The sequence below is a fragment of the Melanerpes formicivorus genome, unplaced genomic scaffold, assembly GCF_026170545.1.
Source record: "Melanerpes formicivorus ecotype bairdi unplaced genomic scaffold, bMelFor1.0.p_v2 SCAF_16, whole genome shotgun sequence".
Lineage (NCBI taxonomy): Eukaryota > Metazoa > Chordata > Aves > Piciformes > Picidae > Melanerpes > Melanerpes formicivorus.
In genome coordinates this window covers 1,360,281-1,644,310 of record NW_027142368.1, presented here as the reverse complement: position 1 = coordinate 1,644,310, position 284,030 = coordinate 1,360,281, and the positions used below count along the sequence as shown (strand labels likewise).

Here is a 284,030-nt window from a genome sequence, read left to right as displayed (position 1 = left end):
AGTACGGGGACCAGTTCTGGGCTTCCCAGTTCAAGACAGACAAAGAATTACTTACACTGGAGAGAGTCCAGGAGAGGCTACAGATATGTTGGAGGGCCTGGAGCATCACTGTGAGGAGGAAAGGCTGAGAGCCCTGGGGCTGTTGAGCCTGGAGAAGGGCTGGGGATCTAAGCAAGACTCAGCAAGCGCTAAAGGATGGGAGGCAGAAGGGTGGGGCCAGACTCTTGTCAGTGGTGCCCAGTGACAGGACAAGGGGCTGCCATAATGAGCACAAACTGGAACCCAGGAGGTTCCACCTAAGCTTGAGGGTATTGGAGCCCTGGAGCAGGCTGCCCAGAGAGATTGTGCAGTCTCCTTCTCCGGAGAGATTCCAAACCCACCTGGACATTGTGATCCTGGGCAAGCTGCTGTGGTTGAACCAGCAGGAAGGCTGAACTGGATGATCTCCAGAGGTCCCTTCCAACCCCTCCCCCCCCTGCTGTAAATTTCTTTCTTTTTTTGTTTCAAATCACTAATCTTTTATCTTATCCATAACCTTTCCAGCCAGTAAATAGAATTATAAAAATGCTGTACTGATAGTCAGAATTAAATGTAGAATTCAATCCAATGGAACTGGACAAGCACTATTAATATGCTCTTCAAAATTAATTAAGTCTGGTCACATCTGTGCACCTTGAAAAAAACAAAGCAACCAACAACAAAAAAGCCCCAACAAATTCTTAAGGTAAACCTCACATCTTCCAGACAAGGGTTTTCTTCAGAATCATATCCAAACTGCTCAGGAAAACCAAACTTCCAGTTTGTACTTGTAAATATTGATGTTGGAAGTTGCTCACGCAGCTATTGCAAGTAAAATAAAACCCTCTTATGCAACCCAGCCAACAGACGTGCAGGAAGGCAATTCGAATCTCTGAATAGTGCTAAGGTGCAGCCAGTCCTTAAGGGAGGTAAAGAGAGCTGGGGGAAAGGAGATACAAAGAGTTGATTGCCAGAAAATCTAAACCAAACAAGGAGTTAAAAGGAAATCAGTGCATGCTTAGAGACGCTGCAGATGAAGCCGGTTCAAGTTCATTAAGAACACTCTCTACAACAAATTATTCCTGTTACTGTGCAGAGCAGGGTGGATGTTTTGCAGAGAAACATTCCTGTTTATGCATCACCTGAAAATGGAACAATCTCCTCCTCACATTGCCTAAGCAGAGCGAGCAGAGCTATTGACTAGGACTGCTAAACATCTTGGGGCTGCTTAAAGCAAACCCAGAGAATTTCTTTGTGATGTTTCTTAATAGCGTGATCCACAACAAGCTCAAAGCTTCCACCTGCACCTATCTATCTTGGGCTAGAGCAGCTCTCTACTGAAGTCAGCTCAGCCTAGAACGCTGACTGACTTCACAAGGGCAACTGCCAGCATCTCCACACTTGAAGGGCAGCACTCAGAGCATTCATTTGTGTCTCTGCCTTGATACACAGATTGCATCAAGTTGGAAGGGACCCTCAAGGGCCATCTTGTCCAATCCCCCTGCAGTCAGCAAGGACACCCCCAACTAGATCATAGAATCACAGAATTAATAAGGTTGGAAAAGACCTCAAAGATCATCAAGGCCAACCTGTCACCACAGACCTCATGACTACTAAACCACGGCACCAAGTGCCACGTCCAATCCCCTTTTGAACACCTCCAGGGATGGTGACTCCACCACCTCCCTGGGCAGCACATTCCAATGCCTAGCAATAGATCAGGCTTCCCAGGGCCATAGAGTCTGATCTTGAATGTCTGCAGGGACAGGGCCTCAACCACATCCCTGGACAACATGTTCCAGTATTTTACCATTTTCACTGTGCAGTTTTCTCCTGATGTCCAGCTTAAATCCAACCTGTTCCAGTTTCAAACCATTGCCCCTCATCCTGTCACCACAGGCCCTTCTAAACAGTCCCTTCCCAGCCTTCCTGTAGGTCTCCTTCAGATATTGAAATGTAGTTAGAAGGTCTCTCCAGAACCTTCTCTTCTCTATCCTGTCTTCCACCTCTTATTTTTGACTGTTTTCCTATGTGCATAATACATTCCTCATGCAGTGCCTCTTACTTCAGAGGGCTTTACTTCCAAATATCTGACTTCCTTTCAAATTCCTCCTGAAAGCTGGAAGTCTCTCACCACCACCATTTGTTCTGTATGCCTCCCTACAAGTCAACATTTATTATTGCCATTGCAATTACTGTTTCACCTTCTAAGGTATTAAGCACTTCCCAAAATATAATGTATGGAGTGAACATATATAGAAAAAGATTGCAGCCTTGGAGAATCCAAAACTTATATTGGCTGCTCCACTCAATCTACAAAAGTCACTGTAAGACTGCAGGTCATTCCCCTGCACTCAGCACTAATGAGACTGCACCTGGGATCCTAGGTTCAGTTTTGGACCCCTCACTCCAAGAAGGCCACTAAGGTGCTGGAGCTGGTCCAGAAAAGAGCAACAAAGCTGGGGAAGAGTCTGGGAAACAGGGCTGGTGGGGAGCACCTGAGGCAACTGGGGTTGTTTAGCCTGGAAGAAAGGAGGCTGAGGGGAGACCTTCTCACTCTCTATACCTCCCTGAAAGGAGGTTGGAGGCAGGTAGGGGCTGATCTCCTCTCCCTAGTAACAAGTGATAAGACAAAAGGAAACAGCCTCGAGTTGCGCCAGAGAAGGTTTAGGTTAAGCTTCAGCAAAGTTTCTTCACTGAAGGGATTGTCAAGGCCTGGAACAGACTGCCCAGGGAAGTGGTGGAATCTGCTTCCCTGGAGGTGTTTAAAAGCCATGTAGATGTGGTGCTGAGGGGCATGGCTTAGCAGTATACTTGGTAGTGTTGGATTAATGGTTAGACTTGATCATCTTAAAAGTCTTCCCCAGCCTAAACGCTTTCTAGGACTCTGAGAACCCATTTCAAATGCCACATTTGCTCTTCTGATGGCAGCACAGCTTTTTTAGAGGTGAGAAAGAATTAATCTCAAGAGGTAATTTCTGTGAAGAAGCCTTTTCAATTCCTCCACCCTCTCTCTCCCAACGCAGTCCTTCCCACTGTGGTGGTACAAAGTGACATTAGAGCAGTGACAGAACGCAGCAAAGCGCTGGAGCAGTGCAAGAACTCTATTGGTGACGTCACTGCTTCCATAATGCCTGCTGATGACTAAACATAGCTATACAGAAGCAGTCATACAGTCCCACTCATCTGCATTCAGCATCTCAAAGGCTCTTGGGTGAGGAAGCTCACTGCATTTCACAAAGGAAAACAAATCATTCAGAGCCTGCTCCTTTTTCAACAAGTTCATCATAATTGTGCTACTTCACAAGAAGGACACAGAGCTGCTGGAGCAAGTCCAGAGAAAGGCCACAGAGATGATCCAAGGGCTGGAGCACCTCGATGGAGATAGGCTGAGAGAGCTGTGGTTGATCAGCTTGGAGAAGACTCCTGGGGGGACTTTAGAGCTGCCTTCTGAAGGGATCCTACAAGAAAACTGGAGAGGGACTTTTCATAAGTGCATTGAGCAACAGGACAAGGGGGAATGGTTTTAACCTGAGGGAAAGTAGGTTTAGACTGGATGTTAGGAAGAAGTTCTTCCCCATGAGGGTGGTGAGACACTGGCACAGGTTGCCCAGGGAGGTGGTGGAAGCCTCATCCCTGGGGGTTTTGAAGGCCAGGCTGGATGTGGCTCTGAGCAACCTGCTGTAGTGTGAGGTGTCCCTGCCCATGGCAGGGAGGTTGGAGTAGATGACCTCTAAGGTCCCTTCAACCTAAGCTATTCTATGATACTGGGGTAAAAGACTGTCCCTACCAAGTCTGCAGAAGGATGGAAGCCAAAACACATTTTTGCTGCAGTTAGCAAACAGGAGTTTGCTTAAAGTCATAAAAGGGGTGTCTGAACTTTGCAGTTCAGACACATGGCCTGGTCAATTCCAACCAAAACAATTGTGATTCTATGATACTTTGCATAATTCTTATGCAAGCAAACAAACAAAAGCACAGTTTAGTGTTCCACTAGAGGATGAGGAACAAAACACACCAGGCAGACTGATTCTTCAGTTCACTGCTTAAAATTAATGTGGAAACAGCCCAGAACCAACCATATCCTGAGCTGCATCCCCAGCAGTGGGGACAGCAGGTGGAAGGAGGGGATTCTGCCCCTCTGCTGAGACTCCCACCTGCAGTGCTGGGGTCAGCTCTGGAGTCCTCAGCACAGACAGGGACCTGTTGGAGTGGGGCCAGAGGAGGCCACAGCAATGATGGGAGGGCTGGAACTCCTCTGCTGTGAGGCCAGGCTGAGAGTTGGGATTGTACAGCCTGGAGAAAAGAAAGCTCTGGGGAGACCTTCTGGTGGCCTTTCAGTTCTTAAAGGGGCTAAGCAGAAAGCTGGGGACAGACTTTTGAGCAGGGCCTGTTGTGACAGGACAAGGGGTAAAGGGTTAAACTAAATGAAGGAAATTCAGACTGGAGAGAAGGAAGTGTTTGATACAGAGGGTGGTGAGACTCTGTCCCAGGTTGCCCAGAGAGCTGGTAGGTAGATGCTGCACCCCTGCAAACATTCCAGGTCAGGTTGTCTGGGGCTCTGAGCAACCTGCTTATGCAAGGAAGGGGTGAAACTAGATGACCTTTAAAAGGTCCCTTCAAACCAGAACCAGTCTATGATTCTATGACTCCATCAGTTTACTTCAGTCAATGATGCAGGCAAACAGCACTCCTGAACAATCAGATGAAAGGTACATAAAGCTCTCAGAACCCATAACCATCACTTGACAATCCATTAAGTCTCAGTCCCTATGACATAACCTTTCCTGGCAAAACTTCATTCTTAAGGCCTCTACCACCCACAGAATCGTTTGCAGTATTTTATTTGTCTGATCCCTAATTAACAAGTTAAGTCTTCACAGAGTATGAGGACAAAGGAGGTGGATTTAGTGTGCTGAAAGAAACTTTTGGAAGAAAAACAGAATCTACATCAAACCATTAAGGGAACATACACTGGTGGGTTTGTTTAGAAAGGCCATGGGGAGGGACTCCAACGATTCACACCTCTGTAACAATGCATTCACCTGGGCAGCTGAACAGAGAAGCAAGCTACACTCTTCAGCTCCTCTCTAGATCCAACATACTAGTTCAGATGAAAATAAATAAATATATATATATCTCCCAGTATGAATGGAAAGGGATAAACTTTGTGTAACCTACTCAAGGAAACCAGGCTTCTGAGATCCCACTGGCTACCAAACACTCCTCCAACGCAGCTGAAGCTTTCCATTTCACCCCAATTTGACAAAGACAAGTGAAAAAAAAATTAAAAGAAAATTAAAACCAATTAACTACACACATTCCAGTTTCTGCCAGTGTCATGGAAACAGGTGGTTAAGAAACATCCTGCTCGGGCTCTTGCTGAATCAAAGGCTCCAAAATTCACCGAGGCCCAAACACGATGATCCCTGCTCTTACATAACCCTCCAGCATACTGCTGAACACCTCACTGCTGGCTCAGACAGAAGGAACATGTTATCCACCTAAGCAGCTCTAAGTTATAAGGTATACAGTGCAGAAAAGGGACCCCCCCCCACACACACACACACACATTGTTTTTTGTGAAGGTCCAGGTGCCCTGAGCGCCAAGCAGGATTCTTTGTATTGAATGCCTGCAGAACTGAGCAGATAACAGGATGAAAGGAACAAGACAAAATGGATCAGCAAGATGACATTTTCCATCAAGTTTAGCTCCAAGTGAACAGGAGAACTCCCACTTCCAGCCAACGTCTCATTGCTTGGAGACAAAGCAGCGTGGAGGAAATTTCAACCAGACACTGACTTGGTGCCATCGCAAAGAGTGATGCTGAAGCCACAGAGTGACTGTCAGAGGAAAACACAAGGAAACCCTCTGGAACACTGAAGCCCTTCACAGGAAATACTGCAGTTCCACACCTTTGCACTCACTAATAAACACTCAGCTCAGTCACTGTGAAATACTTTTTGAGAGTTTCAAGGGTGAAACAGGATTTAATGAGGGCAAATGATAGACATGGGCAAAGATATTTGGGGAATTCGAACCAAAACCAACCAACCCAACCCCCAAAGCAACAAAGAATAGCCAAGAAGCTGATTTCATGCAGGTCTAGTGGCAAATGAGGAAAAGTTTCTGTTTGACCTAAAACTAAACCAGTCCTTCATGGTCAGATCTGTCTGGGGCTTCTCATGGCATGCTGTTTCCACGTGTGTTAGTGGGACATCCTTTGTTCATTACTGTTAATTACAATAAAACCCTCCCATAATTAGCTGTAGAAGTATCTATCAATGAAGCTTGGCCAAGCCAACCTTTCCCCTCACACCCTGTATATCCACCTCAACAGTCTTTTACCTGGACAGATCTCTAAAACACAATTTTTAGTACAATAATGAAAACTAAGCTGCTGCTGCTTGCACTCTTGCCAAAATCAAATGCTGATTCCGTGAGCTGCTCCTCCTGCTGCAGTAAACAAGAGGTGCTCTGAATTCAAGGCATTACAAAAGCAAACCACCTTACTACAGCACTCAAATGATACCCTAAATTCACAGGCAAAGGATCTCCCTTCATCCCTCCACCATCCCCACCTCTAGCAAAGAGAGAAGCACAGATGTTTTTCAGCACTGCCCCACGCAGCCCTTGCCCAGCTTCTCCCACTCAGAGGCCCTGATCCCCTCCTTGTGGCACCACTCACCCTCAGCAAGGCCAATGCACCAGCACAGAAGGCTGCTCAGGACCAGTTCTGCATACCCCAAATGTGAATTCTAACCAAGACTTTCAGCAATGGTCATTACCCACCAATGTGAACTGAACCCTCTTCCATGTCTGTCTTGCCCACCCACAGCCAGATGTCACCAGGTTCCACTAATGTCCCAGATGCTGGACCTTGCTGCAGGCACCAGTAGGCTGCTGTTGATAAACAATTTCTTTTCAGCTATTTGGGTGGCAATCAGTGAGAACTTCAGAGAGAAAGCCAGGGAGTTCTACTTACCAGCAGGTTCTGCCCCCCAAGGCACCATTTCCAAGTCTGCCCTGAGCTAGGAACCCATGCTCCTGCCCCAAACCCCTGTCTTTTGATCTCAGCAAAAGCTGGGAAGAGTGATTAACACATTTGCAGCACATATTAATATATCTAGGAGCAAAGCTGGACCTGCTGGTCTAAAATAACTTTAAACTTCATATTTTTTTTTAATTCACACTGAACAAAAATATTATGAAGAACACTGCAAAATGAACAGGACTCTGCAGCAACACAACTTGCATTTACACTTACTTTCTAGCCAGCATTACATTCTGCCAGATTTTAGTCCTCACTTTTCCCCATCCCCTTGGGAAAAAGCAGTAATAATTATATACAAACACACATCCCAATCCATTATCTCCTAATCTTCCAGGCTTGAAAGCAAGCTCTGAAGGCATGAGTACCACCACGCTTTCCTTCAGCCATATGCCACTGCAACCCCAATTCAAAGTTCCACACCGTGACAACACTGTGGCGAACCAGGCCTTGCACACTGCACATGCTGCCCTCTCCCCTAAAACACTGCAGGGTTGCCTGCTTCCCCCCTCCAAGATGAGCAGGAGGAGGACTAGCTACGTACCACACACACTGCTCATACCATCCTGCCTGCTCCCAAATGTGATTAGCACAGAAAATGCGAGAAGACCAGAAGGCATCTTTCCATATTTAGCTGTGTGTGTGTTTAATACCGAGTGAGATTTCACCCCAGTGCATTACTCCCCTCATCAAGGGCGGGTATAGCAAGGAAGACACAGGCTGACATCAGCGACTTTGGAGATTTCTCTTCCTCTGCTCCCCCTCCAGCCCTAACCCCCACACACCCCCAGCTTCTATGACACCATGCCCCGTGCATTTTGTGTGCATCCATGTGTGCAAGCAGCAGAGGCTTCGCTAAAGATGGGTTATATGGTAAAGCTGCAAAAGGAAACTTTCACCCTCGTCCAGCTGGCTGAATAACTGCAGAGGCCAACAGCAGCAAGCCTCTAAATACATCCTCTCCTTCTCCCTCCACCCCCACGTCTCTAATCACTTAGGAGGAAGATAGGAAGATTAGCAGAGAGACAAAAAATAACCAAAGCTGCAGATAACCCTTTAGGACCACGCCGTCAGGCTATGAGACATGGAGCAGAAGGTTAATGCAGCTGTATTTTCAGGAATCTCAGGCATAATTGTATTTAAAGGGGAGGGAGGGGTGCTGAGAGGGGGACAGAGAGACGAAAGAAGGAAAGGGTGATGAAGACAAAAATGAATTTGTCATCTATAGCTGGCTCTCTGACCACCTGGAGTATCCAAGAAAGGACTGCCAGAAGAAAAAGGGCAGGTTTATCACTGGCACGCTGCGATTTTTTGGTAGAGGATGTTCATTATCATCATCAGACCCAATCTGGGGAAGAACACAGCTGCAGAAGTAAGGGCTTCTGGAGCTATGCAAAGCATAAAGGTAGTAACCAAAACAGTGACAGAGAGCTACCTTCAGCAGCTGACACACTGAGGAGATTTGAGGGGAAAAAATGAAATATAAATAAAAGTCACTTCCACTAGAAGACAATGTCATCTTCATCCCTGCCTCGGAACGGTTGCTATGGGGTTGTGAAGAGGAGGGGAAGGAGAGGAGGGGAGGGGGGGGCTTTATAATCAATCATCTCAGAAGAGCATTGCTTCTTACAGAGAAAGATCTGGATTTTGACTGTGTCCCTAAGAAAATTGCGGACTGCAGAGCTGCTGCCACGCAGGGCAGTGAGGAAGCAGGCAGAGCAGAGGCAGCAGCTGGGGATGGAAACGCCTATTAAATCCTTTAGACAACAGATGGGCAAAGCTCGGCTGGGTTATAAAAAAACCAACAACAACAACAAAAAAAAAAACCCTACCCCACCACAATGCATCATGTTTTATTGTCCCACCATAATGAACAACACTTAACACCCACATGCCCAAAGAAACCCCCCACACACACACCTAGAGCTGATCTTCCCCCTTCCCTAAAGAACCTTCGCATCTCAATCCACTTTTAGGGGGGGCTCCCGACCCGGTGCATTTGCCAGCTGCCATTGCTTATGGCACTTGTCAGGGGGGAGGGAAAAAAAAAATAGAATTCAATCATTAGAAAAGGAGAAATAATTAAAAAATTCGATGAAGCAGACATTTGGGCTCCTTCTGAAGGGGTTTTAATGTTCTCCTGCCCTTGAAGAGAATCTGCCACCCAAGCAAGCAACAGTAAGTCCAGGTCTTGAACGCATTTAGTGGATCTAATTATGTCATGTAGGACAGAAGCACCTGCTCTCTTCTAATTCCCTCCACTCCCTTTCCTCCTTGTAATTTATTTTATATATATATTTTTTTTGTTTTAATCTATATTTCTTACCATTGTTCCATTCAGGAAAATCTGCTGGGGGGCAAGTTTCATAAACAAGCTTTAAGAAAAATAATTAAAGAACCTTCCCCTCCCCCTCCCCCCCCCCCCCCCTCAATCCAATCCCTCCTACAAAAACACAGCACAACCAGAATGAATTCTGCTGCCTGAATTCTGCTGCCCAGCCTCTAGGCTTTTTTTTTTTTTTCCTTCCTCCTCTTTCCAGACCCTACCCACAAAAACCACCAAGCCCATCCATCCATATTTGCTAAATACCCACAGCAGTCAGTGCCACAGACATACTGTACAGATTTCCAACCCCCCCCCCCCCCCAACTGCACCTTAAGGACTACACCCTTTTCAATCATGATGTCATGAAATACTGCTGGTGACTCCCCCACTACCACCACCACCACCTCCTCGGTACTACAGGCTGTGAACCTTTCATTTCAGCATAATTTGATTTAAAATTTGTAAATGATCTGAAGTAGGGCAGTGAAGAAATTGATGTGAAAAATTCACCACCAGACGACCATCTATGGGTTGGTTTTTTTTTTCCCTTCTCCCTTTGCCTCTGCATCCACTCTGCCTGTCAGCAGAACAACACCCATTAGCAGGAGTAATGAACATAAAGCATCCTGGGGTTTGTTGTTGTTTGGGGTTGGGTGTTTTTTTTTTTTGGACAAAAGAGGGGGGGGTGAAAAAGGAAGAAAAGAAATAATTTAAATGAAACCTAAAAATACATAAAGGGGGGGAAAAAAAAAAAAGAAGAAGGAAAAAAAAATCCCCCGTGAATAGCATCTCCACCAAAGCAGCAAATGGGAAAACCTGAACCCTGGAATATCCCATCCCCAACAGCTCACTGGCTGCTCCAGCACCTTCCCCCTAGCGCCGGTGCTGCTGCGAAGGAACCAACCTGTCTGTCCTTTTCCTAGGGTTTTCTCCAAACGATAGGGTCCAACATATTGTGCATGTTGAGCTCCGCTGCCTTCTTTCCCTGTTGATGTCATTTCTACCTGGATCTGTAATTCTGCAATGTGTATGTGCTGATGAGCTGGAATCTCTCTCTCTGCAGGTCTTTAAATTCCCACTTTGCAGCTGTGCAAGCAAAGCACTCTCTCTCTCTCTTTTTTTTCCCCCTTTGCTTTAGTCCACTTGGTTGCAGATCTTTTTTCTCTCTCTTCCTCCTCTTTCTCTCCTCTCTCGCTCACGTGTGTGTTTTTTCGCTGGGTCTGCCTGGGACGCTGATGGCCGAAGGAGTTCTTTTAATGTTCAAAGAGGGAGGGGATCTACGATCCAAGCCCAAGGAGCATGATGCTGGTGATCCGAGCTCCGCACGCCTTGTTCTCTCCAGGAGCTGTTCAAGGGAGAGCCAGAGCTGGAGCAGCGGAAGAGCCGGGGCCCGCAGCTCTGACTGACATGAGGAGCAGCCAATCTCCTCCTCGCCCACCTCCTTCTCCCCTCCTCCTTCCACTACCTTTTCTTTTCCATCAGCAGCAGCAGCAGCTACTGCCTCTGCCTGCTACACAGCATCATGATCAATGGCAACAGCAAACACCCAAGTTTACCACTCTCTTGATAGAGCATAATTAAATATACCTTAATGTTGATATTATTTTAAGACCCAGGCACACACACTGTTCCCTCCCCCCTCCAATCACACACTGAATTACCTTCCACTATCTGAGTGTTCAAAGAGGCTGAGATTGTGGCAGGAAATAAGAAAGGAAGAAGAAGAAAAAAAAAAAGCAAAACCAAAACTACTTCTGAAAATGAGCTTGAGAAATGCATTGATTCTGTTGGATTCCAGGGCACCCAAATCTTCTGTGCATCCTGCCCTTTAAAGAAAGCCTTAGGGGGGTGGGGTAAAGAGAAAAAAAAATAGAGGGAAAACCCAGAGCCAATTCTGTAACCACTGAACTCAGAGAGAGGCAGACCTGCTTTTGAGTTTGATGGGAGCAAACAGAAGTCAGGTCCTCAGATGAACAGATCAAAAATGGTAGTGCTGCTATCTGAATTAGGAACACTGCAGAAAATCCAGGGATTGGATGGTAATGGGAACTGATTCACAGCTGCAGGAGCCTCATACTTCAAGTCCAAGAAAACTTCCACTGTTTTTGCCCAAGTACTTTGTATTTAACCTTCACAGCTTCAGGAGTTGAGTGAAGTAAAAGATTCTGCAGCTATGCTCTAAATTAGACACAAGCCTTACATATGGTCCTGAATCCAAGAAGGACAATAGCTTCAGCCAGACTCCAGGACTCTCAAGCTGAAACCATTATCACACACAAGCTGCATTTCTACCTTCTCCTCGCTGCTCCACGCCAGACAGACAACTGGTCAAGATATTGTTATCGAATTGCAGCTGAGACTCAACACACAGCAAGGATTCTTCAATCAGAGGAGGAAGCCTTGAGAAGCTTGTAAAGGAAAGGGAGAATAATGAGAGGGCAAAACTTGAACAAGCTGTATCATTATCTGCCACTCACTGAGAAGACTATCTCAAGTTTGTTTGGTTTTGGGGTTTTTTGTTTTGTTTTAAGAGAGAAATTGACTTTTGGGGGGTTCATGCATTTTGTGGTGGGGGATTCTTTATCTACAGCCATCAGCTGCTGATGTAAACTGGAATAAAACTGGTTCTTGCCTGTATTACAAACAGCACGACTCTACACAACAGGTTGCAGAGGAATTAAGAGGAGGAGATAGGAGGCAACCAGGCCAGTGGACTGAAACCTTAAACCAATGCAAAGGTATCCTCCTGTCTCCTCGGCAAACAACTCCCCAACTCTTGATTTAATCTTCCCCTCCTTTGCTCTTTATTGCTCACCTTTATTCCTAGACTATGCAACCTGACAGCAAACACCCCAAACCATCCCCATCCCTCTGTTCTCCCTCCAAACCTCACCCCACCTAACCCCCTTATGCCTTCCATGCCAAAATGACCCCCCCTAACACTTCCCCATCAGCAACCTCTGCTCCCACCAGGATTTCCCTTCCTTCCCCATTAAACTCACCTCCGAACGGCCATTTCTCCAAGATCCCTGCTACCAATCTTTCATTAAGTTTTGTCCTTCTCCCACAGCTGCTCCTCTTTCCCATCCTTGCTCCTCTCCCACTCCCACCTGCTCCCCTCACAGCCCCGGCGCCTGCACCTGGGCTCGCAGCCGCGCGGTAATCGACGGCAGCTGGGGACAGCGCTACCGGGAGCCGGGGCCGCTCGTGCTGCCCCACGGCGCCTTTCTTGTGCCCTGCTCCGCTCCCCGCTGCCCGGCAGCCCCCGGCCGGGCCGCGGGACCACAGTGGGAAGCAGAGGAGAGCGCGCCCGGCCGGCAGCCCGCCCTGCTGGCGGCCCTGGACACAGCTAAGCAACGCTCCTGGTGCCCGGAGCGGCGAGGCGGGGGGGCGGCGGTCCCCCGTGGAGAGGCGCGGGGCACGCAGGTAGGACCCAGGCTAAATGAGGGCTGCCATGGCCAAGGGGTGAGGTACAGCCTGGACGTGGTGCGAGGCAAGCCTCCTCCAGGTGAGGAGAGCCTTCTCTGGGACTTGGACCTGTGAGCCTCCTCCAGGTGAGGAGAACCTACTCCAGAGCTTGGAACTGCAAGCCTCCTACAGGTGAGGAGAACCTCCTCTGGGACTTGGACCTGCAAGCTTCCACCAGGTGAGGAGAACCTACTCCAGTGTGTGGACCTGCGAGCCTCCTCCAGGTGAGGAGAACCTACTCCGGGACTTGGACCTGTGAGCCTCCTCCAGGTGAGGAGAACCTACTCCAGAGCTTGGAACTGCAAGCCTCCTCCAGGTGAGGAGAACCTGCTCCAGTGCGTGGACCTTCATGCAGACCTGCGGGCTGAAAGACCCAGCTACGAAGCTCAGAAACATCAGGTTGGATTCAAGAGGTTGATCTGGTGTGTCTTGCAATATGGTTGAAAACATGTCTGAACGCTGAGGTAGAAGACACCTACACAAACCATCCCTCTGGAACCCTCCTTTCCCTGTGGCTGATGAGGCAGGATTAGTGCTGTTGGAGGTACAAACACCCTGAGACACACACTCCTGGCTGGGCTTTTGCCACAGAAATCAAGTGTTGGGGGAAGCAGAACATGATGTGTTTTCAGATATTTATCTCCCCTTCAAATGATAGAATCAGAATTGTTTGGGTTGGAAAAGACCTTTAATATCAGCAAGTCCAACTGTTATGTAACTCTGCCAAGTCCGGTGCTAAACCATGTCCCTCAGCACATCTCTGTGCCCTTTAAAGACCTCCAGGGTTGGGGATCCAACCACCTCCTTGGGGAGGCTGTTCCAGCCTTTGAGAACCCTTTCAGTGCAGAAGTTTCTTCTAATGTCCAACCTAAACCTCCCCTGGTGCAACTTGAGGCCATTTTCACTCACCTTATTACCCGTCTCTAGGGAGAAGAGACTGAGCCCCAGACCCCTCACGTGGGTCCAACCTTCTTTCAGGGAATTGTAGTTGATGTCAATTCTGTCTCCTCCTCTGCCACCACCACTATTAAAAGATCCTTGTAGAGGCAATAGTGGCAATAGTGAATTACAGGAGAGTGAACACAGCTTCCAGGAAAAGGGGGACTGTTTAGATGTTAGAAGGGATCTGCAGAGGGATCTCGACTGACTGGACAGATGGGCACAGTCCAAGTACCAGGGGCTGCACTTTGGCCACAACAACCCCAGGCAGAGTTACAGGCTGGGGTCAGAGTGGCTGAGAGCTGCCAAACAGAGAGGGACCTGGGGGTGCTGACTGGCAGCCACCTAAACATGAGCTAGCAGTGTGCCCAGGGGGCCAAGAAGGCCAATGGCATCCTGGCCTGCATCAGGAACAGCGTGTCCAGCAGGAGCGGGGAAGTCATTGTGCCCTGTACACTGCACTGGTTAGGCCACACCTTGAGTCCTGTGTCCAGTTCTGGGATTCTCAGCTTAGGAAAGATGCTGAGTTGCTGGAAGGTGTCCAGAGAAGGGCAACAAAGCTGGGGAGAGGCCTTGAACACAAGCCCTATGAGGAGAGGCTGAGGGAGCTGGGGTTGTTTAGCCTGGAGAAGAGGAGGCTCAGGGGAGACCTCATTGCTGACTACAATTCCTTGAAGGGTGGTTGTAGACAGGTGGGGGTTGGTCTCTTCTCCCAGGCAGCCAGCACCAGAACAAGAGGACACAGTCTCAAGCTGTGCCAAGGGAGGTTCGGGCTGGAGGTTAGGAGGAAGTTCTTCACAGAAAGAGAGATTGGCCATGGGAATGTGCTGCCCAGGGAGGTGGTGGAGTCCTGGAGGTGTTTAGGAAGAGCCTGGATGAGGTGCTTGGTGCCATGGTTTAGTCAATTTGATGGTGTTGGGTGATAGGTTGGACTTGATGATCTCAAAGGTCTTTTCCAACCTGGTTAATTCTGTATTGGTGAAGTTAAAAAATCCCCTTGAACTCTAAAAAACTAACCAAACAGAACAACCAAACAAGTCCCCAACACCACATACAGAGGAAAAAACAAGTCTCCCAGAATTTTGGTCTCATTTAGCTGTTATTTTGATTGCATAGAAATCATCTTCTGTATGGCCTCTACTGAAAGACTTTTGTCCTTTCATCCTAAATTCTCCTTGGAAAAAAAACTCCACCCTGTTTGGACATTTCATGATTCCTGACTCACCCAATGCTCTTGATTTTATTTGTTCCTATGGAGTAAAATCCCATTTATCTGTGCCCCTTTGATCTGAAACTCCCTCCTTTGAATCTAGGTTATGTCCCCCTGGTGTGAATTGCTTATACAATAACTCCCTCAATTATTTGATGCCCTGTTTATCCAAATGTTTTGATGTTCCCCAAGCATTTTGAATAAACAGGGCTCTGCTGTCATTGGGTATCTCAGATATCTTAGGGGATGTCTTTAGGATGATTTTCCCCTGACCTTATTCTGTATCATCTTGTGCTTTAATGAGCAGGCAGTGTAAACTTAAGTGTATAGTTAGTGTATTGGCACCATCTTCAGTACTTCTTTGCCCATTCATTATTTTTCTTTCATTGTTATCATTTAAAGGAGAAAAACCATGAATTTCACAGAATCATAGAACTATAGACTCATGGGATGGTTTGGGTTGGAAGGTACCTCCAAAGGTCATCTAGTCCACCCCCCCCTGCCATCAGCTGGGACATCCTCACTCAGGAATGACTCAACACAGATGCCAGCAAGCAAGATTTGCTTGAGTAATAATGAGTAAGAAAGTAGTGACCTAGAATTTTGGTCACTTTTATCATGCTTCTGAAACAAAGCAGAGCAACATTTTTTGTGGCTTTTGGCATTTTTTATTTACACACTCCCATTGACTTGTGTCTGCTGAAAGTCCTCAGTTGTTTTCTTATATCACAGAATTGTCAGGGTTGGAAGGGACCTCAAGGCTCAGCCAGTTCCAACCCCCCTGCCATGGGCAGGGACACCTCACACTACAGCAGGTTGCTCACAGCCACATCCAGCCTGGCCTTCAAAACCTCCAGGAAGGAGTCTTCCCCCACCCCCCTGGGCAACCTGTGACAGGCTCTCACCACCCTCATGGGGAACAACTTCTTCCTATCATCCAATCTGAATCTCCCCATTTCTAGTTTTGCTCCAGTCCTATCACTCCCTGACACCCTCAAAAGTCCCTCCCCAACTTTCCTTCAGATACTGGAAGGACACAAGAAGGTCTCCTCAGAGCCATCTCCTCTCCAGACTGCACAACCCCAACTTTCTCAGTCTGTCTCCATAGGAGAGGAGCTCCCAGCCCTCTGCTCATCCTTGTGGCCCTTCTCTGGACACCTTCCAGCACCTCCAGATCCATCCTGTAATAGAGGCTCCAGAACTGGATGCAGTACTCCAGTGGGGTCTCACCAGAGTGGAGGAGAGGGGGAGAATCACCTCCCTCGCCCTGCTGGCCACACTTCTCTTGATGCAGCCCAGGATACTGTTGGCTTGCCATTGTCTTTCTTCTTATTCCCATGAGAAATGTAAGGGTCAGGATGGATCATGAAATGATGTAAGAAGCTAAAACAAAAACATCAGGTCCATGAGGACATTTTATTCAGTATTTTTGCCTTGGTCAGTTGAATGTATTTGTGGAGTTAATCCTAAAATAAGGAGGTGTAAGGCTTCCAAGAAAAGGCACCAAGATTTGTGTGATGAGGATAAAATGACTCAATAGTCTTCTCATGGTAGGAAGAATTCATGTAAACTAGGTAGGAGTCTATCTCCAGTTTGAATAGCCTAATACCAATGATAAGCACATATTAATGCTAAACAACATTTTCCATGTCAGGATCTATTATCACATCCTAAGTAAGATGTTCTGTTCACATACTCATGGACATGTGAAGCTCCATTGGGAAGGGGCATTGGGAATAAAGTATTTTGGGAATGAACCTTATTGTAGAGATGCTCCATAAGAAACCAAGGCAGGTATTTAAGGGACAGGCAAGTATCCATACTGTGACAACCTGACAATAACTATATTGAGGAAAATGATAGCACAGAATCACAGCATGTTAGGGGTTAGAAGGGACCTCTAGAGATCATTGAGTCCAATCCCCTGCCACAGCAGGATCACCTGGGGCAGGCCACACAGAAAAGCATCCAGGTGGGCTTGGAAAGTGTCCAGAGAAGCAGACTCCACAACCTCTCTGGGCAGCCTGCTCCAGAGCTCCATCACCCTCATCCTAAAGAAGTGTGTCCTCATGTGAAGGTGGAACCTTCTGTATTCTAGCTTGTACCCCTTGTTCCTTGTCCTATGAATCTGCAAGATCTCCAAACAGCTGCTCACAGTCTAAACCAGAGAATTTGTCCCCTCTGCACCTCACAGTCTAAAACAGAGAATTTGTCCCCTCTGCACTAGGTAACAACAAGGGAAGTTTAGGCTGGAGGTGAGGAGAAAGGTCTTCACAGAGAGAGTTGTTAGCCATTGGAATGTGCTGCCCAGGGAGGTGGTGGAGTCCCCATCCCTGGAGGTGTTCAAGAGGGGATTGGATGTGGCACTTGGTGCCATGGCTTAGTAGTCATGAGGTGTTGGGTGACAGGTTGGACTTGATGATCTCTGAGGTCTTTTCCAACCTTCTTGATTCTATGATTTTATGATTCTATGATAGATGCTTGGGACATTTTTTCTGTTGTTATTATGATTAGTTTGTTTGAATTCTTGCATTCTACCCTCATACCTTCTTTTTAAGGTCCACCTAGCAAATTGTTGCCTCATCATCTCCATACCATCTTTGTTTTGAACTGGAGTAAGGCAAAAGCTTGGAAGATGTTTAATAACACAATAGCTGCCTTTGCACTATTACTGCCTCTGGACTGTAGACTCTCTCTATCCTTCTGTAAACATGAATGCCTGTTTTTCAGGCCTGCTGCCATCTTTTCCTGTGCCTCACAGAATGGTTAAATGATTGAGAAACAAAAAGCTCTTTCCAGCTTAAGGTGGCAATGGGAAAAGCTCTGCATACACTGAGCTTTGTATTTCATAACAATATGAATACTCTATGGAGACATTTCATAGAATCCTAGAATGGGTTGGGTTGGAAGGGACCTCCAAAGATCACTTAGTCCAACCTTCCTGCAGTGAGTAAGGACATCCTCCATTAGATCAGGTTGTCTGGAGCCCTGCCGAGCCTCACCTTGAATAACTCCAGGGATGGGACCTCAACTACCTCCCTGGGCAACTTTTTTCAGAGCTCCACCATCCCCATGGTGCAGAACTTGTTCCTAACAGCCAAACTAAATCTCCTCTAATGTCAAACCATTGTCCCTTGTCCTGTCATTCCAAAGCTTTGTAAGTAGTCTCTCTGCAGCCTTCTTGTAGCCTCCTTCAGGTACTGTTAGGTCTCCTCAGAGCCTTCTCTTCTCCAGGCTGAACAACCCCAGCTCCCACAGCCTGTCCTTGCAGGAGAGGTGTTCCAGGTTCTTTGGTGTCACTTGTAAAATAACAGGTAAATCATTCACTGAAGCACTACTTTGAATCTATTGTTGGTCTGGAAATGGCAAATCAGAAAGTAAATTGCAAACTATTAACTCTCATGTTCTGCACATAGTCATAGGTTCAATATGTGAAGCTTTTGGTAGAACAGAATAGTATTAACCAGGTTGGAATAGACCTTTGAGATCATCGAGTCCAACCTATCACCCAGCACCATCTAATCAACTAAACCATGGCACCAAGTGCCTCATCCAGGTTCTTCCTAAACACCTCCAGTGATGGTGACTCCACCACCTCCCTGGACAGCATATTCCCATGGCCAATCTCTCTTTCTGGGAAGAATTTCTTCCCAACATCCAGCCTAAACTTCCCCTGGCTCAGCTGAAGACTGTGTCCTCTTGTTCTGGTGCTGGCTGCCTGGGAGAAGAGACCAACCCCCACCTGGCTACAACCTCCCTTCAGGTAGTTGTAGACAGCAAGAAGGTCTCCCCTGAGCCTCCTCTTCTGCAAGCTAAACAATTCAATTGGAGAGTCCAAAACTGGACTATCAACCAGCACCCCCAGGTCCCTCTCTGCCTGGCTGCTCTCAGCCACTCTGACCCCAGCCTGTAGCACTGCCTGGGGTTGTTGTGGCCAATGTGCAGCACCTGGCACTTGGATGTGTTCAATCTCCTGCCCTTGGCCTCTGCCCATCTGTCCAGCCTGGCAAGGTCCCTCTGCAGAGCTCTCCTTCCCTCTAACAGATCGACAACTGCCCCCAGCTTGGTGTCATCTGCAAACTTACTGATGATGGACTCCATCCCCTCATTCAGATCATCAATAAAGATATTGAACAGGCTGGGGCCCAGCACTGATCTCTGGGGGACACCACTGGTGCCTGGCTGCCAGCTGGCTGTGGCACCATTCACCACCACTCTCTGGGCTCAGCCTCCAGCCAGTTCCTAACCCAGCTCAGAGTGCTGCTGTCCAAGCCAGGGGCTGACAGCTTGGCCAGGAGTTTGCTGTGGGGGACGGTGTCAAAGGCCTTGCTGATGTCCAGGCAGACTACATCCACAGCCTGCCCCACATCCACCAGGCAGTCACCTGGGCATAGAAGGAGATCAGGTTGGTCAGGCAGGATCTGCCCTTCCCAAATCCATGTTGGCTGGGCTTGATCCCTTGGCCATCCTTAAGTGCTGTGTGATACAATGGAAAAGTTGTTCCAGATTGCACTGCACTAATTGTGGGATGTTCAGGGCAGGAAGTGAAGGTGGAGGATTGGAAGGGTTTAGGAGATTTGGGGAGAGACAAGAGTGGGGAAATAAAGGGGTAAGCAAGTGAAAAGTTCCGGCTGCATATACATAATGGCTAGTCAGAATGCCTCTCCTCCTCACAGAGCTGCTCCAGGCCCCCCAGCAACTCTGTAGCCTCTGCTGGACACTCTCCAGTAGCTTCCTGGCTGTCTTGAGCTAGGGACCACAGAAGTGGACCCAGTACTCCAGATGTGGCCTGGCTAGAGCAGAGTAGAACATCTCCCAGCCTGCTTACACAGCCCAGGTGGCAGTTGCATTTTGTGGAAGAAGCTGAATGGATGGAATTGTTCTACAAGACAAAAGCACAGGCAGAAACTCTTTCTCTTCAGGTACCCATTCTCTACATCTTAACCAGGAAATGCTCTCAGCTCTCCTAATTCTGCACTTCCTGAGCAGTTGCCTTGCAGCTGAAACTGCTCCATACAGCTGCAGGGTTTCAGGAGCACTGCCTTGCTCAACATTTTCTTTGCTTCTTGGGGTTCTTGAGCATTGATCAACGGATGCTACTTGTCTCAAGGACTCCCTGTCTTCTGGGAAGCGTGCACATAATGTGAAGTGAGAGCTGGCCATCTGTCATGGTGCCAAGGTTTTAAGGGAAGACAAAAACAACCTCGTGGACAAAGAAATCTGTTGAGGGCTATGGAATATGTAGAAAAAACATCTGGCTCAGAAAGTCCCTGAGATAAAAAAGAGCTGGATCCTGAGATAGTACTGCAGGGATGAGTCATAGACACTTGTCCTGCACTTACTCTTCCCCAAGTTTGTGTTTACAGCAGCCACTGGAGACACGATATGAGGCTAGGCGGACACTTGGTCTGACAGCCCAAGAGAGACATCATTGTGGTCTGCTGTATCTCAAAGACAGGTCAGGTGCAATAGAACCATCTTCACCTTGAAGTGTTTGATGGCTTTTGAGTTTGATTTCCATCAAGTTCATAGTAGGTTGAATATGAGCCAGCAGTGTGCCCAGGGGGCCAAGAAGGCCAATGGCATCCCAGCCTGTATCAGGAACAGTGTGGCCAGCAGGAGCAGGGAGGTCATTCTGCCCTGTGCTCAGCACTGGTTAGGCCACACCTTGAGTCTTGTGTCCAGTTCTGGACTCCTCAGTTTAGGAAAGATGTTGAGATGCTGGAAGGTGTCCAGAGAAGGGCAACAAAGCTGGGGAGGGTTCTGGAGCACAGCCCTGTGAGGAGAGGCTGAGGGAGCTGGGGTTGCTTAGCCTGGACACCAGAACAAGAGGACACGGTTTCAAGCTGCACCAGGGGAGGTTTAGGATGGATGTTAGGAAGAAATTCTTCTTGATGGTCTTGAAGGTCTTTTCCAACCTGCTTTGGTCCCTTCCCTTCCCTTCCCTTCCCTTCCCTTCCCTTCCCTTCCCTTCCCTTCCCTTCCCTTCCCTTCCCTTCCCTTCCCTTCCCTTCCCTTCCCTTCCCTTCCCTTCCCTTCCCTTCCCTTCCCTTCCCTTCCCTTCCCTTCCCTTCCCTTCCCTGCCCTGCCCTGCCCTGCCCTGCCCTGCCCTGCCCTGCCCTGCCCTGCCCTGCCCTGCCCTTCCCTTCCCTTCCCCTGAGCCCCTTTGTCCAAAACCTCATTAGTCCTTGATTTGGGTTCCTGCCATCTCTTGTGCCCTCGTGGTCATGTGGGCTTCTGCTGATACCCCTGTGATGGACCTGGGAGTAGGCCAGCAGGGTGTTATTTGGGCATCTCCCTCCTGTTATTGTCTCTCCTATCTCCTTTGAAGGCTTTTGTCACAAAACATAGTCTGTGTTATGCTCTTGGTTTGGTGCTTACAACAGCTGCCATTCCTAGTGCAGGGAGAAGTACAGGAATGACCCTCAGACAGCAATTACCACCTGGTGATGTGGCAAATCTCCTGGAAGGTAAGCTTATCTGCTGTTTTGACATGTAATGGGAAACAGCAAAGTGCTCAGGTTTGTCACAGTTTAGCACCCACTGGGAATTTGAGAAGAGGAGATCCACCCTTGGCTCCCACAAAGTGCTGGAAGGAAGAATTAGAAGTAAAGACAGGCCAACAACTGATAGCAATGGCAAAATGATAAAGGGTTGAAACCTGCCTGGTGGAAAAGGACTTGGGGGTGTTGGTCAACAGTCAGCTGAATATGAGCCAGTGTGTGCCTAGGTAGCCAAGAAGGCCACCAGCATCCTGGCCAGGACTAGGAATAGTGTGGCCAGCAGGAGTAGGGAAGTGATCAGCACTGGTTCAAGCCACACCTTCACTACTGGGTTCAGTTTTGGGCCACTCTCTCCAAGAAGGGTATTGAGGTGCTGGGCTGTGTCCAGAGAAGGGCAATGAAGCTGGTAAAGGGTCTGGAGAATAGGGCTGGCGAGGGGCAGCTGAGGGAACTGGGGGTGTTTAGTCTGGAGAAAAGGAGGCTGAGGGGAGACCTCATTGCTCTCCCTGAAAAGAGGCAGGACCCAGGTGGGGGCTGGTGTCTCCAGTAACAAAGTAGGAGGACAAAAGGAGATAGTTTTCTAATGCACCAGGAGAGGTTTTGGTTGGACATGAGGAAAAATTTCTTCCTGAAAGCCTGGAAGAGGCTGCCCAGGGAAGTGGTGGAATCACCATCCCTGCAGAGCTCTAAAAGCAGTGCAGATGTGGGGCTGAGGACCCTGCTTTAGGGATGAATTTGGCAGTGTCAGGTTAGCAGTTGGACTCAACGATCTTGAGGGTCTTTTCCAACCTTAGTGACTCTGTGATCCTGTGCAAATACACTATCCCAGGTAGGTGGTGAAAGAAAAGCAAAGAGATTGATGAGGTGAAAAAGTGCTTATTGCATTCACCACAGCCTCACAGGAAACAAAAGGCACCACTCAAAAAACAATAGAGGCCAGTGCCAAGCTATGCAGTGGGGAAATCCAACAAAGCAGCCAAGAACCTGAGGCCACTCTGCACCAGTGAGCAGACCTATACCTATTCATCAAATTGCCACATAGAGCAGTGGCAAGTGAAAAAGATCAGCTATTAAGGAAGACAGATCACATGAGGTAGTTCCCAGCTTGGGACAGTAGTTAGGATGCAGGCTGCAAGGCAGGGATAGGAGAGCAATAGGCAGCACTACCTGACAGCAGAACCAAGCAGAAAGCAGCAGGAAGAGTTTCATCTGGTGAATGAATGTCATAAACTGAAGAATGATTTCAGAGGTCAGGAACCCAGGAGGTTCCATGTGAACAGGAATGAAAACTTCTTTGGTATGAGGGTGTCAGAACCCTGGAGCAGGCTGCCCAGAGAGGTTGTGGAGTCTCCTTCTCTGGAGAGATTCCAAACTCATCTGAACATTGTGATCCTGGGCAAGCTGCTGTGGGTGACTGCCTCAGCAGGGGGAGTTGGACTGGATGATCTCCAAAGATCAACAGCCTGGGCAGGAAGGGACCCCCAAAGGTCATGAAGTCTGACCTCCTCACAGTCAGCAGGGACATCCTCAAGGTCCCATCTAATCCCCACCACACTGGGAGTCTATGATTACTAACTACTTGAACAACATTTAGACAACTGAGCTATGCTAATGCTGCTAACATAGAAGTACAATCAGTATTTATCAAACCCTGAATAACCCAGCTCCCAAATCCATGAAGTATTGAAAAGGGCAGTCCAGAATACCGAAGCCTGAAGCACTTCCCCTGCCTCCCCAAAAGAGCAAAGGGTTGCAGGGAGGGGATTTCAGACTCTTTACAACCTACATTTTAATGACTTTTTCTTTTCAAAATGAAGTTCAGAATGTCTGTAGAGCCATTCAAGCACCAGAAGGTCACAGCTCCTCACTCCATAGGTGATCCAGCTTTTCAGAGAGAAGCCAGCCTGTTGGGAAAGCCTCCAGCAAAATAAAACAACGCAGGGATGAAAGTTAGGAGGATGACCAAGAGGTGAAGAGCAAAGTGGTTTGTAAACCCCCACCTGCTGGTGACAGAAAAAGCTGAAACAAACTCTAGCATTGTAATGATGAAATGGTTCAGCTGGAACAGGAAGAAAGTGTTACCAGCTGGCTGAGCAAACAGCCTGTGGAAAACAGGATCCTGTCCTGGCTTTTGCTTTTGATTTACTACATGAGCTTGGGCAAGTCACTCTGACCAAGAGCTGCCAAACCAGCCAGCAGGTTTATGTGTTGCAGATGTTTGCCACCCAGTTACCAAGAGGTGCAGAGCCTCTGTCCTCCTTAACACTGATCCTATGAAAATCAGCTAAAAATAGGTAGCTCAGAGCTGAGATCTCTGAGATCCCATTGTTGCCCTTAGCTTCCTTGGGGCTGGCCAAGATGATCTCTCGAGGTCCCTTCCAGCTCCAAACATTCTGTGATTCCTTTCCTGTGTTTCATTCCTTTTCAGAAAGTATTTATATGTTACCTGCTCTTTTTGATGTACTTGGAGATCCTTGAGGAGGAACCTTGGAAAGTCTGAGACTCTTGTAAAGTTGCAACAGAAAAGTATTCTTTGTGTATTACTTAGATGTTTTTTCACCTGCTTAGAAAGGGAAATGACAAACATTCCAGCAGCAAGGCTGAAGGAATGTCTTATAAATAAGATCATGATATGCTTTATAAACACGACCTTTGATAAATATGATCACTTTGTGCTGACATTTCACAGAATCCCAGCATGGTAGGGGGTGGAAGGGACCTCTGGAGATCATTCAGTCCAGCCCTCTGCTAAAGCAGAGTCACCCACAGCAGCTTGCCCAGCATCACGATGTCCAGGTTTGGAATCTCTGAAGAAGTAGACTCCACAACCTCTCTGGACAGCCTGTTCCAGGGCTCTACCACCCTCACAGCATACAAGTTTTTCCTCCTGACTCAATGGAATCTCCTGGGTTCCAGCTTGTAGCCATTGCCCCTTGTCCTGTCTCCGGGCACCACTGATGAGAGTCTGGTTCCAGCCTCTTGCCCCTACCCTTTAGCTCTTCCTGGGCACTGGGAAGATGCCTTCTCAGTCTGCTCTTCTCCAGGCTGAACAGTCCCAGGGCTCTCAGCCTGTCCTACTTACAGAGCTGCTCCAGGCCCCTCATTGTCTTTGTAGCCTCTGTTGGACTCTCTCCAGTATTTCCTTGCCTGTCTTGAACTGGAGAGCCCAGGACTGGACTAAATACTCCAGATGTGGCCTCACTAGGGTGGAGTAGAGGGGAAGGAGAACCTCCCTTGACCAGCTGGTCACACTCTTAGAATCATATAATCAATAAGGTTGGAAAAGACCTCAAAGATCAAGTCCAACCTGTCACCCAAGACCTCATTACTACTAGACCATGGCACCAAATGCCATGTCCAATCCCCTCTTGAACACCTCCAGGGATGGTGACTCCACCACCTCCCTGGGCAGCACATTCCAATGCCTAACAACTCTGGGAAGAACTTTCTCCTCACCTCCAGCCTAAACTTCCCCTGGCACAGCTTGAGACTGTGTCCTCTTGTTCTGGTGCTGGCTGCCTGGGAGAAGAGACCAATGCACCCCAGGAGACCACTGACCTTCTTGGCCACAGGGGCAGACTTTTCAACAGTTGTGCTGGAAAGCTGGAACCTGGCTGCTCTGAAGAGTGGGCTGTGAACCCGGTGGGAGCAGCGGTGCACACATCAGCATGAGTGCCTTCTTCAAATTTCTCTTGCTGAGGCCAAAGTTATTCTCTCAGTAAAGCAGTAAATCAGTTCACCTGCTCCTTTTTTTCCACTCTGGTTAGTAGGTCACATACACTTAAGGATGGATTGTGCCCTCTAGGCATGTGCTTGCCTCAGATACAGTAGGCGTTGTGCTGGCAGAGGAGAGTCCCAGAAGGTTTCTTTTTTCTCTCTGCCTTTTCCTCTGTGCTCTTTTTCACATCCCTCCTCTACATCACCCCTGTTTCAGTGGCCACAATTTCAAGAAATGCTAAGAAAATGGCTGTCACAGGTTTAATGGTGGTTGGTTTTTTTTTCCCCCAGGCTTTTGGAAGAAAAATACCAAAATCTATCTTTATTCTTTATGCAAGAAAATGTCTATCCAGTGATTCGTGATTAAAACATGGAGGTGAGGCCACACCTCAAATATTGGGTTCAGTTTCAGAGCCCTCACTCCAAGAGGTGCTGGAGCAGGTCCAAAGAAGGGCAGTGAACCTGGTGAAGTGTCTGGGGAACAGGGCTGGTAAGGAGCAGCTGAGGGAACAGGGGTTATCTAGCCTGGAGAAAAGGAGGCTGAGGAGAGACCTTCTCATTCTCTACAACTACCTGAAAGGAGGCTGTAGCAAGGTGGGGGTTGGTCTCTTTTCCCCAGTAACAAGTGATGGGACAAGAAGAACTGGTCTCAAGTTGTGCCAGGGGGGTTTAGGTTGGACATCAGGAACACTTTTACCTAAAGGCCTGGCCCAGGCTGCCCAGGGCAGCTGTAGGGCCCCCATCCCTGGAGGTGCTTTAAAGCTGTGTAGCTGTGGTGCTGAGGGACGTGGTTTAGTAGTGACCTGGCAGTGCTGGGTTCATGGTTAGACTCGATGTTCAAGGCCCCTTCCAGCCTAAGATACTCTATCATTCTCTGATAAAACCCTGTGGAGTTGTCAGAGGTTGTTATCATGTGGGCAGCTTGCTTTTCCTTTGGCTCTTTTCTTTGCACAGCCCCTGAGATGGAACTTGGTTTACTGCAGAAGAGCAAATCTGTGACACACAAAATGAAAAATAACAACAACAAAAACATATATATATATATCCTGGAGAAATCCTAAATCCACATTGTTCATTAGGGCAAGGTAGAAAAGGAGTCTTCAGGGATTGTCTCCTGACAAGACTTGCATGGCACCTGTTAATAAAGCCAAAAGAAAAAGGATTTTGAATTCACCAGTTGCCCTCATCAGCTCCTACCCATGGCTCCCATTAACCCTGCTGAAAATCACATGGCTGCACCCATGGGACAGGACCCCCTGGTTGAGTTAAAAGTGTCTGTACAAAGAATAGCATAGCATAGCATGGCATAGCATAGCATAGCATAGCATAGCATAGCATAGACCAGACCAGACCAGACCAGACCAGACCAGACCAGGTTGGAAAAGACCTTTGAGATCATCAAGTCCAACCTATCACCCAACACCATCTAATCAACTAAACCATGGCACCAAGCACCCCAGCCAGTCTCTTCCTAAACACCTCCAGGCACAGTGACTCCACCACCTCCCTGGGCAGCACATTCCAATGGCCAATCTCTCTTTCTGTGAAGAACTTCTTCCTAACATCCAGCCTAAACCTCCCCTGGCACAGCCTGAGACTGTGTCCTCTTGTTCTGGTACTGGGTGCCTGGGAGAAGAGACCAACCCCCACCTGGCTACAACCTCAATTCAGGTAGTTGTAGAGAGCAAGAAGGTCTCCCCTGAGTCTCCTCTTTTCCAGGCTAAGCAACCCCAGCTCCCTCAGCCTCTCCTCACAGGGCTGTGCTCCAAACCTCTCCCCAGCCTCATTGCCTTTCTCTGGACACCTTCCAGCATCTCAACATCTTTCCTAAACTGAGGAGCCCAGAACTGGACACAGGACTCAAGGTGTGTCCTAACCAGTGCTGAGCACAGGGCAGAATGACCTCCCTGCTCCTGCTGGCCACACTCTTCCTGATGCAGGCCAGGATGCCACTACCCTTCTTGGCCACCTGGGCACACTGCTGGCTCATGTTCAGCCTACTATTGACCAGTATCTTCCTTTCCCCCTTCCCCACCCCCCCCGCCCCCAGGGCTCCAGAAGATGTTTATAACTACCCTGAGTTTTTAACTCAGCAGCAGCTTTGTGCTGGGTGGTGGGTGTTTTTTTTGTCACTGATGGGAATTGTCAACCCCCCAAGTTATTTCATTAGCTAATACCAGTGGTATTTAAAATGTCAGCCCCTCAAAGTGCATTTCCCAGTGTGGCCACTGAATCCCAGTGCCCCAAGGAAAGGTTTACAGCATGGATTGACTGCAACCCTTCGCAGAGCTGACAAAGAGCCACGGAAAAGGTTTGTTCTGAGTTTTAGATGCGAGTGCTGTGCATCATTTTTATAACATGCAAGCCAAGGATGATGTGCTTGGTTATTGGAGGGCAGAACAACTTCACCTCAGCAAATAAATCACACAGACTGACAGCAGCAGCCCCAGAACTTGGAAAGGATGGGATTAGAGAGGGATTTCATTGAGGTTTCCATTTATCCCCAGACTATTAGAAGAGGAGACTCAGGGGTGACCTTATTGCTCTCTACAACTACCTGAAGGGAGGTTGTAGACAGGCAGAGGTTGGTCTCTTCTCCCAGGCAACCAGCATCAGAACAAGAGGACACAGTCTCAGGCTGCACCAGGGGAGGTTTAGGCTGGATGTTAGGAAGAAGTTCTACACAGAGAGAGTGATTTGCCATTAGAATGTGCTGCCCGGGAAGGTGGTGGAGTCACCATCACTGGAGGTGTTCAGAAGGAGACTTGATGGGGTGCTTGGTGCCATGGGTTAGTTGATTAGGTGGTGCTGGGTGATAGGTTGGATGCAATGATCTTGAAGGTCTCTTCCAACCTGGTTTATTCTATTCTATTTTATTTGAGTCATTATCTGAAGGAGGCCTACAAGAAAGCTGCAGAGGGACTCTTTAGGGTGTCAGGGAGTGATAGGACTGGGGGGATGGAGCAAAACTAGATGTGGGGAGATTCAGACTGGATTATAGGAAGAAGTTCTCCATGGTGAGGGTGGTGAGAGATTGGAACAAGTTGCCCAGGGAGGTGGTGGAAGCCTCTGAAAGTTTTTAAGGCCAGGCTGGATGTGGCTGTGAGCAACCTGCTGTAGTGTGAGGTGTCCCTGCCCATGGCAGGTGGTTGGAACTGGATAATCTTTGAGGTCCCCTCCAACCCTGACAATTCTATGATTCAATGTTCTCTGGAGGTACCTTTCATCTGCTAGCATTCTATGAAGTGAACCAAAATACACCTAAAATGGAGAACAGACAACTCATATGGAAAGAAATGCTAGAGAAGCAGGCCTGAGCTGGAGTGGGAGAAGTAAGCAAAATAGCTGTAATGAACTTAGGTGGGGTTGTAGGTTTCTTCAAAGTCCAAAGACCAGGTGCTGAGCAGGTATAAATGGACTTTAAAAGGGACCAGGGAAATAAACATCAGTGGTGTGCAAGTTAAGACCTGACCTTAACACTTTTTCCATTCTGGGGGGCATGATAACAAAAAAAGAACATGTTTTGAGAGGGGGAATTCCTGCTGCACCTCTGTTGTTCATGGCAGCATTAGCACCTGGATTGTTTCCAGGGATGGGGCTTCTACCACCTCTCTGGGCAACCTAGGCCACTGTCTTGGTCTCTTCTCTTCTCTTCTCTTCTCTTCTCTTCTCTTCTCTTCTCTTCTCTTCTCTTCTCTTCTCTTCTCTTCTCTTCTCTTCTCTTCTCTTCTCTTCTCTTCTCTTCTCTTCTCTTCTCTTCTCTTCTCTTCTCTTCTCTTCTCTTCTCTTCTCTTCTCTTCTCTTCTCTTCTCTTCTCTTCTCTTCTCTTCTCTTCATGGCACCTCCTGTGGTAAGGTTTGTGCCCCATGCCCTTTGTCCTGTTGCTGGGCACCAATGAAAAGAGTCTGGCCCCATCCTCTTGACACCAACCCTTTAGACATTGCAATCATTGTCTACAGGGCAACACATGTGTGCAGGGCACAGCCCACTTACACTGCTGAGGTCAGACAGCTCCTCTCTGTACACCAGTTTTCCTTGTTACCTCCTTTTCCATCTCACTCCAGCCTCCTGTCCCTGGGACCCCTGGTACAAATGTCTCTGACTCCCCTCTAGTGGTCAATGTGGCTGTGGGGGGTTGAAAATTCCCCCCAGCTCAGTACTGAAAATGCCTTGTGCTTAGCACTGGTTAGGCCACACCTTGAGTCCTGTGTCCAGTTCTGGGCTCCTCAATTTAAGAAGGTTATTGAGAGACTTGAAGGTGTCCAGATAAAGGCAATGAGGCTGGGGAGGGGTTTGGAGCACAGCCCTGTGAGGAGAGGCTGAGGGAGCTGGGGTTGCTTAGCCTGGAGAAGAGGAGGCTCAGGGGAGACCTTCTTGCTGTCTACAACTCCCTGAAGGGAGGTTGTAGCCAGGTGGGGATTGGTCTCTTCTTCCAGGCACCCAGCAGCAGAACAAGAGGACACAGTCTCAAGCTGTACCAGGGGAGGTTTAGGCTGGAGGTGAGGAGAAAGTTTTTCCCAGAAAGAGTAATTGGCCATTGGAATGTGCTGCCCAGGGAGGTGGTGGAGTCACCACCCCTGAAGGTGTTCAAAAAAGGATTGGATGTGGCACTTGGAGCCATGGTTTAGTTGTCAGGAGGTGCTGGGTGTTAGGTTGGGTTGGACTTGATGATCTCTGAGGTCTTTTCCAACCTGGCTGATTCCGTGAGTCTATGAAACTACCACAGTGGCAAAGCTTGAGGTCCTTCCACTAAAGGCAGCTGGGGTGAATGGTCCTGATCTCATAGCATTTAGATTCACCCCAGAGATGCATTTGCCTGAGAGAACTGAAGCCTGTCAGCATGTGAACAGCTCTGTCACATGCAGGGAGGCTCCCCTCATCTGCAGGGGTAGAGTGTGCTGGCAGGGAATGTCTGTACTGCTCAGACAGGCTACAGGGTTCTCCTTCTTTAAATCTGTGGCTTCTCAGGTGATGGATTCCCTGTGAAAAGGATCTTCAAAATTCTTCTGGATCTTCTCTGTTGACTGCTTAGGTGTTTGCACAACAGATCCTCATGGCTGCATCTAGACATTGCTCACCATCAGTCATGCTTCAGTAGTGTCCCCCTGTGCTGGGCACTGGTGAGGCAGCACCTCTAATGTTGGGTTCAGTTTTGGTGCCCTTGCTACAAGAAGGACATTTTGGTGCTGGAGTGTGTCTAGGGAAGGGCAATGAAGCTGGTCTGGAGCACAAGTCTTGTGAGGAGCAGCTGAGGAAACTGGGGTTGTTTAGCCTGGAGAAAAGGAAGGTTAAGGGGAGACCTCATTGCTCTCTGCAACTCCCTGAGAGGATGTTGGAAGCAGGTGTATATTGGTCTGTTCTCCCAAGTAGTAAGTGACAAGGGGAGAAAAAACAGCCTCAAGATGCACCAGGGAAGGTTTAAGCTGGATATTAGGAACAATTTCTTCCCCAAAAGGTTGTCAAGGCTTGGAACAGGCTGCCCAGGCATAGTCCCCATTCCTGGAGGTATTTAGAATCTGTGTAGCTGTGGTGCTGAGGGACATGGTTTAGCAGCAGACCTGGTAGTGTTGGGTTCATGGTTGGACTCAGTGTATATTTTGTACATGTTCATTGCATTCCATTGTAGAGTGTAGTTTTGCTTGTAAATACAGCTTCATTTGCTTCTAACTGAGTTGCTCTGGCTTAAAAGTTAATGCTGGGAGAAACTTCAACCCACCACAAAGTCTTTCAGCCTAAACAATTCTGTGATTGGCAGCAGTCATCTTCTCAGTTGTACCTCCTTCAAGTGTCAGTGTAATGTAGAGCATGGCATGAAGGCTGTAGGGGGCTGGAGGGATAAACAGGCAAGCTCAGCTCTTCAGCTAGTGTGCAGCAGCAGCAGTACCACTGACCTCATGTATCATATTGTTTAAAGGGAGATCTTATTAAGCTTTACCACTCCTGGAGATGTTCAAGAAACTTGTGGGCATGACACTTTGGACATGGTTTAATAGCCTGGGTGGTGTTAGGTTGAAGGCTGGACTCGATGGCTGCAGCACCCCTCCCATAATGACAGCCTGAAAGAATTGGAACTGTTCAGCCTGCAGAAGGGAAGGCTCCAGGCAGACCTTGTAACTACATTTCAGTATCTGAAGGGTATCTACAGGAAGGCTGGGGAGGGACTGTTTAGAAGGGCCTGTGGGGATAGGACAAGGGGCAATAGTTTGAAACTGGAGCAGGGGAGAGCTAGGTTGGACATCAGGAGGAAGTTCTGCACAATGAGGCTGGTGAGACATGGGAACAGGTTGTCCAGGGATATGGTTGAGGCCCCACCCCTGGAGACATTCAAGATCAGATTTGATGTGGCCCTGGGCAGCCTGCTCTAGTTGGAAGTGTTTCTGCTGCCTGAAGGGGGGTTGGACAAGATAACTTTTGAGGGTCCCTTCCAACCCACTGCATTCTGTGATTCTGTGATCTTAAAGATCTCCTACAACTGCAACAAGTCTATGATTCCTGTGCCTTTTCACTAAAGGAAGGCCCCTGCCCAGTGAATTTCAGGCTTCCATTGAAGCAATGCTGCCAGCACATTGACACTATCTTCTTTCTTCATTATCAAATCCTGATGGTGGTTACCTGCTGTTCCTGGCAACACTTAACCAGCAGGTTTTAGCCCCCTTTGGTCATGAATTGGTTAATCATGTGAAAACACACTACAAGAGACTGGAGCAGAGCTTTCTTGGCTGAGCTAATGCCAAAGCCATAAACCAGTATCTCGGTGCTGAAAGCTGTCAACAGCTCTGTGAGTGGCTTGGGATTGCATCTTAAGGACCATTTGTATGCATTATTCTGCATAAGTGCACATCTGGTGACAATAGAGAACATGGTGCCTGAGCAGGCAGCAGCAGGGTGACAGACAGTAAATCCAGGTAATCCCTGGCCTTGGCTCTCTGGAAGCTTTGGGAGGTCCCTCGAACAACCACACTGCACTTGCACACACACAACAAAGAGCCCAAACACTGCCAAAGCCTTTCAGGGCAGACAAGGAGTTAAAAGCCACTGACAAGAGGTGCATAGAACTGTTGGAGTGAGGCCAGAAGGATGATCCAAGGGCTGGAGCACCTCTGCTGTGAGGATAGGCTGAGGGAGCTGGGGGTGTTCAGCCGGGAGAAGAGGAGGCTCAGAGGAGACCTTATTGCTCTCTACAACTCCCTGAAGGGAGGTTGTAGACAGGTGGGGGTTGGTCTCTTCTCCCAGGCAACCAGCACCAGAACAAGAGGACACAGTCTCAAGCTGTGCCAGGGGAGGTTCAGGCTGGAGGGGAGGAGAAAGTTCTTCCCAGAAAGAGTAACTGGCCATTGGAATGTGCTGCCCAGGGAGGTGGTGGAGTCACTGTGCCTGGAAGTATTCAAGAGGGGATTAGATGTGGCACTTGGAACCATGGTTCAGTTAGTCATGAGGTGTTGGCTGACAGGTTGGACTTGATGATCTCTGAGGTCTTTTCCAACCTGGCTAATTCTATGATTCTAAGACTCTGGGGGGACCTTAGAGCTGCCGTCCAATACCTGAAAGAATCCTACAGGAAGGCTACAGAGGGACTTTTCAAAAGGGTCTGGCAATAAGGCAAGGGGGGGGGATGGTTTTAAGCTGAGGGAGACTAGGTTTAGAGTGGATTTTAGGAAGGAGTTCTTTAGTACAAGGGTGGTGAGACTCTGGAATAGTTTGCCCAGAGAGATCCTGGAGCCTCCCTCTCTGAGGGAATGTTCAAGGCTAAGTTGGATGAGCAACCAAGTCTGATTGAGAGGTGTCCCTGCCCATGGCAGGGGGGTTGGAGTAAATGAGCTCTAAGGTTGCTTCCAGCCTAACCCATTTTCTGATTCTATGATCTGAGACAAACTGACTTTACTAGTTTGGGGAGGAGTGAGTAAAGGCATCCGTGGGCTCTCTCACTTCCCTTCAACTCCTATTATCTGCAAGTGACAAGATTTTAGCTTTTTCTGTCCCTTTTCACTGCAGAGACCATTGGCTCCTTCAACTGTGCAATGCATCTTGATACCTACCTTGGGGAAACCCGGGGCAGGGGGAGGGACACGACACACCTGTCCCTTTCACCCTGCCAAAGCCACAGTGTGATTGGCAGCATGGGACAGAGACCAAAGCAAGAAATAACCACTGGGAAATGATTGCAGCAAAACGATTTTTATGCTGTGCTATCGATTTCCACTGGTAGCAAAAGAAGTTTCTCTCCATAATGTGCACCTCATGAGTCCCCACTGCTGACAAAGGGGGTGGGGTGGCTTGTTTTTTACCCTGTAGAGATACAGAAGCACCAGTTTCTGAGGCACTTGAATAGGAAGGATGTTGACTTGCTGGAGTGTGTTCAGAGAAGGGCAACAAAGTTGGTGAGGGGTTTGGAACACAGCCCTGTGAGGAGAGGCTGAGGGAGCTGGGGTTTCTTAGCCTGGAGAAGAGGAGACTCAGGGGTGACCTTATTGCTGTCTACAACTACCTGAAGGGAGGTTGTAAACAGGCAGGGGTTGGTCTCTTCTCCCAGGCAGCCAGCACCAGAACAAGAGGACACAGTCTCAGGCTGCACCAGGGGAGGTTTAGGCTGGAGGTCAGGAGGAAGTTTTACACAGAGAGAGTGATTGCCCATTGGAATGTGCTGCCCAGGGAGGTGGTGGAGTCACCATCACTGGAGGTGTTCAGGAGGAGACTGGACAGGGTGCTTGGTTGCATGGTTTAGTTGGTTGGGTGGTGTTGGATGATAGGTTGGACATGATGATCTTGAAGGTCTCTTCCAACCTGGTCTGGTCCAGTCTATTCTATTCTATTCTATTCTATTCTATTCTATTCTATTCTATTCTATTCTATTCTATTCTATTCTATTCTATTCTATTCTATTCTATTCTATTCTATTCTATTCCATTCCATTCCATTCCATTCCATTCCATTCCATTCCATTCCATTCCATTCCATTCCATTCTCTGGAACTAAAACGTTCTGCTGACAATGCATAAAGCCATTTCTTGGGGAGTCCTGGACTGCAGAAGTCAGAGTGCAAGGTGAAGACATAGAGAAGGGACTTTTAAACGAGTTGCATCGAGGTGGTTCATTGCTTTCTTATTTTAATGTTGGTTCTTTTTCCCTCACCAAAGCAACCTCCGATTTGGGAGAATGGAGATGAAAGTGATACTGTAGGTTTTCAGAAGATTCAGTCTGTTACCCTTGGGTCTGAAACAGCTTTAGCTCAAGACAAAGGGGCAAGCAGCATATGGTGGAGAGTCTGATGTTTGAGCTGTAGGTGGTGGTGTTGCTTTATGGGAGTTTAAGTTCACCGCGGATGGACTCCTTAAAAGGGCAGAAACAGAGGGAAATTGGGGTAGCCAATCAGTCAGTTACCTGCCAGCAGTCACCTTCCCTTCATCAGCTGCTCACACAATGTCTTCTAGAAATGTTAATCCATATGGAAGTCTTACATGCCAGTGTGGTTTAGAACAGAAGCAGAAGAGCAACGCAAGCCTCTGTGGACAGATGCCAGTCAGACAATGGCAGAGGTTGTCTATATCAACACAGTGCTTAGACACCGTTCCTCTCAGCACTTTGCCTTTGTAGATGTTAACTCATTCTTCCTTTGTGTGGTGTCTTAGATTTCAAAGTGCATTTCACAGTTGCCTTGGTTCTGGTTTCAGTCAGCGGGTTTGTGATTTGCTGTGCAAGAGTTGTGCAAGGCTCTGTCTTGCAGGCAGAGTCTAATCTAACACCCAGCAGAGATAATCGACTTCAGTGAGCTTTGCACACACAGGAATCCCACTGGGCTGCTGTTTGTACACAAATTGAGCAATTAAACCTCACATCTCTATGAACTAACACAGCCACTCTTCCCAGCTGCAGGATTTTTGATTCACCTTGTGGGCTAAAACTTCTCTGTAAGAGCATCCCTCTCATTTCAGTTGGCCACAAGGCTAAGGGCTGGGTCCTGCATTTGGGTCAAAACAACCTCATGAATGCTTCAGGCTTGGGGCAGACTGGCTGGAAAGCTACCCAGTAGGGAGAGACATGGGATGTCTTCAACTAGAGCAGGTTGCTCAGAGCCCCAGACAGCCTGAGCTGCAATGGTTCCAGGGCTGGGGCACCTCCCACCTCTCTGGGCAACCCAGGCCAGTGTGTCACCACCTTCACTGTTAAAAAATGGTGTCTTCTCTCTTTGAGTTCAAACCATCAGCCCTTGTCCTGTCACAACAGACCCTGCTCAAAAGTCTGTCCCCAGCTTTCTGCTCAACCCTTGAAAGGCCACCAGAAGGTCTCCCTGGAGCCTTCTCTTCTCCAGGTTGACCAAGCCCAGGTCTCTCAGATTGGCCTCACAGCAGAAGGCTTCCAGCCCTCCCAGCATTGCTGTGGCCTCCTCTGACCCTGCTCCAACAGGTCCCTGTCTGTGCTGACGACTCCAGAGCTGCCCCAGCACTGCAGGGGGGTCTCAGCAGAGCACAGCAGAGGGGCAGAATGCCCTCCCTGCCCCTGCTGCCCATGCTGCTGAGGATCAGCCTGGGATGTGACTGGCCTTCAGACTCACTGTGCTTTTGTCTAAAGGCACCATAAGGAGCAAGAGACTGAGAAGGGCACAGACAGGAAAAAAAAACCAGAGGATGAGAAAGTGCTCAGGATCCAGAGTCACAGGCACACACTCGGTCACGCATTTAAGTACAAGCTTGGAATGGAGTGGTTGGAGTGCTTGCTTAGAGCAATTTCCAGACAAGGACACTTCTTAGATGTCACTCCTGGGACACTGCATGCAGACATAGTGCTTAACTTGGGTTTTCCCTCCTTCAGTGTGCTCAGACAAAGCCTGCACTGCTCCCATGCTTCTGGGAATACAGGAAAGAGAACAGGAGGGGATCAGTGTGAGGAGTTCTCAGTCTCTTAGGCTGTTGGTTTGTTTGGTTTCCCCCCTCCTCCCCTGGTGACAAAGCTTTCTGTGTCCTCCTGGCAGACACTGCTCAGCTTAATCATCATTTAACCTGCCAGTTCACTGCTCTCATGAGTCTTCATGCCTGCTAACAGTTTTAGAGTTGCTTTTCCTTGATCAGACGAAGACTTTCAGACTCCCTCTTCATTTGCCTTGCCTTGATCTCCACAAATGCTGACACATGCTAGCCTGACTCCTGCTTGTCATGAAACCTAAAGAATCCTAACAATGGCTAACCTCCATTTAACAGCTTCAAAGAGGGGATTTGGGTCAGGGTTTGGATTTTTTATTGCTATCTGGAAAGTTGGATGTATCTGTGTTATTTGTCAGGAAGGTCATTTGAGTCCAATTCAAAAGTGCCACAGATGACAGATCTCTGGTAGGATGCTGGGTTTAATTAATTTAACTTAATCTACTTAATGGATTTACTTGTAAGTTCTCAGAAAATTCACTCAGTGCTTAGTTTGGGAACGACACAGGGAGACTTTTAACAGACTGCATACAGGCTGAGTCCTTATTTTTGACAAAATGGAGTGCTTTGAAGACAACACCAAGCTGGGGGCTGGAGTTGATCTGCTGGAGGGTAGAGAGGCTCTGCAGAGGGACCTTGCCAGGCTGGACAGATGGGCAGAGGCCAAGGGCAGGAGATTGAACACATCCAAGTGCCAGGTTCTGCACATTGGCCACAACAACCCCAGGCAGTGCTACAGGCTGGGGGCAGAGTGGCTGAGAGCAGCCAGGCAGAGAGGGACCTGGGGGTGCTGGGTGATGGTAGGCTGAACATGAGCCTGCAGTGTGCCCAGGTGGCCAAGAGGGCCAATGGCATCCTGGCCTGCATCAGGAACAGTGTGGCTAGCAGGAGCAGAGAGGTCATTCTGCCCCTGCACACTGCACTGGTTAGGCCACACCTTGAGTCCTGTGTCCAGTTCTGAGCTCCTCAGTTTAGGAAAGATGTTCAGATGCTGGAAGGTGTCCAGAGAAGGGCAACAAAGTTGGGGAGGGGTTTGGAACACAGCCCTATGAAGAGAGGCTGAGGGAGCTGGGGTTGTTTAGCCTGGAGAAGAGGAGGCTCAGGGGAGACCTCCTTGCTGTCTACAACTCTGTGAAGGGAGGTTGTAGCCAGGTCTCTTGCTGGCTGTTTGGCTAACAGATCTTACTTATTTCACCCAATTCCAGCAAATCCTGGCATGATGGGGTTTGGAAGTGACCTCTGGAGATCATGCAGTCCAAGCCCCCTGCTTAAAGCAGAGTCACCCACAGCAGCTTGCCCAGGACCACAATGCCCAGGTGGGTTTGGAATCTCCAGAGAAGAAAACTCCACAACCTCTCTGGGCAGCCTTCTTTGGGGCTCCAGCACCCTCACACCAAAGAAGTTTTTCCCTTCTGTTCAGATAGAACCTCCTGGCTTCCAGTTTGTGCCCATTGCCTCCTGTCCCATCCGTGGGCACCACTGAGAAGAGTCTACCCCCATCCTCTTGCCTCCTACCCATTAGCTCTTGCTGAACATTGAGAAGATGCCTTCTCAGGCTGCTCTTCTCCAGGCTCAACAGCCCCAGGGCTCTCAGCCTTTCCTTGGAAGATTTACTGGATTTACTGAAAAATGACTGAATATTAATCAAATCCTTATATCAAGACAATTATTAATTTCCCCATGGGGTTTCTTGTGGCAGCCATCACTGTGATAGGCCAGCACTTCACACTTTCCATCCCCCCCCACCCCCCCCAACAACACTCTTGTTAAATTAGTTATTTTTATTCACATTCTCCAGATGGAAATGGAGACAGAGTGATTTAGATGCAAGTTGTTTATTCACTTTGTGTTGGGTTTTATAAATTAAATAGTTCTCACTGGTGCTAATTTTAGCTGCAAATTCTTAGCACATCTGATCAGCTACTTAAGGAGTAGGAAGCAATTAATGAAGCCTTGTCAAATATGTGAGTTTTTAGCTTGCAGCACGTTATCTGAGGACTATCACAGTGGCAGGGAAAGAAATACAGTTTCCCAGCATGATTACCTTAGGCATGAGCCCGTCAGATCCTCTTCCTCACATTTGCCACTCACCTTCCAGCCTTCTGCAACAAAAGAGGGAATGTCATGTGGAACCCCAAAAGAGGCATGGAATTCCAACTGGCCCATATAAAGAGAAAGGAAGAATTGGTCTTTAATTGTAAAGAGCCCAGAGGAATAGCTTCTTGAAGTTACCAAAAGCAGAGAGACTCCTTAGCTCCTGGGTTACTTTATATTTTAGCAAGGTGAGTCTTGGTCTCACCTCCAAGTAACAGGATAAGAGGACATGGCCTCAAGTTGTGCCATTGGAGGCTTGGGTTGAACATGCGAGGAGGAAGTTCTTCCCCATGAGAGTGGTGAAGCCCTGGAATGGGTTATCCAGGGAGGTGGTTGGGACCCTGTCCCTGGAGGTGTTTAAGCCCAGGCTGGCTGAGGCTCTGGCCAGGCTGATCTAGTGTGGGGTGTCCCTGCCCATGGCAGGGGGGTTGGAACTGGCTGATCCTTGTGGTCCTTTCCAGCCCTGACTGATACTATGATACTATGATACTATGAGTAACGATTTCTTCCCCAGACAGTTGTCAAGTCCTGAAACAGGCATCCCGGGGCAGTGGTGAAGTCCCCATCCCTGGAAGGATCTAAAAAACACATTGATGTGGTGCTGAGGGATAAGGTTTAGCAGCAGACTTGGTAGTGTTGGCTTAATGGTTGGACTTAAAGGTCTTTTCCAGCCTAAACAATTCTGTGATTCATAGAATCATAGAATCACAGAATGGCTTAGGTTGGAAAGGACCTTAGAGATCATCTACTCCAACCTCCCTGCCATGGGCAGGGACACCTCTCAGCTAGATTTGGCTGCTCAAGGCCTTGTCCCATCTTGTCTTGAACACCCCCAGGAAGGAGGCATCCAGAACCTCCCTGGGCTGCCTATTCCAGAGTCCCACCACCCTTGTACTGATTCGATGATTCTGTGATTATTCTCTCTATGGCTAACTGGAGAAGAGAGATGGAGCATGGCTGCTATGTTGCCAAGACAATAGGAACCATAAGTCAGTGAAAACTAGGAAAGATCTGCCTAAAATAAACATAAATTGAACTAAAGAAACACAAGCACTGTAACAGGGGAGGAGGGGAGGAGGGGTGCTGCTTGTTTTCCATCTTCCCTGTGAATTCACCAAAAAATAATTGATGAAGAAGCGTGGCAAAGCAATTGGGTGTAAAAACCACAGGACTCTGTATACTTCTCTGATTGATTGTGGTTTTACATCACAACCTGATGCTGTTTGTACTCAAGTGAGATGTGGTTTACTATTCCATCCATTTTTAGTAGGGCTGTCATTGTGTTTGCTCCTTTAATGAATTGTGGGGCTGGAGACCCTTGCAGTGCTGCTTCAGCTGAGAAACTCTCTGGGGTGGAAGGTGAATATGCTGAACCATGTAATAGGAGAAATTATTTGGGGTTTTAATTAATAGCTATAGCTATGTCTATATTTATATATCTGTATATCTATATCTTTGTAGATAGATACAGATACAGATATAGATATATGCTGAACCATGTAATAGGAGAACCTTATTTGGGGTTTAATATCTATATATCTATATATCTGTATATCTAGATCTTTATAGATATAGATACAGATATAGATATATGCTGAACCATGTAATAGGAGAATTTATTTGGGGTTTTAATTAATAGCTCTATCCATATATCTATATATCTATATATCTATGTCTTTATCAATAGATACAGATACAGATATATGCTGAACCATGTAATAGGAGAATTTATTTGGGGTTTAAATTAATGTCTCTATCTCTGTCTCTATCTCTGTCTCTATATCATCTATATCTAAATCTCTAGCTCTATATCTATGTCTATATAGATATAGGTATATGCTGAACCATGTAATAGGAGAATTTATTTGGGGTTTTAATTAATATATCTACCTCTCTATCTCTATCTCTATCTTTATCATCTATCTATCTATCTATCTATATCTATATCTATATCTATATCTATATCTATATCTATATCTATATCTTTATCTATAGATGTAGGTATAGATATATGCTAAACCAGGTAATAGGACAAATTATTTGGGGTTTTAATTAATATATGTATCTACATCATCTATATCTATCTATATTTTTATCTATAGATATATGCTGAACCATGTAATAGGAGAACTTATTTGGGGTTTTAATTAATATCTCTATCTCTATCTCTACCATCTCTATCTCTATCTCTATCTCTATCTCTATCTCTATCTCTATCTCTATCTCTATCTCTATCTCTATCTCTGTATCATGTACTGTGTCCAGTTCTGGGCTCCTCAGTTTAGGAGGGAGGTTGACTTGCTGGAGCGTATTCAGAGAAGGGCAACAAAGTTGGTGAAGGGCTTGGAACACAGCCCTGTGAGGAGAGGCTGAGGGAGCTGAGGTTGCTTAGCCTGAAGAAGAGGAGGCTCAGGGGTGACCTCATTGCTCTCTACAACTACCTGAAGGGAGGTTGTAGCCAGGCAGAGGTTGGTCTCTTCTCCCAGGCAACCAGCACCAGAACAAGAGGACACAGTCTCAGGCTGTGCCAGGGGAGGTTTAGGCTGGAGGTGAGGAAGAAGTTCTACACAGAGAGAGTGATTGTCCATTGGAATGTGCTGCCCAGGGAGGTGGTGGAGTCACCATCACTGGAGGTGTTCAGGAGGAGACTTGATAGGGTGCTTGGTGCCATGGGTTAGTTGATTAGGTGGTGTTGGGTGATAGGTTGGACTCGATGATCTTGAAGGTCTCTTCCAACCTGGTCTGGTCTATTCTATTCTATTCTATTCTATTCTATTCTATTCTATTCTATTCTATCAATATCTAAATCTCTAGCTCTATATCTATGTCTATATAGATATAGATATATGGTGAACCATGTAATAGGAGAATTTATTTGGGGCTTTCATTAATATATGTATCTATAGCTATAGCTATAACTGTATTTTTATCATCTATATCTATATATCATCTATCTATATATCTATATCTTTATCTATAGATGTAGATATAGATATATGCTGAACCAGGTAATAGGACAAATTATTTGGGATTTTAATTAATATATGTATCCATATTATCTATATCTATATCTATCTATATCTTTATCTATAGATATATGCTGAATCATGTAATAGGAGCATTTATTTGGGGTTTTAATTAATGTCTTTATCTCTATATCAATCTCTGTATCATCTATATCTAAATCTCTATCTCTATATCTATGTCTATATAGATATAGATATATGCTGAATCATGTAATAGGAGAATTTATTTGGTGTTTCAATTAATATATGTATCTATAGTTATATCTATAGCTTTAACTGTATTTATATCATCTATATATATCATCTACAAATATCTATATCTATATCTTTATCTATAGATGTAGATATAGATATATGCTGAACCTGGTAATAGGACAAATTATTTGGGATTTTAATTACTATATGTATCTATATTATCTATATCTATCTATATATATCTTTATCTATAGATATATGCTGAACCATGTAATAGGAGAATTTATTTGGGGTTTACATTAATATCTATATCTCTGTTTCTATCTCTATCATCTCTATCTCTATCTCTATCTCTATCTCTATATCTATCTATATCTATGTCTATATCTTTATCTATCTATATCTTAATCTATAGATATATGCTGAACCATGTAATAGGAGCATTTATTTGGGGTTTTAATTAATGTCTTTACCTCTATCTCTATCTCTATCTCTATATCAATCTCTATATCATCTATATCTAAATCTCTATCTCTATATCTATGTCTATATAGATATAGATATATGCTGAACCATGTAATAGGAGAATTTATTTACTGTTTCAATTAATTATGTATCTATATCTATAGCTATATCTATAGCTATAACTGTATTTATATCATCTATATATCATCTACAAATATCTATATCTATATCTTTATCTATAGATGTAGATATAGATATATGCTGAACCTGGTAATAGGACAAATTGTTTGGGATTTTAATTAATATATGTATCTGCATTATCTATATCTATATCTATCTATATCTTTATCTATAGATATATGCTGATCCATGTAATAGGAGAATTTATTTGGGGTTTACATTAATATCTATATCTCTATTTCTATCTCTATCATCTCTATCTCTATATCTATCTCTATATCTATATCTATAGCTATGTCTTTATAGATGCAGATATATGCTGATCCATGTAATAGGAGAATTTATTTGGGGTTTACATTAATATCTATATCTCTATTTCTATCTCTATCATCTCTATCTCTATCTCTATCTCTAGCTCTATATCTATCTATATCTATATCTATGTCTTTATAGATGCAGATATATGCTGAACCATGTAATAGGTGAATTTATTTGGGGTTTTAATTAATGTCTCTATATGTATGTCTATATATAGACATAGATATAGATACAGATACAGATACAGATATAGATATAGATATATGCTGAACTATGTAATAGGAAAATTTATTTGGGGTTTTAATTAATATCTCTATATCTATATCTATGTCAACATATATATATAGACATAGATATAGATGCAGATACAGATATAGATATATGCTGAACCATGTAATAGGAGAATTTATTTGAGGTTTTAATATCTGTATCTATATAATCCATATCATCTGTATCATCTCTCTATATCTGCATCTAAATCTATATTGATAATTTACCTTTTAAAATTCAGAAGTACATTACATCCCAAATATTACATGAAAGGCAACATCCAGAGGTGCCAACAGTCATCATAGAAAGCTCTTCAATTGCAAAGGGATAGGAAAATATTGAACAATTAGGCAAAGCATTCAGGCTTTATCTGCTTGATTGCACAGGGATCATATTTCTGTAACTCTGCTTGATGAAAATGTTGTTATGCTATACAGCAGTTGTCAACATTTAACTGCCTTGCATTTCATGTAAGGGTTTTTGCTATGGCTGTTCCTTTTAATAGGTCTGATCTAGAGCCACTGAAACTACATAGGAAATTTCCAGGTGGCAAAGCTTTGTAGCATGAGTGCACTGCTCTCTCTCTTGCCCCCAAAGCATTGACTACAGAGTAGTAATTATAGAATCATAGAATGGTCTGGGTTGGAAGGGACCTCCAAAGGTCACCCAGTCCAACCCCCTCTGCAGTCAGCAGGGACCTCCTCCACTAGATCAGGTTGCCCAGAGCCCTCTCAAGCCTCACCTCAAATATCTCCAGGGACAGGGCCTCAACCACCTCCCTGGGCAACCTCTTCTAGTGTTCCACTGCTCTCATTGTGCAGAACTTGTTCCTAACATCCAATCTGAACCTCCTCTTCTCTAATTTCAAACCATTGTCCCTTCAGGCCTTTGTAACCAGTCTCTCTCCATCCTTCTTGCAGGCTTCCTTCAGGTACTGGAAGGCTGCTATTAGGTTTCCCTGGTGTCTCCTCTTCTCCAGGCTGAACAACCCCAGCTCCCTCAGCCTGTTCTCATAGTTGAGGTGTTCCACCCCCCTGCTCATTTTCACTACCCTAATTAAATGGATATAAGTGCACAAAAAGCCCTGTGCAGAGGAGATTCATGCCCTGCTGGCCATTCCTACCCTATGAACTCCAGAAATACGGAATTTGTAGTAAAACTGCACTCACCAATTCCTTCCTCTCTTACAAAGTACAGACATCATCCAAATATCTCCAGCCCTTACCCCTTTACCTCTGTGAAAAGCATTCTCTCTGTAACATCTTTGATTCATAGCCAGAGAATTCCCACTATGGCCATGAGAGTGGTGAAGCCCTGGAATGGGTTGTCCAGGGAGGTGGTCGAGGCCCCGTCCCTGGGGGTGTTTAAGACCAGGCTGGATGAGGCTCTGGCCAGGCTGATGTAGTGTGGGGTGTCCCTGCCCATGGCAGGGGGGTTGGAACTATCTGATCCTTGTGGTCCCTTCCAACCCTGACTGATTCTATGACACTATGATACTATGATACTATGACACTTGCAAAGGAATGAGGAGACAGTCCCTCTGGTAACCATATCCCATAAATGTAGGGATTTACAGGTTGATCCTAGTATTTTAAACTCCATTTAGAAACCTAGTGGCAGCTGCTCCAGACCCAGAAATACTGCTGTCATCATGATTTTGTCATGATGCTGCTTTGAAAATTGGTCATAGAATCGTTCTTCATCTTGAATTTCCCAAGGGCGCTGAGATAAAGCACCAGGCAGCCAAGTAATCTTCAAGTGATGGAAGCAGGGATTAGTCTGGCAGGGATTACCTGTGGAAGAGAGAGCCCCACTCTTCTCACCAGACACAGATGAGAATATTGATAATAAATCTGGCTGAGAGAAGCTTTAGCATCCTTCTGTTTTGTCTAAGTGGTAGAATTTGGCTGACATCTTTCCAAGCTAATGAAGCCATCGAGAAGGACACTTTTCTGATGGCTGTGCAGCACTAGAGAATTCAGCCCAGTCTTTAGCTGGTGTAAATCAGCTCTGTTATCTCCCCAGGAAACTGCCAAGTCCAGTCATTCCCAAAGCCTCCCATAGCTTCAGGAATCAAACTGCCATCCCAAACTTTATATGTCTGCTGCAGGACAAAATGAAAGGGCTTCTCTTAATGCCTAGAAATCCCCTGGCCTCACCCTGCTCGTTATTACAATGTCTTGAAATTCAGCCAGAATGCTTAAGTAACTGAAGAATAATCTCCAGAGATTAAGAGATCTGCAACAAAAACAATAGGCAAGTGATCCCTAGAGTAGGGAGCTTTATGATTTGTCTGCTGCTTATATAAGTCCCTAGCAGCTTCACAGAAGTTACAGCAGCAACAGAATCAAAGGGCAAGAGCATCCAGCCCCACAGAAGTTACAGCAGCAGCAGAATCAAAGGGCAAGAGCATCCAGCCCCACAGAAGTTACAGCAGCAGCAGCAGAATCAAAGGGCAAGAGCATCCAGCCCCACAGAAGTTACAGCAGCAGCAGAAGAATCAAAGGGCAAGAGCATCCAGCCCCACAGAAGTTACAGCAGCAGCAGAGTCAAAGGGCAAGAGCATCCAGCCCCACAGAAGTTACAGCAGCAGCAGCAGAATCAAAGGGCAAGAGCATCCAGCCCCACAGAAATCACAGCAGCAGCAGAATCAAAGGGCAAGAGCATCCAGCCCCACAGAAGTTACAGCAGCAGCAGAATCAAAGGGCAAGAGCATCCAGCCCCACAGAAGTTACAGCAGCAGCAGAATCAAAGGGCAAGAGCATCCAGCCCCACAGAAGTTATAGCAGCAGAATCAAAGGGCAAGAGCATCCAGCCCCACAGAAGTTACAGCAGCAGCAGAATCAAAGGCCAAGAGCATCCAGCCCCACAGAAGTTACAGCAGCAGCAGGATCTGGAAACTAGAAATGATGAACAGCTGGTTATAAATCTGCATACAGACATAGGCTTTCCTTCCTTCCAGATTGAAAGCTTCTTTACCTGTTCAGGTTTCATCAAGTGTTTGAAGTCCAGCTCCAGAGATATCTGCACTATCTCTACAGACAGGCAATTGGCTTCCCCTTTCTTGGCAGTCACTCATTTCACTGTTGTGCTGGGCTCAGCAGACGCACAGGTCTTGGACTTGCCCAGGCCAGAGATTAGATCACATTTAAGTGGCACTGCAATTATAACATTTTCTTCTCTTCCCCCTTCTCAGCTTCCTTCACAGCCTTCTTCAGCTTGCAAAGTTTGCTGATTCCTCCCTTCTCTGTGAAGCAGCCCAACCCAAAGCAACTTCTTCTTTTCCTTTTTTTTTGTTAAACCTGTTTCTTTCCTTAACTTAGGGATGGTTGGGCTTTTTTTATCCCCTCTGGATCTTCACCACTCTTCATTTTCTGTCTATCATGGCCCTCAGTCAGTCTGCTTGACAAATCCTCTCTCACTGTGCTCCCAAGAACCTGGCTTTTGATCCAGTGTTCAGCCATTTCACCTCTGGGCTTCCAGTCCTGTAACTTAGAAGATATGGCAATAAAAAGAGCAGGAGTAAGACTAATCCCTGAAATGGGCTAGGCAGTTCTCCTCCCTATTCTTCCCCAAGGCAAAGACACTGAGTTAAGTGAAATTCTGGCTATATAAAAAGAAACTGAATCTTACCTATAAAGTTTCTAATGGCTAGCACTGAGAGTCTCTCAGAGGGCAAAAACTGGGGCAGAACTGGCTGCAAATTCAGAGCAAATCTCCTCTGGGTAGTGGCAGGGAAATCATTCTTCCTCTACATAAGCAAATGGTTCTGTGCTCAGGCACTCAGAGGCAAGCTATTAATCCTGGGCCTGATCCTTCTGATACCAGTGGAAATCAGAAAGAAATGCCCTGAGGTCAGGAGAGTTACAGAAATGCATTAAAAATATCTTTAATTATTACTAGGGCCAGGACCCTGCTAGGAAAATAGGGATTAAGCCTCTGCCTCTCCACTCATTTGGCATTCCTGAACTTGCTAACTTGAGGAGCAATGTGATCTAGCAGGCAGAGCACAGAAATAAGAGCTGGGAGGCCTTGACTCTGTTCCTGGCTCTGACAGTGACATATTAGGTGACAATGAGCAGATCGTTTTACTTTTGTAAGCCAACATTTCCCCTTTCACCCTCCCCATTGTTGGTCTGTAAATTCTTTGGGCTCCAACAGGACCTTCTAAGTATTGTTATCATGTTAAGTAATAACAAACTTACCCTGGCAAAGATTCATTCTAAACCAAAATGAAATGGGGCTTACATAGGCTGAAGCTACTTAAATAACACACCAGGGTATTACAGAACCACAGAATTGTCAGGGTTGGAAGGGAGCTCAAGGATCAGCCAGTTCCAACCCCCCTGCCATGGGCAGGGACACTTCACACTAGAGCAGGTTGCTCACAGCCACATCCAACCTGGCCTTCAAAACCTCCAGGCATGAGGCTTCCACCACCTCCCTGAGCAGCCTGTGCCAGTGTCTCACCACCCTCATGGGGAACAACTTCTTCCTAATACCTAGTCCAAATCTCTCCTCATCTAGCTTGGATCCATTCCCCCTAGTCCTATCACACCCTTCAAAGTCCCTCCCCAGCTTTCTTGTAGGCCCCCTTCAGATACTGGAAGGCCACAACAAGGTCTCCTCAGAGCCTTCTCTTCTCCAGCCTGAATAGCCTCAATTCACTCATCCTGGAGAGGTGCTCCAGCCCTCTGCTCATCCTCGTGGCACTTCTCTGGAGAGTGTGCATTAGCAGTGTACATTAGGACTGGAATGACACAAATCCAGAGCAGTGAGGCTCTTTCCTTACCCCCAGCCTCATTTGCCACCAGCAGCCACAACCTTTTCCAAAGCCGACAAGAGATCAGTCTATCTAACTTGCAATTAGGGATCAAAAAAAGAAGCTTGCCAGAAAGATCTGACCTTAATTAAAAAAATTAACACTGTGACAAGGGGGGGAATAAAAAAAAAGGCAAACAAAGTGCATTTTCAGTTTAATTAAAATGCCACCATTACAATGTAAATAATTGTGTTTTATTAATCATCTGCATTCAGGCTTGAGACTGGAGCGATACTAATGATAATTAAGTTGCTGGTGCCGAGTACGGTGCCTTAATAATTACATAGCAGTTAATGCAGAATGCTAACTAAAACTGGGAAGTTCTGCACAGCAATTATGCTATCTAAGGCTGCTAATTAGTTATGTTAATTTAGAATTCCTCTAGTTTCCTGTGTAGAGGGGAGCTTGTTGAAACTGCGAGTCCCCATTGCCACTCCTGTCACACGCGGGAGAGCTGCCGCTGCTGCTCTCTTTCCCTTTCCAACTGAAGTTTGCACGATGATGTTTCACATCATCAAAGTGGTCTCTGAGGGAGCCAGATCTTGCAGAACCTCAGACTGTGTTTGTTAGTTATGTGTCTGGCGTGTGCAGGTTGGAGCATGTTTATAGCTCAGGTGCTTAATCTTGACAAGGACCCTCCTGATTGTTAATGTCAAAGCAAAGCCCGCTTATTAGTCCTGTTTTACAGGCAGACAAAACAAGGTGATCTTGAAGGGGATGAAGAGAATCCCAGAATGACACAAAATCACAGAATGCCTGGTTGGAAGAGAGCCCAAGGATCATCTGGTCTGACCTTTCTGGGTAATAGTATGGTTTAAATGAGCTGACCCAGCACCCTGACAAGCTGAGTCTTAAAACTGTCCAGTGAAGGGGAATCAAGGCCAGCCTGGATGAGGCCTTAAGTAGTCTGGTCTAGTGGAAGGTGTCCCTGCCAATGCTAAGGGGCTTGGAACTAGATGATCTTCAAGGCCCTTCTAAGCCAAACCATTCTATGAATTTATGAATCCACTGCTTCCCTTGGGGGATGATTCCAATGTCCAACTGTTCTCATGGGGAAACATTTTCTTCTGGACCCTGACGGGAATCTCCTCAGCAGTAACTTGTCCCCATCACCCCTTGGCTTTTCCTTCATAAAGAGGGAGTCTCCATTCTCCTGGTTGCCACCCTGTATGTCCTGATCCACACTAATAAGGTCTCCCCCAAGCCTTCTCTTCTCCAGGCTGAACAAACCCAGCTCTCTTAGCCTTTGCTCCCATGGCAGGCCCTCCAGCCCTCTGATCATTCTGCTGGCACTTCTCTGAACAGAATGAGGACAAGAAACTCAACTGCTCCAGAGACAGAATAAAGTAGTCATAGGTAATTCCTCCTTGCAATCATAATACTGAGGAGTGTGTTTTAAGGTCTGTGCTCGAGTCAGGATTTGGAGCAAGGAGCTGTGAAGCCTGAAATGCCAAAGCAGTTGAGCTGAGGGTAGTGTAAAGTAGACGCTGCAAATAGCTTGAGGGCACAAGGTCTCAAAGGTAAAAAGGAGCTGAGAAAGTACCCTGCAAGGGAAAGTGAACTGGTTAAAAGGCCTCACTTGTCAATTTAAAATTCTCCAGAAATAGAGGAAATCAAAAGGAGGAAGATTAATGACTCCTTTCCCTGCTTCTGCAAGGAATGGCTGTCAGGAGAAAAAGAAGACAGAGGTGCAGTCTTCTTTCAGATAAACCTTGAGTGACTGGGAGTCAGTAACCTAATGTCCCCCACCTCCTTTTGCCACCTCACAACAGAGGCAACAGAGCAGTCCTGGCTAAGCAGGGTGGTCCCAGGTGACTGGAGATTGGCAAATGTGATGCCCACCTGAAAGAAGGGCTGGAAGGAGGATCTGGGGAATGCAGGCCAGTCAGTCTGACCTCAGTGCCAGGGAAGGCCAAGGAGCAGAGCAGCTTGAGTTCCATTACACAGCATGTACTGGGCAACCAGGTGGTCAGGCCCAGTCAGCATGGGGTCATGAATGGCAAGTCCTGCTTGACTAACCTGATCTTCTATGGCAAGATGACCTGGACCTCCATTCCTGGAAGTATTTGAAAGACATGCAGACATGGCACTTAGACACATGGTTCAGTGGTGCCCTGGCAGTGCTGGGGTTATGATTGGACTGGATGATCTTAAGGGACTTTTCCAACCCAGATGATTCCATAGCTGTATTCTTTTATGTCTTTAGAGAAACAATCTGACTGGGGCCAACACAGAACTGCAGGGAACCAGCATCTCTCTTTTCTCACTCTGTTGGCAGAGTAAGGGATATGAATCAAGGTCTTCTTTTGCTAGGGCAAAGGCAACACCCAGGGCTTCAAACCCTCATCTGACCTTTCTTAACACACACTCATTCTCTGTGTTAACTGTGAAGATAACTACTGTTCAGGCTAATGTTCAAACTACTCTTCTCACCAATGTTCCAAGATGTTGCTCCGAGCTTGTTTGAAAAGGCACTGTGGCTATGGGGAATCTCCAGAGGCAGTGGAACAAGAGAAGAATGCCTCCCTCTTCCCTCAGCCTGCATGCTTGCAGGAGCTATTTTTGAGATTACAAATTAATACATATGGGGAAACAGATCCTCTCAGCACTAGAGTGTCAGCAGCTTCTGAGACTGGAAGATGCAGAGAAGCAGGGCTGGCAGCTCCGAGGGCTCTGTCACCCCAGGCAAAGCAGCAGATCTGCCATGTGGCATCACCCACACATCTGTACTGGACAATTAGGTGTCCATTTTTGCTGCACTTGCTGCCCTCACTGATAGAGCTGGCCTTTCAAAGAAGTTAAATCATGAGAAGAGCTCAGTGACACTCTTTATCCAACAGCTACCAGGTCCTTCACAGCTCAGAGCCCTGCTTACAGTTTTTCCGAGAATCATAGAATCATTGAAGTTGGAAAAGACCTTCAAGATCATTGGGTCCAACCATTACCCTAATGCTGCCAGGACACCACTCAACCATGGCCCCCAGCACCACATCTCCATGTTTTTTGAGCACTTACAGGGTGATTCATTCTAAACCAAAATGAAATGGGGCTTACATAGGCTGAAGCTACTTAAATAACATATCAAGGTATTACAGATCACAGAATTGTCAGGGTTGGAAGGGACCTCAAGGATCAGCCAGTTCCAACCCCCTTGCCATGGGCAGGGACACCTCACACTACAGCAGGTTGCTCACAGCCACATCCACCCTGGCCTTCAAAACCCCCAGGCATGAGGCTTCCACCACCTCCCTGGGCAACTTGTGCCAGTCTCTCACCACCCTCCTGGGGAAGAACTTCTTCCTAACATCCAATCTGAATCTACCCATTTCTAGTTTTGTTCCATCCCTCCCATTCCTGTCACTCCCTGACAGCCTCAAAAGTCCCTCCCCAGCTTTCTTGTAGCTCCCTTCAGATACTGGAAGGCCACAAGCAGGTCTCCTTGGAGCCTTCTCCTCTCCAGACTGAAAAGCCCCAACTCTCTCAGTCTGTCTCCATAGCAGAGCAGCTCCAGCCCTCTGCTCATCCTCGTGGCTCTTCTCTCACACCTTCCAGCACCTCCAGATCCTTCCTGTAATAGATGCTCCAGAACTGGACATAGAGCTCCAGATGGGGTCTCATTCCCAGAGCAGAGGGGGAGAATCATCTCCCTGTCCCCGTTGGCTATGCTTCTCTTGCTGCAGCCCAGGCTCTGCTTGGCTCCCTGGGCTGCAAGTGCTCACTGCTGGCTTCTGTTGAGCTTCTCATCCACCAGCACTCCCAGGCCCTTTTCTCCAGGGCTGCTCTGGATCAGTATGTGAACTACACATTCACAGACAAGGAAACCAAACCCCAGAAGGTTGCAGGAAGCTATCAGGAAGTTTTGTGGTTAGGACTTAGACTTTAGAACTCTTTATCAAGTTCCTCATGCTCTAATTCCTGGGCTTTACTTCAGGAGAGGTCCTGCCCTGAAGCATTGCTACTTTACAGCCACCTTCCTGGTTACCTCTTGCAGAGCACCCTGTCCCTCTCTGAGTTTGGTTATTTTCATTGGCCATGGCAGCCTCAGCAGAGGCAGGTCCTCTGTTCTGCATGGACAAGCAGGAGAGTTGCTGTTAGGGCACTGTCACATATTAGACTGGACATTAGGAACAAATTTTTCATGGCAAGAGTGGTCAGGCACTGGAACAGGCTGCCCATGGAGGTGGTGGAGTCACCAGCCCTGGGTATGTTTAAAAGTGGTTTGGATATGGTGCTTGGGGATATGGTTTAGGGGTGACCCTTGTAGAGTAGGGTTAATGGCTGGGCTATGGTGATCCTGAGGGTCTTTTCCAACCTGAATGCTTCTGTGATTCTGGGATACCACTTGCTAGCTGCATGTGTACCACCCTAGATGGGAGCACTTCTCTCCAGGAAATACTGAAGTGAGCCACTTACCAAGCTGTCTCTGCATGAGATCTTTGTCTAGAAAGTTGAAATGCAAAACACTCCAAGGCCTGAACAGATGAGCCCCTTCCAAATGCTTGCTAAAGAGCGGGGAAGAGCAATTAAGCAGAGTTCAGCTGATGTGCAGCAAGGTCACGCTGAGTTTGTTTGAGCATCTTCAAGCCTGAAGTCCCAGCAGAGCATGCAGCAGGCCACTTGGGAAATTGGGCCTTTTGTCTGAAGACAGGTCAGCCTGCATCTGCTTCCCCTTCAAACCTCCCCCGAAGCACAGGCAGCTGGACTTTGTTCAAAGGCATGGAAGGCAATTTGGCAGCCGGCTCCGAGTGTCTTCTTGAGATCTTCCCCACAAACCCTTGGAAACACAAACCCTTGTGCTCATGCTGTTCTCCATGTGCTGAAGTAAGTGGCATGACAGCACTGTAAGACAGCAGTGAGGGGAGGAAATGGCCCCGTGAGAGGCCCTTGTGGATAGCAATGGTGAAAATGAAGCCGTTAATCATCCTGCTGCATGGCGATGAGACGCTGCTGCCAGGCTAATAAATACCCCGATCCAGCAGGCTGTGGCCCTGCAACCAGATGTGTTCTTGTCTGCAGAGGCAGCAGAGGGATTTCAAGGTCTGCAGTGGGGCTGCTGGAGACAGAGGAATTATTAACAGTGTTAGCAATTTGAATAGTCAAATTGATGAGGGGCTCAGGGAAAATGTCAGTGAATTAGGAATCATTAGAGACACTTTGAGAAGCATTAGGGGTGAGAATTTTGTTAAAGGACGTGTTTATTGCAGAGATGGCTGAACCCTGCTAGAAATGGAAAGAGGTTTTGTGATAGCTCTTGACTGAAAGAGCAAGGGCACAGGCATGCCTGTGAGCGCACACACACACACAGAGGTTCGCAAGCGCTGGCAAGCCTCTCAGAGAGCAAAAGTTTCAGGCAAACAAAACGAGAGGGAGAATTTGAACAGGATGGGGAGTTGAAAGAGCAGCTTTTAATTGCTTCCTGATTGCTTGGCTCAAGTATGGAATAAGATAAAAGGGAAAGCAGAACGAGATGATTTTCTGTTTGTTGAGGGCAACAAAGCTGGGGAAGGGTCTGGAGAACAGGGCTGGGGAGGAGCAGTTGAGGGAACTGGGGGTGTTTAGTGTGGGGAAGAGGAGGCTGAAGGGAGACCTCATTGCTCTCCCTGCAAAGTAGATTGAGCCAGGTGGTGGTTGGTCTCTTCACCCAAGGAAGAAGAGACAGAAAAAACAGAAAGGGACCTAGGGGTGCTGATTGACAGCCACCTAAACAGGAGCCAGCAGTGTGCCCAAGTGTACAAGGAGGCCAATGGCATCCTGGCCTGCATCAAGAATAGTGTGGCCAGCAGGAGCAGGGAAGTCATTGTGCCCTGTGCTCAGCGCTGGGTAGGCCACACCTTGAGTCCTGTGTTCAGTTCTGGGCCCCTCAGTTTAAGAAGGACATTGAGAGACTTGAACATGTCCAGAGAAGGGCAAGAAAGCTGGGGAGAGGCCTTGAGCACAGCCCTGTGAGGGGAGGCTGAGGGAGCTGGGGTTGCTTAGCCTGGAGAAGAGGAGGCTCAGGGGAAACCTTCTTGCTGACTACATCTACCTGAAGGGAGGTTGTAACCAGGAGGGGGTTGGTCTCTTCTTCCAAGCAACCAGCACCAGAACAAGAGGACACAGTCTCAAGCTGTGCCAGGAGAAATTTAGGCTCAAGGTGAGGAGAAAGTTCTTTACCGAGAGAGTTGTTAGCCACAGGAATGTGCTGCCCAGGGAGGTGGTGGAGTCCCCATCCCTGGAGGTGTTCAAGAGGGGATTGGATGTGGCACTTGGTGCCATGGTCTAGTCATGAGGTGTTGGGTGACAGGTTGGACTTGATGATCTTGGAGGTCCCTTCCAACCTTGGTGATTCTGTGATTCTGTGAAAGGACAGGAGGAAATGGCCTGAAAGTGTGCCAGGGGAGGGTCAGGTGAGGTATTAGGGAAAAAGTCTTTGCTTCAGGAGTGGTCAGGGACTGGAACAGGCTGCCCAGGGAGGTGGTAGAGTCAGTGTCCCTGGATGTGTTCAAAAACAGTGTGGCCATGGCACTTGGGGGTATGGTTTAATGGCTGTGGTGGTGTTAGGTTGATGGTTGGACTCAATGATCTTAGAGGGTTTTCCATCCAAAGCAGTTCTATGATTCTCCCTCCTCCTGTTTCTCCACAGTGGTGAAGCACTAAGGAGGGGTGTTGGGGAGATGGGTCTGGAGAGAGCAGAGAAAGAAAAGGCTGCCCCAGATTTCCTTCTGTGCATGAAAAGTTTGAAATACTGCAAAACTCATTACTGTGGGAGACAAGCACTGCTCTATTGTCTGCATGTCAGGAATACTTGGGTTTGTGTACCACAATCAGCAGAAATCATCCATCTCTGGAATGTTTTCTATCCTCTTGATTAGCACAAAGTTAATTTGGTGCTTATCAGTCCAAAGCAAGGGGAGCATGAAATTAACTTGGGGCCAAATCTTCATTTCCTTCCTTCACCAACTTCCTTTTGCTATAAACAATCACTTTGTTGAGTAAAGAATGAGTTTAAAATGTGTGAGGACTTTATGATTCCACCTCTTAGGGACTATTTCCATGTTATTGCACATGACATTTTGTGCATTTTCTTGCTCCCTCTCCCCAAACCTTCTGAATACTCCTTAAATACAGCAGGTCCAGTGTGGCTGCAAGTGTAACTCTCTGGCTTTCCAACTTTTTTTCAAAGAGAAAAAGAGAATTTGGGCTTCAGTCCTATTAACAGCAAAAGATTATTGATGGTGAGTGTAGATATTTCTTCTTCTGCTTTGTGACAAGCCACAGTGGTCCAAGGAGGTCCATGGTCAGCCCCTGGCTTGGACAGCAGCACTCTGAGCTGGGTTAGGAACTGGCTGGAGGCTGAGCCCAGAGAGTGGTGGGGAATGGTGCCACAGCCAGCTGGCAGCCAGGCACCAGTGGTATGCCCCAGGGATCAGTGCTGGGCCCTGTGATCTTTAACATCTTCATTGATGATCTGGAGGAGGGCATTGAGTCCATCAGCAGTAAATTTGCAGATGACACCAAGCTGGGGGCAGGAGTTGATCTGTTAGAGGGTAGGAGAGCTCTGCAGAGGGACCTTGCCAGGTTGGACAGATGAGCAGAGGCCAAGGTTCTGCACATTGGCCACAACAACCCCAGGCAGAGCTACAGGCTGGGGGCAGAGTGGCTGAGAGCAGCCAGGCAGAAAGGGACCTGGGGGTACTGGTTGACAGCAGCTGAACATGAGCCAGCAGTGTGCCCAGGGGGCCAAGAAGGCCAATGGCATCCTGGCTTGCATCAGGAACAGTGTGGCCAGCAGGAGCAGGGAGGTCATTCTGCCCCTGTACTCAGCACTGGTTAGGCCACACCTTGAGTCCTGTGTCCAGTTCTGGCCCCTCACTTTAGGAAAGATGTTGAGATGCTGGAAGGTGTCCAGAGAAGGGCAACAAAGCTGGGGAGGGGTCTGGAGCACAGCCCTGTGAGGAGAGGCTGAGGGAGCTGGGGTTGCTTAGCCTGGAGAAGAGGAGGCTCAGGGGAGACCTTCTTGCTCTCTCCAACTCCCTGAAGGGAGGTTGTAGCCAGGTGGGGGTTGGTCTCCTCTCCCAGGCAACCAGCACCAGAACAAGAGCACACAGTCTCAAGCTGTGCCAGGGGAGGTTTAGGCTGGATGTTAGGAAGAAGTTCTTCCTAGAAAGAGAGATTGGCCATTGGAATGTGCTGCCCAGGGAGGTGGTGGAGTCACCATACCTGGAAGTGTTTAGGAAGAGCCTGGATGAGGTGCTTGGTGCCATGGTTTAGTTGATCAGATGGTGTTGGGTGATAGGTTGGACTTGATGATCTCAAAGGCCTCTTCCAACCTGGTTAATTCTTTCTATTCTATTCTATTCTATTCTATTCTATTCTATTCTATTCTATTCTATTCTATTCTATTCTATTCTATTCTATTCTATTCTTTTAGTTTTGAAGGCTGAACTCTTTTATCCCCTTCAATACTCCTCCACTGTTGTCTACAGGAGCTTGTCTTTCTCTCTTACATCAATATTCAACACAGGCAGGGAGGCTGCACTTCTGAAACAGCCAGATGGAGTCTTCAAGAGGCAGCCCAAAGCCATCAGCATCAGCAGGGTTTGTCAGTGATTGTCACTCTCTTTAGTCTCCCCTGGGTTTTGGGTTGCTGGTGGAGTGCTGCTTTAGTGAACACTACCTATGATGCCGAGGGGCATGGTTTAGGGGTGACCTGGTAGTGCTGGTTTAATGCTTGGACTTGATGACCTGCAAGGTCTCTTCCAAACAAAATGCTCTTATGATTGTATGAATCCAGTATGGGTTAAAATGAGTAGGGAGAAAATCTCATGTCCTCCTAACAAGGTTTCCCTTCCATAAAGAGTCACTGGGCATTTCTGAATCTCCTGCTCTCTTCCCCCAACCTTCTAAGAGAAATGTCTTTCACAGGGGCATTGGTCAAAGCTATTTTAATAGAAGTGAGCTGCTCCACACACAGAGCTGCTGCCTATCCCAAACTCATGGAAAACAATAAAGAATTCACACACTGAAAACAGGGTCAAACAGAATCACAGAAACACAGAATTAACCAGGTTGGAAAAGACCTCTGAGATCATCAAGTCCAACCTATCACCCAACACCATCTAACCAACCAACCATGGCACCACGTGCCTCATCCAGGCTCGTCCTAAACACTTCCAGGGACAGTGACTCCACCACCTCCCTGGGCAGCACATTCCAATGGCCAATCTCTCCTGTGAAGAATTCCTTCCTAACATCCAGCCCAAACCTTCCCTGGCACAGCCTGAGACTGTGTCCTCTTGCTCTGGTGCAGGTTGCCTGGGAGAAGAGACCAACCCCCACCTGGCAACAACCTCCCTTCAGGTAGTTGTAGAGAGCAATAAGGTGTCCCCTGAGCCTCCTCTTCTCCAATGCAAAACATACCACAGTCTTTCTTGGCCCTGTTGCCTTTCTTCCTTCTGTTTTCCCTCCAAGCTCAGTGGATGCTCCCATTCAGGAGGCATTTCAAAAGGGCACTTTGTCGAGGCCACTTGTAATTGCCTTTCTTGATGCACCTTACATCCCTACAGAAATCTAATTTGCAGCATGGGGCTTTGTAATTTCATGCTAGAACAGCAGAAAATGGAAGAATAACTCATCCAGAAGGAGGGGATTATGTAACAGTAGCAAAGGAGAATCAGCAGAGACGGTGAGGATCCTCTGGAAAGTCCTCTGGCTGGTTCTGCAGTGCCATACCCCTGCTAATTAGCTTCAACCAACAGGGAGAGACGTTGCCAACCAGCAGAAGGGAAGGCAGGGAGGGAGGAGAACAGCTTGGGATGAATATAGCTCACCTAAATCCACTCAGACACAAAAGTACATTGCAGCTGCAGAAGAGCCTGCTGTATTGCCCATGCTCCAGCTTTTCCTTTCCTTTTCCCTCCCAAAGCAGTAAGCAGCGTGACAAAACCCAGCAGCCTTGGTGTCACCCTTGAGAAGGAAGATAGGCATTTGCTGTAGGGATGTGCACAGCCTGTGTGGTGGGCTGAAATTACCCCCAACATCAAATTGCAAGACCAGCTCAGTTGGAAGCAAAGGAAGCTGTATTTACAAGCAAAACTGTGATCTGAACACAAAATGCAATGAATCTGTACACAATATACAAGTGTGGCCAGCAGGGCAAGGGAGGTGATCCTCCCCTTCTACTCAGCTCTGGGGAGACCCCACCTGCAGTACTGCCTCCAGTTCTGGAGCCCCTATGACAAGAGGGATCTGGAGGGGCTAGAAGGTGTCCAGAGCAGGGCCAGGAGGATGAGCAGAGGGCTGGAGCACCTCTCCTATGAGGACAGACTGAAGGAGTTGGGGCTGTTGAGTCTGGAGAAGAGAAGGCTCCCAGGTGACCTCATTGTGGCCTTCCAGGATCTGAAGGGGGCTACAGGAAGGCTGGGGAGGGACTGCTCAGAATCTCAGGGAGTGATAGGACTAGGGGGAATGGAATGAAGCTGGAGGTGGGGAGATTGAGGCTGGAGGTGAGGAGGAAGTTCTTCCCCATGAGAGTGGTGAAGCCCTGGAATGGGTTGTCCAGGGAGGTGTTTGGGGTGCCGTCCCTGGAGGTGTTTAAGCCCAGGCTGGCTGAGGCTGTGGCCAGGCTGATCTAGTGTGGGGTGTCCCTGCCCATGGCAGGGTGGTTGGAACTGGATGATCCTTGTGGTCCCTTCCAACCCTGACTGATACTATGACACTATGACACTATGATACTATTTGCATATATTTACCATTTATAAAGAGCACAAGCACCCCCCTGGGCAAAACCAGGGGGTTACCAACAGCTTCTTCCTCTTCCCCCTTTTCCCCTTATACATGGGACAAGAGAAAGGAGAGCAGAGAGTTGCTGTTAGTACTTAAACACAACAAAGAACACAGCCAAGGTCAGCAAAGCCAGCAGAAACAGTAGCTAGCAGCATCTGCTAGGGAGGAGGAAGTGGAAAAGAGAAAAGAGTTAATCTACCAAACTAACTCTATGCTGGTTTTCAAACCAATGGGAGTATATTAGAGGTGTGGGAGTATACTAGAGTATATTAGAGGTGAGGAGAAAGTTCTTCACAGGAAGAGTTGTTGGCCATTGGAATGTGCTGCCCAGGGAGGTGATGGAGTCCTTGTCCCTGGAGGTGTTCAAAAAAGGATTGGATGTGGCACTTGGAGCCATGGTTTAGTTAGTCAGGAGGTGTTGATTGATAGGTAACAGGTTGGACTTGATGATCTCTGAGGTCTTTTCCAAGCTGGTTGATTCTATGGTTCTGAAGATAAATGTTTTACTCTAGACATTGTTTGTTGCATGTAGTGAAGGAGCTCAGTTATACTTGATGTGGTTTGGAAGATTTCATGGTTTAGCTTTCAGTGGTTGTGACAGTTGTGTAGTGAATTCATAGAACCAGAATGGTTTGGGTTGGAAGGGACCTTAAAGATCCTCCATTTGCAACCCCACTGCCATGGGCACAGAGTCACAGAAACATTCAGGTTGGAAAAGACTCTCAGCATCACCAAGTCCAACCCAGAACCCTACTCTACAAGGATCACCCCTAAACCATCTCCTCAAGCAGCACCTCCAAATGACCTCTAAACACCTCCAGGGTTGGACTTGATGATCTCTGAGGTCTTTTCCAACCTTATTGACTCTTATGATTCAGACCTTATCATTATCTTCCCTTTCACATCCAATGGTAATTTATTTACATTCTATCACTTTTTCCAGTGGTAATTTATTTACATTCTATCACTTTCTGCTCAAGATCTGTGGAAAACACTCTAGGCACCGCCTAAAACTGCCCCAGCCTGTTACAAGTCCTGCCACACAGAAGCAGTGCAGTGCTGGGGGAGGCACATCACAGCACAAGAAGTGTTTGGTGTGAACCTGTGTGTCGAGTTGACTTGATGATCTTGGAGGACCCTCCCACCCTGGTTGATTCTGTGAGTTAATGGAAGCAGTGGACTCTGCCCTGGCAAGGACACTCATTAGCAAAGCAAAAGAACTGCTGACAGACACTGAAGAAACGTTGAAGACTGATGAGCTGGATTAGGAAACCTCATTAGTTATTCCAACACATGGGTGCTCTAAAGGTGCCATGGATCTTCACTGGACAATAGCACAGGCAGCCTCATACAGCCCACTTGGCTTGTCCTGATATTGGAGGATGTGAGGATGAGACTGGGGGTGGTGTTCTGCTTTCCCTTTTATTTTGTTCAATACCTGACCCAAGCAATCAGGAAGCAATTAGGAGGGTCCAGAGGAGGCTATGAAGATGATCAGAGGGCTGGAGCACCTCCTCTACAGTGACAGAGTGCAAGAGTGGGGGCTCTTCATCCTGGAGAAGAGGAGGTCCTGCAGGGACCTTAGAGCAGCCTTCCAGTACCTGAAGGGGGCCTACAAGAGAGCCAGGCAAGGACTTTTTACAGGGGCCTTTAGTAATAGGATGAGAGGCAATGGCTTTGAGCTGGGAGAGGAGAGATTTGGACTGGAGATTAGGAAGAAATTGCTGGGAGTGAGAGTGGGGAGACACTGGCACAGGTTGCCCAGGGATGTTGTGGCTCCCTCCTCCCTGGAGGTGTTCAAGGCCAGGCTGGATGAGGCCTTGAGCAAGCTGGGCTGGTGGGAGGTATCCCTGCCCATGGCAGGGGGGCTGGAACTGGATGAGCTTTAAGGTCCCTTCCAACACAACCCGTTCTATGAATCTAAGAACATCAAAGACACTCAGTGCTGTGTGCAGATATTTTAGATTCCCCCTTAACTTTAAAATAGCCCCCAGAGAGGCACAGATAAAATATGCTGCCAACCAAGAGAAAAGGGTACATGACCTCAGGCTCAGGCTGGAGAAAATCCCAGCAGGAGAACTGCCATGGATAGCAGCAGGAGATGGGTGAGAGAGCCAGAGAGAGAGAGGCAGAGGAGCTCTGCTGCATGTGGCATTCCAGGATCTGAAGAGGGCCTACAAGAAAGCTGGGGAGGGACTTTTGAGGCTGTCAGGGAGTGACAGGACTGGGGGGGATGGGAAAAACTAGAAATGGGTAGATTCAGATTGGAAGTTAGAAAGAAGTTCTTCCCCATGAGGGTGGTGAGACACTGGCACAGGTTGCCCAGGGAGGTGGTGGAAGCCTCCTGCCTGGAGGTTTTTAAGGCCAGGCTGGATGTGGCTGTGAGCAACCTGCTGTAGTGTGAGGTGTCCCTGCCCATGGCAGGGGGGTTTGAACTGGATGAGCCTTGAGCTCCCTTCCAGCCCTGACAGTTCTGTGATTCTATGATTCTATACTTTGTGTTCAGCACCTCAGTGTCCTCCTTCTCTTCTCCAACCCAAGCAACTCTGATTCTGTGTAACATCTTAATGTTCTTGCTGTTAGTAACACACTGCTTTGGACTCCTCAGTTACTACTTTACCAGCAACAAAATTCCACTGCTTAGTGCCAGTACATTTGCTGCATTTTTAAGAATGAAGGCCTGTTGCCATGGTAAGAGTAGCTATGAAGCTCTGCAGGGCTGTCCACATCAGGTTGGAAATCTCCTCTTGTACTACTTTTGGCTATGGCAGAGTTAATTTCTTCACTGTAGCTCATATGGTGCTGCATTTTGGATTTGGGATTAAAAGGCTGTTGCTAACACAAAGATGTTTTAGCTGTTGCTGAGCGCTTCCTACACAGCTTCAAGGCCTTTTCTGCTCCTCACACCATGCCACCAGTGAGCAGGCTGGGAGAGCACAAGTTAGGAAGGGACACAGCTAGGACAGCTGACCCCAACTGACCAAAGGGACATTCCATACCATATGGTGGCATACTACAGGCTGGCATGGGCTGCTGTCACGCGGGGACTGGTTGGACATTAGTTGGCTGGTGGTGAGCATTTCCTTCTCCATCATTTGTGTTTCCTGGCTTTGTTCATTGTGGGATTTTTGACTCTTTCTTTGTTGTTTTGTACTTTAATAGAATAGAATCATACAATTGTCAGGGCTGGAAGGGACCCCAAGGATCATCCAGTTCCAAATCCCCTGCCATGGGCAGGGACACCTCACACTACAGCAGGTTGCTCACAGCCACATCCAGCCTGGCCTGAGAAACCTCCAGGGATGAGGCTTCCACCACCTCCCTGGGCAACCTATGACAGGCTCTCACCACCCTCATGGGGAACAACTTCTTCCTATCATCCAATCTGAATCTCCCTACTTCTGGTTTTGCTCCATTCTCCACACTCCTATCACTCCCTGACATCCTAAAATGTCCCTCCCCAGTTTTCCTGTAGCACCCTTCAGATGCTGGAAGGCCACAATTAGGTCACCTCAGAACCTCCTCTTCTCCAGACTGAACAGCCCCAACTCCCTCAGTCTGTCTCCATAGCAGAGCAGCACCAGCCCTCTGCTCATCCTCATGGCCACCTTCCAGCACCTCCAGATCCTTCCTGTAATAGAGGCTCCAGAACTGGAGGCAGTGCTCCAGGTGGGGTCTCACCAGAATTGAGTAGAGAGGGAGAATCACTTCCCTCAGCCTGCTGGCCACACTTCTCTTGCTGCAGCCCAGGATGTGATTGGCTTTCTGGGCTGCAAGTGCTCGCTGCTGGCTCATGCTGAGTTTCTCATCCACCAGCACCCACAAGTCCTTTTCTTCAGGGCTGCTCTCAAGCCAGTCCCTGCTCAGCCTATATCAGTGCCTGGGATTGCCCCAGCCCAGCTGCAGGACCTTTACAAGGAATTATTACACTCTTTCTCTCAGTGCACAACTTTTCTTACATTCACCTGTCTGATTCTAGCCCAAATCCTGCTGGGGGTGGGAGGTCAGTGAGCTGCTGTGTGGTGCTGAGCTGCCTAGCAGGGTTAAACCATGACACCCCTTCTGTGCCATTAAAACATGAGTTCATGTGGGGTTTAGAAATCAAGAACACTTCAGGTTCTGAGCACAGAGGTTTGTTGTTGTTGTTTTCAATTAGATGATTCACTCTGAATGTATTTTCCAGTAGATAGCTACATGGAGTGAAAACCCAACAGAGAACTCACTGCCTCAGGCAAAGGAGACCAAAAGCCTTGCAGTTGGTGCTAAGCTGACTGAGAGTGGGCAATGTGCAGAACTTGATCCTGGAATCCACGTCCCTACCAGACTGTCAGCTTCGAAGTTTTCCCACCTCTGGGTCCCATTGCAGAGTACATCTTTTCATAGAATCATAGAACTGGTTTTGGATGGAAAAGACATCTAAGAGTCTAACCATTGACCTACTACCACCAACCATGCCCCAAAGTGCCATGGCTATGCATTTCTTCAACACCTCCAGGGATGGGGACTCCACCACCTCCCTGGGCAGCCTGTTCCAGTGCCTGACCACCCTTGCAGCAAAGACATTTTCCCTAATCTCCTCTGGCACAATTTCAGGATATTTTCTGCTGTCCTTTCACTTGTTCCTTGGGAGTGGAGACCAACCCCCACCTCACTCCAACCTCCTTTCAGGGAGCTGCAGAGAGCGATGAGGTCTCCCCTCAGACTCCATTTCAGCAGACTAAACACCGCCAGGTCCCTCAGCTGCTCCTCATCACCCCTGTCCTCCACACCCTTCCCCAGCTTCACTGCCCTTCTCTGGACATGCTCCAGCCCCTCAGTGTTGTTCTTGAACTGAGAAGCCCAAAACTGAGCCCAATACTAAGGTGTCCTCACCAGTGCCAAGTACAGGGGCACGGTCACTTCCCTGGTCATGCTGGCCACACTGTTCCTGACTCTGGTTAGGCTGCTGGTGGCTTTCTTAGCCACACAGTGGCTTATCTTCAGCTGCTGTCAACCAGCATCCCCAGGTCCTTTTTTGCCAGGCAGTTTCTAGCCACTCTGCCCCAAGCCTGGTATGTTCATGGGCTTGTTGTGACCCAAGTGCAGGACCTGGAACTTGGCTTTGTTAAACCCCACACAACTGACCTCATCCCACTGATCCAGCCTGGCCAGCTCCCTGTGCATCCTTTCCCCCCAGAGTTTGAGTAGAATCATAGAATCAACCAGGTTTGGAAAGACCTCAGAAATCATCAAGTCCAACCTATTACCTAATATCTAACACCTCCTGACAACTAAACCATGGCTCCAAGTGCCACGTCCAATCCCCTCTCAAACACCTCCAGGGACAGTGACTCCATCACCTCCCTGGGCAGCACATTCCAATGGCCAATCTCTCTTTCTGGGAAGAACTTCCTCCTCATCTCCAGCCTAAACTTCCCCTGGCACAGCTTGAGACTGTGTCCTCCTGTTCTGGTGCTGGGTGCCTGGGAGAAGAGACGAATCCCTTCCTGGCTACAACCTCCCTTCAGGTAGTTGTAGAGAGCAAGAAGGTCTCCCCTGAGCCTCCTCTTCTCCAGGCTAAGCAACCCCAGCTCCCTCAGCCTCTCCTCACAGGGCTGTGCTCCAGACCCCTCCCCAGCCTTGTTGCCCTTCTCTGGACACATTCAAGTCTCTCAATGTCCTTCTTAAATTGAGGAGCCCAGAACTGGACACAGGACTCAAGGTGTGGCCTAAGCAGTGCTGAGCACAGGGCAGAATGACTTCCCTGCTCCTGCTGGCCACACTATTTTTGATGCAGGCCAGGATGCCATTGGCCTTCTTGGCCACCTGGGCACACTGCTGGCTCCTGTTTAGGTGGCTGTCAACCAGTACCCCCAAGTCCCTCTCTGCCTGGCTGCTCTCCAGCCACTCTGACCCCAGCCTGTAGCTCTACATGGGGTTGTTGTGGCCAAAGTGCAGCCCCTGGCACTTGGACTTGGTCAATGCTATCATGTTGGCCTCTGCCCATCTGTCCAGCCTGGCAAGGTCACTCTGCAGAGCCCTCCTGCCCTCTAACAGATCAACTCCTGCCCCCAGCTTGGTGTCATCTGCAAATTTACTGATGATGGACTCAATGCCCTCCTCCAGATCATCAATAAAGATATTGAACAGGCTGGGGCCCAGCACTGATCCCTGGGGGATGCCACTAGTGCCTGGCTGCCAGCTGGCTGTGGCACCATTCACCACCACTCTCTGGGCTCAGCCTCCAGCCAGTTCCTAACCCAGCACAGAGTGCTGCTGTCCAAGCCAGGGCCATGGCATGAAGGAATTGAAGGATGTGTGAGAGGGTAGTGTGTTGGTTGGGGCTGCTTGGGGCAGGCTGTCGTTAGTGGACTTCAATTCAGGCAGTGCATGTTTACATTTGGCAAAACCCCTTTGTCTGTGCATCTAGGGACAGCAGGTACAGGATCTTGGTCCATACAAATAAACAAATACCTGCTGTTGTGGGGATGGGAAGGTAAATCCTAAAGCCCAGTGTGGCAGCTGGCCAACTGGTAATCATGCCGAGCCTTCAGAATTATCAGTGCCATTTATGCACAAAGCAGGTAGGCAAAGCTTGCCAGGCAGCAGCTAGCAAACAAAGAGGACACTGAACAAATATGATACAGGAGGCAAAACTATAAAATCTTTGACAGCAAAGAGAAAGCTGTGATTCCAGGACATCATTTGCACTGTAGCTTGTAGCAGTGGAGAAAAACTCCAGAGATGAAAAGCCTCGAACAACCCCTTTATCTCCTCCCTGCCTGTCCTGCGTGACAAGTACCCTTTGAAATCAGAAGGGATACAGCCCAGAAGAGGAAAGTTTGAGCACAAAGAGATTGGGCAGCACTCAGAGATAAGGTGAAGTCAGAACAAAGAAGGTTTCTATTTAAGATGCAGAGCTGTGACTCAGAGGAACTAAATTTTCTTCCTGCATCCTTCCTCCTTTCCTCTGTGTCATGGTTTAAGCCCAGCTGGCAACAAAGCAGCAAGCAGCCACTCGCTCACTCCTCCTGCAACAGTGGTATGAGGAGGAGAAAATAAACCCAAAGGCTCATGGGTCAAGACAAAGGCAAGGAGGGAGCACCCACCAGTTATGGACATGGGCAAAACAGACTTGAAAATGGGGATAAAAATAGTGATTTAATTTGTTCCCAAATGAATCAGAGCAGGATAATGAGAAATACAACCTTCCCCCCACCCCTCTCTGCTGCCTGAACTCAGCTCTGCTCCTCATTTTCTACCTCCTCCCCACCACTGGCACAAGGGGATGGGGAATAGGGGCTGTGGCCAGTCCATCATAGATTGTCTCTCCCACACCCTCCTCCACAGAAGAAGGTCCCAACCCTAACCCTAACCTTCTTGCTGTATACAACACCCTGAAAGAAGATTGAAGCCAGGTGAGGATTGGTATCTTCCTCCAAGGAACAAGTGACAGAGATGAGAAGAAATGCTCTCAAGTTGATCCAGGAAAGATTTCAGTTGGATATTAGAAGAAACTCCTTCACTGAAAGGTTTCTAAACCATTGAAACAGACTTGGCAGGGAGGTTTGTTGAATCACCATCCCTGGAGGTGTTTAGAAGATGCTGAGGGACATGGTTTAGTGGTGACCTGGCAGTGCTGGGCTAAGGGTTGGACTTGATGATCTGAAAGGTCGCTTCCAACCAAAACGATTCTATGCTTCTGTTTTACATGCACACATGCTTCTGCAGTTACCTAACTAGAAGACCACTGCATGTTAGTGACTTGTGGGCCACCTAACCTGGGACAGTGCAGGCTGTCTGTGCTGTGCTGTTCATTCAGCCTGTGCTCCACACACAGAGTCACAGAATCACAGAATTGTTAGGGTTGAAAGGTACCCTAAGGATCATCCAGTTCCAACCCCCTGCCATGGGCAGGGACACCTCACACTACAGCAGGTTGCTCATAGCCACATCCAGCCTGGCCTTCAAAACCTCCAGGGAGATGAGACTTCCACCACCTGCCTGGGCAACCTGTGCCAGGCTCTCACCACCCTCATGGGGAAGAACTTCTTCCTAACTTCTAATCTAAATCTGCCCTCTTCTAGCTTGGATCCATTCTCCACACTCCTATCACTACCCAACATCCTAAAAAGTCCCTCCCCAGCTTTCTTGTAGCCCCCTTCAGATAGTGGAAGGCCACAGTAAGGTCTCCTTGGAGCCTTCCCTTCTCCAAACTGAACAGCCCCAACTCTCTCAGCCTGTCCTCACAGGAGAGGAGCTCCAGCTCCCTGTGACCAAGAAGAAAGCCAACTGCTAATTGTAACGAGGAGCCTGTTGGCAGCTGCCACGTGACACCAGTGATTGCAGGGTAGGCAGGGATGGAGCAGACTCTCTACAAATTGGGTTTGTCCTTTTCTTTTGTCATTGCCTGTGAATTACAGTGTGTATGTTACACATTGCAGTGGGTGCTGAAGCCCTTGCCCAAAAGGACCTTTTGTGCTAAACACTCTGTGCATGTTTATTGACACAGAGATCCTGCCCTTAAGCACACAGAGTGGTAACACACAAAAGGTGTGTGGAGAGGCAGTGTGGCCAGATCACTTACTGAGATCACAGAGCCTGTGGAAACTGAACTTATACCCTCAGCAAGTCTAACAAGGTGAACATTGCTCTTGTGTTTAAAGCAATGTGCTCTGAACACAATCACAGAATCACCAAGGTTGGAAGAGACCTCAAGGACCATCGAGTCCAACCTGTCACCCCAGACCTCATGACTAGACCATGGCACCAAGTGCCACATCCAATCCCCTCTTGAACACCTCCAGGGATGGTGTTGTGCCCTCCCTGAGCAGCACATTCCAATGGCTAACAACTTTCTCTGTGAAGAACTTTCTCCTCACCTCCAGTCTAAACTTCCCCTGGCACAGCTTGAGACTGTGTCCTCTTGTTCTGGTGCTGGCTGCCGAGAAGAGACCAACCCCCACCTGGCTCCAACCTCCCTTCACGCAGATGTAGACAGCAATAAGGTCTCCCCTGAGCCTCCTCTTCTCCAGGCTAAACAACCCCAGTGCCCTCAGCCTCTCCTTATAGGGCTGTGCTCAAGGCCTCTCCCCAGCCTTGTTGCCCTTCTCTGGACACGTTCAAGCCTCTCAATGTCCTTCTTAAACTGAGGGGCCCAGAACTGGACACAGGACTCAAGGTGTGGCTTACTCAGTGCAAGGTACAGGGGCACAATGACTTCCCTGCTCCTGCTGGCCACACTATTCCTGATGCAGGCCAGGATGCCATTGGCCTTCTTGGCCACCTGGTCACACTGCAGGCTCATGTTTAGGCAGCTGTCGATCAGCACCCCCAGGTTCCTCTCTGTTTGGGAGCTCTCAGCCACTCTGATCCCAGCCTGTAGCACTGCATGGGGTTGCTGTGGCCAAAGTGCAGCACCTGGCACTTGGATTTGTTGAATTTCACCTTGTTGGACTCTGCCCATCTGTCTAGTTGGTTGAGGTCCCTCTGCAGAGCCCTTTGTATCCTCTAACTGACCAACATCTGCTCCCAACTTGGTGTCATCTGCAAATTTGCCGATGACTGACTCAATCCCCTCATCCAGATCATCAATGAAGATATTAAAGAGGATGGGGCCCAGCACTGATCCCCGGGGGACACAAGACCAATACCTCTTTAGAAGTGTCCCTTGTAGGGAGGAGATGAATTTTCTCCTTCACTCAGGTACTTGTGTGACTGAACACTACGGTGACACCTTACGGGGTGACACCTAAGGAGCAGTGAACAGAAGCAACAGCCAGGAAATGCTTGCAATGTTTAGCTACAGATGTAGACTCATCTAACCCAGATGTTTGAGAATTCTGAAGCTGCAGCTGACTCAGTATCTACCTGCTTTTCTTCAGCACTGCCTCTCCTACCCTAACAGCTCTGAGGTTGTTGGAAGATACCTGCTAAAAGAGTTGCTGCATTTTAGAGGTGCTGCACTCTCGCAGTCCTATTGATCTCCCTGAGGGTGAGGCAGGGCAGCTCTGCAGAGAAGCAAAACTGCTGTCCCTCCCTGGGCAGAACCCCAGACACTCTGTCAAAGAAACCAGAGCCAGCAGGTGTAAGAACTCTTTCACGGCAGGAACTGACTGTATTTCTGCCCAGCTTACCCTGTTCCTCGTGACCTGTCACATCCATCAAGAGAGGCTCTGGAGGGAAGATGGAAATGGTAAATCAGGCTATTGTAATAGTTGAAAATAATCTTCTCCAAAGGGAATATAGGCTAGGGACTTCTAAGAAGATGGGACTTTAGAGCTGACAAGTGTATCTAGCGTGTCAGCGTGGTAATGAAGTTAGTTCTGCACTGTTTGGAAAACAGCAGATTTCCTTGCAAGGTTTGTGATTAAACATCTAACAGAAAATAATGATTTCCTCGCAGGCACTTAGGCATCAAACATAAAGACACAGAGGAAGAGCCAACCAGAGAACAAACCTGCTAAATACCGCCACTGAAAGCCACGGGCTCCTCATCATACTCACTGTTAATTATAAAAACCAATATCTATAAAATTGAAACACCCAGTGGGAGAAAGGATGACATTTCACATGCAGAATTCCTCTCCCCTTCAGTCCTTTTGCACTCACAGAAAATTCCTTATCCTGGGAAAAAACCCAACAGTAGGAGGGAGGACAGAGATAGCCTTTCCATCTGCATGTTCTCAAGCAGCAGCAACAAACAAGCCAACCGACAAAGGAGAAAAGCTGTGGCTTGCTGCACGTAAGGAGGTGATCTGCTGGAGAGCAGCCCTGTGGAGAGGGACCTGGGAGTCCTGGTGGATAAATTATCCATGGGACAGCAATGTGCCCTTGTGGCCAAGAAGGCCAATGGGATCCTGGGGTGCATTCAGAGCAGTGTGGCCAGCAGAGCCAGGGAGGATCTCCTCCCCCTCTGCTCTGCCCTGGTGAGGCCCCACCTGGAATATTGCATCCAGTTCTGGGCTCCCCAGTTCAGAAGGGACAGGGATCTGCTGGAGAGAATCCAAGGGAGGACTACAAGGATGCTGAAGTGTCTGGAGCACTGCCTGATGAGGAGAGGCTAAGAGACCTGGGGCTGTTTAGTCTGGAGGGGAGAAGACTGAGGGGGAATCTAATAAATGTCTATAAATACCTGAGGGGTGGGGGTCAGAAAGGAAGGGACAGGGACAGGCTCTGCTCAGTTGCACCCTGTGATAGGACAAGGGGCAATGGATATAAACTACAGCACAGGAGGTTCCACCTCAACATGAGGAAGAACTTCTTCACTGTGAGGGTCCCAGAGCACTGGAACAGGCTGCCCAGAGAGGTTGTGGAGTCTTCTTCTCTGGAGACTTTCTAGCCCTGTCTGGATGCATTCCTGTGTGACCTGTGCTGGATTCTATGCTCCTGCTCTGGCAGGAGGGTTGGACTTGAAGATCTCTGGAGGTCCCTTCCAACCCCTAACATTCTGTGATCCTGTGATTTCTATAATAATGTTGAGAAGGTAGAAGAGCAACATTTGCTGGCCTGGGGATGGAGTGGGAGAGAAAGAATTTCTGCCTGTTGCTGTGAATGTGATCTGCCACACAAAGGTGCAACTCCACTGCACAGGGAAAAGCATCTTTTGCAAAATGTAGAGCATTTCTTGTGTCATTTCCACCACTGTTTCTCACACACTCTCCCAAAGCTGATGTGAAGTTCACAGCAGGCAAGGGTGATGACAGTGAGGAAGGACAGAGGGAACCACTGCTCTATGGATCCAGCCCATATCAGAGTGGAAATGTAGAAAAAGGAAAGGGATGTTGCAATCCTCAAGCCTTTGGAATCCTCATGTGCTGGGCACAGCTTCTCAGGTTGTATGATGAGGGGAGACCTCATTGCTCTCTACAGCTCCCTGAAAGGAGGTTGGAGCCTGGTGGGGGTTGGTCTCCTCTCCCTAGCATCAGACAATAAAATCAGAGGAAATGGCCTGAACGTGTGCCAGGGCAGGTTTAGATTGGAACAATGTATTTGCTGCAAGAGTGGTCAGGCACTGGAAAACAAAACGAGAGTGAGAATTTGAACAGGATGGGGAGTTGGAACAGAAGCTTTTAACTGCTTCCTGATTGCTTGGGTCAAGTATTGAATAAGATAAAAGGGAAAGCAGCAGAAGATGATTTTCTGTTTGTTAAGGGCAACAAAGCTGGGGAAAGGTCTGGAGAACAGGGCTGGGGAGGAACAGCTGAGGGACCTGGGGGTGTTTAGTGTGGGGAAGAGAAGGCTGAAGGAAGACCTCATTGTTCTGAAAGGAGGTTGGAGCCAGGTGGTGGTTGGTCTCTTCTCCCAAGGAACAAGGGAAAGAACAGGAGGAAATGGCCTGACATTGTGCCAGGGGAGGGTCAGGTTGGATATTAGGAAAATTTTCTTTCCTGCAGGGGTGATCAGGGACTGGAACAGGCTGCCCAGGGGAGGCATCTCTGGAGGTGTTCAAGAACAATGTGGCCATGGCACTTGGGGACATGGTTTAATGGCCATGGTGCTGTTAGTTTGAAGGTCAGGCCCAAAGTTCTTAAAGACCTTTTCCAACCAAAACAATGCTCTGAATCTGTTTGGCCTTCTATAGGTGCTGGCCACACAGCAGAGCGCGGTGCTCATCTTTTGTTTGCGGTACCAGCTCAAGCTTAATGATGTACAACGGGGCTGAAACAATAAGATGGAAATCCCAGCTGGCTTTCAGACTGCCTGTAACAAACAATAATTTCCACTTCAGCAGCATGCAAGGTACTGACAGCACACTGCAAACTTTAATTAATCCTCACAGTCCGGTTGGGATGCAGAAGGATTGCAGCCTGCCTCGCAAAGGGAAGATCGCTCCGTGAAACATGGCCACTCTGTACCAGCACGGAAGATTACCCAGGAACTTCAGCCAAGATGCAGGGTACACTGAAGCCACAAGGGAATTCACAGAATCACAGAATCCACCAGGTTGGAAGAGACCTCCAGGATCATCAAGTCCAACCACTCACCCAACCCTAGCTAATCAACCAGACCATGGCACTAAGTGCCTCATCCAGGCTCTTCTTAAACACCTCCAGGGATGTCGACCCCACCACCTCCCTGGGCAGCACATCCCTAAGGGCAATCTCTCTGCCTGTGAAGAACTTCTTGCTAAGATCAAGCCTAAACTTCCCTCTGCACAGCTTGAGACTGTGTCCTCTGTTGCTGGTTGCCTGGGAGAAGAGAATAACCCCCACCTGGCTGCAACCTCCCTTCAGGTAGAATCATAGAATCAACAAGGTTGGAAAAGACCTCAGAGATCATCAAGTACAACCTATCACCCAACACCTCATGACTAACGAAACCATGGCTTTAAGTGCCACTTCCAATCCTTTTTTTAACACCTCCAGGGATGGTGACTCCACCACCTCCCTGGGCAGCACATTCCAATGGCAAATTACTCTCTTCATGAAGAACTTTTTCCTCACCTCCAGCCTAAACTACCCCTGGGGCAGCTTGAGACTGTGTCCTCTTGTTCTGGTGCTGGTTGCTGTGTCCAGTTTTGGGCCCCTCAGTTTAGGAAGGAGGTTGACTTGCTGGAACGAGTCCAGAGAAGGGCAACAAAGTTGGTGAGGGGTTTGGAACACAGCCCTGTGAGGAAAGACTGAGGGAGCTGGGGTTGCTTAGTCTGGCCTGCATTAGGAATGGTGTGGCCAGCAGGAGCAGGGAGGTCATAGTGCCCCTGTACTCTGCTCTGGTTAGGCCGCACCTTGAGTACTGTGTCCAGTTCTGGGCTCCTCAGTTTAAGAAGGACATTGAAACACTTGAGTGTGTCCAGAGAAGGGCAACAAGGCTGGTGAGAGGCCTTGAACACAAGCCCTATGAGGAGAGGCTGAGGGAGCTGGGATTGTTTAGCCTGGAGAAGAGGAGGCTCAGGGGTGACCTCATTGCCCTCTACAACTACCTGAAAGGTGGTTGTAGCCAGGAGGGGGTTGGCCTCTTCTCCCAGGCAACCAGCACCAGAACAAGGGGACACAGTCTCAAGCTGCGCCAGGGGAGGTTCAGACTCGAGGTGAGGAGGAAGTTCTTCACCGAGCGAGTCATTCGACATTGGAACCGGTTGCCCAGGGAGGTGGTTGAGTCATCGACCCTGGAGGCGTTCAAGGGGAGATTGGACGTGGCACTTGGTGCCATGGTCTAGTCATGGGGTCTGTGTTGATAGGTTGGACTCGATGATCCTCGAGGTCCTTTCCAACCTAAGTGATACTGTGATACTGTGATACTGTGAAGAGGAGGAGACTCAGGGGTGACCTTATTGCTCTCTACAACTACCTGAAGGGAAGTTGTAGAGAGGCAGATGTTGGTCTCTTCTCCCAGGCAGCCAGTACCAGAACAAGAGGACACAGTCTCAGGCTGTGCCAGGGGAGGTTTAGGCTGGATGTTAGGAAGAAGTTCTTCACAGACAGAGATTGCCCATTGGAATGGGCTGCCTGGGGAGGTGGTGGAGTCCCCATCCCTGGAGGTGTTCAGGGGGAGACTTGATGGGGTGCTTGGTGCCATGGTTTAGTTGTTTAGGTGGGTTGGATTGGTTGATGGGTTGGACATGATGATCTTGAAGGTCTCTTCCAACCTGTTTTTTTATTATTGTTGTTGTTGTTGTTATTATTATTATTATTATTATTATTATTATTATTATTACTACTACTACTACTACTATTATTATTGTTATTATTAAGGTCTTCTCTTTTCCAGGCTAAACAACCTCAATTCAATCGGACCAACTGAAGAGAGAAAGAATGAAGCACAAAGCGAGGCTGGGAATCAGCGCTGCAGCCCTGCCGACGGCAGGCCCTGCAACAGAGATGTTAACCAGCAGGCAACTTGCCCGCGCTGCGGGCACCGCGGAGTGCCGCGCTGCAGTGGCACGGCTGCCGGCCGAGGGAGAGGACTGGCACCAGTGGTCTTGGAGCAGCTGGGGGGGGACTCGAGCAGCACAGCCCAGCGCGCTGCCCAGCAGCTAATAAGTGGCTGTCCTCCAGCCACGCTGCACCCGAGAGTAGCTTCCCAGCAGAGGAAAAGCAAATTCTATTGGCTTCAACACCTGGCTGAGCAACATAATAAGGACAAAATTGAAAGTTAGAGCTGAATCATTGTTTATTTTGTAACTACATCTTCATCACAGAGTCCACTCTGGAGTGGGAGTGGTTTCAGTTCAAATGGAGCTCCTGCCAGGGTTTTCTGTAGGCTCCTTTGGCACGGGGGTAAGGAGAAGCTTCTCTGAAATCAATTTCAGCCAGCAGCTGCCTCTGAGGCTGCAGTCTACAATGACAGGAGGATTGCTCCCCTGCTCCTTGGCTCCAGCAGGCTTTTCCTGAACTGGAATTTTTTACAGCGTGTTTTTCATGCCCAGGGAAAACTGCAGGAGCGCAGAGACTGTGCTCAGTGTTATTTGGGTATCATAGTATCAGTCAGGGTTGGAAGGGACCACAAGGATCAGCCAGTTCCAACCCCCCTGCCATGGGCAGGGACACCCCACACTAGATCAGCCTGGCCACAGCCTCAGCCAGCCTGGCCTTAAACACCTCCAGGGACGGGGCCCCAACCACCTCCCTGGACAACCCATTCCAGGGCTTCACCACTCTCATGGGGAAGAACTTCCTCCTCCCCTCCAGCCTCAATCTCCCCACCTCCAGCTTCATTCCATTCCCCCTAGTCCTATCACTACCTGAGATCCTGAGCAGTCCCTCCCCACCCTTCCTGGAGCCCCCTTCAGATCCTGGAAGGCCACAATGAGATCACCTGGGAGCCTTCTCTTCTCCAGACTGAACAGCCCCAACTCCTTCAGTCTGTCCTCACAGGAGAGGTGCTCCAGCCCTCTGCTCATCCTCCTGGCCCTTCTCTGGACACCTTCCAGCACCTCCAGATCCCTCTTGTCATAGGGGCTCCAGAACTGGAGGCAGTACTGCAGGTGGGGTCTCCCCAGAGCTGAGCAGAGGGGGAGAATCACCTCCCTTGCCCTGCTGGCCACACTTCTCCTGATGCAGCCCAGGATCTGATTGGCTTTGAGAGCTCCTGTTGAGCTTCTCCTCCCCCAGCACCCCCAAGGCTCTCTCTCCTCAGGGCTGCTTTCCAGCCAGTCCCTGCCCAGCCTGGATTTGTGCCTGGGATTGCCTCCACCCAGCTGCAGGACCCTGCCCTTGGTCTTGTTGAACCTCATGAGGTTGGCTTCATGCATCGACTTCCAGACAGTGCCTCAAAAGAGATGAGCAAACAGTTAGGAGAGCAAAACAGCTCTGTCCTGTCCACAACAGACGCAGAAAACAGCTTGCTCCTCTCACTGAAATTACCTTTCATGGATTTGAAACTGCTAATGGTTCACCGCTTAGTTTTCTTAGTCTTGAGAAGACTGTGAGGGGATCTGATCAATGTCTGAGGGCTGGGTGTCAAGTGGAGGGGGGCAAGCTCTGTTTGGTGGTGCACAGTAATAAGCCAAGGAACAATGGATACAAACTTGAACAGAGGAGGTTTCACCTCGACATGAGGAGAAACTTCTTCACAGTGAGGGTGATAGAGCACTGGAGCAGGCTGCCCAGAGACTCCAGAGTGGAGTCTACTTCTCTGGAGACTTTCAGAACCCACCTGGATGTGTTCCTGTGTGGCCTGCCCTAAGTAATCCTGCCTTTGGCAGGGGGGTTGGACTCCATAATCTCTGGAGGTCCCTTCCAATCTCAAACATTGTGTGATTCTGTGATTCTTTCTTATGAAGTTCAGCTGTTCAGATGAACATTTGTCTAAACCCAGCTCCTGCAGCCCTTCCTTACAAGTATACTTTTATGAAGTCTGATAATCATTGTTATCTTCCTCTGTTTTTCACCCCAGTTTCTCCCTCCTTGAAGTATCCAAAATGGACACAGCACCCCAGGTGGGGCACTGACAGCTCCAACAGGGCTGAGGAATTACTAAATGCTCTGTAGGTCAAAACTCTGGCTAGAAATTGCAGTAAGGGTCTGCCTCTTTCCCAGCAGCATGACATTGTTTACTCCTGTTCAGCCTAGCATCTGTGTTAAGACCCAGGTCTTTTTCAGTTGCTGTCAAGGGTCAGGGCTGGGCTGGCCAGCAGAGGCTCTCCATGAAGCCCTCTGCCTTCCCAAAGGGAAGAGAAAGGGAAGAAGGGAGAGACACTGATGGAGTGGGAAAGAAACTGAAGCAGCTGGGATGGGAATGAGAAGAACCCAATGAAACAGAGACAAAGAGACACAAAGCAACATGGAACCCAACACCTGGTGGCAAGGACAACACCATTGGCACCACTGCTGCTGGGGGCAGGCACTGGGCAAGACCCAGACTGGAATCAGCAGCAGATGGGAAATGGATTCACTACCACACAGATTGGAATGGAAGGCAGAACAGAGTCCTGCTGGGACACTGCCCAGGGAAGAAGAGGCTTGGCCCTGGGGATCCCTCACCTTGCTCCTGAAGATGCCTTCCATGGGCTGCAGTCCCTTGGTGGGCAATTGAGGCTTACCTGTCCTGGCTGCTTCTCCCCACAGCTCCACCTCTGCCTTCCTGCCCCCCAAGGTGTGGCACAAGCTGTGGCAGTGCCCTTGGTGTGACCAGGGACAAGTCTCAGGCAGAGGCTTTCTGCAGCCCAGCCCTTGGCAGGATCTGTCCCCAGCAGCTTCTGCCTGCTAGGAGCAGCCCCTGGTTGTGCCAAGCTGCCCTGGGCTGCAGCAAGTGCCTCAGTGAGCAGGGCCTGAGCTGGGCAGGGCCAGCACTGAGCAGAGATGGCTCCGGGCTGGCTCCCAGCAGGGCACTGATGCTGTTACTTAGCTTCCTCCCTCCCTTATGTTTTCCAGCTGATTGTTCTTGCCGAAGTGTTGTGACCTGTTTGGTTTTTGTGGAGTTGCATCCTCCCAACTCCTCCTGAAGTTGTTCAACAACGTGTACCTGTTATGTTTGATTGGCAAAAATACCTCCCCACAGGACCTGTGAATAAATCAACATGTTTGCTCATTTAAAAAGAAGCTGCTGCCTTCTCTGGAGAGAAGCCTAGCAAATGAAATCCTCACATCTTTACTACTGAATCAGATTAGCCTATTCATCTAATTATTTTTCAAATAGGAGAATTCCCTGCTGCCTGATCTTTAAAAAGACAGGATTCAGAAGTTGTTGCTTGAAAATAAAGACTAAAGCCACTTAGAATTTTGGCACTCCAGTCTCAAGAGGTGGAGGCTGTGCAGCAGAGCTGTGATACCCAGCTCTGTACCTAGTGCCATGCCAGTCTGTCAGCAGTCCTGGTAGGAAGCCTCTTCACGTGCTGCACCATGTTCCATGGATTTGTTTTACCTTTTGTTTCTTTGTTTGCTCTTTTCTCTTTAAGAAAGAGGTATAAAAAATGAAGGAAATGTTTTTATCCACCCACCAAAAAAGAGAAGGAGAGGAAATGGGGGAATGGAATGAAGCTGGAGGTGGGGAGATTGAGGCTGGAGGGGAGGAGGAAGTTCTTCCCCATGAGAGTGGTGAAGCCCTGGAATGGGTTGTCCAGGGAGGTGGTTGAGGCCCTGTCCCTGGAGGTGTTTAAGCCCAGGCTGGCTGAGGCTGTGGCCAGGCTGATCTAGTGTGGGGTGTCCCTGCCCATGGCAGGGGGGTTGGAACTAGCTGATCCTTGTGGTCCCTTCCAACCCTGACTGATACTATTATTCTAAATGATGAGGAATAAGAGTGAACTGACAGTGGAAGAAGTGACAGCTTCCTTCAGGTAGTTAATGAGACCAATTTAGAGTAACTCAACAGAGAGGAGAGGGTGAGAATGACAGAGCCATACAGGAGAGAAGCTGACATCTAAATTTTTATTGCAAGATAAATGCAATTTATTGCCATTATACAGCTTCTTTAATTACCTTTCAACCTTTTTTTAACGATGCCCATATGCTGCAAATAACAGGGGTTTATGACTTCTGCGCTGCCCCCCTTTCTCACGGCTTACATTCCCACTTTAATTACCGCGCCGGCATCGGATGCCTCGCCTAATGTTTTTGCACCAGCGCTCCCCCACTTGCGGTAAAACCGCGCTTGGGGAACCCGAAGCACCTGGCTCTGCCGGCCGAAGGGGAATTGCTGTTCTGCGGCGTGTCCACCAGATGGCAAAGGCGCTGCTTCTGGCGAGCTTCCAGCCCACCTTCAGCTCCTAATCCACCCGAGGGAACAGTGGGGGCTTCTTTAACACCGGGTCCTCTACTGCATAGATGAAAAACGGTGATTAAACGCGATTATGGAGTCTGTCTGGACTTCCTGGGAATAGCAATAAAACAGGGCAATAAAAGATGCAGTTAGAAAATGGTGGAGCTGTCAGGAAGGCAGAGGGTTCCTTCCAGGCACTGTGCAGCTCTCCCTGAGGAAAACAAACCTCAGGCTTGGAGTTAGTAGCACTACTTTCTTTTATTATTATTATTATTATTATTATTATTATTATTATTATTATTATTATTATTATTATTATTATTATTATTATTATTATTATTATTATTATTATTATTATTATTTTAACTGTTGATATAAATTTTATAGACACAATAATGTTTGCTCATGTCCAGTCACTTGGCAATGGCTGTGAGTAGACCAACTCTCTGAATGCTAAGTCCACAGTAAGTCCACACTGATTGCCCTAAACTAACTTCCTAGCTTGTCTGCTTATAGACACAGAAGATCACAGAATGCTAGGGGTTGGGCCTTGAAAGGCTTCCAGTCCAACTCCCCTGCCAGAGCAGGATCACCTAGAGTAGGTCACACAGGAACACATGCAGGTGAGTTCACAGCCAATATGGGTACCCTGATCCAGGGCTCTGGCAGCCTCACAGTGAAAAAGCTTTTCCTTACGTTCCTGTGGAACCTCCTCTGCTCCAGCTAGCAGCCTTTGTCCCTTGTCCTGTCACCAGACGTGACTGAGCAGAGCCTGGCTCCATCCTCCCAACACTGCCTTTTACATCTTGGTCACCATGAATGAGGTCACCCCTCAGGCTCCTGTTCCCCAAGCTACAGGGCCCCAGCCCCCTCAGCCTTTCTTCGGCAGGGAGATGTTCCACTCCCTTCAGCATTTTTGTGGCTCTGTGCTGGACTCTTTCAAGGCCCTTCTTGAACTGAGGGGCCCAGAACTGGATCCAATATTCCAGATGCAGCTTCACCAGGGCAGAGTAGAGGTGTAGGAGAACCGGCCACAAGGATGATCAGAGGGCTGGAGCACCTCTCCTATGAGGACAGAGTGAAGGAGTTGGGGCTGTTCAGTCTGGAGAAGAGAAGGCTCCCAGGTGACCTCATTGTGGCCTTCCAGGATCTGAAGGAGGCCTACAGGAAGGCTGGGGAAGGACTTCTCAGGATCTCAGGTAGTGATAGGACTAGGGGGAATGGAATGAAGCTGGAGGTGGGGAGATTCAGGCTGGAGGGGAGGAGGAAGTTCTTCCCCATGAGAGTGGTGAAGCCCTGGAATGGGTTGTCCAGGGAGGTGGTTGAGGCCCCATCCCTGGAGGTGTTTAAGCCCAGGCTGGATGAGGCTCTGGCCAGGCTGATGTAGTGTGGGGTGTCCCTGCCCATGGCAGGGGGGTTGGAACTGGATGATCCTTGTGCTCCCTTCCAACCCTGAATGATATTATGATACTATGATACTCCCTCAACCTATTCACCACATCTCTTATAATACACCTGACCTCATGATGTCAAGACTGTCATTATGGACATTGATTTTCCTCCATTACCTCTCTGGGGTTTACTCACTGTTTAAGCCATGCAGGCTCTAGAAACTTCAAAATCATTTAATCACTGAAACTCTGCTGCAGGGACATAGAGTTTCCTGGGAAAAGGCCACATCTGGATAGCATTTGTTAAAAAGCAATGCAACTAGAAAGTACACAAGCTTTGTACAGACAAGGGCACACACCTGACATTGCAACTGCTGAGTGTTCTTCATCCCCCAGCTCAATCTGGCATCCTACCCTAACCCTAACCCTTCATACACTGCACTACCTCTGCTGAAAAAAAAACACACCCAAACTAGTCCCTTTAGCTTCCTCCAAGAAACATAACCACTTCTCCTGCAAGAAACCCACAACCCTACAAGACAGTTTAGAGACTTAAGCCATTATCATACTATCATAGTATCAGTCAGGGTTGGAAGGGACAACCCATTCCAGGGCTTCACCACTCTCATGGGGAAGAACTTCCTCCTCACCTCTAGCCTGAATCTCCCCACCTCCAGCTTCATTCCATTCCCCCTAGTCCTATCACTGCCTGAGATCCTGAGCAGTCCCTCCCCAGCCTTCCTGGAGCCCCCTTCAGATCCTGGAAGGCCACAATTAGGTCACCTGGGAGCCTTCTCTTCTCCAGACTGAACAGCCCCAACTCCTTCAGTCTGTCCTCACAGGAGAGGTGCTCCAGCCCTCTGCTCATCCTCCTGGCCCTGCTCTGGACACCTTCCAGCACCTCCACATCCCTCTTGTCATAGGGGCTCCAGAACTGGATGCAGTACTCCAGGTGGGGTCTCCCCAGAGCTGAGCAGAGGGGGAGAATCACCTCCCTTGCCCTGCTGGCCACACTTCTCCTGCTGCAGCCCAGGCTCTGGTTGGCTTTGTGGGCTGCAAGTGCACACTGAGAGCTCGTGCTGAGCTTTTTGTCCACCAGCACCCCCAAGGCTCTCTCCTCAGGGCTACTTTCCAGCCAGTCCCTGCCCAGCCTGGATTTGTGCCTGGCATTGCCTCCACCCAGCTGCAGGACCCTGCCCTTGCTCTGGTTGAACCTCATGAGGTTGGCTTGTGCCCACCTCTCCAGCCTGCCCAGCTCCCTCTGGATGGATCCCTTCCCTCCAGCTGTCTGCTGCACCACACAGCTTGGTGTCATCAGCAACCCTGCTGAGGCTGCACTCAGTGCCACTGTCCCTGGCACCCACAGAGATGTTGAACAAGCCTGGGCCCAGGACTGATCCCTGAGGGACTCTGCTTGTCCCTGGCCTCCACTGGGCCATGGAGCCATGGACAGCCACTCTCTGGGTGCAGCCATCAAGCCAGTTCTGTATCCATCCAGTGGTCACCCATCACACCCATGTGTCACCAGCCTGGAGACCAGGATGTGGTGCGGGACAGTGTGGAAGGCTGTGCTCAGGTCCAGGAAAAATAAAACCCAGGAGGTGAATTTCCCCTTCTTCTTAAAGACTGAGAATCCATGTCATTTCAGGCCTGGCTTCTTTCCTAGCTGTAGGAACCAGGGAAGGATGATTTGCTTCTGTAACGGTTTGGTAGGTTGACCTGAATTCTGCTTAGCAGCAAAGGATCTGCTGATAGGGGTAGGAGGGAGCACTGCAGCCTCTCTCCTCAGCTGCCTGGCTGACTTTCAGCTGCCATTCAACTGCGTTCTGTTCAACGGCTCCCCATCAATTACATCCTGTAGTACTCTTTTCCCTTTCCCCGAGTTACCAAGACACAAGCAGAAAGCTGAGGCCGTTCCCACTCCAAGTAGCGGGTAGGGTAGGGTGGAATACAGAGCTGGCGCTATATTTGGAGCGTTTCTAATTGCACTGTTCTATTTCCAGCTGCCAAAATCCGCGCTAGCATTTTAATTAAGGGCTAAATCCGTGCGGCGGCAGCGGCGGCAGCAGCTCCTCCCAGCAGGAAACGGTGATGGGACTTTAAACGGGCTTCGGAACGAGCAGGTCTCCATCCCCCGCGGCGGCTCTCGGAGGGGTATCCAGAGCTGCTTGTGTGGTTTGCAAAGGGCTGCGACCGCTCGGCAAGACGCAGGGGGTCAGGGCCTCGCTGAGGGAGAGCCACCACAGCTAGGCTAGGGGTCCAGAGCAGGCCAGGCAAGGCAGAGCGCCCTTTCTTTACGCGCATTGCACCCACGGGCACCAAAGCCGGCAGGGCCTTCTCCCTGCACTGCCACACAAAGCCGTCGCCCAGAGCAGGCGATGTGCCTCAGGCCTGGCGGGCCCAGACAGAGCTACCTCCGGCCCCAACATGTCGGCCCTGGGCCTCGCGTTGGCGCCGGCTCCTCCCCAGCGCCACGGCGCCCCCTAGCGACGGCGGCGCCTACCCGCAGCGCCGCGCTCCATTGCGGCGGCCATAGAGCGCATGCGGAGCGCCGGCTGCGCGCCCACGCTCCCGCCCCACCCAGCGGGCCAACCCGCGCATGCGGAGTGCGGGGAAAGAGCCGTCCCCCGACCCTCGCCCACTCCGCATGCGCACGGCAGGCTCTGGAAGCCGCCAGAAGGGGCGGGACAACCACGCGCCGCTGGGGGTGGGGCCGGGGTCAGCTGAGCCGCGCGGCCGGCGCTGAGTGACGGCGAGCGGCGGCCCTTGGGCAGTAACGGGAGAGGCGGCGGCAGCGGCCCGGCCTGGCGGGGCGGAAGGAAGCGTCTGGGCCCGGGGCAGGCGCCATGGCGACCACCGTCACCACGCAGCGCGGCCCGGTGAGTGCTGCGGGGTGCGCTCCTGTTAATTCCAGCTGCCGCCTCGCCTTGGTGGTGAGACTTGGCTGGACCCTGCGGGGCCTCTGTCTGCTTCTCTCTCCCCCTGCGGCCCGGCTCCGACGAGGGTGGCTTCCCCTTCTTGTCTCCCATGCAGTCGCGGGGAGGAGGGAGAGAAGAGACATCTCTGCTTCTCCAGACCGCCCGGATACGGGGGAAGGGGTGAGGGAAGGAAGTCTGCTTCTGCTCCCGCTGTGCCGTGCGGGGCTCGAGGAGACTCTGCTGCCCATTCTTTGTCTAAGGGCCTTCCAGGCGAGCGAATGGCTTCAACTACATCCAAGCTAACTTCTTTCGCATGGAAGCAGGGTAGAACATTCTGTTCTTACGGCTGGGCTGGGCAGGGCAGGCTCAGGTCGCTGTCTCCGAGGCTGCCACCTGACATCTGGAAGCTGCAGCGCGCTTGAGGACGCACTGAGTGGCACTCCGTAGGCGTGTGCGCTCGGGGGAAGGAGCCCAGCTCTGCCAAAGCCAATTGAATAATCTTCTGGGGGTTAGTGTGGATAGTTTATTGGAAACGCGTCGCTGCCAGGTTGTGCCCTGGAATAATCTTGCCACACGCCGGGATGTTCTTCGGTGTGGGGGGCATCACTGCAGTGTAAAATCAGCTCTCGATCGATGTGCTGATCCTATATGGGAGAATCTGGTAGTAAGTAACTGCCAGTGTGACGTTGCTCTGCGGGCGAAATGAGGTTGTCTTAATCAGTATTTAGACTGTATTTTACTTCCTAGAAATGGTTCCTTTTACGTGTGCAGCCGTGGTGAAAGCCTTTAGAATAAACCTTTATTAGAATAAACCAAACCAGGTTGGAAGAGACCTTCAAGATCATCGTGTCCAACCCATCAACCAATCCAACCCACCCAAACAGAGTGAATTATTGAACTGCCCATCTTGAAAAATGCATCGCTCTCTGTGGTTATGTCATGACAGCTACATCATGTGATCATCAATTTCATCCCTTAAAATGCTTTATCTGTCTGGTCTTCCAGAGTAGAATCCTTTTACAACAGATTGTGGTGATGGTTCTGTTGTTGGAGTAAAAATTTAACTGTTAATTAACGTTCAAAAGTGAGCAAAACTGTCTCTTGATAGTGTCAGAAGACAGCAACTGCTGTTAGAGTTGAATCTGTGCTGAATTAGTTGCTCTCCCCTAAGGCTTGGTGTTTGAGAGTTAATGGTGTGATTAGAGCCAAGTGGAATTCTTTCAGTGTTTAAGATGTTTTACTCAGAAAGGCTCACAATTACATAAATAGCTGAAAGTAAAACCAGTCAGAGCGTGTTTAAAACTAACTTCACTTCTGGTTATCCTTCGTGCTTGGAGAAGGCTGTGGAGACTGAAGGGAATGGATGCAGGAGTAGGAACAGAGGGAATTGGTAAGAAACTGAGTGTTTTGGCTAAAGCAGGACTGGCAACAGAGGGACTTGGTAAGAAACTGAGTGTTTTGGCTAAAGCAGGACTGGCAACAGAGGGACTTGGTAAGAAACTGAGTGTTTTGGCTAAAGCAGGACTGGCAACAGAGGGACTTGGTAAGAAACTGAGTGTTTTGGCTAAAGCAGGACTGGCAACAGAGGGACTTGGTAAGAAACTGAGTGTTTTGGCTAAAGCAGGAGTAGGAACAGAGGGACTTGGTAAGAAGCTGAGTGTTTTGGCTAAAGCAGGAGTAGGAACAGAGGGACTTGGTAAGAAACCGAGTGTTTTGGCTAAAGCAGGACTAGGAACAGAGGGACTTGGTAAGAAACTGAGTGTTCTGGCTAAAGCAGGAGCAGGAACAGAGGGACTTGGTAAGAAACTGAGTGTTTTGGCTAAAGCAGGAGTAGCAACAGAGGGACTTGGTAAGAAACTGAGTGTTTTGGCTAAAGCAGGACTAGGAACAGAGGGACTTAGTACGAAACTGTTTTGGCTAAAGCTGAAATAGGCCTGACTGCAGACCTGATTTATGTTGGGATGGAGTGGCCTGGCTTTCTGAGGGATGTTCTACTTGCCTGTGATTCTAAACACCTTGCTGTTACTGAGTACTTTCAATACCTTCTTAACCTGGTGACATCCTCTTCCTGGCTTGAGATGAGGTTTTATTGAGAACTTTCTTGGAGGTGCTTGAATATCCTAACTGCCTAGTCCTTAAATGCTTTAAAAGAATACATCTCAACACTTAAGAATGTTGTTACTCTAGATACCTTGTTTTAGAATCACCCAGGTACTCCTGTATATCTCTCATGGCAATCTTTTGTTAATTAAAACTGATGTAAGCCTGAAAATGAAGAGGTGATGATGATCTTGTCCAGCTTTAGTTTTCAGGGTTGGGTTTTTGTTGGTTTGGTTGTTTGGGTTTTTTTTTACCTGATGTGTTCCTAGCATTGGGTGCATGCTGTTCTTCCTTGTCTGAACCACTTCAGAGATGTGAATGTTTTCAAATGAATGACTAAATTGTGCAATATTAAGCTGCCATTCACGGGTGGGGGTGTCAGGGTGATACTTGCTCTCCAGCCTTGCTTAATTCAAGAGGGGAAGACAGAATTCTGCTTGTTTCTATATATAAAGCTGCATTGCAAATCGATAGCCACTAAATGGTGCTGCAGGATTGGGAAACATTTCTCTTGTAGCACTGCAGAGAACAGTTCTGCCTCTTGCTGTTTGAACAGGCAGGAAAATATTTGAGGTTGTTTCACGTGGGTAAGAAGATAAAGTATGGCCTTTTACTGTTGCCAGTCTCGGGTTTATGCCTGTGCTTTCTGGCTTGTGACAGTGCTGCTTTGGTGAGTAATGAAAATTTCTGCTTCTTTAAAATGAAACATGACTGGAATTCATCCTGTTAGTGGTGAATATTCTGTTGGAATATAGATGTCTCTGGCTCTTTTCAGGGTGTTCTGGAATCAGTGTGTTGTCACACTTTGTAATCTTTTGAGAGCAAACCAGCTTTTGAGATCTAAGCTACAGCTGAATATAGAAGGGCTGCTAATTGTTGTCTTTTCCAAGTGAGAGGTGTTAATAAGCAGTTTGATCAGGCTTCAAGTTAAGTCTTAGACACCAGAAACTTAGAGTTGTGATTCCCTAGCTAGCAAAATTAATCTCCATGCTGAATTCATTCACCATGCTGGCAAATATGTGAGTTCCTCCAAAACTAGATCAAGTACCAAGCTAGGACAACTTAGATTTCTGCTCTTTATGATTTGGGGTCTTCTGATGGGCAAGGCTGTATTTATGCTTACTTCTCTTGTCCTAATTACTGTTATTTAACTACATAAGTTTTGTTGCCTTTGATGTTACTTGCAGGTTTGCTTTGAGAGTCTTAAACCTTGGATTTCTGAATCCAAGAAGCAATTCCAGATTTACTGTCCAAAGTTATACATGTCCTGCTGTCACAGCAGCAACTGTGAATACCAAGTCTCATCACCAAAAAAAACATGTTGATAATTCTCAGTATCGTTGAATATTATCACAGAACCACAGAATGGTTTGGGTTGGAAGAGACCTTAGAGGTTATTTAGTTCCCACCCCCCTGCCATGGTCAGGGACAGTTCCTACTGGACCAGCTTGCTCACTTTGAACACTACCAGCTTCCCTGGGCAAATTAAGTATTTTGTTTGTATTAGAATGTGGATATGGGTAGTGTTAAAACCTTTATCTGTGAAGGTGGCAGTTCCCTAAAGACACATTGTGGGAATCCATTTGGATTTCAGAAGCCATTTAAGAGCTTGGGGAAGGAAGATGTCCTTGAGTGTTTCTGAGGAAAAAGTGTGTTAGTTTCTAAGCCCTGTGATCTGACCTCTGGAGCATCTTCCTTTCACAGCAAGTGATGAAGGCAGCATTGGCAATGCTTTGAAGTTCTGGCTCTCTAAGAGAAGTACCCTGAGGCACTAAATGGCTTATTTTCTGCTGCACCTGGTGGCATCTTCTTTTAAGCAAGACTTGGAGGAAAGATAGATCAGTGTTGGTATGTCTGGTGGTAGAGTAGAAAAAAATAATGGCAGTCTGTGCCTGGAGCTGGTGGCAATTCTCTTTCTCCTTAATGCTAATCCTACTGTGAATTCATTAGCAGTGTGGTGGATCTCTGCTGAGCTCGCTCAAGTTCATAATGTTTCATGCAGTGCTGGGCCCCAAAGGGGTTGCAGTGTTCCAGATGTGGTCTAATGAGTGCCCAGCAAAGGGAAACAATTGCTTTCCTCAGCCTGCTGGCAGGGCTTTTGTTGCTCCAGTGTAGTGTGCTCTTAGGCCTCATTGTTGAGAGGGTGCCCTGCTCCTTCATCTTTAGTTTGCTCTCTACCAGGCCCCACATGGTTTTTCTCTGTAGAGCTGCAGCCCTGTCAGTTGTTTTCCAGGCTGTACCAATGCCAGGGGTTTTCCTGTCCAAAGTACAGGACTTAGCCCTTGCTGTTGAATTGTGTTAGATTCCTGCCAGTAAGTTCTTCTGGCGCTCTGTCCTCAAGTATACCAATCACTTCCCCCTAGATTTGGAGTCATCCTGAAACCTGCTGAGTGTACACTCTGTATTCATCTCTGGTTACTGACAGAGAAAATAGGAAATGAGTTATTTCTCAGAGGTCTGTACTGGGAGTGTTGATTCGAGCCAACCTTCAGTGATGGCAACCACTGAACTTCAACTTCGGAACTCTGTGACCCAGCCAGTGGCTCACCCATTCGGCTTGTAATTACCAGGCTTTGGTACTTGCTGCTCTCTCTTTATTCACAGATTCTAATGATTTTGCAGTAGAAGGCAGTTGGGCTGGTTAGGCTTGGTAAAGGCTGATGAATCCCAGTCCCTGTTTTCTTTTTCTTTGTATGTCTAGAAATGGCTTCCAGAGGGACTTATGCTATGACTTTCTTAGCAAGCAAAGTAAAGCTGACCTACCTGTGGGTCCTCAGGTCATCCTTCTTGCCCTTTTGAAAGCTGGTTAGGAGATTTGTCTTTCTCCAATTGTGGAGGACTTCTAATCTCCATGACCTTTTCAAAGATGATAGGGAGTAGCCATGAAAAAATATCAGCCAGCTCTTTCAGGACCTCGGGATGCATCAGATCAATTTCTTCTGTAGAGTGCAAAACATAGGTCAAAATTCTCTCTCATTGATTCCTTCTTAAGAACATTGAAATCATTTAAAAGAGAATGTAGAAAGTTTTGGTTTTAAGTAGCTAGGTGTTGAAAGCTTTTTTTCTTGTTTTTTTACCTGGAACTTCTTTGAACCCTAGACCTATGGAGGTCCTCTCCAGTGCAGACCCTTCTGTGATTCTATCAGGATTGCTTGATGATGGCCAGTGTGGAAACATTAGCTACGGCCCCCTGAATGTATCATGCATGATGGTTCCCTAAGTCAGGGCATTTGTGGTTGCCTTTGGTTCTGCTTTAGAAGAGAACAGAATTAACAAGGTTGGAGAAGACCTTTGAGATCATCGAGTCCAACCTGTCACCCAACACCATCTGATCAACTAAACCATGGCACCAAGCACCCCATCCAGTCCCTTCCTAAACACTTCAGTGGTGGTGACTCAACCACATCCCTGGGCAGCACATTCCAATGGGTAATTACTCTCTGTGTAGAATTTCTTCCTAACCTCCAGCCTAAACCTCCCCTGGCACAGCTTGAGACTGTGTCCTCTTGTTCTGGTGGTGGTTGCCTGGGAGAAGAGACCAACCCCCACCTGGCTACAATCTCCCTTCAGGGAGTTGTAGAGAGCAAGAAGGTATCCCCTGAGCCTCCTCTTCTCCAGGCTAAGCAACCCCAGCTCCCTCAGCCTCTCCTCACAGGGCTGTGCTCCAAACCCCTCCCCAGCTTTGTTGCCCTTCTCTGGACACCTTCCAGCATCTCAACATCTTTCCTAAACTGAGGGGCCCAGAGCTGGACATAGGAGTCAAGGTGTGGCCCTTCCCTTGCCCTCCCTTCTGTTTCTAGATAATTCATATTTTTGCTATGCAGTCAAGTTTATTAGGAAACAATTACAAGGCAGGCTTTGGGGTTTTTTCTTCAGATGAATGCCTGCTAAAAAGTTGTCTCCTGAACGGTAGTTCTACCCTAGCACAGGCTTACTGATGTCCTGCTTGAAAAGATACTTCTGATAGAATTCAGATGCTAGATGGAATGAATCTTTTATTGCACAGCTAATGGCAGAGTCTCTTGGAATTCCACATTCTTCCTTAAATGTTGTTGTAGTACAGGGATGTGCGTTTGTTGTACTGTGGGTGTTGAGTGGGACCAGTGATACAAGCTTGTCACTTGTTCTGCTTGCTTTAAAAAACAAAACCTGGTTGAGCTGAGGTTATGTAACTTTTTGGTTTGGGTTTGGAGGTGGCAATTATGTGCCTGCCTTTTAATGCTTGGAGGAAGACCTGAATTAGGTTTTCTTTACAGATAAAAAGACTGTAGACTAGTGATTTGATAGGGAATCAACTTATCATTAGCATAAGACCTTACTAAGTGATGTGTTTTCCTCAGTAAGAATCTCTCCTAGATACTTCACTGACTGTATCACCAGGACTTGCTTTCCAGATCTCAGGCAGAGCTGAACATTTAAGCAAATAATAATAATAAAAAAGCAGGTTGGAAGAGACCTTCAAGATCATTGCATCCAACCCACCTAAACAACTAACCCATGGCACCAAGCACCCCATCAAGTCTCCTCCTGAACACCTCCAATGATGGTGACTCCACCACCTCCCCGGGCAGCCCATTCCAATGGACCAACATCCACCTGTCTACAACTTCCCTTCAGGTAGTTGGAGAGGGCAATAAGGTCTCCCCTGAGCCTCCTGTTCTCCAGGCTAAGCAGCCCCAGCTCCCTCAGCCTCTCCTCACAGGGCTGTGTTCCAAGCCCCTCCCCAACTTTGTTGCCCTTCTCTGGATACCTTCCAGCAGCTCAACCTCCTTCCTAAACTGAGGGGCCCAGAACTGGACACAGGACTCAAGGTGTGGCCTAACCAGTGCAGTGTACAGGGGCAGAATGACCTCCCTGCTCCTGCTGGCCACACTGTTCCTGATGCAGGCCAGGATGCCCTTGGCCCTCCTGGCTGCCTGGGCACACTGCAGGCTCATCTCCTGTTCCCCACTTTTCCTTTTGGAGAGGTTTTTCTGCTTGGGTCTTTTGGGAATTTAGTGAAAGCAGCTGTTTTCAGTGTTTGTGTATGTCTGCTCTGCACTTCCAGGATGAGGATCACAGAATCACAGGGTGGTAGGGGAGAACATTGAGTCCAACCCCCTTGCCAAAGCAGCATCACTTAGGGCAAGTGACACAGGAAGGCATCCAGGCAGGCTTTGAAACTCTCCAGAGAAGGAGACTCCACAACCACTCTGGGCAGCCTGCTCCAGGGCTCTGGCACCCTCACACCTAAGAAGTGTCTCCTCATGTTGAGGTGGAATCTCCTGTGTTCCAGCTTGTACATGTTGTTCCTTCTCCTATCACAGGGCATGTCCTATCACCATGCCAAAGTGCCTGGCACCTTCATCCTGACACCCACCTTTCAGATATTTATAGATGTTGATCAGATCCCCTCTCAGCCTTCTCTTCTCCAGACTAAACAGCCCCAGGGCTCTCAGTCTGTCTCCATAGGAGAGATGTTCAAGTCCTGTAGCTTTGTATGAGGTAACTGAATGATGTAAAACCAGCTTAGATGAAACTGCCTTACAGATTTTGTTTGTCCCTTTTGGGCCTCAGACCAGAGAGTTGTTTATATATTTTAAGAAGTATTTAGATGACTTGAATAACACTTAGAGATGTTATTAGACTTCTCATGTGCATGAATAAAGCTCTCCAAAGTCCATATTAGGATGGTTGAGAGGAAATAGGTTGTCCTGTTTTCTGAGAAGCTAGCATAGGGAGCATGCCCATGTGGCAGTGTAATTTCAGAGCTGCAGCCACCACTTGTCACTACAAGAGACCTTTATGATGTCTGTTTTCAGAGTTGTTCATAATAGGCATTTCTGAAGCTTCTGGAGGTGGAGGAGCTGCTGTGTTGTAAATGCCTTGCTCATTCTGGTGCCATTTGAGTGGATTATGTTTTATTTTTAACCTAACTCCTTTTTTAATAACAAGTGTTCTAATGAGGCTGTTGGGCATTGGAACAGGCTGCCCAGAGAAGCTGTGGAGGCTCCAAGCCTGAGAGTTTTCAGAGCCAGGTTGGTCAGGGACTTGATCAACCTCACGTAGAATAGAATAGAGTTAACCAGGTTGGAAGAGACCTTTCAGATCATCAAGTCCGACTTACCACCCAACACCATCTAATCAACTAAACCATGGCACCAAGCACCCCATCAAGCCTCTTCCTAAACACCTCCAGTGATGGTGACTCCACCACCTCTCTGGGCAGCCCATTCCAGTGGCCAGTAGCTCTTTCTATGAAGAACTTCTTCCTAACATCCAATCTAAACCTCCCCTGGTGCAGCTTGACTGTGTCCTCTTGTTCTGGTGCGATGTAGTAGGAGGGGTCCCCATCCCTGGCAGGGGGTTGGAACTAGATGGTCCCTCCCAAGCCAAACCCTTCTGTGAGAAGGCTTAAACTTAAATAAGCTTTCTTTTAATGTTAGCATTATATTTGAGCTTAATCTTCTCCCTCTCTGCCCCCATTTCCCCCCTTGTTTTTCAGAACTTAAGCTGCTTAAGATATTAATATTTTTTTAAGATACTTATAAACAAAACTAATTCCTTCTTCTCCCTCCCAGCAGCCTAGCAGGAGGCATCCAGTACTTCCTCCCTAGCTTTTTGGATAGGCTTCCTTTCTGGCAGGTAGCACCTCCTGCTGCCAGGATCCTGAGGCTCTGGGGTAGCAATAGTCACACAGAATGTGATTTGGCAGGAGCTGCAGTTTCTGTCTCCAAGATGCAATCTTGACATGCAAGTGCTGTCTCATCTTCAGAAGCTATGTCCTAGAGGCTTGTTAGCTTCTCCAGCTATGTTCTGTAGGCATCTGTCTGCCAGATACACAGTTGAGTAACCTTGCCTGGGATTGCAACACAAGAAACTGCACCTTAGTCTTGATGGGCTGAGCACTTCCATGGTAAATGTGTAACTGGCTCTGCAGACGAGAAACGAGGACAGCTCAGTGATAAACATTCTGTGCCACTTTATTTGCCTTGTAAAGTTTATTCTTATGGTGTGCTTGTTATTTTAATGTGATGATGGCTCTCCATGTGTTGCTGATAACGTTCACTGAGCATTTAAAACCTAGACACAGCTCACTGTTGATTGACAAGGAAGAGGTAGAAACTTTCTGTTACAAAGCCAGCAGAATGTGCAGGGTGACTGCTGAGTCATATTGTCACATTTCAGCTTCCTTTAATATGTTACTGCTTTGGGTTTTTCATTACAGTTCTTCCTTGGGATATATCAGATTCTGAATTCCTCCTTTGTTTGGAGCATGGTGGAATTTTGTCCATGAATTGTCCCCAGGGTTAGTTACAGGCTGGCTGTGTCTCACCTTAGAGAAGCATTAGGGCATTTGAATGTTGAAGGATTGAGTTAGGTGGAAGGATTTGGTTCACAGGAAGCATTGTCTGTCTGATGTGTCTTGAAGGTGACTGTGAAAGTGACCCTTTCAGATGAAGGCAGGGTGCTGTGTCACAGGGATGATTTGCTCTAGTGGGAGTGATGAAAAAGTGAAGGAGCTGGGTGTCCATTAGATGCCATCTGTGGTAGCTTTGGTAGCTTTAATTTTTGTAGGGCCTACTTAATACTTAGTTAGAACAGCCTTGGCTTTGCTTATCCAGCTCTTTGCAGAGGCTTATAGAATAGAATAGAATAAACCAGGTTGGAAGAGACCTTCAAGATCATCGTGTCCAACCTATCATCCAACACCACCCAACCAACTAACCCATGGCACCAAGCACCCCATCAAGTCTCCTCCTGAACACCTCCAGTGATGGTGACTCCACCACATCCTCAAGCAGCCCATTCCAATGGGCAATCACTCTCTCTGTGTAAAACTTCCTCCTAACCTCCAGCCTGAACCTCCCCTGGTGCAGCCTGAGACTGTGTCCTCTTGTTCTGGTGCTGGGTGCCTGGGAGAAGAGACCAACCTCTGCCTGTCTACAATCCCCCTTCAAGTAGTTGTAGAGAGCAAGAAGGTCACCCCTGAGTCTCCTCTTTTCCAGTCTAAGCAGCCCCAGCTCCCTCAGCCTCTCCTCACAGGGCTGTGCTCCAAGCCCCTCACCAACTTTGTTGCCCTTCTCTGGACACCTTCCAGCAAGTCAGCCTCCTTCCTAAACTGAGGGGCCCAGAACTGGACACAGTACTCGAGGTGTGGCCTAACCAGTGCAGTGTGCAGGGGCGGAATGACCTCCCTGCTCTTGCTGGCCACACTGTTCCTGATGCAGGCTAGGATGCCATTGGCCCTCCTGGCTGCCTGGGCACACTGCTGGCTCATGTTCAGCCTATCATCAACCAGCACCCCCAGGTCCCTCTCTGCCTGGCTGCTCTCAGCCACTCTGACCCCAGCCTGTAGCACTGCCTGGGGTTGCTGTGGCCAATGTGCAGCACCTGGCACTTGGATGTGTTCAATCTCCTGCCCTTGGCCTCTGCCCATCTGTCCAGCCTGGCAAGGTCCCTCTGCAGAGCCTCTCTACCCTCCAGCAGATCAACTCCTGCCCCCAGCTTGGTGTCGTCAGCAAATTTACTGCTGATGGACTCAATGCCCTCATCCAGATCATCAATAAAGATGTTAAAGAGCACAGGGCCCAGCACTGATCCCTGGGGCACACCACTGGTGCCTGGCTGCCAGCTGGCTGTGGCACCATTCCCCACCACTCTCTGGGCTCAGCCTCCAGCTTGTTCCTAACCCTTCACAGTGTGCTCCCATCCAAGCCATAGGCTGACAGCTTGGCCAGGAGTTTGCTGTGGGGGCAATGCCTTATGTTGGCAATGGGTGGTTTTGAAAGGGCATGAGAAGGCTCTTCACATGAGTTGGTTGATTTATGCTTTGCCCATGCTCTCAAACTGAATTAAATTCTCCTGAATGTTTTCTAATGCTTCTCCTTGCTCATTGTGCATGTGGATGACAGAAGTTTGCAGGTGTGTGTTCTCTTTTGCAGGTGTATGTTGGTGAGCTTCCTCAAGACTTTCTCCGCATTACCCCAACGCAGCAGCAGCAGCAAATCCAGCTGGATGCCCAAGCAGCTCAGCAGCTCCAGTATGGAGGCACAATGGGTACCGTAGGCAGGCTCAGCATTACAGTGGTACAGGTATGCACAATGAAGGCATTGTAATTTAGAATATTTAGAATAAACCAAACCAGGTTGGAAGAGACCTTCAAGATCATCGTGTCGAACTCATCAACCAATCCAACCCACCCAAACAGCTAACCCATGGCACCAAGCACCCCATCAAGTCTCCTCCTGAACACCTCCAATGATGGTGACTCCACCACCTCCTTGGGCAGCCCATTCCAATGGGCAATCACTCTTTCTGTATAGAACTTCTTCCTAATATCCAACCTGACCGTCCCCTGGCGCAGCCTGAGACTGTGTCCTCTTGTTCTGGTACTGGCTGCCTGGGAGAAGAGACCAACATCTGCCTGTCTACAACCTCCCTTCAGGTAGTTGTAGAGAGTGATAAGGTCACCCCTGAGTCTCCTCTTCTCCAGACCTCCCTGCTCCTTCTGGCCACACTGTTCCTGATGCAGGCCAGGATGCCATTGGCCCTCTTGGCTGCCTGGGCACACTGCAGGCTCATGTTCAGCCTGCCATCGACCAGTCCCCCCAGGTCCCTCTCTGCCTGGCTGCTCTCCAGCCACTCTGACCCCAGCCTGTAGCACTGCCTGGGGTTGTTGTGGCCAATGTGCAATTAATTAGTACAATTAATGTTTTTGAGCTGTGGCCACACACACCAAAAAATCTGTTGGAACTGGAGTTGCTAAATCCCTTGCACAGAGGAAGAGAGTAATGCTTCAAGGTTTTCTAGCTTTGTGTTGATGTACAGCCTTCCATGTTTCTCTCAGCCTGGAGAAGGCTCTGGGAGTACCTTATAGCTGCCTTTCAATCCCTGAAGGGTGCCTCCAGGAAATCTGAAGAGATGCTTTTTGTAAGGATGTCTAGCAGTAGGACAAGGAGGAGTGGTTTGAAGCTGAGGGAGAGCAGGTTTAGACTGGCTGTTAGGAAGAAGTTCTTCAGTATGAGAGTGTTGAGACTCCAGAACAGGCTGCCCAGGGAGGCTGTGGATTCCTCCTCCCTAGGGGTGTTCAAAGCCAGGTTGGATGAGGCCTTGAGCAAGCAACTGTGATTGAGAGGTATCCCTGCCCATGGCAGGGGGGTTGGAGTAGATGATCTCTAAGGTCCTTTCCAGTCTGAGCTATTCTACAGTTCTGATACATCAGCATTTTGTCCAGAGTCATCTTTCATAGCAGCGGTGCAGCAATTTCCTGTAAAGCCTGCTACTATCACCCACAATCAAATAAACTAAGGGGGTTTGGCAGGGAACAGCTTTCTCTGAAAGCTTCTGTTAAGGAGGCTTCCTTGAGAAACACTGAATGTTGGAAGGCTTTAGCATTTGGAGGGTATTACAGGGAGCTGCAGTTGTTTTACATACGTTTCCTTGACTGCTCTGTTCCATCACCATGTCCTCTAGTGCATTCCTTGGTTTTCCTACTGCTTTCTTAGTCCTAGCTCTTTTGTTTTCTGCTTCCTCTTTTCCCTTGTTATCCTTTTTTCCATCTCTTGGCAGCACTGTAGTTCATTTTTGTATGAGACTTCAGGTTTGAAAACTTACTTGTCCTAACATAACTCTTTGTCTACATTAGCACCCCAGATGTTCTTCATACTAACTGAACACACCTCATCTTTCCCAAGTGGTGTTGTGATGGGTTGCACCCATCCTGAAAGTGGGGGGTGGGGGGAGGAGGGCATTATCCCCCTGGGAAACTGAGTTGGTCTGTTCCATTCCCCTCCCTGTCCAGCAAGACTATAGAAAGGAGGACACTGCAGCCATTAGCTCTCTTGGGCCCTGCCTTTGCCTGGATGAGGACTGCTGCTGGCTCCCTGCTTCTGCCACATGGTCAGGCCTGATCCTTCTCCCTCCTACGTCCACACCTCTAAGAGACTGGTTTTGTATAAAAAATAAAGCCTAGTAGCTGTTCATGATGCTATGCCTGTGAGTAGCCACTTGTTAGAGTCTCACAGGATAGCTGAGCTTAGAGAGGACCTCTGGGATTTAATCCAAACCTTATCCCACCCCTACCCAGCCCCAGGCCAGTCCCTTAAGAATTGAGGAGGATGTTTTGTACAAGGAAAGGCAGAGGGAGCTAGGGAACAGTCTTAGGGGGAATCTTAGCAACTAGTAGTCCCTGCTGTTAGGTGTTTACAAAGAAGGCAGCCAGGCTCTTTTCAGTGCTGTCTAGAGGAAAGACAAGGGGTGCAGTGAGCACCACCTGAAACTCAGCAAACTATTTGAAATGAATGAAGAACCTTTATTGTGAGGTTTCAAACCTCAGAACAGGTTGCCCAAAAGGGTTGTGGAACTTGCATCCATGGAAGATGCTCAGAAATTGTCTGAGCTGTTGACTCTGCATTGAGTGGGGAGCTTGCATTAGACAGTCTGCAGAGGGTTCCATCCAACCTCAGCCATTCTGTGAATCCCTTAGTTGTGTAGTGACCCCGTTGCTGGACTTGTTCAAGTGTGACCATGTCTTCTGCAGCCCAGGCCTGAGGAGAATAGTACTTCAGGTATGGTCCCTCCAGTGCTGAGTGGAAGGGAAGCTCTTCTTTGACCTGCTAGCTGTGTTTTCCCTTATGCAGCCCTGATTGCATATTGCCTATCTTCTTTGCTTCAAGGTGCATTGCTGGCTTATTCCCACCTTGGTGTCCATCAAGACCACCAGATCCTTCTTTGCAGGGTTGGTGTCCAACCACTTGGCCCACAGCCTGTAGTTGTGCATTGTGGCTTCTTCCTCCTCGGGGGCAGAACTTTGCACTTTCATTTGTTGATCTTTGGGATTCCCATCTGGGCTCTCCTCCAGCTTGTCTGGGTCCCTCTGAATGGCAGCACAGCCTTGTGATGTCCCATGAGATAGTCTGCTCTTCTGGGAGCTCAGGCAAGACCATGCTGGGAATCTTGGCTGCGTATTCAGGCATGTGACATCCTGAACAGCAGACTTACCACAGTGGTGTTAACCTGTGGAACATGAAAAGCTGGTTCAAGTCTTTTCTATTTAAATATCTGCTGATAAAATACTTAGAGCAGCCTGCCTGAATTCTGTTACTTCCCTCCCAGGAAGATTAGAAAGTATTTGGGAGAAGGTAGTGTACTGCTGCTTTTTCTTCTTGTGGATGCATAGGGATGGTGGTGAGTTTGTCTAAGCACAGTTGAATGTGCCCTCTGAAATTACTAGGCAGACAATTTATGTGCATTTTTTGGATGATGAACTGCTTAACAGGATGACTTCAGAATCTAGACAGTGCATAATTTAGGTGCCAACTTTCTTACTTGAAGCCCACAGTTACAATTGGAGACCTTTCTCCCCAGCTCTCATGTATGAATTACTGAACTAGCATGTGCTCGGAAGGAGAAAAGAGCTTTCCAGGCCACAGCTGCCTAAATCTTGTGCAAGTTTCAACTCTTCCAGTTCTTTAAATGCCCTGTAGGGAGGAGGCATCCTAGGCACCATATTTTGTCACTTGCTTAGCTATAAAAAGAACCCTGGGCTGCTCAGAGAAACAGCATGTCCAGAAAGTCCAATTTCTGTGTTGGCACAGTTCTGCACTAGTACTCACTGTGTTGTCTTCAGGGCTGTCATCAACTTAACTTTGTTCTATTCCTCTGATGTTGTAGCAGAAGTGAGTTTGATGTCTTCTGATTTTATGCTAATGTAGTACTTCAGTTGCCACTGAATTCAGTAATAGCAAATGCACACACTGAATTAAGGAAGTTTGAAAGCACTTGGAAAGATATGATGTAGGAGATTTTTACCTCACTTGAACTGCCTTTGCCTTTTGGGATGAAGCACAGAGCAGTGGGGAATGGAAGGGACCTCTGGAGATCTAGCCCTACTCCCCTGCTAAACCAGGGTTACCTACAGCAGGTTGCCCAGGACTGCAATATCCAGGTGGGTTTGGAATCTCTCCAGAGGAGACTCTGGGCAGCCTGCACCAGTGTTCTGTCACAGTCCCAGGAAAGAAGTTTCTCCTTAGGTTCAAATGAAGCCTCCTGTATTCTAGTTTGTACCCATAGTCCCTTGTCCTGTAACTGTCCACCACTGAGAAGAGCCCAGCCTCGTCCACATGACCCCCAACTTCATGTGTGTTTATCAGATTCCCTCTCAGTCTTCTCTTCTCCAGGCTAAACAGACCAAGTCTCTCATCCCTTCCTTGTAAGAGGGGTGCTTCAGTCCCCTAATCATCCTCACAGCCCTGCACTGGACTCTCTCCAGTAGTTCCCTGTCTCTCCTGAACTGGGGAGCCCAGAAATGGAATCAATACTCCAGATATACTCTCAAGATTATCAGCAGGTCAAGGAAGGAGAAGCTTCCTTGACCTGCTGGCCTCACTTTTCTTAATGTAGCCTACAATACCATTGGCCTTGGCCATGACAGCCCATTGCTGGTGGCTGCACTCCCAGGCAGTTCTCCTCAGAGCTGCTCCCCAGCAGGTAACCCCTCACCTGTACTGGTGCAGTGCTATTCTAGAATTATTTCTCATCCTTCTTCCTTCCTGTCCACCTCATAATTGAAGCCTTCTTCAATATTTGATTCACTTTGAGAACTAATAGAATAGAATTAGCCAGGTTGGAAAAGACCTTTGAGATCAAGTCCAACCTATCACCCTACACCATCTAATCAACCAAACCATGGTACCACCTCCAGCCTAAACCTTTCCTGGCACAGCTTGAGACTGTGTCCTCTTGTTCTGGTGCTGGTTGCTTGAGAGAAGAGACCAACTCCCTCCTTGCTACAACCTCCCTTCAGGGAGTTGGAGAGAGCAAGAAGGTCTCCCCTGAGCCTCCTCTTCTCCAGGCTAAGCAACCCCAGCTCCCTCAGCCTCTCCTCACAGGGCTGTGCTCCAGACCCCTCCCCAGCTTTGTTGCCCTTCTCTGGACACCTTCCAGCATCTCAACATCTTTCCTAAACTGAGGAGCCCAGAACTGGACACAGGACTCAAGGTGTGGCCTAGGCAGTGCTGAGCACAGGGGCAGAATGACCTCCCTGCTCCTGCTGGCCACACTGTTCCTGATACAGGCCAGGATGCCATTGGCCTTCTTGTCCCCCTGGGCGCACTGCAGGCTCATGTTAAGCTGCTGTCAACCAGTACCCTCAGGTCCCTCTCTGCCTGGCTGCTCTCAGCCACTCTGACCCCAGCCTGTAGCACTGCCTGGAGTTGTTGTGGCCAATGTGTAGAACCCGGCACTTGGATGTGTTCAATCTCATGCCCTTGGCCTCTGCCCACCTGCCCAGCCTGGCAAGGTCCCTTGGAGAGCTCTCCTACCCTCTAACAGATCAACTCCTGCCCCCAGCTTGATGTCATCTGCAAATTCACTGCTGATGGACTTAATCCCCTCATCCAGATCATCATAGTTTAGGAAGGAGTTTGACTTGCTGGAACGTGTGCAGAGGAGGACAATGAAGTTGGTGAGGAGTTTGGAACACAGCCCTATGAGGAGAGACTGAGGGAGCTGGGGCTGCTTAGCCTGGAGAACAGGAGGCTCAGGGGTGACCTTATTGCTCTCTACAACTACGTGAAGGGAGGTTGTAGCCAGGTGGGGGTTTGTCTCTTCTCCCAGGCAGCCAACACCAGAACAAGAAGACACAGTCTCAGGCTGCACCAGAGGAGTTTTAGGCTGGATGTTAGGAAGAAGTTCTATACAGAGAGAGTGATTGCCCATTGGAATGGGCTTCCTGGGGAGGTGGTGGAGTCACCATCATTGGAGGTGTTCAGGAGGAGACTTGATGAGGCACTTGGTGCCATGGGTTAGCTGTTTAGGTGGTGTTGGATTGGTTGATGGGTTGGACACGATGATCTTGAAGGTCTCTTCCAACCTGGTCTGGTCTATTCTCTTCTATAATAGTGATTAACTCCTGAAGTTGATGCAAGTGCTGCATATTCACAGGCTTTCTCTCGTGTCCCAGGCAAAGCTGGCCAAGAACTACGGGATGACTCGGATGGATCCCTACTGCCGGATCCGCCTGGGCTACGCTGTGTACGAAACCCCCACGGCGCACAACGGAGCCAAGAACCCGCGCTGGAACAAAGTCATTCAGTGCACCGTTCCCCCAGGCGTGGACTCTTTCTATCTAGAGATATTTGATGAGGTCAGAACTGCAATCTCTTAGTTATTCAGTTCCTCCCCATCTCCTCTTTGGCCTGAGGTTTGGGTGAAATCGTGCAAAGAAAGAAAATGGAGTTACCCGAGGCAGCTTCTTAGCTGGGGGCAGCTGAAACAGATACAGAATCCCAAGAGCAGCAATGCATAAGGTTTCCCTCTCCCCCAGGCATGTCAGAGCTGTTCCTTTGCTAGCTGATAAGGGGCAGAGAAAGAAGCGAAGATGTCTGATGTTTAAGCTTCTCCTTGCTGTCAGAATGCCCAGCAGCCTCCTGTTCTGTACTGGCCCCATTAAAAATAGCCTGCTTATACAATGCTGTTTCACTCAGAAATCCTTCAGTGTTATTCCAACCCAGGAGGAGCTTGGAAGCCTTCCCAGGCTCAGAAATGCTGAGAATAAAACTGCCAAATACAGCCTGGGTGTAGTCACTGGGATTTATTAGCAGAACCAGGCTACAGCTGAGGCTGAAGGCTGTGATTTGCCTGGTTTTTTTGCTGCCTCTTAACTGTGTGTAGTAAAACTTGACACTGCAGCACTTGTGTGGTCATTAGACAAGTGAGGCCTTTGGATGCTGTGTTTGTGGGCTTTGATGGGTTCATAGATTCATAGAATGGTTTGGGTTGGAAAAGACCTCAGAGATCCTCAGATCTAACCCCCTTGGCATTGGCAGGGACACCTTCCACTAAAACAGGCTGCTCAAGGCCACATCCAATTTGGCCTTGAATACCTCCAGGGAGGGGGCATCCAAAACCTCCCCGGGCAACCTGTTCCAGTGTCTGTTTTACTGCTGCCACAGAGGTGGCAGATCAGTTCCTGTATTTGTTCCTGAGTTACTGAAGTTCACAGTCTATTGTAGGGCAAGCATAAGCTGTTTACATTCAGTTAAGGGCCTCTGATGTGCTGTCACTAGATCACACAGACTAAGCTGATACCAATGTGTTGTGTTGCTAGATGTGTTCTGCTTCAGGTTTTGAACTTCTTGCTGTTCAATACCTGCAATCAATCCAGAATCCCACTGCAAGCATCCTTCATGCTTGTGGGGACAGGGAATGGAGGAAATGGTTACCAATGCTTTAGCAGTTTCCAAAGGGATGACTTGAAGTTGGCAAAATGAACTAGCAGGAGGCTGCTGGAAGTGTTAGTGCAGAGTAATTTAAATATTGGGTGGTGGTTTTTTGCCCAGGATAATTAACTTGATGATGCTCTTTCAATCCCACTCCAGAGGGCCTTTTCGATGGATGACCGCATTGCCTGGACACACATTACGATTCCTGAGTCTCTGAAGCAAGGCAATGTGGAGGATGAGTGGTACAGCCTGAGCGGGAGGCAGGGGGATGACAAGGAAGGAATGATTAACCTGGTGATGTCCTACACGGTAAGCTGAGCGTGGGCTGCCGGGGGGAAGGCAGAGAAGCTTCTGGAGTAGCTGGAAGTAGAGTGCAAATAGAAGAGAAGAGAATTAACCAGGTTGGAAAACACCTTTGAGACCATCGAGTCCAACCTATCACCCAACACCATCTAATCAATTAACCCATGGCACCAAGCACCCCAGCTACTCTCTTCCTAAACACCTCCAGTGATGGTGACTCCACCACCTCCCTGGGCAGCACATTCCCATGGCCAATATCTCTTTCTAGGAAGAACTTTTTCCTAACGTCCAGCCTAAACCTCCCCTGGCACAGCTGGAGACTGTGTCCTCTTGTTCTGGTGCTGGCTGCCTGGGAGAAGAGACCAACACCCACTTGGCTACCACCTCCCTTCAGGTAGTTGTAGAGAGCAGCAAGGTCACCCCTGAGCCTCCTCTTCTCCAGGCTAAGCAACCCCAGCTCCCTCAGCCTCTCCTCAAAGGCTGCGCTCCAGACCCCTCCCCAGCTTTGTTGCCCTTCTCTGGACCCCTTCCAGCATCTCAACATCTCTCCAAAACTGAGGGGCCCAGAACTGGACACAGGACTCAAGGTGTGGCCTAACCAGTGCTGAGTACAGGGAACAATGACTTCCCTGCTCCTGCTGGCCACACTGTTCCTGATGCAGCCCAGGATGCCCTTGGCCTTCTTGGCCCCCTGGGCAGACTGCTGGCTCATGTTCAGCCTACCATCAACCAGTCCCCCCAGGTCCCTCTCTGCCTGGCTGCTCTCAGGCACTCTGACCCCAGCCTGTAGCACTGCCTGGGGTTGTTGTGGCCAATGTGCAGCACCCAGCACTTGGATGTGTTCAATCTCCTGACCTTGGACTCTGCCCATCTGTCCAGCCTGTTGAGGTCCCTCTGCAGAGCTCTCCTACCCTCTTAACAGATCAACTCCTGCCCCTAGCTTGGTGTCATCTGCAAATGTACTGATGATGGACTCAATGCCCTCCTCCAGATCATCAGTAAAGATATTGAACAGGATGGGGACCTACACTGATCCCTGGGGGACACCACTGGTGCCTGGCTGCCAGCTGGCTGTGGCACCATTCCCCACCACTCTCTGGGCTCAGCCTCCAGCCAGTTCCTAACCCAGCTCAGAGTGCTGCTGGCCAAGCCACGAGTAGTTCTGTTGTGCCTTACTGGGTGGTGTGTGTGTGTTAGCCTTTAAAAGAATGACTCTTAAACATTGGGAATAGCAGTCAACAGCATGTATTTGAATAGTATAATGTATTATTATCTATGTATTTCTGCTTATTATATTTATTTAGCTTATATGTTTATTATTATATATTATTATAGAATATGCTTATTATATTTAGCTGTGTCGATTTGCTACAGAAAATAGTTCTTGGGGAGGCACTCAGTGGGTATTTATTTATCTTGGTTTGCAGTTATAATAAAAAGATCAGGTTGTTCTCAGAATCCCAGAATGCCTTCAAGTTGGAAGGGACCCTCAAAGGTCCAGCCCCCCTGCAGTCAGCAAGGACATCTCCAACTAGAGCAGGATGCTCTGTGCCCTGTCGAGTTTGTCCTTGAATGCCTTCAGGGATGGGGCCTGCACTACTTCTCTGGGCAACCTGTTCCAGTATTTCACCACCCTCACAGTAAGCAGCTTTGTCCTGATGACCAACCTAAATCTCCCCTGCTCCAGTTTCAAACCATCACCTCTTTTCCTGTCACCACAAGCCCTTCTAAACAGTCCTTCCTCAGTTCTGCTGTAGCCTCCTCCAGGTACTGGAAGAGTGTTGTAAGGTCTCCCTGGAGCCTTCCCTTTTCCAGGCTGAACAGCCTCAACTCTCCCAGTCTGTCCCCATATGGGAGGTGCTCCAGCACTCTGATCATCTTTGTGGTCCTCCTCTGGACCTGCCCAAGCAAGTCCATGTCCTCCTTGTGCTGCAGGCCCCAAAACTGACCACAGTACTCAAGTGTTCCTGTGCTAGTAGAAGTATAAAACATAAATCCTCAGTCAAATGGTCCCTTGGCATTTAGAGCAAAGCTTTGTGGAATCAGTCATAGAAATGTTGAGGTTGGAAGAGACCTCTGAGATCATCAAGTCCAACTGCTCACCTGGAGCTCACAATCTCACCACTACTGCTCAGACAACTCAAGCAGCAATCTCACACTAAGTTTGGGGGTTTAATTCCATTCTTGTTCATGTGGTGCTCCTGGTCTTGAAATGCTGCCCTACCCTGGTCCATTGTGCAGCTCATGGACTATCCTCTCTGTTGTGTCACCTGCCTTTAGCTGTTGGATTGTATGTGCAGCCCTAAATGCTTCCTACTGCATTTGCACATCAGCAGGAGTTCAAGGTTGCAGTTGAGATGACAAATGGGGGCAGATGTTCCCTGTTTGAAATTCACATCCTGCCCCACATCTAAACAGTTGTTCATTGACCCCAGAGGAGATGTCTAATTAGCCTATAGTTACCTGTGGTAGTAAAAGGGAATGGAGTTAAACTGATATCAGTGACCTGGATGAGAGAATCCAGGGCACTGTAAGCAGATTTGCTGATTGCACCTAACTGGGAGGAGTGGTGACACATGTGAAGGCTGTGCTGCCATTCAGGAGACTTGGGCAGGCTGGAGAGTTGGACAGGGAGAAAATGAATGAGATCCAACAAGGACAGGGGTGGAGTCCTGCATGTGGGAAGGAACAGCCCCATGGATTGGTGTAGACTGTGGACTGATCTGTTAGAGCAGCTCAGGGGGAAAGGACCTGGCAGTCTTGGTGGACAATAGGATAAAGGAGCAGGGAGATCATTCTGCCCCTGTACACTGCACTGGTTAGGCCACACCTCGAGTCCTGTGTCCAGTTCTGGGCTCCTCAGTTTAGGAAGGATGTTGACTTGCTGGAACGAGTCCAGAGAAGGGCAACAAAGCTGGGGAGGGGTTTGGAACACAGCCCTGTGAGGAGAGGCTGAGGGAGCTGGGGTTGCTTAGCCTGGAGAGGAGGAGACTCAGAGGTGACCTTATTACTCTCTACAACTACCTGAAGGGAGGCTGTAGACAAGCAGAGGTTGCTCTCTTCTCCCAGGCAGCCAGCACCAGAGCAAGAGGACACAGTCTCAGGCTGCACCAGGGGAGGTTCAGGCTGGAGGTGAGGAAGAAGTTCTATACAGAGAGAGTGATTGCCCATTGGAATGTGCTGCCTGGGAAGGTGGTGGAGTCACCATCACTGGAGGTGTTCAGGAGGAGACTTGATAGGGTGCTTGGTGCCATGGGTTAGTTGGTTGGGTGGTGTTGGATGATAGGTTGGACACGATGATCTTGAAGGTCTCTTCCAACCTGGTTTATTCTATTCCACTCTATTCCACTCTCTTCCACCTAATTCGCCAGGGACTTTGCTTACCATTGATGAGCACTTTGTGTAGGCATAGTGCAACACTGAACACAGGACATGGATTTGCAGCGTGGCTGTTGGTTAGCAACTACTGGATGAATTGTTTGAATTGCTGGTTTGTGGGTTCTTTATTTCATGGTCAGTTCTAACCTGTGCTTTCTGTGTCAAGTCTTTGCCAGCTGCCATGATGATGCAGCCCCAGCCAGTGGTTCTGATGCCCACCGTCTATCAGCAAGGAGTTGGATACGTGCCTATAGCAGGTATGTTTTCTCTAAGTGAAGACTCTGGCAACTTCCAGGTGAAGGGTTTTGTTGAAATAACTACCCATTTTCTTTTGGTTTTCAGAATGTAAAGGTAGCTATGAAGCATTTCCTCTGTAACCATCTTTCCCACGGTAGGCTTTTGGGAGGAGGAAGTGAGTGAGTGAAGGGTAGGCCTGCTTTCAGTCTTGTGCCCTGTTTGAGGGAGCTGTGTGACTTTGATTCGATGGATTAAAGTGATTCACAAGATGGAACAAGTAGCTTGAAGTCCTCTCTTTTTCAGTATTTATTTTAGACTTGTGTCAGGTTGCTGAATAAATACCTAGCAGGCTGCACTCTGATGTCATGTGTGCTTATTGAAATTGTGGCAATCCATGTGTGGAACCACTCTGACTTCAGAAATTGCAGCAAGTGACTGCTGCTGTCAGAGCTGCAGCTTCAATAGCCCATGAAGGGCCTGACTCTTCTCTGATGCCTGTCTGGAAGCTTTTTGCACACTATGTGAGACATGTAGCAAAGGGAATGAATGAAAAAGGTTAGGGAGCTGTGGGCACACAGATTTGTGTGTGCAGAAATACATCAGGAGGAGTTAAAGCAAGCGTGGCCAGGTCTCTTGGTCTGTGCAAAGTAAGTTTTGCACTTGTATAGACAGATGCTTTTACTTGAGGGTTGTACTTTTTCTCTTCAGCACTTGTGTAGAGAGAAGTTTTCACTTGGGGGCTGTAATTTTTTTCCTATCACACATGAAAAGTTTAAAGCATGTAAACAAGCTTGGATTTGCCCTGCTTAGAGAACTGCTAAGGAAAGGTCAGATGGGCTTTATTTGTGTGTTTCACCTGACAGCTCTTGTGGCATGGGTATTTCTTCTGTAATAGGTGTACTTCTTAGAGTTCAAACTAGCTGGATTGTGTCTTTCTTTGCCTACAAACTTCTGAGTGATGAAGTGTGTAGGGCATATGCTCAGGATTGACACAGCAGAGAGACACAGTTAAAAAGTGTATTTTTTTATGACTCAATTTCTGATTGAATTTGAAACTTGCAAACCTGGGTATGCAACTTGAAGATTCAGACCTCCTTTCTCCTTTATAGAGAGAGTTAAGTTAGAGCAAAGCAGGGAGAGGTTTTGGTTACACACATTATTCCCTGATGAAACATGGGTTTGATGGGTGGATCACTAAAGGGATAAGGAACTGGCTTGATGGCTGCACCCAAAGAGTGGCTGTCCGTGGGTCCACGTCCCAGGGGAGGCCAGGGACAAGCAGAGTCCCTTAGGGATCAGTCCTGGGACCAGGCTTGTTCAACATCTTTGTGGGTGCCAGGGACAGTGGCACTGAGTGCAGCCTCAGCAGGGTTGCTGATGACACCAAGCTGTGTGGTGCAGCAGACAGCTGGAGGGAAGGGATCCATCCAGAGGGACCTGGACAGGCTGGAGAGGTGGGCACAAGCCAACCTCAGGAGGTTCAACAAGACCAAGGGCAGGGTCCTGCAGCTGGGTGGAGGCAATCCCAGGCACAAATCCAGGCTGGGCAGGGACTGGCTGGAAAGCAGCCCTGAGGAGAGTGACTTGGGGGTGCTGGGGGAGGAGAAGTTCAACAGGAGCTCTCAGTGTCCTCTTGCAGCCCAGAAAGCCAATCAGAGCCTGGGCTGCAGCAAGAGAAGTGTGGCCAGCAGGGCAAGGGAGGTGATTCTCCCCCTCTGCTCAGCTCTGGGGAGAGCCCACCTGAAGCACTGCCTCCAGTTCTGCAGCCCCTATGACAAGAGGGATGTGGAGGTGCTGGAAGGTGTCCAGAGCAGGGCCAGGAGGATGAGCAGAGGGCTGGAGCTCCTCTCCTGTGAGGACAGACTGAAGGAGTTGGGGCTGTTGAGTCTGGAGAAGAGAAGGCTCCCAGGTGACCTCATTGTGGCCTTCCAGTATCTGAAGGGGGCTACAGGAAGACTGGGGAGGGACTGCTCAGGATCTCAGGTAGTGATAGGACTAGGGGGAATGGAATGAAGCTGGAGGTGGGGAGATTGAGGCTGGAGGTGAGGAGGAAGTTCTTCCCCATGAGAGTGGTGAAGCCCTGGAATGGGTTGTGCAGGGAGGTGGTTGAGGCCCCATCCCCGGAGGTGTTTAAGCCCAGGCTGGCTGAGGCTGTGGCCAGGCTGATCTAGTGTGGGGTGTCCCTGCCCATGGCAGGAGGGATGGAACTAGGTGATCCATGTGGTCCCTTCCAACCCTGACTGATACTATGATACTATGAAACTGTGCACTTTGCTTCATGTAAAGTGCTTTCTATAACTTAACTCTCAGGATCTAAATCTTGTTTGCTTTGCCAGGGAACTAGTTTCAACCTGAGTGCACCTTGAAGTGTGATTCTTTTGGTGGTAAGCCAAACTTCAGGGTAGCTTGTGGTTCTGTTTGAATTGGATGCCAGATGGGTTTGGCTTGTAGGTTCAGCTCATCTCTAGATACTTGAAGCAGTTAGTGAAGTTCAAACATAGTTGTCTTGTGTATGGTTAAAAGAAAAAACAGTAGCTGGTATGGTTCATCTACCAATGCAGTAGAAGGTGAATTTCCTGAGCAGATCTAAATGAGAAAGTTTGTACTGCAAGATGACTCTGCCAGCCAGGTTAGAAAGAGCAGAGATGAAGAAACAGTTGAAACTAGACCAGGAGCTCAACAGAAAACTGATACTAGACCTTCAGCTTTGAAAAGAGCAGTGTGTATCCTGGTATTCTGTACATTTTTGTAGATCCATGGAGTGGTTTGGGTTGGAAGGGACCTTAAAGATCCCCTAGTTCTAATGCCCCTACCATTCACAGGGAGACCTTCCACTAGCCCAGGTTCCTCAAGGCCCCATCCAACGTGGCCTTGAACACCTCCAGGGAGGGGGGATCCACAGCCTCCCCAGGCAGCTTGTTCCAGTATCTCCCCACCCTCACTGTAAAGAGTTTCTTCCCAATCTCCAGTCCAAACCTCTCCTCTTCCAGCTTCAGTCCCTTGCCCCTCATCATATCCCTGCAAGCCCTTGTAAAAAGTCCCTCCCCTAGCTTTCTTGTAGGCCCCCATCAGGTACTGTATTTGTCTTGAGAATCTTTTCAGTGATGCTTGTTAAATCTACAACAAATCCAAGTGCCAGGTGCTGCACTTTGGCCACAACACTCCCATGCAGTGCTGTAGGCTGGGGTCAGAGTGGCTGGAGAGCAGCCAGATAGAAAGAGACCTGGGGGTGCTGATTGACAGCTGCCTAAACATGAGCCAGCAGTGTGGCCAAGAAGGCCAATGGCATCCTGGCCTGCATCAGGAATAGTGTGGCCAGCAGGAGCAGGGAAGTCATTGTGCCCTGTACTCAGCACTGATTAGGCCACACCTTGAGTCCTGTGTCCAGTTCTGGGCCCCTCAGTTTAAGAAGGACATTGAGACACACGAATGTGTCCAGAGAAGGGCAATGAGGCTGGGGAGAGGCCTTGAGCACAGCCCTGTGAGGAGAGGCTGAGGGAGCTGGGGTTGCTTAGCCTGGAGAAGAGGAGGCTCAGGAGAGACTTTATTGCTCCCTATAGCTACCTGAAGGGAGGTTGTAGCCAGGAAGGGATTAGTCTCTTCTCCCAGGCACCCAGCACCAGAACAAGAGGACACAGTCTCAAGATTCACCAGGGGAAGTTTAGGCTCAAGGTGAGGAGAAAGTTCTTCCCAGCAAGAGAGATTGGCCTTTGGAATGTGCTGCCCAGGGAGGTGGTGGAGTCCCCATCCCTGGAGGTGTTTGAGAGGAGATTGGATGTGGCACTTGGTGCCATGGTTTAGTCATGAGGTCTGTAATGACAGGTTGGACTTGCTGATCTTTGAGGTCTCTTCCAACCTTGGTGATACTTGAACAAGTAAAGAAAAAACAAATATTTAGGAAGGGGTAGTAATAATTCTAGCCTAGAAGAATCTGCCTTTATGTAATACTTTTACTGCTCTGCATGTTGGAGCATTTCCCAACTGGAAAGATCCTTCATGTTCCTTTTCATTTCTTCCATGATAATCTGTACTAAAATGTTCCTGATTCTCTGACTTCTAAAGCATTGCAGAGTCTCCCCTCTCAATTTGAGCTTTTGTCTTGGGACAACTTGAATGTTACTCCTTGATTTTTATCAGTGCCTAACTTCTTACAAGCCATGTAAGCTGTGCTTTAATATTTACTGGTTTAGAATGTCTGTGGGCACCATCTCAGAGCACTGAGGTTTCATGCTTCTGCCTCTTCACTGATAAATGGCCCACTCATAAGAATCAGATGGATGGTTATTTGGGGACTTAAAAAATTACTTCAGAATCACAGAATGTTAGGGGCTGGAAGGGACCTTGAAGGATCATCCAGTCCAAGCCCCCTGCCAGAGCAGGGTCACCTCTGCCAGGTCACACATGAACACATCCAGGCAGGTTTTGAATATCTCCAGAGGAGGAGAATCCACAACTGCCCTAGCCAGCCTGTTCCAGGGATCTGTCACCCTCACAGGGAAAAAATGTTCCCTCCTGTTTCCATGAAGCTTCCTATGCCTCAACTTCCACCACTGCCCCTTGTGCTGGCATTGGGCATCACCCAGCAGAGCCTGGCTCCAGCCTCTGGGCACTCATCCTGCACATCTTTATAAACATGAATGAGATTGCCCTCAGGCTCCTCTTCTCCAAGCTACCGACCCCAGCTCCCTGAGCTTTTCCTCATAAGGAAGATGTTCCATTCCCTTAACCATCTTTGTGGCTCTGTGCTGGACTCCTTCAAGCAGTTCCCTGAGGTCCTTCTTGAACTGTGGGTCCCAGAACTGGACACAATATTCCAGATGCAGTCTCAGCAGGGCAGAGGACAGTGGGAAGAGAACTTCTCTTCACCTACTCACCACAGCTCTTCTCATCCACCCCAGAATGGCCTTGGCCTTCTTGGCCACAAGAGCACATTGCTGGCTCATGGTCAATGCTTCAACTCTTTTGTACCAAGTAGATAATAAAAATCCTTCCAAATTATACAAGGAACTAACAGTGTGCCCTGGAAAGCATGGAGTGCTGTCAGAATGTTTTCTGTATAGAACAGAAGAGACCTTTGAGATTGAGTCCAACTTCAATCTAACCAATTTAACACTACCTAATCAACTAAACCATGGCACCAAGCACCCCATCAAGTCTCTTCCTAAACACCTCCAGTGATGGTGACTCCACCACCTCCCTGGGCAGCACATTCCAATGGCCAATAACTCTTTCTATGAAGAACTTCTTCCTAACATCCAGCCTAAACCTCCCCTGGTGCAGCTTGAGACTGTGTCCTCTTGTTCTGCTGCTGGTTGCCTGGGAGAAGAGACCAACCCCCTCCTGGCTACAGCCTCCCTTCAGGGAGTTGTAGACAGCAATATACTGAACTAGATTCTCCTCCTGCATTCTGTAAACTCCTTCAGAAGGATGCCTGCAATCTCCTGGCCTTCCATGCCCCGCTGAATGGATCTGTCTCCTGGAAAAACTCCATTAGGACCATTTGATAGATTCATCAATGGTTTGGGTTGGAAGGGACCTTGGAAGATCCAACCCCTCTGCTTCAGGGAAAGCAATGGTAGTACATCACTGTGCTGCACAGGCATGGTTTGCTTTTTTCCCATCCTCTTAGTTGAGGTTTTTATCTCTCCAGTGAAATGAGTGGAGCCAATAAGCAAACTTTGTTTCCTTCAGAAGAAGCACTGAACAGTTCATTCCATCTGAAATGGAGGAGGGTCTGCTGTTGGGCAAGACTGTTGGAATCCAAGTCTTAACCTATGATTGAAGTACAATGAGCAGACTGAACTGCTTCTCCCAACAGTTTAACAGTAACTTGTTAACTGTCCAAAACAGTGGTGAGGTGGTGGTGTCAAATGTAGTGGGTCACAAAGGCCAAGCTGTTTGATCTGTAACACAAAATTCCTGTTCAGAACTCAGTGTGTCATAGTATCAGAGTATCAGTCAGGGTTGGAAGGGACCACAAGGATCAGTCAGTTCCAACCCCCCTGCCATGGGCAGGGACACCCCACACTAGATCAGCCTGGCCACAGCCTCAGCCAGCCTGGTCTTAAACACCTCCAGGGACAGGGCCTCAACCACCTCCCTGGACAACCCATTCCAGGGCTTCACCACTCTCATGGTGAAGAACCTCCTCCTCACATCTAACCTGACTCTCCCCACCTCCAGCTTCATTCCATTCCCCCTAGTCCTATCACTCCCTCAGATCCTGAGCAGTCCCTCCCCAGCCTTCCTGTAGCCCCCTTCAGATCCTGGAAGGCCACAATGAGGTCACCTGGGAGCCTTCTCTTCTCCAGACTGAACAGCCCCAACTCCTTCAGTCTGTCCTCACAGGAGAGGTGCTGCAGCCCTCTGCTCATCCTCCTGGCCCTTCTCTGGACCCCTTCCAGCCCCTCCAGATCCCTCTTGTCATAGGGACTATGTATGTAACTAACCTTCTCATTAAGGGAGAAGCAACATTCATCTCACACTTTCTCTGTCATACAAGCTGAGTAGCAAGCAGTTAGTCACAGGGTAAGCAGATAAGGCATGAAATGCCCCCAAGTTGCTCTTTTGCTGGTGGATATCACCGAGCTGTGGTGAGAGCAAAGTGGCCACAGAATATTCTTGCAGCAGGTTAATTTCCAAAGGTATAAAACTGAAACACTTCTGACAATAGCACTAGTTACTACAAACCATAGTTGCCATGAGTGCTTGGTCTGTGTATTGGGGACAATTGAACCTGGCAGTCTTCTGAAAGTTGAGTTTATAGAAATGCAGAATGGTTTGGGTTGAAAAGGTCCTTAAAGGTCACCTAGTTCCACCCCTCCTGCCATGGACAGGGAGGCTTGGAACACCTCCAGGAAGGGGGCATCCACAGCCTGTCCCAGTGTCCCACCACCCTCACTGTAAAGAATTTCTTCTTAATCTCCATTCTTAATCTGCTCTGCATTTATCATCTCTTAATTCAGGTTGTAAGACATTGTGCTGTAGTAGTTGCTTAACAATCCAACCCCACTGTGCATGGAAGCAAGCTACAACAAGTCCAGTAAACAAATTATGTGTCTTACCAGCTCACTAGTCCCAGGATGAATAGGAAATCTGTTTGTACTTGTGGGATTGAATTTACTAGCTCACTTCTCACACGTGTTTCAGGGCCCTGACTGCCGTTTCTCCTCGAGGCAATGTTGTGTGTGTATGTACATTGCTCCCCTGGATGCCTGTATTGGGTTGATGGGTTGGCTTGTGATGTTACTGCTGTTTGTTCACATAACCATGGATATGTGCTGTCCTTTGGGGGCTATGGAAGATAATCCTTGCTGCCAAGCCTTGGCCTGACTTACAACATTTCTTGTAGTTGTTACTCCTGTGAAAGCAGCACATTGAGGGAACTTGTTCAGAGCACCGGAGTGGGATGAGTTGGGAGACTGAACCCTAGCAGCATGCAGTTTGTGCTGGTTAGGTGGGTTAGGTTTTACCCAGTTGCCTCCCTGTATGCAACTTTCACCTTTGGAAGCTAAATGATTCCTTTCCTTTTTGAAATAGATTAATATTTCTTTCCCATGTCTTACTCCTTTCCCCTTGCCCCTTCATTCTCACTTGTCTTTAGGGCTTGAGTACTTTGCTCTGGGTAAGTTTCCAAGCTCTTTTCTCGCTCCCATCCTCATTGACCTGGGTCTTTGCATGAGCTCATCTGACCAGCTTTAATTGTTGCAGCAGACTGTATCACAAGGTATTGCCACTTGGATGTCACAACAGAACAATTTAATGCATCGCCTGGAAATTTTTGGAGCCTCTCTAAATTGCCACAAAGTCTTTAAAGGCTCAGCTTCAAGCTGTGATGATTGAAGTAATGGGTGATAATGGTATTGAGATGTGGTGTTAATGTTCTTCAGAAGCTGTTGTGTGTCAGTGAGCTGCCCTAGGGGACAGCATTGGCTTCCTAGAAGAGAAACCTTAATCTTGCAGTTGTTCTGCTGCTGCAAGGTTTGGGGAGAAGCAGGCAATGCCATGACTTTCAGGGAGCTTCCGAGTGAAGAACTCAGTTCAGCAATGACATTGAGAGGACAGCCTGCCAATTGCCTTCTGTTCATCAAATAAGCCTTTTTACCAGAAGGTAACACTTCATTTTTGTCAGTTTGTGTCTTTCATACACAGCTGCTTTAGATCCATGTCCAGTCAAGCATCTGACTAGAGCTCTAAAGGCAAATTACATTACAGGAAAGAAATTTTCCTCCAGTTTAGCCTTGCTTTACTATGACACCTCTGATTTTGAACTGTGCAGAGACACTGTGACATCCTTCCCTTTGATCAAAGCCTTGAGCTTCAATCAAGTATGCTCAGAAAACTCTATAGAGTTGAGGCACAATGTCATTTCTTGGTGCTCTGGATGTCAGAAAGTTGCTGTAAATAACTGCTCTGGTTGTTGCAACATACTTGGCTTATTCAGAGCAGGGAAATGGATTGATTTCTTTTTTTCTGTGGATCATAAACTTTTCTGGTAGCTTGCAAACAAACAACAATAAATGATGGCAGACGTTTTAGTATTGATACTTCTTTTTTCCTGAAGCAAATAACATTAAGATTTGTGTATTAAAATAAAACCCCAAATATCCTGATTTCATCCTTTAAATGAAAGAATTTGTGCTGAGAAGGTCCCTGAGCTTATTCTGCAAGGCTCTGTACGTGGGACAGGATAGTCCTGAGTTAGGAAATGAAACTTCAGACACTTGACTGAAGAAGAAAAGAAAGAAAGAAACCCTTGTGGAATGCCTTGTGTGCAGTTGGAAAAACCTGAGCCTGTTAACTGTGCTTTGATGCTTCCACTGCTGCCCCTAGCAATTGGCTGCCTGCTGTGCATACTGGTTTCACCTGTTGGAATGTCACTGCTTACACCAGCATGCTGCCATCACCATGCCACTGAATGGGAGGGCAGTGCTCCATCCTTCTGCCTGTGACTCTTACCTGGGACCTCAGAGCAACGTGGGAGTGGGCAGCTCCTTTGCTAGGGGATTCTGATGGGGTTTAGCTTCTGTTTTCAGCTGGTAGCCACATGAGGTGCTCAATGGGTAAGGCAGCTTTTCCCTGAACATGGGTCACTTACAAGTTGATCGTAATGATTGCATCTGTCTATCTGCTACGTTTCAGTGCACAGTTCAAAGTTTATGCTTCCTGTTTTGGAAGTCAGAAACTATGGATGCTTTTAGCCTGAGTGTGGAACAAAGCAAAAAACCCCAAGGTGCTCTTTAAATTGGTACTGCTGGAGCTTGAATGTTGAGTTCCATGAAGAATTTGCATTTGCATTGGAGTGTTTCATTGAAACTCACTGTGATCCCAACAGCTTCCCTTTGTGTGCAGTGTAGTCACAGGCAGCAGAAAGTCATTCTAGAACTTTAAGAGCTGAGAAGGTAGATTTTGAAAGCCATTAGTGATAAACAATGCTCTCAAGAAACTTCCTTGTCTTGAAAACCGAGTGTCTAGGTTGAAAACCCTTCTGGAACATGACTTATGCAGGTGTCTGGCTTCAAAATTAACTTGGTTTGATGAAAGCAGTAAGGAAAACTGTGTGTTGGTCTTGGCTCTGTTGAGGGGGCTTTAATACTGAGAAGACAGTGGAATGTGTCAGCTGTGGGATGCTGTGGTACTCCAAGGGAGCCTCATGGTTTATTTGGGTTAGCATTTTTAACTGACCCTCTGTGTGGGCAGTCCCTGCACAATTTGGGCTGGCAGCCAGGTCATTTTAGGGTGCTGGTGACTTACTGAGGAGCATTGGGAAGTTTGTGTGAGAAGTGAAATGTAACTTCTGTTGCTCTGTTCTTTCAGGTTCTTTGCAACTGTATTTTGTGAGGCAGCACAGCTTTGTTCACCTCTTAAATGCTGGATTGCTTGTAGGAAGCATGAGGAATGAGTTGAGGCTTATTGAACCTCTGGAAGAGGCAGTCTGAAATGCAGCTGGATGTGATCACTGGGTTGCAGGGTTGTTGAGGACTGCACAGTGGTTTGCCCCCAGGGTGCACACATGATCTGATTTGCCTTGCATTCAAACGCTTAGAGCCAAATGGAATTCCAGGAACCACAGTCCAAATGGCATAAGAAGCTCGAGAGCTGAAGTTGGGATTGTTGCAGAAGATCTCCTTGGTAGTGGTGGGGTGCAGAGGGTTGGGCAGAGACATGAGGTAACAGATCTGTGGTGAGAGGGACATTTCTTTAGTTGCCAGCATGAACCTTTTCAAATAGGTGCAGCCTGGCTGTTAGACTTGGAGCATGCAGGGTTTTCTTACCACAGTGAAGGTGGTTACAAGGAGAGATGTCAAATGAGAATTGGAGACCACTGCTAAATGTGGAGGTGCTTGCAACTCAGCAACATCCCTTCAGGCAGGACACCAGTGCAGGCTGAGGGGAAAAAAACCAGCGAGGAGTACATGAGGTGACATCAGCTTCAGTGCACACAACCCATATCCCATTACAGCTCCTCATCAGCCAGAGCTGCTGTAAGCTGATACAAGGTTTAGCTGATCCAACCTGGAATGTCAGTTTTAACACAACCTTTTTAAAGCTGATAGGGGAAGGGGGGAAAAGAGGAAAAAGGTAATCACTGAGATGCTGAAATATTTGTACAAGTTAGAGTGAGCACAGACATTTCTGATGACATAGTTACAGGATAAAGAGAGGCTTGAAGAGGCAAGGTAAGTGTTGAAATTGCTCTTGGCTTGTTATTTTTGTAGGAGATGTTAATTCTGACTAGAGTGAGTGTAGCAGAGCTGCAGTATGTTGGATCACTTCAGGAGTTTAGTCATTATGCAGGGTCCTGCAGCTGGGTGGAGGCAATCCCAGGCACAAATCCAGGCTGGGCAGGGACTGGCTGGAAAGCAGCCCTGAGGAGAGAGCCTTGGGGGTGCTGGTGGACAAAAAGCTCACCAGGAGCTCTCAGTGTGCACTTGCAGCCCACAAAGCCAACCAGATCCTGGGCTGCAGCAAGAGAAGTGTGGCCAGCAGGGCAAGGGAGGTGATTCTCCCCCTCTGCTCAGCTCTGGGGAGACCCCACCTGGAGTACTGCCTCCAGTTCTGGAGCCCCTATGACAAGAGGGATCTGGAGGTGCTGGAAGGTGTCCAGAGAAGGGCCATGAGGATGAGCAGAGGGCTGGAGCACCTCTCCTGTGAGGACAGACTGAAGGAGTTGGGGCTGTTCAGTCTGGAGAAGAGAAGAGAAGGTTCTGAGGTGACCTAATTGTGGCCTTCCAGTATCTGAAGGGAGCATACAAGGAGGCTTCTCAGGATCTCATACAAGGAGGGACTTCTCAGGATCTCAGGTAGTGATAGGACTAGGGGGAATGGAATGAAGCTGGAGGTGGGGAGATTGAGGCTGGAGGTGAGGAGGAAGTTCTTCCCCATGAGAGTGGTGAAGCCCTGGAATGGGTTGTGCAGGGAGGTGGTTGGGGCCCTGTCCCTGGAGGTGTTTAAGGCCAGGCTGGCTGAGGCTGTGGCCAGGCTGATCTAGTGTGGGGTGTCCCTGCCCATGGCAGGGAGGTTGGAACTAGATGATCCTTGTGGTCCCTTCCAACCCTGACTGATACTATGATACTATCATGCTAAGAGATGAGGGTGCTAAGAGAGACACACTTGAAAATGATGTTGGTTGTAGACGGCTTGGTGTTACTATGGGGTTTGAGCAATTAGTCAGAATTCCAGTAGGAGAGAAGCAGCTTTAGGTCTGCTTCTGAGTAATTGATGAAACCTGCTTCTCTTAGTTTGAAGATGTGTAGTAGTGGTGCTGCAAATTGGTCATCCTTTGGTTGACTTAAGGCAGAGTAATTACAGTGAAGGTTTAATAGCTGTTTTGAAAAGCTGATGAACAGAGAAAAGTGGTGAATCATCCCCTAATGGAGGGAGGCCTTGGCTGGGGTGCATCCTGATCTTAAAGAGCTAATTGAGGGAATAGACAATTTAGCCCAAGCAAGCAACAGACAGTTTAAAAGGCCAAAGCCCAGAAAGCCAATCAGATCCTGGGCTGCAGCAGGAGAAGTGTGGCCAGCAGGGCAAGGGAGGTGATTCTCCCCCTCTGCTCAGCTCTGGGGAGACCCCACCTGGAGTACTGCCTCCAGTTCTGGAGCTCCTATTACAAGAGGGATCTGGAGGTGCTGGAAGGTGTCCAGAGAAGGGCCATGAGGATGAGCAGAGGGCTGGAGCACCTCTCCTGTGAGGACAGACTGAAGGAGTTGGGGCTGTTCAGTCTGGAGAAGAGAAGGCTCCCAGGTGACCTCATTGTGGCCTTCCAGTATCTGAAGGGGGCTCCAGGAAGGCTGGGGAGGGACTGCTCAGGATCTCAGGTAGTGATAGGACTAGGGGGAATGGAATGAAGCTGGAGGTGGGGAGATTGAGGCTGGAGGGGAGGAGGAAGTTCTTCCCCATGAGAGTGGTGAAGCCCTGGAATGGGTTGTCCAGGGAGGTGGCTGGGGCCCTGTCCCTGGAGGTGTTTAAGCCCAGGCTGGCTGAGGCTCTGGCCAGGCTGCTCTAGTGTGGGGTGTCCCTGGCCATGGCAGGGGGTTTGAAACTGGCTGATCCTTGTGGTCCCTTCCAACCCTGACTGATACTATGATACCATTTGTCGAAACAAACTCTTAGCAGCTTCCTAAGTCTGACTGCAGCAGGTTGCAAAAGGATCTCCTTATAGGAAATGGGAAACAAAATCACCCAGGAGGGCTGGTATTGAGGTTTATCTTTACACATAATACTTTGATACATGTTTGTGTCACTGTTTTTATGCTTTCTTGATTGGTCATTACTACACATAAAGATCACTCTCTGAAAGTGCCAGGTGACTAGAATGGGCAGTGGGTGCTTTGGATGAAAGCAAATAGAGGACAAATACAGAAGCTCTATCATGCTGCTGTGTGCAGCAGTGCCACATTTGTGTCTAGATGCAGGTAGTTCTCCATCCCCTGCTTTACAATCAGTACAGCACAACTGGAAAAGTAACCCTGCAAGGTGTGGGATGAAGCTGGTTAGGCAGCTGGAGCTACTGGGCAAGTGATTGATTCTGTTCTCAGAAGGGATAGCAAAAGTGGGTGTACACTGTAACTGCTGTCAGTGTTCTACAAACAAATGGTAGGGTTTTGAGCAATGGATTAATGGTGGAAGTGATAAAAAGGGATTTTTATCTAATAATTCCTTATCAAAGGGCTTAGGAAACTCATTTTCTAAACCTGTTTTTATAAACTGCTTTAATTCTACACAGGCATACAAGAAGTTCATGAAAAATGTTAGAGGAGCTTTGTCCTCTGGTACCAGCACAGGAAAAAGCAGTGTGTCCTGTGGGCATAAACAGAATTGCTCTTTAGCCATCTTCTGACTTTGTAGGATGGCCTGGAGGGAGCTTTAATCAGGGAAGACCACCTGCCTAGAGTCATGGAATGGTTTGGGTTGGAAGGCACCTTAAAGATCATCCAGCTTCAACCCCACTGCCATGGGCAGGGACACCTCCCACCAGCCCAGGCTACTCAAGGCCTCACCCAGCCTGGCCTGCAGGGAAGAAGGGGCATCCACAGCTTCCCTGAGTAACCTGTTCCAGTGTCTCCCCACCCCCACAGTCCAGAATTTCTTCCTAATCTCCAGTCTAGATTTGCCCTCCCCAAGCATTCCCTCTTGTCCTATCCCCACAAGCTTGTGTCAAAAATCCCTCCCCAGCTCTTATGCAGCCCTCTTCAGGTACTGGAAGGCTGCCCCAAGGTCTCCCTGGAGCCTTCTCTTCTCTAGGCTCAACAGCCCCAACTCTCTCAGTCTGTCCCCATAGGGGAGGTTCTTCAGCCCTCTGAGCATCTTTGTGGCCCCCTCTGGACCCTCTCCAGCAGTTCCATGTTGTCCTTGTGCTGGGGGCCCCAGCATTGGACACAACAATGCTCCAGGTGAGGTCTCAGGAGAGCAGAGTAGAGGGGCAGAATCCCCTGCATTGTCCTTGCCCATCAGTGTGGTCCCAGTCTCCTCAGTACTTTTCCACTGCATTGAAAGGAAGGCAATGGCATTCATTGAATCTAAATATCAGTTGGTGGTGTGAAACCATCTTCTTCATCACATATGCAAGGTGTGCCCCATGGATGTGGGGAGGCCTGTGGATGCAGTCTACCTGGACCTCAGCGAGGCCTTTGACGCCATCCCCCATAGCAACCTCCTGGCCAAGCTGTCAGCCCATGGCTTGGACAGCAGCTCTCTGAGCTGGGTTAGGAACTGGCTGGAGGCTGAGCCCAGAGAGTGGTGGTGAATTGTGCCACAGCCAGCTGGCAGCCAGGCACCAGTGGTGTCCCCCAGGGATCAGTGCTGGGCCCTGTGCTCTTTAACATCTTCATTGATGATCTGGATGAGGGCACTGAGTCCATTAGCAGTAAATTTGCTGATGACACCAAGCTGGGGGCAGGAGTTGATCTGCTGGAGGGTAGAGAGGCTCTGCAGAGGGACCTTGCCAGGCTGGACAGATGGGCAGAGGCCAAGGGCAGGAGACTGAACACATCCAAGTGCCAGGTTCTGCACATTGGCCGCAGCAACCCCAGGCAGTGCTACAGGCTGGGGTCAGAGTGGCTGAGAGCAGCCAGGCAGAGAGGGACCTGGGGGTGCTGGTTGATGGTAGGCTGAACATGAGCCAGCAGTGTGCCCAGGCAGCCAAGAGGGCCAATAGCATCCTGGCCTGCATCAGGAACAGTGTGGCCAGCAGGAGCAGGGAGGTCATTCTGCCCCTGTGCTCAGCACTGGTTAGGCCACACCTTGAGTCCTGTGTCCAGTTCTGGGCTCCTCAGGTTAGGAAGGAGGTTGACTTGCTGGAACGAGTCCAGAAAAGGGCAACGAAGTTGGTGAGGGGCTTGGAGCACAGCCCTGTGAGGAGAGGCTCAGGGAGCTGGGGTTGCTTAGCCCAGAGAAGAGGAGACTCAGGGGAGACCTTCTTGCTCTCTCCAACTCCCTGAAGGGAGGTTGGAGCCAGGTGGGGGTTGGTCTCTTCTCCCAGGCACCCAGCACCAGAACAAGAGGACACAGTCTCAGGCTGCATCAGGGGAGTTTTAGGCTGGAGGTTAGGAAGAAGTTCTACACAGAGAGAGTGATTGTCCATTGGAAGTGTTCAGGAGGAGACTTGATGGGGTGCTTGGTGCCATGGGTTAGTTGTTTAGGTGGTGTTGGATTGGTTGATAGGTTGGACGCGATGATCTTGAAGGTCTCGTCTGGTCTGGTCTATTCTATTCAGTTTGGAGCTGTCCTTCAGTTTACCGTTTGTGGAACATGCCCTGGGCAGGGACCTCCTCCCCAGAAACATGCTCTGATTGTGCCAGTCTAGGTATCATCTCTGTGATCTCTTTTTTTTGCTTCTGGAGTATGTGTTAGAAAGTAGAAGTGGGTGGGTTGGAGTGAGTCATGGGCTGCTTTTCCTGCCAAACCATTGAATTCTTTCCTTTAGTTTGCATTTCATGTTACAGTTTCATTTTTCATTTATTCCCCCCCCCTCATGTGTGTTTTGGTTGTTTTCTTCTGTCCTCTGCCTGCAGGGATGCCTGCAGTCTGTAACCCAGGCATGGTACCAGTGGCAATGCCGCCTCCAGCTATCAACCCTCAGCACCTGTGTAACGAAGAGGACCTGAAATCTATCCAGGACATGTTTCCCAACATGGACAGAGAAGTAATCCGCTCAGTGCTAGAAGCTCAGAGGGGGAACAAGGACGCAGCTATCAACTCCTTGCTTCAGATGGCTGAAGAATCATAGATCCCCACCTCCTGCATAGTCCCCCTCCTCGATGCCACTTATTTTTACTTGCCAAGCCAGGGATTTAGCTAGAGGAAGAATTTCCCAACAGCTTTCTGTTAGCACATCCTCTGTGTGAAAGATTAAACCTTTTCTCCTTGGACATTTGGATCTTCCTCACTTCCTTTCTCAGTCTGTACATACTCAGTTCAGCTTCTGTCCTGCAATATAGCATTGAAGCATCTTTACTGTCAGCTGTGCCCTGTGTGGCTGTGTTCTGATGGGGTGGGGAGTTAATGCTGCTTTGTTTTGTTTCTCTCCCTCTCTTCACAACCTTGTTCTTACAAAGTAACTCTATGCAGTGCAGGGTTTACTACTGTTAGGTTGAAAACAAAACTCTCTGGTTGTTTGGGTTTTTTTTGCATGGAGGGTTTGCTCTTTAACCATAAGTGATTTGTTCAAGCATTTAGGTTTCATCAAGCAGCCTACTTTGGCTAGAAATTAAAAGAAAGATCCTTCCCTTGTCCTGTGGTGTTTAGTTATTGCTGTGATCTGTTCCCCTGTTTCTGAATTGAAGAGTCTTCACTGAATAAGCTCAATTTCTTTAGGTTGTGCTGTTGCTACTTGTAATGAGCATCTTCTCTCCAATCATCAGGCACCAAAGCAATATCTATTACCTGGTGTGTGCATTTGGGGCTCTCTCCTCCCACACAGTACTGTTCTGGATCTGTAACACCTTCACCAGGTAACTTTGAACTCCTGCAGCATGTCTTGCTGTAGCAGAGAACTACAAGGCTGAGCCCCAGTGTACTCCCACAGTTAATTGTGCTCTCATGACTGCTTCTGCCTTCCTGTGGCTCTGGCAGAGGGTGAGTGCAGAAGGAGAGAAGCTTTTATACCTGAAAAATTACTGAAGCTGTAAAGAATTCTTTCAGGAAGCTGTGAAGAGTTATTTCAGGTGTTGACTTACATTAAAAAAGCAGGAACCTATGATCTGCTTATAGGGCTCCTCTCTTCACTCCTGTATTTCACTCCTGTATTTCTAATAGAGAAAACCTTTTTGTCCTGCCATCTGAAATAAGAAGCAAGCAAACCAGCTTCAGAACCATTGACTGACACCAGGAGTTCCTCAGTGAGTTTAGACTACAGTTGCTGTGATCAGTTTCTGCTTAACTTGGTGCCGTGGAAATAAATGGTGAGAGAAAACTTAACATATCTGAGTTGCAGTCTGAACCTCAGAGGGGGTTGGAGGTTGCTTGTATTTATTGTTAGTGTTTGGTTACATTATTTTTTTTTCAGCTAACAACTCATTTTGGACCTGCAGAATCCTTACCAGTGTGCCCCAGTTGCAGCTGTTGCCTAAATGGCTGCAGTGCCTGGGTTTTTGTAGATGGTGAAGTAATGCACTTTAAATAGTATGCACCAGTTTGGGGTTGGTTTTATTTCCCAGTGATGTGCAATGTTGCTGTTTGATCTGTGTAAATGTTTGAGTTCAGATACAATTTCTCTAATAGCCATAGACCTTTATATTTTCCAAGAGTTGGAATGAATGTACACTTGAAATCTAGGCTCTTGAGTGATCCATGACAACATTAAAGCCAGGTTGGGAGCAGGGAGGAGGGACCTGGATTCTCCTCTTCCCCACACCTTGTTTCATGTCCCACACTCAAAATATCTCCTTTATTGTCTGCTGAAAAGCTGATCTTTTAAGTGTTTGGGGGGGGTTGTTTTTCATTTTTCCTTGCATTCAAGAAGCCTTTAGGTAGCACTGAGAGTAGAAGAGGAATATTTGAAGCCTTTAGGTAGCACTGAGAGTAGAAGAGGAATATTCGAAGCCTTTAGGTAGCACTGAGAGTAGAAGAGGAATATTCGAAGCCTTTAGGTAGCACTGACAGTAGAACAGGAATATTTATTTTTTTATGATTAAAAGCAAGACTGAAACTTTAAAGAAGAGTACAGCACCAAGAGAAACCATCCCACTGTCTGGCCCTTTTGAAGCTGTCTGTCTGTGATGTACCATTTTCAGTTTTGTTAGCAGTCCCATCTTGGAATCCTCTTGTCTTCGTGGGTCCTCCAATCGGCTTTTCAGCGGTGCGATCCCGGGCTGTAGTTTGTGTGCTTCAGGTGTAGAGCCACCACGCTTCCATTTGCTGAAGGAGAAAGGGGTGTTCTGCAAGAGGCTAGTCTGGCCCCTTCCCTACAACCATGGGAGCTGTTGTAATGAGTGGGATTAGAGCCACGTGGTCTTTCTGGCAACCGTGATCCCCATGCTGTTGTCACCCGAGAGGGTGAACCTTGGCGGGGATTTGATGCTTCATCGCCAGGAAGAGTTCCTTGCTCTGAAGTGGGATGCAGTGGTGAGTTGCTAGGGGTGGAACAATTCAGGGACAATGTCTATATTCCAATTTTTATATTAAAAGGTTGGGATCCATAATGCAGCTTTTTATAAAAGCAAGTGGGCATGGTTCAAGTGAATGGCTGGTAAATTGGACTGCATCCTTTCACAGCTCAGCTCCGAGCACAGAGCCAACCCCTTCCAGCCCTAACCACCAGGAAGGAGAAGTGTTGAGTTGTAGTCATACATGAGGGAGGCTCCTGCTCTTAGGATTGGTTTGTTTGGTGTGTTCTAGCCAAGCAGGGTAGGGCTGTGAGTTGAAGGGTGGGATATGTAGGAGCAGTGTGGCCAGGAGATGGATTTCAGCATCTTACGCTAAATACTGCTCTGGGGATTGTGTGTTGATTGCAGTAAGTGTTCTAGCTGAAACTCCTTTGGCACGGGCTGCTACTCGTCAGCGAGAGCAAAACCGCTGACCATACACCTCCCCAGCTTTTCAGCACACATATCTTCTCAGTTCTGTGTCAGGTTGGAATGGGAGAGAGAGCAAAAAAAGGCAGGGAGCATTTGGTTATTGCAGGGTCTGTGACATTCAAGTATTGGAGCTGAAAGTCTCCTCCTTGGTTTAAAACAAACGGATTGTCACTCGTGCTGAATGTAGCTTTAGCCAAAATGCTAATGGGATGATCCTGTGTTTGATGCTGCTCTTCTGCTCAACAGCTTCAAGCAGCTTGGAGCCAAAGCCAGCTGTGTAAGAACTGGCATCTGCTACAAGTTAGTGCATTTAGTCCTAGTTTGAGTCCTGCCAAGAGCCTAAACTTGCTAAAGGTAGGAACATTTTTTGTCTAGCTAGATCCTTGCTACTTTCTTCTCTCCTGCTCTTTGCATCTGCTGATGGTACTGAATGTTTGGGTTTGGTTTTTTCCTCCCCTTACCAATGTTACTGCTTGTTTGGTTGGTATGTAATTCCTTACAGAGAATGTTTTTGGCTGTAATAATCCTGAAGACATTGTTTCTCTGTATTGAGCTCCAGTGTCCAAATGTGTTTCTTGCACTCTAAAGTACATTAACTTTTTCATTCTAATTTAATAAATGTATCATCCAAATGAAAGTGTGTCATGTCTGTGTTGGAGAGCACCTCACTTGGAGGCTTTGGCTGCAGGCTGATCTACAGCTCCAGTATCAGTTGCTGTCTTCTACTCAGCCTTGTGCATTCACTGCCAAGTTACACTGGTTCTTAATGGGATCGTCTGCTGTGGGACTGGTGCTGGAAGCTCAGAATAGAATGGAATAGAATAGAATAGACCAGGTTGGAAGAAACCTTCAAGATCATCATGTCCAACCCATCAACCAATCCAACCCACCTGAACAACTAACCCATGGCACCAAGCACCCTCTCAAGTCTCCTCCTGAACACCTCCAGTGATGGTGACTCCACCACCTCCCTGGGCAGCCCATTCCAATGGGCAATCACTCTCTCTGTGTAAAACTTCCTCCTGACCTCCAGCCTGAACCTCCCCTGGTGCAGCCTGAGACTGTGTCCTCTTGTTCTGGTGCTGGGTGCCTGGGAGAAGAGACCAACCTCTGCCTGTCTACAACCCCCCTTAAGGTAGTTGTAGAGAGCAATAAGGTCACCCCTGAGTCTCCTCTCCTCCAGGCTAAGCAACCCCAGCTCCCTCAGCCTCTCCTCATAGGGCTGTGTTCCAAGCCTCTCACCAACTTTGTTGCCCTTCTCTGGACTTGTTCCAGCAAGTCAACCTCCTTCCTAAACTGAGGGGAATTATTTGAGAAGTATTTGAAGCATTCCTTTCAGGGAAGAAGCCTTTTCCTACCTCCTGCAGATGCTACAACCTCAGTATTGCAGGTCTAGAGGACAGAAGGAGGAGGCAGTGAGGTTGTGTTGTTCAAAGGGCAATGTTTGAGGGCAAGGAAGGAAGGAAGGAGGAACTGTGTGAATGTGAAACAAAAGAATCACAGAATGGCTTGGGTTGGAAGGGACCTTAAAGATCATTTAGTTCCAACCCTGCTGCCATGGGCACAGACACCTCCCACTGGAGCAGCTTGCTCAAGGCCCCATCCAACCTGGCTCTGAACACTGCTAGGCTTGGAGACTCCACAGCTTCTCTGGGTAACCTGTTCTAGTGCCTCACCACCCTCATGGGGAAGGACTTCCTAATGTCTAACATAAAATGATCCTCTTCCAGTTTGAAGCCATTGCTCCTTGTCCTGTCACTCCATGCTTTTGTAAAAAGTCCCCTTCCAGCTCTTCTGTAGCCCCTTCAGATACTAAAAGGTTGCTCTAAGGTCTTTCCCTTCTACAGGCTCAGCAGCCCCAGCAGCCCCAGCTCTCTCAGCCTGGCCTCACAGCACAGGAGTTCCAGCCCTGGGATCATCTTCATGGCCTCTGGCCCTGCTCCTGTGCTGAGGACTCCAGAGCTGGCCCCAGCACTGCAGGTGGGGTCTCATAGCAGAGCAGAAGGATAGAATCCCCTCCCTCCAGCTGCTGCCCATGCTGGAAGAAATGCTCTGCACTGTGAAGGGATTGAGAACTCCCCAGTTGAGTGAAGAGTTACACAACAGACCTTGGGCTGTGATATTTTGGCTACACTTAAGAGCTGGCATTGGCTGTTGATGTGGAATTAACGATGTAAAGATCTGATTTAGGTAGTAAAAAGCAGTTTGGGGTCTCTCTGACAGCATTGCTATGCTCAGTGAATATTCATCAGCTGTGGGTCTGCACTATTAACTACCAAGCTAGCATTCTGGGGTTTGCTCTCCAGTTCTTGGTGTGGATTTTATCAGGAGGTAATTTTCTGTCAACAAGGTGGTTGAAAAGAATCTTTCACACCTGAACTTCCCTTGATTTATCTCCTGAGAGTACTTAGTTGCTGCTCTGAACAAAGTTGTGTCCATACTGGGCTTTCCTCCCATCCTGGAGTAGCAGTTCCATGGCCTGTAGCTTGCAGCTTGCTTTCAGGTTTCTCCTGTGTGCTGAAGAAATGGGAAGAGTGAGAGGTAATTTCCTTCAATGCTGCCCTTCTTGTGGCTGCTGCAGCAGCTAGTTAGCATTTTCCTATTTGTTAGGTCTTTCAATTCAGTGCTAATCAAGCAGTGATGGGGGGGGGGGGGCGTGGGGGGTGAAGTTGGTGTGTTTTGAACTACTCTCAAACATTTTAAGTACATAAGGATTGTCTTAAAGTAAGTAGGGAAAATGCAAGCCCCTATTAACCATCTGCTGCACTTTTGGGTTGTAGCCTGCTAAAGGCTTCAGCTTTATCAGTATTGATTGCAAGTATTCCTAAGGTTGGAAGAGGCCTCAAAGATCATCGACTCCAACCTGTCACCACAGACCTCATGACTAAAGTAGGGAGGACACTACTGCCCACTGGAGGCTTGAACCTTCCCAGTAAGGGAACTGAGCCACCTGAGGGGGTTGTCTCCTAGATCTTGTTTTTAGCAGCCCAGGTTGATGTAACAACAGGCACCAGGACAGGTTAGGAGCTGCCCTGCTGGAAAGCAGCTCCATGGACAAAGACCTTGGGGTCTTAGGGGACAGTAAGTTCTTCATGGGACAGCAATGTGCCCTTGTGGCCAGGAGGGACAAATGGCATTCTGGGGTGCAGCAAGAAAAGTGTGGCCAGCAGGTCTTCTACCCCTCTGCTCTGCCCTGTTGAGACCACACCTGGAATACTGTGTCCAGTTCTGGGCTCCCCAGTACAAGAGAGACAGAGACCTGCTGGAGAGAATCCAAGGAAGAGCCATGAGGATGATCAGGGGACTTGAGCATCTCCCCTGTGAAGAGAGACTGAGAGTGCTGGGGCTGTTTAGCCTGGAGAAGAGAAGACTGAGAGGGGATCTCATCAATGTGTATTGATATCTGAGGGGTGGGTGTCGAGGCCACTCTCTTTTTGGTGGTGCACAGTAATAAGCCAAGGAACAATGTGGGAGAGCTATGAAGATAGGACTGTTAATGAGCTCCCTTTGAACAGGTATGTAACATGAAATGTACCAATCTGGGCTGTGAATGGACAAGCCTTGATAATTGTAATGCCTTTGTCACTGGGAGACAAAGAAGGATGATTCAATTTAGAATCAGAATCAGTAAGGTTGGAAAAGATTTCAAAGATCATCAAGTCCAGCCTGTCACCCAACAGCTCATGACTACTAAACCATGGCACCAAGTGCCACATCCAATCCTCCAGGGATGGTGACTCCACCACCTCCTTGGGCAGCACATTCCAATGGCCAATTACTCTTTCTGTGAAGAACTTTCTCCTCACCTCCAGCCTGAACCTCCCCTGGCACAGCTTGAAACTGTGTCCTCTTGTTCTGGTGCTGCCTGCCTGGGAGAAGAGACCAACCCCCACCTGGCTACAATCTCCCTTCAGGTAGTTGTAGGCAGCAAGAAGGTCTTCCCTGAGCCTCCTCCTCTCCAGGCTAAGCAACCCCAGCTCCCTCAGCCTCTCCTCACAGGGCTGTGCTCAAAGCCTCTCCCCAGCCTCATTGCCCTTCTCTGGACACCTTCAAGTCTCTCAATGTCCTTCTTAAACTGAGGGCCCCAGAACCGGACACAGGACTCAAGTTGTGGCCTAACCAGTGCTGAGTATAGGGCATAATGAGTTCCCTGCTCCTGCTGGCCACACTATTCCTGATGCAGGCCAAGATGCTGTTGGCCTTCTTGGTCCCCTGGGCACACTGCTGGCTCATGTTCAGAATTCATGTTTGGAATTATCTCGCATGCTAAAATGACTACAGAGAGTGAAAGACTACACTGAGCTTATCTTCCATGTCTGTGCTGTCCTTGCTCCTCTGTGGATTAGGTTCAGGAGCCCGGCATGGTGTCCCAGGGTGATGTTTTTCTACCTTGAATGCATTTCTGCAGTACAAATCAGCTCAGCATGGAGCATTCCCCCCTCTACTCTGCCCTGGTGAGGCTGCACCTGGAATATTGTGTTCAGTCCTGGACCCCTCACTTCAAGAGGGACTTCAGGGAGCTGCTTGATGGAGTCCAGTGCAGAGGCACAATGATGATGGAGGGAGTGGAACACAGAATCATACAATCAATAAGGTTGGAAAAGGCCTCAAAGATCATCAAGTCCAACCTGTCACATCTTCACTACCAGGGGAGATTGAGGGAGCTGGAGTCTGTAGCTTGGAGAGGAGAAGGATGAGGGGTAACCTCATTTATGTTTATAAAGCTGTGCAGGGTGAGTGCCCAGAGGCTGGAGCCAGGCTCTGCTGGGTGATGCCCAATGCCAGCACAAGGGGCAGTGGTGGAAGTTGAGGCATAGGAAGCTTCATGGAAACAGGAGGGATTTTTTTTTCCTTGTGAGGGTGACAGAGCCCTGGAGCAGGCTGCCCAGGGGGGTTGTGGATTCTCCTCCTCTGGAGATATTCAAAACCTGCCTGGATGTGTTCTTGTGTGACCTGGTAGAAGTGACCCTGCTCTGGCAGGGGGCTTGGACTGGATGATCCTTCGAGGTGCCTTCCAGCCCCTGGCATTCTGTGGTTCTGGGTGATTTGAAATGCTGCATGCTGCTTGAAAGTTGGACTCAATGGTCTTAGAGGCCTTTTCCAACTGAAACAGTTCTGTGATACCTCTGAAATGAAACTCTAAATCATTATAAAAGTGCAGATAGTGGGGGGAATGGTGACAAGTTCCTGCCCATGCAGCAGACCTGCATCCTCTGTGGCACCCCTACCTTCCCAGGTGCCCTTGTGTGGCAGGTATGAGGCTCTGGAAGCAGAACCAGCAAGGAGTGTGATGGGAAGGGTTTTATGTTGAAGGTGGTGTGTTACTGCTGTCCTCAGTGGGGGGAACAAAACCAACACTGAAAGCAGCTGGGAAAATCAAGGGAGTTTAATGACTTCAGTGTAGTGGTGCAGTCAGCTGCCAGCAAACAGCAGGATCATGAGGACTGTGTGTGACCAGCTCTGTGTGGACAAAGGTGCATGATGCTGGATGTTAAGGCACAGCAGTTCTGTTTCTCTGGCTGTTGCTTGGATGTTTGAAATAAAAGCACTTTGTGTGAGCTGGCCTGGGGGGGAGGAGTGGGGGAGAGGGGTAGGGGTGAAGGAAGCTTATGCTAAAGGAGTTCTCAATCCTTTTCTGCTGCAAAACCCAATTAAGACACTTCCACTCCTCTAGAGGAAAGGGCATAGGGTTTTGAAAGAGAAATAAGGAGACATGGATTCAAGGTCTGCATTGTCTTAGTGTTTTGATTCCAAGCTAGTTTGTAGATGATTTTTGTAAGAGAAACAAGTGATGTGTCATTAGTGATTTACAGCAGGTCAACAGACCAGGTTTTAATGGACACTCTGTAGGAAGGAGGTGTTTAGTTTGCAGCCAACTCCTGAATAAAGGTCCACATCTCCAAAATCAAGGCTCTGTATGATGTGATCCCCATATTTTGGGCAAAACCTTTTCACACATCTTCTGTGTTCAGGATGAAGTCAGCAAACTTTGCATCCTTCTGTTAGCTACTGGCCCAGTATTTGGGGAGCCTGGGAAGTCATATCAGTGACTTCTCCTGTTGGCAACGTGAGCTTGAGGCTCAGCAAATGGAAGTGTTCAAATAGGAGGTACTGTCCCAGGTTGAGGCAGATCCTCCCTTGCCTCTGTGGTGAAGGCACATTATGCCCAGATACTGAATCTTGTCCCAGCATGTGGACAAGTTCCCCCTCCTCCAGGAGGAAGACAAAAGCCAAGGCATTAGCCAGGCCAGCACGCACCCAGCGCATGCAGTGCTTGTGCTGACACCAAGTATGGGCATAATTCTAGCTTCACGCTTTCTATAGGCTGAAGCCAGTTGTTTATGAGAGTGCCCATTGGTCAAGCCCAGCCTCGAGGAATCTATAAGTATCACCCCAGTTGGTAAACAAGTTGCCCCCTCATTCACTTTGTCTCTGTGCTTGCTCGAGAGAGTAACTCTCGAGCTGCAGCCTTTGCCATTGAGCTTATTGTTGTTAGCTTCTGTTATACATGCACGCGTACTGGAAGCCTCTGCATGGTGAAGAAGCCCAGAGGGAGGACCTTAGCAACGCTGAAGAGCCCAGCATCACTACAGCCAGTTGTACTGACCGGGAGAGCCCACCGTGCCACCAGAGGACTGGACTGACCCCCGAGGGTAAGATCTGCCCAGTTGCTGGGGAGAAGGGACTTGATCGATACCGAGTCCACATACGCCTAGCCCTGCTGTAGCGGGAGAGGAGCCGCCATGTGTGCCGCTCTGAGCCCTGTGAATCTCAGAAAAGACTAAGGCATTGTTTGTGCCTATACTGCACCAAACCTGGGACCACTCGGAGAGTCCCACTGCTCCTTTAAGCTCAGTAAACGAGAATCCGCCGCCTAACGCAGCTGCATTCTACCCCCAAGGCTGTTTGCATCAGCCCCGAGAATCGCCGTGGTTGGGCCAACATCCGTAGCTTTGCCTGCTGCCGTGTCATCCGAGCCCACCTACCGGCCACCATCGTCCCGCCCTGCCGAGCGAGCCAACCTCGACCAGGACCGATCCCTGTTGTCTGGAGGGAATCGAATATCTTCCACGTGCTTTCCACCCATTAGCACTCAGTTCAAAGTATCCGCGTCTAGCAGAGTAAGCGCTGACGCATAGAAAGATTGTAATATTGCTGTGTATAGCCAGGGGCCGCCCGCATCCCGCCGAGTCGCCATCTAGTGGCCAAGCGGCAGAACCGCACCCTTCATTATATAAATATAGAGATAGTCTGTAACTAGTTCAATTAAGTTATAATCATAACACTGAGCCACTTGTGGAATCTATTTCACGAACGTGCACTAGAACATGTATATAAGTTGGTGATTCGTCGGTTATTAATAGTTTGATAATTAATAAAAATAATATTTTCATATTTCATATTTCATAAATTTAATAACCTCTTCACCACAGCCTCCCACCAGGGCAGGAAAAAAAGAGACTCACACCAATGGATTGCAGAAGTGATGGAAAATTTAAATGGAAAAGCAGTGAGTGTTTTACAGAGAGCTACAGGCACAGTGGCAAAAGAGATCCCAAAGCTTACAGAGTCCCTTATAGCACACCCAGAAGCATCCCAGCATTTCCCTTCTCCCTACATGAAGGTATACCTAAAACCCCCAGGGCTCTTTCTTCCCCCCAGCCCCCTCCACTGTTAGCTATCTCAGCTGGCCAGATCTGAGATTGCCCTTCCCCCTTCTTCTCTTGGCGTTAGACCTAGCCAGGCCCAAGAGGCCTTGAGATAACTCCCCTTCCATTACCAGATAGGGAGCATCTCCCATGGGAGCAGTGAGGGAAGAAAGAGGAAATGAGACCTTGCTGATGGGTTTATAGGGAGCAGGACATTATGGGTATGGAATACACAGCTTCCTGTGTCCACCCACTGGGCTGGACACCCAGGGCACCAGACGTGTATCTTGTGTGGCAGCAGCAGGAGGCACCCAGCCTAAACTGCCACAGGTATGAAAGTTAAAGGTAGCAGCAGCAGTGTTCTGATATCACTCACTGCCAGGTAAGTGATATGGTTTGAGTTGGAAGGGACCCTAAAGCTCATCCAGTTCCAACAGCCCTGCCATGGGCAGGGACATCTCCCACCACCCCAGGTTGCTCAAGGGCTCATCCAAACTGGCCTTGAATGCCTCCAGGGAGGGGCATCCATGATGTCCCTGAGTGTTCCAGTGTCTCTCCAGCCTGACTGTCACAAATTTCACCCTCATCTCCACTCTCAGTCTCCCCTCTCCCAGATCAAAGCCATTGCCTCTCGTCCAGTCACTCCCAGCCCTTGCCAAAAGTCTTTCCCCATCTTTCCTGTCGACTCTTCAGGCACTAGAAGGCTGCTCTAAGGTCTCCCTGGAGCTTTCTCTTGTCCAGGCTGATCTGCCCCAGCTCTGCCTGTGGTGTTCAGCTTTGAGAAGGTCCCTCCACTATCCGTAGTTGGGGGAGTTTAAAATGAGCAAGCTGATGTTACATGCCCATGTAAGGCCTCTCCGATGGATGCAAGTGCTCTGCAAGGTTTCCAATGGAATTTAGGGAACAGCTCCCGGCTGAGTATCCTTTTGGGAAGCAAATAATGACCATTAGAGGGCAGCTGAGGGCTTGAACTGGGATGTGCTGCTGAGATGTTCGGGCAGCGCTCCAAGGGGTTGAGGAAACCCTGCAGAATCCATTGGGAAGCTGTTCACTGGTGACAGTGCCATGAAGTAGAGGAGAGGGACTCGGGGGAAAAGGGGAGGAGCACATGGATTTCACTGGCTTCAATCTGAGCTCAAAGGCAGCTTCAGTTGTGGTTTCAGCTGTTGGCTCTGCGTTGTGTGTCACAGGGCTTTGGTGCTCTGCACCCTGACCTGCTGGCAGCAGTTTGTGTAGCTGGGGTGGGTAGCTCTGTAGTGCCACAGCAGGATGAACACAGCTGCTGTGCCTGAGTGCCTCTCACTTGGAAAGGCCTCCCCAAGCCAGCAGTGCTAGTCTGACACAGAGGGTACCCTTCTGTATCCTTGGGTTACACTAGATCTAGATCCCTTTTTTTGGACCTTCACTGTGGTACTCTTTGAGATCGCTCCTTGGTTTTCACTGTGCTAACATTCTAGATCCCAGGGTTTCACTGTGGTATTGTGCTAGATCCTCCCCCCCTCCCCCCCCCCCCCCCCAGTACTGTTCTAGATCCCATTTTTCCTTCACTGTGGTACTGTTCTGGATCCTTTTTTCTCCTCCACACTGCAGGACTGTTCGAGATACCTTTCCTTCCTTCATGGTGGCACTGTTCTAGATCTCTTTACCCCCCCCCTTCACTCCTGTACAGTTCTAGACCCTGGTTTTTGTCCTGGCTTGGCTGGGACAGAATACCAGGCCATTAGCAGTTTGGACTCAGCCAGGGCAGTTGACCTGAGTTGGCTGCAGGTGATCCTAGCCCATAAAACTCGGGCTCAGTATAAAAGAGGATGTTTGCTGGGGTTTTTTGCTCTTGCCTGAGCTCCTCCTGAGACTGCTCCTCTTCCTTCTCCTCCTGAGGACTGCTTTTCCATTTCCTGTGACCACTGTACAGTCACTGAGCCGAGTGTAGCTCTGTGCACTTTGTTTTGGCATTGGTTAGGCTGTTCCATAAAATCCATTTTCATTTTAACCCATGGTCCCCTTTCCCTGACCCCTTCTCTGCTGGGGAGGGGTCACTAAGTGATAGAGCAACTGCTGGAGTCCAGCCCTTGGATACAGGCTAAATGTTGACAGCTTTTCACTGTGGTACAGCTCTAGGTTCCACCTTTTCACCACTGTGCAGTTCTAGATCACATCAGAGGCTCTCTCTGTTCTCCTGGTGCTATAAACCCCCTGGCATCCAGAAAGCTGGAGGGCTGTGCTGAAGCTGTCAAACTGCTCTGCCCAGGGGTTCAGAACTGGAGGCATCTCCTCAAGGTGGTACCTGATGTCAAGGATCTAAGCATGCAGGTGTGAAATTGTAAAGCTGGTGGTGCATGTCTGGCCTGGCTTCAGCCTGGGTTCCCAATGACATAGAATACATAGAATAAACCAGGTTGGAAGAGACCTTCAAGAACATTGCATCCAACCTATCAACCAATCCTACCCCCCTAATCAACTAACCCATGGCACCAAGCACCTCATCAAGTCTCCTCCTGAACACCTCCAGTGATGGTGACTGTCGTAGTTTGGGCTGGGTGTCCTCTGCTGCAGGGGTGCTTCCTGTGTCCAGAAGTCCAGCCCAGTGGGTGGACACAGGAAATTAGGTTATTTCCTACCATGATGCCTTGCACCACTATAAGTTTCGCGGCGGGGTCTGGCACTTCCTCTTTCCTTCCTCCTCGCCACCTGGTAACTGGGGTAGAGATCTCCTGGCCATGGGCCTGGCTAGGCCCAAGGCCACAGGGGGATGGGCAGTCTCAGATCTGGCCAGCTGAGACTAGCCTAGCAGTGGGGGGGGGGGGGAAGGAGGAGCCCTGGGGGTTTGGGTGTACCCCCAGGTGGGGATGGGATCTCTCTGGGTCTGTTTTGGGGTCTCTCTCTTGTCACTGTATTTCTAGTTTTCTGCACGCACTCACTGTTCTATTTAAACTTTTCATCACTTTTGCAATCCGTTTGTCTGAGTCGTTATTTCTGCACGTGGTGGGGAGGGGGGCTGCCCCAACCCATTACAGTGACTCCACCACCTCCCCAGGCAGCACATTCCAATGGGCAATCACTCTCTCTGTGTAGAACTTCTTCCTAACATCCAACCTAAACCTCCCCTGGCACAGCCTGAGACTGTGTCCTCTTGTTCTGGTACTGGCTGCCTGGGAGAAGAGACCAACCTCTGCCTGTCTACAACCTCCCTTCAGGTAGTTGTAGAGAGCAATAAGGTCACCCCTGAGTCTCCTCTTCTCCAGGCTCATCAACCTCAGCCTCTCGTCATAGGGCTTGTGTTCCAAAGCCCTCACCAACTTTGTTGCCCTTCTCTGGACTCATTCCAGCATCTCAACCTCCTTCCTAAACTGAGGGGCCCAGACCTGGACACAGTACTCGAGGTGTGGCCTAACCAGTGCAGTGTACAGGGGCAGAATGACCTCTCTGCTCCTGCTGGCCACACAGTTCCTGATGCAGGCCAGGATGCCATTGGCCCTCTTGGCTGCCTGGGCACACTGCAGGCTCATGTTCAGCCTACCATTGACCAGTGGGATAATACTGGGGCAGAGCAGGGGGAGGGAGTGATCCAGCTGTCTGCTCCACTGTCATAGCTGGTGACCCTGCCTGGAGCCTGCACCCTGGCTGTGGGACAGGCAAACCTAAGAGATGGATGGAGGCCAGCAGTGAAATGCAAAGCTTGCAGAGGTGCCCACTTCCCCCTGCAGGTTAATCCCAATATCAGGTTGTGGCTGTGGAGGCCAGGAAATAGAGGTCCAGTGCTTTCATTCAGGAATTGAATTTCATGTCTCAATAATGCTGTAGAAAAGGTGCAATCATTTGATCAAACACTTCCTCCTTTATTTTTCAGCCAGGCCTTCAGGGCACATTTCAGGCTTTGTGTTGTGACAGCTACTGATAAGCTCCAAACAGTTCAGGTAATCCTGGTGTCAGCTATGGTAGGCAAAGGCAGCAATTTGCTCCCTGGTGTAAATCCATTCACAACCTTCTAGATAGCCCTGGAAACCAATGCACAGTTAAAAAACACAGTTGTGAATCTTGTGAGAATTATGGGCAGGAGAAGTTGCTGACTTCAAGTTCATTGACTTCACCTCAAGTATTCTTCAACTAATCAAATCCTTCATTGATGGAAGGATTTGTTTCTTCAGCTTGGAGAAGCAAGTCCTGGTTTCTGCAGCTCAGGACAGGAAAGGAGGAATAAAGTTTTCCCTTCCCTTTTTTCTTTTCATACTTTTCACAGAATCATAGAATGGTAGAGGTTGGAAGGGACTTCTCGAGATCTTTGTGTCCAACCCCCTCTGCCCAAAGCAGGATCCCACAGGAACACATCCAGATGGGTCTTGAAAGTCTCCAGAGAAGGAGACTCCACAACCTCCCTGGGCAATCTGCTCCAAGGTTCTGGCACCCTAACATTAAGGAAGTTTTCCCTCATGTTGTAGTGGAACCTCCTGGATTCCAGTTTTGTCCAAGTCTTCTTTTGGACTTCTCCACTACAGATTCACAGATCACACTGAGTTGGAAGGGAGCTGCAAAGGGCGTCTTGTCCAGCCCTCCTGCAGCCAGCAGGGACACCTCCAGCTAGATCAGGCTGCCTAGGGACACACTGAGTGTGACCTTGAATGTCTCCAGGGATGAGCCCTCAGCATACAGGGAAAACCAGTCACAGCCTGCCTGTTAGCCCAGCACCCTGGCTACTAGAATTCAGAGGGCAAAGGGCAGAGGTTTTCATCTCTGAACCCTTCAGGCTAGTGAGCAGAATTTTGAGACCTGGGAAGGACTTCTCAGGATCTCAGGTAGTGATAGGACTAGGGGGAATGGAATGAAGCTGGAGGTGGGGAGATTCAGGCTGGAGGGGAGGAGGAAGTTCTTCTCCATGAGAGTGGTGAAGCCCTGGAATGGGTTGTCCAGGGAGGTGGCTGAGGCCCCATCCCTGGAGGTGTTTAAGCCCAGGCTGGCTGAGGCTCTGGCCAGGCTGATCTAGTGTGGGGTGTCCCTGCCCATGGCAGGAGGGTTGGAACTAGATGATCTTTGTGGTCCCTTCCAACCCTGACTGATACTATGATACTAACCTCATCCAGGAAAAGGGGTTTGAGATTGTCTTCATCTCCAAAGGCTGCTTCAGAGCATAACCCATCTGAGGTAGAAAACTTCCCTGGTGCTGCTGGACTCTCCATCATGTAGATCATGAAGATGGATATTGAACTGCCACCAAAACTGAAAAAGTGACTGTGAAGTTTTATTGATCCAATAAGAAACAAAATGAAGAGCACCACAGTCTTGTCTCTCACTGTGCTTTCTGCTAGGACCCTTACAGCCATAAAAGTGGTGTGCAATAAAGCTTTCTCTAGGCACAACAGTTAAGTGCAATATAGCTATGATGTTTCCTGGGTTTGGTTTTGAGACCCCTTGCACCTCTTTCCCCCCAAACTCTCCATTTTATGATTGAATAGAAACATATTGGGGTTGGACTAGGTGACCTCTAAAGGTCCATTCCAACCTAAAGCATTCTGTGGTTCATTCCATCACAGAATGTTAGAGGTTGGAAGGGGCCTCCAGAGATGATTGAGTCCAACCCCCTTGCCAAAGCAGAATTGCTTAGGGCAGGCTGCACGGGAGCACATCAAGGCAGGTTTTGAATCTCTCCAGAGGAGATGACTCCATTACCTCCTTGGGAAACCTGCTCCAGGACTCCAGCACCCTCACAGTAAAGAAATTTGTCCTCATGTTCAGGTAGAACCTCCTGTGTTCCAGCTTGTCCCCATTGTTCCTTGTCCTATCACAGGGCACTACTGAAAAGAGCCTGGCACAACTTCATCCTGACACTCACCCTTCAGATATTTATAGACACTGATAGGATTCCTCATCAGGACTAAACAACCCCAGGTCAAGGTAGAATCACTAGAATAGAATAGAATTAACCAGGTTGGAAAAGACCTCAGAGATCATCGAATCCAACCTCTCACCCAACACCATCTAATCAACTAAACCATGGCATCAAGTGCCTTATCCAGTCTCTTCCTAAACACCTCCAGTGATGGTGACTCCACCACCTCCCTGGGCAGCACACTCCCATGGGCAATCTGTCTCTCTGTGTAGAACTTCCTCCTGACCTCCAGCCTAAACCTCCCCTGGCACAGCTTGAGACTGTGTCCTCTTATTCTGGCTGGGTGCCTGGGAGAAGACACCAACCTCCACCTGGCTACAACTTCCCTTCAGGGAGTGGGAGAGAGCAAGAAGGTCTCCCCTGAGCCTCCTCTTCTCCAGGCTAAGCAACCCCAGCTCCCTCAGCCTCTCCTCACAGGCTGTGCTCCAGACCCTTCCCCAGCTTTGTTGCCCTTCTCTGGACACCTTCAAGTCTCTCAATGTCCTTCTTAAACTGAGGGGCCCAGAACTGGACATAGGACTTCAGGTGCAGCCTAACCAGTGCTGAGTAAAGGGACACAATAACTCCCTGCTCCTGCTGGCCACACTATTTCTGATGCAGGCCAGGATGCCATTGGCCTTCTTGGCCACCTGGGCACACTGCAGGCTCATGTTCAGCCTACTATCGACCAGTACCCCCAGGTCCCTTTCTGCCTCTCCCAGTCTTTCTTCATAGGAGAGACATTCAAGTCTCTTAATCATCACTGTAGCTTCCACTGGACTCTCTCCAGCACATTTCTGTGTCTCTTGCACTGGAGAGCCAAAAACTGGACACAGTATTCCAGGTGTGGTCTTATCAGGACAAAGCAGAAGGGGCAATACTTGCCATCACTTAAGGAAAACCAACCCACAGACCAAGATTTCATTGATTTGACTTTTATTTTTATAGTTTTGGGTTTATTTTGGGGGGTTTTGTTGGGTTTTTTTTTTTTACAAGTCAGAAGTGAGGAAAGGTTTTAACAGGAACTGAGGTAAGTTCTGTTAAAGAGAGTTGTCCTGGCGGGGGGAGACATGGAAACATGATTCCAGCTTCACCCGACTCTCTGGTCTCTCATTGCATTGCTCTTCTGCCTAGGACACTCTCCTTCATGGAACTCTCTCCTCTAGGCTTTTTTGGTGTATATCTGGGACTCCTCCTGTTCAGAGCTTTCTGGGTAGCAGCTGTCCATGCACTGGCACTCTTCCACGTAGACGTATGTATAGCTCGTTGTGGTTCCGTCTTGGCACGTCAGGGTCACCTCTCTTGTCTGGGTTTTGGATTCACGGCAGCAGGTACACTTGTGCTCCATCTGGTTTGCTTCAAGAGAGTACCTGCAATCCACCAGGAGACAATGCACCTTCTCATTACAGTATCACAGTCTCACAGTATCACTAAGGTTGGAAGAGACCTCAAAGATCATCGAGTCCAACCTGTCACCACAGACCTCATGACCTCATGGCACCAAGTGCCACATCCAATCCCCTCTTGAACGCCTCCAGGCATGGGGACTCCACCACCTCCCTGGGCAGCACATTCCAATGACTAATGACTCTCTTGCTGAAGAACTTTCTCCTCACCTCCAGCCTAAACCTCCCCTGGCACAGCTTGAGACTGTGTCCTCTTGTTCTGGTGCTGCCTGCCTGGGAGAAGAGACCAACCCCTTCCTGTCCACAACCACCCTTAAGGTAGTTGTAAAGAGCAATGAGGTCTCCCCTGAGCCTCCTCTTCTCCAGGCTAAACAACCCCAGCTCCCTCAGCCTCTCCTCATAGGGCTTGTGTTCCAAGCCCCTCACCAACTTTGTTGCCCTTCTCTGGACACCTTCCAGCAATTCAACCTCCTTCCTAAACTGAGGGGCCCAGAGCTGGACACAGTACTCGAGGTGTGGCCTAACCAGTGCAGTGTACAGGGGCAGAATGACCTCCCTGGAACAATAGAACAAATAGAACAGAACAGAACAGAACAGAATAGACTAGAATAGAACAGAACAGAATAGAATAGAACAGAGCAGAACAGAACAGAATAGACCAAGTTGGAAGAGACTTCAGAGATCATCGAGTCCAACCTATCACCCAACACCATCTAATCAACTAAACCATGGCACCAAGCACCCCATCTCTTCCTAAACACCTCCAGTGATGGTGACTCCACCACCTCCTTGGGCAGCACATTCCAATGGCCAATCTCTCTTGCTGGGAAGAACTTCTTCCTAACATGCAGCCTAAACCTTCCCTGGTGCAGCTTGAGACTGTGTCCTCTTGTTCTGCTGCTGGTTGCCTGTTTGAGGGACCAGCATAAATGAAACCATAGAGATGATAAATTAAGGGTTTGGGACTCACATTGAGGAGCTAAGACAAGTTCCTTCGCAATAGGACAGCTCAACAGGTTCAACAGATTCACAGTCACCCTGGCGGAGCACTGTTTCCTTGCTCTGTGGTCTGCATTTTGGAGCTTCATAGAAAGAGAAGGGAAAAAAAATACTTTAGATGTCTGCTTGAGAACTGAATGAATGCTGAAACAATTTCCAAGAGCTTGATGTTGGATTATTGAGAATCTACAGTGTGTTGGGGGTGGGTGGGTGTCCTGTGCAATGCAGGAGTTCTCAGGTTATTTGATCTCAGCTGTGCAGCAGCATGGAATTGCTTTGGTTGAAAAAGACCCTGAAGATCATCAAGGTCAAGGTAATGCTGAGGCCTGAGTTGTGGTATTCAGTATCAGGAAATCAGGAGAACAAATTTGCTTTTTCCTTTTCATAGAATCATAGAATCAATAAGGTTGGGAAGGACCTCAAAGATCATCAAGTCCAACCTGTCGCCCAACACCTCATGACTACTAAACCATGGCACCAAGTGCCACGTCCAATCCCCTCTTGAACACCTCCCCAGGGATGGTGACTCCACCACCTCCCATTCCAACAGCTAACAACTCTCTGTGAAGAATTTTCTCCTCACCTCGAGCCTATTGAATCAATAGTGAAGCACAGGGTCTCAATAAACAGGGTAAGTGAAAACTGGGGGAGAGAGGAATCCTTCCATCCACTCAAAGACAAGTTGAGTGCAGTGCTCTTCAAGGAGAGGAAGTGAACACAGCAGTACTTACGTTTGCATACACTGCAGCAGCCATCAGGAGTTGTCTCTGTTTCGTCCTGTGCAGAAGTAAAGAGGAGGATTTGCATTAGTGCACAGGTGACAATCATAGGGGTAATCAGCATTAGTGATCCTGGGCAGAGGGCTCCTGCCACTTGAGGACAGGATGAGAGAAAGCTTGGTTTGTGCAGCCTTCAGGATGGAAGGCTTAGGGCAAGCCTTACTGCCATGGACCAGGACAAAAAGGGTGGCTCCCAGGAGAATGGAGATGCCCTTTTTACAAGGAGTCCCATTGAAAAGAAAAGGGGTGGGTGATGGGGACAAGTCACTGCTGGGGCCATGCCCATTGGACTCCAGAAGAAAATATCCCCCCATGAGAACAGTTGGACATTGGAATCATCTCCTAAGGGAATCACAGAATCACCAAGGTTGGAAGAGACCTCAAAGATCAAGTCCAACCTGTCACCACAGACCACATGACTAGACCATGGCACCAAGTGCCACGTCCAATCCCTTCTTGAACACCTCCAGGGATGGTGACTCCACCACCTCCCTGGGCGAAGCAATGGAGTCCCTGACATTGGTCAGTTTGAAGGCTCAGCTTGGTAGGGTGCTGGGACAGCTCATTCCTCCTTGCCCCCCACCCCCCCACCCCCCACCCCTTGTTCTTTTCAGTTGTATTTGATGGGAACATACAGGATCACACTCTCCTGGCTCGTAGGCAGGGCAGGCTCGTTTGGCTTGGACTGGAACAAACTGATCTTCAATCTGTTCACATTTGTAATGGCTGCAGTTATCCAGCTGCAGGATCTCATCCACCTGAGAGTTAGGAAGCAAAAACCAAACCATTCAGTTATTGGGTTTTGGGGTTTAGTGTGGGTTTGGCTTTGATTTTTTTTTTTTCCCCAGTGCAATCAAACAATAGCAGCATGATTGCTTCAAAAATGGCTGGACTAATTATGCTCTCACATCTCAAAGAGGCTCAGAGGCTTCTGAGCTTCTTTCAAGTAATAAAAGCAAAATTTTGCAAACTGGATCTAAGCCAAAACTTAAATCCAGGATGTGGACACTCAGGGTACAAGTTAGAGACCATTGCCTGCTTAACTACACAGATTAGAGTTTTGTTTTCACAGAGTCACAGAGAATGGTTTAAGTTGAGAAGGGGCTTAAAGATCATCCAGTTCCAACCCCCTGCCATGGGCAGGGACACCTCCCACCAGCCCAGCTTGCTCAAGGCCTCATTCAGCCTGGCCTTGAACACCGCTGGGGAGGAGGCAGCCACAGCCTCCCTGGGCAGCCTGTGCCAGAGTCTCCCCACCCACACTGTCAAGAATTTCTTCCTAATCTCCAGTCTAAATCTGCCCTCCTCAAGCTTCAATCTTGTCCTATCACTTCAAGCCCTTGTCTAAAGTCCCTCCCCAGCGCTCCTGGAGCCCCCTTCAGATACTGCTTTAAGGTCTCCCTGGAGCCTTCTCTTCTACAGGCTCAACAGCCCCAATTCTCCCAGTCTCTCCCCACATGGGAGGTTCTCCAGCTCTCTGATCATCTTTGTGGCCTCCTCTGGACCCTCTCCAGCGGCTCCAGGTCCCTCTTGTGCTGGGGGCCCCAGAACTGGAGGCAGTGCTGCAGGTGGGGTGTGAGCAGAGCAGAGGGGCAGAATCCCCTCCCTGTGCTGCTGCTCTCCCTGCTCTGGATGCAGCTCAACACACAGCTGCCTGCTGGGCTGCCAGGAACCACTGATGGCTCCTGGGGAGTTTGTTACCAGCTGACACCCCCAAGGCCTTCTCCTCCAGGCTGCACTCCAGCCTCTCCTGCAAGTAAGTATTCAATAGAGAAAACTGGTGTTGTTTTCAGAGTAATTTCAGTGTTAACTTGATTTTTACTAGTAAGGGAGAGGAGCTGAGTCACATCTGTCTGAGCTGTGCTGGCTCATGGGCCTGCAGACAGGAGGGTGCTTACCTTGAGCACATGAATGGTGTTGTTCTCCAGTTTGATCCTGCAGGCTACTTCAACACACTCTCCGCAGCACTCTCCATCCTCAACCATGTATTCATAGCCCTGCTCACAAGGAGGGGAGAGAGAAGGGGTGTTGGCTTGGTGTGTTCATTTAAAGAGCAGACAGAAATAATTTTAATCCCCAAGAGAAGTAAAATCACAGAATCATAGAATCAACCAGGTTGGAAAAGACCTCAGAGATCATCAAGTCCAACCTGTCACCTAATACCTGACACCTCCTGACAACTAAAGCATGGCTCCAAGTGCCACATCCAAGCCTTTTCTGAACACCTCCAGGGTCAGTGACTCTACCACCTCCCTGGGAAGCACATTCCAATCACTCTTTCTGGGAAGAACTTCTTCCTAGCATCCAGCCTAAACCTCCCCTGGCATAGCTTGAGACTGTGTCCTCTTGTTCTGGTGCTGGGTGCCTGGGAGAAGAGCCCAACCCCCATCTGGCTACAACCTCCCTTCAGGGAGGTGGAGAGAGCCATACTATTTCTGGTGTAGGCCAGGATGCCATTGGCCTTCTTGCCCCCCTGGGCACACTGCTGGCTCCTGGTCAGAAATGAAGGCCCTCTCATTGCATTGGAGAGAGAAATACAGAAATTGCATTCCAATTTATACAGGAAAATACAGAACACATGAAGTCTGAACTCCTAGTGCATAGACAGGATGCATGAAAATCCCCAAAGGGAATCATAGTATCAGTCAGGGTTGGAAGGGACCACAAGGATCAGCTAGTTCCAAGCCCCCTGCCATGGGCAGGGACACCCCACACTAGATCAGGCTGGCCACAGCCTCAGCCAGCCTGGGCTTAAACAGCTCCAGGGACGGGGCCCCAACCACCTCCCTGCACAACCCATTCCAGGGCTTCACCACTCTCACGGTGAAGAACTTCCTCCTCACATCCAGCCTCAATCTCCCCACCTCCAGCTTCATTCCATTCCCCCTAGTCCTATCACTGCCTGAGATCCTGAGCAGTCCCTCCCCAGCCTTCCTGTAGCCCCCTTCAGATCCTGGAAGGCCTTCTCCCAACCAGACTAAACCACAAACCCCAGTGCTCTCCCCCCACCCCCTCCACCTTGCCTCCCTTCTCTTAGGCCCAAGGAGGCTGCAATTGCACAGGAGAAAATTAGGCCTCTGAAGGGCACAAACAGACCTGACCTATCCCTCCCCCCCTTATTACCCACATGAGAGAGACCAAAGGAGGGAGAAAAAGAGAGTGAGTTGGCCTCGCTGCCAGCTTAGGAGGAGACAGCAGAATTCAGTCTCAAGTCGCTGTGCAGAGCACTTTCTCTCAGACTTAAGGCAGCTTTGATTCAATTTTGTCTCTTGTTATTTCCAGAGCAATTAGTATTCAGTATCACTAAGGTTGGAAGAGACCTCAAAGATCATCCAGTCCAACCTGTCACCACAGACCTCATGACTAGAGTAGGATAGGACACTACTGCCCACTGCAGGCTTGAAGTCACAACCTTCCCATTAAGGGTCTGATGCGCTACCAACTGAGCCACGACTCTTCAGTTTTGGCATTGCATGACACCATCACAATTTTCTGGCCCGTTCCCGGACCTTTCTGGTCCTCCTAGAGGACTCAGCTCTCTGTTGTTTTTGTTTTTCCTTCGAAGGCAGCAGCCTGGAAGCATGGCAGTCCTGCTGTCCTGGGGCCGGCTGGGCAGCCCGCAGCGCCTCGACTCACCGCCTGGCAGGACGTTTGGCACTGCAGGGCTTCACACTTCACTTTGTTTTCCCCAGTGGCTGTATCTTTCTCCGAACTGCAGGTGCATTTCTGACATGCATTGGTTTCTGTTGACATTCCAGCCTAGAAGACAGGGCCAGGAAAGAAAAATTTAAAAAAAAAAAAATCAACTCCAATGGCAACAATTTCTGTCTAGGACAGGCAGAGAGCCCAAAGCGTTGCTGAGGGGCGTTGACGCTGCTGAAGTGCAAGAGTGACTGAGCTGTTCAACACTCTTGGGGCAGAAAGTTGTTTGGGTTTGCATTTACAATTGTGGCAGTCCAGGAAGCACCCAATAAGCTGTCCTGGTTTGGATAGGGTAGGATAGAGTAGGGTAGGATAGGATAGGATAGGGTAGGGTAGGATAGGATAAGATAGGGTAGGGGAGGATAGGATAAGATAGGATAGGGGAGGATAGGATAGGATAGGATAGGATAGGATAGGATAGGATAGGATAGGATAGGATAGGATAGGATAGGGGAGGGGAGGGGAGGGGAGGGGAGGATAAAGTAGGGTAGGATAGGGTAGGGTAGGATAGAGTAGGGTAGGATAGAGTAGGGTAGGATAGAGCAGGGTAGGATAGGGTAGAGAGTAGGGTAGGGTAGGGTAGGATAGAGTAGGGGAGGATAGAGTAGAGTAGGATAGGGTAGGGTAGAATAGAGTAGGGTAGGATAGCATAGAGTAGGGTAGGATAGGATAGGGTAGGATAGAGTAGGATAGAGTAGGGTAGGATAGGATAGAGTAGGGTAGGATAGGATAGGATAGGATAGGATAGGATAGGGGAGGGGAGGGGAGGGGAGGGGAGGATAAAGTAGGGTAGGATAGGATAGGATAGGATAGGATAGGATAGGATAGGATAGGATAGGATAGGATAGGATAGGATAGAGTAAGGTAGGACAGAGTAGGGTAGGATAGGGTAGGATAGAGTAGAGTAGGGTAGGATAGAGTAGAGTAGGGTAGGATAGAGTAGAGTAGGGGAGGATAGGATAGGATAAAGTAGGGGAGGATAGAGTAGGGTAGGATAGGGTAGAGTAGGGTAGGATAGCATAGGAATAGAAAGAAATAGAAATAGAAATAATAGAAATAAATAGAAATAGAAATAGAAAAGCATAGAATAGACCAGACCAGGTTGGAAAAGGTCTGAGACCAGACAGAATGATTGACAAATGGAGACTGAATTAATTGGGGAGAGATGTAAGTAGATGTATATAAGCAGAGGCACACATGGATTTTAGCCCTTCTGAAATGCATCCCCCAAAGGCTGCAGTGCTCCATTCTTTCATTCTTATTTTTTTCTTTCCTTTTTTTCTTTCTTTTTCTTTTTCCCCCCCCAAAGATTTAGCTATCAGTTGAAGCAAAAATCCTAGTTTTTGTTTCTGAGGATTCTCTGAGCTTATTTCAGAGTGGTGGAGTTTGGGCTAGTCATCATCTCACTTGGAAAATTCATTAATGCCAGAAGGGGAAAGAAAGTACATCACTAAAAATGGGGCACTCTCGGTTTATGCCACGTGTGGAGGAGCTCTTCTGTGACAGTTCTGCCTTTGACATTAGGAAAAAAAACAACCCACAACTTCCAATCAAAGGCTAGAGATAAAAACCCATGTGCTGGGAAAAGGAATGTGTTCAAAGGATTCTTTTGGTAGAGAAGGTGTCCATTTCCCTTCAGCACTGTAAGCATAACCTCCTCACCAGGTACACTGTGCCGTTGATCACGCAGGTATCAGGCATTCGTCCTGAAAAGCAAAGAAAAGGATGATTTTGGGGTAAACTGAAGTTGTGAGACTGCCTGAGAAGTCAGAATGTTGCCAAGTTTTGTTAGCAATGCAGAGGTTATGGAAAGCCTGAATTCAGACCCCTTACATGCTTAGGCCTCCTATTTACTATAGCCGGAGTTTCACTCCAGCTTCTGTTTTGAAATTAGCTTAGAAGAGTGGAGGAGGAACGGTTAAAAACTTGAGCTAGGCATGAAAAATCCCTTTCAATATCAGGTTCACTTCAAGTTAAATGAGTTGTTTCCTCTGGGAAGCCTAGAAACCCAGGAGCCTTCAAAGATGCCTTTGTTGCTGATCCTTGATCATAGTATCATATCATAGAATCAGTCAGGGTTGGAAGGGACCACAAGGATCAGCTAGTTCCAAGCCCCCTGCCATGGGCAGGGACACGCCACACTAGATCAGCCTGGCCAGAGCCTCAGCCAGCCTGATCTTAAACACCTCCAGGGACAGGGCCCCAACCACCTCCCTGGACAACCCATTCCAGGGCTTCACCACTCTCACGGTGAAGAACTTCCTCCTCACCTCCTGCCTGAATCTCCCCACCTCCAGCTTCATTCCATTCCCCCTAGCCCTATCACTACCTGATCACAGAGCCACAGAATTGTTTTGGTTGGAAAAGACCTTTCAGATCATCCATTCCAACCATTAAGGTCCCTACTAAACCATGTCCCTCAGCACCTCCCAGATGTCTTCCATGGAAGGTTGACCTCTGGGTGGATAAAAGGCTGTGGTCACAGAAATAATCAGACAACATGGCAGAGCCCATTTATGTCTGTCACAGAACTTGGCCATTCCTTTGTTTTGACCTTTCTGACTGAGGCCTGCTTTATGGCTACCTTTTTATTCTTGTGTATGAATACATGGGTATAAATGAATAAATAAGTAAATATACACACATTTTTGTCTGTCAACAAACATCTATAACTTGGATTTTTATATTTTCACATCACTCAGTGACAGTGTAGAAGATAATTGCTTTTCAGACATCAACAATGCAGGTACTGATCACAGCTGCCTTTGTTTTACTTGCTTTTGTGGTTAGCTGTTACATTTTCTGCTGGCTTATGGCTGTGCATCTTAATTTATTGTTGCAGATTCAATTGTATTCAGTATTCCTAAGGTTGGAAGAGACCTCAAAGATCATCGAGTCCAACCTGTCACCACCGACTTCATGACTAGAGTAGGGAGGACACTACTGCCCACTGCAGCCTTGAACTCACAATCTTCCCATTAAGGGTCTCATGTGCTGCCAACTGAGCCACTTACAGCCACTACACTACAATTTAGCTAAACTTGACATGCTTCAATGGCACATTAATAACATTGAAGAACATGCTTTAATAATCTTTATGCCTCCAGATACTGATAGTTGAGCTGCATGGACCACTTGAAGGTTCTAAGTATCACTTTCCTCTTCCATCCATTCCAATTCTCTCTTCATTGAAAATAATACTGTGGTTTTGCATTAGCTTCCAATGCCTTTTTAGCACCCCCCCCCCCCCCCCCCCCCCAAAGATGAATTTTCAGTGAGCCTAAACAATTTCAGGAAGGTTTTGCTGCTGGTGTGGTACATGAGACTTGCATTTGCGGAAGGGGAAGTGCAGCCTGGTATTCCATCCCTGGAGGTGTTCAAGAGGGGATTAGACGTGGCACTTGGTGCCATGGTTTAGGCATGAGGTCTGTGGTGACAGGTGATGATCTTTGAGGTCTCTTCCAGCCTTGGTGATTCTGTGATCTCTAGATGCTTTGTGAATACTTACGGCATTCGTAGGTAGAACAGCATGGCTCTGTTTCTGAGAGCACAGGCACGGAAATAAATCCTGGGTCACACGTTTGATTCTGGTTGGTTTGGCATGGCAGTGGCTGGCATTTTGTGGTGGCAGTGCTGGGGTCACAGACACACTGCTGGCATTTACTTATCCAGGTCTCTCCAAGCTGCAAGTACATTAAAAGGATTTATTTGTAAACACTTTCTCATCCTGGTGGCTCTCTTTCAAGTTGAGATAGACTCAAAATGAGTAGGAAGTTCAGACTGGAGTGTTCTTAGAATCATAGAATAATAGACCTCTAAGATCTGGAGAAGAGGAGGCTCAGGGGAGACTTTACTGCGCTCTATGGCTACCTGAAAGGTGGTTGTAGCCAGGTGGGGGTTGGTCTCTTCTCCCAAGCAAGCAGTGACAGAATGAGAAGACACAGTCTCAAGCTGTGCCAGGGGAGGTTTAGGATGTGAGGAAGAAATTATTCACAGAAAGAGTGGTTTGCCATTGGAATGTGCTGTCCAGGGAAGTGGTGGACTCACTGTCCCTGGAATTGTTTAAAATAAGGCTGGATGAGACACTTGGTGCCATGGTTTAGTTGATTAGATGGTGTTGGGTGATAGGTTGGACTCGATGATCTCAAAGGCTTTTGCCAACCTGGTTAATTCTGTGATTATGTGATCATTGAGTCCAACCATCAAGCTAACACCACCATACCCACTGAACCACATCCCAAAGTGCCATGTATACATGGCTTTTGAACACCTCCAGCCTGTTCCAATGCCTGTCCACCTTTTCAGTAAAGATATTTTGCCTAATACCCAACTTAAACCTCCCCTAGCTCAACTTGAGGCCATTTCCAATCATTCTATCACTTGATAATAGGGAGAACAGACCAATGCCCACCTCACTGCAACCTCCTTTCAGGGAGTTGTAGAGAGTGAGAAGTTCTTACTGTGTGTTTGTAGGCCTCAAGGCAAGCTGAAAGCAACCACAGAATTTTCTTCTGTGTGGAAAGGAGAGTTGAAGGTGATGCCAGGCAGAAGACTTGTGCACTATGGGGTCATTTGTGATACGACCAACTCTGTTACTCAGACCCATACAAGGTGATTGGAGTTGGCTGTTAGAGGTCAGGAACAGGGCTGGGTTTGTGGTGGTGGTGTATCAAAGAATAACAAGGGAAGCACCTGTCGTGAAGGAGTGACGTCAGTACAGTTGGTGGGGAGCGGTGTTGTGGATGGTGGGGCAGAAGAAGGCAGGCTTGTGGATGAGGAGGCTTGTGTGCTAGCTCTTGAAGTTGCTGGAGTGGCAGAAGTTGGGGAATAACATGCACCCTGGAAGGCCTCAATTTCACATTCCTTGCTGCAGAGTGCATAAAAGTTGCAGCCAGCCTTGTCTGTCCTGTTGTAGACCATGTCCCCTGGAGAGCAAAAATACAAGGAGGAATTAAAAGACTGATGAAAGTACTTGGGTGTCTTCATTTAAAGAGTGGACAGAAATCATGTTACTCCCCAAAGGAAGTAAAATAAAGAGCCTCTCGCTGAATTGGGAGAGAAATACAGAATTATGTTCAAAAATATACAGGAAAACACAGAACATGTGAATCCTTAGGGCTGCCCAGGGAGGTGGTGGAGTCACCATCTCTGGAGGTGTTTAAGAAGAGACTGGATGGGGTGCTTGGTGCCATGGTTTAGTTGATTAGATGGTGTTGGCTGATAGGTTGGACTTGATGATCTCAAAGTTCTTTTCCAACCTGGTTAATTCTATTCTGTTCTGTTCTATTCTATTCTGTTCTATTTTGTTCTATTCGGTTTTGTTCTATTTTGTTCTGTTCTATTTTGTTCTGTTCTGTTCTGTGGTGTTGGGTGACAGGTTGGACTTGATGACCTCAAAGGTCTTTTCCAACCTGGTTAATCCTATCCTATCCTATCCTATCCTATCCTATCCTATCCTATCCTATCCTATCCTATCCTATCCTATCCTATCCTATCCTATCCTATCCTATCCTATCCTATCCTACCCTATCCTATCTAGTGCATATACAGGATACTTGAAAAACCCCAAATACTTTTCCCCAACCAGACTAACTGCAAGTCCCATTGCTCCTTTTCACCACCCCCTGCCCCCTCACTGCCTCCCTTCCATTAGGCCCAAGCAGGCCATAACTGCGCAGGAGAAAATTAGTTAGGCCTCTTGTTACAGCGTGCTCCAAACCCCCCTTCCCTCACCTCCATCAGTGGAGGTTTGAATGGGGAAGGACAAAGGTGCAAAATTGCCTTCCAAGGTGGGAAATTGCCTTCCCCTTGCCCTGGGGCCAGGTAAAGGTCGCCTGTTCTTCCCACCGGGGCAGAGGTCCCTCATAGGTCCCATGGGGGAAGTCCGATGGGATTGGGAACTGTGATTAGCAGCGTGCTTTGCACCTGGGATACATTGGCCCTGGACACATTGTCTAGGAATGCCTTAAACAGAGTAACCAGGAAGCAGTTGGGGTTCGCTCTCATCTTCCACTCACTCATTCTCCGCTTGCTCTGATTTTCCGCTCGCATTTTGGCTCATCTCGGACTCGCTCTGCAGTCGTGGTGAAATTGGAGAAGCCAGCGCTGGGACCTGGCTTCTTCCTGGACCTGCCTGCTCTGGGGTCCTGCTCCCTGCCTGCTGCTGTAGTGACCCTGCCTGCCGTGAAACTGCAGCTTTCCTTGCACTGTTCAGACAGAGCTGCTGCAGGAGTTTCCCCCCGCGGCAGCCGCGTCTAAAAACACTTTGATTCTGGCAGGTCCCTTTCCCTTTGGATTTGTGCCACGTTATCCACAGACTGGATTATAAACCCTGCAGCTCTGGAGCCTGTCACTGAAGAGAGACCTAGGGACTCTCTCGAAATCCCTGCTCCCTCCTGGTGAATACAACCAACATTCTCATACTTTCCCTAAGGTCCTGGCTTGCCTCCAATTTTATAAGCAGGGTGAAGCTATTTTGTGGCTTAGCCTTTTCCATTTTCTGAAGCCTCTAAATTGTACTAAAGCTGCCCATAAGCATCCTGGTAGAACTCATGACCAAACAGAACCTGTAAATGCTTTAATCAGTGCTGTGCATGATTTTGGGGTGGGGGTTTTGGGGAAAATAAAGCTAACTCTATTTTCATCATTCCTGCCTCGTTAATTAATCCCGAATCAAACCACCTCTGGAGGCCACAAGCAGGCCTGACATGCTCCCTCATTGTTACCCAGATAAAGACTCCCTGAAGAGAGCCAAAATGAGAGAGAAAAGAGAGTGAGTTGGCCTTGCTGCCAACTTATAAAGAGATAGCACAACTATGGCATTGAATAACAACATTACAATTTCTCAGTCCATCCCTGGACCTTTCTGGTTCTTTTGGAGGACTCAACTCTGTGTTTTTTCCTTAAAGGCCTCAAAGTGCCACATTAGGGGGAAAAAATAAAATAACCAAGAAAACACTGGGAAAATATAAAGTAGATAAGAAGGGCAACAAAGCTGGGGAGGGGTTTGGAGCACAGCCCTGTGAGGAGAGGCTGAGGGAGCTGGGGTTGCTTAGCCTGGAGAAGAGGAGGCTCAGGGGAGACCTTCTTTCTCTCTCCAACTCCCTGAAGGGAGGTTGTAGCCAGATGGGGGTTGGTCTCTTCTCCCAGGCAACCAGCAAGAGGACACAGTCTCAAGCTGCACCAGGGAAGATTTAGGCTGCATGTTAGGAAGAAATTCTTCATAGAGAGATTGGTCATTGTAATGTGCTGCCCAGGGAGGTGGTGGAGTCATCCTCACTGGAGGTGTTTAGGAAGAGCCTGGATGAGGCACTTGGTGCCATGGTTTAGTTGATCAGATGGTGCTGGGTGATAGGTTGGACTCCATGATCTCTGAGGTCTTTTCCAATCTGGTTCATTCTATGCTAGTCTATTCTACTTTTGGATGGTTTTGAGGGGTCATCTTGAAGTGAATGGAGTATTGAGGGCTTGGATTGCTGGTGGGCATCTGTACAACCATAAGCTGAGGCACTTACCAGGAGAAAATAGGTTGTCAAAGACATGACAAAAGCAGGGGGTTGTTCTGCTTGCTTCTGTCGTGAGAGGCGTGCTGGGGGAAGAGCTTATGATTGTAGCAATTCTGGTGGTAGCATGTGAGGTACCAGCTGTAGATACTGTGGAGCATAAGACACACATTAATTTGCAGCGCAGGATATTGATCTCATAACTTGAGATTTTAGAGACTGCTCTTCAATGTTCTGGCCAATCAAGCCAACAATGTTGTGGCCTTCAACTGTTTGAGCTAATGCTGGGTGGAGACTGTGGGAATCTTTAAGCTGTGCACTATCAGGTGGGAATGGCAAATATAAGAACATAAAGATCTAATGTCTTCCAACATTTCAAAGTCATCACTGTCTGCCTCTAGCTCAGGATAAGAAATGCCAAGCTTGGAGTTCCATTCACATGCTTGGATGGGACAGAAAGGAAAAGTGGGGTCTCTCTGCTGGGAACAATAGGACAGATAGTGGAGTAAGGAAGAAAACAATGACACCAAGGTTCTTCTGCTGTGTAACCTTTACAGACACAGACAAGGACCTACCTGGCTTGGTTGTGGAAAACGTTTTTCCTTCCCCTGGAGAAGTGGTTGTGTATGATGTAGGACCTTCACTGGGCCAAGTGGATGCCTGTCCTGGAGCATTGGTTGTTCTGCCAGTGCTCCAAGTGGATGTTTGTCCTGGAGCAGAGGTGGTTCTGCCAGTGGTCCAAGTGGATGTTTGTCCTGGAGCAGAGGTGGTTCTGCCAGTGGTCCAAGTGGATGTTTGTCCTGGAGCAGAGGTGGTTCTGCCAGTGCTCCAAGTGGACGTTTGTTCTGGAGCAAAGGTGGTGCTGACAGTGGTCCAAGTGGATGTTTGTCCTGGAGCAAAGGTGGTGCTGACAGTGGTCCCAAGGAAGGTGGTGCCTTCTGTTGGCAGAATGGAAGTGGTGAGACCTGTGATGCCAGCTGTGGTTGCCAATTTTCCTCCAGAGACCGCAGAGGTGGTCGTGCCTGATGTAGAACCCTGAGCGGGCAAAGTGGATGCCTGTCCTGGGGCAGAGGTGGTTCTGCTGGTGGTCTTGATGAAAGTGGTGCCTTCACTTGGGACAGTGGTAGTAGTAGGACCTGTGGTGCCAGCTGTGGTTACTGTTTCCTCACCAGGGCCAGTAGTGGTGGTGGTTGGTGATGCACGACCCTGAGTGGGCCCAGTGGAAGCTTTTCCTGGAGCAGAGGTGGTTGCAGATGTTGTGGTTCCCTCAGTGGTAGTGGAGGTGCTGGAGCTGGTGGTGGCTGAGCCAGGAAAACTGATGGAGGTGGTGCCTTCTATTGTTGGCAGAGTGGTAGTGGTGAGAACTGTGGTGCCAGCTGAGGTGGTGGTCATTCCTTTCTGGGGAAGAGTAGCAGGAGCAGCTGTTGGTGCTTGAGTTTGGGTTGCTATGGTGTGGGCTCCTGCAGGCTTGGTGGTGGAGGCTGCTGAGGTGCCATAGGAAGCTGTTGTGGGCTTGAGGACAGTGGTTCCTTCTGTTGGAGAAAGAGATGTGTTGGCTGTGCTGGTCCTGCTGGTGGAGCCTTCTGTTGTTTGGGCAGCAGTAGCTGGGCCAGCTGTGGTGCCAGCTGTGGTCACTGTCTGTTCTCCTTGGGTAGCAGTGGTGGTGGTTGGTGAAGTATGACCCTGAGTGGGCGCAGTGGATGCCTCTCCTGGAGCAGAGGTGGTTGCAGATGTTGTGGTGCTTGCCTCAGAGGAAGTGGAGGTGCTGGAGCCACTGCTGGGTGTGGTTGTTGCAGGTGGTGTAGTGGTTGTGCTGTAAGTAGCTGCTGTGGTTTGGCAGTGTGTGCGGTCACAGCACAGCACCTGCACCTCGTAGTCGAAGCACAGAGGGTACTTCTTGACCTGCTCCTCGTTTTTGCACACCAGCCCAGTGTCAACACTGCACTCAACTACCTGTCCCAGCAGCTCCAGACTCCTGGTGGGGTAATCCTTAGCACGGCACGTGATGTTTTCTGGCCTTTCACAGAGAGCGAAGCCAGCAGCTCGGATATTCTCATAGGTCTCCTCGTCTCCATCTTGGCTTCCAGGGCTGGGCGTATCCACGTTAAACCACTGTGTCCAGGCACAGCGTGGCTGGCAGCCAGTAGTGCTCCCCAAGGTGGTGGTAATGGGGGTGGCTGACTTAGGCACTGGTGTTGTGGTTGTGATGATGGTTGTTCCTTCTTGTGGAGAAGTAGATGGGCTGGCTGTGCTGGTCCTGCTGGTGGAGCCTTCTGTTGTTTGGGCAGCAGTAGCTGGGCCAGCTGTGGTGCCAGCTGTGGTCAGGGTTTGCTCTCCAGTGCCAGTAGTGGTGGTGGTTGGTGATGTACGACCCTGAGTGGGCGCAGTGGATGCCTCTCCTGGAGCAGAGGTGGTTGCAGATGTTGTGGTGCTTGCCTCAGAGGAAGTGGAGGTGCTGGAGCTGGTGGTGGCTGAGCCAGGCAGAGTTGTGGACTTGAGGACAGTGGTTCGTAGCTTAGGAGGTGGAGATGTCTTGGCTGTGCTGGCCCTGCTGGTGGAGCCTTCTGTTGTTTGGGCAGCAGTAGCTGGGCCAGCTGTGGTGCCAGCTGTGGTCAGGGTTTGCTCTCCAGTGCCAGTAGTGGTGGTGGTTGGTGATGTACGACCCTGAGTGGGCGCAGTGGATGCCTCTCCTGGAGCAGAGGTGGTTGCAGATGTTGTGGTGCTTGCCTCAGAGGAAGTGGAGGTGCTGGAGCTGGTGGTGGCTGAGCCAGGCAGAGTTGTGGACTTGAGGACAGTGGTTCGTAGCTTAGGAGGTGGAGATGTCTTGGCTGTGCTGGCCCTGCTGGTGGAGCCTTCTGTTGTTTGGGCAGCAGTAGCCAGGCCAGCTGTGGTGCCAGCTGTGGTCAGGGTTTGCTCTCCAGTGCCAGTAGTGGTGGTGGTTGGTGATGTACGACCCTGAGTGGGCGCAGTGGATGCCTCTCCTGGAGCAGAGGTGGTTGCAGATGTTGTGGTGCTTGCCTCAGAGGAAGTGGAGGTGCTGGAGCTGGTGGTGGCTGAGCCAGGCAGAGTTGTGGACTTGAGGACAGTGGTTCGTATCTTAGGAGGTGGAGATGTCTTGGCTGTGCTGGCCCTGCTGGTGGAGCCTTCTGTTGTTTGGGCAGCAGTAGCCAGGCCAGCTGTGGTGCCAGCTGTGGTCACTGTCTGTTCTCCTTGGGTAGCAGTGGTGGTGGTTGGTGATGCATGACCCTGAGTGGGCGCAGTGGATGCCTCTCCTGGAGCAGAGGTGGTTGCAGATGTTGTGGTGCTTGCCTCAGAGGAAGTGGAGGTGCTGAAGCTGGTGGTGGCTGAGCCAGGCAGAGTTGTGGACTTGAGGACAGTGGTTCGTATCCTAGGAGGTGGAGATGTCTTGGCTGTGCTGGCCCTGCTGGTGGAGCCTTCTGTTGTTTGGGCAGCAGTAGCTGGGCCAGCTGTGGTGCCAGCTGTGGTCAGGGTTTGCTCTCCAGTGCCAGTAGTGGTGGTGGTTGGTGATGCATGGCCCTGAGTGGGCGCAGTGGATGCCTCTCCTGGAGCAGAGGTGGTTGCAGATGTTGTGGTGCTTGCCTCAGAGGAAGTGGAGGTGCTGGAGCTGGTGGTGGCTGAGCCAGTAACACTTGTGGACTTGAGGACAGTGGTTCGTATCTTAGCAGGTGGAGATGTCTTGGCTGTGCTGGCCCTGCTGGTGGAGCCTTCTGTTGTTTGGGCAGCAGTAGCTGGGCTAGCTGTGGTGCCAGCTGTGGTCGCTGTCTGTTCTCCTTGGGTAGCAGTGGTGGTGGTTGGTGATGCATGGCCCTGAGTGGGCGCAGTGGATGCCTCTCCTGGAGCAGAGGTGGTTGCAGATGTTGTGGTGCTAGCCTCAGAGGAAGTGGAGGTGCTGGAGCTGGTGGTGGCTGAGCCAGGCAGAGTTGTGGACTTGAGGACAGTGGTTCGTAGCTTAGGAGGTGGAGATGTCTTGGCTGTGCTGGCCCTGCTGGTGGAGCCTTCTGTTGTTTGGGCAGCAGTAGCCAGGCCAGATGTGGTGCCAGCTGTGGTCAGGGTTTGCTCTCCAGTGCCAGTAGTGGTGGTGGTTGGTGATGTACGACCCTGAGTGGGCGCAGTGGATGCCTCTCCTGGAGCAGAGGTGGTTGCAGATGTTGTGGTGCTTGCCTCAGAGGAAGTGGAGGTGCTGGAGCTGGTGGTGGCTGAGCCAGGCAGAGTTGTGGACTTGAGGACAGTGGTTCGTATCCTAGGAGGTGGAGATGTGTTGGCTGTGCTGACCCTGCTAGTGGAGCCTTCTGTTGTTTGGGCAGCAGTAGCCAGGCCAGCTGTGGTGCCAGCTGTGGTCAGGGTTTGCTCTCCAGTGCCAGTAGTGGTGGTGGTTGGTGATGTACGACCCTGAGTGGGCGCAGTGGATGCCTCTCCTGGAGCAGAGGTGGTTGCAGATGTTGTGGTGCTTGCCTCAGAGGAAGTGGAGGTGCTGGAGCTGGTGGTGGCTGAGCCAGGCAGAGTTGTGGACTTGAGGACAGTGGTTCGTAGCTTAGGAGGTGGAGATGTCTTGGCTGTGCTGGCCCTGCTGGTGGAGCCTTCTGTTGTTTGGGCAGCAGTAGCCAGGCCAGATGTGGTGCCAGCTGTGGTCACTGTCTGTTCTCCTTGGGTAGCAGTGGTGGTGGTTGGTGATGCATGACCCTGAGTGGGCGCAGTGGATGCCTCTCCTGGAGCAGAGGTGGTTGCAGATGTTGTGGTGCTTGCCTCAGAGGAAGTGGAGGTGCTGGAGCTGGTGGTGGCTGAGCCAGTAACACTTGTGGACTTGAGGACAGTGGTTCGTATCCTAGGAGGTGGAGATGTCTTGGCTGTGCTGGCCCTGCTGGTGGAGACTTCTGTTGTTTGGGCAGCAGTAGCCAGGCCAGATGTGGTGCCAGCTGTGGTCACTGTCTGTTCTCCTTGGGTAGCAGTGGTGGTGGTTGGTGATGCATGGCCCTGAGTGGGCGCAGTGGATGCCTCTCCTGGAGCAGAGGTGGTTGCAGATGTTGTGGTGCTTGCCTCAGAGGAAGTGGAGGTGCTGGAGCTGGTGGTGGCTGAGCCAGGCAGAGTTGTGGACTTGAGGACAGTGGTTCGTATCCTAGGAGGTGGAGATGTCTTGGCTGTGCTGGCCCTGCTGGTGGAGCCTTCTGTTGTTTGGGCAGCAGTAGCCAGGCCAGATGTGGTGCCAGCTGTGGTCAGGGTTTGCTCTCCAGTGCCAGTAGTGGTGGTGGTTGGTGATGTACGACCCTGAGTGGGCGCAGTGGATGCCTCTCCTGGAGCAGAGGTGGTTGCAGATGTTGTGGTGCTTGCCTCAGAGGAAGTGGAGGTGCTGGAGCTGGTGGTGGCTGAGCCAGCAACACTTGTGGACTTGAGGACAGTGGTTAGTATCTTAGCAGGTGGAGATGTCTTGGCTGTGCTGGCCCTGCTGGTGGAGCCTTCTGTTGTTTGGGCAGCAGTAGCTGGGCTAGCTGTGGTGCCAGCTGTGGTCACTGTCTGTTCTCCTTGGGTAGCAGTGGTGGTGGTTGGTGATGCATGGCCCTGAGTGGGCGCAGTGGATGCCTCTCCTGGAGCAGAGGTGGTTGCAGATGTTGTGGTGCTTGCCTCAGAGGAAGTGGAGGTGCTGGAGCTGGTGGTGGCTGAGCCAGGCAGAGTTGTGGACTTGAGGACAGTGGTTCGTATCCCAGGAGGTGGAGATGTCTTGGCTGTGCTGGCCCTGCTGGTGGAGCCTTCTGTTGTTTGGGCAGCAGTAGCCAGGCCAGATGTGGTGCCAGCTGTGGTCAGGGTTTGCTCTCCAGTGCCAGTAGTGGTGGTGGTTGGTGATGTACGACCCTGAGTGGGCGCAGTGGATGCCTCTCCTGGAGCAGAGGTGGTTGCAGATGTTGTGGTGCTTGCCTCAGAGGAAGTGGAGGTGCTGGAGCTGGTGGTGGCTGAGCCAGGCAGAGTTGTGGACTTGAGGACAGTGGTTCGTAGCTTAGGAGGTGGAGATGTCTTGGCTGTGCTGGCCCTGCTGGTGGAGCCTTCTGTTGTTTGGGCAGCAGTAGCTGGGCTAGCTGTGGTGCCAGCTGTGGTCACTGTCTGTTCTCCTTGGGTAGCAGTGGTGGTGGTTGGTGATGCATGGCCCTGAGTGGGCGCAGTGGATGCCTCTCCTGGAGCAGAGGTGGTTGCAGATGTTGTGGTGCTTGCCTCAGAGGAAGTGGAGGTGCTGGAGCTGGTGGTGGCTGAGCCAGGCAGAGTTGTGGACTTGAGGACAGTGGTTCGTATCTTAGGAGGTGGAGATGTCTTGGCTGTGCTGGCCCTGCTGGTGGAGCCTTCTGTTGTTTGGGCAGCAGTAGCCGGGCCAGCTGTGGTGCCAGCTGTGGTCAGGGTTTGCTCTCCAGTGCCAGTAGTGGTGGTGGTTGGTGATGTACGACCCTGAGTGGGCGCAGTGGATGCCTCTCCTGGAGCAGAGGTGGTTGCAGATGTTGTGGTGCTTGCCTCAGAGGAAGTGGAGGTGCTGGAGCTGGTGGTGGCTGAGCCAGGCAGAGTTGTGGACTTGAGGACAGTGGTTCGTAGCTTAGGAGGTGGAGATGTCTTGGCTGTGCTGGCCCTGCTGGTGGAGCCTTCTGTTGTTTGGGCAGCAGTAGCCAGGCCAGATGTGGTGCCAGCTGTGGTCACTGTCTGTTCTCCTTGGGTAGCAGTGGTGGTGGTTGGTGATGCATGGCCCTGAGTGGGCGCAGTGGATGCCTCTCCTGGAGCAGAGGTGGTTGCAGATGTTGTGGTGCTAGCCTCAGAGGAAGTGGAGGTGCTGGAGCTGGTGGTGGCTGAGCCAGGCAGAGTTGTGGACTTGAGGACAGTGGTTCGTATCCCAGGAGGTGGAGATGTCTTGGCTGTGCTGGCCCTGCTGGTGGAGCCTTCTGTTGTTTGGGCAGCAGTAGCCAGGCCAGCTGTGGTGCCAGCTGTGGTCAGGGTTTGCTCTCCAGTGCCAGTAGTGGTGGTGGTTGGTGATGTACGACCCTGAGTGGGCGCAGTGGATGCCTCTCCTGGAGCAGAGGTGGTTGCAGATGTTGTGGTGCTTGCCTCAGAGGAAGTGGAGGTGCTGGAGCTGGTGGTGGCTGAGCCAGGCAGAGTTGTGGACTTGAGGACAGTGGTTCGTAGCTTAGGAGGTGGAGATGTCTTGGCTGTGCTGGCCCTGCTGGTGGAGCCTTCTGTTGTTTGGGCAGCAGTAGCTGGGCCAGCTGTGGTGCCAGCTGTGGTCGCTGTCTGTTCTCCTTGGGTAGCAGTGGTGGTGGTTGGTGATGCATGGCCCTGAGTGGGCGCAGTGGATGCCTCTCCTGGAGCAGAGGTGGTTGCAGATGTTGTGGTGCTAGCCTCAGAGGAAGTGGAGGTGCTGGAGCTGGTGGTGGCTGAGCCAGGCAGAGTTGTGGACTTGAGGACAGTGGTTCGTAGCTTAGGAGGTGGAGATGTCTTGGCTGTGCTGGCCCTGCTGGTGGAGCCTTCTGTTGTTTGGGCAGCAGTAGCCAGGCCAGCTGTGGTGCCAGCTGTGGTCAGGGTTTGCTCTCCAGTGCCAGTAGTGGTGGTGGTTGGTGATGTACGACCCTGAGTGGGCGCAGTGGATGCCTCTCCTGGAGCAGAGGTGGTTGCAGATGTTGTGGTGCTTGCCTCAGAGGAAGTGGAGGTGCTGGAGCTGGTGGTGGCTGAGCCAGGCAGAGTTGTGGACTTGAGGACAGTGGTTCGTATCCTAGGAGGTGGAGATGTGTTGGCTGTGCTGACCCTGCTAGTGGAGCCTTCTGTTGTTTGGGCAGCAGTAGCCAGGCCAGCTGTGGTGCCAGCTGTGGTCAGGGTTTGCTCTCCAGTGCCAGTAGTGGTGGTGGTTGGTGATGTACGACCCTCAGTGGGCGCAGTGGATGCCTCTCTTGGAGCAAAGGTGGTTGCAGATGTTGTGGTGCTAGCCTCAGAGGAAGTGGAGGTGCTGGAGCTGGTGGTGGCTGAGCCAGGCAGAGTTGTGGACTTGAGGACAGTGGTTCGTAGCTTAGGAGGTGGAGATGTCTTGGCTGTGCTGGCCCTGCTGGTGGAGCCTTCTGTTGTTTGGGCAGCAGTAGCCAGGCCAGATGTGGTGCCAGCTGTGGTCACTGTCTGTTCTCCTTGGGTAGCAGTGGTGGTGGTTGGTGATGTACGACCCTGAGTGGGCGCAGTGGATGCCTCTCCTGGAGCAGAGGTGGTTGCAGATGTTGTGGTGCTTGCCTCAGAGGAAGTGGAGGTGCTGGAGCTGGTGGTGGCTGAGCCAGTAACACTTGTGGACTTGAGGACAGTGGTTCGTATCCTAGGAGGTGGAGATGTCTTGGCTGTGCTGGCCCTGCTGGTGGAGCCTTCTGTTGTTTGGGCAGCAGTAGCCAGGCCAGATGTGGTGCCAGCTGTGGTCACTGTCTGTTCTCCTTGGGTAGCAGTGGTGGTGGTTGGTGATGTACGACCCTGAGTGGGCGCAGTGGATGCCTCTCCTGGAGCAGAGGTGGTTGCAGATGTTGTGGTGCTTGCCTCAGAGGAAGTGGAGGTGCTGGAGCTGGTGGTGGCTGAGCCAGGCAGAGTTGTGGACTTGAGGACAGTGGTTCGTATCCTAGGAGGTGGAGATGTCTTGGCTGTGCTGGCCCTGCTGGTGGAGCCTTCTGTTGTTTGGGCAGCAGTAGCTGGGCCAGCTGTGGTGCCAGCTGTGGTCAGGGTTTGCTCTCCAGTGCCAGTAGTGGTGGTGGTTGGTGATGTACGACCCTGAGTGGGCGCAGTGGATGCCTCTCCTGGAGCAGAGGTGGTTGCAGATGTTGTGGTGCTTGCCTCAGAGGAAGTGGAGGTGCTGGAGCTGGTGGTGGCTGAGCCAGCAACACTTGTGGACTTGAGGACAGTGGTTAGTATCTTAGCAGGTGGAGATGTCTTGGCTGTGCTGGCCCTGCTGGTGGAGCCTTCTGTTGTTTGGGCAGCAGTAGCTGGGCTAGCTGTGGTGCCAGCTGTGGTCACTGTCTGTTCTCCTTGGGTAGCAGTGGTGGTGGTTGGTGATGCATGGCCCTGAGTGGGCGCAGTGGATGCCTCTCCTGGAGCAGAGGTGGTTGCAGATGTTGTGGTGCTTGCCTCAGAGGAAGTGGAGGTGCTGGAGCTGGTGGTGGCTGAGCCAGGCAGAGTTGTGGACTTGAGGACAGTGGTTCGTATCCCAGGAGGTGGAGATGTGTTGGCTGTGCTGGCCCTGCTGGTGGAGCCTTCTGTTGTTTGGGCAGCAGTAGCCAGGCCAGATGTGGTGCCAGCTGTGGTCAGGGTTTGCTCTCCAGTGCCAGTAGTGGTGGTGGTTGGTGATGTACGACCCTGAGTGGGCGCAGTGGATGCCTCTCCTGGAGCAGAGGTGGTTGCAGATGTTGTGGTGCTTGCCTCAGAGGAAGTGGAGGTGCTGGAGCTGGTGGTGGCTGAGCCAGCAACACTTGTGGACTTGAGGACAGTGGTTAGTATCTTAGCAGGTGGAGATGTCTTGGCTGTGCTGGCCCTGCTGGTGGAGCCTTCTGTTGTTTGGGCAGCAGTAGCTGGGCTAGCTGTGGTGCCAGCTGTGGTCACTGTCTGTTCTCCTTGGGTAGCAGTGGTGGTGGTTGGTGATGCATGGCCCTGAGTGGGCGCAGTGGATGCCTCTCCTGGAGCAGAGGTGGTTGCAGATGTTGTGGTGCTTGCCTCAGAGGAAGTGGAGGTGCTGGAGCTGGTGGTGGCTGAGCCAGGCAGAGTTGTGGACTTGAGGACAGTGGTTCGTATCCCAGGAGGTGGAGATGTGTTGGCTGTGCTGGCCCTGCTGGTGGAGCCTTCTGTTGTTTGGGCAGCAGTAGCCAGGCCAGATGTGGTGCCAGCTGTGGTCAGGGTTTGCTCTCCAGTGCCAGTAGTGGTGGTGGTTGGTGATGTACGACCCTGAGTGGGCGCAGTGGATGCCTCTCCTGGAGCAGAGGTGGTTGCAGATGTTGTGGTGCTTGCCTCAGAGGAAGTGGAGGTGCTGGAGCTGGTGGTGGCTGAGCCAGGCAGAGTTGTGGACTTGAGGACAGTGGTTCGTAGCTTAGGAGGTGGAGATGTGTTGGCTGTGCTGGCCCTGCTGGTGGAGCCTTCTGTTGTTTGGGCAGCAGTAGCCAGGCCAGATGTGGTGCCAGCTGTGGTCACTGTCTGTTCTCCTTGGGTAGCAGTGGTGGTGGTTGGTGATGTACGACCCTGAGTGGGCGCAGTGGATGCCTCTCCTGGAGCAGAGGTGGTTGCAGATGTTGTGGTGCTTGCCTCAGAGGAAGTGGAGGTGCTGGAGCTGGTGGTGGCTGAGCCAGGCAGAGTTGTGGACTTGAGGACAGTGGTTCGTAGCTTAGGAGGTGGAGATGTCTTGGCTGTGCTGGCCCTGCTGGTGGAGCCTTCTGTTGTTTGGGCAGCAGTAGCTGGGCCAGCTGTGGTGCCAGCTGTGGTCAGGGTTTGCTCTCCAGTGCCAGTAGTGGTGGTGGTTGGTGATGTACGACCCTGAGTGGGCGCAGTGGATGCCTCTCCTGGAGCAGAGGTGGTTGCAGATGTTGTGGTGCTTGCCTCAGAGGAAGTGGAGGTGCTGGAGCTGGTGGTGGCTGAGCCAGGCAGAGTTGTGGACTTGAGGACAGTGGTTCGTATCCCAGGAGGTGGAGATGTGTTGGCTGTGCTGGCCCTGCTGGTGGAGCCTTCTGTTGTTTGGGCAGCAGTAGCCAGGCCAGCTGTGGTGCCAGCTGTGGTCAGGGTTTGCTCTCCAGTGCCAGTAGTGGTGGTGGTTGGTGATGTACGACCCTGAGTGGGCGCAGTGGATGCCTCTCCTGGAGCAGAGGTGGTTGCAGATGTTGTGGTGCTTGCCTCAGAGGAAGTGGAGGTGCTGGAGCTGGTGGTGGCTGAGCCAGTAACACTTGTGGACTTGAGGACAGTGGTTAGTATCTTAGCAGGTGGAGATGTCTTGGCTGTGCTGGCCCTGCTGGTGGAGCCTTCTGTTGTTTGGGCAGCAGTAGCTGGGCTAGCTGTGGTGCCAGCTGTGGTCAGTGTCTGTTCTCCTTGGGTAGCAGTGGTGGTGGTTGGTGATGCATGGCCCTGAGTGGGCGCAGTGGATGCCTCTCCTGGAGCAGAGGTGGTTGCAGATGTTGTGGTGCTTGCCTCAGAGGAAGTGGAGGTGCTGGAGCTGGTGGTGGCTGAGCCAGGCAGAGTTGTGGACTTGAGGACAGTGGTTCGTATCCTAGGAGGTGGAGATGTCTTGGCTGTGCTGGCCCTGCTGGTGGAGCCTTCTGTTGTTTGGGCAGCAGTAGCCAGGCCAGATGTGGTGCCAGCTGTGGTCAGGGTTTGCTCTCCAGTGCCAGTAGTGGTGGTGGTTGGTGATGTACGACCCTGAGTGGGCGCAGTGGATGCCTCTCCTGGAGCAGAGGTGGTTGCAGATGTTGTGGTGCTTGCCTCAGAGGAAGTGGAGGTGCTGGAGCTGGTGGTGGCTGAGCCAGGCAGAGTTGTGGACTTGAGGACAGTGGTTCGTAGCTTAGGAGGTGGAGATGTCTTGGCTGTGCTGGCCCTGCTGGTGGAGCCTTCTGTTGTTTGGGCAGCAGTAGCCAGGCCAGATGTGGTGCCAGCTGTGGTCACTGTCTGTTCTCCTTGGGTAGCAGTGGTGGTGGTTGGTGATGTACGACCCTGAGTGGGCGCAGTGGATGCCTCTCCTGGAGCAGAGGTGGTTGCAGATGTTGTGGTGCTAGCCTCAGAGGAAGTGGAGGTGCTGGAGCTGGTGGTGGCTGAGCCAGGCAGAGTTGTGGACTTGAGGACAGTGGTTCGTATCCCAGGAGGTGGAGATGTGTTGGCTGTGCTGGCCCTGCTGGTGGAGCCTTCTGTTGTTTGGGCAGCAGTAGCCAGGCCAGCTGTGGTGCCAGCTGTGGTCAGGGTTTGCTCTCCAGTGCCAGTAGTGGTGGTGGTTGGTGATGTACGACCCTGAGTGGGCGCAGTGGATGCCTCTCCTGGAGCAGAGGTGGTTGCAGATGTTGTGGTGCTTGCCTCAGAGGAAGTGGAGGTGCTGGAGCTGGTGGTGGCTGAGCCAGGCAGAGTTGTGGACTTGAGGACAGTGGTTCGTAGCTTAGGAGGTGGAGATGTCTTGGCTGTGCTGGCCCTGCTGGTGGAGCCTTCTGTTGTTTGGGCAGCAGTAGCTGGGCCAGCTGTGGTGCCAGCTGTGGTCAGGGTTTGCTCTCCAGTGCCAGTAGTGGTGGTGGTTGGTGATGTACGACCCTGAGTGGGCGCAGTGGATGCCTCTCCTGGAGCAGAGGTGGTTGCAGATGTTGTGGTGCTTGCCTCAGAGGAAGTGGAGGTGCTGGAGCTGGTGGTGGCTGAGCCAGTAACACTTGTGGACTTGAGGACAGTGGTTAGTATCTTAGCAGGTGGAGATGTCTTGGCTGTGCTGGCCCTGCTGGTGGAGCCTTCTGTTGTTTGGGCAGCAGTAGCTGGGCTAGCTGTGGTGCCAGCTGTGGTCAGGGTTTGCTCTCCAGTGCCAGTAGTGGTGGTGGTTGGTGATGTACGACCCTGAGTGGGCGCAGTGGATGCCTCTCCTGGAGCAGAGGTGGTTGCAGATGTTGTGGTGCTTGCCTCAGAGGAAGTGGAGGTGCTGGTTCTGCTCACTCTGGTTGGTGCTGGTATGGTGGTTGTGGTGGTTGTTCCTTCTTTTGGAGGTAGAGATATGTTGGAGGTGCTGCTACTGCTGCTTGTGGTTGCAGTCACAGTAGAGCCTTTTGTTGTTTGGGCTTGTTTTGTCCCGGTCGGTGTTGTGGATGGTGTGGACTGCAGAGCAGCAGTTGTTGTAGCTTCCCGTGTGGTTTCTGGGGTTGTGGTTTTTATCTCTGAACAGGGGATGTACGTGCAGCACAAAACTCTGATTTCATAATTGTAGCACTTCTGAGGCTCTTGGTCTGTGTTGTTGCATATCAGCCCTCGACTTTCACTGCACTCCACCGTCTGGTTCAGAGCACTTATGTCTTTATCAGGGTAGTCTGTGGCCCTGCATTGCACAGAAGTTGGATTTTTACACACGCTGTATCCTTTAGCTTTCAGCTTCTCAAACGTTTCATCATCTCCCCCATCGGCTGTGTCTCCAGGCTGCGTGGAGTCGTACCACTGGGACCAGGTGCAGACATTCTTCACACAGACGGTCGTCACTGGTGTGGTGGTTGTCATCACTAGGATTAAAAGGAAGAGATGTTAAGTCTTGTCTGCTCTCATTAAAGAAATAGCCAGGGGGAAACTACTCCTCAGCCATACATGTTCATGTTGTTTGCAAGACTGTTGCTGGAGTTTGGTTTTAATCCACTTGCACTGACAGCCTTGAATGTCATTTCCAAGGTAGATTTCAATCTCATGTCTCTTTTGTTTTCCTGTTGATCCTTTGGGATGCTCATTTGAAAACTATTAGTTAAATAAAGGTAATGTAACATGGGTTGGACTCGATAATCTCAAAGGCCTCTTCCAACCTGGTTAATTCTATTCTATTCTATTCTACTCCTATTCTATTCTACTGCTATTCTATTCTGTTCTGTTCTGTTCTGCTCTACTCTACTCTACTCTACTCTACTCTATTCTTTTATATGGAATGAGATACATCAGCTAATGGTATCTCACAATTGCTATGCTGTAAGCAAGATGTGGTTTTGTTCTCCTTGGTGCTGTCTCCCTGTTTGCCTCCTCCCTGGAGGTGTTCCAGGCCAGGTTGGACAAAGCCTTGAGTAACCTGGGCTAGTGGGAGGTGTCCCTGCCCAAAGCAGGGCAGTTGGAACTGGATGATCTTTAAGGCTCCTTCCAACCCAACCCATTCTATGCTTCTATGATCCTTGTACTTATTTGCAGTCAACTGCATGACCACAGAAGCTTTAAAATATTTGCAGAAGTTAATGACTTCTCTACTTAGTTTAACATTATAACGTACAGATAAACATATAAAATGCAAATATATTGCATTTCATGTGTCTATATATTTATATTACAGATTTAGAAAGAATTTGTATTTAGAACATTTTAATGTTCTAACATGTAATACATTTGTAATTCTTTACATGTATTAATATTTTAGAGTTATCTATTTATATGATGTCTATTTATGAATATTTTCTATTTAGAATATTTTAATAAGAGCCATTCTGTCATCTTCTCTATTTTTTAACACCCACCCCCCCCGCTCTGGAAAAACCATGGTGAAACACAGAGACAGACTTTGTAAGAAACTCCTTGATTATTGTTGTGACTGGAATGGAATGGAATGGAGTGGAACGGAATTAACCAGGTTGGAAAAGAGCTTTGAGATCATTGAGCCCAACCTCTCACCCAACACCATCTGATCAATTAAACCATGGCACCAAGTGCCTCATCCAATCTCTTCTGAAACACCTCCAGTGATGGTGACTCTATCACCTGCCGGGCAGCACATTCCAGTGGCCAATCTCTCTTTCTGGGAAGAACTTCCTCCTAACATCCAGCCTAAACCTCCCCTGGTGCAGCTTGAGACTGTTTTGGTGGGTTAACACCCATTCTGAAAACAAAAGGGGGAAGGGCTTGCAAGCGCTTTGCCCTCCCTGCAGGGCGTTTCCCCCCTTGAAACTGAGTCTGTTCCACTGCCCCCTCCCTGCTCAGCTAGGGTATAAAAGGGAAGGCATTGGGGTCATTAGTTCTCCTTTTGGCTCCTGCCTCTCCTGGATGAGAGCTACTGCAGATGCCTTCCTGCTCTTCTTCCACATGATCCTTCTCCCTGCTGCCTCTGTGCCTCTTCAGAGAGAGACTGGTTTTGTATTCTTGTTTCTTTCCCCCCTCCCATCCATCCTTGTTCCTTGCCCTTGTGAGCCTTACCTGTTATTGTTATATATATATTGTTTAAAGAAAACTCTTTACCTCTCTACTTCCAGGCCAACTCCAAATTATTGCTTGGTGTATTTGCTCCTTGCCTTTCCTTTTTTCCCCCTCTCTGTTGGGAGGGAGGAGGCAGGGAGCAGGGGAGAGATTCTCAGCCTTGCCCCCATCTGAGCTCTTAACTCCCAGTTAAGGCTCAAACCACTACAACTGTGTCCTCTTGTTCTGGTGCTGGTTGCCTGGGAGAAGAGACCAACCCCCACCTGGCTACAACCTCTCTTCAGGGAGTTGTAGACAGCAAGAAGGTCTTTAGCAACTGAAGCTACCAGATGAATTGGTGGCTCCAGCAGAAGCCATTCAGAGAGGTCAAGACCCTGTCCTTCAGGCAGTTTTCAGTCCCTTCCTGACACTTCCCAGTTTTTTGAAGGAGCAGTCATGCCTACCTGAAGCAGCAGTTGTGGGCTGAGTGGTACTGAATGTGAATGGGGTTGTCGTGGCGATGCCACATTTGGACACATCTCTGTTTATCGTGCCGTTGGTGTCACATGTTGCACTCAAGCACCATCCTGTCCCATCTGTGGTGTTGTAGATGAGCTCCCCATATGTATAACTCTTCTCTTCATAAATGCAGTTGCATGCTGTAATACACAAGAAGGTTTGTGGTCAGGTGTCTGTGAAAAGGCAACATCCAGTATCTCATCTTTTTAGCAGCTCTTCTTCGCTGCCTTACCTTTTTCATCAAACTTGCACTGTATACCCTCTGAGGCACACTCACTGAAACAAAAAACATAAAAGCACATTTTATTTGGTTGCAAGGTATTTATTTTATCCTTTATTTAGCTTTCTTCCATCACCCAAAGAAGCAACACTTTGTGTTTATTCCTTGGGTGTCTAGTTCCTCTTGGCCTCATTTTTTATTCTTCTTTGCCATTGTTTTCCAAACCCTTTCTTCCTATGAAACCCAAAGTTATAATTAGAGATGTAGCTAAATATTATGCAAAGCTACAGGTCAAAGTAGAAGTGAAGCCTTGCTTAAGATATTCCTCCTTTCCTCCTCCTCACTTCCCTTGTGCTTGCAATGTGCTTGCTACCAAAAAACAAGCTAAAAAGGAAAAGAGTTTAAATACTACAAGGAGTGTAAGAATGGAATGAAATACTTGCAAACAGACTTCTATAGGACATTCATACTCCTGGAACAGTGTTCTTCCTGCCATTGGAATGGGAAATAGAGAAGCCCAGGTCATAGAATCATAAAATGGTTTGGGTTGGAAGGAACCCTAAAGTTTCCATCCTCTGCCATGGGCAGGGGCAACTTCTAGTAGACTAGATTGCTCAGGGCCTCATCCAGCCTGGCCTTGAACACCTCCAGGGAAGAGACATCCACAACCTCCCTGGGCAACCTGTTCCGGTGTCTCCCCACAGTCACTGGAAAGAATTTCTTCCTCATCTCCGGTCTCAATCTCCCCTCTTCCAGCTCAAATCCATTGTCCCTCATCCTGTCACCAAGCCCCCGTAAAAAGTCCTATTTCAGCTTTCTTGTAGCCCCCTTCAGGTTCTGGAAGGCTGCTCTAAGGTCTCCCTGGAGCCTTCTCTTCTCCAGGCTGAACAACCCCAACCCTCTGTGCTTCTCCCTATAGGGGAGGTTCTCCAGCCCTCTGATCATCTTTGTGGCCTCCTCTGGACCTGCTCCAGCAGTTCAATGTGCTTCTTGTGCTGGGGGCACCAGTCATAAAGGTCTTACTGGTCTTTTATCTTTATGTTGAGGATTTACAGGACCTTCTTACTATTAATGCAGGAAGAAAATGGTCATTAGATAGTAAGACATGATTGTTACACAGTCAGCATGGACTCATCCTGTCATGTAACAGGAGCATGCAACATCCCTTGGTTGTTCTGATGGTTTTGCCTTGCAGATGAGCAGGCTGGTGGCTCAACTCTTACCATACTTGACATTCATCCCGTTTGTATATCTTTCCATCTTCGTCATCATAACAGTCGCAGAGACTAACACACGTCATCTTATCCTCATGAAAATAGGGCCTGTCTGGTGGGCAGTTGGGGTAGCAGCCTGAAGAAAGCAAAAGGAGAGTGAGAAGGTAGAACAGGTGAGAATGATCCCATCAGCATTTTATTTGTGCAGAGTGTGGTTGCAGGTCTTGTTTTGCACAGTCATAATTTTTGTTACCTCTTTTTTCCCTCAATAGCTCCAGAAAGCTGTGCAGAGTACTGCACCAGCAGAGCTCAGCCACAAGGACTTAGTCCCAGAGAGGTTTTTTAAACTCCAGTTCCCATATCACAGTATCACAGTATCACTTAGGTTGGAAAGGACCTCAAGGATCTTCGAGTCCAACCTATCAACACAGACCCCATGACTAGACCATGGCACCAAGTGCCATGTCCAATCTCCCCTTAAACGCTTCCAGGGTCGATGACTCCACCACCTCCCTGGGCAACCCGTTCCAATGCCGAATGACTCGCTCGGTGAAGAACTTCCTCCTCACCTCGAGTCTAAACCTCCCTTGGCACAGCTAGAGACTGTGTCCCCTTGTTCTGGTGCTGGGTGCCTGGGAGAAGAGGCCAACCCCTTCCTGGCTACAACCACCCTTCAGGTAGTTGTAGAGGGCAATGAGGTCACCCCTGAGCCTCCTCTTCTCCAGGCTAAACAATCCCAGCTCCCTCAGCCTCTCCTCATAGGGCTTGTGTTCAAGGCCTCTCCCCAGCCTTGTTGCCCTTCTCTGGACACGCTCAAGTGTTTCGATGTCCTTCTTAAACTGAGGGGCCCAGAATCTGCCTTTACTCATGTGGATGTTCATAGAGGTTAGTTTGAGTTGGAAGTGATGTTTAAAAATCACCTAGTCCAACCCCCTGCACTGAGCAGGGATGTCTGCAACTATAGCAGGTTGCTCAGAGCCCCACACAACCTGATCTTGAACATTACCAGGGCTGGGACACCTACCACCTCTCCTAGCAACCTGGGCCGTTGTTTCACCACCCTCAGCATTAAAAATGTCAAAGAGAATTGAATGGTGCAAATGCAGATGATGAGAAAAAAGATGGAGTGCAAGAAAAGTGCCCCCTTCAAGGACCTTGCAACTCTTTTTACCTTCTAAACCTGGCAAGTTATTGCTGCATGTTCCATTTGGGTTCTTGCAGGTCTTCATACAAGGGGCTCCACAAGGCTTATAGTGCCATTCACACTCTCCATGTTGATTGTAGTAATCACAGAAGAGTGCTAAGGAGGAACAGAAATTCAGACACGTTTGAACAAACCCTCACAGAGGGGTTTTTCATTATTCATGCCTGCTCCTCATATCCCTGCAGTGCTCCCTGGACAGTCTGGGAAACCGGGAAATAGCAGGTGTAACTGTGTGACCACTGAAACAGCTCAGTGTGAAAAGTCTGCACAGTGAGGTTACAACACAGAGCACCAGATTGGAAGGGACCCCGAGGATCATCTGGTCCAACCTTTCTAGGTGATGGCGGAGTGGAATGAGCTGGCCCAGCACCTTGGCAAGCTGAGTTTTAAAACTGATCAATGTCAGGGACTCCACAGCTTCCCTTCCCTGTCCAACTGTTCTCATGGGGAAATATTTTCTTCTGGAGTCTAATGGGAATCTCCCCAGCAGTAACTTGTCCCCATCACCCCTTGTCTTTTCCATGGGACTCCTTGTCAAAGGAGAGTCTCCATCTTCTTGGTAGCCACCTGTTTTGTGTTGGTCCATGGTGACAAAGTCTGCCCTAAGCCTTCTCTTCCCAGGTCTGAACAAACGCAGCTCTCTCAGCCTTTCCTCACATGGCAGGGCCTTCTGCCCTCTGATGATTCTCCTGGCCCTTCTCTGGACACTTTTTAACCTGTCTGCATCTTTTGTGCCAGGCTGTGTTCATTTAACTGCACTCTCAAAAGAAGCATTATGTCAGAAAACTCACGACAGATTGATGGGGTTCTCCAGGCCACGCAGACGCCAACTTCACTACACGCTTGAGCATAGGCAGCTACTGCTGTGCAGAAGCAATCACAGTCTCCTCCACTGTCACAGGCACAGGAATCTTTCACACATTCTTGGTAATATTCTGCAGGTTCAACCTGTTAGTGAAAAAGAGGTCTAATGTCACCCAACCTTCCCATCGAAATTCTTCCTTAGCTTTGCTAGGGTTGTTGATTTTAAATGACTGCAGAAGAAGACCTCCATCAGTAATTTCTTCTTCTTTGGTTTACACAGACTGCTTAACACACACAGAATCACACACAGAATCAACCAGGTTGGAAAAGACCTGAGAGATCATCACACAAAGGATAGATGATGGAGCTCAATAATGTACTGACAGACTCTTAGACACCAAGTCTTGTGTCCTAGTGGAAGATTAGATTCCTCTTCCCAGGCAATATTAGGCACTTAGAAATGAAAGTCTCTAGCACTGGAAAGAACTGAGGTACTATGAGGAGCACAGTTGCCCAGTGTTAGGTAGAGGCTATGCTGATACTTCATAACCATGTTATAATTTCACTGAGCCTCTGTTCTGTGCATGAATGCCACTACAAGACAATGTGCAGTAATCATGAAATGATTATTCTTCCAAAGCAGCTCCATATCTCCTGTGAACTACATGCCATTTTCTCTCTCACATGTAGATCTGTAGAGCAGATTGATTTCAGATTCCCTGACACAAGTCACAGTGAGGCATGCTAACGAACTAGTCATGTGTGCTGAAATGCAGGGGGAAAGGAGCTGCAGCAACACACAGGCCTGATCTCCACACAGCCACTTTCTGCCCAAGTAGTACCTGAGAGTGACAGGCAGCAAAGACGTCGCTGTTGATGATGCTGCACTGCCTCTCTGACCAGGACTTGCGGTAAGGGTTGGTAGAGCAGGGATCCTGTATGCTGAGAGCATCAGGACACGTAGAAGATACTTTCCAGCTGTTTCCAAACTCTAGGACATTCTCCACCACAGACTGACTCCTTGTAGTGAAGTCGTTGACGCCATTACCATCATAATTTCCACACAGGCCACAGACCTGGCCCTGCAAAAGGAAGTAAATAATAATGGATGAGAGGAAATCAAAAACAATATCTGAGACTGCAAGAACATTTGAAATTCAGTCCTTAGAGTGGTGTCACTCCATTCTGTCATCCCTGAACTTCTTTGTGTCAGTTCTGGGCCCCTCAGTTTAAGAAGGACATTGAGACACTTGAACGTGTCCAGAGAAGGGCAATGAGGCTGGGGAGGGGTCTGGAGCACAGCCCTGTGAGGAGAGGCTGAGGGAGCTGGGGTTGCTTAGCCTGGAAAAGAAGAGACTCTGGGGAGACCTTATTGCTGTCTGCAACTCCCTGAAGGGAGGTTGTAGCCAGGTTGGGGTTCGTCTTTTCTCTCAAGCAACCAGCACCAGAACAAGAGGACACAGTCTCAAGCTGCACCAGGGGAGGTTTAAGCTGGAGGTGAGGGGAAAGTTCTTCCCAGAGAGAGTCATTTGCCGTTGGAATGTGCTGTGCAGAGAGGTGGTGGAGTCACCGTCCCCGGAGGTGTTCAAGAGGGGATTGGATGTGGCACTTGGTGCCATGATTTAGTCATGGGGTCTGTGGTGACAGGTTGGACTCTTCCAACCTTGGTGATTCTGTGATTCTGGTTGATTCAGTGATCCTTTGCTATCTCAGCAAGGCAACACAACCCCCAAGGCTAAAAGGATACTGGAGTTGCTTCCTTCCTGAAAAGTTAACAGCACTATCTTGTTGACTATAAATCTGAGCAATCAAACCACCTCCTACAACCTCCTTTCAGGTAACTGTAGAATAGAATAGAATAGAATAGAATAGAATAGAATAGAATAGAATAGAATAGAATAGACCAGACCAGACCAGACCAGGTTAGAAGAGACCTCTAAGATCATTGCATCTAACCTATCAACCAATCCAACCCACCTAAACAGCTAACCTATGGCACCAAGCACCCTATCAAGTCTCCTCCTGAACACCTCCAGCGATGGTGACTCCACCACCTCCCCAGGCAGCCCATTCCAATGGGCAATCACTCTGTAGAGACCATAGAGAAGGCATAGCATCTGTTGCAGCCTATTCTAGTTTCACAGGTCCATAAATTTAGAATGAGGGATATTTTTTTGCAGTTATAACTTCTTGCTTAGAGCAATGCCTTTAACAAGGACATGAGGACTTGCAGGTGGCCAGCTAAGCTTTTGATGCAAGCTTTCTTTTACACAATAGATGTGCATGTGAAAAACAGCCTTAGAAAGCAGTCATAAATACTGCCAGTCCAGCCTTGCAGTCTGCTCCTTGAGTCTTTACTGCTAGGACAGCTATAAAAAGGCAGGACATTTTCCTTGCACATCCAGAAATATCCCTCATTCTACATTTATGGACCTGTGAAACTAGAATAGGCTGCAACAGATGCTATGCCTTCTCTATGGTCTCTACAGCTACCTGGAAGGAGATTGTAGCAAGGTGAGATTCACTCTCATCTCCTTAGTTACAAGTGATAGGACAAGAGGAAATATCCTCAGGTTACGCCAGAAGAGGTTTAGTTTGGACATTATAAGAAACTTTTTCACTGGGATGGGTTCCGCAGGGAGGTGGAAGGGACCTCCAGAGATTGAGTCCAACACCCCTGCCAAAGCAGGGTCACCTAGGGCAGGTAACATAGGAATGCATCCAGATGAGTCATGAAAGTCTCTACAGAAGGAGACTGCACAACCTCTCTGGGCAGCCTGCTCCAAGGCTCCAGCACCCATTGAGTAAAGTTTTTTTTCATGTTGAGGTGGAACTTCCTGTGTTCCAGTTTGTATCCATTGCTCCTATCATTGAAAAGAGACTAGCACCTTCTTCTTCACACCCACCCTTCAGATATCCATAAATATTAATCAGATCTCCTTCTCTATACTAAACAGCCTCAGATCTCTCAGCCTTTCTTCAACAGATGGATGTTCCAGTCCCTTCGCCGTCCTCACAGCCCTCTGTTGGACCCTCTCCAGTGTATCCCTGTCCCACTTGAACTGGGGAGGGGCCTGCTGGAGAAGAGCAGCAGGATGATGACATGGCTTGTTGAGCCACCAGAGGAATGAAAACCAACATGGGCTGTCCTGCAGGAATGCTGACGGTCTCATGTGCTTGGAATTCTGGCATGGACTCCACAACATTCACACCCAGTCCACAGCTGCACTGCCAATTGCCATTTAAGTGCTAGTTCCTCACCTCAAAACTGGGGTTGAGCTTGATGAAGATGCTGGTTTTCCTGTCCCACATGAGGACCAGTCCACTGGTGGTCTCAATTACCAGGTACATGCCCATATAACGGACTGTGTATGGCACCTCATCGTCGTCTCCTCTCTTTACCACAGTGACACGCTCCTCACTCAGGATCAGTTCATAGCTCTGAAGAAAGAGAAGGTAATTAGAAGTGAACTCAGCTGTGCTCTTAAACGTCATCTCATGCTGTTAAGAGCACCACAAATCTTTTATATAAGAAAATCAAACAACTCACATGTGATAAATCAAACTATATTGATGGACCTGAGGTGAAAAAGGTAATGTAGATGGTGTAGGTCAAAAAGGTGTGCTGGCAGTCACTCTGTTGCACAGAGTGAGATAATCTTCTGTCATGATAGGCTCGATCTCTTCTTCTAAGTTTGCCCAAGATGGCATAAGATCAGGCAGGAGATGGAAAAGGTAGAAAACTGGGAAGCCCTACCAAACATCTCACTTCAATCCAGGGGAAGCTTAATTTATAAGTTGATTTGCTTTAAAAAATATTTCCCCCCCTTCCTTAGAGCAATGGATATCTGTGCCTCTCCTAAGCCCTAAGACAGATCCAGGACAAAACCTATCTCCACACAAAACCTTCTTACCTCCAAGAAAACTTTGATAGATTTTGAGCAGGTTGTTCCAGTGTTGCCACAGGGAATATTTTCAGTGATAACCGTGAAGGTCCCATTGGTGACTCCACTCTTCCCACAGTGACTCTGGGCAAAGGATAACATTTTCAAATCCATTAGTTTTGTAGACATGATCAAGGCTGTATTTCATTTACTATTGCTAGTTGTCAGTACCTGGACCAGTGTGTATTCACAGTTTCCATTGAAGTCGAACTTTTTGTCATCAAAGGTCTTATAATGACCATCTCCATAAACAGCACAAGTGCCCAGACACTGATTTTTGGTGCATTCCCACTTCCTATTCTTGCAGACACTAGGAATGAGAACAAAACAATTTAATAATAAACCAGCTCACTGTTTTGTGTAGACACATCCCAAGAACCCAGGATTTGTTTGGCAGCTCATGCCCAGTCAGTGTTGTATTGATTCTGCAGTTGAAATAGTCCTTTACATTTTCCCCATAAAGAATCAAAGCCAAGTTCTTCTCTGCTACTCCAAAACCAATAACTGTAGGTTAATACTTAATGAATGCTGGTGCCCCAAAGATTTCCATCTATCCTGTGTTTTGGCCATCTGCCTGCTTCAGAAGAAAAGCTGCTTACACCATTTAAGCCAAACCTAAAAGATCCATCAGCTGATGAAGTGTGCAACTCACATCTTTCCTCACCACTGTACTGCTTATGCTCTTTGCAAAGGCAAATGGTGGAACTGGGAAGGCTGCTTCTGAGGAAATCCTTACCAGGTGTTACAGTCAACATCAATCTTTTCCCCCAGGCTGGTATGTGGCTTCATTGTGAATACAAGGACATTGCTCTTCAGGAATACAACCACCATTGCCATCTAACACGAGCCCATTGGGGCACACACAGCCAGATACACATTGTGTGCTATACTGGAAGAAACGAGAGGAAGAAGGCATTTCAGAATGAAATCATCACAACAGCAAAAGGAAGCTTAAATTTGACTAAAATGTCTTTGTACAGTATTATTTGAGCCCATTTTAAATGAGAGAGGACTACAGAGTAATTCTAGGATAGGGGAACAAAAAGCAAGTTTTTAGCCATTGATTTCATAGGGTATACATCTGCTAAAGAGAAATGTTTTAAAATCATAGAATTGTCAGGGTTGGAAGGGACCTCAAGGATCATCTAGTTAGAATGGAATGGAATGGAATGGAATGGAATGGAATGGAATGGAATGGAATGGAATGGAATGGAATGGAATGGAATGGAATGGAATGGAGTAGAGTAGGCCAGACCAGGTTGGAAAAGACCTTTGAGATCATCCAGTCCAACCTATCACCCAACACCATCTAATCAACTAAACCATGGCAGTCCCAACACCCCTGCCATGAGCAGGGACATCTCACACTACATCAGGATGCCCAGAGCTACATCCAGCCTGGCCTTCAAAACCTTAAGGAATGAGGCTTCTACCACCTTCCTGGGCAACCTGTGCCAGTGTCTCACCACCCGCAGAGTGAAGAACTTCCTAACATCTGATCTAAATCTCCCCTCCTCTAGCTTGGATCCATTCTCCCCATCTTGGATCCCCCATCTCCCCAGTCCTATCACTCCCTGACACCCTAAAAGGTCCCTCCCCAGCTTTCCTGTAGCCCCCTTCAGATACTGGAAGGCCACAATTAGGTCTCCTCAGAGCCTTCTCCTCTCCAGACTGAATAACCACAGCTCTCTCAGGCTGTCTCCAGACAGACAGATCCTGGCAGCTTGGAAAATCTGAAATAAATGGAATCTTAACTCCTGCTCTGTGTTAGCTGAAGAAGCTTTGCACTTTGCAGTGGGTGATTTGGGACTGAGGGAAGGTTTAAAAGGGGGGGGGGGAAAAGCATTTTTTCCCCCAGTTTGGTTGAGTTACATTGAAATGTGTCTCATATGCTGATTATTCCTTCAATGGCAGGTGGCCACCATGCACCTAGGTGCAGTAATAGAATTAGGTGTGCAAGAGGTTCACAACTGCATCATGGTATGAGAAAGATTTCTCCTAACCAGTTTACAGCCAGTCATGTTCTCCTAAAGAAGTAAAATGCCTGGCAGAGCCCTAGATATTTCCACTACTGATTGCTTTTACCTGCAGTAGCTGAAGAAAGTAGACCCCAATCTCATGAATTATAATGGATACTACTTCATTTTATTTTGGTCTGGTGTGTCATAACTTGGGTTTAGGCTTTTGCTACAGGAGCAAAGTATCTGTGTTGTAGATTCAGAGTAGATCAGATAGATATGTCAATGACCATAGCACCATGAGCTCAGACCAAACCTGGCTCCACCAGTTAATGCAACCCTGCTATACTTACACACTGCATGTCCAGAGTCTGGCAGCTTTTTTGACATCCTGCTCCAGTTTTTCCTGCAGTGGCATTTGTGCAGTCGAAGTAGACCAAGGGAGATTCACAGACTAGGAGGAGAGGAGAAGTGAGAGAGGTAAGAAATGGCACAGGGTTTATCCCACAGCTGTAGCCATTGGAACTATCTAGAAACCCTTTGCAAATTGCACATTGCAGTTCTTGGGGATTGCTGTTGCTATTCAATCTACTACTAATTCAGTCTACTAAGAGACTCACTCCAGAGCCCTGATTTCCCAGTGCAGAAAAAAACTCCCCACCACAGTATTTCAGAAACAAATCCTTATGCAAAAGAGCTTTGATCATTAATCTTGCTTCACTCCTGCTTGGCATGATAGCTATTGCACTGCAGCTAAATGCGAAAGACTTCTGTTATTTAAAAATCCATTAAGAAAAATCAATCCTTGTAACTATTTCTGACCAAAACCTGGCACAGACAAAAAAAGATAAATGGAAGATTATGATTTGGTTTTGGTTTGTTTACCTGGATCTACATTGGGTGCTCCCGTGCAACTCAATTTTCCCTCGCTGCATTTGCTGTAAGAGAGAGAGAGAAACAATTGCTGTTGGTAGGCTGGAGGTGAGAAGAAATTTCTTCACAGAAGGAGTAATTGGCCATGAGAAGAGAAGAGAAGAGAAGAGAAGAGAAGAGAAGAGAAGAGAAGAGAAGAGAAGAGAAGAGAAGAGAAGAGAAGAGAAGAGAAGAGAAGAGAAGAGAAGAGAAGAGAAGAGAAGAGAAGAGAAGAGAAGAGAAGAGAAGAGAAGAGAAAGAGAAGAGAAGAGAAGAGAGAAGAGAAGAGAAAGAGAAGAGAAGAGAAGAGAAGAGAAGAGAAGAGAAGAGAAGAGAAGAGGAAGAGAAGAGAAGAGAAGAGAAGAGAAGAAGAGAAGAGAAGAGAAGAGAAGAGAAAGAGAAGAGAAGAGAAGAGAAGAGAAGAGAAGAGGAAGAGAAGAGAAGAGAAGAGAAGAGAAGAGGAAGAGAAGAAGAAGAGAAGAGAGAAGAGAGCAGACCAGGTTGGAAGAGACCTTCAAGATCATCGTGTCCAACCTATCAACCAATCCAACCCACCTAAACAACTAACCCATGGCACCAAGCACCCCCATCAAGTCTCCTCCTGAACACCTCCAATGATGGTGACGCCCCACCACCTCCCCCAGGCAGCCCATTCCAACTGGGCAATCACTCTCTCTGTGTAGAACTTCTTCCTAACATCCAGCCTAAACCTCCCCTGGTGCCAGCCTCTGAAACTGTTGTCTTCTTGTTCTGATGCTGGCTGCCTGGGAGAAGAGACCAGCATCTGCCTGCCTACAACCTCCTTTCAGGTAGTTGTAGGGAACAATAAGGTCACCCCTGAGGTCTCCTCTTCTCCAGGCTAAGCATGTGCTTAGCTTAAGAATGCACTGCCCAGGGAGGTGGTGGAGTCCCCATCCCTGGAAGTGTACAAAAAAAGCCTTGGATGTGGCACTTGAAGCCATGGTTTAGTTGTCAGGAGGTGTTAGGTATCAGGTAATAGATTGAACTTGATGATCTCTGAGGTCTTTTCCTACCTGGTTGATTCTGTGATTCTGTGTGATTCTGTTGGGGGTTTTTTGTTTTGTTTTGTTTTGTTTTTTTGTGTTGTTTTCCCTCAAACTATATATTGGAACTGAGGGCTACTTCTCTTTTGCCAGGGTTGAGAATTTTCCAAAGGAATTCCAGAAGGCTCTTCTGCAGTCTCAGGAAATCATTTCCCTCAGTGCTGCTTTTATATGATGGCCACTATTGCTTAACAGGAGAAAAAACATAGGCTGATGTGAGTGTGTGTGTGAAGTCTCTGCTTGCAGCTTACTGTCCCATAGGATCAATCCTTGCTGGTGTTATCATAACAAATAACAGCAACCATTAAGGAATCATGGAATCACATCTAAAATGTACCTAAATGCAATTGTTCTGTTGACCTGGAAATATCCTAGAATGACGTAGGTTGGGAAAGAACTTTTAGATCCAACCAAGCCCAACCATTAATCCAGCACTGCCAGGTCACCACTAAACTGTGCCACTCAGTACCACATCTACATGGCTTTAAAACCCCTGTAGGGAAGGCAACTCCACCACTTCCCTGGGGAACCTATTCCAGGGCTTGACAACCTTTCTGGGGAGAAATTGTTCATCATGTCCAACCTAAGCCTTTCCTGGCATAACACAAGGCCATTTCCTCTTGTCTTATCCTCCCCTCCAGCTCTTCTTGTAGAGGGGTTGTCACATTTGCTAGCCTTCAGTCAACTTGGACCTCCTAGGTCAGGCTGGTAAATACTGGCAAGTGGCTTGGTGAGCACTTTCACCAGCTCCCTCCAGCACCAGAACAAGAGGACACAGTCTCAAGCTGCGCCAGGGGAGGTTTAGGCTGGATGGTAGCAAGAAGTTCTTCATAGAAAGAGTTATTGGCCATTGGAATGTGCTGCCCAGGGAGGTGGTGGGGTCACCATCACTGGAGGTGTTTAGGAAGAGACTTGATGGGGTACTTGGTGCCATGGGTTAGTTGATTAGATGGTGTTGGGTGATGGGTTGGACTCGATGATCTCGAAGATCTCTTCCAACCTGGTTAATTCTATTCTATTCTATTGTAGTCTAGTCTAGTCTAGTCTTCTATTCTATTGATTTGAATATATCTAAGTGGTGAGCATCTGTCTAACCATCTCCCCTTGGATTCTAGGAGCTTCCTTCTGCTCCCCATCCCTGTTTCCAGCTCTGGGAATGTGTACTATCCTTAAACATTGAGATAAAATGGGGGGGGGGTGGGGGGGAAATGAGAGAACAATAAATTACAAACCAAGCAAGGCAGACGGAGACCACTTGAAATGGTAAACACATGTCCTATTGCTTAAGAGTTTGGGGAAGGACTCACTCACCAAGCAACTCCATTTTCCCGGACAACTTCTCCAACAGGCAGTGGAGATCCTCTGTAGTAGCAGGGGCACTCTGTAGCAGGCACACATTTGCCACTCTCATCCATGTAGGTTCCATCTGTGCATGTGCAGCCATCAACGGGGACAAACTTCACGCTGCAGGTGACATCAGTCTCGCTCAGAGAGCGGCAGGTGGGTTGGCAGGAAGAGATGGTGTAGCTGTAGTTGAGGGATTTGGGGCATGAGGTGGTGTATTTTGCTTGAGAGGGGAAAATAGAATGTTTGTTAGTTCCAGGTGATTGTTTCTGGTGAGGAAAAAAAAATAGCATGGAAACAATGCTGTACACCCCTGCCTATGCTGCATCTTTCATTTCTGAATACTTCCACAGTTAGACCCAAAAGCCTACTGCACATGTGGAGGAAATGATGTATGAAAGGTGAAAATGCTTTTCCTGGTGGAATTTTGGAAAGAAATCTCCACTGGGTGCTACCATAGGAATGGGAAATAAAGAAACCCAGGTCATAGGATCATAGAATGGTTGGGGTTAGAAGGGACCTTAGAGATCATCCAGTTCCAACCCTCCTCCTAAGGGCAGGGATGCCTCCCACTAGATCAGGTTGCTCAAGGCCTCATCCAACCTGGCCTTGAACACCTCCAGGGAAGGGACATCCACAACCTCCCTGGGCAACCTGTTCCAGTGTCTCACCACCCTTGCAGTAAAGAATTTCTTCCTAATCTCCCATCTAAATCTGTCCTCTTCAAGCTCAAAGCCACTTCCCTCATCCTATGCCTCCCAGCCCTTGTCAAAAGTCCTTTTCCTAGGTTTCGTGTAGTCCCTTCAGGCTCTGCAAGGCTGCTCTAAGGTCTCCCTGGAACCATCTCTTCTCCAGGCTGAACAGACCCAACTCTCTCAGTTTGTCCCCATAGGGAAGGTTCTCCAGCCTTCTGATCATCTTTGTGACCCTTCTCTGGGCCCATTCCAACTGCTCCATGTCCTTCTTGTGCTGGGGACCCCAGAACTGATCTCTGATCAGCAGTTTTCCTTGATGCATTCTTAGGAAAGGGGATGGTTAAGAGTGCTTACTGCAGACGTCAGTCCTCCACCCGGGCAGCTGGATTCCTTTTGCAGCACAAGCTCTCACGTAGGAAGAGAGGGCTGCACACATGCAGTCCTCACTGTTTGCACAGTTGCAGGTGTCAAACATGCAGTTCTAGGAACAGAGAAAAGGGAACACTTAGCATTGGTAATACTGCCCACCTGAAGAATAAAAAGAGCATTATCATTCTGCTCTTAAGCACTTATCCTTCAGGTATGCTCACTCACAGACACACTAACACAGCCCTTAGCACTTTCCACTCTGTGTCTACATTTCCTGGCAGGGAGAATGAAGGTAATGGAAATTCAATCAATGCCTAAAGCTGTTATTGGGAAATTATGGTCTGAAAGTCTGTACAGCTTCATCTTCCTCTGAACCACAGTTATGAGCATAACCAACATACAGACTCTACAAAGCTCTGTTCACAGTACCCAGCCAAGACCACCAGTCCACACCTGGGTAATTCACTGTAAGGAGAAATATTTGCCACAGGCTGATAGCAGAATGGTAATAATTAGTTCATGAGCTTTCAGTGTCAAGTAGTTATTAATGAGCTATGAAGCTGGTGAGACAAGAATTCAGGGATATTCATAGAATCAAAGCATTGTTAGGGTTGGAAGGGATCTCAAGGATCAGCCAGTTCCAACCCCCCTGCCATGGGTAGGGACACCTCATGCTAGAGCAGGTTGCTCACATCTAGCTTGGCCTTAAAAACCTCCAGGGATGAGGCTTCCACCACCTCCCTGGGCAACCTGTGCCAGTGTCTCAGCATCCTCATGGGGAAGAACTTCTTCCTAACATCTGATCTAAATCTCCCCTCCTCTAGCTTAGATCCATTCCCCTTAGTCCTATCACTACCTGCCACCCTAAAAGGCCCCTCCCTAGCTTTCCTGTAGCCCCTTCAGATACTGGAAGGCCACAATAAGGTCTTCTCTGAGCCTTTTCTTCTCCTGAACAACCCTAACTCTCTCAGCCTGTCTTCAGACATTTGACAGGGCTTTTACACACACTTCCTACTCTATGTGTATATCTACCCAGGAGTAAATAGCTGCTTTTTCACTTGCAAGCAAGTCAAGATCTTGAAGCTAAGACTGCCAATTGAAATAGGGCAATGTTACAGCACACATTGAGAGAAGGAAGTGCTGCAGTACACAAATGAAAATAGAGGCATTATGTAAGATGAAAGTCATGTCTGGAACAGGCTCTTCTTGGGTAATCATAGAATGGTGAGGGGTTGGAAAGGACCTCCAGAGATCATCAAGGATGATCCTCTTTCTGTTGGCTCTAAAGGGAAAGAAAAACAATCCAGCAAAGTACCGTGTAGTGAACAGAGGGATTCACTGCGTAGTGACAGGCAGCAAAGGGTCCTGTGCTGTTAGTGAGCAGTCCACACCAGTGCTCAGCATATTTCTCTGTGAGGGGAACACACAACATGAATGACCATTACTCTTTGTATTCCTTTAGTTCTCAAACCACACTGCCCTGGCATATGGAGACAGTTCTGAAATGACACCAGACCTCTCCATCTCCTTCCCTTTTCCCCCCTGTGACCATTTGAGGCGATGCCTTTAACAAAGGGACACTATGGCCGAATGTTAATAAACAAAGGATAGGTCTAAACTAATTTCATTGGTGGAGAAGCAGAAGCACTGCCTTGAGTTTTGATTCCCAGTGGGACTTGTCTCAGTTCAGTCTTGCACTTTTTCCTCCTGTAGCTCACAGCTTGTGGGCTTTCGGCCAGACTGACCTTGGAGCAGATAAGGCCTCTTCTAACATTCTAACACATAACTGCTTTTAATTAACATTTGCTCTTTTTTCTCTCTTTCTAACCCTCTTTGGGGAAAAAGGGGAGAGAAGGGGGTACGGGGGGAAACCTTTCCTCCAGATGGGGGGAAGGGAATCTCATTTCTGTGTCACTTTGTTATATATGTTTGTATATATTGTAAATATTGTAAACTCTGTATATAAACCTGCATTCCCTAAACTGCTTTGTAAATATAGCACACAATCCCTTTGCTAATCTGGCTGCGTTTTTTTTTCCTTTCAATTTTCTTCCCTTTACTTACGGGGGGGAAGAAGGCTTTGCAGCCTTCCCCTTCAACCCTCAACACCCCCACTTAGCTTGTGGGCTAAGGCTCCTAAATCTTATAGAACCATAGAATGGCCCAGGCGGGAAGGAACCTCCAAAGCTCATCCAGTCTGACCTCCCCACAGACAGAAGGGACATCCCCAACTAGGTCAGGTTGCCCAGGCCCTTGTTGAACTTTACCTTGAATATCTCCAGGGAAGGGGCCTCAACCACTTCCCTGGGCAACCTGTTCCAGTGTTCCACCACCTTCATAGTAAAGAACTTGTTCCTGATATCCAGTGTAAATCTGCTCTTCTCTAGTTTGAAGCCATTGCCCCTCATCCTGGCACTGCAGGCCTTTGTAAACAGTCTCGCCCATCCTTAGTGGGTGAATGAAATATTTGCAGATATTCCTGCAATTCATTCCCTTAACACCAAGCTGTCAGCTCAGACATCCTCTCTGTTCTCAATGACCATGCAGTTTCCTTCCATTGTATTCCTATGACTTTTCCTTTGCCTGCTTACTGAGCCCTGAGGCTTTCATGTGGAATATTTGCGTCTGAAGTCAGGTGTATGTTTTTAGCAAGTATGTAAGTCTTTATTCCCTTATCTTTGCTTTCTGATAGATCTGTTTTCCTTAGGGGGAAAAAAAGTAAATAAATAAGCTGGACCAAATTCTAAGGAGCACTCACCATTATCAATGCTGAGGGCACAAGGGTTCTCAAAACTGCGCTGGACGTTAGGGCACGAGGCCTGAGTTTTCCACGTGTTGGCAAACGCTGCTGCTGTGCCTTCAATTATTCCACTGATGGCCCGGAAGTCATCAGTTTGGGCATTGTTGAAGTTTCCACAGAGACCTGTTGAGAAGCAGTGAGAAGGTTGTAGTGCTCATACTAGAGAGAAGGCGAGGTGACTCCACCACCTCCCTGGGCAGCACATTCCAATGGCTAACAACTCTCTTTGGGAAGAACTTTCTCCTCACCTCCAGCCTAAACCTCCCCTGGCACAGCTTGAGACTGTGTCCTCTTGTTCTGGTGCTGGCTGCCTGGGAGAAGAGACCAATCCCCACCTGGCTACAACCTCCCTTCAGGGAGTTGGAGACAGCAAGAAGGTCTCCCCTGAACCTCCTCTTCTGCAGGCTAAGCAACCCCAGCTCCCTCAGCCTCTCCTCACAGGGCTGTGCTCCAGACCCCTTCCCAGCTTCGTTGCCCTTCTCTGGACACCTCCCAGCAACTCAACACCTTTAACTGAGGAGCTCAGAACTGGACACAGGACTCAAGGTGTGGCCTAACCAATGCTGAGCACAGGGCAGAATGACCTCCCTGCTCCTGGTGGCCAGGATGCCCTTGGCCTTCTTGGGCACACTGCTGGCTCATGTTCAGCTGCTGTCACCATCAGTGGAGGTGTTTAAAAAAAGGAAGGCATGGCACAAGGTGTGCTTGGGGGTTTCTGGTTGTTCCCTTACCGCAGGTCAGGCCTTTGAAAGCAGGATCCAGTCTCACAAACACTTGCATGATGGGTGTGATTTGGATTTCCAGGTGGACACCGGTGGTTGTCTGCATGATGATGAAGAACGTCGAGGGTCTGAACACGATGACATTAGCTACAGATGAAAAAACCACCACAGAATGGTCACTTTCTGAACAAGGTCAAATGCTGGATGCAGTGCATCATTACATTATCCTTCTGGGGTTTCTATCACAATTGTTGCAAAATTCTGAGGTGAAATAAAGCCAATCTTGATGAAAATGAATCAGAGATACAAATCAAAACATTGCAGAATTTGCTTGTAGCTATCAAGTTGCTAACTTGATTTGCTGTCTCAACATTAAGCAGCTTGGAAGTACTCTTTCCAAGAGAATAAGACCGTGTGGCACTGAGCAGTAAAAAGAATCCTTCTGGTTTTGTTTCTGTGCTTGTACAGCAAACATCAGAGCCCTCACTCTGCTGGAGAAGAAAAATAAGCAGACCTGGAGGTCAGAGATACCTCATGGAATCATTAGTTATTGAGACAAGGAGCACAATCATTTCTTTCTGAGGAAGTGTGAATGGAAGGGTGGCAAGTTAAAAAAACTCAGAGGTAGAAGAGGTAAACAGATGTCTTCTATGCTCAGATTTGGGCAGTGAGAAGAACGTAAACCTTACACTGCTTCCATTTAAATTCTTGCCTATGCTTCATGCTCTCCTATGTCTTTATGTCACCAAACTTCCCACTTCTTATGTAAAAAGGACTTGTGGGGCTCCAGAAATAGCCCAGAGGTGTGAACATGCAGGTTCTGAAGAGCTCACAGCCTTTTTATTTCCATGGTTTTAGAAAACAAGCAGGTGTGAGGCTGAACTTCTGAGATTATTGCTCAAGAGAGTGCTAGAGAACAGAATACCTGCTGAGATGGGTAGCTGGGTGGGGATGGAGTTCATATGCACACCACCATCAGATCTGACCTCAATGATCTGGTAAGGGAAGAAGAACAAGAGGCAAAGGTGTGAAGGATTACTACAGCCCAAATTAGGGTGACAGTTCCAGGGACAGTCATTAAAAGGGTATTAAATAATAAGGGGAGTTTATTTTCTATTTCACCTCCTCTCTTTTTCCACTTTGTGCACTTCACTAATTTTCCCTGCCACAAAAGGAATATTTTTAAAGAGCCTTTCTCAGCTCCTTAGGGAATTACATCATCCTGGTTTTACTGAACACATCTGGGTGATGAATTACATCCCTTACTGTTGTAGTTTCTGACCTAAAAGCTCTTCTTTCCCTCCCCCGCCCCCCAGCATCTAATTGTCAGGGAGAATAGCTTTCCTTCTGCTTTATGAGCAACAATGCTTTTCTTAATGAACATCCACAAAGCCAAATTTGTGGCTGATGTGATTTTTGTGACAGAGTCAGTTTCTGTGCACTTGATGACAAATACTATGTGCTTATCACAGCTGCTGCCCATTTGAGACAGAAATGCTGTGCCCGGACCGACTAAGCCCCAGCTTCTTTGCTCCCCATAGTTCTAAAAGCCATTCCCCCTGCTTCTTTTGCACCCTTACAGTTTGCCCTTTGTTCATGTTGAGGGTGACTGTCTTGAGGCAGGTCTCGGTGTCTGTCTGGCCGCACTTGAGCAGTTCTGCCAGGATGGTGAAGCTGTCGTCTGTGCAGTGCTGAAACAACAAAGCCCGCAGTTATTTCACAACAGCTTTCCCCTCTCCATTTTTTTTCTTAATAGTGAGCAATCATTTCTGTTTCTGGGGAAGATCCACACTCTTCCAAACCCCAGGCCTTCTTTGGCTCCAAGTGCCATGTCCAAAAAAGGATTGGATGTAGCACTTGGAGCCATGGTTTAGTTGTCAGGAGGCGTTAGGTATTAGGTAATAGGTTGGACTTGATGATCTCTGTGGTCTTTTCCAACCTGGCTGATTCTATGATGTTTCTATGAGCTAATATTCCATTTTGCTTTTCATAATGACTAGAAACAGCCAAAGAACTAGAATCTGGGTTTGGGTTTTATGGGTGATATCCATATTTGGAGCTTTTCTTTGTGCTCGCTTCTAATATCTGATCCCATTCTACTCTGTCTTTCGTTTCTCTGTAGCTGGTGTCAGTGCTAGACAAAATTGTCAGAGAAAAACATTTGTCAGGAGAATGGTAGCAGAAGGGTTTTTTTCCCCCCTTCCCATCTGAATTTTGTAGATGGGGGGGGGGGAAAGGAAGGCAATGAACAAACAGAAGCAGCCCCCAAAAGATCAAAATGTGGCACGTGGTGTCATAGTTTAGTGGTCATGAGGTGTTGGGTGACTGGTTGGACTTGATGATCTTTGAGGTCTCTTCCAACCTGATTGATTCTATGATTCCATGATTTCACTTGCACATTGTTGTGATGAATTATTTGTATTATAATTAGATTCACAGAATTGCAGAATGGCTTAGCTTGGAAGGGACCTTAGAGATCATCTACTCCAACCTCCCCACCATGGGCAGGGAGCTAATTAGCTTCTAATTCTTCTGTTTCTTTGGACTTACTTTTAGATCTCTTTAAAAATATTCAAAGCCTAAATAAAAGGTAGCAGTTGGCTTGAAATGATTTTCTGCATTTGAGCTTCCCAGAAGTCAAACATAATTGTTAGTCTTACCAACTCAATTTGGCCCAATGCCATGCTAGTAACAAGGCAAAAGTGGTGCAACTCAGCAAGAAAGTTGGATTAACCACACCGAAAAGAATGTAGACTAAGCAAGTCCTTCAAGAAGGCAATGCTCTTCAGCAATCACTACATCACAGAACTGAGATTCCCCAGTAAAGACCACACACTGCTGCATGACATCCTGGGGCTTTTTAGTCTGGGGAGAAGACTGAGAAGGAATCTAATCTATGTCTGTGAATATGTGAGGGCTAGGGGTCAGGAAGGAAGGGACAGGGACAGCCTCTGCTCAGTTGCACCCTGGGGTAGGACAAGGGGCAATGGATGGAAACTACAGCACAGGAAGTTCCACCTCAACATGAGGAGGAACTTCTTTACTGTAAGGGTCACAGAGCCCTGGAGCAGGCTGCCCAGAGAGGTTGTGGAGTCTCCTTCTCTGAAGACTTTCAAGCCCTCCCTGTATGTCTTCCTGCAAGACCTGTACTGGATTCTATGGTCCTGCTGTGGCAGGGGGTTGGACTTGAAGGTCTCCTGAGGTCCCTTCCAGCCCCTAACATCCTGGGGTCCTGTGAACTGGTGATTGTCATTTGGCTGGCTGTTCTATAAACATCTGGCTAGGTGGGAGGCAATTTAACGGCTGTATGCCACAAGAACTGAGTTTCAAAAGCATTGATTGGGATCACCTCTTCTTCCTGTATATGTAACAATAAATAAATAAGGCTTTAACCTATAAGTCAGGCTTTATGACCTAGTAGTAGCTGATTCCCACCTTGGAAAGGACATATGTGCAGTCTCCATGGTGGTCATAAGTTTTTTTGTCAAAGGTGGAAATGTGTGAACCTCCCTCTACGGAGCATATTCCTGGGCATGACTTGTCTGTGCAGTTCCACTGGCCTCCAATGCAGGTGCTGGGAGAGACAAAACAAAGTTAGCTGAAGTCAGTAGCAGTGGTCCAGAGCAAAGTGAATTACAGTGATGTTGGGCTCAGCTATGGTGCTGCTGCTTTTTCATTCAAGCTGTAGTTTGACGCCTGGTAAATCTAGATTTAAGACTTCACAGAACGTCACAAAGATGTGATGCAGGATTAAACTAATGGCATCCTGGCTTGGATTAGGAACACTGCAGCCAGCATGGAGAGGGAGGTGATCATCTCCCTGTGCTCTGCACTGGGGAGGCCACAACTTGAGTGTTGCATTCAGTTCTGGGCTCCTCACTATAGGAGGTACATTGAGGTGCTAGAGGGTGTCTAGAGAAGGGCAATGAGACTGGAGAAGGACCTGGAGCACACGAGCTATGAGGAGCAGCTGAGGGACCTGAGGGTGTTCAGTCTGGAGAAAAGGAGCCTGAGGGAGACCTCACTGCTCTCTACAACTGCCTGAAAGGAGGTTAGAGCGAGGAGAAGGCAGCCCCTTCTTCCTAGTGACGAGTGACAGGACAAGAGGAAATGGATACAAGCTACACCAGGAGAGATTTAGGCTGGATATTAGGAGATATGTCTTCACTGAAAAGGTTCTCAAACATTGGAATGATCTGCCCAGAACTGTGGTGGAATCACTGTCCTTGGAGGTGTTCAAGCAGCATGTGGACCTGGCACTTAGGGACGTGGTTAAGTGTTGACACTTCACTTTTGGGTCAGGGGTTGGACTGGATGATCTTTGAAGTTTTTTTCCACCAGACACATTCTGTGATTAAAAGGAATGCATTCCCTTTTTTAATTTAGCTGTTTTCCTCCTGTGGTCAAGTGATCTCTCCAGCAACAGGTATTGGATGAGGAACTGCTTTGTTTGTGTGGCTACCATGAAGCCCAACGACAAATCAAAATCTCTTCTGTTTTGTCATAGAAATACAGACTCATGGAATTGTTTCAGTTGGAAGAGCCCTCTGAGATCAGCCATCAGCCTCCTAATGCTACCCAGGCCATTAAGCCATGTCCCAAAGTGCCATGTCCACACATTTCTTGAACCCATCCTTGTCATAGAAATGGTTCAGACACTCCCAGAAGTGTAACCCCCACACTTATTGATGCAGAGCATTCCTGCTCTCTAAGGTGATGTGGTAGTGCACGGGCACAGAATTAATAATGGTGCAATCAAGGCTGAAGGTTGCATTGTGCCATCCCTTGCTTGCTCCAGAGAAAGTAAATATTTGCAAGTACACAAAAGACTGCAGCTTCACCTTCCTTAGAGGAGCCCAAATGTTTGAACCAAATAAACAACCAGGAAGACTGGTGAGAAATCTAAACTTCATAAATCCTTGCTTTGATCTCCTTGAGTTAAAGCACAAAGCTGTTGCTAAATAAAACAGAATATTGTTCCTTAAGGATGTTTTGGAGCTGTAGTGGTCAGTTAAACACACATATCAGTGGTTGCAGTGATGCAATCACAGACAATAAACCATTAAACATTTGAGAGGAAACAGTAAGTTAGAGAAGTAACAAAGATTACCAGGCCTGGCAGGGTTCTGAATAAGAAGTTCCTGTAGCGTAGGTGTTGCCATTGTAAATACAGGAGCACTGCTCCTGGGGAATGCAGCCAGAGCTGTTGATGTCATCAAATACAGTCCCTAGATTAAATAGAAATGGCAAAACCTTAGAGTTGTAGAGTCATTGAGGTTGGAAAAGACCTCTAAGATCATCTAGTGCAGCCGTTAGCCTAACAGCACTATGCCCTCAAAGCCATGTCCTGAAGTCTATGTCTACACCTTTTTTGAGCATCCTTAGAGATGGTGACTCCACCCCTGCTCTGGGCAGCCTGTTCCAATGCTGGACCAACCTTTCAGTAAAGAAATCTTTCCTCATATCCAATATAAACCTCCCCTGGCACAGCTGGAGGACCTATAGCTTCTTACCTGGGAGAAGAGCTGGGGAGCTGGGGTTGCTCAGCCTGGAGAAGAGGAGACTCAGGGGTGACCTTATCACTCTCTACAACTACCTGAAGGGAGGTTGTAGACAGGTGGATGATGGTCTCTTCTCCCAGGCAGCCAGTACAAGAGGACACAGTCTCAGGCTGCGCCAGGGGAGGTTCAGGTTGGATGTTAGGAAGAAGTTCTATACAGAAAGAGTGATTGCACTATGGAATGTGCTGCCTGGGGAGGTGGTGGAGTTGCCGTCATTGAAGGTGTTCAGGAGGAGACTTGATGGGGTGCTTGGTGCCATGGGTTAGCTGTTTAGGTGGGTTGGATTGGTTGATGGGTTGGACACGATGATCTTGAAGGTCTCTTCCAACCTGGTTTGGTTTATTCTAATAAAGAGACCAATGTCCAACTCACACCAACTTCCTCTCAGGGAGTTGTAGAGAGTGAGAAGGTCATCCCATAGACTCCTCCAGACTAAACCACCCCAGTTCCCTCAGTCACTCCTCAAAACACTCATCCTCTAGCCCCTTCCCCAGCTTTGTTGCCCTTCTCTCGACACACTCCAGCACTTCAATGTCTTTCTTATAGTGAGGACCCCAAAACCACAAACCCAGTATTTTACGTGTGGCTTCACCAGTGTCAAATAGAAGGGCACAATCACTTGCCTGCTCCTGCTAGCCATCCTTGTTCAGTTAAAGAGGGATTTGCATCTTACATCTTATGGTTCTTTTTTATTATTTTTTTTTTTTTTTAATAAGAGCTATTTCCATATTTTTTGGTTACAAAATCTTAGTGTCATCTTAGAGGCAGCTGTCAGGACTGGCCATAGCTGTGCTGAGCGCAGTATGACTGTGCCAGTTTACACAGCAGAGAATTCAGCCTTTGTGTTCTTAAAATCCACCTGCTCTGAGAAAGGGACTTACTCCAGCACAGGTGGCTTGTTGAGAGACTGGTTTGGATTTGTTTGCCCTACTCCTTCCCTGCCTTCTAAATATTGCACATGCATTGGCAATTAATTCAGGTGTCTTTTCTCAGCTGAGTCAGGACAAATGCTTGTTGCCTGTAGCTGTGAAAAATGCAAATACTTGAGGCTTAAACCCCATGGAACCCACCCAAATCCTAGAAGTAAGCTGTTGTTGTTCTTTGAGCTTAGAGATGGGAGTAGAGAAGTACTTGCCTTGGGGGCAGAAGCAGCCATCTATGCAGTGCTCTTCACAAACCTGGGAGCGTTCAGAATTGGTGCAGGTGTCAGCACAGGGGGAGCCACACTCCTGGTATTCCATGTTGTAAGGACACTTCTCAGCTGAAATGTTAAAGGAGAGGAGATTCTTTTTAATCAGGAGCATTTCTAGTGCATGGTACATGAAAATATTTGTATTTCACTTTTTCAGCTAGATGTAAAACTACACTGAACTGCAGCTCTCAAAATGTGCAAAATCACTTCAGTTTTACAGCTGAGATATGCTTTGTGCTGGACTGGCTCCATGACAGAGAGGTTCTCCTCTCCCTCTACTCTGCCCTGGTGAGGCTGCATCTGGAATATTGTTTCCAGTTATGGGCCCCTCAGTTCAAGGAGCACCTCAGGGAAATGCTTGAGAGAGTCCAGCACAGAGCCACAAAGCTGCTGAAGGCAGTGGAGCATCTCCCTGTGAGGACAGGCTGAGGGAGCTGGGGAGCTTGGAGTAGATGAGCCTGAGGGGTGCCCTCATTCATGATTATAAAGATGTGAAGGGCAGAGCTGGGAGGATACAGCCAGGCTCCGGTCAGTGATGTCCAGTGACAGGATAAAGGGCAATGGGGGCAAGCTGGAGGTTCCATGGGAACATGAAGGAAATCTTTTTCTCTGCAAGGGTGACAAAACACTGGAGCAGGCTGCCCAGAGAGGTTGTGGAGTCTCCTTCTCTGGAGACATTCAAAACCCTCCTGGACATGCTCCTGTGTGGCACTGCTCTGGCAGAGGCTTTAGACTGGATGATCTTTCAAAGTGCCATTCTATGTGTCTGTGATTCTGTGCCTGGATTTCTGGGGTCAGCAAGGTAATGACCCCTCCAAGTCAGCAAAGCCAGTGCTCCTACTGAAGGCATCCTTCCCGTGCCCACCTGTCCTGCTAGTGAACTGTGAGGCTGGAATTCCTAAAGCTTTAGTGTATTTGCATTTTGCAGTTATCATTGGAAGGGCAAACAGTACCTCAGAGGCTTTTGTTCTGGAGCAAATGTTGCTGACTTTATCAACAGCTACACCCCACAGTCTAGTATGCTTTTAATTCAGTGCAAATCTCTTTGAGGATTACAGTGGTGCAAACTTCTCACTACCAAACCAGGGGAGATAAATAAGTGCTTAACCAGCCAAACACCTGCTGAGACCCAATCAGTTAATAACTGAGAATGAAAATGTGCTGTAACCACCAGGAGAAAAGGAGAGAAATAGGAATGCAAACCAGCAAGTATGCCTCATGCTCTCTTCTTTCTCCCTTATCTGCTTCCTTTTACTGTCCCTGTTAATTAAATAACACTTGGACTCTCAATTAGAGTATCCATGCAACTGTTTGATAGGGTTTAATCCAGGCTGCACTAAAGCCCTTGGCTCTGGAGCTGAAGGCTTTGTGCTGGAGCTTGTACAGCAGAACCCCCAGGGAAAGACAGTCTTGAAAGGTCTGGAGTTTCTCCTCAGCATCCTTTCAGAGCTTGTTGTTAGTTTCTGAACACAAAGTAAGAGCATCTCCAATGACACTTACGGCACAGTGTTGAGGTCCTCCAGTTGAGAGGTTTTCCACCAGCGTGAGCGCACTGCCGGCTGTACTCGGTGATGGTGTTGCAGATACACGAGGCGTTTTCAGACACTTCTGAGAGGCACAAATCAGCCTGGCAAGCTGTGATGTAGTCTGTGACATCAAGTAGGTCATTACACTCTGCAAAGGCAGAGCTGCTCAAGGTTGTCTCGCATATGTCATCCTAGGGAGAAAACGATAAAGATAATCAGCTACCAGAAAATGCAGCACCTGGAGGAGCCTACAAGAAATCGGGGTGGGGGGGGGGGGGGTGGGGGGTGGGGGGTGGGGAGTGGGGGAGCTTCTATCAGGGGTGTGAATAGAATAGAATAGAATAGAATAGAATAGACCAGACCAGGTTGGAAGAGACCTTCAAGATCATCGCGTCCAACCTATCAACCAATCCAACACCACCTAATCAATTAAACCATGGCACCAAGCACCCCATCAAGTCTCCTCCTGAACACCTCCAATGGTGGTGACTCCACCACCTCTAGTGATAGGACAGGAGGGAATGGATTGAAGCTGGAAGAGGGGGGATTTAGACTGGAGATCAGGAAGAAATTCTTGACAGTGAGGGTGTGGAAACACTGGAACAGGTTGCCCAGGGAGGTCATGGATGCCCCTGCCCAGGAAGTCTTCAAGGCCAGGTTGGATGGGGCCTTGAGCAACCTGGGCTAGTGGAAGGTTTCCCTGCCCATGGCAGGGGGGTTGGAATTAGATGATTTTTAAGGTCCCTTCCAACCCAAACCATTCTAAAGATCTATAACAATAGGGGTTTGGTCTAATTATTCTATAATAGAAGTTGCTGTCATGTGAGAGCTTTCCCTGTTAACCTCCATGTATCTGTAGTAGGACACACTGAATATTGAAAGCAATATGGAAGAACAGACAAAAGATCCTTACCAAATCCTCGGGGCAGTTTTCTGGCGTGGTAGAAGCGTATTCTTCACAGACTTCTGTTGGCCCATCCATCTTCTGCATGTCCCCAAACTGCAAGGCTGTCAGCTCAACACCTGTACAGAAGGAGTTTCGTAATGAAGCTTGAGGGGCTGTGGTCAAAGCAACTGCCTGTTCTCTTTTGCTTCTCTCAAGACTGCCAAGGCAGCTCGTTCTCCTAAGCCTTTAAGATTAATCATCACCTCTTCCAAAGGGAGCACTGCCTCAGTATTTACCTTGCATAACACAGTAAACATTGGAAAACAAATCAGAGCCTATCACATCTAGATGCAAACTAAGATTTTTATCAACTGTCCTGGTTTGGCTGGGGCAGAATCCCAGGCCAGCCATGGGCTGCAGGCTCTTGGCAGTTTGGAGTCAGCCAAGACAGCTGACCTGAGTTGACTACAGCTGATCCCAGACAATCAGGCTTAATAAAAAGGGGAAAGCTTCCTGGGAAGGAATTTGGGTTTTGTGTTGCTCTTCCACTCCCTCATCTCTGGAGGGTGTTGCTCACTATCTTGAAGTCTGCACTCCATTTATTGTGAGTACTGTGCAGTCAGTGGGCTGAATGTGGGTTTGTGTACTTTACAGTGGCATTAGTTTGGCTGTTTCATGAAATCTGTTTTCACTTTAGCCCATGGGAGCTCCTTTTCCTGATTCCATTTCTCTGCTGGGAAGGCGTGACATGGTGATAGAGAACTGCTGGGGTCTAGCCCCTGATATGGGCTAAATGTAGACACCAGAAAAGCAACAAGCTGTTATCAGATTATATTGAGCCCACAGAGGGAAGAAAGGAAAAAGTCCAAAGAGTGATTTGGACAGTGGAGGCTGCTGTGAGAAAAAGCTGTAGCTGGGGATAGAAAGATGAGAATAAGAGCTTACAATGATTACACAATTCAGCAGGCAAATGTAGATATTCTGATTTTTTTAAGACAGAACTGAAACAGATGTAGTGACTACACAACACAACTGTCTTTTGTTTCATTGAATGCATTTTGCTCTTTATTTATTAATGAAAACTTGGCTCATTTTAATGGGATTAGTAAACAAAGCCATGGCACACAGAAGTATGCAACGAGTCATTAGCAGCAGTCCACACTGCATAATGCACTGAATCATGTTATTGGATCTCTGCATCACATATCTTGCAGCAGACTGAATGATATTTTCTGAGTAAATCATTCATGAGGACAGGAAAGAGGAATGCTGATGATGTTAGAGTGAAAAGAACAGAGGAAACCCACCCTGGAGACTCCAGAAACCAATTCTTTTGGTTTCAAAATACTTACTGTCTTTATAGAACTCATTGTAATCTGGAAAGCCATTGAAGTCCCCACAAAGTCCACAGGTGTGATTGGAGTATTTCTCATTCAGTTCCAGCTAAAATGATCGACAGTATATTGAGAGGAGTTAGTATAAGCATTCTGAAATCCATTCAAGAGCACTGAAAGCACCTGCTGCCTCTGAGTCTTTTCCATCAGATGTCTGTCATTTTATTTAGCAACTTCATTGAAACCCAGGAGACAGAATGAAGACTTGGCCTGGATTTGACTGACAATGCAATTCCCCAGGTATTGATACACATTTAAGATTTCACTATCATATCTCTCTTGCTCTCAGCCTCTTTAGAATAGAATTAACCAGGTTGGAAAAGACCTTTCAGGTCATCAAGTCCAGCCTATCACCCAACACCATCTAATCAACTAAACCATGGCATCAAGTGCCTCAGCCAGGCTCTTCTTAAACACTTCCAGTGATGGTGACTCCACCACCTCCCTGGGCAGCACATTCCAAGGACCAATCTCTCTTTCTATGAAGAACATCTTCCTAAACTTTACCTGGCACAGCTTGAGACTGTGTCCTCTCGTTCTTGTGCTGGTTGCCTGGGAGGAGAGACCAACCCCCACCTATCTACAATCTCCCTTCAGGTAGTTGTAGAGAGCAATAAGGTCTCCCCTGAGCCTCCTCTTCTCCAGGCTAAGCAACCCCAGCTCTCTCAGCCTCTCCTCACAGGGCTGTGCTCCAGACCCCTCCCCAGCTTTGTTGCCCTTCTCTGGACACCTTCCAGCACCTCAAGATCTTTCCTAAACTGGGGGGCCCAGAGCTGGACACAGGATTCTCTGCTGGTTCAACATAATTAAGTCCATAACACAGGGGAAAAAAGTCCTGAGTGAAATTCTGCTCAAAAATAATATTTGAAGGGGTAAGCAGCTCCTATAACAATCCCAATATGCTAATTATATAATGAAAGTGGGTTTTCACCCTTTTTAAAGCAGCTATCCACTAGATGTAAGTGCATGTAAATTTCCTGAGGACTACCTGGATGTAGATCTCTCTTTATTAAGGAAGAATGAGATAGTAACAGGAAACAGATAGGGCCTGGCTTGACCAAAGGTAAGCTCTGGTCTCTGAAAGTGTAGACACGTCCAGGAGCAGCACTTACCAGGATGCTGTCATTTTCATTCCACATCAACAGGATACCCATTTTGCTGGCAATTTTCACATAAATGGTGCTTTTCTCTATCATAACTCCAGACTGGCTGTAGGGCAGTTGGACTCTGGGAAGAGGCAGAAAGAATGTCAGGTAGTTTCTGGTCCAGGTGTTTTGTAACCTGGCTTGTGGTATCCAGCATCTGGAGGCATTCTAAAATGATGCAGTGGTGTGGAAAGAAGTGTGATTAAACAAATAAGACCACAGAACATAAGCAGTTGGAAGGGACCTCCAGAGATCATTGAGTTCAAGCCCCCTGCCAAAGATGGATCACTCAGGGTAATCCACACAGAAATGCATGCAGGTGGAATTTGAGCATGGCCACAAAAGGAGACTCCACAACCTCCCTGGTGAGCCTGTTCCAGTGCTCTGTCACCCTCACTGTAAACAGGTTTCTCCTCAGGTTGATGTGAAGCATTCTATATTCAAGTTTGTATCCATTGTTCCTTGGCTTATTATTGGGAAAAGAGCTTGGCCTCCTCCACTCGACACCCACCATATTTGATGGCCCAAAACCATCAAACAGGGGTCTAAATTTGGATCTAGCCCCTCAGGCTTTTTCATCCAATTATATTTTTATTTATTTTTAAAGTTAATCTTTAAGGGAAGGACTGATTTACTGTGAAAGGAATTAACAGCAGCTTATTAATTATGTTAGTGACATTTACTGAAGAAAACATAATTCCCCCTTTACCCCCATCCCCAAACACACTGTGGTGGTTTGAGCCTTAACTGGGAGTTAAGAGCTCAGATGGGGGCAAGGCTGAGAATCTCTCCCCTGTTTCCCCCTCCTCCCTCCCAACAAAGGGGGGAGTGTGGGGGGGTGGGGGCGAAATGGAAAGGGAAGGAGCAAATCCACCAAGCAATAATTTGGAGTCAGCCTGGAAGTAAAGAGGTAAAGAGTTTTCTTTAAACTAGATATATATATAACAATAACAGGTAAGGTTCACAAGGGCAGGGAACAAGATGGATGGGAGGGGGAAAAGAAACAAGAATACAAAACCAGTCTCTCTCTGAAGAGGCACAGTCAGAAGGAAGCAGGATCAGGCCCAACCATGTGGCAGAGGAGCAGGAAGGCAGCCACTGTAGCTCTCATCCAGGAGAAGCAGGAGCCAAAAGGAGACCTAATAGCTGCAATGTCCTGCTTTTTATACCCTAGCTGGGCAGGGAGGGGGGAGTGGAACAGACTCAGTTTCCCAGGGGGAAAATGCCCTGTAGGGAGGGCAAAGCACTCGCAAGCCCTCCCCCCTGTTTTGGTTTTGTTTTCAGAATGGGCATTAACCCACCACACACACCAAAGCACTTGGCAAGCTTGGACAAAAAGGCTGTGGCTAGCAAGCAAATGCTGTGACTAAAGTTACCTGTTGCCATCGATGGAGACAATGTCCTTCTTTAGCTCTAGAGCTATACCTTCCAGCTTCATGCTGATACGGTTGACTGTTGGTGTATTGCCCACCATTGTGCGCCTGATCTGGATGTTGAAATCCTCATAGGCAGCTTTGCAGTGGGATGCAAAAATGTAATTGCAGAGCCCAGGGAAGTGGTAGATGGCTCCATCGAAGGTCTTGTAGTGGAAGTTGCCCCATGTGCTGCACACACGGTCGTTGTGAGAAGGATTGGAAGCTGTGAATTAAAACCAGCTGTTAGAAAAAGGACTTGAAGTTCCCAGCCTTAACATGGTGAACAGCAGCTTGTCCAGGGCTTCGTTTCATCACTGAACAATTTTCCCCTACCTCCTTCCATTTAATGTGCCCTAGTGGCCAAGAAGGCTAATGGCATCCTGGGGTGTATTAGAAGGGGTGTGGTTAGTAGGTTGAGAGAGGCTCTCCTGTCCCTGTATTCTAGCCTGGTGAGGTCACATCTGGAATATTGTGTCCAGTTATGGGCCCCTCAGTTCAAGAAGGCCCTCAGGGAACTGCTTGAGAGAGTCCAGTGCAGAGCCACAAAGATGCTGAGGGGAGTGAAATATCTCCCTGCTGAGTACAGGAGCTGAGGCTCTTTAGCTTGGAGCAGAGCCACCTGAGGGGTGCCCTCATTCCTCTTGATAGAGATGTGCAGGGTGGTGTCGGGAGGACAGAGCCAGGCTCTGCTCAGGGATGTCCAGTGGCAGGTCAAGGGACAATAGGTACAAGCTGGAGCAAAGGAGGTTCCATGGGAACATGAAGGAAAACTTTTCACTGTGAAGGTGACAAAACGCTGGAGCAGGCTGCCCAAAGAGGTGGTGGAGTCTCCTTCTCTGGAGACATTCAAAACCCACCTGGACACATTCCTGTGTGATCTACTCTAGGGGATCCTGCTCTGGCAAGGGGGTTAGGCTCAATCTTTTGAGGTCCCATCCAACCCCTAACATTCTGTGATTCTGTGTGATACTTTTCTGTCCATCAGAAAACATCTATCCAGTATTAAATATGCTTCACCCATATCTGCTTCTCATCTTCTATAGCCCTAGAAGTTGTTATAGTTATGTTCAGCCAGAACTTTACTAGTTGTCCACATTTTGGCCAAGAAAACAGTTCAATATCATGTTTCTTAATCACCCCCTTCCTTCTCTTAATAATCCATGACTTCCTTTACCAGTGACCTTCCCTGATTGTATTAGATTCCTTTGCCCACATCCTCTAAGCCTGAGAACTTCTTCAACACATTGAACTTCCTTTACTTACGTGCTATGAATGGAGCTTGAGGACTTGGGAAGACCGTATCTGAATGTGTGGCAGGAACTAGGAAAAGTAAGAAAGAAAACATCAATTAGTAGAACAATACCAAAATGTGCACTTAAAATTGACCTGCAGAGCACTAGGGAGTCCAGGCCCAATGAGACAGCGCTAAGCTTGTTTTCTTTTATACAAGCTCAAAGTGTACACTGAAATTCAGAATCATAGTTTCATAGTTTCATTCAGGGTTGGAAGGGACCACAAGGATCATCTAGTTCCAACCCCCCTGCCATGGGCAGGGACACCCCACACTAGATCAGGCTGCCCAGAGCCTCATCCAGCCTGGTCTGAAACACCCCCAGGGACAGGGCCCCAACCACCTCCCTGCACAACACATTCCAGGGTTTCACCACTCTCACGGGGAAGAACTTCCTCCTCACATCTAGCCTGAATCTCCCCACCTCCAGCTTCATTCCATTCCCCCTAGTCCTATCACTACCTGAGATCCTGAGAAGTCCTTCCCCAGCCTTCCTGTAGGCCCCCTTCAGATACTGGAAGGCCACAATTAGGTCACCTGGGAGCCTTCTCTTCTCCAGACTGAACAGCCCCAACTCCTTCAGCCTGTCCTCACAGGAGAGGTGCTCCAGCCCTCTGATCATCCTTGTGGCCCTTCTCTGGACACCTTCCAGCACCTCCACATCCCTCTTGTAATAGGAGCTCCAGAACTGGACACAGTACTCCAGGTGGGGTCTCACCAGGGCTGAGTAGAGGGGGAGAATCACCTCCCTCGACCTGCTAGCCACACTTCTCCCGATGCAGCCCAGGATCTGATTGGCTTTGCGGGCTGCAAGTGCACACTGAGAGCTCCTGGTGAGCTTCTCCTCCCCCAGCACCCCCAAGGCTCTCTCCTCAGGGCTACTTTCCAGCCAGTCCCTGCCCAGCCTGGATTTGTGCCTGGGATTGCCTCCACCCAGATGCAGGATCCTGCACTTGCTCTTATTGAATTTCATGAGGTTGGCTTGTGCCCACCTCTCCAGCCTGTCCAGCTCCCTCTGGATGGCCTCCTTTCCCTCCAGCGTGTCTGCTGCACCACACAGCTTGGTGTCATCAGCAAACCTGCTGAGGGTGCACTCAGTGCCACTGTCCATGTCACCCACAAAGATGTTGAACAAGCCTGGTCCCAGGACTGATCCCTGAGGGACTCCACTTGTCACTGGCCTCCACTGGGACGTGGACCCATGGACAGCCACTCTTTGGGTGCGGTCATCAAGCCAGTTCCTTATCCATCTAGTGGTCCACCCATCAAACCCATGTGTCACCAGTTTGGAGACCAGGATGTGGTGCGGGACAGTGTCAGAGGAGTTAAGGCATAAGAAATCGCTTTCAGTTGCCATGCTTGCATTTTCTACCTTTAATGTTGACCCTTTTATGAAACTCCATGTTGTCAGAGGCAGTTCTGCCTGTTGGAGTGCTTCAGACACAATGAACAACACAAAAGGGTGAAGCTGTACTAGGTTAGCCTCTTACTGGTACAAAGCCATAGCTGCCTTCTCATTACACCTGTTCACAGTATCACAGTATCACTTAGGTTGGAAAGGACTTCGAGGATCATCTAGTCCAACCTATCAACACAGACCCCATGACTAGACCATGGCACCAAGTGCCATGTCCAATCTCCTCTTGAACGCCTCCAGGGTCGATGACTCCACCACCTCCCTGGGCAACCCGTTCCAATGCCGAATGACTCGCTCGGTGAAGAACTTCCTCCTCACCTCGAGTCTAAACCTCCCCTGGCGCAGCTTGAGACTGTGTCCCCTTGTTCTGGTGCTGGTTGCCTGTTCTTTCTAAGGAGGGAATAAAGCCTTCAATAATCTCCTTTGCTCTCTGTTTAATATTTTCCTGTTATAAGGCTGAAACCCCTTAGAACTGACCACAAATCATCCTGGTTTCTCAACATCATCCACAGACTTTACAGCTCCCTTAAGTGGCCTTGTGGCCTTGTTTAGGAGGAACCAAACACCCTGCATGCATATTCCACTCTGGTTTTACACACAAATATGCATTCATGCAGCTTCTGCAAGCACCCATCTGTTTTCTTAGCTACCTCTTATACAAATATAGTCACACTGTGTGTTTAGTGATTGGTAGCTGATAAAGACATGATTATTCTTATAGAGAAAGAGGTTTGCTATCTTTATTTGACATTGGCATTGCTGGCATTACGCTAAGAAGATTTTTTTTCCCTCAAGCATTTTTATTATTTAGCAGAGGTGTAGCAGATAAATGAACAAACAGTTTTGTTTCTGCAGGAGACCCACAGTGAATTTGCTTCCTGGTGGGAGATGGATTTCAAGCTGGGCTCCTGTGGAGAAATTGTAAAAAGCACCTGAAGTGGAATGTTCTGTTCCTGAGCTTTTAAGGCAAAGTGTTTGGATAAGATGTGAGGATTTGGATACCTCCCCTGTGGGGACAGGTTGAGAGAATTGGGGCTGTTCACCCTGGAGAAGAGAAGGCTCTGGGGAGACCTTAGAGCAGCCTTCCAGTACTTGAAGGGGGCTACAAAAACAGTGACAAAAGAAGAAGAATAGGCTATGACCACAAGATTAGGGCACTCTGCTCCACCAAAACAGTCCTATTCTTTGTGTGAAATGATTACTGGATCAACTACAAGAACTGTCTTCCAGTTGAGTTCTCCTATTCCTAATTCCCTTCCATGCATGGCCCAGCAATACCAGGTCAGAGGAGCTATTGGCAAAGGCTTTGAGAGGTGGCAAGTGTTGACCCGAAGATTTCATGCCTAGGGAAAAACTGACCCCTCCTAGTCTGGTGCTCTAAGGCATTGTCTGTTTGAAGTAAATATGGCAGGCATGCCTTCTAAAGGAAAGGGAGCTACAGCTTTATTTTGTGGAGGCATGATTCCTGTCAGCATGTGATAACCATGCTTGGAACATGTTGACTATCATGTACCTATAACCTGCCAAACCAAAATCCTCAAATGATTTAGGGGATGAAATGACTTATCCTGGTCAGGATTATGTGAGTGAGCATTCTAGGTGTCTAGAGAATTTCTCACTCAAAGAGGAGCTGCCTACATGTAATTTAATCTTAAATGAAGCCCTCTTTTTCCTTGTACAATGAGTTGTGGGAAGAGTTCACTGACTCAGAACTGGATCTACAACACCTGGCTCATGTTGCTGAAAGACACAAATTCTAAAGTCAGGGATGTGCCATAGACCTCTTAAGTAATTTTTGGTGCTTACATTCCTTGCTGAGCAGTTCCTCCATGGAAGAACCTCAGCCCAGACACTTCCAGGAAAGCTGAACAACTACCTTTGCTGTAAAAAGTAACCAGATGAGGAGCCTTTGTGGAGGGGATTGGACGTGGCACTTGGTGCCAAGGTTTAGTCATGAGGTCTGTGGTGACAGGTTGGACTTGATGATCTTTGATGTCTCTTCCAACCTTGGTGGTTCTGTGATTCTAAAGTAACTTTTTGTGGTGCTCTCCAATCAGATTGAGCTGATGGATGCTTGCCTGAAGAGCTGTTGGAGTGAGTCCAGAGGAGGACCACAAAGATGGGGCTGGAACATATCTGATATGAGGTGAGTCTAAGGGAGCTGGGGTTGTTCAGCCTGGAGAAGACTCTGGAAGGACCTCAGAGCTGCCTACAAGATCCTACAGGAAGGCTGGGTAGGGACTTTTCATATGGGTGTGTAGAGACAGGACAAGGAGGAATGGGTTGAAGCTAAGGGAGAACTGGACTGGACTGGAGCTTAGGAAGATGTTCTTTGGTACAAGGGTGGTGGGAGCAGGCTGCCCAGGGAGGCTGTGCATGCCTCCTCCCTGGGGGTGTTCAGGGCCAGGGCGGATGAGGCCTTGAGAGGTGTCCCTGCCCATGGCAATGAGGTTGGAGTAGATGATCTCTGAGGTGCCTTCCAACCTAAGCCATTTCATGAATCAAGCCCCAGGTCCCAAAGAGGTGCCCTAAAGACTGCTGGCTTGGGAGGCTCATTCTATCTAGAAGTTGCTGCATTATCTTCATTTTGTTTCAGATCTCAGGCTTCAATTACTTTCTCATTAACTTTGAGTGACTACTAGTGATGTACAAAGAAGGACAGAGGTTAACCATTTTCCATTTCCTGCTGGCCCTTCAGTCTCACAGACGTTATCACTGGGTAAATGCATTCATAGAATTATGATTGATACTGACCAGGTGAGACAAATGCCTCTAAGTCTAAACAGCAGGCCAGAATTTGCTCTCACTCAACACATCCATAGGAACCTCAGCAAGCACAGAACTCAGAGAAACTTTGTTTATCTAGCACGGGAGCCTTTGTAGCAGGGTAAAATCCTATAGATGGCTACTTTGGTCTGTTAATTTTTCTCAAGGAAACAGCAGGGGCTTTTGTTTACTTAGCAAATACATCATTCCCAAGGAAATTCGAGCTGCCTTGGTTTATTTGGCCATTGCACAATGCCACATTGTTGGCCATGGTAGGAACCAGTGTCTCGCAGCTGTGAGAGAAGTCGATGATTTACTGTTTGATAACTCGTGAGGTTGCTTGATGATTAAGCATATTTCTGGGTGCACCTTGCTAAGTCTCTACCCAGCAGCCAACCCACCCCTGCAGTTATCATTACAATCAGCTTCTAACAGGTAGTATTTGACCCAAATTATCAAGCCTGGCACAGATTGTCTGTGCCAGTAACCTTTAGTCACTCAGGACATCAGAAAACGCTTTCCACTGGGGGTGATTTGCATGAGGAGGAGTTTGATGACCACTGCCTCACCACCCCTCATTTTTCAGAGCAGTTTACCAGATTAACATGGCACAGCCCAAATCATTTGTAGTGAATGGCTGGAGGTGTTTTTGGCTGGCATTGTGTAACTCTAAGTGTAAGCTTATACTCTGAGCGAGTGTCGTATTCCTTGCTGGTATTCTAGTGTTTATTTCACAAACTATAAAGTAGCTTCAAATGATATTTGCACTTGTCAGGGTTTTGAAAATAATATGCAAGACAAATTTACACAGGCAGGCTAAAGATTTAAAAGTGTTAGCTGGCAGGGTAGTAGTTGCTGTACATGAATGGGACAGACTTAGCAAGCTTGTAAACATGCAAGTAGTTCTCTCTACAACTACCTGAAAGGAGATTGCAGTGAGGTGGGGGTTGGTGTGTTCTCCCTAGTATCAGGTGATAGAACAAGAAGAAATGGCCTCAAATTATCATAGTATCATAGTATCAGTCAGGGTTGGAAGGGACCACAAGGATCATCTAGTTCCAACCCCCCTGCCATGGGCAGGGACACCCCACACTAGATCAGCCTGGCCAGAGCCTCATCCAGCCTGGGCTTAAACACCTCCAGGGACGGGGCCTCGAAATTGTGCCAGGAGAGGTTTAAGTTTGAGATTAGGAAAAATTTCTATGCTGCAAGGTGGCTCAGGCTGCCCAGGGAGGTGGTAGAGTCCCCAACCCTGGAGGTGTTCAAGAAACCTGTGGCCATTGCACTTGGGGACTTGGTTTAATGGCCATGGTTGGGTTGATGCCTGGACTCTACGATCTTAGAGGTCTTTTTCCAGCCAAAACCATTCTATGATTCTAGTGTCAGTTTGAGTTGTCCCATTGGCTCAGTAGGGCTGCTTATGTTAATACGGTATGATATAATATGGTATAACATAACGTGCCAATATCAGCCCTGAAGGGTCTAATATTGACAGGAGATAAAGCAACACCTCACAAAATGCATGCTTCAGGTGAATCTCCCAGTCCTGCTCGTGCTCAATATCAGTAATTTCTGTAACTATTTTGCACAGTGTATTATCCATCCTGAAAATCATTGCCAGGTGAAACACTCCCTCCTAGTCTCTTTTGAAAAAGAAAATCCTGGGGAGCCTGCTGTTAGCTCCTGGTAGATTACAAGACACTGGGAAACACTGGCCAGTGCAAAATGTAGTTGTTTATATTCCATAAAATCCTTAACAATCATAACTGATCCTGATAAAAATGCAACAGGATCAAAACACTTCTGTCAGGTATAAGCAAGACTGGAGAACCTGACATTATAAGAGGTGAATTAAGGGTTCTTTTTGATTTGATCTCCAAGGCTAGCTTCCTACAGGGTTATATGCTGCAGTTTGAGGCAATATGAAGTGAAACCCATCCAGTTAGCATGCATCCATTAAATTAATTAATTAATGGCAATCTTAAGAGGCACAAAGGCACAAAGAAATCTTGTTTAAATGCAACCATCTGTGAAGTGAAATCATAAACCAAGTGGAGATGTTCCAAACATATTACAAGGTCTAAGCAGAGCAATTTTTCTTTCCCAGTTGGACAAAAAAAAAAGAAAAGAGAACTTCTTACCCATTTGGTGGATGCAGGAAAGTGCTAAGAGGAAAGCCCAGCCCGGTCCCCACATCCCCCTGCCAAACCCCATCTTGAGTGGAGTTCAGCACAAGGGTGTTTGGTTTGAAGTTGGTCAGGAAGACGAGTTCACGTCTGCTCGCTCTCTCTTATATAGTAGGTGACTTTGGCTTGGGTCCCAGATTGATCCAGAGAGTCTGGGAAGGTGGGGTTTGGGGGGATTTTAGCAAATGAGCAGGTAAACAGAGGATGCTCTTCCTGCCTCAGAAGCTGGCTAATGGTGTTTGCGTTTTGGGAGGGGTAGACACAAGTGCGTGTGTTTTGTAAAGGTTTGGGCTGGTAAAGAAACCTAACATGGCTGCAAATAAACCACAACTCCTCCTCCACAAATAGCAGGTCCTGGAACAAACTGAGTTGAACTTGGTGGGTTTTTGTTTTTACAGTTCTGTAAATGACAATCCAAGAGAGACAGGGACCTGTTGGAGTGAGTCCAAGGGAGAGCCATGAGGATGATTAGGGGACTTGAGCATCTCCCTTATGAAGAGAGATTGAGACCCCTGGGGCTGTTTAGTCTTGAGAAGAGAAGGCTGAGAGAGGATCTGAGCAATGTCTATCAATATGTGAGGGGTGGGTGTCAAGTGGAGAAGGTCAAGGTCTTTTGGGTGGTGCACAGCCAAGGAACAATGGAAACAAACTTGAACGTAGAAGGTTTCACCTCAATATGAGGAGAAACTTTACTGTGAGGGTGACAGAGCTCTGGAACAGGCTGCCCAGAGAGGTTGTGGAGTCTCCTTCTCTGGAGATCTTCAAACCCCACCTGGATGCATTCCTGTGCAGACTCCCCTGGGTGAGCCTGCTTTGGCAGGGGAGTTGGACTCAATGATGTCTGGAAGTCCCTTCCAACCTCTAATATTCTGTTGTTCTGTGACATACAAGTAATTAGCCTAAGTTTTTCAATGCTATAACTGATGCCAGATAGATCCTTGGCAAAAGTTCCTCACTGAGTTCTGAAGCCTGAGGAGCTGTCTGGTATTTTGTATGTGGGAATGCAGCACTGGAAACTCGCTCCATGCCTCCTGGGGCAGCTGGTCTTGTAAAAAAAAGAATAGGCTGATGACCTTGAAGGATCCTGCCCTGGGTGTGTGCTATGCAAGGCTTTCTGTGTGACACTGATGAGCATCAGGTACCTATCTGAGGAACATCAATCCAGCTTCACCGAGGCTGCACCCTACATTTACTAGAGATGGGCTTAGACCTTGAGACCTGCTCCTGATTTCCCTGTGTAATCTCACCTTGCCCTCTCATAGAAAACAGCAGGAGTAATTTCAGACATGAGGAGGTCCTTACACCAGGTTTGTAGGAGAAAAAAAGAATGTTGGATGGATTACATCAGTGACTACATCACTGGACAAGGGAAAACCAGCAGATGTCATCTATCTGCACTTCTGTAAAGCCTTTGACACACTTCCCCACAACATTCTTCTCTCTAAGCTGGAGAGGTATGGATTTGACGGGTGGACTGTTCAGTAAATAAGGAATTGGATGGTAACATCCAAAGGATAATGGCCAGTGGCTTGATGTCCAGATGGAGAAGGGTGACAAGTGATTTCCCTCAAGGGTCTGTACTGGGACCAGTGCTGTTCAATATCTTCATCAGTGACAACAGACAGCAACACTGAGTGCTCTCTCAGCAAGTTTGCAGATGGCACCAAGCTGAGTGGTGCAGTTGATGAGACTGAAGGACAGGCTGGCTACCATCCAGAGAGACCTGCACAGGCTTCAGAAGTGGGCACAGGAGAAGCTTGTGAGGTTCAATAAGGTGGAGGGCAAGGTCCTGTACCAATGTTGGCACAATCCTCTATATCAATACAGGCTGGGGGCTGATAAAATTGACAGCAGACCTGCAGAGAAGGACTTGGGGTACTAGTGGATGAGAAGCTGGATGTGAGGCAGCAATGGGCACTTGCAGCCCAGAAGGCCAGTGGTAGCCTGGGCTACATCGAAAGTGTTGCTGCTCTGCTCTTTGCTCTGGTGAGACCTCACTTGGAGTACTGTGTCCAGCTCTGGAGCACCCAACACAAGAGACATACAGACCTGCTGGAACAGGTCCCAAGAAGACCACAAAGATGATCAGAGGGCTGGAGCACCTCTGCTATGAAAAGCGGCTGACAGAATTGGGGCTGTTCAGCCTAGAGAAGAGAATACACTGGGGAGACCTTTCAGCTGCATTTCAGCATCTGAAGGGGACCTGCAGGAAGGCTGGGAAGGGACTGTTTTGAAGAGGATGAGGGGCAATGGTCTGAAAGTGGAGCAGGGGAGTTTTAGGTTGGACACCAGGAGGAAGTTCTGCACAATGAGAGTGGTAAAATACTGGAACAGGTTGGCCAGAGAGGTGGAGACCCCCTCCCTGGGGATATTCAAGGTCAGACGTGATGTGGCCCTGAGCAACCTGATCTAGTTGAAGATGTCCATGCTCTCTGCAGGGGGATTGGACAAAATTACTTTCAAGGGTCTCTTCCAATCTCATGAGTTCTATGATCATGGCTGCAGGCCATGATCACAAAATCATAGACTCAGTAAAGTTGGAAAAGTCCTCAGAAATCATCAAGTCCAACCCAACACATCCTAACAACTAAACCATGGCTCCAAGTGCCACATCCAATCCCCTCTTGAACACCTCCAGGGACAGTGACTCCACCACCTCCCTGGGCAGCACATTCCAGTGGCCAATTACTCTTTCTGGGAAGAACTTTCTCCTCACCTCCAGCCTAAACCTCCTCTGGCACAGCTTGAGACTGTGTCCTCTTGTTCTGCTGCTGGTTGCCTGGGAGAAGAGACCAGCCCCCACCTGGCTGCAACCTCCCTTCAGGGAGTTGTAGGCAGCAATAAGGTCTCCCCTGGGCCTCCTGTTCTCCAGGCTAAGCAACCCCAGCTCCCTCAGCCTTTCCTCACAGGGCTGTGCTCCAGACCCCTCCCCAGCCTCATTGCCTTTCTCTGGACACCTTCAAGTGTCTCAATGTCCTTCTCAAATTGAGGAGCCCAGAGCTGGACACAGTAGCACGCTGTTTCAGTACCACTGCAGTGCAATTCTGTGCACATCCTTGGAGATCTGAGGACTATGAGTTAGAGAGCCAGGCAATGATAGATCAGAGCCTTATTATGAAACAAAGGGGAAAGAAAAAAGAGTTCCTTTGTGGGGCATTATCTGGATTTGATTTGTTGGACTGAAATCAGTGGTGGCTTACTAAAGCAAGATTGGAGTACTTCAGTCAACAGGCTGGTTTGATATAGCATGATACATGTTCCCTGTCAAAATATCCAGGATGTTTAATGAAGCTACATCTTCATCATCAGGAGTAAGCTGTTTACCCACCCTAGATCTATATCTTCATGCTTCAGCAGCCCAGGAGAAAAGGCAAGACTGGATTTCCTGCCTGTTGAATGTTGTTTTATTCTGTGCCAGTGCTGATAATGAATATAAATTCATTTGTACATAGAGAAAGCAAATGCTGTCTTGTTTACGTGACCAGTTAGCTGTATTAAATCAATATACACTGGACTCAATTAAGAGTCAGACCAACCACCCAGCAAACTGGGCTTTCACCAGCTGATCTGCAGCTACCTTTAGCAAGGTGTTTGTCAGGAGAAGAGCAGCTTGCTTCCCTTCTTCACTACCCCCTCCTCTGCAGAAGGGGGATAATGGAATATCTACATTACAGCACCAGAGGTTCCACCTCAACAGGAGGAGGAACTTCTTCACTGTGAGGGTCACAGAGCACTGGAACAGGCTGCCCAGAAAGGTTGTGGAGAGAGGGGCAAAGTCTACGAGCTGGAGCATAGGAGGTTCCATGTGAACATGAGGGAAAACCTCTTCATTGGTAGGGTGACAAAACCTACCAAGAAGGATGGGCTGCCCAAAGAGGTTGTGGAGTCTCCTTCTCTGGAGACTTTCAAAACCCATCTGGATGCATTCCTGTGTATCCTGTCCTGGATTATATGGTACTGCTCTGGCAGGGGGTTGGATTGGATGATCTCCAGAGGTCCCTCCCACCCCTAACATCCTGTGAGCCTGTGAATATCAGGATCTTCTTGTGTTAATTTACAGCATCACAGAATGTTAGGGGTTGGCAGGCTCCTCTGGAGATCATCCAGTCCAATCCCCCTGCCAAAGCAGGGTCACCTAAGGCAGGTCACGTGGGAGCACATCCAGGCAGGTTTTGAATGTCTCCACAGAAGGAGGCTCCACAACCTCTCTGGGCAGCCTGCTCCAGGGCTCTGTCACCCTCACCACAAAGAAGTGTCTCTTCATGTTGAGGTGGAACTTCCTGTGCTCCAGCTTGCATCTGTTGTTCCTTGTCCTATCACTGAGCACCACCAAAAAGGGCCTGGCCCCTTCATCTTGACACACACCCCTCAGATATTTACAGACACTGATCAGATCCCCTCTCAGCCTTCTCCAGGCTAAACAGCCCCAGGGCTCTCAGTCTCTCTTCATAGGAGAGAGGGTCAGTTGTCCTTGTAGGTCTCCATTGGACTTTCTTCAGCAGGTCTCTTGAAATCGTTTGAAGATAGTTTTTTGTTTCCCCCTGGCTATGCTAGAGGAGGGACTACTGATAAGGAAGGAGTGTTCTGGGGGGGAAGTTAGTACTGTTGATGCCCATCTGGTGAAGGTGAGGAGGGGTGACTGGCTGTGCCACTGAAGTCAAGCCTGGTTTTCCCTTTGCCTTGTCTTCTTGGGAGCAATCACAGCACACCTGCAGGATGGCCTAGGGATCAGGCCCAGTCAACATGGATTTAGGAAGGGCAGGTCCTGCCTGACCAACCTGATCTCCTTCTATGCTCAGGTGACTGCCTGGTGGATGTGGGGCAGGCTGTGGATGTGGTCTCCCTGGACTGCAGCAGGGCCTTTGACACTATCCCCCACAACAAACTCCTGGCCAAGCTGTCAGCCCCTGGCTGGGACAGCAGCACTCTGAGCTGGGTTAGGAACTGGCTGGAGGCTGAGCCCAGAGGGTGGTGGTGAATGGTGCCACAGCCAGCTGGCAGCCAGGCACTAGTGGTGTCCCCCAGGGATCAGTGCTGGGCCCCATCCTGTTCAATATCTTCACTGATGATCTGGAGGAGGGCATTGAGTCCATTGTCAGTAAGTTTGCAGATGACACTAAGCTGGAGGCAGGAGTTGATCTGTTCGAGGGTAGGAAAGCTCTGCAGAGGGACCTTGCCAGGCTGGACAGATGGGCAAAGTCCAAGGGCCTGAGATTGAACACATCCAAGTGCCAGGTTCTGCACATTGGCCACAACAACCCCAGGCAGTGCTACAGGCTGGGGTCAGAGTGGCTGGAGAGCAGCCAGGCAGAAAGGGACCTGGGGGTGCTGGTTGCTAGTAGGCTGAACATGAGCCAGCAGTGTGCCCAGGTGGCCAAGAGGGCCAATGGCATCCTGGCCTGCATCAGGCAGGAATAGTGTGGTCAGCAGGAGCAGGGAGGTCATTCTGCCCTGTGCTCAGCACTGCTTAGGCCACACCTTGAGTCCTGTGTCCAGTTCTGGGCTCCTCAGGTTAGGAAAGATGTTGAGATGCTGGAAGGTGTCCAGAAAAGGGCAAGAAAGCTGGGGAGGGGTCTGGAGCACAGCCCTGTGAGGAGAGGCTGAGGGAGCTGGGGTTGCTTAGCCTGGAGAAGAGGAGGCTCAGGGAAGACCTTATTGCTGTCTCCAACTCCCTGAAGGGAGGTTGTAGTGAGGTGGGGGTTGGTCTCTTCTCCCAGGTACCCAACATCAGAAGAAGAGGACACAATCTCATGCTGCTCCAGCGGGATTCAGGCTGGATGTTAGGAAGAAGTTTTTCACAGCAAGAGAGATTGGCCGTTGAAATGTGCTGCCCAGGGAGGTGGTGGAGTCACTGTACCTGGAGGTGTTCAAGAGGGCATTGAATGTAGCACTTGAAGCCATGGTTTAGTAAGTCAGGATGTGTTGGGTGACAGGTTGGACTTGATGATCTCTGAGGTCTTTTCCAACCTTATTGATTCTATGATTCAGTGCTTGAGATGTGTCTAAGCAGAATGCTGATATCAAACACTTCTTTCTTCTAGGATAGTTTATGGTTTTCACTCAGTACAGCTCTTTGTGGCCAAACCAATATATGTCCAGCCTGACTAAGCTACTTGACTAAGCCTTTGCCAGTGCACGGTGTTACACAGCTGTTGTGGAGGTTGTCCCAGTTGTAGTTGAAAGTGTTCTTCAAATGATGTTGCTCAGATGTTTAGTCTAGAGAAATGGAAGCTAAGGTAAGACTTAAATGCTCTCTACAGCTCCCTAAAAGGAGCTTGCAGCCAGGTGGGGGTTAGACTCTTCTCTTAAGTAACAAGCAATAAGACAAGAGGAAATGGCCTCAAGTTGCACCAAGGGAGGTCTAGGTTGGATATTAGGAACAATTTCATTATGGACAGAGTGGTCAGGCAATGGAAGAGGCTGCCCAGGGAGGTGGTGGAGTCACCATTCCTGAAGGTATTTGGAAAGCCTGTAGACATGGCACTTCAGGACCTGGCTTAGTAGGCATGGTGGTGTTGGCTTGGTGGTTAGACTTCATGATCTTAGAGTTCTGTTCCAGTCCCTATAATACTATGATCTGGGGAGATGTTGAAAGTGGTTTTGTTTCTTTCCTACATTTTTGTCTATTTTCCTCTGTTTTCATGCTGTGGGAAACCCAGAAGCTTATCTTGACATCTCAGCCTCAACTAACGTGGGAATGAATTTAGGATAGATCTGCAGAGCTGACAGAAACCAGCTCATTTTATAGGGGATTATTGGAAGGCAATTGCAACAACCAAGGGTTTCTGTGACAAATATTCTTCTGACTCTTATTTTCATCCTGTATCACAAAAAAGCCTCCACCAATGAATTGGTCACTAAAAGTACCTCTTGTAACAGTAAGTCAAACATATGCATTATTTGGCCCATATTTCTGACAGTGGATATCATCTCTCCAATCTTACCTTTTCTTCTTGGCTTCTTGCATAGAAGCAGAGACAAGATTTGAGAGATGGATTATCCCCACGAAAGCAAAACCTTAAGTGCCAGATAAAATGTGGAGAGAACATATTCTGTGCAACCTGAAAGTAGATCATGTAGTATGAGGGTGGGAAAGGTAAGAGCTGAAGACTGATAAATGCACATAGAATAGAATAGAATAGAATAGAATAGAATAGAATAGAATAGAATAGAATAGAATAGAATAGACCAGGTTGGAAGAGACCTTCAAGATCATCGTGTCAACCAATCCAACACCACCTAAACAACTAACCCATGGCACCAAGCACCCCATCAAGTCTCCTCCTGAACACCTCCACTGATGGTGACTCCACCACCTCCCCAGGCAGCCCATTCCAATGGGCAATCACTCTCTCTGTGTAGAACTTCTTCCTAACGTCAAACCTAAACCTCCCCTGGTGCAGCCTGAGACTGTGTCCTCTTGTTCTGGTGCTGGATGCCTGGGAGAAGAGACCAACCTCTGCCTGTCTACAACCTCCCTTCAGAAAGTTGTAGAGAGCAATAAGGTCACCCCTGAGTCTCCTCCTCTCCAGTCTAAGCAGCCCCAGCTCCTTCAGCCTCTCCTCATAGGGCTGTGTTCCAAACCCTTCCCCAGCTTTGTTGCCCTTCTCTGGACTCATTCCAGCAAGTCAACCTCCTTCCTAAACTGAGGGGCCCAGAACTGGACACAGGACTCAAGGTGTGGCCTAAGCAGTGCTGAGCACAGGGCAGAATGACCTCCCTGCTCCTGCTGGCCACACTATTCCTGATGCAGGCCAGGATGCCATTGGCCCTCTTGGCTGCCTGGGCACACTACAGGCTCATGTTCAGCCTACCATAGACCAGTACCCCCAGGTCCCTCTCTGCCTGGCCGCTCTCCAGCCTCTCTGACCCCAGCCTGTAGGACTGCATTCAGAAGGTAGGAAGTGGTAGTATTAGGACTACTAATTAAATCAGAATTCATCTGCCTTCTCTGCTCAAATTATAACTCCACCAGTGTGGAGAGATTTGACCTCCTCAGAAGCAAATTAAGCCAGAGATCGCTGGGACCCAGGTAACAGTGCACTGTCCCTTGGATCTGTGAAGTCCTTGCTTGCCACGTGAACTGGGGAAATGAATAAATAGTTGGAGATAAGATAATATTTATTATGGTGTGGAAAGTAGTGTGAAGCAATGACAGTCTGCATTTCAGCTAAACCAAGCTGGCATTAGCTTAAGCAGAGGATCCGGCACACCCTTTCCAGCAGGTTTAGTTGTTCTTGTCTTGTCCTGCCCATGTGTTCCTCACCTTTCTCCCCTAGCCTCAACCTTTCTTTCCTTCCATCAGGCTGCAGGTGATTCACCAGGGTCCTACCCTGGGATTCATACTCTACACCTCTTTAACTTCACAGTGTCACTAAGGTTGGAAGATACCTCGAGGATCATCGAGTCCAACCTGTCACCACAGACCTCATAACTAGACCATGGCACCAAGTGCCACATCCAATCCCCTCTTGAACACCTCCAGGGGTGGTGACTCCACCACCTCCCTGGGCAGCACATTCCAATAATGAATGACTCTCTTGGTGAAGAACTTTCTCCTCACCTCCAGCCTAAACTTCCCCTGGCACAGCTTGAGACTGTGTCCTCTTGTTCTGGTGCTGGTTGCCTGGGAGAAGAGACCAACCCCTTCCTGGCTACAACCACCTTTCAGGTAGTTGTAGAGGGCAATGAGGTCACCCCTGAGCCTCCTCTTCTCCAGGCTAAGCAACCCCAGCTCCCTCAGCCTCTCCTCACAGGGCTGTGCTCAAGACCTCTCCCCAGCCTTGTTGCCCTTCTCTGGACATGTTCAACTTCCTCCACCATCCATTGTCCCTGTGGAGGGAAATGGTGGATACGCTCTGGCCATAGGTTCCGTCCCTGGCTCATGGAAGAGGCGAAGCAGACTCTCTGCTGTTCAGTGTCACCGCTCTTAAGAAAGCTCAGAGAGGTTTCTCCATGGAAAACCAAGCTGCAGAGAGCAGATGAGGTCTGTGTTGTAGACTTATGGTTATCACTCTCTAGTTCATCACAGTAACTTTCAAACTGGTTATGCAGGTCCTGTGGAATGTGTCAGACAACTCTGGTTGTGGAGATCATCTCAATGCTAAACAAGTGAGAGCTGGGAGTAATGTAAGAAGAAATGAAATGACATTAGTCATAGTTCCTTGATTACAGTGATACTTCAGGTGCACAGCTGTGCTGTCTTCCCTTTTCTTGACTCTTTTCTGAAGGATTTGGCAGAGGAGCCTGTAACTGGTGTCTTGATCTGTTGGCAGACAAGGAAGAGCTCTTGCTCTGCTCACCTTAACTAAGGGTAATGGAAGATGCCAGAGAAACAAACAAAACTCCTGTTTAATACCTTGGCCACGGTGGCTTCTGCACAGTTCAAATCAAAGTCAAGAAAAGTGGTCATTCATGTTGTGGTTTTCAAATTGAATCACAGAATGTTAGAGGCTGTAAGGGATCTCCAGAGATCATAGAGTCCAAGCCTCCTGCCAAAGCAGGATCACCCAGGGGAGTCCACACAGGAATGTGTGCAGGTGGAATTTGAATGTGTCCAGAGAAGACTCCATAAGCTCTCTGGACAGCTTGCTCCAGGGCTCCAGCACCCTCACTGTAAAGAAGTTTCTCCTTATGCTGAGGTGAAACCTTCTATGTTCAAGTTTGTATCCGTTATTCCTTGGCTTATTGCTGTGCACTACCAACAAGAGATTGGCCTCCTCCACTTGACACCCACCCCTCAGATATTGAAGGACGTTGCTCAGAGGCCCTCTCAGTCTTCTCTTCTCCAGACTAAACAGCCCCAGGGCTCTCAGTCTCTCTTCATAGGGGAGATGCTCAAGTCCCCTAATCATCCTCGTGGCTCTCCCTTGGACTCTCTTCAGCAGATCCCTGTCTCTCTTGAATTGGGGAGCCCAAAACTGGGCACAATCCTCCAGGTGTAGTCTCACCAGGGAAGAGCAGAGGAACCTGCCTAGAGCTAGAATAACTCTTTAATACAGAGCTTGCTTGATTCCTGCATGGTCAGTATACTCCTGGGCTTGAACTCTGTGGGGAGTCAGCTGGACTAGCTGAATGCTTTTCTTATCTGGTTGTCACCCTCTAGAAATGTCTGGAAAAACTTTTAATAGCCTTGCTGCCAGAAAGCTGTCATGCCTCATCTTGTCACAGTAGTCTCTATGTATGTGGTGAGTCATTTTGACCAGGTTTAATGTCCTTAAGTTGATTGTGTACTTAATTCAGCAGCAAGCATGACTGCTCCAATGTACATGCTAGAAATGCAGCTGGTAGATCATAGAATGGTTTGGGTTGGAAGGGACCTTAAAGATCATCCATTTACAACCCCCCTGCAATGGGAAGGGACATCTTCCACCAGACCAGATTGCTCAAGGCCTCATCCAACCTGGCCTTCAACACTTCTAGGGAGGGACCATCCCCATCTTCATCAGGCAACCTGCTCCAGTGTCTCACCACCATGCATTGCCACTCTTCCTATCACTACAAGCCTTTGTGAAAAGCTCCTCCCCAGCTTTCTTGTAGGCCCCCTTCATCTACTTAAGGAATGCTCTGAGGTCTCCTTGCAGTGTTCTCTTCTCTAGGCTGAACAACCCCAACTCTCCCAGCTTGTCCCCACAGGAAACGTTCTCCAGCCCTCTGATCATCTTGGTGGCCCTCTCTGGACCTGCTCCAGCAGTCCAAAATCTTTCTTGTGCTGGGGGCCCCAGAACTGGACACAGTACTCCAGGTCTCACAAGAGTGGAGCAGAGGTGGAGAATCACCTCCCTTGACCTGCTGGTCAAGCTTCTTTTGATGTTTTAGATGCATTTGGTTGATTCTCACAGTGTTAGGATGGTGCTTATAGCTCTCCTTTGGTTTGCCTGGCTGCATTTCAGTTTTGTTTTCCTCTTTGTGTAGTTCTGAGTGCACCTTTCTGGGCTGATACCACCCTTCATGCCTTGGTACTGTTTGGCATTCTCTCTCCTTTGTGTTATTGTGCTCTTGCCTTGCCTGTTCATCCTCTCTTCATCTCAACCTGCTTATTCTGTAGGATACTAATAAAATGAGCCAAACCTAGCCTTTGGAGTCCTTGGTGGGAGAGCTTAGTTTTCCTTTGTTTTTATTCTCTGTGAGCCTGAGCTTTTGCATGCAACCCTTCATTTTAATCATTCTTTTCTTCCCCCCCCCAGAGCACACTCAGACTTCCATTTGCATTTAGGACCTGCTGATGAACACATTTTGATGTGTTTTTCCTTGTTACTGTGTGGTGGCTTTCTCAGTGGTACTTAGTGAATCATTTCTACATCTGTTCCACAAAAGACTGTTCAGATTTGAATATGCTCATTAGTGCTGCACACATCCTCAGCACCTGACAGACTAAGTTCAGGCCCTTATGGGTAGGTCTAAGGAAGCTCTAAACTTAACTCCTGTTTGCAGTGCTGACTGACTTTAGAGGCTTAACTGAACTTCTGCCTAAGGAGTCATACCCTGTCTCCTTGCTCACTTTCTTCTTCACACTAATATAAGATACCTGACATCTATCCTGAGCAGACACAAAACCCATCATGGAATAATTGTTTCAGTTGGAAGAGGCTTTGAAGATCATTAAGTACAATCTTCAGCCTAACACCACCACAGCCATTAAGCCATGTCCCAAAGTGCCATGGCCACACATCTCTTGAACACCTCCAGGGATGGGGACCCCACCACCTCCCTGGGCAGCCTTTTCCAATGCCTGATGACTCTTGCAGCAAAGACATTTTTCCTCATCTCCAACCCAATCCTCCCTGGCATAATTTCAGACAATTTCCACTCATTCTGTCACCTGATAATAAGGAGAAGAGACCAACCTCCACCTGGCTCCAGCCTCCTTTCAGGGAGCTGTAGAGAGCAATGAGATCTCCACTCAGCCTCCTCCTCTCCAGGCTAAACATCCCCAGTTCCCTGAGCTCCTCCTCACCAGCCCTGTTCTCCAGACACTTCCCCAGCTTGCTTGCCCTTCTCTGGACACAATTCAGCACCTCAATGTCCTTCTTGGAACGAGGGGCCCAAAACAGAACCCAGGGCTCAAGGTGCAGCCTCCCTAGGCTGCCCGGGGGGGTGATTGAGTCGCTAACCCTGGGTGTGTTTAAAGGTCATTTGGATGTCCTGCTTGGGGATATGGTTTAAGGGTAACCCTTATGAAGTAGGGTTGTTGGTTGGACTTGGTGATCCTGAGGGTCTTTTCCAGCCTGAATGTTTCTGTGATTCTGTGATGGATAGGACACAGTTCACAGTAAGAATCTTGTTTTTCCTGACTGCACTGTTTGACTGCTGCTAGTTCTAGCAAAAGGTTTCAGCCTGCTGGAGCTGTAGTAATTACTGTTACCCATTTCCTGCTGAGATTGAATTTAGAGATTGTTCCTTACTAACAGAAAAATCTTGCAAAGCAACTTGCACTTGGTGTAAATTGATTGCTGTGGTGCATGTGCTCTTTAAGGGCCAAGTCAAAGCAGAGCACTGGTGGATCCCATGCAGACAGACACTGCCCTGGGAGAGGCTGCAAGTCACCCAGTCTACTACTTATTTGCACATCCTACCCTTTGGGTGCATGCTGCTTTGCTAGTGTACCATAAGTAAAGCATTGCAACTGCTGGAAAAGATGGTACTGATAGCTCCTAGCAGGTTTGTTTCTTCAATTCTATCAAAACTGGGGAGGGGTCTGGAGCACAGCCCTGTGAGGAGAGGCTGAAGGAGCTGGGGGTGTTTAGCCTGGAGAACAGGAGGCTCAGGGGAGACCTTATTGCTCTCTACAACTCCCTGAAGGGAGGTTGTAGCCAGGTGGGGGTTGGTCTCTTCTCCCAGGCAGCCAGCACCAGAACAAGAGGACACAGTCTCAAGCAGGGCAGGAGAAACTTTAGGCTGGATCTTAGAAAGAACTTCTTCATAGACAGAGAGGTTGTCCTTTGGGATGGGCTGCCCAGGGAGGTGGTGGGGTCCATGTCCCTGGAGGTATTTAAGAAGAGCCTGGATGAGGCACTTAGAGCCATGGTCTAATTGATTAGTTAGGGTTGGGTGATTGGTTGGACTCGATGATCTTGGAAGTCTCTTCCAATCTGATTGATTGTATGAAGAGAATTTGAAATGAACCAGGTTTAATGTCCTCTCATTCCTGGGTCATACAGCTGTAAAGAAGAAGGCAGTCTGCACAACTTTAGCAATTTCATTTCATCCAAGCTTCCAAGAATGGTGCTGACTGATCAGTAGAAGCACCACAATGAGCCATAAAAGCTCTCCTTGCACCTTTCTGAACATGACAAGCAAGATTCTGATCTCATTTACATTCTTGTATGCCACAGCCAAAGGCACTCAACTATCCTGCTTACAGATAAGAAGCTTGAGAATCAGATTAAGTGCAGAGAGAGTAGTTTCATAGTTTCATTCAGGGTTGGAAGGGACCACAAGGATCATCTAGTTCCAACCCCCCTGCCATGGGCAGGGACACCCCACACTAGATCAGCCTGGCCACAGCCTCAGCCAGCCTGGGCTTAAACACCCCCAGGGACGGGGCCTCGACCACCTCCCTGGACAACCCATTCCAGGGTTTCACCACTCTCATGGGGAAGAACCTCCTCCTCACATCTAGCCTGAATCTCCCCACCTCCAGCTTCATTCCATTCCCCCTAGTCCTATCACTACCTGAGATCCTGAGAAGTCCCTCCCCAGCCTTCCTGTAGGCCCCCTTCAGATACTGGAAGGCCACAATGAGGTCACCTGGGAGCCTTCTCTTCTCCAGACTGAACAGCCCCAACTCCTTCAGTCTGTCCTCATAGGAGAGGTGCTCCAGCCCTCTGCTCATCCTCCTGGCCCTTCTCTGGACACCTTCCAGCACCTCCACATCCCTCTTGTAATAGGGGCTCCAGAACTGGAGGCAGTACTCCAGGTGGGGTCTCACCAGGGCTGAGCAGAGGGGGAGGATCACCTCCCTTGCCCTGCTGGCCACACTTCTCCTGATGCAGCCCAGGATCTGATTGGCTTTGCGGGCTGCAAGTGCACACTGAGAGCTCATGTTGAGCTTTTTGTCCACCAGCACCCCCAAGTCTCTCTCCTCAGGGCTGCTTTCCAGCCAGTCACTGCCCAGCCTGGATTTGTGCCTGGGATTGCCTCGACCCAGATGCAGGACCCTGCACTTGCTCTTATGGAACCTCATGAGGTTGGCTTGTGCCCACCTCTCCAGCCTGTCAAGGTCCCTCTGGATGGATCCCTTCCCTCCAGATGTCTGCTGCACCACACAGCTTGGTGTCATCAGCAAACTTGCTGAGGGTGCACTCAATGCCACTGTCCATGTCACCCACAAAGATGTTGAACAAGCCTGGTCCCAGGACTGATCCCTGAGGGACTCCGCTTGTCCCTGGCCTCCACTGGGACATGGAGCCATTGACAGCCACTCTTTGGGTGCGGCCACCAAGCCAGTTCCTTATCCATCTGGTGGTCCACCCATCAAACCCATGTGTCACCAGTTTGGAGACCAGTAGTGTTAAAGTAGCTCAGTGAAGACACGAGGTTATATAATGCGGAAGAGAAGAGGTGGTTTGAGATCCTGAAGGTCATGAATACCTGCTCTTCATGACACTCCTGTCAGTGCACATAGCATCCCTTCACATTTGTGGGGGTAAGGCCTGAACTGTGTGAAAGGATGGACTTCAGTAGAAAACCCCATCTCTGGGAATAATAATCTTGTTGCCATCTCCTTGCTGAGCTTCTGTGTTCTCTGGCAGCAAAAGCAGGCAATGGTGTGAAGGGCTACACACTGTGGATTTTCTCCACCACTCTCTTTTTTTCTTTGCTGATGCATTTTTATGCACCTCAGCTGCATACCCTCCAGCAGCCCTCACTCCTGTGCCAAACTCTGCAGTCCCACTGCTACCCACACACAATAAACCACCTCCTCTGCACCTCTAAGCTGTTTGTACTCGCCTGAATGTCCTAACAAATGTCCTTCCAACATCCTTTTCAACTCAACCTGTGCAGGACCGCTCCTTGTACTCTGGTGTTTCCCCTCCTGCTGTCCCACATGGGCATCTCAAGCTTCCTGACCTCTCACAGGAATTAAATCCCTGGACATATGCTTGCTGTGTACTTCTGAAGAAGCCTCTCTTTTTCAGCCAGTGTTCCTGGCTGCAGAAGCATGTCTTGCCCTTCTGAAAAGGAGCAGTGGAGAGAGGTGTAAAATGGCTATAAAAGAAAAGGAAATGTCAAGAAGGGAATTGGTGAAGCAGAAGTACAGGTGTGCTCCATAAAGCCAAGTTTTCCAGCTCTGGTAATACACAGCTGCAGTTTACTGTAGCCCCAACAACTCCTCAAACCTGTTACCTCTGTTCTTTTGATAGCATCTAAGTCATGAGTAAATGTCAAAGTAGCTTATTAAATACTGCTGCATATAAAAGTGTTTTAGTCTTCCCATCATAATGAAAGAGAGGAGGATACAGATCTATCCATTACATGTTTCTTAGAGCATCCCAGTGCCATACTGTCCTGAGATACTGTACCTCATGGCCTCCCTAGAGCATAAAACTCAAATGAATGCACCTAGATGAAGTGTTTCAGGCAACCTGCCAAGCTCTCCCAACCCATCAGTGGTGAAGCAGTTGAGCTGAGTTTCAAACCACTTGCAACTCATTCAAAGAGCTCAGGAATACAGAATACAGAATTAACCAAGTTGGAAAAGACCTCTGACATCATAAAGTCCAACCCATACGAGTCCAGAGAAGGGCAACAAAGTTGGTGAGGGGTTTGGAACACAAGCCCTATGAGGAGAGGCTGAGGGAGCTGGGGTTGCTTAGCCTGGAGAAGAGGAGACTCAGGGGAGACCTTCTTGCTCTCTACAAATACCTGAAGGGAGGTTGTAGCCAGGTGGATGTTGGTCTCTTCTCCCATGCAGCCAGTACCAGAACAAGAGGACACAGTCTCAAGCTGTGCCAGGCGAGGTTTAGGCTGGAGGTGAGGAAGAAATTCTATACAGAGAGAGTGATTGGCCATTGGAATGTGCTGCCCAGGGAGGTGGTGGAGTCACCATCATTGGAGGTGTTCAGGAGGAGACTTGATAGGGTGCTTGGTCCCATGGGTTAGTTGTTTAGGTGGGTTGGATTGGTTGATGGGTTGGACACGATGATCTTGAAGGTCTCTTCCAACCTGGCCTATTCTAGTCTAGTCTAGTCTAGTCTAGTATAATCTAGTCTATCATCCAACACCACCAAACCAAAGCTGGGTGTTTCTGCTTCTGTGTGAGTGTGAACATGGGGAGGGCACAATTCATGGCAAGAATCTTGGTGTATATTGCAAGAAATGTTTTAGAAAATATATCAAACTAAATTGGGTCTAACTCAGAATCAAAGTAGCAGTGTGCTCATTAACAGGCATCTGTGGGGCTCTGGTCTCTTGCAGATGTGGCTCTGGTAGTCTACTGAGAGTCAGGTCTCCTTGGATTTCTTTCCAGCTTTGTGATTTCCTTGCAGAAATCCCTTGGTGTGTCTGCTTTCCCTTTTAGAATAGAATAGAATTAACCAGGTTGGAAAAGACTTCAGAGATCATCAAGTCCAACACCATCTAGTCAACTAAACCATGGCACCAAGCACCCCATCAAGTCTCTTCTTAAACATCTCCAGTGATGGTGACTCCACCACCTCCCTGGGCAGCACATCCCAATGGCCAATTTCTCTATGAAGAACTTCTTCCTAACATCCAGCCTAAACCTCCCCTGGCACACCGTGACACTGTGTCCTCTTGTTCTGTTGGTGGTTGCCTGGTTGAAGAGACCAACCCCCACCTGGCTGCAACCTCCCTTCAGGGAGTTGTTGTCTGCCTAAAGTAGTTGGGGAGTTGGGGCTATACAGTCTGCAGAAGAGAAGGCTCCGAGGTGACCTAATTGTCGCCTTCCAGTATCTGAAGGGGGCCTACAGGAAGGCAGGGGAAGGACTTCTCAGGATATCAGGTAGTGATAGGACTAGGGGGAATGGAATGAAGCTGGAGGTGGGGAGATTCAGGCTGGATGTGAGGAGGAGGTTCTTCACCATGAGAGTGGTGAAACCCTGGAATGGGTTGTCCAGGGAGGTGGTCGAGGCCCCGTCCCTGGGGGTGTTTAAGAGCAGGCTGGATGAGGCTCTGTCCAGCCTGATGTAGTGTGGGGTGTCCCTGCCCATGGCAGGGGGGTTGGAACTAGATGATCCTTGTGGTCCCTTCCAACCCTGAATGAAACTATGAAACTATGAAACTATTGTATTATATTAGTATTGCAAATATCTCAAGAGGTCACTAACAAACATTACATTTCTGTAGTGCTGTGAAGGGAACCTGGTATTGGTTGCTGCTGGAGTTGAAAGAAAACTGCAGCAGAAAGCACCTAATTATTGAAAAGTGCTAATTAGAAATGCCAGCCCTCTCTCCTTTGGTGTGCAGAGAGTAGGATTGGGCTCTTCCACCTGGAAGGTCTTTGTTGTATCTTGGCACTCGGAGCAACCGTTGAGGCTGTTCTAATCAGAGTCCTCCCTTGTTCCACTTGTGGGAGCAGTGTCTCACCTCCTGTTTTGCCTGTATTGAGCAATGCTCAGATGAAGCCAAACATCAGCTCTGCCATGCCCTTCCATACATGGAGGCATGTGCAGCGCTTTATGTCTGTCCTTTATGGTTCACAGCCCAGTGCCACAGCAGACCTGACTTTGGTTCCATGACATTTGAAATGATAATATCAAAGTTTCAAGCCACAGACTTGGCCTACTCAAGGGCTTTCTAGGCACATTTTATACACTGGAGAGATAAACTGACTTCTTTCCTCCTCTCTTTCTAGTTGCTAAGAAGTTTTTCCATTGCATTCAATTTGAACACAGTCATGTCAGCCGTGAGGACTCTTGTATGTAAAAACTTCTAATTGAATCATAGAATCAATAAGGTTGTAAAGGACCTCAAAGACCATCCAGTCCAACCTGTCACCCAACACCTCATGACTACTAAACCGTGGCACCAAGTGCCACTTCCAATCCCCTCTTGAACCCCTCCAGGGATGGGGACTCCACCACCTCCCTGGGCAGCACATCCCAATGGCTAACAACTCTGTGAGGAACTTTCTCCTCACCTCGAGCCTAAACTTCCCCTGGCACAGCTTGAGACTGTGTCCTCTTCTTCTGGTGCTGGTTGCCTGGGAGAAGAGACCAACCCCCACCTGGCTACAACCTCCCTTCAGGGAGTTGTAGAGAGCAATAAGGTCTCCCTTGAGCCTCCTCTTCTCCAGACTAAGCAGCACCAGCTCCTTCAGCCTCTCCTCACAGGGCTGTGCTCCAGACCCCTCCCCAGCTTTGTTGCCCTTCTCTGGACACCCTCCAGCATCTCAACATCTTTCCTAATCTGAGGAGCCCAGAACTGGACACAGGACTCAAGGTGTGGCCTAACCAGTGCTGAGTACAGGGCAGAATGACTTCCCTGTTCCTGCTGGCCACACTGTTCCTGATACAGGCCTGAATGTCATTGGCCTTCTTGGCCACCTGGGCACACTGCTGGCTCATGTTCAGCTGGCTGTCAATCAGTACCCCCAGGTCTCTTTCTGTTTGGCATCTCTCCAGCCACTCTGTCCCCAGCCTGTAGCACTGCTGAATCAACATCAGACACCTTCATTTATAGAATCATAGAATGGTTTAGGTCGGAATGACCTCAGGGATCATCTACTCCAACCTCCCTGCCATGGGCAGTGACACTTCTCAACTAGACTCAGCTGCTCAAGGCCTCATCCCACATGGCGTTAAATACCCGCAAGGAGGAGGCAACCCCAGCCACCCCAGGCAGCCTATTCCAGAGTCTCACCATCCTCATACTGAAGAACTTCTCCCAAAGCTCCAGTCTAACCCTGCTCTCTCCTAGCTTCAAACCATTCCCCCTTGTCCTCTCTCTAGACACCCTTATGAAAAGTCCCTCTTCAGCCTTCCTACAGGATCCCTTCAGGAACTGAGGAGAAAGTTCTTCCCTGAGAGAGTTGTTAGCCATTGGAATGTGCTGTCCAGGGAGGTGGTGGAGTCACCATCCCTGGAGGTGTTCAAGAGGGGATTGGATGTGGCACTTGGTGCCATGGTTTAGTAGTCATGAGGTCTGTGGTGAAAGGTTGGACTTGATGATCTTTGAGGTCCTTTCCAACCTTATTGATTCTATGATTCCATTCTATGATTCTAACTGATAGGCAGCTATAAAATCCTCCTGGAGTCCTCTCTTCTCTAGGCTTCATTGTGAAGGCTAAGGTGGTCTGAGCCACCCAGGACAACCCAGAGGGATTTTCCATTTTGTGCTGCTTTGCTCATAAGAGAAGCAACATCCTGTGTGTGTGAAGATCAATGACAAAGAGGACTTTGGGAATGAATTTCCAGTTTGACCACTCGTGATCTCACTCTGTACGTCAGAGACATAGACTGTACTCAAGAAGCCACCTGGCTCTAGAATTATTTGCTAGGGTATTTGTGGATCCAAATGGTATAAAAGTTCTGAATGGAGCAGAACCTTTGGTGTGTTGTATTTTGAAACCAAGGAGAGGAGAACAGAAAGAATGCCAGGAAACTCTTGTGGTTGTTCTTGTGGGCGTATCTGGCCACTAGTCATTGCTCTAGCTAATGTTTGCTCATAAAGAGAAGTAATGTAAGTCTGTTTAGGTATGCAATTTAGCCAGATATATACCAGAACTTCTTTAAAAGTTCATTTTCCTCGGCTCTTTTTTATTCAGAGAATCATAGAATCAATAAAGTCGGAAAAGACCTCAAACATCATCAAGTCCAGTCTGTCACCCAACACCTCATGACTACTAAACCATGGCACAAAGTGCCATGTCCAATCCCCTCTTGAACACCTCCAGGGATGGGGACTCCACCACCTCCCTGGGCAGTACATTCCAACAGCTAACAACTCTGTGAGGAACTTTCTGCTCACCTCGAGCCTAAACTTCCCCTGGCACAGCTTGAGACTGTGTCCTCTTGTTCTGGTGCTGGTTGCCTGGGAGAAGAGACCAACCCCCTCCTGGTTACAACCTCCCTTCAGGTAGTTGTAGACAGCAAGAAGGTCTCCCCTGAGCCTCCTCTTCTCCAGGCTAGACAATTCAATGACCCTTGAATGTAAATGTGGGGAAGTTGTTCCTGGGGCCTTACAGGTAGGAAGGTTATCTGAACTGATTTTGTGAAGAACCCCTTGGGAAAGCACTGCCTTTGGATATTTTTATTCTGTGGTCCAGAGATCCAGAGCACAGTATCACAGTGTATTAGAGGTTGGAAGGGTCTCCAGACATCATCGAGTCCAAACTCCCCTGCCAGAGCAGGATCACCCAGGGTGGTCTGCACAGGAATGCATCCAGGTGGGGTTTGAAAGTCTCAAGAGAAGGAGACTCCACAACCTCTCCAGCCTGCTCCAGGGCTCCAGCACCCTCACAATAAAGAAGTTTCTCTTCATGTTGAGGTGAAACCTTCTGTGTTCAAGCTTGAACCTGTTGCTCCTTGGCTTATTACTGCACACCCAAAAAGATGTTGGCCTCCTCCACTTGACACCCACCCCTCATGTATTGATAGGCATTGCTCAGATCCCCTCTCAGCTTTCTCTTCTCAAGACTAAACAGCCCCAGTGCTCTCAGTCTCTCTTCATAGGGGAGGTGCTCAAATCCCCTAATCATCCTTGTGACTCTCCCACGGGCTCTCTCCCACAAGTCTCTGTCTCTCTTTAATTGGAGTGTCCAAAACTGGACACAAATATTCCAGCTATGGTCTCACTAGGGCAGAGTAGAGGATGAGAAGAACATCCCTAGACCTGCTGGACACATGAGAAAGACCTAAACCAGTTGCTATTTGTCTTAAGTCAATTCACTAAAACATAGAAACTCACACTTGTTTTTTACCAATCAAGTGTAGATATCATAGAATCATAGAATCAACCAGGTTGGAAAAGACCTCAGAGATCATCAAGTCCAACCTATCATCCAACAACTCATGACTAACTAAACCATGGCTTCAAGTCCCACATCCAATCCTCTTAAACACCTCCAGGAATGGTAATTTCACCACCTCCCTGGGCAGCACATTCCAACAGCAAATAACTCCTTCTGCGAAGAACTTCCTCCTCACATATCCTCCATTCTTCACAGCTGGGTGAGAATTTAAGATGTGTGGAACGGTGTTCACCTCCCTCTGGAATCTGTGACTTCTATGGAAGCTCCTGCAAATTGTATGAATCCTGTCATAATGTATATTTTGATAATAATAGCTGATAATAATTGTGGCCTTTCTTGTGCTGGTTTACTCAGTGGGCAAAATGCTTCCTAAGCCAAGGCAAAGTCATGGAAGCTGAATGAGTGCGTACCCATGGACATGGGCACCTTGAACCATCAGTGACACACAGATAGAAGATGTCCAGCTCTGGTTCTGGTTTGATTCCGAGTCCTCCTTCTGTCAGACCCTCATTCCAATTGTTCCAAAGCTTTGTCAAGCTTTTAGTAACTTGCCTGATATCTGCCAGACTTTGCAGCCACTTGTGCCAAGTGTTTTTGGAAGGAGGAGGTGGAAATATTTTATGGAATGACAGAATCTCAGCAAGGTGGGGGTTGGACAGGACCTCTGGAGATCATTGAGCCCGACCCCCTGCTAAAGCAGGAGCAGCCACAGCAGGTTGCCCAGGATTGCAGCATCCAGGTGGGTTTGGAATCTCTCCAGAGGAGACTCCACAGCCTCGCTGGGCAGCCTGCTCCAGAGCTCCAGCACCCTCACTCTCCCCATGTTTAGGTGGAATTTCCTGGGTTTCAGTTTGTGCCCAGTGCTTCTTTACTTGTCACTGGGCACCACTGGAAAGAGTCTGGCCCCATTCTCTTGTCCCCTGCCCTTTAGATATTGAGTAGATCCTCTCTAAGGCTGCTCTTCTCCAGACTAAACAGCCCCAGGGCTCTCAGTCTTCCTTCCTCACAGAGATGCTCCAGGCCTCTTGGCATCTTTGTACCCTCTGGACTCTCTCCAGTAGTTCCTTGGAGCCCAGAGCTGGATGCAGTATTCCAGATGTGGCCTCCCTAAGGCAGAGTAGAGGTGAAGGAAGAGAGGCTCCTTTGATCTGCAGTCATTTCACTTTGAATGATCCAGCAGTTCAGAATGTGACCACAGAATAAATAGCTTGATACATCATCTTAACAAATCAGCATGGTGAGGCATAAGGGAATTGGAGGGGGGTCTTGTTTCTGTGTTTAAGTGCCTGGACAGCTACACCTGAAAAGTAAATGAAGTCTACCTGGACTTCAGCACCGCCTTTGACACCATCCCCCACAGCAAACTCCTGGCCAAGCTGTCAGCCCTGAGCTGACCTCTGAGCTGGGTTAGGAACTGGCTGGAGGCTGAGCCCAGAGAGTGGTGGTGAATAGTGCCACATTGTCTCCCAGGCAACCACCACTAGAACAAGAGGACACAGTCTCAGGCTGTGCCAGGGGAGGTTTAGGCTGGAGGTGAGGAAGAAGTTCTACACAGGGAGAGTGATTGGCCATGAGAATGTGCTGCCCAGGGAGGTGGTGGAGTCACCATCATTGGAGGTGTTCAGGAGGAGACTTGATTGGGTGCCTGGTGCCATGGTTTAGTTGATTAGGTGGGTTGGATTAGTTGATAGGTTGGATGCAATGATCTTGAAGGTCTCTTCCAACCTGGTTTATTCTATTCTATCCAGCTGGCAGCCAGGCACCAGTGGTGTCCCCCAAGGATCGGTGCTGGGCCCCATCCTGCTCAATATCTTTATTACTGATCTGGATGAGGGGATGGAGTCCATCATCAGTAAGTTTGCAGATGACAGCAAGCTGGTGGCAGGAGTTGATCTGTTAGAGGGTAGGAGAACTCTGCAGAGGGACCTTGCCAGGCTGGACAGATTGAACACATCCAAGTGCCAGGTTCTACACATTGGCCACAACAACCCCATGCAGTGCTACAGGCTGGGGTCAGGGTAGCTAGAGAGCATCCAGGCAGAAAGGGACCTGGGGGTACTGGTTGACAGCAGCTGAACATGAGCCTACAGTGTGCCCAGGTGGCCAAGAAGTCCAATGGCATCCTGGCAATGTGGCCAGCTGGAGGAGGGAGGTCATTCTGCCCCTGTACTCAACACTGGTTAGGCCACACCTTGAGTCCTGTGTCCAGTTCTGGGCTCCTCAGATTAGGAAAGATGTTGAGCTGCTGGAAGGTGTCCAGAGAAGGGCAACAAGGCTGGGGAGGGGTCTGGAGCACAGCCCTATGAGGAGAGGCTGAGGGAGCTGGGGTTGCTTAGTCTGGAGAAGAGGAGGCTCAGGGAAGACCTCATTGCTGTCTCCAACTCCCTGAAGGGAGGTTGTAGCCAGGTGGGGGTTGGTCTCTTCTCCCAGGCACCCAGTCCCAGAACAAGAGGACACAGTCTCAAGATGTGCCAGGGGAAGTTTAGGTTGGATATTAGGAAGAAGTTCTTCATAGAGAGAGAGATTGGCCATGGGAATGTGCTGCCCAGGAAGATGGTGGAGTCACCATCCCTGGAGGTGTTTAGGAAGAGACTGGATGGGGTGCTTGGTGCCATGGCTTAGTTGATTAGATGGTGTTGGATGTTAGGTTGGACTTGATGACCTCAAAGGTCTCTTCCAACCTGGTTAATTCTATTCTATTGTATTCTAAACCACTGTCCACTGGAATTTCCTGGAATCTGAGTTGTTCATGCAACTGCTGATGCCATCCCCGGCTGCTGCATTTATCTATTGTGTGGTAAAGCATTTAATGGATGCCAAATCAAACTCTTAACCTTTCTGTAATTCAGTAGAAAAGTAAACTAGATGCTGGGAAAGAGAATCAAACCTTTCTGATCAGCACCTGTTTGCTCTGCTAATATGTTGGAGGTTTCTTTTTTCCCGCAAGGCTAACGTAAAACAAGGAGAGGATGTAAGGTGGTGCTGGCACGACCCAGATACAAACCACTTCCACTCTGTTCACTCAGTGTAAGAATGACCACAGTAGGTGTGAGGAAATGTCCATCCAACCCAGCACCTACCTGTGGCACTGGACAATGAGGAATTTGAGGGGGTCTTGTTTCTGTGTTTAAGTGCCTGGACAGCTACACTTGAAAAGTAAATGAAGTCTACCTGGACTTCAGCAAGGCATTTGGCACCGTCCCCCACAGCAAACTGTCAGCCCCTGGCTTGGACAACAGCTCTCTGAGCTGGGTTAGGAACTGGCTGGAGGCTGAGCACAGAGAGTGGTGGTGAATGGTGCCACATCTTCTCCCAGGCAACCACCACTAGAACAAGAGGACACAGTCCCAGGCTGCACCAGGGGAGGTTTAGGCTGGAGGTTAGGAAGAAGTTCTACACAGAGAGAGTGATTGCCCATTGGAACTAGCTGCCCAGGGAGGTGGTGGGGTCACCATCCCTGGAGGTGTTCAGAAGGAGACTTGACAGGGTGCTTGGTGCCATGGTTTAGTTGATTAGGTGGTGTTGGATTGGTTGATGGGTTGGACGCGATGATCTTGAAGGTCTCTTCCAATCTGGTTTATTCTATTCTATCCAGCTGGCAGCCAGGCACTAGTGGTGTCCCCCAGGGATCAGTGCTGGGCCCCATCCTGTTCAATATATTTACTGATGATCTGGAGGAGGAGATTGAGTCCAGCATCAGTAAGTTTGCAGATGACAGCAAGCTGTGGGCAGGAGTTGTTCTGTTAGAGGGTAGGAGAGCTCTGCAGAGGGACCTTGCCAGGCTGGACAGATGGGCAGAGGCCAAGGGCATGAGATTGAACACATCCAAGTGCCAGGTTCTGCACATTGGCCACAACAACCCCAGGCAGTGCTACAGGCTGGGGTCAGGGTAGCTAGAGAGCATCCAGGCAGAAAGGGACCTGGGGGTACTGGTTGACAGCTGGCTGAACATGAGCCAGCAGTGTGCCCAGGGGACCAAGAAGTCCAATGGCATCCTGGCCTGTATCAGGAACAGTGTGGCCAGCTGGAGGAGGGAGGTCATTCTGCCCCTGTACTCAGCACTGGTTAGGCCACACCTGGAGTCCTGTGTCCAGTTCTGGGCTTCTCAGGTTAGGAAAGATGTTGCGATGCTGGAAGGTGTCCAGAAAAGGGCACCAAAGCTGGGGAGGGGTCTGGAGCACAGCCCTGTGAGGAGAGGCTGAGGGAGCTGGGGTTGCTTAGCCTGGAGAAGAGGAGGCTCAGGGGAGACCTCATTGCTGTCTCCAACTCCCTGAAGGGAGGTTGTAGCCAGGTGGGGGTTGGTCTCTTCTCCCAGGCAGCCAGCTTGGTTGCATGGTTTAGTTGATTGGGTGGGTTGGATTAGTTGATAGGTTGGATACAATGATCTTGAAGGTCTCTTCCAATCCTGAAGAGTACACTCCCATACTCCACAAAATATGCAGCTCAGGGGGCCCTAATGTGATGCCTTTGAGTTCAGTAGCTCTATCTTATGGCTGTGGTGCTGTTGGGTTTTGTTTCTTGGGGGTTTTGTTGGTTTGGGGGTTTTTTATTAACTTCAAAGGGCATATGGCTCATGGTTGGAGTCTGTATGGAGGAGAAGCAAACTTAGAAGTTCAAAGAGCTGGAAGATTGACCAATTTCATTGTCTTCATGACTTTCTCTTGCGCTTCAGCTGTTGCCAGCAAATGAGCTTCCTCTTTTCTTTTTCTTCTTTGCCCTTTGCTGTTGCTGCTGCAGGACTATGAGTGTAACAGCTTCCTCTTACAGAAGCCAAGAGGAGATGGAAAGTGGAACACTGGGAGTGAGGGGAGAGGAGAAAGTGGGACTTGTGGATCACAAAGGAGAATGGCTACAAAGAATGTATGGGGAGATAGAATGCAGAGAGGTGTCAGAGGGAAGTGGGCATGTATGGATGAGTGAGGAAGCTGAGAATGTGCTTGAGGTAGCAAGTGAAAATGGATGGGATAATGCAGCTGTACCTCTGCATCCTGGGGGTAAACACAATGAAAGACAACGAAAGATACTGGCTGGCTTTTGTGCCTGAAAGAGTTAAACTGCTTGGTATAAAGAATTCTTTCCTGTACTGTTCTGGGCAAGCCATGGAAAGGACGTCATGCTTCTGCATTTTATTTGTCTTGGAGGTGGTGTGCGGACATCCTTGTGTCTCAGCCTCCTCTCCATGGCATTGCTTGCTGGAATCTAAGAACAGGTTCTGTCCCTGGTCAGCTTTGATCCCTCCTCTCAGTTTGATGACTCCATGAATGCTGTGGCTGCTGACCTCAAACTAGCAGAGCAGGGGCCACACCGTGAGAGAAATAACCAGCAAAATGCCCCTTTTAAGCAGCTGTCTCTTTCCTGGGAGATTCATAAGTAGCAAAGGTCATTTTAGATGCCTATTAGTGCTCTCTCCCTCCTCTCTTCCTTGTCTTTATATTCCCTTTTATCTCTGCAGCATTCTCATGTTTCATGTTTGTACAGGACAGCAGAGAGTAATTCTATGCCATTCTACTACGAGCACCACCATGGCTTAATAAATATCTAGATGAAAAATAAGAGGACAATGCAGAGGGATGTGAACAAACTGAAACTCTAATCTAGCTTGACAAGGGACATATGTGCCTATTTGAAGGACTTGATTCAAGACTGTAGTATACAGCACAGGAAAATCCTGGTCCAGCTGAGTGGGATCCTTAGCTGTTAGGGTAACACTACTGCCAAGCAAGCATTGATCTTATTCTGGATGCAGATCTTAAACTGCTTTTCTGAATGAATAATTGGGTGTTAAGGTGTAATCCTATTTCACAGACATAAGTTCTCAAGAATGCTGCTGGATTGATGGCTAAGAGCCAGTAGCCTCCAGCCCCAAAATGGAAATGTCCTTATTGAAGTGCAATAAGGAAACTAGATAAAAACCAACAATGGAGTGGGGAGGGAAAGGAAAATCAGGAAGAGAGAGAGCAGAGAGAGTAAGATCACCCTTTCCTTGCTACTCATTCCTTCCTATGCAGGAATGTTTCTCCTGCTGTTGCATGACTTCCAACCAAACTCCCAATCCTTGTTCTGTGCTCCTGCAGCTTCCAAGCAGAGCCTTGGTCACTTACATTGATCTTTTCATCAGCGAGTGCGTTTTTCATGAGGGTTCACTTTACCTACCAGCACCATATTGCTGGAAGGTAACAAGGCTCTGGCCTGTCAGTGTGTGGGTTGTGGCATGGCAAAGCCAAGTCCACGCCTCAAGGACATTTTTAGGCACAAGGCTGAAGGTCACCCACAATGGCAGCCTCTGTCTGACTGTTTGCTCTGCATGGATTCAGTTTGTGTGACGCCTGTTAAATATCTAAGCCTTTGTCAAAATGAATAGGAGATTAATTAGCAGGGATAAAATGACAGCTGCTCTCAACCTTTGCAGAACTCAGAGGCAAAGCAGTTTTTCCAGATAGAAGGAGGACTTTGTCCACTACCAGCAGCTGATGAAGTCACATGTGTGGAGAGAAGTGGAGGGCCCTGAAGCAGCCTACCGTGAAACCAGGTTCAGTAAAACGGGAAACCACCACCCCAAACACACCAAGGATAATACCAGAGGGACCAATCTTTCCTCTTAGGAACAATCCCTCAAGACCCAGGAATCTTGGTGGGATGAGTTGGTGGGAGGAGTAGGATTGGTATCAGTATAGGTTGGGACTGAGCTGTTGGAGAGCAGTGAAGGGAAAAAGGACCTGGGGGTCCTAGTGGGTGGAAGGTTGACCACAAGCCAGCAATGTGCTCTTGTGGCCAAGAAGGCCAATGCCATTCTGGGGTGGATTAGTGTGGTTAGTAGGTTGAGAGAGGCTCTCCTCCCCCTCTACTCTGCCCTGGTGAGGCTGCATCAGGAATATTGTATCCAGACTGACCTCAGAGAACTGCTTGTACAGAGTCCACAAAATGATTAGGGGAGTGGAACATCTCCCTTCTGAGGAGAGCCTGGGGGAACAGGGGAGCCTGAGAGGTGACTTCATTCGTGTTCATAGATATGTGAAGGGTGAGTGCCAAGAGGCTGGAGCCAGGCTCTGCTGGGTGATGCCCAATGCCAGCACAAGGGGCAGTGGTGGAAGTTGAGGCATAGGGAGTTCCATGGAAACATGAAGACAAATTTTTTTCCCCATGAGGGTGACAGAACCCTGGAATAGGCTGTCTGGGGGATTGTGGAGTCTCTCCCTCTCTGGAGATATTCAAAACCTGCCTGGATGCATTCCTGTGTGACCTGCTCTAGGTGAGCCTGCTGTGGCAGGGGGGTTGGACTGGATGAGCTTTGGAGGTCCCTTCCAGCCCCTAACATTCTGTGATTCTGTGAGTCCACAGGCGAAATGCTGACTGCTTGTTTAGGGTTTGCCTGCATGGTTGCAGGTGTGTCTTGTGGGCAGTGCAGAGACATGTAAATGTAACACCAGAGGATATTCTTCTTGGAGTAAAACAACAACAGCTAGTGGGAGTGAGTCCTAGAAGTCCTTTTAACATCTAGCAACACATATATATATATTGCAATAGTAATATTAATTGTTTGGAGTCTATAGTGGGATAGAAATCCATAGAGAGAGCAAACCTTTAAATGCATGGCTAAAATAAAGCAGCCTTTTCTTAAGTGTCAAAGATGCAAATATTTACATGTTATATACATATCCAAGCTTGCATCAAGAGGAATGTGGCCAGCAGGTCCACACAGGTGATTCTTCTTCCCCTTGACTCTGCTCTTGGTCCCACCTTGAATACTGCACCCACTTCTGGTGTCCCCATCATAAGGACTCAGAGCTGGTGGAGTGAGTCCAAAGGAGGGTCACAAAGATGATCCAAGGGCTGGAACATCTGTGGTATGAGGACAGGCTGAGGGAGCTGGGGTTGTTCAGCCTAGAGAAGAGAAGACTCTGAAGGGACCTTAGAGCTGCCTTTCAATACCTGAAGGGATCCTACAGGAAGGCTGCAGAGGGACTTTTCACGAGGGTGTCTTGAGACAGGATGAGGAGGAATGGTTTGAAGCTGAGGGAGAGTACAGTTAGATTGGATCATAGAAAGAAGTTCTTCAGGAGGGGAGTGGTGAGACTCTGGAATAGGTTGCCCAGGGAGGTCATGGATGCCTCCTCCTTAGGGGTGTTCAAGGTCAGGTTGGATGAGAACTTGAGCAGCTGAGTCTAGTTAAGAGGCATCCCTGCCCACAGCAGGGAGCCAACCCCATAGATGATCTCTGAGGTCCCTTCCAACCCAAGCCATTCTGTGATTTTTCTGAAGCTGACTGATGACCAAATTCTGTCCTGGCTCTGCAAATGCAGTCTTCCTGGCTTCAGCTGAATGGGCTGGGAGTGCAGGATTTGGATGGATTTCACTACTTTCTTAGGCAAAATATTTAGTCACCTTCTTGTTTTGAGGCTGACTGGCATGCTTCTGTGCCAAAGATCTTGCCTAATTTCTCCAGTTACGCCAACTGAGCCAATAAAACATTATCTCTGCTGACACATCTTGTATTACCTGTGACCTTCATTTGAGGGAGAGAAGGCTGGAGAGGCTTTTGAGAAGTAATGGTAGAAGTAGCCCCAGATTGATTACTGAAAGGAAGAGAGGGAAAAAAAATGTTGAAACAGCAAACAAGAAAAGATAACCACTCTGCACTTTCCTGGTAGATCCTTTCCCCTTGGGGCTCCTTGTACACTAACCACAGAAACATGAGAGTTCATATAGATCAATGAAGATTGCCCAACACAGATGAAATACCTCAGTCACATCCTAGATGACACACAGCTTGTGGAGAGAAAGGAGGAACACAACCTGCTGCCTCAAGCAAACCACTCCATTTGCTACTGTAGTGTACAGAAAAGGTTGAAGTCTGACCAGACAGACCAATGACCTCCTATGCAACTGCTGCTGGGTGGATAAATCAAGTGCACAGCAGGGAAACTTGCCCTGTGCTTCTGAGAGCAGCTGACTGTATTTCCTGGGGGCTGACAGAACTGTTTCTTCAGGAAAGGGAAAGCTTATGGATTGAATTTAAAACATAAAAGCTTATTATTATTTAAAACCATAAAATCATAGAATGGTTTGAGTTGGAAGGGCCCTTAAAGATCATCCAGTTCCAAGCCCCCTGCCATGGACAGGAACACCTTCCACTAGCCCACGTTGCTCAAGGCCTTGTCCAGCCTGGTCTTGAACACCTCCAGGGAAGAAGGGGCATCCACAACCTCCCTGAGCAACCTGTTCCAGTGTCTCACCACCCTTACTGCCAAGAATTTAATAGAATAGAATAAACCAGGTTGGAAGAGACCTTCAAGATCATCGCGTCCAACCTATCATCCAACACCACCTAATCAACCCATGGCACCAAGCACCCTATCAAGTCTCCTCCTGAACACCTCCAGTGACGGCGACTCCACCACCTCCCCAGGCAGCCCATTCCAATGGGCAATCACTCTCTCTGTGTAAAACTTCCTCCTGACCTCCAGCATGAACTTCCCCTGGCGCAGCCTGAGACTGTGTCCTCTTGTTCTGGTGCTGGCTGCCTGGGAGAAGAGACCAACCTCTGCCTGTTTACAACCCCCCTTCAGGCAGTTGTAGAGAGCAATAAGGTCACCCCTGAGTCTCCTCTTCTCCAGGCTAAGCAGCCCCAGCTCCCTCAGCCTCTCCTCACAGGGCTGTGTTCCAAGCCCCTCACCAACTTCGTTGCCCTTCTCTGGACTCGTTCCAGCAAGTCAACCTCCTTCCTAAACTGAGGGGCCCAGAACTGGACACAGGACTCAAGGTGTGGCCTAACCAGTGCAGTGTACAGGGGCAGAATGACCTCCCTGCTCCTGCTGGCCACACTGTTCTTAATGCAGGCCAGGATGCCATTGGCCCTCCTGGCCGCCTGGGCACACTGCAGGCTCATGTTCAGCCTACCATCAACCAGTACCCCCAGGTCCCTCTCTGCCTGGCTGCTCTCCAGCCACTCTGACCCCAGCCTGTAGCACTGCATGGGGTTGTTGTGGCCAATGTGCAGAACCCGGCACTTGGATGCGTTAAATCTCCTGCCCTTGGCCTCTGCCCATCCGTCCAGCCTGTCGAGGTCTCTCTGCAAAGCCTCTCTAGCCTCTAGCAGATCAACTCCTGTCCCCAGCTTGGTGTCATCATCAAATTTACTGATGATAGACTCAATGCCCTCATCCAGATCATAAATAAAGATGTTAAAGAGGATGGGGCCCAGCACTGATCCCTGGGGGACTTCACTACTCACTGGCCGCCAGCTGGCTGTGGCACCATTCACCACCACTCTCTGGGTTTGGCCATCCAGCCAGTTCCTAACCCAGCTCAGAGTGCTGCTGTCCAAGCCATGGGCTGACAGCTTGGCCAGGAGTTTGCTATGGGGGACGGTGTCAAAGGCCTTGCTGAAGTCCAGGTAAACTACATCCACAGGCCTCCCCACATCCACCAGGCGGGTCACCTGCTCGTAGAAGGAGCTCAGGTTGGTCAGGCAGGACCTGCCCTTCCTAAATCCATGCTGGCTGAGCCTGATCCCTTGGCCATCCTCTAAGTGCTGTGTTATTGCACTCAGGATGACCTGTTCCATGATCTTGCCTGGCACTGAGGTCAGGCTGACAGGCCTGTAATTCCCTGGCTCATCCAACCGGCCCTTCTTGTGGATGGGCACCACGTTGGCCAGCTTCCAGTCCTCTGGGACCTCGCCAATGAGCCAGGACTGCTGAAAAATGATGGAGAGCGGCTTGGCCAGCTCCTCTGACAGCTCCCTCAGCACCCTAGGATGGATCCCATCTGGTCCCATGGACTTGTGAGGATCCAGGCGGCTGAGCAGATGACCAACTACCCCACTTTGGAACAGTGGAAAACTATGCTGCTCCCTGGCTCCTTCTGCCAGCTCTGGAGGCCAGCTGTCTGGAAGACATTCTGTCCTGCTAGTAAAAATTGAGGCAAAGAAGGTGTTAAGTATCTCTGCCTTTTCCTCATCCCTTATCACAACGTTCCCCTCCGTGTCCACCAAGGAGTGGAGGTTGTCTCTGCCCTTCCTCTTGCTATTAATGTATTTATAGAAGGACTTTTTGTTGTCCTTCACAGCAGAGGCCAGACTAAGCTCCAAATGCGCTTTTGCCTCCCTAATTTTCTTCCTGCAAGACCTAGCAACATCCTTAAATTTTTCACGGGTTGCCTCCCCTCTCTTCCAAAGGTGATACACCCTCTTTTTTTCCCTCAGTTCCATTAAAAGTTCTTTAACCATCCAGGCTGGCTGTCTGCCCCGGCGGCTCATCTTCTGGCACATTGGCACAGCCTGTCCCTGAGCCTTCAACAATTCTTCCTTGAAGTAGAACCAGCTCTCCTGGACCCCTTTGTTTTTAAGGGCTTTATCCCAAGGAACCCTCTGAATTAGTTCCTTGAGTAGCCTGAAGTCCGCCCTCCAGAAATCCAGAGTGGAGGTCTTCTTGCTACCCCTCTTAGATTGACCAAATAATGAGAATTCAATTATCTCGTGGTCACTGGCCCCTAAGCACCCTCCGACCACCACATCACCCACCAACCCTTCCCTATTGGTGAAGAGGAGGTCAAGCATAGCCTTGCCCCGGTAGGCTCTCGCAGCACCTGGGATAAGAAGCTGTCCTCCATGCATTCTAAGAACCTCCTAGATTGCCACTTCTCTGCTATGTTAAGATCCCAGCAGATATCAGGCAAGTTGAAGTCACCCATGAGAACAAGGTCAGGTGATCTTGAGACAGCCTTAAGCTGCCTATAGAATGACTCATCAGCATCCTCCTCCTGGTTGGGTGGTCTATAACAGGCTCCAACCAGGATGTCAGCCCTGTTGGCCTTCCCTCTAATTCTCACCCACAGGCACTCAACCCGATCATCCCTAATCTCCATCTCAATGGCATCTAGTGCCTCCCTGACGTACAGGGCCACCCCTCCACCCCTTCTTCCTTGCCTGTCTCTCCTGAAGAGCCTGTAGCCATCAATTGCAGCACTCCAGTCATGTGAGTCGTCCCACCACGTCTCTGTGATGGCAACTACATCATAACTTTCCTGCTGCAGCAAGGCTTCCAGCTCCTCTTGTTTGTTGCCCATGCTTCGTGCATTAGTGTACATGCACTTCATCCGGGCTGCTGGTTTCACCTCTGGCTCTGGCTTATCACGCCCAGACCCCAGCCTGGGGGAACTGGTTTCAACCCCTTCCCCCTTGGAAACTAGTTTAAAGCCCTATCTATGAGACCTGCCAACTCCCTCCCCAGAATCTTTTTCCCTTTGAGGGATAGGCCATTCTCGTACACTCTGATCTTACCCCTCCTCTGGGACAGATGTGCTCCATCTGTTGCCAGCTGGCCTGGTGCAGCAGAAAGTTTTTCAAGATCGAAAAACCCAAAATTCTAAATTTCCCATCTACTAGCATCAAACCATTTCCCCTTGTCCTATCACTACAAGCCTTTGTCAGAAGTCCCTGCTCAGTTCTCCTATAGCCCCTTCAGGTACTGGAGGGATGCTCTAAGGTCTCCCTGGAGCCTTCTCTTCTCCAGGCTGAACAGCCCCAACTCTCCCAGCCTGTCCCCATAGGAAAGGTTCTTCAGCCCTCTGAGCCTCTTTGTGGTCTCTTCTAGATCCTCTCCAGCAGCTCCAGGTCCTCCTTGTGCTGGGGGCCCCAGAACTGGATGCAGTGGTGGAGGTGAGGTCTCACCCAAGGAGAGTGGGAGAATCCACCCCTCATGTTACACTTAAATCGTATGCTCATATTATGCTTAAAAGCCATGTGTTGAAGCTTGAAGGGAGCATACAAGTCAGTAAACAGTGAAGCAGTCAGTAAGCTGTATCTTGTAACAGGAGAAATGCAACATAATCATCTGTACAAATATGCCTTAAGCTGCATGATACAATGGATATTAAGAATGAAGCAAAGAATAAATAACCAGACAGACATAGCCTAAAGAAATATAAGGATAGAATTTCTCTTATAGCAAGGTGGCAAACAAACTGCCCTTGCACACATTCTGCTGTTTCCTTGTAAGTCAACTCTTTGATCTTCAGTCTTAATGTGTCCCTGGGCAGCCTCATCTAATTAGAGGTGTCCCTGCTCACCGTGGAGGGGTTACACAAAATGACCTTTGCAGGCCCCTCCAACCCAAAGCAATCAGTGAATCCTGACAGGCATTGCTTTTGCACTCAGCAGGCCTGAGCTGATAGGTATGGCACATCAAGTTCTCAGTAGAGCCAAAGCTTACCTTCCGGAGAGGACTACAGAATCACAGAATTAACCAGGTTGGAAAAGACCTCTGAGATCATCCAGTCCAACCTATCAGCCAACACCATCTGATCAACTAAACCATGGCACCAAGTGTGGGTTGGATTAGTTGATAGGTTGGATGCAATGATCTTGAAGATCTCTTCCAATCTATTCTATTCTATTCTATTCTATTCTATTCTATTCTATTCTATTCTATTCTATTCTATTCTATTCTATTCTTTCATCCAGGCTCTTTTTAAACACCTCCAGGGATGGTGACTCCAACACCATTCCAATGGCAAATTATTCTTTCTAGGAAGAATTTCTTCCTAGCATCCAGCCTAAACCTCCCTTGGCACAGCTTGAGACTGTGTCCTCTTGTTCTGTCACTGGTTGCCTGGGAGAAGAGACCAACCCCCACCTGGCTCCAACCTTCCTTCAGGTAGTTGTAGACAGCAAGAAGGTCTCCCATGAGCCTCCTCTTCTCCAGGCTAAGCAACCCCAGCTCCCTCAGCCTCTCCTCACAGGGCTGTGCTCCAAACCTCTCCCCAGCTTTGTTGCCCTCCTCTGTACATGTTCCAGCAACTCCACATCTTTCTTAAAGTGAGTGGCCCAGAACTGAACACAGGAGTCTTTGGATCATTTCAGTTGGAAGAGCCCTCCATATCATCACTTGTAATCATTAACCCAGCACTGCCAGGTCAGCACTAAAACATTTTGCTCAGCACTACATCTGCCTGGCTTTTAAAGCCCTCCAGGGCTGGGGACTCCACCACTTCCCAGGGCAGCCTGGTCTAGGGCTTTATAGACTAGACTAGACTTGACTAGACTAGACTAGACTTGACTAGACTAGACTAGACTAGACCAGGTTGGAAAGAATAGAATAGAATAGAATAGAATAGAATAGAATAGAATAGAATAGAATAGAATAGAACAGAATTAACCAGGTTGGAATAGACCTTTGAGATCATCAAGTCCAACCTATCACCCCACACCATCTGATCAACTAAACCATGGCACCAAGTGCCTCATCCAGACTCCTCTTAAACACCTCCAGGAATGGTGACTCCACCACCTCCCTGGGCAGCACATTCCCATGGCCAATCTCTCTATGAAGAACTTCTTCCTAACATCCAGCCTGAACCTCCCCTGGCACAGCTTGAGACTGTGTCCTCTTGTTCTGGTGCTGCTTGCCTGGGAGAAGAGACCAACCCCCACCTGGCTACAACCTCCCTTCAGGGAGTTGTAGACAGCAAGAAGGTCTCCCCTGAGCCTCCTCTTCTCCAGGCTAAGCAACCCCAGCTCCCTCAGCCTCTCCTCATAGGGCTGTGCTCTAAACCCCTCACCATGACCCTTTCAGTGAAGAAATCTTTCCTTGCATCCAACCCAAACCTCCCCTGGTGCAATCATCCTATTACTTGTCATTAGGGAGAAGAGACCAACCCCTTCCCAGCTTGAAGCTCCTTTCAGGGAGCTGTAGAGAGCAATGAGGTCTCCCCTTAGCCTCCTCTTCTCCAGGCTGAACAATTCCAGTTCCCTCAGTCTAACAGAATCCTCTCCCTTGCCTGAAGGCCCTGTGAACAGAGCAGAAACGTGCACCAAGCAGGGCCAGGGGAGCATCTTCCGAGGCACAGAGACAGCTGCCAAATGCAGTACCCATGGAACTTTGCTGTGCCTGGCAACCAGGATCAAGCAGTTTTCACTTGCTGACAAACACAACAAGCTTGCTAAAAGGCCATGCTTTCAAAGTCCAGCTAGAGATGTTTTCCTGTCTTCTCTTCTAACCTTTAAAGAAGCTAAACTTGTGCCAAATCCCTGTGCCATTAGGAACTGGATTTCACGGGGAATGTTGGGGTAGCTTTCTTTGTTCCCCTGTGTGCAAATAGTGTATTTTTACAGGCATTAATGCAGGCATTTTTATCACCTGTATAAATAGTGAGAGGTGTGTCCTCTGCCAGAGTGGATACAGGAGGGAGTCAGGGCATTGCTGTGCCCTGACTGTAGGGTCCAAGGTGGGCAGACCCTGGGGCTGCAGGAGGGACTGGGCAGCCGTCCTCGGGTTGGATGGGAAGGGGTGGGAAACTGGGGAGCAGTTTTCCACCAGTACTTTTCCACCCTTTAGAGGTAGTCTTGGGTATGAGATGACAGGTTTCCTTGGGAGGCAGATTTGCTTGTGCTCCACTAAGTTGTTGGGGGGTGGCAAAGCTGTGATTTTAATTGCAGTGTTTGCCTGAGATGAGGAGGTTGTCTGCAGTGCCTGTTTGTATGACAGGATGAGGCTGTTTCTGCCTCAATCCCTGTCAGGGAAAAACAATCAAAGAAGCAAAACCCAACCAATCAGCCCAAGCAAAACAAAACAAACCCAGAAAATATTACAACTAAGCAGAAAAAAATTAGTCCCAGGCTTTTCAGGCACAGTTCAGTTGCTGTGCCAGGAGCAGAAATGCCAGTTCCTCTCAGAATAGGTGTCCCAAGGTGGCACTTGGTGCCATGGTTTCATCATGAGGTCTGTGGACAGGTTGGATTTGATGATCTTTGAGGTCTCTTCCAACCTTTGTGATTCTGTGATTCTGGAGAACTGTGCTGCAGATAAACCCCTCACTGTCTGTCTCCTAAAGAAGTGGTCCTGTGGGGTCAGGCTGAGAGAGTTGGGGTTGTTCAGCCTGCAGAAGAGAAGGCTCTTGGGAGAACTTCTTGTAGCCTTATTGTACTTAAATAGGATCTTTAAGAAAGAAGCTGACAGAAGGCTCTAGGGAGACCTTACTGTGGCCATTCAGTACTTAAAAAGGACCTTTAGGAGAGAAGGGGACAGAAAGTTTAGCAGGGCCTTTTGTGACAGGACAAGGGGTGATGGTTTTAAACTAAGTAAGGGGAGATTTAGACTGGGGAGTAAGGAAGGAAGGAAAGTTTCACACTGAGGGTGGTGAGACCCTGGCCCAGGTTGTCCAGAGAGGTGATAGATGCTCCATTGCTGGAACCATTGTGGGTCAGGTTGTTTGGGGCTCTGAGCAACCTCCTGTAATTGCAGATGTCCCTGCTGGGGGGTAGGACTAGATAAACTTAAACCTTCTAAGCTTGGAACAGAACTGCAGGCTACTGTTACATGGGGTTGGTAATTGCTCTGAATGAACAGGCTGTGTGTGAAGCCTCTGGTGCTGGCCATTTCAGACTGGAGATAGAAGGTAAATGGGGAGGTAGGGTTGTTGATGAGTTTGTCCTACAGACACCTTTGCTGGTCTTCACACACACATTTACCTGAAGGATGGCCAAGGGCTCGGGTCCAGGCAACATGGATTTAGGAAGGGCAGGTCCTGCCTCTCCAACCTGATCTCCTTCTATGACCAGGTGACTGCCTGGGGGATGTGGGGCAGGCTGTGGATGTGGTCTGCCTGGACTGCAGCAAGGTCTTTGATACCGTCACCCACAGCAAACTGCTGGCTAAGATGTCAGCTCATGGCTTGGACAGCAGCACTCTGAGCATACTGTGATATGTATAAATGAACACAGGATCTATAACAACGTAATAAACATTTCTAAAAGCTAACAAAGTGGGGGGTTGGTGGTTGGGGTTTTTTTGTGTGTGTTTTTTGTTGTGGGTTGGTTTTGGTTTGAAATTTTTTTGTGTTTAGTTTTGTTTTTTTTCTTTGTTGAAAGATTATATTCACAGAATCACAGATTCACCAAGGTTGGAAGAGACCTCAGGGATCATCAAGTCCAAGTTGTCACCACAGACCTCATGACTAAACCATGGCACCAAGTGCCACATCCAATCCCCTCTTGAACACCTCCAGGGATGGGGACTCCACCACCTCCCTGGGCAGCACATTCCAATGGCCAATCACTCTCTCTGTGTAGAACTTCTTCCTCCTAACCTCCAGCCTAAACCTCCCCTGGCACAGCTTGAGACTGTGTCCTCTTCTTCTGGTGCTGGTTGCCTGGGAGAAGAGACCAACCCCCACCTGGCTACAGCCTCCCTTCAGGGAGTTGAAGAGAGCAAGGAAGCAAGAAGGTCTCCCCTGAGCCTCCTCTTCTCCAGGCTTAGCAACCCCAGCTCCCTCAGCCTCTCCTCACAGGGCTGTGCTCCAGACCCCTCCCCAGCTTTGTTGCCCTTCTCTGGACACCTTCAAGTCTCTCAATGTCCTTAAACTGAGGAGCCCGGAACTGGACACAGGACTCAAGGTGTGGCCTAACCAGTCCAGAGTATTGGAAGCCTGAGGATTGTTTACACATTAAAATTACTTAAGATGAAGTCACAGAATCATAGAATCAATAAGGTTGGAAATGACGTTTAAGATCAAGCTCAACTGAGGTCAAAAGATTGTTGAAATACTGGTGATTAAAACCCTGTGTAGGATTACTGAGGGATGGATTGTGTTGGTCCCATAGCTTCTTTGCTGAAGGTAAAGGGTCTTTTTACCTTTAACATGTCTCAGGTTGAGGGAGCTAGGGTTGTTCAGCCTGGAGAAGAGAAGGCTCCAGGGAGACCTTAGAGCATACCTCCAGTACCTGAAGGGGCTATAGAGCTGAGTAGGGAGTTCTGACAAAGGCTTATAGTGATAGGACAAGGGGAAATGCTTTGAAGCTAGTAGAGGGGAGATTTAGAGTGGAGATTAGGAAGAAATTCTTGGCAGTAAGGGTGGTGAGACACTGGAACAGGTTGCTCAGGGAGGTTGTGGATGCCCCTTCTTCCCTGTAGGTGTTAAAGACTCTGGGTAGACCTAATAGCAGCCTTCAGTACCTTCAATTCCTCCAGAACCTCCAGTTCCTTATAGCCAGGGGGCTACAAGAGGGTGGAGAGAGACTGTGTGCAAAGGTCATAGGGTCTGTGTTGTTAGGTTGGACTCAATGATCCTCGAGGTCATTTCCAACCTTAGTTATACTGTGATACTGTGATACTGTGAAGGTCTGCAGTGACAGGACGAGGGGCAATGGCTTCAAACTAGAGCAGAGCAGATTGAGATTGGATGTGAGGAACAAGTTCTGCAGCAGGAGGCTGCTGGAACACTACAACAGGTTGCCCATGGAGGTGGTTGAGGCTCCATCCCTGGAGCTATGCCAGGTGAGGCTGGGGAACCTGATCTAGTTGAGGATGCCCCTGCTGACAGAGTTGGACTAGATGACCTTTGGAGGTCTCTTCCAAGCCAGACCATTCTGTGATTCTGTTAGATGGAGTGGACTGTGGCAGCTCTCTCAGACAGACTGGGACTGCGCCTTGCCCTGAGCTGTGTGACTCAGTATTGTTTGGCATTATCTTCAGTCAACACTAATTCAGTGCAATTATGATGCTCATTTCCTGTGAAACAGCAGCTATCTGAATAATGGGCCTGAATTTCCATTAGAATGAGGTCATAAAGCATGAAGGCATTGATAGCAGAGCAAGTGATAGAACTGCAATGAGTAGAGTAATCTCATTCTCCATAACACAGAGCAGCCACCAGTTAATGTGAATAAGAAAGTTTGTTCTGCTGTAGCAGGAGGTCATTCCTTAGTGATGTTTATTATGGCTCCTCTGCAGATTGTGCATCACCTACTGTCACATTTTGCCTGCCAGCTCTCATATTGTGCCTTTGCTGCAGCTGGCAGCAGTGTGCCCCAGTAGCAGTGACACTGAGCAGTGCCATAAAGCTCAGTTCTGACCCCAAACTTCCCTAGAGGTTACCTACAGGGGAATGAGAGGTTCTGCCTGGCTTGGGGCTGAGTGAGACAGCAGCTGTAAAGTCCACATCTGATATCATCCAAATTTTAGATCAATTCCAAATATGCTTTGGATTTAGGCTGGGGTCAGAGTGGCTGAAAGCAGCCAGGCAGAAAGGGACCTGGGGGTGCTGGTTGATAGTAGGCTGAACATGAGCCAGCAGTCTGCCCAGGGGACCAAGAAGGAACAGTGTGGCCAGCAGGAGCAGGGAGGTCATTCTGACTTGTACTCAGCACTGGTTGGGCTTCACCTTGAGTCCTGTGTCCAGTTCTGGGCTCCTCAGTTTAGGAAAGATGTTGAGATGCTGGAAGGTGTCCAGAGAAGGGCAACAAAGCTGGGGAGGGGTCTGGAGCACAGCCCTGTGAGGAGAGGCTGAGGGAGCTGGGGTTGCTTAGCCTGGAGAAGGGGAGGCTCAGGGGAGACCTTCTTGCTCTCTCCAACTCCCTGAAGGGAGGTTGGAGCCAGGTGGGGGTTGGTCTCTTCTCCCAGGCAAGCAGCACCAGAAGAAGGGGACACAGTCTCAAGCTGTGCCAGGGGAAGTTTAGGCTGGAGGTGAGGAGAAAGTTCTTCACAGAGAGTTGTTAGCCATTGGAATGTGCTGCCCAGGGAGGTGGTGGAGTCACCATCCCTGGAAATGTTTAGGAAGAGACTGGATGAGGTGCTTGGTGCCATGGTTTAGTTGATCAGATGGTGTTGGGTGATAGGTTGGACTCGAGGATCTCTGAGGTCTCTTCCAAGCTGGTTAATTCTATCCTATCCTATCCTATCCTATCCTATCCTATCCTATCCTATCCTATCCTATCCTATCCTATCCTATCCTATCCTATCCTATCCTATCCTATCCTATCTATTTCTGGCATTTATTCTTTAGAAGTCAGTGATACCCAGTGGCAGCCATGGGGCTATTCTTGTGGTTACTCTGGTGCAAGTGCAGAAGCAATTTTATTTTTAGGGCTGGCTACTAGACTCAGGCAGCTGTCTAGAGCATTTTGTGAGAGGTGTAGTGCATGAGATGTCTATAATTGCTCATCTTTCCTGGCTCCATGTGTGACTGCCTGAGCAGCCTTTGCTGTCTTGAACCAGGGGGAGGCAACAAAGGGATTTGATTTACAACCATGGCTGTAACAGCAGGAGGGGACTGAGCAGTCTGCAAGAAAATAGATGTTTATATATTTCATATTTCTGGTGGTGGTATCTTCAAACACCACTGTAACCTCTTTACAAAGTGTATTCACAGGTTCTGTTAAACGATTTAAGCACAAATCTGAGAGTTTCCACAGCAGCAATTTAAGCCAGAAATAAAGGTGCTGCAATCTGCAGCTTCCCAGCAGGGGGAATTCTGCAGCAAATTGGGTGGGGACTCATGGCTTGCTCCTCTGTCTGGTGACATCCCAGATGCTGTGACTGTAACTCAAGCAGCTCCTGGCTCAGAGAGGGCTAAGGGACCTCTCTCCTCTCATGCCCAGTTCAGTCTGGAGCTTTTCCTTGGCTCAGAGAGGGCTAAGGGACCTCTCTCCTCTCATGCCCAGTTCAGTCTGGAGCTTTTCCTTGGCTCAGAGAGAGCTAAGTGACCTCTCTCCTCTCATGCCCAGTTCAGTCTGGAGCTTTTCCTTGGCTCAGAGAGGGCTAAGGACCTCTCTCCTCTCATGCCCAGTTCAGTCTGGAGCTTTTCCTTGGCTCAGAGGGGGCTAAGGGACCTCTCTCCTCTCATGCCCAGTTCAGTCTGGAGCTTTTCCTTGGCTCAGAGAGGGCTAAGGACCTCTCTCCTCTCATGCCCAGTTCAGTCTGGAGCTTTTCCTTGGCTCAGAGGGGGCTAAGGGACCTCTCTCCTCTCATGCCCAGTTCAGTCTGGAGCTTTTCCTAGGCTCAGGGAGGGCTAGGGACCTCTCTCCTCTGTGCACTCTATCACCAGGCTGGAGCCTTTCCATGGCTCATGTAGGATTTGATTCTCTTGGGGTTTTTCCCCTTTCTGCCTCTGGCACAGGGCTCTTGGAGTGTTGGTTGCCTTGGTCCAGGTTCAAGGCCCAGGTGTGGTTTGCCTGCTAGGACAAGCTCTTCAGCTGCAGCTGCAGCAGCATTTGGCTCATGTTGCTTTCTGGGTGAGAACAAGGCCAACTGCCTGCCCTCTCAGCTACTGTAAATACTGTCCAAAGCCAATCTAATGCCCATTGGTAACACAGAGACCTGATAGCTGAACCTCTAGAATGAGGTATATCTAAACATGGCCAGGGGCACACACAGGTGTGTTACAAGCTTATTTACATGTTCTACATGTTTACCTGGACCATCTGGACCCCAAGAAATATCCAGGTTTGCACATTCACAGATGCTTAGCCCATTGTTGGGGTTAGGGCATGTTTTGGGGCTTGTCACACTATCACAGAATCACCAAGGCTGGAAGAGACCTCAAAGCTCATCAAGTCCAACCTGTCACCACAGACCTCATGGCACCAAGTGCCACACCCAATCCCCTCTTGAACACCTCCAGGGATGGGGACTCCACCACCTCCCTGGGCAGCACATTCCAATGGCTAACAACTCTCTCAGTGAAGAACTTTCTCCTCACCCCCAGCCTAAATTTCCCCTGGCGCAGCTTGAGACTGTGTCCTCTTGTTCTGGTGCTGGTTGCCTGAGAGAAGAGACCAACCCCCACCTGGCTGCAACCACCCTTCAGGTAGTTGTAGAGAGCGATGAGGTCTCCCCTGAGCCTCCTCCTCCCTTCAGGACACAGAGAGGGTAAGTTTCTGTCTATTTAAAAGCTTCTAATGATGTGAATAATTGTTAGTAACAAGAGTTATTGCAACAATGCAAACATTTGCTGGTTCCTTATGAACAGATTATAGTTATTGTATTAGGAATTAACTAATAAGTAGTCATTATAAATAGGCATTGTAATGAATGCTGAAAGAAATCTGAGGCTGAAGAAGGAAGATCATTTTGGAGACAGTAAGGAGCAAAATAAAATGTGACAGCCATGAGCAGCACTACATCACTTGCAAAAATGTGCTTTCTGTGCACTGATAATTGGTTTATTACTACATTAATGATGTTCAGACTCAATTAGTCCCCTGTTCTGCTATGAAATCCTGTTTTAATTTGGTGGGTTGCAGCAGAGCTGCTTGCTCTTCTTTTGTTTACCAATGGTAGGACACAAGCTGGTGAAGGAGAAGAAAGCTCATTTGAGTTGATTTGTGCTCTTATCATAGAATCATAGAATCAATAAGGTTGCAAAAGATTTCAGGGATCATCAAGTCCAATCTATCACCCAACACCTCATGACTAACTAAACCATGGCACTAAGTGCCACATCCAATCCCCTCTTGAACACCTCCAGGCACAGTGACTCTACCACCTCCCTGGGCAGCACATTCTAATGGCCAATTACTCTTTCTGTGAAGAACTTTCTCCTCACCTCCAGCCTAAACTTCCTCTGGCACAGCTTGAGACTGTGTCCTCTTGTTCTGGTGCTGGTTCCCTGGGAGGAGACAGCAATAAGGTCTCCCCTCAGCCTCTCCTCACAGGGCTGTGCTCCAGACCCCTCCACAGCCTCATAGCCCTTCTCTGGACACACTCAAGTGTCTCAATGTCCCTCTTAAACTGGGGGGCTCAGAACTGGACACAGGACTCAAGGTGTGGCCTAAGCAGTGCTGAGTACAGGGCAGAATGACCTCCCTGCTCCTGCTGGCCACACTATTTCTGATGTAGGCCAGGATGCCATTGGCCTTCTTGGCTGCCTGGGCACACTGCTGGCTCATGTTCAGCTGCTGTCAATCGGCACCCCCAGGTCCCTTTCTGCCTGGCTGCTCTCAGCCACTCCTACCCCAGCCTGTAGCACTGCATGGGGTTGGTGTGGTCAATGTGTAGCACCTGGCACTTGGACTTGTTAAATGCCCTCATTTTGGCCTCTGCCCATCTATCCAGTCTGTCAAGGTCCCTCTGGAGATCTCTTCTACCCTCTAACAGATCATCTCCTGCCCCCAGCTTGGTGTAGTCTGCAAATTTACTGCTGATGAACTCCATCTTCTCCTCCAGATCATCAAAAAAGATATTGAACAGGATGGGGCCCAGCACTGATCCCTGGGGTACACCACTGGTGCCTGGCTGCCAGCTGGCTGTGGCACCATTCACCACCACTCTCTGGGTTCAGCCTCCAGCCAGTTCCTAACCCAGCTCAGAGAGCTGCTGTCCAAGCCAGGGGCTGACAGCTTGGCCAGGAGTTTGCTGTGGGGGACAGTGTCAAAGGCCTTGCTGCAGTCCAGGCAGACCACATCCGCAGCCTGCCCCACAGCCACCAGGCAGTCACCTGGGCATAGAGGGAGATCAGGTTGGTAAGGCAGGACCTGCCCTTCCTAAATGCATGTTGGCTGGGCCTGATCCCTTGGCCATCCTGCAGGTGCACTGTGATTGCCCCCAAGATGATCTTTCCTGGCACTGAGGTCAGGATGACAGGCATGGCTTACATTCTTGTATAGTCTTTTATCAGCCCTTCTCCTGCCTTATGCCACAAACCATCCTAAACCTTTCCATAGCTCCTTTTCAGAGCATGATGTGACTGAAAAGCTGGCAGTTGTGCTTTAGCAGTCAAATGAATTGTTTGAAGTGAGCTCCTAGGTGGCAAATCTGAGCAGACAGTGTAATTTCAGGTTACATTTTCTATGTTCCTGGTAATTACAAAGCATACTTGAAAAGTGCTTGTTAGTGATTCATTATTTACACTGCAGTTGTTTAAAATGCTGTGTGGAAAAGGGGAAGAAATGAGTTGGTTGTGTAGTAGTTAGGCTACACAACAGAAGTGCTGAGTGGTAAGTGAGACTATGAATGGTCAAGGCAGGACTGATGACAGCCACTGCTGAAATGAGACCCATCTCCTTTGGATGCTTCTCGTACAGCTGCAATAAAGCCTGTCCTAAGTGAATGATTTTTCTGCTGCAGTGTGTTTGTGTTCCAAAGAAGATCAGATTAGGCAAAACTAATGAAGTGATGTATAATTGTCTTGGTCCAGAGAGGGACAGAGCCTCAGCTCTTTTGAATATTCCTGTGTCATTGTAGTGGTTTGAGCCTTAACTGAGAGTTAAAAGCTCAAATGGGGAAAAGGCTGAGAATCTCTTCCCCACTCCCCCCCTCCTCCCTCCAAACAGGGAGAGAAAAAAAAAGGGTAAGGAGCAAATCCACTAAACAACAATCTGGAGTCAGCTTAGAAGTAGAGAGGCAAAGAATTTTTTTCTTCAAATTATATATATAGCAATAACAGGGAAAAAAAAAGGTTCGCAAGGGCAAGGAACAAGAATGGATGGGAGTGGGACAGAAAAGAATAATACAAAACCAGTCTTTCTCTGAGGAGGTGCAGAGGCAGCAGGGAGAAGGATCAGGTCTGGCCACGTGGCTGAGGAGCAGGAGGGCAGCTGCAGTAGCTCTCATCCAGCAGAGGCAGGAGCCAGAAAGGAGATCCCACAGCTATGATGTCCTGCTTTTTATACCCTAGCTGGGCAGGGAGGGGGGAGTGGAACAGACTCAGCTTTCCCAGGGGGGAAACGTCCTTCAGGGAGTGTAAAGTACCCGCAAGCCCTCCGCCCTGCTTTCTTCTTTTGTTTTCAGAAAAAGGTGTTAACCCACCACAGTCATGAAATTAGAGGCAAAAAGGAGGCCAAGATGTCCACAGAGAGGCTATTTATTGCACAAATAAAGTGCAGGGATCAGAAGGGGGGAGAGAGAGAATAGAGAGGGAGAGAGAAGGGGGAGAGAGAGAAGAGGGAGAGAGAAGAGGAAAGGAATTATACTACCACACCCCTCATCCCCCAAGACAGTTTGGGTCTGTGGAGGAAGGCTGCTGCAGCTTTGGTGTGGAGGAGAGGCCATCCTTGTTGGCTGTGCTATCCTCTGGGCAGCGTCTTCAGCTCCATGAGTTGCAGCAGGCGGAACTTATGACATGCAGAGAGGGTTCCTCTTGGCCTGCTTCTTCCAGGCTCCATGGTGATGTCTCTGTCATTTTTTCCTCTCCTGGTATTCTCTCTGTTTTTCTTCAGCACAACATTGCCCCAAGCTTTCCCTTCTCTCCTGTTATCCTTCTCAGCGGCATTGCCCAGGTCTTTTCCTTCTTCTGAGCCAGTAGTTGCTCAGATCTTTTATACAGGTTTTAGGTATGAGTCCAGGTGGTGAATATGCATATTCCAGAGAGTATGGATAGCAGTGGCTGCTATCTGCCCATTATTTCCAGGGCAGCTGCAGTCTGGTGAGCAACCTTTATCTATGCACCTCATCCAGTCTCTTCCTAAACACCTCCAGGGATGGTGACTCCACCACCACCCTGGGCAGCACATTCCAATGGCCAATCTCTCTTTCTATGAAGAACTTCTTCCTAACATCCAGCCTGAACCTCCTCTGGCACAGCTGGAGACTGTGTCCTCTTGTTCTGGTGCTGGGTGCCTGGCAGAAGAGACCAACATCCACCTGGCTACAACCTCCCTTCAGGGAGTTGGAGAGAGCATTAAGGTCTCCCCTGAGCCTCCTCTTCTCCAGGCTAAGCAACCCCAGCTCCCTCAGCCTCTCCTCACAGGGCTGTGCTCCAGACCCCTCCCCAGCTTTGTTGCCCTTCTCTGGACACCTTCCAGCATCTCAACCTCCTTCCTAAACTGAGGAGCCCAGAACTGGACACAGGACTCAAGGTGTGGCCTAAGCAGTGCTGAGTACAGGGCAGAATGACCTCCCTGCTCCTGCTGGCCACACTATTCTTGATTTAAAAATCAAGCCCCACTTCCCTCCAACCTTCTTTCAGGGAGTTGTAGAGAGCAATGAGGTCTCCCTGGAGCCTTCTCTTCTCCAGACTAAACAACCCCAATTCCCTGAGCTGCTCCTCACCAGCCCTGTTCTGCAGACCCTTCATTAGCGTTGTTGCCCTTCTCTAAATCTGCTCCAGCAGCTCAGTGTCTTTCTTATAGTCAGGGTCCCATAACTGAATCCAGTACTCAAGGTGGCTTGAAAGTAAAGCAATTGTTATTATGTGGCTCACTTCCAAGTGCCTTGAAATGAACCATTTCCAGAGGAAACCTTTTCACACAGGCTTGTAAACTGTGAGCCTAGAGCCCTCTGGTGTCAGCTTTGGTGTGATGTACATGAATGACCTACACGAGCATAGCTCCGTGGGACCTGCACAGAGGAGATTGATTTCCCAGCTTGCCAGGGAAGAGAGAACTTGTCACTTGTCAGAGCAGCCATAAACTCAGGGAAAGAGTCCCAGCATGCTGGCACCTCTGGAGATCATTTAGTCTAACAGAGCTGGTGAATGGTCTAGAGCACAAGGCTTGTGAGGAGCAGCTGAGGGACCTAGGGTTGTTCAGCCTGGAGAAAAGGGGGCTGAAGGGAGACCTCACTCTCTCCAACTCCCTGAATGGAGGTTGTAAGGAGGTGGGGTTTGGTCTCTTCTCCCAAGTATCTAGTGAGAGGAGAAGAGGAAATGGCCTCAAGGTGCACTGGGAGAGGTTTACATTGGGCAGTAGGTAAAGTTTATTTACTGAAAGAGTGGGAACAGGCTGCCCAGGGAGGTGCTGGAGTCACCATTCCTGGAGGTGCTGAAAAAAACATGGCACTCTGAGCCCTGGTAGAGTGTCCATGGTGATGTTGGGTTGACAGTTGGACATAATGATCTTGGAGGTCTTTTCCAACCTTAATGATTTAGGGAACTAACTGTGGTCTGGTTTGTGCCCATTGCCCCTAGTCCTGTCACTGGGCACCACTGAAAAGAGTCTGGCCCTATCCTCTTTCCCCCCCACCCCTGCTCTTCCCCAGGCTTAGCAGTCTCAGACTTTCCTCCTCGGAGAGATACTCCAGCAATTGAAGGACTGCTTTAGGACTGCCCTGGGAAGCCTTATGAGTTAGGTGGAGAGGAGGGAGCAGAGCAGTACGCCACTTGCAGCCTCACTGGGAAGCAGAAGAGTCTAAGCACTGGAAGAAAATGGGGTGAAGTAATTTGTAAACAAGAAGCTGGGAGGAGGTAGGGATTTGAGCCAGCAGGAGGTGTGATGTTACCAGTGATGCCCAGTGAGAGCAGGGGAGGATATGAGTTGTTATCACTGCGTGTAAGAAACTTTCAGAGCTATTAAGTGTGTACAAAGATCTACACCTGGGTCAGGGCAATCCCAAGCATAAATCCAGGGTGGGCAGGGAGTGGCTGGAGAGCAGCCTTGAGGAGAAGGCCTTGGGGGTGTCAGTTGGTGACAAACTCCCCAGGAGCCAGCAACGGTCACTGGCAACCCAGAGCCAGCTGAGTGCTGAGCTGCAGCCAGAGCAGGGAGAGCAGCAGCACAGGGAGGGGATTCTGCCCCTCTGCTCTGCTGTGCTCAGCCCCCACCTGCAGCACTGCCTCCAGCTCTGGGGCTCCCAGCAAAAGGAAATGGAGCTGTTGGAGAGGGTCTTGAGCACCTCCCCTATGGGGACAGGCTGGGAGAGTTGGGGCTGTTCAGCCTGGGGAAAAGAAGGCTCTGGAGAGACCTAAGAGCACCCTTCCAGAACCTGAAGGAGGCCTCCAAGAAATCCAGGAAGGGACTTTTTACAAGGACTTGTTGTGATAGCATGGAGGGGAATGGATTGAAATTTGAGGAGGGCAGATTGAGACCGGAGATTAGGAAGAAATTCTTGACCCTAGAATGGGTTGTCCAGGGAGGAGGTTTGGGCATCATCCCTGGAGGTGTTTAAACCCAGGCTGGATGAGGTTCTGGCCAGGCTGATCTAGTGTGGGGTGTCCCTGCCCATGGCAGGGGGGTTGGAACTAGATGATCCTTGTGGTCCCTTCCAACCCTTACTGATACTATGGTACTATGACAGTGAGGGTGGGGAGACACTGGAACAGATTGTCCAGGGAGGCTGTGGATGTTCCCTCCCTGGAGGTGTTCAAGGCCAGGTTGGATGAGGCCTTGAGCAACCTGGGCTGGTGAGAAGTGTCCCTGCCCATGGCAGGGGGGTTGGAACTGGATGATCTTGAAGGTCCCTTCCAACCCAACCCATTCTATGGATCTATGAACTATGAATCTGCTTGCTTGCTGGAAGCTCACTACTTGATGGCTTTTGAGTACTTGAAGGATTGGGACATGTTGGGGTGCTTGCTGCCATGGTTTAGTTGATTAGGTGGGTTGGATTAGTTGATAGGTTGGACGCGATGATCTTGAAGGTCTCTTCCAACCTGGTCTGGTCTATTCTATTCTATTCTATTCTATTCTATTCTATTCTATTCTTTCAATATTTGATTCTGAGTGCCTTTTACTCAAAACAGTATCAAAGCTCTACAGGGCTTAGGTACCACAGTCCAGATTGCCTATTGACCTGAAGCTGTTGAGAAATGACTGTGGTAGGAGGGGAAGCCACAACTTCTAACAAGGCCAGCAGCTCTGCGTGGGAGGGATGCAGTGAAAAGTCAAAGGAGACATGCTGTAAAATGCTTCAGATTTATTAATCATCATTAGGTGGTGGTTGGTTGGTGTTTGGTTTTGTCTTTTTTATAAGGAACAGAAAAAAAATGAAACAATATTCCAAAACAAACTAGGAGGAGAAAATAACCACACCCAGCTACCATGACTAAGGCTAAGAAAGGGGATGACATTCATTCTGAAAGAATAAATAGCAAGGGTTCAACTTTTCAAAGCTTCCTAGGAAAGAATTTACATATATTATTACTATTATTATTATTATTATTATTATTATTATTATTATTATTAAGTTTTGTTTACAAAAATCCTTCATGTGCCCCATTGGCAAAAAAAAATAATAATAATATATATATATACTTCTTCTGTAAACAGTTAAGCACAAACACAAAAATATCCATAGTTTCATACAGTTGCTATGGTGTCGGTGGTGTGTAAACAAAGAGCAGTGCACAGCAGCTTCTCATGATCAGATTTATTCCATTTTTGTGTTCCTGTGAGGCAGGGAAATAAGCTGAAAATAGTTGCAGGTGTAGAAAGTGTACAGGTTGAGGAGGTATGGCTTCCTGCAGGCTAAGATTTCCTTATTGCAAAGAGAAGAAGAAGCAGAGAGGTACAGCAGATTGATAATGAGAACTTGAAATAGTGCATTGAGTTTGTATGCAGAAGGTAGCATCATCTGGTCACCAAAAATCTGAGCTGCTTTTGACACTTCCTTTTTTTTTTTTCTTTTTTCCTTTTTCAAAGTTTGGTTGGTTTTTGGTTATTTGTTTTGGTTTTAATTCAAAGTTTTATGTTCAGCCCTTCCTTGGCGACTTCTCGCTAGCGCTGCTTTCAGCCTTTCACTTGCTGCTGAGAGATCTGCTTCGTTTGCTGTTGGGTGGTGTCTTGGGGAATGCACTCAGCAGTCACACAGCTGCATTTCTCCACGTAGGTGTAGGAGTAATCCAGGAAAGTTCCATCACTGCATGTCAGAGTCACCTTTCTTTGCCTGGTCTTGATTTCCTGACAACATGAGCACTTGTGGTCCATGGTGTTCGCCTCGAGGGAATACCTGGTTGCAAACGCAACAAAAGAGAGGGGTTCAGTAATGACATCAGAAAGAGCACTGCCCCCCAGCCACATTGCTAAATACAACCAGAAGTGACGTGCTTGCACATATGGCTAGTGCTCAAGATTGGAATGGAATGGAATGGAATGGAATGGAATGGAATGGAATGGAATGGAATGGAATGGAATAGAATAGAATAGAATAGAATAGAATAGAATAGAATAGAATAGAATAGAATAGAATAGAATAGAATAGAATAGAATAGAATAGAATAGACCAGGTTGGAAGAGACCTTCAAGATCATCAAGTCCAACCCATCATCCAACACCATCTAATCAACTAAACCATGGCACCAAGCACCCCATCCAGTCTCTTCCTAAACACCTCCAGGGATGGTGACATCACTCTCTCTGTGTTGAATTTCTTCCTAACCTCCAGCCTAAACTTACCCTGGCACAGCTTGAGACCATGTCCGCTTGTTCTGGGGCTGGGTGCCTGGGAGAAGAGACCAACCCCCACCTGGCTACAACCTCCCTTCAGGTAGTTGTAGAGAGCAATGAGGTCTCCCCTGAGCCTCCTCTTCTCCAGGTTAAGCAACCCCAGCTCCCTCAGCCTCTCCTCACAGGGCTGTGCTCCAGACCCCTCCCCAGCTTTGTTGCCTTTCTCTGGACACCTTCCAGCATCTCAACCTCCTTCCTAAACTGTGGGGCCCAGAACTGGACACAGGACTCAAGGTGTGGCCTAACCAGTGCAGTGTACAGGGGCAGAATGACTTTCCTGCTCCTGCTGGCTACACTGTTCCTGATGCAGGCCAGGATGCCATTGGCCCTCCTGGCTGCCTGGGCACATTGCAGGCTCATGTTCAGCCTACCATTGACCAGTACCCCCAGGTCCCTTTCTGCAATTCTTAGACTGTTGTGGTAAATTAGAAGTAAGTTGCTCCACATTGTAAAAATGGATGGGCCTAGCTCTTCATAAAGTCACAGAAAAAGTAAATGAATGAATCCAGATGACGTATTAAGCCAGGTCAAAATGAGATAAGAATGAGAGAGCAAAACCACACCAAACCCTTCACTTTTAGATGGGCAATAATAAAACTTTGGGTCTATTCACCATGACATTGGACAGGCTATTAAAACATTATGGGTCTTGAGATAATTAAGCCAGGGTGGCTGTTAAAGAGTCTGGTTAACACAATGGAAGCAGCTGATGGCTGGGTGGATGTTGGACACGTTACAAATCATTTGCAATTCTCTTTGTGTAGCTACTATAAAGTGTAGAAGACAGGAGAATGTGATTTGGGCACTGCAGTATAAGAGAGACACTGAGGTGCTGAAGTGGTTACAGAGAAGTACAACAAAGCTGGTGAGAGGCTTGGAGAGCAGGACTTAGTAGGAGAGGCTGAGGGAGCTGGGATAGTTCAGCCTGAGGAAGAAAAAGCTGAGAGGAGACCTTATTCCTCTCAGTTGCTACCTGAAAGGAGGTTGTAGTGAGGCCAGTGCTGACCTCTTCTCTGAAGTGACTAACAACTGGACAACAGGTGATGGTCTCAAGCTGTGCCAAGGGAGGTTTAGATTGGATATTAGGAAGAATTTCTTGACTGAAAGAGTGGTCAGGCATTGGGAGAGGGAGGTGGTGGAGCCACCATCCCTGAAGGTATTCCAAGAAGGAGTAGATATTGCGCTTTAGGACATGGTCTAGTGGTCATGGAAGTGTTGGGTTGGACTTGATGATCTTGGAGGTCTCCCCAACCTTTATGGTTCTATGATTGTTATGCCACTTACCGTGCATAAGCATCACAGCTGCCTTCACAGTATGTGATCTCCACAGGGGCAGGAGACACACAGCCGCGGTACCTGATGACATCAGTGCTGTTGCGCTTCATACAACCTGAGGGTGACACAGACAAGGGAAAAGTGGTTAAAATATGTGTGCATACAAATGGCTTTCTGTGTACTATAGAATCTAGTAGAAAGCTGAGATGGATGGAGCTTAAATGGGAAGTCAGGTCACATTAGGTGCATTTCCCTTTTCATTGCTAAGGGCAAATGATGATTTTTGCTGCTTCTGTTCATCAAGAATGAGGAATTGCCTTTTGCTTATGCAATCTCAGCACATGGTACAGAAATAAAGAGCAGCACTGTGGTAACTGTGCAATGGTCATCCCACTCCCAGCACGGCCTTCACTTTCTTCCTTAAAGAGAATGTATCTAAGGAAGTTGTGGTATAGTCATAGTCCTCCCCCTCCCATAAAAGGGCTAACATTTGGACAGCAGAAGGTGGGAAAGTTCACCAGGTCCATGTTTTCCAAGGCCTTGAATTGCCTGCTGGAAATGTTCTGTGTCTTTCTTTTTCCCACCTGCTTCCTTTCCCACCCCATTGTGAGGTGGTGGTCCCAAACTAGGTCTGTTCACCTCTTCTATCTATGCCTCTACTGTGCCACATGGACTAATACACCTAGCAAGGCAACATCACATGCGAAGTTATGATTACTTACTCCTCAGATTTGGTTTGCACACTTGACAGCAGCCATCATCAGACACCTTGATGTCATCCTTGAGTGGAGGAAACAGAAAAAGATACCTCAGGTTTCATAACTGCACATGAAAGCAGAGACTTCCCCTGCTGCTTCAATTTCTCTGGCACCAGAAAGTTTGCTGTATTGACATGGAATCTGATTTTATGCAGGGCTAAATATCAAGGGCACATAACTACTTCAGAGGAGCCCCCTGAGATGTGTGGGGATGGTTCTAATCTACCCTGAGCTGTATTGAGTTGAGTTGTGAACTGATGCAGCTTATTCTCCTTCACCTTTTTTTTCTCAATAAATGGATTCTAAAAAATGAATGTATAATCATAAATAATTTAGGGATAAAAATCCAGATGTTTTTTCTTCTTCCTAGGTCCTCTGACGGGGGTAGGAATCCAAAACATTTTGCTGTACCCTTTTCTCTAGTGCCCAGTCCTCAGTGAGGATTGAGATGTCACCCATTTGCATTCTGATTTGCTTTTCTGAAATGAAAATTGATGTGGGCCAGATTCAGAGAGGATAAAAGGAGAGCTCCATCCTATGTGATGCTTCTGTTAGGTGGTTGTCCTTGGATGTCACAATCCTTCTAGCACTGGTGTTAGCCACTGCAGCGTTTTCAGAGGAGACCTGGTTCAAGAGTACTTACTGCATCACACTCATCAGGGTTAAAGGGAGGACAGGTCTTCTGTAAGATGACTTTAATGTACTGGTCTTCATATTTTTCACATGTGTAACTTGTGCAGTTGTTATCAGGTGCATTCCAGAATTCTCCAACCTGAAAGCAGTTAAAGGAGCAGCTTGGTTATCCCAAACCATGCATTTGCATTCCAGCTGCCTGTCTGATTGGCATACTGCCCTAAGCCATCTTCATCAACCATGTGAAGAGGCTGCACTTTTATTTGGATGTGGACATGCTTTCTGTGTCAACAGGGTAAGATGTGGACTCCTTTGGAAAGATTAATTTGTGTTTTGATGGTTTTGCCATCAGAATTCATGGTATGTCCATTTGGATACATGGCAGGATTCCTACTGGCTCCGCTGACTCATCCTTTCCTAATGCCCTCAGCTAACCTGAGATCAGCTGTTTGGAGCAGGAAACTGTTTCCTCAGATATAATTCTCCTTCAAGCAAAATGGGTGCTGTATTTTCAGAGCTGAAGGCAAATAAAGGCCCATTGCTTTCACTTAGGTATTTTCCTGGCTTGGTTTCTGAAAGCCACTGTTCTGTATCACAGTTGCTTCTAGAAGTCTTTGTTAGAACTGGAGTTTCATGGCTGAAGGTACTGTTCAAGCTGTGTCAAACAGTCCATTCCCTGCCTGAATAAGGAAAGGAAAGAGTGCAAAGGTGATCAGAGTCCAACAGAAATGAAGTCAAGCAGGGATAATTACCTGGAGCACACGTGTGACGTTGCCTCCCATGGTCAAGATACAGGCTGCTGCCTTGCACGTCCCGCAGCACTGTCCAGGTTCCTTTGTATACTTATAGCCCTGTTGTGAAAGGAACAGAGAAGAAATGGCATTGAGACCAGGACACTGACCTTATAGAGGACATGACCACTGATCTTGTGGTAGACATTTGAGCTGAGTGGGGTAGGAAGAACTGACAGCAAAATAACTCTCACCTCTGGGCAGTCTGTGTTGCAGATAACAGGCGCACACATGATAGTAGGACGGTGAGGGTTGGAGTAAGAGGATTCAGAGCAGACACATTCTTCACAGGGGCCTGATGGAACAACAGCTCCAGGCTAGGGGAAGTCAGAAGACACTTAGTTATTCATCAGTAAAAGCAAGTCACTGTGTGTGTGTACATCACAGGCAATGTGAAGCTGATCTCTGTGTGGGCTACACTATCCTTGAATACAGTTTTGGTTGGTTTATCTAAGCAGGGTTTCTGTTGTTGGTAACATCCATTTCAGAATTAAACTCTGCCTATGCAGAAAGGAGAGCTGGAAATGCTTTTGCTTGTAGGGAAGGTGTTGATCTGCTGACCTTGATTTAAAAATCAGTAATCACAGAATCAGAAAAATCACAGAACATTAGGGGTTGGACCTTGACAGATCATCTAGTCCAACCTTCCTGCCAGGGCAGGATCACTTAGGGTAGGTCACACAGGAACACAACCAGGTGGTATTTGAAAGTCTCCAGAGAAGGAGACTCTACAACCTCTCTGGGCAAGCCTGCTCCAGTGTTTTGTCACCCTAACAATGAAAAGGTTTTTCCTCATGTTCACATGGAACCTCCTATGCTCCAGCTTGTAGCCTTTGCCCCTTGTCCTATCATGTGAAATCTCTGAGGAGAGCCTGTTTTATTTCAGGCCTTGCTGCAAAACATGGTCCATGATAGGAGTCTCCAAAGCACTGCATTGTGAGCTGACTGAAGGTGGGCTTTAATAGCGAGTTACTCGGTGTACTTACCGCGTAGTAGGTTTCGTTGAGCACACAGCCATGTCCTGCAAAAAGAAGGAGAAAAGGTGGTGTCAGAGGTGTAAGCTCTATATGATAAGAGAGCTAGAACTTGCAGCTTTCTCTTTTCAAGTTTTTGTGCACATACACTTAAGAAGATGCATCTGTGAGCAACATCTGATAAAGAAAGGGCACAGTACTTACTGCACTCAAAGGTAGGACAGCATTTCCCAGGTTGCATTATGGTGACCACTTCCTGTCCATCTAAGCACTGTGGGGTGGTCTGAGGGCAGAGGCTAGTGTTGCAATCTGGTTCATGGCAGAGAATACAGAAAACACTGAGCTCAGGATTTTGAAATGAAAATAATCTTAGTTTTCATGAATGTTACAGTTTGAAGGGGGAACTTTAGCCTACTTCCTGACTGCAAAGACTGAAAGTAGAATTATTACCATTGGATACAAAAGGACAAATAATGATAAGGTCAATATAATTCATTGGCTTGCTAATGGGGATGGAGAGCAGAGGCATAAACAGTTCTTGCTCTCTTTTCATCTTGCACTTGCTTCTTGCTTCTGCTTGCAACTTTTCAACCTCTCTCCCATGGCCTTGCCAGGGGATCTCTGTTTTGACTACTGTGTGAGGTAACAGGAAGGAAGAAGGGAGTTGGGGAGGAGGTGAAAATAGAATAGAATATATAGTCTATATATAGTCTATATAAAATATTTTCCTTTCTAAATCTGCTCTTTTCTGGCATTTAATAATGCTCTTCAAGAAGGCCCTACGAAGTGGGACAAAAGGGATATGAAATCAATGCAAATTTCCATGAATGAGTGTAGACCATTCCCCATGAGAAAGAACTGAGGCAGTACTCACAACACTCGGTCCTGGTGCAGCATGGATCTTCGGGTACCTGTACCTGAACAGGCATGTAGCCTGGTTCATCACAAAACACGTGCTCTGTTGGGTAACATTTGTGTTTCCTGCAGTGGACTTTAAGGGTGTATTTGTCACAGACACACTCCTGGCAATCTTCTGTCCATTTTTCTCCTGGCTGTATTAAAAAAGAAAGAAGAGGAATTAAAAATGTTTATATGTAGCTATGGATTTATATTAGTTCAAGCAAAAATCATTCTATGTGTTTCTGGTTTACTTATTCAGACCAGAATAAGTATGTATGTGTCTGATTACATCAACTTTTTCATATTTCTAGTTTTTTTACATTTTATAGGAAACCCTCAAACTGATTGGATGTTAGGAACAGATTCTTTACCATGGGGGTAGTGGAACACTGCAAAAAGTTGCCCAGGGAGGTGGTTGAAGCCCCATCCCCAGAGATATTCAGGGTTAGGCTGGACAGGGCTCCGGGCAACCTGATCTAGCTGAGGATGTCCCTGCTGACTGCAGAGGGGGTTGGACTGGATGACCTTTGGAGGTCTCTTCCAACTTAGACCAGTCTATGATTCTGTGAAGCTAATTAAGGGAAGATGATGGAGGTTACTAAAGGTTCTGAGGGTGTTCAAACAGCTAATACTATTTATTAGGAGTGTTGGCATGAGTGGTATAAGAGATCTAAAGGAGAATTGATTGAGCTTTGTGTGCATTTTTGAATAAGACACCGTGGTATAAAATATTCCATTGCATATTAGCTTCCAAGGAGAAATATCTACAGTTTGTAGCTTGGTGGCACTTGGTGCCAAGGTTTAGTAGTCATGAGGTCTGGGGTGACAGGTTGGACTTGATGATCTTTGAAGTGTCTTCCAAACTTATTGACTCTATGATTCTATGCGGAACTGTGAACGCAGACTGTCATTGTTACCAGCAACAGGTAAACTTTGCTATCCATCTGTCATCCACCCCCAATAATTTTGCAGGACCAAATTTCACAGAATCACAGAATCTTTCAGCTTAGAAAAGATCCCTGGGCTCATCAAGTCAGGCTGTGACAGGGGAGGTTCAGGCTGGAGGTCAGGAGGAAGTTTTACACAGAGAGAGTGATTGCTCATTGGAATGGGCTGCCCAGGGAGGTGGTGGAATCACCATCACTGGAGGTGTTCAAGAGGAGACTTGATGGGGTGCTTGGTTGCATGGGTTAGTTGATTAGGTGGTGTTGGATGTTAGGTTGGACGTGATGATCTTGAAGGTCTCTTCCAATCTGGTCTATTCTATTCTATTCTATTCTATTCTATTCTATTCTATTCTAGTTCAACTATTGACCCTACTCTACAAATTTCACCCCTAAACCATATCCCCAAGCACCTAAATTTGTGGCATTAAAAGCAGCACATATGTTGAAGCTCCACTACTACCACCTATCTCTTGATTTTCCCTCTTATTCCTTTTTTCCTTTCTCTTTTATTTCAGTATGTTGGGTGATGGTTAATGAAAGAACATCCCATTGCTTACTGTTAGGTTTCTCAGGGACGAATGGGGGGGTTTCTGCTCTAGCAATCATTACTTTTAAGATTAAAAAGAAACACCAGAACAGCAAAAACAACAACAACAACAAAAATCCCAACCCAACCCACCACCACCAAAAACCCTCCAACCCCCAAACCTCCAAACAAACAGAACAAAACAAGCCACCCCTCACGCTCTCCAAAACCTCCCTCAACCTAAGCAAAGCTTTGTCTTGCTTTACTTGTCTGTGCTAAATAAGCAATATTCGTTGTGACACTCACCGATCTGGATTCTCCATTTGATCCTCTGCAGACTGGAAAGAAAAAACACACAAATGGAGATTTAAACCACTGAAAACAGAAGTGGATTTGTGCAGTTTCAAATACAAATATTTTGAAGCTAAAACTGGCAAGAAAATGGTTCTGCAGACTAGTTCTTCTGAAATGTGGAATTCTACTGTCTTGGTAGGTCTCATGTAAGGAAGGGAGATGGAGAAAGGGTAATACTGATTATTGTTCAATTAGGAGGCTAAAGAGACTGGTTTGGCCCAAGATCTGGCCATGCAAAAAATGGCAGGAGAACACAAGCTTCCTGCCTATCAATCCTGATCTTTATTTCCCCTATCTAGCTAAAGTAGCTAAAAAATACTTACAGCATTCAGAGACACAGGTGAGGTTGTTTATACTCATGAGTGTCTTTCCTTCAGGACAGAAACATCCTTCAGTTACTCCATAGCCAGGAAGCTCAACAAGGCTAGATTGGGAGGAAAATACGTGTTTGAGTATGATGACTTTGCAGTGGAGCAGGAGAGAGTGGCTTATGTAAAAGGTTGCCTTGTCAGGTAGAAGGAAGACAAAATGATTTGAATTTTCTGAACAGGAAATGCAACAGGAAGTGCATTTTCAAAGAGCTGATTGGTATTTATAGGTATTAAATAAATTAGCCAAATTCTCAAGACATTTCATTATTAAGTAACTCTGATTTCTAAAGAAAGTAGCTGTATAAGAATACAAGCAGTTGTTTTTCAGTGGGTGGTCTCTTTGCCTTTTCATACCTCTGGTCACAGGTAGCAGGATTGAGGGACCCACATGGCCTGTAAACCATGTGTGCTGGACACTTGTATGCTGTAGGGAGAAAGAAGAGCAAAGATTAGAAACTGACAGTAGGTGTATTTTTGCAGCAGAAGTGACTACAAGTTTGTCTTCTTTATCTCCAGCTTCTGAGTAAGAATGTTGCTGTATACAAAATCCTTAACACTCAATTACTGCCTCAGCCACTAATTGCTACCATTTCTCACAGGCCATTTTGAATCCTGCGATACTTACGGCAGACATTGTTGGTTTTCCCTCTCCAGTCAATGCAGACACCTCTAGCAGCACACTCTGTAGCGTATATCTCCAAGCTGGAACACTGCATGGATTCATCAGCTATGCGACATCCATCAAAAACACAGCCTTGGAAAAATGGCTCTGCTGGTATCACGTCGTGGCACGCTGCAAAGATCCTGCAGACAGGGAAGACAACAAATTGCTGTGGTGTTAACCAGTCATTAGAGAACAGCTCTTCCTGTCAGGCTGCACTTCCCAGTTAATGGCACATGACTCCATGTCAGGAAGGAATGTATTGAGAAATAAAACCCTAAGAATGCCCAACAAATTGGAGAAAGAGTAGAGTAGAGTTAGAATAGAGTAGAATAGAATAGAGTAGAGTAGAATAGAATAGAATAGAATAGAATAGAATAGAATAGAATAGAATAGAATAGAAGAATAGACCAGGTTGGAAAAGACTTTTGAGATCATCGAGTCCAACCTATCAGCCAACACCATCTAATCAACCAAACCATGGCACCAAGTGCCCCATCCAGTCTCTTCCTAAACACTTCCAGTGATGGTGACTCCACCACCACCCTGGGCAGCACATTCCAATGACTAACAGCTCTCTCTGTGAAGAACTTTCTCCTCACCTCCAGCCTAAACTTCCCCTGGCACTGCTTGAGACTGTGTCTTCTTGTTCTGGTGCTGGTTGCCTGGGAGAAGAGACCAACCCCCTCCTGGCTACAGCCCTCCCTTCAGGTAGCTGTAGACAACAAGAAGGTCTCCCCTGAGCCTCCTCTTCTCCAGGCTAAACAACCCCAGCTCCCTCAGCCTCTCCTCACAGGGCTTTTGCTTGAGGCCTCTCCCCAGCCTCGTTGCCCTTCTCTGGACATGTTCAAGAGTCTCAATGTCCTTCTTAAATTGAAGAGCCCAGAACTAGACACAGGACTCAAGGTGTGGCCTAACCAGTGGTGAACACAGGGCACAATGACTTCCCTGCTCCTTCTGGCCACACTATTCTTGATGCAGGCCAGGATACCATTGGCCTTCTTGGTCCCCTGGGCACACTGCTGGCTCATGTTCAGCCAGCTGTCAATCAGTACCCCCAGGTCCCTTTCTGTTTGGCTGTTCTCCAGCCACTCTGATCCCAACCTGTAACACTGCCTGGGGTTGCTGTGGCCAAAGTGCAGCACCCCGCACTTGGACTTGTCCTTAAGCTGCCATTTTCAGCTGTTGTTACATGCTAGGGCTATAGTTATTACTCCTCTTGTAAGACACTGAGGCAGTTTTGTCTAGAAAGAGTGAATTAATTCAGTTGTTTGCTTACTCGCTCCAGATAAGCTTGCAGAGAGGAGGTGTTTCACAGTGAGGCTTTGGTGGAGGTGTGGTTATCACTGGTGGTACTGGTACTCCATGACAGGTCTTGTTGTCAGCAACAATCCAGTGATGAGCCATTTGAGGACAGGAAGAAATGATCTTGCCGTTCGGCAAGCGGCATTCGTCTGATTTATCATTTGTGCACGTTCCTGGAAGAGACAAGGTGTGGAAGTCTTGTAAGCCCCTCCAGAGATGCACACTACATTATCGTGCTCATGAAATGTAGAAGGTGCTTTCCTTCAGAGACATCTATGTGAACTTTAATTTAGCTTAGGGAAAAACCAAGCAAACTCCTAACTCCAGCCCCAAGCTCAAGAACCGCCCCCAAACTCAGCACACCCTGAAATATTGAGCTTCTGCTGCTATGGAAGTTGAAGAGCAGAGCTGGGTTTGTTTCCATTCAAGTGCTGTTTACATATTTCTGTCAGTTAGGAGACTGCATAGCCAGAGTGGGTGAGAATGACCACAACAGGACGGGCAAGGAGTCCTGCCTCTGGTGGTGAATCTGCCTTACCACACTGTCCTTCGGTGTTGTTGCCAAATTTGCTGTAGGGGAGTTTTACAGAGAAAATCACACCGCTGAAGGTGATGGTTGCACCAATCTCTTCAATTTCCACAATCATGTTGATGCCAAGCATGGAGAAGGCGATGCCATCCTCTGTGAAGCCTGGTTTGACAACCTTGTTGTTGAAGTACATCTGAATGCAGGATTCAAAAACAAAAACAAAGCCCAAACAACATCAGAATAAGCACTGCTACTGCCTGATTGTTTTCAATAATGTCGCGTATTTTCTACACCTATAACTTGCTTTTCAGTAAGGAGCTGGAGGAGGAATCACATCATGGTTGTATTTGTTGCCTGAAATTCCCTGTGCAGGGGGAAGTCATCCCTAATCACCCAGCTGGGGAGTGCCTTAGAGCCGTCTTCACCATGAGAGAAGAACTGCATTCCTGATTTGCACTTCCTGTGGTTCTTCATTATGTGTTTACATAATAGAATGGCGCCATGAAAGGTGAGTCAGGCACCAGAGTGAGTGTTCTGTCTTCTCTAACAGCTCCCTCTGTGCATTTCCTAGTGTTATCTCTATATACACACATATGCACAGTATATATTCACATCTGATGGCTGTTCCTGATGGTGTGTTCTTAGAAACTAGTGGGAAGGAGGGAGCAGCACAGCTGTGAGATGGCAAAGGGGGACATTGTCCTTGCCCATGGCAGGGGGATTGGAACTGGGTGATCCTTGAGGTCCCCTGCAACTCTAACAATTCTGTGATTCTATGATAAATCCAGAAGCTCATACCATCCTTGCAAGCTTTCAGGGCCAGGCTGGATGGGCCTTTGAGCAACCTGATCTAGTGGAAGGTGTGCCATGGTAGGGCCAAACACTGTCCTTTAACAGGTGTCCTTGTCCATGGCAGAGGGGTTGGAACTAGGTGATCTTGAAGGTCCTTTCCAGCTCAAACCCCTTCTATGATTCTATGACATCCCCTTGTCCCTTCTCTGTGAAACTGGAGATTTAGGTAGTTTTCCTCTTTCTGTTTATTTCTTCTTTCATTTGGTTTTTTTGTTTTTTTTTTTTTTAAGTGAAAATGGAATCAGTGACTTAAGTGGAATGAATTAAAAATCAAGTAAAGGATTATCAAGCATTACAACAGGCTGCCCAAGGAGGAGCTGGAGTCACCATCCATGGAGGTGTTTATAAGCTGTGTAGAAATGGCTCTTTGGGACATGATTTACTGTTGGACTTGTCAGAGTAGGATCAGCGGTTGGACTCGCTCTTGAAGGTCTTTTGCAGCCTGAATGTTTCTATGATTGTAATCTTTCCTTTTTTTACCTACTCGTACCCTCTACCCTCACCACCTCCATGATGTTTTAACAGACTGTACTTCAAACGTGAATCGGTGAGGTCTAGGGACCCTATTTCCTTTACTTTTCCAATGTAAGTAAGGTCTATTTTACCACGTTGGTCATCACGCCGTTCACGAGTTCACGTGTCAGCACCACTTTGGCTGATTTGTAGAAAACAATAATGGATTTGGGGCAGGAAAGTCCATCCTTTGCGTCACAGTAGTAGTTGTCGATGTAGACCCGGAAGTTGTCGTACTTAGGCACAATCTGTTTCACCAGGACGTAAGTGCAGTTTTCCAGGAAGGTGTAGTAGGTTCCGTCAAAAGTAATGTAATGAGGATCACCCCATCCACTACACACACCTGGCAGACAGAAAATAGTTAGAAGATTAGCATTAATTAATGCAGGGGGAAGAGAAGAAAACATAGAAAGAAAATGATGGTAGGAGAAAGAATATAGGCAAGGAAGTGAATATACAACAATTTACAGAGCAAGTCTGTGAAAACATGAGGCTAGTATGATCTGAGCAAAGTTTTGCTTCCTTCAGAAAAGGTTCTTCCTTCATCTACTGGTGCTTACATTGGCACTCGTAATGGTAACAACAGCCGTTTTCATCAGGCACCAGTATGGCTGGGTACCTGTTGGCACAGGTAATTTCCTTTACGGGCGGGCAGTGTGTTGGGATTATTTCCACTTTGTTGTCTCCCTTACAAAGGAGCTCTGTACAGTTGGATAATTTGTAGCGTTGTCCAGGCTGCAAAACAGGAACAAAACTTACTGTCACACAAGATTGCAAGACACACGCTCCATAGTAGATTAATTTCTTCTGTTTAGTGAAGTAATGAAATGATCAAGAAAACAGTGTATAAGGAAGTGATGCAGTGCATCAGGAAATGACTAGCACTGACTGAGTTAGAAAACATTATTGTAGCTTGCTTTGTTGGCATGAAAAGAAATTCAGAGCACATGTATTAATTTTATGTTATGTCTATTACTGTCCTGGTTTGACATGGGTGCCTTTAAAAACCATAAAGCTACAGACCTCCAGGAGGTCCAGAGAGTCCAGTCCAGAGGGTGGACGCAGGAAATTATGTTATTTCATTTGCAGAATCCCTGCATCCCTATAAAACTGGCTGCACAGTTAGTTTCTGTCTCTTTTTTTTCCTCCTTTTGGCTTTGGAAGGAGTCCTTATTTGGTAATGTGGGGCAGTACATCTGTTTATGGCCTGCAGAGGCACGTGTCCTGTACAACTTTGGCCTGTGTAGGCCAAATGGAAGGGAGACAATTGGGGGAGGGGGAGGGGGAGGAGGGAAGGTGGTGGGTGAGAAAAGGAGCACTGGGGTGTTTGGTTTAATCTGGCTGTTGGGAGGTTTTCATATATCCTGTATTCTTTTGGAATGTGTGTATGGTATTCAGGATTAATGTATTCTGTAATTTTCTGTATGTTTTTTAAGACAATTTCTGTATTTCTCTCCAATTCAATGAGAACATCTTAATTTTACTCTTATGGGGGAGTAAAATTATATTTGTCTGCTCTTTAAACATTAAATAAAATAACCCATAAGGAGCTAGTAATTTTCTGGCAGTCTGCATGTAACAAGCCCTATGAATAGAGCCTGAGGGAGCTGGGGTTGCTTAGCCTGGAGAAGAGGAGGCTGAGGGGAGACCATATTGCTCTGTATAAGTACCTCAAGGGAGTTTGTAGGCAGGCAGGGGTCTGGTCTCTTCTCCCAGGCAACCAGCGCCAGGAGGTTCAGACTGGATGTTAGGAAGAAATTCTTCATAGTGAGAGTGATTGGCCGTTGGAATGTACTGCCTGGGGAGGTGGTGTTTAGGAGGTGTTTAGGAGGAGGTGTTTAGGAGAAGACTTGATAGGGTGCTTGATTTAGTTGATTAGGCAGTGTTGGATGGTGGGTTGGACGCAATGATCTTGAAGGTCTCTTCTAACCTGGTTTGGTCCTGTTCTATTCTATTCTATTCTATTCCATTCTATTCTATTCTATTCTATTCTATTCTATTCTATTCTATTCTATTCTATTCTATTCTATTCTATTCTATTCTATTCTATTCTATTCTATTCTATTCCATTCCATTCCATTCCATTCCATTCCATTCCATTCTTTCTATTCAAGGTTTAAAGAGTGGAAACTCTACATTCCTAGTGCCAACCTAACAATGATGCCATTTAAACAACCATAACATAACGCAGAAATTACATACCTGTAGTGGAGGATAAGTAGCAGAAACACAACCGTGGGAAACACTTGGAGAGGAGGTAGGCAGAGTAACTATCGTTGTTTCAGTAGAAGTAGTGGTTAGAGGAGTAGTAGCATTGCAGTCCCTAAGGTGCCGTTCGATGGTGCAGGTTGGACTACAGATGGCATAAAATCGACAACCATCGCTATCCATTCTGTCGTAAATCAAATCACCTGGAGAAAAAGATGGACAGTAAGATACAAGGAGAAAAGGCTGGAGAAAGGTTTCAAAACTCAAAAAAGGTAATGGAAATATCCCAAGTAAAACATGGATATTTTGAATTGAGGATAAGGAATATTGTGCCAAAAAACCACAACAACACAAAACAATAAATGCAACAAATAGAAATATAGAATTAGGGGTAAACTAACCAGGTGAAAAGATGGAATCTCCAACTTTACAATAACAAGGTGTGGACTGAGAGCTGGTAGTAAAGGCGCTGGGGCTGGTAGTGCTGTATGGTGTAGTGGCTGGGCAGTTGGGGTTGGGGCTGCAGCAGAGTACACGGATCTGGTAATTCAGGCACATTTTAATGTTCCCAGTCTGCTCTTTGTTCTTGCACACCAGTCCAACATGAACGTCACACTGCACGACCTGTCCAAGATTTTCAATAGGAATGTTAGGGAAGTTCTCTGCCTGACACTCGATTTCCTGTGGATGTTGACAGATTTTCTTGCCAGCAGCTTGGATGTGCTGGTAGGTCTCAAAGTCTCCCTGGTTGGGTCCCGCTGAAGGGAAGTCTACGTCCAACCATTCACTCCAGCGGCATATGTTGTGCTCACAAGGGGTAGAGACCTGGGTGGTGGTTGGAGTTGTGCTGGGGATGTAAGGGGTTGGTGGTGGTGTGGGCTGCGTGGTGGTGGTGTAGGTCTGCGATGTGGTTTCTGAGGAGGAGGGCTGTGTGGTGGTGGTGGTGGGGCTGGGGGTGCTGTAGGGTAGTGGTCCTGGGCAGTTGGGGTTGGGGCTGCAGCAGAGGACACGGATCTTGTAGTTGAGGCACATCTTGAGTTTGCCAGTCTGGTCCTGGTTCTTGCACACCAGTCCAAAGTTGACGTCGCACTGCACGACCTGTCCGACCTGTGTGATGGGCAGCTCGGGGTAGTCCTCGGCCCGGCACTCGATTTCCTGTGGATGTTGACAGATTTTCTTGCCAGCAGCTTGGATGTGCTGGTAGGTCTCAAAGTCTCCCTGGTTGGGTCCCGCTGAAGGGAAGTCTACGTCCAACCATTCACTCCAGCGGCATATGTTGTGCTCACAAGGGGTAGAGACCTGGGTGGTGGTTGGAGTTGTGCTGGGGATGTAAGGGGTTGGTGGTGGTGTGGGCTGCGTGGTGGTGGTGTAGGTCTGCGATGTGGTTTCTGAGGAGGTGGATTGCGTAGAGGTGGTGACGGAGGTGGAGGTTGGAGTTCTGTGAGTGGTGGTGGTGGTGGTGGGGCTGGGGGTGCTGTAGGGTAGTGGTCCTGGGCAGTTGGGGTTGGGGCTGCAGCAGAGGACACGGATCTTGTAGTTGAGGCACATCTTGAGTTTGCCAGTCTGGTCCTGGTTCTTGCACACCAGTCCAAAGTTGACGTCGCACTGCACGACCTGTCCGACCTCTGTGATGGGCAGCTCGGGGTAGTCCTCGGCCCGGCACTCGATTTCCTGTGGATGTTGACAGATTTTCTTGCCAGCAGCTTGGATGTGCTGGTAGGTCTCAAAGTCTCCCTGGTTGGGTCCCGCTGAAGGGAAGTCTACGTCCAACCATTCACTCCAGCGGCATATGTTGTGCTCACAAGGGGTAGAGACCTGGGTGGTGGTTGGAGTTGTGCTGGGGATGTAAGGGGTTGGTGGTGGTGTGGGCTGCGTGGTGGTGGTGTAGGTCTGCGATGTGGTTTCTGAGGAGGAGGGCTGTGTGGTGGTGGTGGTGGGGCTGGGGGTGCTGTAGGGTAGTGGTCCTGGGCAGTTGGGGTTGGGGCTGCAGCAGAGGACACGGATCTTGTAGTTGAGGCACATCTTGAGTTTGCCAGTCTGGTCCTGGTTCTTGCACACCAGTCCAAAGTTGACGTCGCACTGCACGACCTGTCCGACCTGTGTGATGGGCAGCTCGGGGTAGTCCTCGGCCCGGCACTCGATTTCCTGTGGATGTTGACAGATTTTCTTGCCAGCAGCTTGGATGTGCTGGTAGGTCTCAAAGTCTCCCTGGTTGGGTCCCGCTGAAGGGAAGTCTACGTCCAACCATTCACTCCAGCGGCATATGTTGTGCTCACAAGGGGTAGAGACCTGGGTGGTGGTTGAAGTTGTGCTGGGGATGTAAGGGGTTGGTGGTGGTGTGGGTCCGGTGGTGGTGGTGTAGGTCTGCGATGTGGTTTCTGAGGAGGTGGATTGCGTAGAGGTGGTGACGGAGGTGGAGGTTGGAGTTCTGTGAGTGGTGGTGGTGGTGGTGGGGCTGGGGGTGCTGTAGGGTAGTGGTCCTGGGCAGTTGGGGTTGGGGCTGCAGCAGAGGACACGGATCTTGTAGTTGAGGCACATCTTGAGTTTGCCAGTCTGGTCCTGGTTCTTGCACACCAGTCCAAAGTTGACGTCGCACTGCACGACCTGTCCGACCTGTGTGATGGGCAGCTCGGGGTAGTCCTCGGCCCGGCACTCGATTTCCTGTGGATGTTGACAGATTTTCTTGCCAGCAGCTTGGATGTGCTGGTAGGTCTCAAAGTCTCCCTGGTTGGGTCCCGCTGAAGGGAAGTCAACGTCCAACCATTCACTCCAGCGGCATATGTTGTGCTCACAAGGGGTAGAGACCTGGGTGGTGGTTGGAGTTGTGCTGGGGATGTAAGGGGTTGGTGGTGGTGTGGGCTGCGTGGTGGTGGTGTAGGTCTGCGATGTGGTTTCTGAGGAGGTGGATTGCGTAGAGGTGGTGACGGAGGTGGAGGTTGGAGTTCTGTGAGTGGTGGTGGTGGTGGTGGGGCTGGGGGTGCTGTAGGGTAGTGGTCCTGGGCAGTTGGGGTTGGGGCTGCAGCAGAGGACACGGATCTTGTAGTTGAGGCACATCTTGAGTTTGCCAGTCTGGTCCTGGTTCTTGCACACCAGTCCAAAGTTGACGTCGCACTGCACGACCTGTCCGACCTGTGTGATGGGCAGCTCGGGGTAGTCCTCGGCCCGGCACTCGATTTCCTGTGGATGTTGACAGATTTTCTTGCCAGCAGCTTGGATGTGCTGGTAGGTCTCAAAGTCTCCCTGGTTGGGTCCCGCTGAAGGGAAGTCAACGTCCAACCATTCACTCCAGCGGCATATGTTGTGCTCACAAGGGGTAGAGACCTGGGTGGTGGTTGGAGTTGTGCTGGGGATGTAAGGGGTTGGTGGTGGTGTGGGTCCGGTGGTGGTGGTGTAGGTCTGCGATGTGGTTTCTGAGGAGGTGGATTGCGTAGAGGTGGTGACGGAGGTGGAGGTTGGAGTTCTGTGAGTGGTGGTGGTGGTGGTGGGGCTGGGGGTGCTGTAGGGTAGTGGTCCTGGGCAGTTGGGGTTGGGGCTGCAGCAGAGGACACGGATCTTGTAGTTGAGGCACATCTTGAGTTTGCCAGTCTGGTCCTGGTTCTTGCACACCAGTCCAAAGTTGACGTCGCACTGCACGACCTGTCCGACCTGTGTGATGGGCAGCTCGGGGTAGTCCTCGGCCCGGCACTCGATTTCCTGTGGATGTTGACAGATTTTCTTGCCAGCAGCTTGGATGTGCTGGTAGGTCTCAAAGTCTCCCTGGTTGGGTCCCGCTGAAGGGAAGTCTACGTCCAACCATTCACTCCAGCGGCATATGTTGTGCTCACAAGGGGTAGAGACCTGGGTGGTGGTTGGAGTTGTGCTGGGGATGTAAGGGGTTGGTGGTGGTGTGGGCTGCGTGGTGGTGGTGTAGGTCTGCGATGTGGTTTCTGAGGAGGAGGGCTGTGTGGTGGTGGTGGTGGGGCTGGGGGTGCTGTAGGGTAGTGGTCCTGGGCAGTTGGGGTTGGGGCTGCAGCAGAGGACACGGATCTTGTAGTTGAGGCACATCTTGAGTTTGCCAGTCTGGTCCTGGTTCTTGCACACCAGTCCAAAGTTGACGTCGCACTGCACGACCTGTCCGACCTGTGTGATGGGCAGCTCGGGGTAGTCCTCGGCCCGGCACTCGATTTCCTGTGGATGTTGACAGATTTTCTTGCCAGCAGCTTGGATGTGCTGGTAGGTCTCAAAGTCTCCCTGGTTGGGTCCCGCTGAAGGGAAGTCTACGTCCAACCATTCACTCCAGCGGCATATGTTGTGCTCACAAGGGGTAGAGACCTGGGTGGTGGTTGGAGTTGTGCTGGGGATGTAAGGGGTTGGTGGTGGTGTGGGTCCGGTGGTGGTGGTGTAGGTCTGCGATGTGGTTTCTGAGGAGGTGGATTGCGTAGAGGTGGTGACGGAGGTGGAGGTTGGAGTTCTGTGAGTGGTGGTGGTGGTGGTGGGGCTGGGGGTGCTGTAGGGTAGTGGTCCTGGGCAGTTGGGGTTGGGGCTGCAGCAGAGGACACGGATCTTGTAGTTGAGGCACATCTTGAGTTTGCCAGTCTGGTCCTGGTTCTTGCACACCAGTCCAAAGTTGACGTCGCACTGCACGACCTGTCCGACCTCTGTGATGGGCAGCTCGGGGTAGTCCTCGGCCCGGCACTCGATTTCCTGTGGATGTTGACAGATTTTCTTGCCAGCAGCTTGGATGTGCTGGTAGGTCTCAAAGTCTCCCTGGTTGGGTCCCGCTGAAGGGAAGTCTACGTCCAACCATTCACTCCAGCGGCATATGTTGTGCTCACAAGGGGTAGAGACCTGGGTGGTGGTTGAAGTTGTGCTGGGGATGTAAGGGGTTGGTGGTGGTGTGGGTCCGGTGGTGGTGGTGTAGGTCTGCGATGTGGTTTCTGAGGAGGTGGATTGCGTAGAGGTGGTGACGGAGGTGGAGGTTGGAGTTCTGTGAGTGGTGGTGGTGGTGGTGGTGGGGCTGGGGGTGCTGTAGGGTAGTGGTCCTGGGCAGTTGGGGTTGGGGCTGCAGCAGAGGACACGGATCTTGTAGTTGAGGCACATCTTGAGTTTGCCAGTCTGGTCCTGGTTCTTGCACACCAGTCCAAAGTTGACGTCGCACTGCACGACCTGTCCGACCTGTGTGATGGGCAGCTCGGGGTAGTCCTCGGCCCGGCACTCGATTTCCTGTGGATGTTGACAGATTTTCTTGCCAGCAGCTTGGATGTGCTGGTAGGTCTCAAAGTCTCCCTGGTTGGGTCCCGCTGAAGGGAAGTCAACGTCCAACCATTCACTCCAGCGGCATATGTTGTGCTCACAAGGGGTAGAGACCTGGGTGGTGGTTGGAGTTGTGCTGGGGATGTAAGGGGTTGGTGGTGGTGTGGGCTGCGTGGTGGTGGTGTAGGTCTGCGATGTGGTTTCTGAGGAGGTGGATTGCGTAGAGGTGGTGACGGAGGTGGAGGTTGGAGTTCTGTGAGTGGTGGTGGTGGGGCTGGGGGTGCTGTAGGGTAGTGGTCCTGGGCAGTTGGGGTTGGGGCTGCAGCAGAGGACACGGATCTTGTAGTTGAGGCACATCTTGAGTTTGCCAGTCTGGTCCTGGTTCTTGCACACCAGTCCAAAGTTGACGTCGCACTGCACGACCTGTCCGACCTGTGTGATGGGCAGCTCGGGGTAGTCCTCGGCCCGGCACTCGATTTCCTGTGGATGTTGACAGATTTTCTTGCCAGCAGCTTGGATGTGCTGGTAGGTCTCAAAGTCTCCCTGGTTGGGTCCCGCTGAAGGGAAGTCTACGTCCAACCATTCACTCCAGCGGCATATGTTGTGCTCACAAGGGGTAGAGACCTGGGTGGTGGTTGAAGTTGTGCTGGGGATGTAAGGGGTTGGTGGTGGTGTGGGTCCGGTGGTGGTGGTGTAGGTCTGCGATGTGGTTTCTGAGGAGGTGGATTGCGTAGAGGTGGTGACGGAGGTGGAGGTTGGAGTTCTGTGAGTGGTGGTGGTGGTGGTGGGGCTGGGGGTGCTGTAGGGTAGTGGTCCTGGGCAGTTGGGGTTGGGGCTGCAGCAGAGGACACGGATCTTGTAGTTGAGGCACATCTTGAGTTTGCCAGTCTGGTCCTGGTTCTTGCACACCAGTCCAAAGTTGACGTCGCACTGCACGACCTGTCCGACCTGTGTGATGGGCAGCTCGGGGTAGTCCTCGGCCCGGCACTCGATTTCCTGTGGATGTTGACAGATTTTCTTGCCAGCAGCTTGGATGTGCTGGTAGGTCTCAAAGTCTCCCTGGTTGGGTCCCGCTGAAGGGAAGTCAACGTCCAACCATTCACTCCAGCGGCATATGTTGTGCTCACAAGGGGTAGAGACCTGGGTGGTGGTTGGAGTTGTGCTGGGGATGTAAGGGGTTGGTGGTGGTGTGGGCTGCGTGGTGGTGGTGTAGGTCTGCGATGTGGTTTCTGAGGAGGTGGATTGCGTAGAGGTGGTGACGGAGGTGGAGGTTGGAGTTCTGTGAGTGGTGGTGGTGGTGGTGGTGGGGCTGGGGGTGCTGTAGGGTAGTGGTCCTGGGCAGTTGGGGTTGGGGCTGCAGCAGAGGACACGGATCTTGTAGTTGAGGCACATCTTGAGTTTGCCAGTCTGGTCCTGGTTCTTGCACACCAGTCCAAAGTTGACGTCGCACTGCACGACCTGTCCGACCTGTGTGATGGGCAGCTCGGGGTAGTCCTCGGCCCGGCACTCGATTTCCTGTGGATGTTGACAGATTTTCTTGCCAGCAGCTTGGATGTGCTGGTAGGTCTCAAAGTCTCCCTGGTTGGGTCCCGCTGAAGGGAAGTCAACGTCCAACCATTCACTCCAGCGGCATATGTTGTGCTCACAAGGGGTAGAGACCTGGGTGGTGGTTGGAGTTGTGCTGGGGATGTAAGGGGTTGGTGGTGGTGTGGGCTGCGTGGTGGTGGTGTAGGTCTGCGATGTGGTTTCTGAGGAGGTGGATTGCGTAGAGGTGGTGACGGAGGTGGAGGTTGGAGTTCTGTGAGTGGTGGTGGTGGTGGTGGTGGGGCTGGGGGTGCTGTAGGGTAGTGGTCCTGGGCAGTTGGGGTTGGGGCTGCAGCAGAGGACACGGATCTTGTAGTTGAGGCACATCTTGAGTTTGCCAGTCTGGTCCTGGTTCTTGCACACCAGTCCAAAGTTGACGTCGCACTGCACGACCTGTCCGACCTGTGTGATGGGCAGCTCGGGGTAGTCCTCGGCCCGGCACTCGATTTCCTGTGGATGTTGACAGATTTTCTTGCCAGCAGCTTGGATGTGCTGGTAGGTCTCAAAGTCTCCCTGGTTGGGTCCCGCTGAAGGGAAGTCTACGTCCAACCATTCACTCCAGCGGCATATGTTGTGCTCACAAGGGGTAGAGACCTGGGTGGTGGTTGAAGTTGTGCTGGGGATGTAAGGGGTTGGTGGTGGTGTGGGTCCGGTGGTGGTGGTGTAGGTCTGCGATGTGGTTTCTGAGGAGGTGGATTGCGTAGAGGTGGTGACGGAGGTGGAGGTTGGAGTTCTGTGAGTGGTGGTGGTGGGGCTGGGGGTGCTGTAGGGTAGTGGTCCTGGGCAGTTGGGGTTGGGGCTGCAGCAGAGGACACGGATCTTGTAGTTGAGGCACATCTTGAGTTTGCCAGTCTGGTCCTGGTTCTTGCACACCAGTCCAAAGTTGACGTCGCACTGCACGACCTGTCCGACCTGTGTGATGGGCAGCTCGGGGTAGTCCTCGGCCCGGCACTCGATTTCCTGTGGATGTTGACAGATTTTCTTGCCAGCAGCTTGGATGTGCTGGTAGGTCTCAAAGTCTCCCTGGTTGGGTCCCGCTGAAGGGAAGTCTACGTCCAACCATTCACTCCAGCGGCATATGTTGTGCTCACAAGGGGTAGAGACCTGGGTGGTGGTTGAAGTTGTGCTGGGGATGTAAGGGGTTGGTGGTGGTGTGGGTCCGGTGGTGGTGGTGTAGGTCTGCGATGTGGTTTCTGAGGAGGTGGATTGCGTAGAGGTGGTGACGGAGGTGGAGGTTGGAGTTCTGTGAGTGGTGGTGGTGGTGGTGGGGCTGGGGGTGCTGTAGGGTAGTGGTCCTGGGCAGTTGGGGTTGGGGCTGCAGCAGAGGACACGGATCTTGTAGTTGAGGCACATCTTGAGTTTGCCAGTCTGGTCCTGGTTCTTGCACACCAGTCCAAAGTTGACGTCGCACTGCACGACCTGTCCGACCTGTGTGATGGGCAGCTCGGGGTAGTCCTCGGCCCGGCACTCGATTTCCTGTGGATGTTGACAGATTTTCTTGCCAGCAGCTTGGATGTGCTGGTAGGTCTCAAAGTCTCCCTGGTTGGGTCCCGCTGAAGGGAAGTCAACGTCCAACCATTCACTCCAGCGGCATATGTTGTGCTCACAAGGGGTAGAGACCTGGGTGGTGGTTGGAGTTGTGCTGGGGATGTAAGGGGTTGGTGGTGGTGTGGGCTGCGTGGTGGTGGTGTAGGTCTGCGATGTGGTTTCTGAGGAGGTGGATTGCGTAGAGGTGGTGACGGAGGTGGAGGTTGGAGTTCTGTGAGTGGTGGTGGTGGTGGTGGTGGGGCTGGGGGTGCTGTAGGGTAGTGGTCCTGGGCAGTTGGGGTTGGGGCTGCAGCAGAGGACACGGATCTTGTAGTTGAGGCACATCTTGAGTTTGCCAGTCTGGTCCTGGTTCTTGCACACCAGTCCAAAGTTGACGTCGCACTGCACGACCTGTCCGACCTGTGTGATGGGCAGCTCGGGGTAGTCCTCGGCCCGGCACTCGATTTCCTGTGGATGTTGACAGATTTTCTTGCCAGCAGCTTGGATGTGCTGGTAGGTCTCAAAGTCTCCCTGGTTGGGTCCCGCTGAAGGGAAGTCAACGTCCAACCATTCACTCCAGCGGCATATGTTGTGCTCACAAGGGGTAGAGACCTGGGTGGTGGTTGGAGTTGTGCTGGGGATGTAAGGGGTTGGTGGTGGTGTGGGCTGCGTGGTGGTGGTGTAGGTCTGCGATGTGGTTTCTGAGGAGGAGGGCTGTGTGGTGGTGGTGGTGGGGCTGGGGGTGCTGTAGGGTAGCGGTCCTGGGCAGTTGGGGTTGGGGCTGCAGCAGAGGACACGGATCTTGTAGTTGAGGCACATCTTGAGTTTGCCAGTCTGGTCCTGGTTCTTGCACACCAGTCCAAAGTTGACGTCGCACTGCACGACCTGTCCGACCTGTGTGATGGGCAGCTCGGGGTAGTCCTCGGCCCGGCACTCGATTTCCTGTGGATGTTGACAGATTTTCTTGCCAGCAGCTTGGATGTGCTGGTAGGTCTCAAAGTCTCCCTGGTTGGGTCCCGCTGAAGGGAAGTCTACGTCCAACCATTCACTCCAGCGGCATATGTTGTGCTCACAAGGGGTAGAGACCTGGGTGGTGGTTGAAGTTGTGCTGGGGATGTAAGGGGTTGGTGGTGGTGTGGGTCCGGTGGTGGTGGTGTAGGTCTGCGATGTGGTTTCTGAGGAGGTGGATTGCGTAGAGGTGGTGACGGAGGTGGAGGTTGGAGTTCTGTGAGTGGTGGTGGTGGTGGTGGGGCTGGGGGTGCTGTAGGGTAGTGGTCCTGGGCAGTTGGGGTTGGGGCTGCAGCAGAGGACACGGATCTTGTAGTTGAGGCACATCTTGAGTTTGCCAGTCTGGTCCTGGTTCTTGCACACCAGTCCAAAGTTGACGTCGCACTGCACGACCTGTCCGACCTGTGTGATGGGCAGCTCGGGGTAGTCCTCGGCCCGGCACTCGATTTCCTGTGGATGTTGACAGATTTTCTTGCCAGCAGCTTGGATGTGCTGGTAGGTCTCAAAGTCTCCCTGGTTGGGTCCCGCTGAAGGGAAGTCAACGTCCAACCATTCACTCCAGCGGCATATGTTGTGCTCACAAGGGGTAGAGACCTGGGTGGTGGTTGAAGTTGTGCTGGGGATGTAAGGGGTTGGTGGTGGTGTGGGTCCGGTGGTGGTGGTGTAGGTCTGCGATGTGGTTTCTGAGGAGGTGGATTGCGTAGAGGTGGTGACGGAGGTGGAGGTTGGAGTTCTGTGAGTGGTGGTGGTGGTGGTGGGGCTGGGGGTGCTGTAGGGTAGTGGTCCTGGGCAGTTGGGGTTGGGGCTGCAGCAGAGGACACGGATCTTGTAGTTGAGGCACATCTTGAGTTTGCCAGTCTGGTCCTGGTTCTTGCACACCAGTCCAAAGTTGACGTCGCACTGCACGACCTGTCCGACCTGTGTGATGGGCAGCTCGGGGTAGTCCTCGGCCCGGCACTCGATTTCCTGTGGATGTTGACAGATTTTCTTGCCAGCAGCTTGGATGTGCTGGTAGGTCTCAAAGTCTCCCTGGTTGGGTCCCGCTGAAGGGAAGTCTACGTCCAACCATTCACTCCAGCGGCATATGTTGTGCTCACAAGGGGTAGAGACCTGGGTGGTGGTTGGAGTTGTGCTGGGGATGTAAGGGGTTGGTGGTGGTGTGGGCTGCGTGGTGGTGGTGTAGGTCTGCGATGTGGTTTCTGAGGAGGAGGGCTGTGTGGTGGTGGTGGTGGGGCTGGGGGTGCTGTAGGGTAGTGGTCCTGGGCAGTTGGGGTTGGGGCTGCAGCAGAGGACACGGATCTTGTAGTTGAGGCACATCTTGAGTTTGCCAGTCTGGTCCTGGTTCTTGCACACCAGTCCAAAGTTGACGTCGCACTGCACGACCTGTCCGACCTGTGTGATGGGCAGCTCGGGGTAGTCCTCGGCCCGGCACTCGATTTCCTGTGGATGTTGACAGATTTTCTTGCCAGCAGCTTGGATGTGCTGGTAGGTCTCAAAGTCTCCCTGGTTGGGTCCCGCTGAAGGGAAGTCTACGTCCAACCATTCACTCCAGCGGCATATGTTGTGCTCACAAGGGGTAGAGACCTGGGTGGTGGTTGAAGTTGTGCTGGGGATGTAAGGGGTTGGTGGTGGTGTGGGTCCGGTGGTGGTGGTGTAGGTCTGCGATGTGGTTTCTGAGGAGGTGGATTGCGTAGAGGTGGTGACGGAGGTGGAGGTTGGAGTTCTGTGAGTGGTGGTGGTGGTGGTGGGGCTGGGGGTGCTGTAGGGTAGTGGTCCTGGGCAGTTGGGGTTGGGGCTGCAGCAGAGGACACGGATCTTGTAGTTGAGGCACATCTTGAGTTTGCCAGTCTGGTCCTGGTTCTTGCACACCAGTCCAAAGTTGACGTCGCACTGCACGACCTGTCCGACCTGTGTGATGGGCAGCTCGGGGTAGTCCTCGGCCCGGCACTCGATTTCCTGTGGATGTTGACAGATTTTCTTGCCAGCAGCTTGGATGTGCTGGTAGGTCTCAAAGTCTCCCTGGTTGGGTCCCGCTGAAGGGAAGTCAACGTCCAACCATTCACTCCAGCGGCATATGTTGTGCTCACAAGGGGTAGAGACCTGGGTGGTGGTTGAAGTTGTGCTGGGGATGTAAGGGGTTGGTGGTGGTGTGGGCCGGGTGGTGGTGGTGTAGGTCTGCGATGTGGTTTCTGAGGAGGTGGATTGCGTAGAGGTGGTGACGGAGGTGGAGGTTGGAGTTCTGTGAGTGGTGGTGGTGGTGGTGGGGCTGGGGGTGCTGTAGGGTAGTGGTCCTGGGCAGTTGGGGTTGGGGCTGCAGCAGAGGACACGGATCTTGTAGTTGAGGCACATCTTGAGTTTGCCAGTCTGGTCCTGGTTCTTGCACACCAGTCCAAAGTTGACGTCGCACTGCACGACCTGTCCGACCTGTGTGATGGGCAGCTCGGGGTAGTCCTCGGCCCGGCACTCGATTTCCTGTGGATGTTGACAGATTTTCTTGCCAGCAGCTTGGATGTGCTGGTAGGTCTCAAAGTCTCCCTGGTTGGGTCCCGCTGAAGGGAAGTCAACGTCCAACCATTCACTCCAGCGGCATATGTTGTGCTCACAAGGGGTAGAGACCTGGGTGGTGGTTGAAGTTGTGCTGGGGATGTAAGGGGTTGGTGGTGGTGTGGGCCGGGTGGTGGTGGTGTAGGTCTGCGATGTGGTTTCTGAGGAGGTGGATTGCGTAGAGGTGGTGACGGAGGTGGAGGTTGGAGTTCTGTGAGTGGTGGTGGTGGTGGTGGGGCTGGGGGTGCTGTAGGGTAGTGGTCCTGGGCAGTTGGGGTTGGGGCTGCAGCAGAGGACACGGATCTTGTAGTTGAGGCACATCTTGAGTTTGCCAGTCTGGTCCTGGTTCTTGCACACCAGTCCAAAGTTGACGTCGCACTGCACGACCTGTCCGACCTGTGTGATGGGCAGCTCGGGGTAGTCCTCGGCCCGGCACTCGATTTCCTGTGGATGTTGACAGATTTTCTTGCCAGCAGCTTGGATGTGCTGGTAGGTCTCAAAGTCTCCCTGGTTGGGTCCCGCTGAAGGGAAGTCTACGTCCAACCATTCACTCCAGCGGCATATGTTGTGCTCACAAGGGGTAGAGACCTGGGTGGTGGTTGAAGTTGTGCTGGGGATGTAAGGGGTTGGTGGTGGTGTGGGTCCGGTGGTGGTGGTGTAGGTCTGCGATGTGGTTTCTGAGGAGGTGGATTGCGTAGAGGTGGTGACGGAGGTGGAGGTTGGAGTTCTGTGAGTGGTGGTGGTGGTGGTGGGGCTGGGGGTGCTGTAGGGTAGTGGTCCTGGGCAGTTGGGGTTGGGGCTGCAGCAGAGGACACGGATCTTGTAGTTGAGGCACATCTTGAGTTTGCCAGTCTGGTCCTGGTTCTTGCACACCAGTCCAAAGTTGACGTCGCACTGCACGACCTGTCCGACCTGTGTGATGGGCAGCTCGGGGTAGTCCTCGGCCCGGCACTCGATTTCCTGTGGATGTTGACAGATTTTCTTGCCAGCAGCTTGGATGTGCTGGTAGGTCTCAAAGTCTCCCTGGTTGGGTCCCGCTGAAGGGAAGTCAACGTCCAACCATTCACTCCAGTGGCATATTTTGGGCTCACATGGGGGAGAGAATTTGCTGGTTGTGGTGGGGCTCTGTGTTGTTGTCTGTGGTGTTGTCGTTCTCATATGAATGGGTTGTGTTTGCGGTGTAGTTGTCGATGTTGATGTTGGTTCATGTTTGGTGTGTATATATGGTGTTGTTGTTTCTGTTGTACTGTGAGTTGTTGAATGAATCAGTGGTGTTGTAGTTGTGTGTGACTCTGTTGTTGTCTCGCATGGTATTGTTATGGTTTTGCAGCATTTAAATCTCATCTCATAGTTATAGCAGATGGGTGGTAGTTGGTTTTTGTTGTAGCATATCAAACCTTCTTCCGTGTTGCATGTGATGTGTTGTTCCAGGAGGGGATATGGTGTGTTTGGGAACCGTACTGCTCTGCATTCCACAGCTTTTCTGTTTGCACAGACTTTATATCCCTGCTTTTCAATATTCTTTATTGTTTCAAAATCTCCATCATTATATCCAGAGCCAGGATAGCTGACATCATACCACCTTGACCAGTAACATTCTTCTTTCGTACAAAGAGGTATTGTTGGGATAGAGGTGGTAGGAGTCGTCGTAGTTTGAGTCGTCGTAGTGGCTGAAAATGTTGTAGTTTCTTCAGTACTTGTGGTCTGAGTTGATGTTGTGGAAGAGCATGGTACAAAACGACAGCACAAGATTCTGATTTCGTAATTGTTGCACATCATTGAGATTTGGTCCTTGTTGTAACAGATAAGCCCAGATTTTGCACTGCATTCTACTTCTTGGCCTAGGTCCTTCAGTGGTATGTCAGGGAATTTCTCTGCCCTGCATTCAACAGCCCGAGGAGCATTGCAGACTTCATAACCTTTAGCTCTCAAATCATCAAAGGTTTCAAAATCCCCACCGTCGTAGCCGGGTGTTTGCACACTCCCATCATACCACTGTGACCACTCGCAGACTTCACGAACACACACTGATGTCGTCGGGGACACTGTGAAACAGAGATGACAAGGCTTAGGAGAAATTCCTGTAAATATTGCAAATTATGTTAAATCACGTGAGAATATTCCTAAGTTCCTTTGCTTGCATTGTGAGCCTGTCATGCATCAGTTTAATGCACTTGAAATTCAATATGAATTAGAACAGAAAATCCATTGCCTGGGAATTTAATGTACTGTCACTTCTCAAAAGTGTGCTAAATATCCTTTACAAAGTGCTGTAACAAGCATCAGTCATCATTTATACATAAGGGGGGGGTGGAATCTCACTCTTTTTTTTGGCATTTGATTCAGTGTCATTGCTTGGTTTGTGTCTTACCTCAGTATTTACTGGCCTCTGTGTAATGTCAAAAACCAAGTCAAACACAGTGGGAGGACTAATGTTTAGTCTACACATCAAGATCACTTTTTGCTTCCAAATGAGTTGATTCCTTGTATACTATGTGACGTTGTCTTTGCTCCCCCATTTGAAGTAAAAGTGAAAGTGAAAGCAAAAGTAAAAGACCAACTGTGGCCAATTAAGGCTAGAGATGCCTTTAAGAAACCCCTAAGGCATGCTCCAGGAGCTAGAGTGGCCAGGAGGCGTACTGGAAAGTGTAATCTTGATATTTCTTCCCATAAATCCTTCATTCCCACAAATCTGGATGCAAAGTTATTTTCTTCCCTTTTACCTCTCCTCTATTCTCCTGGGAAAACATCCAGGCTCTTATCCCTTGCAGAGGAGTGAGGCCTGCTTGTAGGCCTTGGTGATGCTGCCAATTAGGCTTGGAGCTTCCTAACTGGAGCCTAAAGTTGCCAAGCTGAATTTCGTGCTGCATCACAAATGGAGTGGTATGGAGGGCAGAGAGGCCGTGGTGGGGAGGGAACATGGGAGCCTGGGTGTTGTTGAACTGGCATAGAAGGAGGTTTGTGTGAAGCTTTGGCTTCATGAGCTTCTGTGTTAAGCCCAGACTATGGATTTTGTGTACTTTAAGTGCTTTGCCCTGCTCACCACTACAGAACTGTAGCACTGTAGTTTGTAAGTAGCCTTTTCATTTAAACTTTCCAAGACTATCCAATCCTTTGTGAGAGCTGTATGCTTTTGCCCCTTTGGGAGCTGTAGAGCAATCTGTCCGCTCATTAAACTGCGACACCAATGTGGCATTATCAGCACCCTTACACTTTCTATTTTAGCTCTAGCCTTTCAAAAGCATTCCATGGTTGGAGAGCAGTCCATAAGATTCTGCAGGTCAATTCTAAATGGCTGGAAAATAGCTAATGTATTACAGCAGTGCTGCTGGTTTCTCTGATTTCAAAGCCTGAAGTTCTAAATTGGTTCTGAGTTCTTATTAAGCATTTGCCTGTAGTAATTAGAGATTATCAGCCTGAAGAAAGCTGAACAGGAACTCTAGAAATGAACATTTCAGCATCTCAACCTGAGCAATCTGCTTAGTGCTGTAATTATAAATACCATGAACCTGACCAGGAATTTTACATTCTGTTGTTTAATAAAGACAACAGTGACTTATTCTTTTTATAAAGGTTATTCCATGTATAGAAATAGTTGCAATTACAGATAATAAATCAAATGCTGGTTTTTTTTATGGTCCACAGTGAAGATAAGTAAAATAATAACAATATCAGTGCTACCAGTGTGTAGCAGCTTCCACTTTGTTGTTTCATCAGTGGGTTTATTTTCTGTGTTCGTTTTCATGCATTATTTTAGTTACCAAACACCAGCTAAACCCAAATGCTCATAAGAAATGAGAGTTACTTATTTTGAGGTTCTGTTAATTCATTTATGTTTTCAATCAGAGCATGGGAGTTTTTTAAGCTATATTTTACTTAGTAATGGATGCAATACAGTCTTAGAAGGTGTAAAGGATGTACCTGTGGTTGTAGTGGGAGCTGTTGTAGTGCTGAAGTGGAAGGTCGTTGTGGGTGCTGTTGAGACTGGACAATCGT

At 48.7% G+C, this 284,030-nt stretch overlaps 4 protein-coding genes across 17 annotated transcripts in view; 1 reads left to right on the top strand and 3 right to left on the bottom strand.

The window, feature by feature from the left end:
• The window catches only part of BRSK2 (BR serine/threonine kinase 2), a 419,371-nt gene extending 408,595 nt beyond the window's left edge, over window positions 1–10,776 (bottom strand). For all 13 annotated transcript variants that reach the window (XM_068147794.1, XM_068147787.1, XM_068147789.1 and 10 more), the window contains exon 1: window positions 10,301–10,776. In XM_068147794.1, the coding sequence (XP_068003895.1) occupies window positions 10,301–10,394 (94 nt within the window). In that variant the 5' untranslated portion in view covers window positions 10,395–10,776. The remainder of the gene's footprint in view (window positions 1–10,300) is intronic.
• A 70,695-nt stretch (window positions 10,777–81,471) lies between these two features.
• On the top strand, window positions 81,472–123,083 carry TOLLIP (toll interacting protein). Of its 2 annotated transcripts, XM_068147785.1 has the most exons (7): window positions 81,473–81,666; window positions 92,730–92,879; window positions 98,750–98,932; window positions 100,167–100,319; window positions 103,858–103,948; window positions 111,532–111,552; window positions 119,444–123,083. In XM_068147785.1, exons 1-7 carry the CDS (start codon window positions 81,634–81,636, stop codon window positions 119,656–119,658), a joined length of 846 nt encoding a protein of 281 aa, XP_068003886.1. In that variant the 5' UTR covers window positions 81,473–81,633; the 3' UTR covers window positions 119,659–123,083. The 2 variants fall into 2 exon arrangements, with proteins under 2 accessions (XP_068003887.1, XP_068003886.1); XM_068147786.1 differs by lacking the exon at window positions 111,532–111,552 and having other exon boundaries at window positions 81,472–81,666.
• Window positions 123,084–136,874: 13,791 nt separating this feature from the next.
• Window positions 136,875–203,799, bottom strand: LOC137446155 (mucin-5AC-like). Its single transcript, XM_068148544.1, is given in 42 exon segments — window positions 136,875–137,325; window positions 138,332–138,443; window positions 139,092–139,137; window positions 139,775–139,897; window positions 141,038–141,136; window positions 142,776–142,898; window positions 144,504–144,547; window positions 146,350–146,524; window positions 147,534–147,766; window positions 150,356–150,493; window positions 150,919–160,722; window positions 161,596–163,551; window positions 165,652–165,846; window positions 165,939–165,982; window positions 167,150–167,276; window positions 168,312–168,440; window positions 169,136–169,292; window positions 169,991–170,230; window positions 172,410–172,589; window positions 173,063–173,176; window positions 173,264–173,402; window positions 173,829–173,863; window positions 173,865–173,981; window positions 175,404–175,504; window positions 175,936–175,988; window positions 178,338–178,593; window positions 179,420–179,546; window positions 180,750–180,844; window positions 182,193–182,357; window positions 182,966–183,103; window positions 183,882–183,951; window positions 184,537–184,647; window positions 186,392–186,530; window positions 188,067–188,184; window positions 189,653–189,778; window positions 191,210–191,426; window positions 192,149–192,258; window positions 193,474–193,564; window positions 194,628–194,742; window positions 196,037–196,298; window positions 197,339–197,395; window positions 203,691–203,799. Coding segments are annotated over 42 exon segments (16,962 nt in total). The 5' UTR covers window positions 203,764–203,799; the 3' UTR covers window positions 136,875–137,117.
• A 49,199-nt stretch (window positions 203,800–252,998) lies between these two features.
• LOC137445787 (mucin-5AC-like) overlaps window positions 252,999–284,030 on the bottom strand; it is a 58,754-nt gene continuing 27,722 nt past the window's right edge. The window contains exons 30-49 of the mRNA XM_068147780.1: window positions 283,956–284,030; window positions 268,541–282,079; window positions 268,134–268,342; window positions 266,492–266,666; window positions 266,024–266,274; window positions 264,576–264,759; window positions 264,012–264,210; window positions 262,697–262,875; window positions 262,426–262,495; window positions 262,024–262,124; window positions 261,653–261,684; window positions 259,848–260,025; window positions 259,178–259,282; window positions 258,986–259,020; window positions 258,194–258,316; window positions 257,961–258,059; window positions 257,219–257,347; window positions 256,540–256,597; window positions 255,827–255,932; window positions 252,999–254,045 (exon numbers count right to left, since the gene is read on the bottom strand). The exon at window positions 283,956–284,030 is cut by the window's right edge and continues 126 nt beyond it. Of these exons, the coding sequence (XP_068003881.1) occupies window positions 253,826–254,045; window positions 255,827–255,932; window positions 256,540–256,597; window positions 257,219–257,347; window positions 257,961–258,059; window positions 258,194–258,316; window positions 258,986–259,020; window positions 259,178–259,282; window positions 259,848–260,025; window positions 261,653–261,684; window positions 262,024–262,124; window positions 262,426–262,495; window positions 262,697–262,875; window positions 264,012–264,210; window positions 264,576–264,759; window positions 266,024–266,274; window positions 266,492–266,666; window positions 268,134–268,342; window positions 268,541–282,079; window positions 283,956–284,030 (16,067 nt within the window). The 3' untranslated portion in view covers window positions 252,999–253,825. The remainder of the gene's footprint in view (window positions 254,046–255,826; window positions 255,933–256,539; window positions 256,598–257,218; window positions 257,348–257,960; window positions 258,060–258,193; window positions 258,317–258,985; window positions 259,021–259,177; window positions 259,283–259,847; window positions 260,026–261,652; window positions 261,685–262,023; window positions 262,125–262,425; window positions 262,496–262,696; window positions 262,876–264,011; window positions 264,211–264,575; window positions 264,760–266,023; window positions 266,275–266,491; window positions 266,667–268,133; window positions 268,343–268,540; window positions 282,080–283,955) is intronic.

Coding starts and splice junctions, on each gene's coding strand:
- TOLLIP (XM_068147785.1), top strand. CDS start 81,634: ATGGCGACCACCGTCACCACGCAGCGCGGCCCG. Junction 92,880..98,749: donor TCAGCATTACAGTGGTACAG/GTATGCACAATG, acceptor CTCGTGTCCCAG/GCAAAGCTGGCCAAGAACTA. Junction 103,949..111,531: donor TGGATACGTGCCTATAGCAG/GTATGTTTTCTC, acceptor ACTTGTCTTTAG/GGCTTGAGTACTTTGCTCTG.